Here is a 279,718-nt window from a genome sequence, read left to right as displayed (position 1 = left end):
AAGAACATTCCTATTGAACATGCAATTTGAAGACCGAAGAGATAGCACAAAGGGAATGCAGCTGCACAAAGGATTGTCAGCTTCACTTGACTCAAATAACAGCATTTATATGCCAGGTGTCAGAAACATCTTAGAGCACTTTAACAGGGGACATGGACAATAAATACCAGCAGACCAGGAATTGAGTACAGGAGAAATGACCAAAATACATTTGTTATGAAGAAACAATATTTAATGAATTTAGCTGAGATAGCAAGCAATTAGTGCTCGTCCCTAACTCAGTCATTTTCAGATGGCTGTTTAATGCAGCATCTGCATCTACCAGACTTAAAAATGAATCTCATAAATTATCTTCAATCATAATATCCGTTTCGCAGCTCTATTTCCATAAGGAGATGAACAAAATGCTGTGAAACCGTTGTTCCTGATTCCCTCAGTCATGAATTTTTCTATTAGATCCTCACACTAGGCTGTATCGGATCCCTGGCACAAACTAAATTTCAGAGGAGGAAGAGCATAGGCAGTTTCTCCTCATAAGCTTATTCATGCTCCATAAAACAACACACATTCAGGGCAAAAGCAGTAAGCCGCCCATTAGAGATAAACAGCATTGTGAGAATTAGGTGAATTTTTAAACGGGGCTGAATATTTTACTGCCTGCTTGCAATCATGCTTTACAAGGCTGTGCGACCTAAGCTGCAGTCGTTAGAATCCCAAGTAGAATGGGATAAATCAGATCAACAGTTCAATAGAGAACAACCTAATTATGTTCACCAACTAGCTAGACATTACTTGCAATCAAGTTTCAGTGAGCTGAATAATAACTTGTCATTGAGGAAATAACCTAAGTCTAACACTAGTGTGGACAAAGAACTTAACTGTAACTTTGCTGAAGCAAAACCTTCCTCGACCCATCCCCTGTTTTATATTTAAGTTCAGTCAGGGATTGTGAGCATCGCTGGCAAGGCCGGCATTTATTGCCCATCCTTAGTTGCTGACAATTAAGCATCAAACATTGCTGTTGGTTGGGAGTCACGTATAGGCCAGGTCAGCACTTTACTTCACCAAAGTTCCCAAGCAGCATTTCACTTGCACTTCCTCTCATCTTGTGTATTGTATTCGCTGCACCCACTGTGGCCTACTGTTCGTTGGAGAAACCAAACATAGACTGGATGAGTGCTTTGCCAAACACCTTTGGTCCGTGCACAAACATAACCCAGACCTTCCCCGTAGCCAGGCATTTTAAGGTGTTGCTTAACTGGAAACCATGTCATTCAGCAAGCACAGGGGAGATGGGCGAATGGAATGTGTTGTGAGTTATTATACAAACATCTGAGCTCCCATGAGCTCTTGTTTATGGAGTTGGTTTTCGAAAATTTTACCAGAATGTCTCATTCTTTAGATATTGCTCGAGTAATATTAACCATCTTATGCAGTATGTCCAACTGGAGAACTATAAAGATGCTCAGCTTTTGGTAATTTGTAGAGCCAATTTGTAAAGGATCAATGAAAGCTACACAGGAGGGAAAGGATATTTACCAAGCAACAAAGACTTGATGGAAGCTAAGGAGATGGTTGAGTGGCAAACTATGTTTCCTTGTCTTACTCAAATGTTCTTACAATAAGAATTCATGGCTTGCTAATAGGAACTTGTGCAAAATGCCTTGAATTGTAATCAATTGCAGAGCAAAATATACTATATTGATGAAAAATGTAATTACTGTCAGCAAATCCAAAATATTTTGACATTTTAATTGACTTGTTCAATTGCTCATTTGGATTGGTAAAATCAGCTGTAGTCGCTCTCCATCAAAGAAAATAAAAATAGCAAAAAAAAATTGTTTTCTAGTGTTTTATGCCGAAGCTTTTTACAACTATGAATTAATATGCAATTTACATGAAGTACGGGATATTTAATGTTGATTATATTTTTGGCAGCATTTTCTGAAGATCGACAAAATGTTGTTTCAATTTTTTATCTGATTGCTGTCTATTTATATCAAATTCCCTATCTGTTATCATTAGTTCTATATGTTGTACGCAGTTATATAACATTGGTTAAAATGGCCTCTGATTTGTTTTTCAATCCAGACTTTAAATCTTGATGAGTTTGGAATTTTTTTTTGAGAAAGGTGTTTTCCAACTAGCTAATAGTTAGTCAATCAAGTTAGTTTGGCCATTGATCTATTAGATTCTGATTTGAGAGGGATCCTGAATTGGAGCCATATTTACTACTGTTCTGATCTGATAACAATCCAAGTATTTTTCACGAGGTGTTTTCACAATAAGTGTAGGGAACGAGGTGGTTGGCTAACGTGAGTGACACCATTAAACTGGGGAAGTAAAATGAAGATGTTATTGTGGAGCTGGAGGAACACAGCAGGTCAGGCATCATCAGAGGAGCAGGAAAGTCGACGTTTCGGGTTTATACCCTTCATCAGGACCATCATCAGTGTAAACCTGAAACATTGACTTTCCTGCTCCTCTGATGCTGCCTGACCTGCTGTGTTCCTCCAGCTCCACATTGTGTGTTATCTCTGACTTCAGCATTTGCAATTCTTGCTATCTCCTGAAGATGTTATTAATGTTTTCTAGTAATTATCATGTGTGGTTTCGATTTCGCAGATACTGTTGTGTTGTTTGATAAGAGCTTGCTATGGGCTGCTGCATAATTCTCATTACGACACAAATATTTCACCTTGTGGTGGTGTTGGCCTCAACCAGAACCTTAAATGAATGTGAATCATTTAATCAGGACATAACAAGGCAACAAAAGCCAACTGTACAATTAATCTTCAAAGTCCAGGACAGACAAATTAGAGGTCAGAAACAAGACGCAGAAATGAATGTTCCATGAATACTTTTGATGTAATAGCTTACAGAATTGTTCAACAACCTTTCAGTTAATTAACAATTGAGAAGCAGGCTCATACCAAAGGATATGTTTGTTAGTTAAAAAGAAGCGAGAGTTCTGGTGAAAATGTGGGTAGGTGAATGTGATCGGCTCCCAGGAGGCCCAATGGACTCTTCCACTTTCTAGGAGTTCTTTTGGGATCTATTCCAAAGCACTCCTGGCTGTAAGTTTCAGTGAGAACTTCAAAAATCTCCTAATTCACTGAGTTGAAGAGAACATATTGGCAGTCAGTTTAAATAAAGAGTCTGCACTGGCTTGACTTTCAAGTTCATGAGGCATGACGTCTTCAGGATGTCTCAGCTTGCATCGTTGTAACATTTCAGTTTCACTGTTGCATGCCTTATAAATACACAACACTACTTATGCTGCATTCTGGAGCAAGGACTGTTGGGGCCAAAATAAAAGACAAGCTAAAGAACACATTCCATGCGCTAATTATACGCCAGCTCAATCATATACTTTGTTCTTGTATTTGATTGAACTGCATTGCTATTGCGCTAGAGAGGCAGGCACTCTCAGGGCAAGCTATGTTGCAGGCTGCTAGTTAATATTATGATGTAGGTGTGGCAGAAATTCTAAACCCTTGTTTTTAAGCTTTGAACAGTTAAAACAAAATCACCTTTGAATTTCCATTCCAACAAAAATCAATGATTTAAAGGAAACATAATTTGAATCAAGAATCCGTCAGCATGTACCTGTAATTATTGTGAAAATCTTAGATTAAAACGGCTGCCGTGAAAACAAAGCTGTCAAACATATTAAGGCTTGACTGCCAATTATACAAAATCGAGATAGTATAGGTTTCCCATATTCATTCATTGCTGCAGCCTTCAGCAATTAACATTAGGTGTCCAATCCATAGTACATTGCATTTGAAATCCTCATCGTAACTTACAAATCTGGTCATCGGTTAATGGGTAACACTCAATCTAAAATACCAAGTTATAGGTTCAAATGTCATTCCTAAGACTTTGCCACAGAAATCTCAAAGGCTCCATCTTTAGACGAAATATTAAACTGACCCTCCTACATTCTCAGGTGGATATTAAAGATTTCGTGGCACTATTTTGCAGAATTCAACCTGGTACTGGCCATCATTCAACCCTTATTCAACATCAACAAAGTAATGGCCTAGTGGTATTATCGCTGGGCCTTGAAATAACTCCATAGAGGCCGGTATCCCATAGCCAGGTCACCCTTTATTTACATGTGCACAGTACATGGGTTCTGACGAGTCAGCTCAAAGCTAGTCCCTGAAGTCAGAAGAATCTATGAGGCTCCTGTTTATAACTGTCAGCCAGGATTCCCTGATTGTTTCAGGTTATCAGTCCCAAATAGGAAACCCATACTCAATGTGATCTGCCCAGCCAACTCATTCCAATCACTACAGATTATTAATTCAGAAACTCCACTAATGTTCTGGGGACCTGGGTTCATGGCAGATGGTGGAATTTGAATTCAATGAAGAATCTGGAATTAAGTGTCTTATGATGACCATGAATCCATTGTCGAATTTCCAAAAATAAACATCTGGCTCACTAATGTTCTTTAGGGAAGGAAACTGCCATCCTTACCTGGCGTCACCTACTTGTGACTCCAGACCTACAACAATGTGGCTAACTCTTAATTGGCAGATGGGCAATAAGTACTGGGGTAGCGAGCACATTCTGCGAGTAAACTTTTAAAAAAAATGATTTGATTGCCGTTGTGTTTTTTGCAAGAGCTTGCTATAAGTGAATTGGCTGCAGCATAATTTTCATTATAACAATGACTACACTTCAAAAGTGCATCATTTGCTGTCAGGGAATTGGGGTGCACTATACAAGCGCAGCTTCTTTCATGACCTCACTCACCCAACTTCTGTAGTCTTACCTCTAAGCTATCCCAGCTCATGTACTTTATTCTTATGAGTTAGTGTGTTGGCTCATCTTCCTGTATCACCAGTGACAGAAGTTTCAAGTATTATGGCCTACTTTGGCCATTATTTCTAAGCCACATCATCTTATAATGTATCAAGCTCATCATGTAAAGCTTCCTTTCCAGACCTATCTTCAAATGCTTTTACCCTCCTTGTACCTTTCAATAAAAGTAATGAAGTTGATTTGATTTGATTTGATTTATTGTCATGTGTAGCTAAGTACAGTGAAAAGCTTTGTTTGCGAGCAGTACAAGCAGATCATCGTAAGCAAGAACATGCAGATCATTAGGTGCTTAGACAGAGTGAACCATACAAGTTACATTGCACAGGAGGTGCGCAAAACAACATCAATGTTAGCAAGATCAACATTATTTGAAGTTAGAGAGTTCATTCAACAGTATAATAATAGCGGGGAAGAAGCCGTTCTTGAACCTGTTGGCGCAATATGTTCAAACTTCAGTATGTCCTGCCTGATGGAAAAGATTCTATGAAAGCATTGACAGGGTGGGAGGAGTATTTGATGATGTTAGCAGTCTTTCTGTGGCAAGAAGATGTGTAACTTGGGCCTATGGATGGAGTGTTAGCTTCTGTGATGTTGGGGTGACATTAGTGGCACAGAGGATGATTCTGCAAGTACCACCTTTAACCTGCACTCTCACCTTGTGACATTCCCTCTCTAAGAATGTAGCAGCAGGAGTTGACCTTATGGCCTCTCAAGATTGTTAATAACTTTAGCGTAACTGTGGTTACAACTCCATTAGCTCTGCCATTGTCCATATTCTTTGATTCCTAGAACAGTCAAAAGGCTACCAATTTCAGGCTTGACTTTTCTCATTGTTGGGGCCTCCACTGTTCACTAACTATAGAATTCTAATATCAGGCATGCAGTCTTACAGCAATGCAGAGTAACTAAAATGAGTTTCCTCCTCTTAATTCTTGTTTAGAACCAATTTCTTTAAGAAATGTTGACTGGTTAAGACTTGAAGTTATTTGTGAACATATTAAATTAACTCTTTCCCCAATCTCATAAGGAATCCCTTCAATTTTCTCGACTGCTTTATCAAAGTGGATTAATTTGAACTGAGGTACAGTTTTACTGTTTTTTATAGTACAGAGCCTAAGTAACCATTTCACATGTGGGAGATTAGACAGTGCATCATCCCAAAAGGAAATCCCAGTTTGGATCTGAAGCCATATTCCCTCTCATTTCTTTTTCTTTTGCTCAATCCCTGAGGCCCATGCATGGCAGTGACTTTTAGGTTTGGAAGTTTGAGCTGCCCTTTGATGAGGTGGTATTGAGTTGCCATTTTCAACCACTAAAATTTGTGTGGTACGAGCTGGACCTGCTACTTCATTAGGGAGGGGGATCCAGGATTTTTACCCATCCCTTCATTTTAATTGCAGCCAAATGAACATAATTTTCTTTCGTATTTGTTCATAGATTGTAAGCCTCACTAGCTAGCAGTATAGGAAGTAAAGCACAATATAACATTTCTCAGCTGTTTTCAGGAAAGAGCATGACTGTTTGGCTGGAGTGACGTTTTGTGCACATTACTGAGCATATGTTGCCTTCATGTCAGAATATAAAATTGAGTGTTGGCAAGTCAGCAGCTTGTTATAAATTTCTCCTGATTATTACTTCCATCAACTTACACAGAGGTGAAATTTGGGGCAGGTGTAAATTGCATTGTCAACTTGCTTTCATATACTTGAGGCTATTACACAGTTTTAAAATGAACCCCTAAATGCTTCACTCAAGCAATATATTGCACAGTGTATATATGTTAAACTCTATACCTGAGTCTTTGGAATTCTCCAACTAGTGGGTGGTAGAATCTCCAGTGTTGTGTATATTCAAGGTTGCAATTGACGGACTTTGATTTCTTACAGAATTAACAAATATTGGGAGAAGATGCAAAGTGGATTTGAGGCACCAGTTGAGACAATGAGCAACCATACTGCCTAATATACTATGTTCTCCCAGAGAACATGGCTTACAGTGACAGTGCAGGTGAAAAGAGTTACATGTACAATTATCCAACTTGCCTCGCCTGAGCAGGCATGTCACCATCATCTCTACTTACTACTTTAGTTGTAAAGAGGTGTGCATCATGAAAATTACAACCAAGATAATTTATTGCAAGAAACAATATCAGATAAAGAGCCTTTCATAAATGGTGCTAAGATAATCTTCGAACAACATCATTCCATCAAATTGAAAAATGTTCACTTAACATATATCAGAAATGAATTGAGTCAAAAAGCATGATTTACAAAAGAAATGGTTTTCCTGAGAGGGAATAGAATGGAAATATTTAGAATGAATGTTATTTTCATTTTGCATTTTAGAAGTTCAAAGAATTTCTCTTTCTCCCTTTTGACATGTCAATTTAGGCGGGGGGGGGGGGGGGGAGACACAATTAGCAAGTTGGAACCTTGAGTTTGACTTATATCAAGAGTTGAAATCGATCCTTCGGTGAATGTTGGGGTTTTTGTGACGTGGGTTTGACGTGCCTGGGAATCTACTGTCCCAATTTGCTTCTGCTCTTCTTTATGTTTCTCACATCTCTGTGTTAAATTATGTTTCATTGATTGTGTTCATGTTGGCTGTATTTTCAGGAGATAATACTTGTGATCCATCTGGTGTCTACTGTCTGCCCACCCAGTCCATGACAAAAAAAATCATCAACATTTTGGAAGACTTAAGACTGCAGTTAAGACATAGATGCTGTGGCTTTGAAGGTCTGTAAACTAAATGGACCCATTCTTGCTGTTTTAGAATATGCATGAAGAATACATATCCTAAAGGAAATCTTACCTGGTCTGGCGTATATGTGACTCCAGACCCACAGCAAAGTGGTTTAATCTGTCCTGCCCTCTTGGCAATTAGGGATGGGCAATAAATGCTGCCTGGTCAGCTATGTCCTTATGCCATGAATGAATTTAGAAAAAGGCTCACATTTGTAAAGTATCTTTTAAATGCCTCTTAAGAAACGCCTCAAAGGACTTTCCATGAGTCACACCAGTGCAGTCACTGCCGGTATGTAGGCAATGATAGATTGCACTGCAAAATTCCACAAACGTTTGGACATTTCCTCCTGATCAGCAGAGGCATATAACATGCTGTTGATCTATTATTGTCTGCTTTATATTATTGGGACAGGTAAAAATTGCCCACAATACATTTTGTAGTGTTCAACATTATTCGCTCCTCACCTGAATTTACAATATTTGCTGTTCTTCTCATGGCTATAACACTGGCTATAAGAGCCGATACCATAGCTCTGTCCTGAGTAACATTTTGGTTGCATTGTACAAAACACTTCAGCAATATCATAACTGGTAAAAACCAATTGAAGACAGTTTTGACTTTGGCCACTTATTCAAGATGTAAAAACTGAAAGAACTACAGGAAAGAAAGAAAATCAGGAAGAAAAACAAAAAGTTGCTTTCCCAGCAACTTTGTTTTCATTCAAGATGTAAGTTCCGCTGGAATAATGATAATAATACATGGAGCAGAAAATGGCAGACACAAAAGTGGACCAAATTATGAATGTTGATCATGACAACGGGCTTGAAATTTGTCGCAATCGTCCTGGTAGACTGTACTTTTGGATAGATTGCTTCAGTCAAGCTGATCTAAAAAAAATCATTCAGAGAGGATAACAAAATGTGAGGCTGGATGAACACAGAAGGCCAAGCAGCATCACAGGAGCACAAAAGCTGATGTTTTGGGCCTAGACCCTTCATCAGAGAGGGGGATGGGGAGAGGGAACTGGAATAAATAGGAGAGAGGGGGAGGCGGACCGAAGATGGAGAGAAAAGAAGATAGGTGGAGAGAGTATAGGTGGGGAGGTAGGGAGGGGATAGGTCAGTCCAGGGAAGATGGACAGGTCAAGGAGGTGGGATGAGGTTAGTAGGTAGATGGGGGTGCGGCTTGAGGTGGGAGGAAGGGATGGGTGAGAGGAAGAACAGGTTAGGGAGGCAGAGACAGGTTGGACTGGTTTTGGGATGCAGTGTGGGGAGGGGACGAGCTGGGCTGGTTTTGTGATGCAGTCGGGGGAGGAGGGGAAGAACTGGGCTGGTTTTGGGAGGCAGTGGGGGAAGGGGAGATTTTGAAGCTTGTGAAGTCCACCTTGATGCCATTGGGCTGCAGGGTTCCCAAGCGAAATATGAGTCGCTGTTCCTGCAACCTTCGGGTAGCATCATTGTGGCACTGCAGGAGGCCCATGATGGACATGTCATTTAAAGAATGGGAGGGGGAGTTGAAATGGTTCGCGACTGGGAGGTGCAGTTGTTTGTTGCGAACCGAACGGAGGTGTCCTGCAAAGCGGTCCCCAAGCCTCCGCTTGGTTTTCCCAACGTAGAGGAGGCCACACCGGGTGCAATGGATACAATATACCACATTGGCAGATGTGCAGGTGAACATCTGCTTGATATGGAAGGTCATCTTGGGGCCTGAGATGGGGGTGAGGGAGGAGGTGTAGGGGCAAGTATAGCACTTCCTGCGGTTGCAGGGGATGGTGTCACGTGTGGTGGGGTTGGAGGGGAGTGTGGAGCGGACAAGGGAGTCCTGGAGAGAGTGGGCTCTCTGGAAGACAGACAAGGGTGGGGATGGAAAAATGTCTTGGGTGGTGGGGTCGGATTGTAGATGGCAGAAGTGCCAGAGGATGATACGTTGTATCCGGAGGTTGGTGGGGTGTTATGTGAGAACGAGGGGGATCCTCAGGGAGTGGTTGTGGCGGGGGCGGGGTGTGAGGGATGTGTGGCGAGAAATGCAGGAGGCGCGGTCAAGGGCGTTCTCGACCACTGCAGGGGGAAAGTTGCGGTCCTTGAAGAAAGTGGACATCTGGGATGTGCGTGAGTGGAATGCCTCATCCTGGGAGCAGGTGTGGCGGAGGCGGAGAAATTTGGAATAGGGGGTGGAATTTTTGCAGGAGGGTGGGTGGGTGGAGGTGTATTCTAGGTAACTGTGGGAGTCAGTGGGCTTGAAATGAACATTGGTTTCTAGCTGTTTATCTGAGATGGAGACTGAGAGGTCCAGGAAGGTGAGGGATGTGTTGGAGATGGCCCAGGTGAACTTGAGGTTGGGGTGGAAGGTGTTGGTGAAGTGGATAAACTGTTCGAGCTCCTCTGGGGAACAAGAGGCAGCGCCGATGCAGTCAGCAATGTAACGGAGGAAGAGGTGGGGTTTGGGGCCTGTGTAGGTGCGGAAGAGGGGCTGTTCCACGTATCCTACAAAGAGGCAGGCATAGATTGGGCCCATGCGGATACCCATGGCCACCCGCTTTGTCTGTAGGAAGTGGAAGGAATCGAAAGAGAAGTTGTTGACGGTGAGCATGAGTTCGGCTTGGCGGATGAGGATGTCATTGGAGGGGGATTGGTCGGGCCTGCGGGACAGGAAGAAGCGGAGGGCCTTGAGGCCATCTGCATGAGGAATACAGGTGTACAGTACAAATGGCCTCAAGTCGCTCCGCTTCTTCCTGTCCCGCAGGCCTGACCAATCCCCCTCCACTGACACGCTCATCCGCCTAGCCGAACTCGTCCTCACCCTCAACAACTTCTCTTTCGATTCCTCCCACTTCCTACAGACTAAGGGGGTGGACAAGGGTATCCGCATGGGCCCAAGCTGTGCCTGCCTCTTTGTAGGTTACAGTCCCTCTTCTGCACCTACACAGGCCCCAAACCCTACCTCTTCCTCCGTTACATTGATGACTGCATCGGCACCGCCTCTTGCTCCCCAGAGGAGCTCGACCAGTTCATCCACTTTACCAGCACCTTCCACCCCAACCTCAAGTTCACCTGGGCCATCTCCAACACATCCCTCATCTTCCTGGACCTCTCAGTCTCCATCTCAGGTAACCAGCTAGAAACTGATGTCCATTTCAAGCCCACTGACTCCCACAGCTACCTAGAATACACCTCCTCCCACCCACCCTCTTGCAAAAATTCCATCCCCTATTCTCAATTCCTCCGCCTCCGCCGCATCTGCTCCCAGGATGAGGCATTCCACTCCCACACATCCCAGATGTCCACGTTCTTCAAGGACCGCAACTTTCCCCCTGCAGTGGTCAAGAACACCCTTGACCGCGCCTCCCGCATTTCCCACCACACATCCCTCACACTCCGCCCCCGCCACATCTGCCCCCAGAGGATCCCCCTCGTTCTCACATACGACCCCACCAACCTCCAGAAACAACGTATCATCCTCCGACACGTCCGCCATCTACAATCTGACCCCACCACCCAAGACATTTTTCCATCCCCACCCTTGTCTGCCTTCTGGAGAACCCACTCTCTCCACGACTCCCTTGTCGGCTCCACACTCCCCTCCAACCCCACCACACCCGGCACCTTCCCCTGCAACCGCAGGATGTGCTACACTTGCCCCTACACCTCCTCCCTCACCCCCATCCCAGGCCCCAAGATGACCTTCCATATCAAGCAGAGGTTCACCTGCACATCTGCCAATGTGGTATATTGTATCCATTGTACCCGGTGTGGCTTCCTCTGCATTGGGGAAACCAAGCGGAGGCTTGGGGACCGCTTTGCAGAACACCTCCGTTCGGTTCGCAACAGACAACTGCACCTCCCAGTCGCGAACCATTTCAACACCCCCCCCCCCCGCTTCTTTCCTCAGATGACTTGTCCATCATGGGCCTCCTTTAGTGCATAAATGATGCCACCCGAAGGTTGCAGGAACTGCAACTCATATTCCACTTGGGAACCCTGCAGCCCAATGGTATCAATGTGGACTTCACAAGCTTCAAAATCTCCCCTTCCCCCACTGCATCCCAAAACCAGCCCAGCCTGTTTCTGCTTCCCTAACCTGTTCTTCCTCTCACCCATCCCTTCCTCCCACCTCAAGCCGCATCTCCATTTCCTACCTACCACCTCATCCCGCCTCCTTGACCTGTCCATGTTCCCTGGACTGACCTATTCCCTCCCTACCTCCTCACCTATAATCTCCTCTGTACCTATCTTCTTTTCTCTCCATCTTCAGTCCGCCTACCCCTCTCTCCTATTTATTCCAGTTCCCTCTCCCCATCCCCCTCTCTGATGAAGGGTCTAGGCCCAAAACGTCAGCTTTTGTGCTCCTGAGATGCTGCTTGGCCTGCTGTGTTTATCCAGCTCCACACTTTGTTATCTCGGATTCTCCAGCATCTGCAGTTCCCATTATCTATCATTCAGAGGGGACTTAGGACCAGTTTCGTTGTCTCCAACAATTTAAAACCCTGTGTGACCCCTTCAAAGCAGGTTATGACTGGCATTCCTGCTGTCAATTCTTCTGATGTTCCTCTGGTATAGTTACTTTCTAGCCTCAAATTCCACCACTGCAATGTAAAGCATATGGGGATTTACAAATTTAAATTTATAAAACTTGAAGCATGAGAATGCTGTTATGTTTTTTTTAAATGCAACAGACATAAGCTTACTGCATCCCATCGCAGTCATGCCATTAATTAGAGTGACACACTCTTTGTATAACTGAGGCAACGTGAGACACAGTTGAAAGAATGAGAAATATTATTTGTGCCTTATTGGAGGTACCTTCGTGTTTAAGTTTCCTAGCGTATGAATAATTGAGTGCAAGGACCTCTTTATTGACAGGAAGAAAGCTTTCATCCTCACTGGGCTGGTGGTATTGTACTCAGCACTGTGTGCAGATACTGTGCCTGCTGTTGTAACAGAGTTTGGGAAAGACATTCTTACCCTGTCATTTGGTTTTCATAATTTTTTTAAATAAGCTGTTTCAGAACGGTTGTTTTTCTGGTAACCTACCGTTCTAATTCACAGTAACCCAGCACTCTCAGATGCAATTGCAATATGATCAATATCTACCAATGCAATCGTAAGCATGAAAATTAAAAAAATATGATCACATGAATGCTTAACAAAAATAGTTAACATATTCCTGTCAGATTTGTTTGACCAGTACTTTAACTGAGTTTGTAACTTATTCAAAGTTCAAGGCTGCTTACATCTTCACTCAAATAAAGCTATGTTTTCCAATTTTATAAACTGTTTATTTTCAATAACTTGATGGGATATAGAAGCAGAAGGAGGACTTTTAACCAATTAGGTCTGCTCCTTCATTCAATTAGGCAACAGCTGGGTTGATAATCCTTACCTCCAATTTATCACTGTCTCCTCAAACACCTTGATTCTTCTACTGATTTTTAAAAAATGTCTGTCTCAACCTTGCCCAGACTCTACAGTCCTCTGTGGTAAAGAATTTTCTACATTCAGTATTCTCTGAGCGAAGAAATTCCTCCTCGGCACTCGCCTTCCCACCTACTTTGGGTCAGCTGCAAACTTAGACTCAGTATGCTCTCTTCCCTCGTCCAAGTCATTAATATATATATTGTATATTACTATATATTATGGCCACTGTACTGACTCCTGTGGCATTCCAAAAGTTACAAATTGCCATCCTGAAAGTGTTTCTTTATCCCTAATGTCTTCTAATATTCTATTCCCAACATCATGGGCTCTTGTCTTATTAAAGAGGTTTTAATGCAGTATCTTAACAAACGCCTTTTGGAAATCCAAATATATTACATCTACAGGTTCACCTTTATCTGTCCTGCTTGTTCCTTCCTCAAAGAATGCTAATAAATTTGTCAGGCATGATTTACCATTCATGAAGTCAAGCAGACTCTGCTTATTTTGATTATATATTTCTAAATGCTCTGTTATTACGACGTTCATAGTAGATTTCAACACTTTCCAAATGAGACAGGTAAGCTAACTGGTTCGTAGTCACCTGCTTCTGGAGTCACCCTCCCTTTTAAGATAATACCATTTCTGAAGTTAATGTTATTTGTATTATGAATGCAAAAGTGTGATATTATTATGAAAGAATTGTGAAGAGATTCCACGATTGTTTGCTAGGTACTCCATACAATCAAACAGATACATGTAACTCAATTGATACTGTTTACCATCAGAATGTTTTGTCAGGATCCCTCAGATGATAGAGAATTGCTTCGAGCATCATTAGTTCAAAATAGCATTTAAAAATTGCGCAAGTATTAATTTGTTTTTTAGTCTGTTTATGATATCTTGGTTTCGAGTTTAATCTCCTGTGTATGTCCTGCTGTGAGCAGATCCCAACTGAGGTTCCAGATGAATTGACCCGAATTTTCCATCATCCAGATAAGGAAGGGTGAACTGGCCCCCCTTGTCTATTCAACAACCCCATCAGTTTGTCACAACAAGCTTAGTTTAAGAAGAACCCTTTCTGTTGCAACTGCCTTTCCCTCAGAATAATATAATTCATGCTTTTAAAAGGAGTCAATTTAACCAGGCTTTCCTGAGCTGATGAAAGAATGAGTTTATTAGCTACTAAATGCAAGAAGGAATAATATCACCTCACAAATACACACAGATTAGCAACGAAAGAATTTAAAAAAGACAAAGGTTAGGATATGTAGATGAATTCCATGAAGAGTAGATGATGGGATATTAGGTTGTTACTCTGAGTGATAGCGATAGCATGGATGTTGGGACATGAGTGGTTGATGTTGAGATGCTTGGCTTTGCGAGTCAGCTGAATTTGTTTTACCCTGTTCCACTTTGGTTGTAGTTTCACTTGCTCTCTGGCTTTGCAACAAAGCAAAAGATTTCCCTTATTCTTAACCTACAGTGCAAGGGTGACTAGGGGTTTTCTCAGCTATTGTCATCACAACATCTAGCCTTGCCAATAGCACACTGAGGCTGGGGTTCACATCGACTTTTAACACTTGCTTTTGTGCATTCTAAAGAAAGGGAAAACACACACACATATCTTTTGACCTAACTGTTCCCTTTTCTCCCTTACGCTCACTGTACGAGATAAATCAGAAAGATTTACTGCTCAGTTTGCAGTGCATTTCTCCATTTGAAGCTTCCCTCAAGCCTATCAGGTATAATATTTCATGGTCTCCCCCAATGCTGGAGATAACCCTCTCAGGCTTTCCAGACATTCATTGTGCTGAGTTGTTCCAAATTACATTCTGCTATTTTGGCACATGTGATAATTAAAAGTTCACTGTATCCATACATAATCAGTGGTCGTTACTATCGCATGATTTATTTTGCTTTCTGTACAATAATTAAACGGTGAATTGTCATCCACTTCTTTTACTTCTAGGTTTGCTGTCTGTGAGAATTATACCTTCAATTTGGCCAGGGCTGGGTGCATTGTCTAGGTAAATTATCTGATAATTCATCTCCTTCGTACTGCAAACTGCATGCAAACAAATCAGATGGTTAGCTCTCTGCTTCACATCTTATGTGCTTGACAGTAAGTATTAGGCCAATATCATTAACATTTTGTGGGAGGCGGGTGTGGAGAGGATGACAATGTTGTTTGAACAAAGGAGTCAGTCCTGTTGCTCAGCACCACTGAGCCCCTCTAGATGGTTGGAAATTGAAGATCACATTGAATATGGAAAATCAGTGTTCTGTAGCCTTGTTAAACCTTTGTGGGGATATTATCAAAAGTTCAGCAGCATATTCCTTCCCTTCACTTTTTAAAGCAAAATTCAGTCCTTACTTGCCAACAATGTTAGCTTTCAGACCGTGCAAGAGAGGAAACAGCAGTTTGTAGATTTTTACAATGCCAAAATATATTCAGATCATGTTATGGTCCCACATTGTCTAAATCCCGAAGAATAGCAACCATGCTTGACCAAAGAACAATTGTGATGCACAAGGCCCAGTCTACAACGCTAGGATTTTCAGTTTAGTCTGGTGAGGAAATGAAGTTTGCTTAGCCTTGCTTGCATGAGCACGTTTCATCATGTAATATAACCCAAAGGCCAGCAGGAGAATCTGATAACATTATAAAAATCAGACTGTCAAGTTTCACACAATCCTTTATCGTACTGCGTTATGTGCCATTTGCAGTACTTTTTTACAACTTCACTTTGAAACCTCTGTGCACTGGATACCAACAAGGCTGACATTAACTACATGTCTCTGTTCCCTTTCCCAGATGGCTGATGACAAACTGTCACAGGAGTGTGCAATTGAAGTAAATCAAGTGTTGCATATGTCATCTCTGCCATTACAAGTTGGAAATGTGTGATAAGTCAGTTAAAGAAGATTTAATGTAGCTATTGCTGAAAATCAGGCTCTTGAGAGAATTGTTTAACAAGGCTATAATCCTGAGAGCAGTTTGTTAATCCGAGATATCTTTATCTGAGAAAAAGCATATTCGAGACATTTAATGTTATTATCTTACGTCAGCTCAGCATGTTTGGCATTTGCTGCAAAACTAACAGATCATCTGGTAACATTCTGAAAGGCAATATTCAACAGAATTGCACCTTCTCTCTGTCATCCCTTGCAATTGCATGGACCACATCACTTATTATCTTTCTGACAACTGGTGCATGTACTAGTGAGAAATATTATAGATCACATTAGCAAGGTTAGACATCTTTCTGTCAAGACACCCACTGTAACACCTTTGAATCTTTTTGAGGAATGTCCCATCAGTTTTGATGTTTTCAACACCAAGGGTGTAAGTTGAAATGTCAAAAAAAACCGTGCTTTTAAAATGTGTTTCACAAAAATTAATCTTCCTTATTGTTTCTGAAAAATGAAGCGCCTTTTTTGCATTTTACTCACAGAGTTCATTTGATTGTAACAGTCCTGCTTCGTTTCTACTGTCAAGTGTCTATTGAATAACTTGTTAGTTTGGTTCATTTGATAGCTTCTCAACCCTCAGGAGGCAGCTGGTTCGAGCCTTTCCAACATCTAAAACCCACCAACTGACTTGATACATGTTTCATTGGCTGAGAAGCTATCTTTAAAAAGAAACATCAGACCAGGCTCTTGTTTGTGTATGATGTGCAGGTGCTGGTGTTTGGACTGGGGTGGACAATGCCAGAATTCATGCAACAGCAGATTATAGTCCAAAATATTAATCAATTAGTCAATATATATTTTAATCAAATACAGTCTTCCAACTGATTGAAGAATTACAGCATCTCGGGTTTGTTTAATATATCCTGATCAGTGATGTGACCATTTGATCTTTAACTAATAACTCTGTGTCTGATACCATCTCTCTCAGTAACACCTGAAGGAGGACCGAGGCTCCAAAAACTTGCATTTTCAAATAAACCTGTTAGACTATAACCTGGTGCCTTGCGATTTCTAACCTTATCTACGTTTAAAACATCCATGGCTCTTTGGCAAGAACAGTAACAGCTTTGACCATGGCCAATGTTCTTTCTTCAATTAAATTTAACAAAAGCAGATTAATTTGTGTTCATCTGGGGAATGAGTTCCTGGCACAGATTTCCTGATCATCTCTCGTAATTCAGAAAGAAATGCACACTGCTATGAAATAACTCCACAGAGGCCAGTACCCTGTCACCCTTTATTTAAACTTGGAGAGCCCTTGACACTGACCCAGGTCCCTCAGAGCCAGCTCTTGGAGTGAGCAGGATGACTGAAACTCTTGTTTTTATCTGTCAGACAGGGCACCCTGATTGAACCATATTAACAGCCTCAATCAGAAAACTCATATTCTGTAAGGTACACCTGGCAGGCCTCATTACAATCAAGACATTGGCATTTTGTAAAACTCATTTGTGTTCAAGTTGTCCATTGTACTTGATGACGACACAAAGTCTATGGTAAGACATCTTCACCACATAAAAGGTACTGTATGATATGTTTGCTTCCCTTTTTTTTCTTTCTGGATCAGCAAATTTGACCAAGATGGAGCCTTGCACTAGATAGAGCTCAGTGTGGGAGGCTTCAGCAAAACCAAATTTGAGAATTTTAGTTAAGATGCATCATTTCAGAATATGAAGTTAAAGGACTTGCATTTATTAATGGCTGCAGATCTGCCAAAGCATGTTAAAGCTGATGAGACAATTCTGACTTGTTGCCAATGTTGAATTGTGGGAAATACAGCTGCCAATTTGTACACAGTGAGCTCCCACAAACAGAAATGAGGTTATTACCATGTAGCTGTTTTGGATAAGAGATAAATATTGCACAATGCATTGGGGAGAATAACCCTATTCATTTTTAAATGGCTACACGAAATATCTTGCAGTCTGACAAATTTTAACTTCTAACATGACTATGTGGTACAGTCAAATATACATCAACATTTTACAATCCTGGTGATATCAATTTCTTTCCAGCCCTGGGCAGAGTGGGAGAGGGCAGAGTTAACTGTTTATTTTTTAATGTCTATTGTGTGATTTGCATGTATAATTTTACTGTTGTTTATTGTGAGTTTGGGTTTCTGGTTTTTGAGTTCGCAACTTGTAGGTATGTCTATTGCCATGGTGATTTTTTTTAAAAAAACAAACAGGTTTTAAATCCTGAGATAATATCGTGCAGAGCTGGATGAACACAGCAGGCCAAGCAGCATCAGAGGAGCAGGAAAGCTGACATTTCAGATCTAGACCCTTCTTCAGAAAAATTTTGAGGATGGGAATGAGATGGCTGTGTATAAACGTGCTCCTCAGAAATGGAGAATATCTAGGAAACTAGACTACCTTACAATGAACCACTGCTGCTAGTTCTAATAGTAGGATAAAGCCCTGAAGAGATTATTTAAAGCTAATTATATTCAAACGAGTGGATGCTAAGAACAGAATAGAATCCCTACAGTGTGGAAACAGGCCCTTCAGCCCAACAAGTCCACACTGACCCTCAGAGCATCCCACCCAGACGGCATCTCCCTATAACCCACCTAATCTAAACATCCTTGAGCACTGCAGGCAATTTAGCATGGCCAATCCATCTAATCTGCACATCTTTGAAATGTGGAAACCCACACAGACACAGGGAGAATGTACAAATTCTACACAGACAGCCACCTGAGGGTGGAATCGAACCCGGGTTCCTGCCACTGTGAGACAGCAGTGCTAACCACTGAGCCACCATGCCACCCAGGAAGAAGCTATCACAGTTCCAGTCAGGGTTAAAGTAAAAATGACATAAATTACCAAGGTGTTGGATACAAGAACTTTGGTGTGAACATTATGTGAATGGTGCCTTAGGTAGAGGATGGTACAGTGCCTCAGAGGTTTGTACTGCTGTCTCACAGTGCCAGAGACCTGGGCTCGATTTCACTCTCAGGCGACTGTGTGGAGTTTGCACATTTTCGTCGTACCTGTAGGGTTTCTTCCAGGTTCTTCAGTTTCCTCCCACAGTCCAAAGGTGTGCAGGGTAGGTGGACTGACGGTGTCAAATTGCCCATAGTGCCCAGGGGTGTTTAGGTTAGGTGGGTTAGAGATGGGGAAGTGGAGGGATAGTGGAATGTGTCTGGGTGGGATGCTCTTCAGAGGGGTGGTGTGGAATTGTTGGGCTGAATGTCCCTCTTCCACGCTGTAGGGATTCTATGATACTGTATAATCACTGTACAAGTGCTGTTTTGTTTCTCTTCAATCTATAAAGGAGTGTTTTGGAATTAATGAAATTAAGTTTCTACTGTTACGAGTTTTTCAAAATAATTGAATTTGTGTTATAAACAGATAGTTTAGCTCATTTTACTTTATTTTCATTTCTTTTGTAATAACATTGCATTTTATTGTTAAAACAAAATACAAAGCATTTTGTGCCAAAGTTTTAGCAAGAGACCACTTCATTAAAACCAAAACAAATAAAGTTTTGATCGATCAAGCTGTGTTCCTGTCTACGATTTGACTTGTACAGTAATAACATCAGCTCGGTTCATATCCATGTGCATCAAATTAAAAATAGGGCTTAGCACAAAGTGCTATAATTTAGACTAATGTCCCATATCTTATAGATACCGCTGAAGAAATAACAAAATGTAATGTGGTCCCTTGAAGGAGTAAATTATTCAAACTCCTGTCTAGAAAGAATTGTGGAAATGCATGTTAAGGAGAATTTTTAAACTAGTGTTGGGTCCCCATGGTCTAGAATTAACTGGAGCTGCTATTTTATGCTTGGAAATTAAATTCTGAAATACTTACGCTTGCTTTCCTGAAAGGTGCAATTTGGCTGAATAAAATATACACAGAAGTGCCTAACTTCCCCTCCCACCACTCCGATCACCCGAAGTCTAGAATTAGATACATTCTTGATCCAAAGGCTATTCACCTCAGTCTATTATTTTTACCTGTTGGCATGGTGATACCTAGAGCTAAGTGCTTCAAGTAATGGAATCTGCTGCTTCACATCGTGGAATGGCTTTCCTGCAGTTCCACTTACAGAAAAGAAAGAGCACAGGAAATTTAATCACTGACTCAGTACCCACGAACTGAGGTACAAACTGTATCAGACTGAAGGTGAAAAGGAAATCTCATTCCAAATTATGATATGTTTGCAGGCACCAGTGCTCCGATGATAATTGAATGCTCACCACTGACTATTTCCATGTTATTAAGCCGACATTTAAAAATTAAAATAAATGTTTCACTTTGCTTACCACTTTACTTCTCTTGCTCAATACACCCTTTGATTCAAATTCTGATTATTAGACTTTGTCTCCCATTGTTAAAATACATTTATGAGTGATATCATTGCTCGTGCTCATGCTCCTAAGTGTCATCACGAACAGTCTCCTATTTAATTATACAAATCACACAAATTTTGGAAATGGAATTTCACTCCATTGTCAACAATTTCCAGTTACTCACAAATATTTATTCACTCAAACAGGTACAAATATATCACCTGTACTGGATGTCAATTACCTTTGCAATATCACTTACTGTGGAGATGGTATCCTAAAAACAAATTGGTGAGATCCCCCTGAACATTAAATCATTGAATTCTAAGCAAACAATTTTCTCCTATTGTGACAGTATTATTGCAAATTTCAGATTGAAACTATACCTTTTAGGACCATTAACCTGTTAGTTTCCCATATGTGTTCTAGCCAAGCAATGTTTATCTATATTGCTCAAAAAAAGTACATATTTTGTCAAAGCTTTTAAACTTGCATTCATCAGAGCAATTCATAAATAAAAAAAATGCTGTATGGGAAGTAAGTGCTGAGTGGGTGGCTAGTAGGCTCTGGCAGAAGCATTGTCATAGTGAGTGCACCATTGAATGATGATTGGTAGTTAAATGCAATTTTTAACAAGACAGGTTGACCCTGATTGGTCAGGGAACTGCCCTGATGAATGAATTAGCGAATGGCTGTCATCTATCATGTATAAAATATTCAAACAGTACTTGAGTTCTGTGTTAGCAAATAACGTTTTATTTTTCTCCTGAAAACCTATTGAAAAAACTCAATTTTTGACCTTAACCTGAGCTGTAAACATATTTAAGATTATGCAACAAAGAGTAATCAGTGTACCATTTTCCCACGATGAGTTTTATCTTCAATGAAGCAATGATGAAGTCCATTCACTGCCTGAATATTCAAGAAAACAGGACAACAATTTTATGTACAGCCAGTTCACCCAAACATTAAAGAGATAAATTAGCAGATCTGTTTATGTGATGTTGATTGAAGAGTAACAGCTAGCTTGGCTGCGGGGGAAAACTCCTCTGCTCTTCTTTAAACTGTCATTTGGTATCTGGACATCCACACGAGGGAGCAGTCAGACCTGAGGTTTGAGTATTCATCTCAAAGATGGCACCTCTGGCAGTGCAGCACTCTGTTAATGCTACACAGGAATCTCAACCTGCACTGTACATGCTCTGGTCTCTGAAATGAGCCTTGATCCCATAAATGTCTGATTCAGGGAAGAGAACAATTATTGAGCTATTGGTGAATCATGCAAATCAATAGACAGAAGACTTCACTGCAAATTTTGTGACAAATATATTTCCCTGTCAATGTAAATGGAACATAAGTGATTCAAGCCATAAGTGTTTAAAGGAATAGCATGAAACCACTATGAATCCAACTCAAAAATGCTCCAATTAAATAGAACAAAGAACAAGCATATGGACGTACATGGAGTAGTGTAGGTTAGATGGGCTTGAGATCGGAATGACAGGTCGGCACAACATCGAGGGCCGAAGGGCCTGTACTGTGCTGTAATGTTCTATGTTCTATGTTAACAAAGAATAACACAGCATAGGAACAGACCCTTTAGCCCTCAAAGCCTATGCTGACATATTTTGCCCTTCCATATTAAAGCTGGCTTCACTTACTGGATCTGTATCCCTCTATTCCTTTCCTATTTGCCCAGGTGCCTCTTGAATGTTGCTATTGTGTCTCCTTCACTACTTCCCCTGGCAATTTGCTCCAGAAACTCTCCACCCTTTGTGTGAAAAACATGCCTCACATATCTCTTTTAAACTTGCCCCCGTCGCACCTTGAAACTATGACCCCTAGTAATTGGCTCCTCCACGTTGGGAAAATGTCTCATACTTTCTACCCTATCCATGTCATTCACAATCTTATAAACGTCTATCAGGCCATCCCTCATCCTTCCATGCTCCAGTGAAAATAAACCCAGTCTATCCAACCTTTCTTCATAGCTAAAGTCCCCCATACCCTGGTAAACCTTTTTTGTACCCTCTCCAAAGCATCCACCTCCTTCAGGTAGTGTAGTGACCAGAACTGTATGCAATATTCCAACTGTGGCCCAACTAAAGTTCTATGAAGCTGCAGCATAACCTGGCTGTACTTTTACTCAATACCCCTTCCAATGAAGGCAAGCATGACTTTAACCTTTTTACTACCTTATCTACCTGCACTGCCACCTTCAGTGATCTGTGGATCTGTACAACCAGATCCCTCTGCATAACAATGTTCCTAAGAGCTCTGCCATTCACTGTACAATCAGTTGTGACACATATTGCTTCAACGCAAATTGGTTTTAATGCGCTTGCAAAATTACACAACGGTATTTGCGGAACCTGAACTTTCCCTACCTGTATTGGCTAAAAAGTAATTCTGTCTTCATCACTTTAAATGCCACGGTTATTGTGCAATTTTATTATAATGCACCAGAATGGAACTATTGCAATATATCAGAACCGACTGTATAAATTCCACCTGTATTTGACCTTCCAAAATGCATCACCTCACATTTTGTCCAGATTAAACTCCATCTGCCCTTTTTCTGCCCATGCTTCCAACTGATCTATATCCTGCTGTGTACTCTGACAATCCTCCTCACTATTCTCAACTCAACCAAACTTACTAATTAGGCCAGCTACGTTTTCCACCAAATCATTTATGTAGACCTCGAACAGCAGGTGTCCTTGTACTAATTCCTGTGGAACACTGCTAGTCACACCCCTCCATTCCAAAAAGCATCCTATCTCCGCTACCCTCCGTCTTCTGTGACTAAGCCAGTTCTGTATCCGTCTTACCAGATCACCCTGATACTGTGTGGCTTCACCTTTTGTACCAGTCTGTCATGAAGGACCTTGTCAAAGGCTTTACTGAAGTCCATTTAGACTACATCAACCATTTTTCCTTCATCAATCATCCTTGTCAACTCCTCAAAAAACTTGATCAAGTTAGTGAGGCATGACCTCCCCCACACAAAAAAAAATCCTGTTTATCGCTAATCAGTACTTTTGCTTCTAAATGCTTATGGATCTTGTCCCTGAGAATCTTTTCCAATAATTTCCCTACCACTGATGTGAGGTTCACAGGCTTGTAATTTCCTGGATTATCCCGGCTACCCATTCTTAAACAATGGGGCAACATTGACTATTCTCCAAGGCCTGACTTGTGGCCTAAGAGGATACAAAGATGCCTGTCAATATTCCAGCAACTTGTTCTCTTACCTCCCTTGATATTCTGGGATTGATCCCATCAGGACCCAGGGATCTTTCTATCTTAATACTTTTTAAGATGCACAACACCTCTTCCTTTTTAATATGAACTTGGCTTAGAAATTTGACACTCCCTTCCTTTCCTTTACCAATTCTTTCTCTTTGGTGTATACCAATACAAATCATTTAAGACCTCACCTACCTCTTCTGGCTCCACACATACATTCCCTCTTTTGTCCTTGGGTGAGCCAACCCTTTCCCCGGCACAATGTTGCTTTATACATATGTATACAAAGCCTTGAGAGTCTTCTTAATCCTGTTTGCCAGTGACTTTTCATGACCCCTTTTAGCCCTTCTAATTCATTGCTTAATTTCTTTCCTACTTCCTTTATACAGTTCAAAGGCTTTGTCCGTTCCCATCCTCCTAGTCTTTGCATATACTTCTTTTTCTCTTTTTGACCAAGCTCATAACATCCCTGGTCATCCAAGGTTCAAATATGCTAAAGAGGCTCTTTTATTAAAGTCAGGAGGAAAGAAGCCCCTGAAAGGGATTTCCTAACTACCATTCAATTACTGAAGTCCACTCTTCTCATACATTGTCACATAGGCCTCCCCGATAAGAGAATAACATTTTTCTCCACAGTAGGAACTCCAGATTTCCCATGACCTCCATCTGGCCCTCTGATTCCCTCATCCCAACTTCAGCTCCCAAAAACCTTAAGTTGACTCATTTTTGATGAATGCTCTGCACTGTACTGCAGGTTGTAGCTCGTGGAAGTGGTGAGTGTGCAAATTATTCTGAGTGTTTTTTGGGCTGGATAAAAAAGCTAATGAGCCAGCATGGAATGATATCCAGTCTGAATGGCCACTCCTGCTTTGCAATGCGTGCCCATCTTTTGTACAGTGCCTGCTCTTCAGGGATTTAACAACATCTAGAAAGTCAAACACTAACTCCAAGCTATTACCATTGCATGGGATACTTTCCTCATTGTTTTTTGTTGAACCACTAGCCTTCTCCAGGGAATGCATTATCATTCCACATGTTTTCCTAGAAGGCGTTATCATCACTCACCATCCACATTTTGGCTATCCATCGTGCTATGAGCTCAAATTGGTTATCCGTTCATATTTCTTTGAGCTTGACCTGGATGCCTCTATTGAACAGACAACATAGAATATAGAACAGTACAGCACAGTACAGGCCCTTTGGCCCTCAATGTTGTGCTGGTCTATTATCCTACTAAGATTAATAGTGGTGAGTGTGATAATTATTCTGAATGATTGTTGGGGAACTAGCTGCCATGTTGGTGCTACCTTCTTGATCATTCCACACACTGTTATCCCCAGACTTTAAGTAACTCTCCAGAATTGATGGCATGTCATTTGCTGATGACATTATGATGCTTGAGTGTCAAATTAATTTGAATGTTCAAGAGTGTATCATTCTTACACAGCAACTTGTGCTATGGGCAATCATGATCAGCATGACACTTTGATGAACACTCTCCTTCAGTTATGCATTGGGTTTGGTCTACTAAATGATCCCCTTGCTGCTGTATGACTGATCCTGTCCCTGGGATTTTTCACCCTGTTAGATAACAAGCTGCATCAGGAAAACTGTTGCCGACGATCTGCGGATACCGAAGAACACCAACAAGAACCCAATAGCAGAGAAGGCAGTTTGGGAAAAGAAGTATGAGCTTTTTACATAAACCGCACTGATGACCCATCAGAGATTTGGCACTGTCCATTGTCAATACATGACTAAAATTATACATCAGTTCCCAGATCTTTTTGAAAGAAAATTATGAGCGCAGAGAAATGTATTCACCAATGAGCAGATCCCCTGGCTGATAACTCACAGGGTTACTGAGACTTAACTTAAGCCCTTCCAGTTCAATCAATCCATTAGAGACCCAGAAATTCAAGTCCCCTTCTAGGAGTGCAGCTAATGCTCACCCCAGTTACCGTTGGTGATTTGGTCTACATTCACAGCAACCATAGCTGCCATGCGCTCACTAATGAGACTGGCTCATATTTGTTAATAACAGCTGGTGCAATGTTGCTAAATTCATTGATTCTCAGATTTGTAGCATGGCTTATTAAGTTAAAAGACCTGACTTCTATAAGATCCCTTCCTTTGTATGGACTCTGTGATCTGATCTACTTCCAGCAACGATCCGACCACCCATAGTGATTACTCCTTTCTCACCTGGCCTGCTTCTGAGTAACCAACACTGCCCACAACCCCAGTGGTATCAGGAGTTATGGCTACTGTGTTAACCATGCACATACCGATGTGATAGCTCACAGTTCCAGGTCAATCAGTCTCTTTAAAATGAATCCCTGATTACTTTCGCTCATATGCAATACTTTTAGCATTTACTGGCTGTTAAAATCATATTATGGACCTCTTAGGTTTCTTATCATATTTAACATTACCTTTCAATTCAGCGAATATACCTACTGCCAACATTTTAAGTAGATTGAAATTCCAGAAAACGAACAAAAAGATTTGCATCGGAATATTCAACATGCTCAGCTTAATGTTCTCCCTGCTACATTTATCAAAGTTATGCAAAGTGCTTTTTAGACAATATTGAATGCTCAGATTGTATAATCTCGTTACTAGAATGAAGTATTTTCTATTTATGGTTTTCTGTGAGTTTGGTCAATATAAAACTATATTCCATTGCCAGCGTCTGCTCTGCCTTTGTTCATTTCTGGCTAAGATCCTTGATGATATCTTTCTTACTTGTCATCTTGACTATTGTTTTGCAGCCCTTGTTGGTCTCTTATGTTCGATCCATCATAACTTGAGCTTTTCCAAAATTCAGAAACTTGTGCCCCAAATTCCACCAAGTCCTGTTTGCTTGTCACTGTGTACACACTGACCTTCATAGGCTTCCAGTTAAGCAATGGCTTGATTCTAAATTTTCATGCTTGTGTCTGTGGCCTTCACCCTCTCTATCTCCACCACCTTTACTTTCCTGCAGATCTCCAAGGCATCTCTTATTCCTTGAATTCTGGTCTCTTGAATATCCCTGATTTTTTAATCACTTCACTATTAATGGGCATGTCCTTAGCTGGCAGGGCTGTAACTATGGAATTTTCCCCTTAAATCTCTTGGACTTTACTTCTCCTTTGTCATAGAATGTTATGATGCAGAAAAAGGCCATTTGGCCCATTTCAGCCCAGCAGCTCTTCAAATGAGCATCATCACCTGGTGTCAATCTCTTGCATTTCCCCCATGCACTTGCATACTATTTTTATCCAAATAATTATTCAACGTCACCTTGCATGTCTATTGAAATTGTCCTCCATCATGCTACTTAAATCTATGTCCTTTTATCAAGCTTTTGCTCATCTGCCTTCATATCTCATGAAGTGCCTCAGTATTACCATTTGTTTTACATTGCTTCCCTGAAGCAACTTGGGATGCAGTACTGCATTAAAGTTGTTCTATTAATAGAAGTAACTGGTGTTGACAAAGACAATTCATATGTGATTGAATGCAAAGGTAGTTATAGGTCCTTCCATTTGCCTGCTGCTACAGAGGAACAGGATGGGAACCCCATAATTACCAGGAACTCATTCGCATAATGCAAGTTACTGTGACCTGTGTTTTCAATTGTGGTCAAGGATGCATTATCAGATGACCACAAACTGTTCTGTTCTGCTTGGAGCAGCTTCCTGAGGTGACTGTCAGAAATTGCAGACCATCAGGATGACTAATCAATAATTGGTCACTTAGTTGACGTATTTACCTACATTTATAGAACCTTTATCTATAGTGTGATTCAGTGGATTCAAAAGATAGCAGGAAACTGTGGCAGAGTGGGGAAATGGAACAAAATGAGATGAAGACTATGATTCAATCATTAAGTAGAAGATTTCACCCAGTGAGAATTTGCAAATAGAGCACAATCCCAGATTTGGTTTCATTCACGTTGCATTCTATAATGGCTTCAGCATTACTAAGGTAACGATCCAGATTTTGTTACAAATAACAAGACACTGAGCAAAAGTGAAAAATAAACATCTAATCTTAAGAGTACTCAATAATAGTGATCAGCTCCTTGTTACAGGGATTGTTTCAGACTTCACTTGCTCTTAGCAATTGATGGAGCGGTCCATTTGAAGACATACTCAGTCTACAATGTCTGGAATGTCAAGGACAGCAAATGTGTGGAAGCACCCAACTCCTGCATGTTCCATTACAGCTTGTCTTGGCACCATATCAGCATTCCTTCATTGTCACTATAGTCCAAATCCTTAGGAACTCCCTTCCTAACAGGACAGGGTGTCCATATACCATTCAGAAGTTGGCTCACCATCACCATCTCCAGGGCAACTAGTGATGGGCGATAGCCAGCATTGTCCATGTCCTGTGAATGAATATTAGAAAAAATATTTGTTATATTCTGCTGCTGGCAACAGCCAAGCATAGGAGGAAACAGACTGCAATTCAAGCCAACAATCCCAATCAATCCCCATCACCGACATGAGCAAACTATGAGTCAGAAATGAAAATGGGAAATAAAAATATCCTGGCATGTAATCGCACTGTGCATTTGGCCACATGGGAGGCATTGGTAATAAATCAGGTTAAATTTCCAATGATGGCAATCAAGAGAAGAAATCAAAACAGTTTGAAAATGGGAAATGAAATGTCACAGAAGGTTCCAGAACACCAAGTACAGCTTTGATTTCCTCGACTAATAATTGACATGTTTTTCTCTTACCAACAGGCTCAGAGAGGGAGGAGGGAGAGGTCATTGTGTTGGAACAGATTTGGAAGGAGAAATTTGATTTTCAATATGAACCCAAAATTGGACAATAATTTCACCAATTAAACACAAAATTGCAAATAAGAATGGCAACTACGGCAGGCTTGGCAATTTATTTCTGGTCATATTAGAAATGTGGTCAGCTACACATTTACTTTTCTCTAAATATTTTATTAGTGCTGCAATCATTACTCTATCCCCTTACATACCCACACCCTATGATTCTATCTTTTAAGATGGCATTCCATTCTTTTTCCCAAAATCTAAATTCCGATATCGGCATCAGTGAATTGTTATACTCTGAAACACATAAAAACAGAAATTGCGGGTCAAACTCAGCAGGTCTGGCAGTACCCGTGGAGAGAAAATAGCGATAACATTTTGAGTTCGGTGACTGTCCTTCAGAACTTCTGATGAAAAGTCACAGTACTCAACATGATAACTCCATTTTCACTCCACAGCTGCTGCCAGACCTGCTGATTTTCTCCAGCATTTTCTGCTTTTGTATGTTTCAGATTCCCAGCATGCACTTTGCTACTTTTTATGTTGTCTCATCTCTGTAGACATGTTTCAATCTTTCACATAGACTCCACCATTATATGAAATGTCTAAATGTTCAGATAGTCCGCTATATTTTTCTGTGCAGATTGCCTCAGCAAAGTTGTTTAGTGACTTAAGGATGCCCAGAACCAAAAGAAGTGACCATTGAAAGCCAAGGGATTCCGAGGAAACAAATTTAAACAGACAACATCAGAGACTTGGTGGAGCTAAACTGATTCATCATTCTTGAAAGTACCCAATCATTTTTCGAGTGAAATCTTAATTCTGGTTCTTATTTTCCTTTGGACAACTCTTGATCACAGAATAGTTATCAAATACAAAGGGAACAACAAGCCCCTTGGTTTCTTAAGTGAAGTGGCATACAATGAAAGAAAGATTAGTGATAGAATTGAAGGGTAGGGGATCCACCACCTGCAGTGGTGCTATTTCATTTCTGCAGTGTACACCTTGCAAAGCATTAGGCTAACAGTTAGGTCAATAGTCTAACAATGTAATTGTGTCATTGTTAAATAATCCAAAGAGAATTGGCATTGTTCTTCTCAAAAGACTTTTATAAATGTTGGCACAAACAAGCGCTAGTAATTAAGGCACAATTTAGACAGAAACACTTTGCAATGTATTTCAAATGACTTGACTAAACTCTGGACAGCCTGTAGTTACAGTATGTTGAAGTATTGAATTACTGCTTGTGATCAGTCAGCTGTGAAGTGGTGATCTCAGCATGACCTGCAGGCTAACTTTCACACTGTGTTTGACTCTGCTTACGAGAGGTACAGTACAAGAAAGTGAATCAAAATCAGATTACTGTCATGAATGTGGGGTTTCAGGATTAGCTATTATTGATCCTCAGTTCTGGCTGCAAATTCCCAAGATTAAAATGTGGCTGAAATGACCTGTCTTGTAAATAGTTAGGCCTCACTAACCAGTGAACTAACTGCCAATAGGACTCAGACAGAGCAATGCACTGAATCTTGGACAATGTTAAAAGGAAGAAGTGGTTTGGTTGATGCCATTGTTTTATTTGTAGATTAATTTTAGATCCAAATAAAATTTAATTTGAAGCCATTCTTTTTATTTGGTTTGGGGAAAAACACCCCTAATGCTGCCCTGGGTCAGAATTAGCTTTCAAATGAGAATTAATTTTATTGTCACATGTAGTCATATGGGTACCTCGTGTAAATTTTACATGTCAACATCTATGGCACAATCTTAGGTACCAAGGTACCTCAGTGCAGATTCTTAGTTACAAATTCTTGGGAAAAAAAAACGAAAGATAAAGAAATAAAAATACCAGCAAAAAATTAGAAGAAGAGAGAAATAGAGTCCTTCCAGCCCAGGCTGCACTGGGCTTCACCTTGAGGCCAGAAGTTTGGGTCCACATGAGGCTGGGAGTTCAAATCTACACTGAGGCCAGGAGTGAAATCCACACTGGTGCTGGGAATACGAGTCCACACCGAGGCCTGGAGTCTGAGTCCACACTGAGGCTGGGAGTCTGAGTCCACACTGAGGCTGGGAGTCTGAGTCCACACTGAGGCCTGGAGTCTGAGTCCATGCTGAGGCCGGGAGTCTGAGTACACTCTGAGGCCGGGAGTCTGAGTCCACGCTGAGGCCCGGAGTCTGAGTCCACGCTGAGGCCGGGAGTCTGAGTCGACACTGAGGCCGGGAGTCTGAGTCCACACTGAGGCCGGGAGTCTGAGTCCATGCTGAGGCCGGGAGTCTGAGTACACTCCGAGGCCGGGATTCTGAGTCCACGCTGAGGCCAGGAAACTGAGTCCACACTGAGGCCGGGAGTCTGAGTCCACACCGAGGCCGGGAGTCTGAGTCCACGCTGAGGCCAGGAGTCTGAGTCCACGCTGAGGCCGGGAGTCTGAGACACCGCTGGTGTTGGGTCCAAACCCACACTGAGGCTAGGAGTCCACGTTGGCTTTCACCTCGACATCACCGATGCTGCTCAAGGACCAGAGGTAAAAAGAAACAGAAAGCCAAAACAAGAGAGGGAGAAGAAAGAAAAAGAACGGATGGAGCAGATGGCCTCTGAGTAAGGAGTCCTACTCTGTCGCCATCTTGGAGATTGGGTTGTCTCACAGATTGTTATGGTGTATGTTTTTGTGGTACAGAAAGGACAGTGGAGGCCATTCAATGTGATGCCATGGGTATCCAGACCTCTTATTACTGGATGGTGAATTTGTCCTCTCAATTGCTGAGTTCATCCTGTTGTGAATGCAATCCCTAGGCTTGTTCTCAGTTCAAAGATAGAGCCAAAATTTATTTTTGCTGTCAATGTGGCGACATCAATGTTAAACTGAAAGTGAAAAGATTCTGAAACTGATACAGGTCAACCTCTAAATATGTGAATGGACTTTGATGATATCAGACAGCAATCTTCATCAGAAGCCTGAGATAGAGTTGAGGTGGTGGTTTTCCCCAAGCTATTAACCTTGGAACAGCTAAATACAAAATAAACTCATTATAATCTGGCTGACATACCTGACCAATGCCTCAGACACTGAGTGCATATTTCCAGTAGATACTAAAATCAAAGCCCACATGCAAGCTTTACAGTTTTAACTCTGGGTGGCATGTTTGCACAAGGGAATCAAATGTAACATTTTTAAGTTTGCTGATGACATGAGACTAGGTAGGATCATGAGTGATGAAAAGAATGTGAAGATGTGCCTTCAAGGTGATTTAGACATGTTGAATGTGTGAGAAAATTCATGGTGGGCACTGTATAACATGGGTAAGTATGAAGTTGTCCATTTTGGTAAGAAAAACAGTATGGGAGAGTATCTTTTAAATTGGTGATAGATCGGGAAATGTCAATGCACAAAGGGACCTGGGTGCCTTGTACACCATCACTGATAGTAAGTTTGTAGGTGCAGCAAGCAGTTACAAAAGCAAATTGTATACACCCTTCCTCCACAGACATTGCCATATGGAATATGGCGATCTCTCATGACCATACTGGCACTTTTCCAATGTACTAGCATTGTTCTCTGGAATGGGCATGCATTGCAGGGCACACTGACAATAAGATTTGAAAGGCTGCAGCAGGGACACTTTGCACCTGGACACAAGCACCCAGGCCATTGATTGGACCAGACTGCATCTCAGAGCTGCTCACTTGCTTTCAGTTTTGGCTCACTTATCACCTGGCCGCATGCTCAGGCCATCCCTGCCTTGTTGTGGAATATAAAGAGACAGGATGTAATCAAGACATCAAAGAAGGAACGCTGGAAGCATTTTATTTAGCATTAAGCTCATGTCAATCTAGAGCAATCTCACTCTTAAGAATGTGGTTGCTGAACAAATTGGAGTCTCAAGGCTGACTGTGATTCGTGTATGTTTGATGTGGAATACTGTCGTGCGCGATGGGGACAAGGTGTCGAAGTGAAGTTGAAAACAGATCAACCGTCATCAAATTAGATGGTCAAACAGTGAAAAGAGGCTGGCTGGCTTAACCCTCATCCTATGAACACTTGATATTCCAGTCATAGAGGTATTCAGCGCCGAAGCAGCTCCTTCGGTTAAACTTGTCTGCACGAACCAGATATCCTAAACTGATGTAGTCCCATTTGTCAGTATTTGGCCCGTATCCCTTAAATCCTTCTTAATCATTTAACTCCTTTGCAGCTTGTTCCATACATGCACTGTCCTCTGCGTGAAAATGTTAGCCTTCAGGTCCCTTTTAAATTTTTCCCCTCTCACTTTAAACCAATGCCCTCTATTAATGAACCAGATACATTTTTCTGGCGAGCGTACATTTTTATAGCTGCTATTGTTGATATGTCAGAAAAGTTACCAGTTTTTTTCTCAATCATCCCAAATCTTGAGAGATATTTATCATTACACAGCATGGAAATTTCTGGTGCTGGCAGATAATCTTTAAGGAAAGAAAACCTAAGACAAGTTCTTGGTCAACGTAATACAATGAAATACTCTTCTTTTGGGGCAATGGGTGAGCGCCATCATTTGTATTTATTTAAATCCTGTGTGCAATCTTTTATCCCTAATATCAATTTATAATTTAAGTAGCATTCCCAGGGTAATTTTAAACAGACTGTTGTTAGCTTTCGGTGAGTAGAAACTTCACCCTCTCTTAAACAGCAGATAGTAAATTTTATACCACTTATGGAATCAGACAATTGCGTACTTCATTTCACTGGATGATTTATGTGTGCTGTGAACAGATGTAGAGGACATCACCTCATCTTAGGTCTGTCTCTGGGAATGGATTTCACTACAGGAACAGTGAGTACATGAGTCACACTATTTGGAACAAGTTAGTGCCAAATACAACCTTTAGGGAACAGATGCATACCCAGATGGTTCAGTTCACAGGCTGATGCAGAAGGGTTATTCTACAATCTTTAATGTTTTGTTTTCCTACCCCCTCCTGCAGTTTCTTGGCTAAAGCTGTGCATGTCTACAGTATGTCCTTAGTAACTGCTGCTCATTTCTCCAGCGAGGTAGAGTATTGCATCTGAGGCAGGCAGAGGTAAACACTGCACTGATGTGGGACTATGATCAATCAGTTGGCAGGACCACTGTGCTGTACTGCAGGAAAACACTTTTCTCCTTAATTATTGGGCTTCTATTTTTAGGGCTCTTGAGGGCCGAGTGCACTGCCTCATCTCTGCAAGATTCAGATGGTGTGTGGAGGGCATTCTCACAGGACCCTGGCACTGTTGAATTGTGAACAGAAGCTCTGAGCAGAGATGGGCCCGCAAAGCACTCCACCTCCACCCTTCGCCTCACCAGTTTCATTTGGCATGCCCCAGAGATGGAGACAGATTGGACACTCATTAAAGATTTCAATTTGGCCTTTGTCCATACTTGTTGTTTGAAATGTTCTCCATCACAGTGCAATCACAAGTCTCTTGGTTTAATGATCACATTTTCCAAGAGTTGGCATCTATTAGGATGCATTTTAACAAGGCCTGTCCTTCTAGCATCGAAGTGCTCATTGAGCAATATTGAGGTCTGGTCCACCAATGCATAAATTTGCAGTGAAAATGCGACGTTAAATTACAGGGGGTACATTACCTGTGCTGAGCAGACTTTCAAGATAGGAAAGGAAACCCCTATGTATCCAATTTGCCTACAATGTGCTCCATGCAGATGAAACCTTTTCCCAACCATCTTCAGGGCTTCAACAATGAGTTTCCTCCATAATAAAGTCAGAAGTGGGGGTGTTCACTGATTACGTGCAACATTCAGCACTATTCATGACTCCTCAGTTACTGAAGCAGTCCATGTTCAAATGCAACAAGATCTGGACCATATCCAAGCTTAGGCTGGCAAGTGGTAAGTAGCATTTATGCCACAGAAATACCAGGCTATGACCATCATCAATAAGAGTCAATCTAACCATCGCTCTTCGATATTTAATGATGTTACCATCACTGTATGCCCCACTAGCAACATCCTGGGGGTTACCATTGACCAGAAACTCGACTGGACTCACCTCATAAACACAGTGGCTACAAGAGTAGGTCAGAGGTAGGTCAGATTGACAACAGAGTTAATTAGAATAGATCAGGAAAGCAATTTAGCAGAAAAAACTGAACATGAACAATGGCAGACATTTTAATAAAAGTTTATAATTCATGGCAAAGATATATCCCAATGAGGAAGAAAGATTCCGGGGAATAAAACAACCATTGTAACCCGAGGAAGTTAATGATGGCATTGAATTGAAAGGAATAGACAATACATTAAAGATTAGTGGTAAGCTGTTTTAACAAAAGATGATCAAAAAAGGAGAAAATAAACTATGAGGTAAAATATCAAGTAGTTTAAAAATAGATGGTAAAAGCTTCTTCAGATTTATATAAAAAAAGAGGCCAATGTAAACCTGTGTTGTTTAGAGAATGAGGAGTGGGGAAGTAAAAATGGGGAGCCAGGAATTAGCACAGGAATTGAATGAATACTTTGCATCAGTCAACATGGCAGAGAACAGTAGTAGTTTTCCAAAAATACAAGACGGATTTTATTTTCGTACGAATAGAATATTCAATGAAGGATAGAAAATGTGGGATAAAATAAATGCAACAGCTACCACTAGAAAAAAAATGTACTCGGAAACTAATGAGGTAGAGACTGTAAGTTCTCTGAACCTGATTGGTTGCATCCTTAGATACTAGAAGAAGTCGTTTCAGAAATGATGGATGTGTTGATAGCGTGAGTATTTTCTAATAAAGAGGAAAATAATTATAATTTTTAAAAGTTTTCTCTTACATGTTTATTGACAATATAAATTTGACAGCGTGTACCGTGGTCAGCAGATATCGAAGTGCCATAGCTTGGCACAAGGACCATGTAGCTAGTGCTGTCAACCAATGTTTTCATGAGGGCTCAAGTGTTTCAGCAAAGTACTGGACTTCTGGGTTCACTACTAAGCCTTGTTATGTAATTTTGGCTGAGAGCCAAGTGAGTAGTTTCTGTGAATAGCACCATTCATAGAGTTATACAGCACAGAAACAGACCCTCTGGTCCAACCAGTCTATGCCAAACACAATCCCAAACTAAACTAGTCCCACCTGCCTGGTCCTGGCCCATATCCATTCAAACCTTTCCTATTCATGTACTTTTCCAAATATCTTTTAAACATTGTAATTGTGCTTCATCCAGCACTTCCTCAGGAAGTTCATTCCACACACAAACCACCCTCTGTAAAAAACATTTGCCTTCATGTCTTTTTAAAATCTCTCTCCTCTCACCTTAAAAATCCATCTCCTAGTCTTGAAATCTCCCATCTTAGGGAAAGGCAACAATCATTAACTCTATCTATACCTCTCATGATTATGTAAAGTTCTATAACATCATCTCTCAACGTTCTATGTTCCAGTGAAAAAACTCCCAGCCTATCCGGTGTTTCTTTATAACTCAAACCTTCCATTTCCAGCAACATCCTGGTAAATCTCATCTGAACCGTCTCCAGCTTAATATTATCCTTCTTATATCTGTGTGACCAGGATTGGACACAGTGTTCCAGAAGAGGCCTCACCAATGTTCTGTACAACTTCAACATGACCTTCACAACTCCTTTACCCCTATTTAATGAGAACCTCAAAAATGAAGATAAAATGAGTATACAGATTGGGTTAGATGAGATAAGAAATGAGGAGGCTCTTGGATCATGCAAATATTGGTTTGAAACATTCCATAAAATGGTTTGGCTCTGTGCTGTGAGATAACTTGTTGCTTCCTTAGCATACCACACATTTACAGAGTCTAGTGTCAATGAAGTGTTAACTAACACCTTACCATTAGAAACTATTCTAGTGTCATAAAGTCATAGAGATGTACAGCACGGAAACAGACCCTTTGGCCCAACTTGCCCATGCCGACCTGATATCCTAGATAAATCTAGTCCCATTTGCCAGCATTTGGCCCACATCCCTCTCAATCCTTCCTATTCATACACCCATCCAGGTGCCTTTTAAATGTTGTAATTGTACCAGCCTCCACAACTTCCTGTGGCAGCTGATTCGATACACAGACCAGCCTCTACGTGAAAAAGTTGCCCCTTAGGTCCCTTTTAAACCTTTCCCCTGAGGCCAACATCTTTCTGATAAAAGTTATTCTTTCTGTTGTTTAACTTGACTCACTGTTGTTTATATTTTCTAGACATATCCTCTAGACCAAAAAGATCAGAATAATTTGTTTCTTTTTTCACATTCCCTATCTAAGGCAAATATTTTCTCTTGAAGTGTTATTCTATCAACTTACATTCCCCTTTCATATAATTCCAATCTTACTGGCTTCAAAATTTCTGATCTAGAAAATGTCATTAAACTGAAATTTAAAGCAAAACAATTAAAACTGCTCATGGGTGAACTTACCTAACCCTGTGATATAAAGCAAACTTTCTCCAGAGAGCCTTCCTTATAGAACATAATTAACAATTTCAAAAATTGAATGAAAACAGAAACTTTAATTATGAGATATTTCAGCTTTGTGTATTTGAGCTAAATTGTTATTTTCACCTCCGGCCTCTTTCCTCGATTCCCCTCCTGAACAGTTTCATAAGCTGTATTGTTTACTGACCCAGGTTATACCGTAATTCATTTCGACAAAACTCAAACTGGGTGTGGAGTTTCACAAATCAACTTTCAACAATGAGACTTATTGTGGATAAAAAATACTGGCACAAAATCGATTTTCATATTTTTGAGACCTGTTTAAGTGATTGGGATTGCCAATATTATCAATATTGCCAATTACTTCAGTGGCAATCAGCCCAAACAGTTTGTGGTCTCATTATATTTGCGACAAATCTTTGGGGTTGCCAAATGCATTTCACTTTGGATTGAACAAAGTTTTGGAGTATAGAAGAAGCTCTGTTGGCCTTTTATGTTCGTATTGGTGGAAAATGGGGAGTGCAGCCCAGTTCAACCTTTCAGCTCCTGCCCTGTAGCCTTGTCAGTTATGGCACTTCAAGTGTCTATTTGTAAATGTGATATAGTTTTCTGCCTCAACCACCTTCTCAGGCACTGTGTTCTAGCTCTGCACCACCCTCTTGTAGAAAAATTTTTTTTTATTAAAATATGTGCTCATGAGACAAGGACATCGCTGCCTGGGCTGACCATTTATTACCCAGACGTACTGGTGGGTCTACCACATTGCTGTGGGTCTGGAGTCACATGTAGACCAGACCATCTAAGACTGGCAGTTTCCTTGCCTAAATGACATTAGTGAACCAGATAAGTGTTTTTTTTAATGATGCTCAACCATGACTTTATAGTCATCAAGAAATTCCTAATGCCAGGTTCTCCTGCAGATGTCAAAAATCACCATCTGCCATGGCAGGATTTGAGCCATGATCTCCAGACCATTACCTGGGTCTCCAGCTTAACAGTCCCAAAAATAGTACCACTAGGTCGTTACTTACCTTTGTCGATCATTCATAATCTGACTGACTTTAAATCTATGATCCTTGGTTAATGGCTTCTCTAATGGACAAGCCACTCCTCCTCCCTCCAGACCCCTCATAATGTTATAAACCTTGAGTAAAGCTTCCTTTGTTTGCACAAAAACAACTTTTCTTTCTCCTAGCTAAAATTTGTCATTCTTGGTAATATCCTCGTAAACCTTGTAAATAATGGGGAAACAACATTGACACAGAATGAGAGGAGAGCACTGACTGGTTGACAAGTGTTCTCTGGCTGGTAGAGACATTGCCATGGAGAATGCAACAGTTAATGATGATTGACAGTTAATTTCCAGGCTTTGTTTAGATTGGATTAAACCTGTCTGGTCCGATCAGACTCCACTTTCCAACTAGCAGCACTCTTCTCTCATATAGTAAATGCAAGTTTTCAACTTTATTAGTACTGTTATGAATAATCTTTATAAGTTTAAGGCAAAAAACTGAAACAAAACACTTGTTTAAGCATTATGCATTTTGCCACGTTAAAGCTACTTTATATAAATATTAGTTATTTCTGGTAAGATGTGCTCATGAGGATCAGTAGGCCCTCACCGCTGAGAGCTAGGGAGAAAAGTTCAGCTTAGAATGGCAACATGTAAAGCCCTATTTTGTTGTGTGCTGTATAGAGCTTTTTGCTGAGCCCATCAGGAAAGGATGCGAGCCTGAGAGGGGTGACGATTCCACAAACCAAAGGCTGACAGGTCAAAGCTTCCCTGTACATAGATGATTTCAATATTTTCTGCTCTGATTTGCTGTCAGTGTGTAGGCTCATGAACAGCTGTGACAGGTTCAAAGTGACCTCAGGAGCCAAGATGTATCAAGACAAGAGTGAGGTTATGTTTTTTTTGGGACCTGGGCCATGCAATCCTTTATCCTCTTCACTGTCAGAACAGCTTACTCGAAGGTGCTGGGAATGTAGTCTGGTGGGGTTGGGGCATGTGCAAGATCTTGGAAGGAGCGTGTCACCAAGGTAAAGGAAAAAACTGAGCTTTTGGAAGCACCACTCCCTCTATTTGCAGGTAAACTCCTGGTCATCACTCTCTCTGTTGTGTGTATGGTGCAGGCATGGCCCATTCCCCAAACCTGCGGTCACTCAAGACATCTTTCCCTCCATCTGGAGGTCTATGATGGACCATATCTGCAGCAACACTATGTACAAAACTCTACACATCAAATGCCACCCAAGCCCTGATGGCCACCTTTGTGTGTGGCTGCATCAAGCTGTGCATAGACCCTCAGTACACAAACACTTAGTGTCACTATATAGTGGGGTTTAACAAAAGATGGATAGGGCCTTGGCACCATGGAATGCTCCAAGTGGTTGGACGGTTCCCTATCACCTATCCTTCATGGAGAAATTTTCGAGGAAAAATGCCTTTGCCCACAATTCCATGAGGGAGAGGTGAGCATGTAGCATCCTTGAGACCCAGTGGGAAATGGAGATGGTAGATCCAGCCCAGTTAATTCTTAGCAGACTGTCAATGTCATTCGGCTCTGTTCTGAGGGATACACACTGAGACAAATATTGACTGCTCCTGGAAGAGCATCGACTAAGTGAAAGATATTCTTTGAAACTTGTTGGTCTTTATTCTTTGGTAACACTGTGTGAAGCTGGATGGAGGAGGCCAAGCAGCATCAGAGGAGCAGGAAAGCTGACATTACGGGTCGAGACCCTTCTACAGAAAGGGGGGAGGGGAAGGGGATTCTGAAATAAATAGGGAGAGATGGAGAGGCAGATAGAAGATGGATAAAGGAGAAGATAGGGTGAGAGGAGACAGACAGGTCAAAGAGGCTGGGTTAGAGCCAGTGAAGGTGAGTGTAGGTGGGGAGTTAGTGAGGGGATAGGTCGGTCCAGGGAGGATGGACAGGTCAAGGAGGCGGGATGAGGTTAGTGGGTAGGAGATGGGGGTGGGGCTTAAGGTTTGAATGGTTAGGGAAGCGGAGACGAGCTGGTCTGGGTTTGGGATGCGGACAGGGGAGGGGAGATTTTGAAGCTTGTGAAATCCACATTGATACCATTGGGCTGCAGGGCTCCCAAGCGAAATATGAGATGCTGTTCCTGCATCTTTCAGGTGGCATCAATTGTGGCACTGCAAGAGGCCCAGGATGGGCATGTCGTCCGAGGAGTGGAGCGGGTGGTGTGGGGAGTTGAAATGGTTCGTGACTGGGAGGTGTAGCTGCTGTTACAAACTGACATTTATTTGGTCTTTATTCTTTATTCATTCACAGGAGGAGGGCGTTGCTGGCTCAGCAGCATTTATTGCCCATCCCTAGTTCCAGAGCATAGAGTTGACCTCGGCCGCATGTTGTAGACAGCCAATGTGATGAGAGGAGGAGAATATACATTATGATTTTAGATTTGGTCTTCAAAACACGGAAGGATGGATGTGGGCTAGATCTGTGAAGGTTAATTTTAAAAAAAATCAGGAAGTTAATTTGGAACAGTGGCCTAAATACATCAGTTCCATGAAAACATGTGACAGGAATAGAGTTCTTAGAATTGTTGAATCCCTGCAGTGTGGAAAAAGGCACTTCAGCCCAACAAGTCCACACCAAACCTCAGAGCATCCCACCCAGACACATTCCACTATAACCCACCAAATCTACACTTCCCTGAAAACTACAGGCAATTTAGCATGGCCAATCCACCTGAACTGCACATCTTTGGACTGTGAGAAGAAACCAGAGCACCCGGAGGAAACCCATACAGACACAGGGAGAATGTGCAAACTCCACACAGACAGCCACCTGAGGGTGGAATTGAACACATGTCCCTGGCACTGTGAGACAGCTGTGCTAACCACTGTGCCACCATTTGTAGGGGGGACCACCTGTATTTTTCACAGGTGAATTGTTCATATTTTGAGTTTACCACAAGCAGAGTAAACACACTAAAGCAAATAATTTAGTTTTGACTTCGGAACAGAATGTCCAGAGTTTTAGTTTGAAAGTACATGGAGTTCTGGTCAGAATGTAGAACTGTATTCCCTCACAAGGTATCAAATCAGTTCAGGGTGACAAGTCACCGGACCAGAAATCGTTTCTTGTCTGTCCAGTTTCCAGGTTGAAAGAGTTTGGAAAAATATCTTCAAATTGTTAAAATGCCAAGTTTCAGCCATCAGAATGATAAGAGTTTCATGCCATTGCACTTTGAAAGAAACCATAAGAAAACGTGTCAATAATCCAAGCAAGAAAAATTCTGTAGTGTTAAGTTAATTAAGTTAAAATTTAAAAAGCTGAGATTTGTTTCTTTTTCTTCTTTCGTGTAATTAACTGTTGGTAATGCCAGCATGGATCCCTGTGACAAACCATGTGCCATGTCTTGCCAACCTGGGAATGGCCAATTTATGCCCACCTTCTGCTTCCTATTAGCCAACCAATCTTGTACCCCTGTCAACATGTAACTCCTTCCACTGTAAGCCTTTGTTTTGTATTGTAACCTTTAATGTTCCTTGTCAAATATATTCTGGAAATCTCAGTGCAGCAGATAAATCAGTTTCTCTTTTACCTATATTCCTTGTTACTTCCTCAAGGAATCTAATAAATTAATCAAACATGATTTCTCTTTCATCAAACCATACTGGCACTCCAAAAGGATCTTTCAGGTACCTATAAGAGTACAATGGACCATTGTGTAAAGGAGTTTGGAGGTCATGTTGCAGCTGTACAGGGCATTGGTTAGGCCACCCTTGGAATGTTGCATTCAATTCTAGTCTCGCTGCTTCAGAAAAGATGTTGTTAAACTTGAAAGAGTGCAGAGAAAATTTACAAGGATGTTGGCAGGTTCGAAAGGTTTCAGCTACACGCTGGGTCTATTTTCCCTGATTGGTGGCTGAGGGATGATCTCACAGAAGTTTATAAAATCATGGAGGCCATCGAAAGAGGGCTTTTCTCCAGGGTAGGGGAGTTCAAAAGTAGAGGGCAAAGGTTTAAAGTGAGAAGGGAAAGCTTTAAAAGGGACCTGAGGGGTAACATTTTCACACAGAAGGTGGCCCATGTGTGGAATAAGCTGCCTGTGGAAGTGGTGGAGGCTGGTACAACTACAACACTTAAGAGACATTTGGATGGGTATATGGATAGGAAGGGTTCAGAGGGATATGGGCCAAATGCTGTCAAATGGGACTAGATTAATTTAGGATATTTGGTTGGCATGAACAAGTTGGACTGAAGGGTCTGTACAATTCCCTGACTGTATGACTACAGCTTGACCTCACTTTATCATTTCAACTGAAATACAACACTTCCAACAGTGTAGATCTCCCACTGTGCTGCATTTGAAATTCAGCTTAGATCCTTGCTCTGAAATGGGACCTAAATCTCAAGCTCCTAATTGACATTGCTGTATAAGTGAACAAAGAGATGCCTTATGGAATGGAGGTTGAGCGACCATGGAATATTTCATCATTAAGATTGATTGAGGTAGAACCTCTAACATCTCATAAAAGAGAATTTTATAAATAAGTTAAAAGAGGCAAGGTTGGGAGAACAGGGAGAAAAGTGCTATGAGTTTTGAATTGCTCTGGCAATGAGTTAGCAAGGACATAATTCAATTAATAGCCTTCTTCCATGTTCTATGATTCTAAGTGCTATTTCTTAACTATTATTTGAACATTACTTCTGAAAGCATTTATATTTAAAGGCATGCTCATTTGAAATTTATTAAGAAGAAAATCTTCGCTTGTGTCATTGGTCATGGTAGTCTGATGTGTGTTTAATATTTAGTTGCTAAATTTGATTTGTGTTTAGTATGGGTTTTTCTGTTACTGCCTTTCAGAAGCTTATACAAATAGACTCATGTTGTGGCCAGATTATTACTAGCAGAAATGAATGAGCTCCTTTCTCAGTCAATTGTTAGGGAAAACTACTGCACCCAGAGGATGCCGGGAGTTGGGAACTCACTGACTGAAGGGGTGGTAGAGGCAGAAACCCTCGCTGTATTAAACAACTCCTTCTAAGTGTTCTCATCAGATGTGGGCATCACTGGCTGAGCCAGTATTTATTGTCTTTCAGGAGTTGGTGGTCTTCTTCAATTGTTGTGGTTGTAAGAGAGAGAGTTCTAGGATTTTGACCCAATGACACTGAAGAAATGTTAATACATTTTCAAGTCAGGATGATTGGTGGTTTAGAGGGGAAAATGCAGGTGGCAGTGTTCCCATGTATCTGCTGCCTTTGCCCTTCTAGATAGATGCATATGTGGGGTTTGGAAGGTGATGTCTAAGGAGCTTTGGTGACTTTCTGCAGTTGATCTTGTAGGTAGTACACATTGCTGCTGCTGAGAGTCGGTGGTGGAGGGAGTTGATGCTAATGGATGTGGTGCCATCAAGCGGGCTACTTTGTCCTGGATGGTGTCAAACTTCTTGTTGAGATGCACTCATCCAGGAAAGTGGGAGAATTCCATCACATTCGTCACCTGTGGCTTGTAGATGGGGTGCAACCTTTGGAGAACCAGGGGGTGAGTTAATTGCTGCATATTTCTAGCCTTTGAACTGCTCTTGTAGCCATTGCATTTATATGGCTGGTGACGTTCAGTTTCTGGTTAATTGTAACCCCCAGAACGTTGATAGTGAGGAAATCAGTAATGATAATGCCATTGGATGTCAAGCAGTGATGCTTAGATTGTCTCTTATTGCAGATAGTCATTGCCTGGTATTTGCATGACGTGAATATTATTTGGCATTTTTCAGCCCGAACCTGGATATTGTCCAAGTCTTGCTGCATTTGGACATGGACTGTCTCAATGCCTGAGGAATCATGCATGGCGCATGAATTGTGCAATCATCAGTGTAAATCCCACTTTTGACCACAGGATGGAGAGAAGGCCTTTGATGAAGATAGTTGGGAGTAGGACACTACCCTGAAGAACTCCTACAGACACACCCGGGGGCTGAGATGACTGATGTCCAACAACTGCAACCATCTTCCTATGTCCCAGGTATTTACTTGAAGTTCCATAATCACAAGACTACAGGCTGAGAGCTGGAAAGTGACATTAAGCAGGTGGTTGCCTGTTTGCACAGCAGGCTGATTGACCATCTTCCTTTCTTAAATATTCTAAAATACTGTGAGAAGTGGAGCATTAATTGGGAATCTCGAAATCATTTGTCTGCATCTCTTATAGCCAATTTGCAGTGACATTGATACAAAACGGAGTTATCTGTTTGTTCGCCTCTTCAGATGGTGCAAGGAAATTTGGTAGTTGGTTGATGAGCAATTCTTTTCCTTCAATAATGCTCCTAAATAAAAGCTGTTCTCTAATGCTGTCATTGTTTTGATTGTAGATTGGTTGTATACACATGAAAGAGTATAACTTGGAGGAAATGAACATAAAAATGTAAAATATGGGAAATATTCAACAATCACAGGGCACACTGCCATTTGGAGGCATTTTACCACAGCTTTCTGCGAGAGGTGCCTGCAATTTATTCACATGACTATTAACATTAAAGAAAGACTTGCACATCTATAGCACCTCTCACAACATCCAAGCATCTGTCCAAAGAAATTTGCAAAAGAAATTTAAACCTTAGGAAACATAGGAGCCAATTTAGGCGTAGAAAGCACCATCAAATAGCCATGTAGCAATAGTTCGCTAATCAGCATTTTAAAAATATGCTGGTCAGAGAACCAAGTTAGCCATAGCACCAGGATAAAAACGCCTTTGCCCTTCTTCAAAATAGAACCAGGATCTTTTAAGCCGAGGCCCCCTTGGGTGAATGCAGGCAGCATCTTCTACACTGCAGACCTCCTTCAGTGCTGGACTCGAACATCAACCTAGGTGTCTCTGAAGTGAAACTTGAGTCCACCATTTCCAGAGACAAAGTTGAGAATTCAAACCAATGAATCACAGCTGAAATTTATCAGGAGAAACTGGCTGTGGGTGATATCAAACCTAAAATTAAATATCAGTTGTGAGATTTTGAATGACAAGAAAGGTAAATAATTATTGCAGGTGTAAATTGATCTGGTAGAGCCATGAAACGCATGCTATAAAAATAGATTTGCTGGACAAGGCTTTAGCTGTGCAATCTGGAGTGTGGTGGATAGTGTTATGAGGAGAGTTTGGGGAAACTGGGCCTTTGTCTTCAACGGATTCAATGAATAATTGAAACTTGCAATATTCTTGCAGGGCATGACAGGGTGATTCTCCTGCTGGTGAGTCTGAAACCTGGGGACATAGACTATTTAAAACAGACATGAAGTTCATCAATTAGACCATGGTGCATCTTTGGAATACCCTACTTCAGAGGGCTGTAGAAATGCAATCATTGATCACTCTCAGGACAGACGTTGATGTATTTATTGATATTAATGACATCAAGGAATATTGACTTAGTGCAGGAATATGTTATTGAGCTTGAATGAGTAGAGCAAGGTCAATGAGCTGAATAGCCCATGCCTGCTCCTAAAAGAAGCATAAACGTCGACCAGCATAACAAATGACAAGAAATGCATCTGCGTTCTGAGGAAGGGTCACTGGACCCGATGTTTTAACTCTGATTTCTCTCCACAGATGCTGCCAGATCTGCTGAGACTCTCCAGCAATTTCATATTTTTGTCTGGGACATAATTGTACCAATTGAGTTTGGGTTTGAAGGAGTTATTTTCAATTTATTAAATCAGACATCACTGTCTGTCCAGCCCAAGGATAAGGTCCAACATATGTCCTCTCAGGCACGGGTGGCTTATGGCAACAACAACAGAAAATATTGGAAAACTCTGTGGGAAAGGAACGATGCTGTGGGGATACAAACGGCATTAATTTTTCAAGTCTCTGACTTTTCATCAGAACTGGAAGATGTTGGAGATGAAAAGCTTTTAAGCAAATACAGAGCCAAGGAAAAGGCATATTGAGCAGACTTCAAGAGTAACTGCGACTGAAACACCTCATGGCACTAAAAACAGGCTCCATGCAGCTTTCTTGCTCTTATCATTCCATCGGAAACTCAGCAGCAAGCACAAGAATTAGTTAGAAACTGCTAAAAATGCTGGGTTACATGCTCCTCAGCTGGGATAGCTGCACACAGTACGAAAGCGTTCTTTATGCATCCTGCTACCTGACTTGGATCCCTGCTGCAGCTGTAGCAAACGGACAGCATTTTTGAAGAACTTGCTCTTAATGTCTTTGAATTCTTATTCTTTGTAATTTTCTCTACCTTAAATAGTCACGCAGCAAGTCAAGATAAAGTCGAACAAAAAAAAACGCGCTGTTTGTGACAATATTACAATCCAAAAATATCCGACCATCTGACATAAAATGCCAGAGTGCCACAGACTTCATTATTCTGTTGAGCACTAAATTTGCATGAAGCAAGGCAGTTCTCACCTGTGGTGTGAAAGGAAGCTATTGACTGGAGATGGATTCGTAAAGAGAATGGTGGGAGGAAGTACAAAACTCTCCTAGTTGAAGGGTATGTGTGGTTGAACTGTTAAAATTAAGTTGAACAGGTTTGATAAGGCGGGTGAGGGAAGGATGTTTCTCTCTGTGACTGAGTCCAGAATTAGAGGGCACTGTTGTAAAATTTGGAGTCTTTTTTAATGACAGAAAACAGGAGTTTCTTTCCCTGAAGGACTTGTGCAACTTTGGAATTCTGTGCCTCATAAAGCAGATGAGATGGGACAATTGAGTATTTTTAATGTAAAAACTAAGATTGATAAAAACGAAAAGGACCATAGATGCTGAAAATCAGAGACAAAAACAGAACTTGCTGGAAAAGCTCAGCAGGTCCGGAAATATCTCTGGAGAGAAATCAGAGTTAATGTTTCGGGTCAAGTGACCCTTCCTCTAACAGTTCCCCAAAGATGCTGCTGGACCTGCTGGGCTTTTCCTGCGATTTCTGTTTTTGTGTCTAGGGTAGATTGTTCGGCAAAGGAATCAAAGATTGTCAGGAGTGGATGGAAATGTGAAATTTGGAATACAAACAGATCTGCCAGGGTGATCTCACTGAATGGAACAGCACAATTGAAGGGCCAAATGGCCTATTGCTACTGCGTATATTCGTATATTTTCACAATAGTCTGGATAGGAAGTGAGAGCAAGGCTTCAAAACGAAGATAACAGCATCCTGAGAAGCAATATAGAAATATATATATATCACTGGTGCATTTCACCAACTTGTTAAAGACATCATAAAATATAAAGGGCCATTAATATCAGAAAGTCACTAATGAAAACAATAGGGAACTTGGGAGCAATTTCTTCACTCAGTAGATCTCTGGATTAGGCACGTACTATTTCATGGAATAGTGGAGGCAAATAGCATTGAGATTTTTAAAGGGGAAGCTTGATTACTGTATGATGGGGAAAAGAATGGGAGAGTGCATTGAGGATGCTAAGTGAAAAGTGAGCAGAAGTTTGTACAGGGCCGAAACACGGAGGGAGACCTATTGGACTGGATGGTCCATTTCTGCTCTATAAGATCATTGTTTTGTTGTTGCTATAAGCTCCAAATTCACAAGCGATTTTATATGACTGATGTGGTGTCAGCATGGTACAATTATAAAAGGCACAATGATAGGAGCTTTCTACTAACTTACCACCTGGATTCCAGTTCATGCCTTCTCAAATACGCTCAGGAATGCATTTTAATGAGGCTGGAAAGTAAAGCAATTAGATTTTCGGACAGTGCTGCGTTATCCTAGTTTTATGGAGGATTTTATGTTTGTGACAATGCAAATGAACTTTCAGAGAACACCCTGCGGTGTGGGAACAAGCCATTTGGTCCAACAAGCCCACATCAACTCTCCAGACAGCATCTCACCTAGACTCACCCTCCTACCCTCTCCTCTCTAATCCTGCATTTCCTATAGCTGATCCACTCAGCCTACACATCCCTGGACACCATAGGCAATTTCACATGGCTAATCCACCTCACCTGTACCTCTTTGGATTGTAGGAGGAAACCAGAGCACCCAGAGAAAACTCACACAGACACTGGGGGAATGTGCAAACTCCACACAGACAGTCATCCAAGGGGTGGAATCAAACCCAGCTCCCTGATGCTGTGAGGCTGCAGTGCTAACCCCTGAACCACCGTGCCATCCCATTGCTTGGAAACTTGAAGTGCAATCTTTCGCCAACAAAATTTCAAACACATTTTGGACACAATTTCCTGATTACACTGAAAACAGACATTCCACCTGATTGTTTTAGTACATTTTATTTCCTCAATTTCAATCTCGAACCATTTCCAATTCATTTAAATTTTGGAAATCTCTAGCATTGCCGTCCCATACTTTTACATGGATGAACATCACAATCAAATTACAGACATTGTGACCAGTTGCAGGGTGCATTGCATTCTCTCTGCAGATGAGGATACTATAAGGCTAAGCATTTTATGACTTTTGTCAGCAGTTGAACTTTGTACGTCTAATTGAAATAAGCAGAATTCTTGCAGCACGCTACAACCTAAACATGATTCTATTATTTTTTAAAAGCAGATCAATTTTTATTTGTAACTTTGACGTTCACTTTTCCCGCTGTGATGTTCAATCTTTAAACCGCAACCAGCAATCCATAATAACTGAAAGATATATATTCAAATCAAACCAGGTTTAGGAAATTCACTTGTAAATGTGAGGTCCAGAATGAAAACTTTGCCCTTGAATTATACTTCAATAAAGATATACAACATTTTCCATTAACATAAATATATACATATATGTACATAAACATGGAATTCTCTAAAGATCCATGAATAATGTAATTTAACTGGCCATTTCAAATATATGTAATATATTTGAAGTTTATTTCTTAAAATGTGTATGAAAAAGAGGAACTCTAGCTTTACTTCAAAAGATAATGATTACCTGACATCTTCATTAAACCTGTGTTCAATTTCGAATCGTCAAAAAACAGACAACATGAAATGAGCATAATAGGCTTTTGCTTGCAAAGGCATTTTAAGAACTATTTTGAAGCAAGACAAACCCCACAATTTTGTGGAGGCTTCGATTACGATTCCACTTAAGGGGATGATGTACACATTTGCATCTGACTGAAGTGACAAGAAAATTTCCTAAGTGCGCAGTAATATTACATATAGAAAAAAAAACCTGAGGGAATGAATGACAAGGAGAAAAAAAACTTTGCGCTTTGAAAATGGGATAATAGACTTTTACTGAATAGTGTTGAAACTTGAAAGGACAAAGAAGTGACAGAGAGGGATTGGGAAGGTGTGCAACATTAGGTCCAGATTTCTGTGGTCGGTAGCAAAAGAATAACACCTACTATTCGTTCTAAAGCCTGTGGCAGCTGATGGAAAAACATAGTGGGAAAGACCACCATTTCGGCCAAAGTACAATGGGGGTCCATTTGTTTGATTCTCCAGATGCTAAGACAGTGCAGAACCAAATTGCTGTAATGACTGTGTGTGTATGTAAAGAATTTTATAAATAAAGTTTATTTTTGAAATGAAAGACAAGTTTGTTATGATTATGACTATGCATAGGCCTTTCAAGGGCATTTGTGTGAGAATGTGATGCACTTTCGCTTTTAATCTGGCATCCTCTACAGATGATCTGAGGTCTGTGTGACCTCAACTAGGAAGAGGGCTTTTTCTCAGCCAGTCCAATAAAGCATTCCCCCTGACGGAACTGTCGTAAACACACTCGCTGAGACAGTCACTTAGTAATGTCAGAGAATATCAGACTTTGTCAGTTCTCCTTAGAAATCAAGCTAACAAAGAACTGTGACAGCTACAAAATGAATAAAAAAACAAAGCCCTGTTTATTTTTCCGCTCCCAAAAGTGGTGTGATGCAATTATGTTGTTGTTAATATGACAACTGGCTCACTTTAGAGAACACGCTGTCTTTATTGGTCTCGCCTGTACACAACTCCACTTATGCAGCAATGTGGTTGGTCCTGAGATGAATATTTATCTGACCGCTATGTTTTTATTAAAACCATTTCAACTCTCTTGTACATATAGTGGGCACTTTTCCCATATGACTGGAATGCTCAAGAAAACGACGTGTTTTTACTTCCTCAGAGTACTTTGGAATGGATAACAAATGATGGTCATGGCAGCAAAGCCCACATTCAAAAAGTGAATGAAGAAAGGCCATGTTTTTATAAACCATATTCTGAATAATTTGACGATCGGTCTGACTCATCCAGTGATTTTGAAAGTCAATTTAAACCTTCAGGATGCAAAACCCCTTCAAAAGGCATATGCACATCACTTCACATCACATCCCATTCACATCACATTCTGAGGAAGGATCACCGGACCCGAAATGTCAACTCCGTTTTCTCCTTCACAGATATTGCTGAACTTTTCCAGCAACTTTGTTTTTGTTCCTGATTTACAGCATCTGCAGTTCTTTCAGTTTTTATGCACATCACTTATTCTGTCATTACAAGATAAATAGAGTCATACAATCACTCAGAACAGAAACAGACCCTTCAGTCCAACTTGCCCATGTTGATCTGATATCCCAAATTAATTTAGTCCTAGTTGTCAGCATTTGGCACATATCCCTCTAAACCCTTCCTATTCATGTACCCATCCAGAGGTCTTTTAAATGTTGTAATTGTACCAGCCTCCACCACATCCTCTGCATCATTCGAGACACGCACCACCCTCTGCATGAAAATGTTGCCCCTTAGGTCCCGTTTAAATATTTTCCCCTCTCACCTTAAACCTATGCCCTCTAGTTATGGACTCCCCCGCCTTGGGAAAAGGGCCTTGTCTATTCACCCTATCCATGCCCTTTATGATTTTACAAATCTCTATAAGGTCACCCCTCAGCCTCCGGTGCCCCAAGTTAAAATAACCCCAGCCTCTCCCTTATCGCTCAAACCCTCCAAACCTTGCAAATCTTTTCTGAACCCTTTCAAGCTGAACAACATCTTTCATACAGCAGGAAGACCAGACCTGAACACAGTATTCCAAAAGTGGCCTCACCTATGTCTTGTACAGCTGCAACATCCTAAACTAAATACAGTGACCGAGAACAGCAAGTATTCCTCAGCAGGGGGAAAAAGACAGTTTTAAAAAAAAGAGATAACACGGTGTGAAGCTGGATGAACCCAGCAGGCCTAGCAGCATCAGAGGAGCAGGAAAGTTTGATGTTTCGGGTCGAGGCCCTGCTTCAGACCCTTTTTCTCAGATTCTCCAGTATCTGCAGTTTCTACTATCGGTTTAAAACAATGTTTGGAAATGAATGTACTAGAGCCTGTTCTGTGGCAGAAAGAAACATGTTGGATCAATATGTATTATTCACTCGTTGTACTCGGTTTTCTGAGCAGCAACACTTCCATCATTTTTATTGTGGAAAAGAAAAAGAAACAAATCAAGCAGGACAAATGTCAAATGAGGAAGGGGAAGGACTGAAATTGCATTACCCCTTTCACATTAGGACATATCAAAACATCTTCAAATGATTTTTTTTTGAAGTGCAAAATCTCCTGTAAACAGTGGAAATTTATCAAGCATTGCTTCGGCTCCAGATTTCAAGGCATATTTTCTTGCTCCCACTGGTGACTTAAATCAGGTAAGTATCAGAATACATACCGAACCTCAGAGCCTTCATTATTCATCCCTGGCTTGTTGCTTTAATTGGCACGACATTTCATGTACCCTTATCCAATGTGCATAACCTTACATCTATCTGCATTAAAATCCATCTGCCACTTTAATCTCTTTTCCTTTGCACAGTAAATTACGCCAACAAATCAAACATTATACTCTACAGAGTATGATTTGAAAACACAGCTTGGGATAAAGCAATTCATTGAAACTGCTATTTAACAGCAATTAAAAAAGGATAACAGCCCTGAAGGTTAATTAGTTAAACCTCAGCAGAGGCTTGGAAACTGCCCCCTCAGAAATGTCAGACTAAATCAGTCTCCAAGAGACCACTAACAATGATTCTCAACTGATTCCTCTTCATCATGTACTGTCTGACTCGGTGGCTGTGCAATTCCGCAGAGATAGCTGTTAGAGTTTCTTTTTCAGGCTGTAAGTGGCAGGACAGGAAAAGGGGGACCTGCAGATGGTGTATATTTGGATTTTCAAAAAAAGGCATTTGGTACGCTGCCATATGCAGATTGTTACACAACGTTAGGGCTCCTGGAGTCGAGCTTGTGATTTAGCAATGATATAAAATAGATTAACAGGCAGAATAATGGATCACTTGGAGGTTGATGGGCTGTTACTAGAGGAGTACTGCAAGGGGCGTTTTGAAGCCACAGCTATTTATAATTCACATCAATGGCTTAGAAAAAGGAGAGCTGGCTGAAGCATAGAACTGGGCAGGAAAATAAGCGGTGAGAAGAATACAGAGATGCTGCAAATGGACATAGACACACTGAGTGGGTGAAGACGAATTTGGCACAGGGAATATAATTGGAGAAATATACAGTCATCTACATTGTCTTGAAAACCAAACTGAAAGGAAGTAAGGATATAGTTTAGGGATGAGAGACTGAAGTGTTGGTACTCAGAGGACCCAGTGTGCTGTCATTGACCTTCAGCAAATGGATGTGCAGGTGCAGCAAGTAATTAGGAAAGTAAATGGTATGTACATATTTATTACTGCCATTATATAGGGACTTGGTGAGACCACATCAGGTACTGTGTTTGATCCCTTTACCAAAAGAAAGGTAGTTTTGCTTCCTGGTGAATGTAACAAGGGCCCACAAGACTGACTCCGGCATTCACAGTGCTATCCTGTGGGAAGACATTAGTAGATAAGACCATAGGAATGTAAGGCATTGGAGCAGAAATAGACCATTCAGCCCATCGAGTCTGCTCCACCATTCAATCATGGCTGATAAGCTCCTCAAACTCATTCTCCTGCTTTCCTTCTGTAACCCTGGATTCCCTTGATAATCAAAAATCTATCAATCTCAGTCTTAAATGCACTCAGTGACCTGGCCTCCACAGCCTTCTGTGGCAGTGAATTCCATAGATTCACCGCTCTCTGGCTGAAGAAGTTTCTCCTTATCACTCTTCTGATACATCTTTCCTTTACTCTAAGACTGTGCTCTCGGGTCCTAGACTCTCCTACCAATGGAAGCATTTTCCCAGTATCCATTTTGCCCATGTCATTCAGTATCCTGAACGTTTCAATTAGATACCCCCCCATCCTCTAAACTCCAATGAGTATAGTTCCAGAGTCCTCAACCATTCCTCATATGTTAAGCTTTCCATTCCTGGAACTATACCCCTGAAAGTCCTCTGAAAGCCCGCTCCAGGGCCAGTACATTGTTCCTGAGATATGGAACCCAAAACTGCACACAATACTCCAAATGTGGCCTGACCAGAGCCTTGTAAAACCTCGGTAGTACACCCCTGTTTTTATACTCAAGTCCTCTTAAAGTAAATGCCAATATCGCATTTGCCTTCCTGGCTACTGACTCAACCTGCAAGTTTACCTTGAGAGAATCCTAGAATTCCCAAGATCAGCCCTTTGTACCCTCAATCATGGAAGAATGAGAGGTGATTCCACTAAAATGTACAAATTTCATTTTGGACTTGGAACGTAATTGGAGAAATGTGAAGTTGTCTACATTGTCATGAAAACAAAGTGAAACAAAGCAAAACCTTCCATCTTGAAGAAAAAGGACAGCAGATACATGGGAACATCATTACCTGCAAGTTCCTCTCCAAACCACTCGTCATCCTGACTTGGAAATATGCTGGTGTTCCTTCACTGCTGCTGGGTCAATATCCTGGACCACCCTTCCTAAGAGCATTGTGGGTTGACCCACAGAAGGCAAACTTCGACGGTTAAAGAAGGCAGTTCACCACCACTTTCTCAGGGGCATCTAGGTACGAGCAATAAATTTTGATCCAGCCAGCGATGCCCACATCCGGCAAGCGAATAAATAAAAAGCAGTCACTGATTCTGAGCATAGAGACAGGAGGAAAGTATCCATAACTACGATACTGAACTAGGTTACCAGGAGATACAACCTGCAGTGTCAAAAAAGCAAAGTGACCCTCAATCAATCCCAGAGCTGACTCTGGTCAGGCCACGTTTGGGTATAACCTCTAAGTATTCAGTTCCAGAAATCAGCATAGTTTTTGGGGTGGGCTTCAAGTTTTCAGCCCTTTTGCTCCAGCAAAACAAACCTCAGCAAACCAGGCCTGCAACAATAGCAGAGATTGATCTCACTGATGTAACTTTGATCCTCACTTACTTCTGATCTTTATAGTTCAGCTATTAACTTTATCTTAATTTATTGAAACAAATTTCAGCAATAACCGTGTAATAAACCAAACTTTTATCTGGTATAAAGAATAAAACTGCTGCTGGTTATTTTCTAATATTGAAACAAGCAAAAATCAAAAGGGATTTATATAGGAATTTATACTAATTTGCATTTCATAAACTACGCTGATGGCAACGTCAACAAAAAAAACAGTAGAGGTCATTAGTTATGCATAGGTTAGATATAGAAAATATATTTTCATTAGTGGAGGAATCAAAGACTAGAGATCATTAATTTAAGAACATCAAGATGAAATCAATATAGAATTTTAAAAAAATGGATTTATCCAGAGTTTTTAGAATGTGAAGCTCTTTCATACAAGGAGTGGTCAAGGTAAATAATATAAATGCCTTTAAAGGGGAAGCTTGATAAATACATGATGGAGAAAGGGTTGAAAGGTATGTTGACAGAGTTAGGTGAAATAGGTGGAAGTACGCTGGAGCTTAAACAGTAGGATTGAGCAAAGGCCTTTGTCTTTTCTCCACATTTTACTTAGCTTTAAAATGCAACAAGTCAATAGGATATAACTTGACTTTGTGTGAAATCATTGGTAGAAAGTTGGAGTTCCATTTTTGCTTCCCATTGATAATTCTCCAGCGTGTAAGGTTGTAACTATTATTGTATCATAGAATCCTTACAGGTGTGGAAATAGGCCATTTTGTCCAGCGAATCTATACCAACCCTCCAAACAGCATCCCACCCAGGCCCTACCTACCTAGCCTTCATATCTTTGTACTGTGGGAGGAAACTGGAGCACCTAGAGGAAACCTGTGCAGACACAGGGAGAGTGTGCAGACAGTCACTGAGGATGGAATTGAATGCTATCACGTGACACTGCTAACCACTGAGCCACCGTGCCACCCAAATGTAACACAATGTAATCCAGGATTTATTCTTATAATACAATACAGTCTCAGTCACATGGTGCAAAGTTATAGTCCAATGGGTTTATTTGAAATCGCAAGCTTTTGCAGTACTGCTCATTCAACAGGTGACAAAGGTGCAGCACTCCGAAAGCTTGTGGTTTCAAATAATTGGACTATAACCTAATGTCGTGTGACTTCTGACTTTGTTCACCTCAGTCCAACACCGGCACCTCCACATCATATACCACATTTTAACACAAAGATTATAATCACACTTCATATGTTAAGACCCAAATGGGGGAATTCTATGCATTGAGAGTGGTTAACTCGGGAGACTTTCCTAGCAAGAATATTTTACTCAAATATATCTGTCTAACGCTATAACCCTATCCATCGCTTATAACTTTTCCTTCTATAAGTAACTTCTAACATTAATTTTAAAAATGAATCAGAAAAGACTGGGATTCTGTATAAGGTTCATGACTCAGTTCAGGTGAATGGACATTGGGGACAATAGGAATCAACAACTGATTTGGATTGCCAATTGTTTGATCATGGCCATGTTGCAGAAAACCAGCCATTGAGCGAGGATGTTTTATTTTTCGACCAATTGTATAGTTAGCAATGCTGATTAAGGATTCATATTGATTTAAAACCATTGCTAATTGAGGACTGAGACTGACAATAAATTCAACTGAATAAACTGACCTTGCCAGCAAGATAAAGAAAGGAGGAACATGACAATTGAAGTAAGGGTGCACAATTGCAAGAGAACCTCCATAGAAAATTTTCTCGTTAGTATGGCTCGCTTCCTCTTTCAGGGAGAAAAAAAATCTACTTGCATTTATAAGGGGAGGAAATAGTGGAGTGGCAATTTCAAAGATCAAGTCATTCAGAGTACCAGACTAATACTGCAGGGACATAGCAAGCAGTGAAGTTTCATTTCAACAAAAATTCGGAGTTAAAAGCTAGACTAATGATGACTATGTATCAACTGTCAATTGTTGAAAAGCTCATTGGATTCACTGATGTCCTTTCGGTAAGTGAAATTTGCCGTCCTCACTTGATCTGTCCTACATGTGACTCCAACACCCACACTGCAGTGTTTGACACTTGACTATCCCCTGAAGTGGCCTAGTCAAGCCATTTTGTTCGAGGACATTAAGACGTGGGCAATGAAGGTTAGCCCAGCATTTCATAGAGAATAAAACAAAGGGTCTTGCCCCACAGGAAATCAGATTTCATACCAAGTCACAAACAGAGACAATTTACCAAAAATAACTGATCAATGTGGCAGCTTATAAGGAGTGTTTACGGGAGAAAGGTGGGGAGGATTAAAATGGAAATTCTACAGCTTCCTGTTGAGGCAGTTGAGCACATAGCCATTAATCAACTGAATTGATTGAATCGAATTAGATTTTTTTTGTCACATCTACTCAAGTACAGGGATACAGGAGTACAATGAAAAGTGTATAACAGAACATATAACACAAAACTGTACAGCCCATCACGTTGTGGTGAAGATGTCACCAAATTAAACTAATTCCTTCTGCCTGCCCTTAGTCCATATCCCTCCATTCTTTGCATATTCATGTGCTTATGTAAAAGCCCCATAAACACCCCTATCATATCTGTCTCCACCACCACCCCTGGCAGCGTGTTCAAGACTTCTACCACGCTCTGTCTAAAAAACTTTCCCCTAACATCACCTTTGAACTTTCCACCTCTTACCTTAAATGTATGCCCCTCTAGTTTTAGCTGCAAATGTACCAAGGTACAAAATCTTAGATAAACATTTCAAAAATAAGGAAATACAGTTAAAAGTTCAACATTTAAGTCCTTCTTAGTATAATGTAAAAGAAAAGAAATAAAGTTAAAAGGTCCTTCTCTAGTGCTTAGCCATGCTGGGCTTTCATTCCTCACAGGAGTTCCATCTCCTATTTGTAGGGAACATTCTCTACTACATTGGGCTTGATCTCCCTTTGGCTGGACACCACAGCCAATGCCGATAGCCCTCGGGTCGCCTGCTCATGTGACAAAAATTAGAGAAGGCAAGAGGGCAAAATAAGAGGCTTTCAGAATTCCTGGGAGCTAAGAAGCAGCCCTGGCTTCTGGACTTCAGTGGGGCAAGTTAACAAACCATCGCCATCTCTTAGTCAATTGTGGTGGAAACAGAAAATGACATGGATGAGGAACGTGAGTTCAGAAAACGTTGGTGATCCCAAATGGAGCTTGTGAAAATTACTTTCCGGTGCTCTGTTATTACTTAATGTAGAAAAACATCATCACTCCTCAGCAGCAATCATGCCTTGAGAAGATGACGAGTGCCTTGCTCCTCAACTCTAGAATATGTCAACATTCTCTGAATCACTCGATCAATGCGCAGTCTGTGAAGTTCTGTTTCTTTAAAGTGACAAGATTCTAGAAATCATCACATTGCTCTCTCGAGTTTGATGGTACTTGGCATCAAAAATCCATCACACTTGTAAAAACTCCCCCGGGGTGAAATATTATGCGACTATTGATACATAGCTTGCTTGCAGATTAGAAAAAGCTTCTGAATTCTCCCATTAACATACTTGTTTGATGAGCTCTGTTTAAGACAGTGGGAAAATAAAACAAGGACTTGTCTGTCTTGCTCTCTTCTTCATTTAATTTCTTCAATATAACAGATGCTGAGGCCAGAGAAAAGGTGTCAGTTTAGTCATTAATTGGTGTAGGTTGGTAGGGGTTGCTTGCTAAATATAAACCCAGTAGCAAATCACTTCAATCTAGTGCATAGCGTTGTATATCTCTTTATATCTTTTGCATTTTGAGTGCGAGCAGTAGCGGAGGTAAGACGAGCCCGGAAGACTGCAGCTAAGGTAAGGCAGTTTTTAAAAATTACTTACCGGTCGCGGGCAGCCGTGTTTTCCTCTTTCACAGAAGGAGCGGGAGCAGCGGAGGAAGTGACGAGGACCAGAGGGGCAGCCGGGAAGGAAAGCAGTGACCATATATATCAGCAAGGCGGCTAAACCCGAGACTCTACAACTGTAGTGCCTCCCACCCGCCCTCCTCCTCTAACCTAGTTAATAAGGGAAGGTTCATTCTAAACTTTCTCTATTGAATATAAGTTTGTTATTAACTTTATTAACTTTATAGCAACTTGAACTAAGCTTTCTACTTTAGGACTGAGTGGGTGTTCAGATAAGTGGGGTATGGATGCTAGGGCAGTTGCTTGCTTCTCCTGCAGAATGTGGCAGGTGGGAGACATGGCACACGTCTCCGCTGGCTACATCTGCGGGAAGTGCACCCAACTCCAGCTCCTTGAAAACCGTGTTAGGGAAATGGAGCTGGAGCTGGATGAACTACGGATCATTCGGGAGGCAGAGGGGGTAATTGAGAGGAGTTACCGGGAGTTGGTCACTCCTAAGGCTCAGGACAAGGATAGATGGGTTACAGTTAGGGGGAGGAAAGGGGCAGACAGACAGTGCAGAGATCCCCTGTGGGCAGTCCCCTCAGCAATAAGTATACCGTTTTGGATACTGCTGTGGGGGGGGATGACCTACCAGAGGAAAGCCATAGTAGTCAGCTCTCTGGCACTGAGCCTGACACTGTGGCAAAGAAGGGAAGGGGGCAGAATAGAAAGGTACTCGTGGTAGGGGACTCGATAGGGGAATCGACAGGAGATTTTGTGGTCAGGATCGGGATTCCTGGAAGGTATGTTGCCTCCCTGAGGCCAGGGTCCGGGACGTCTCCGATCGGGTGTATAAGGTTCTAAAAGGGGAGGGCGAACAGCCAGAAATCGTGTTCATATTGGCTCTAATGATATAGCCAGAAAAAGGATTGAGGATATAAAAAGTGATTTCAGGGAGTTAGGATGGAAGCTGCAAAGCAGGACGAACAGAGAAGTGTTCTCTAGTTTACTACCGGTGCCACGAGATAGCGAGGCGAGGAACAGGGAGCGGGCGCAGCTGAACACGTGGCTACGCAGCTGGTGTAGGAGGGAGGGCTTCAGATATGTAGATAATTGGGATGCCTTCTGGGGAAGGTGGGACCTGTACAAGAAGGACGGGTTGCATCTGAACTGGAAGGGGACCAATGTCCTGGGTGGAAGGTTTGCTCGAGTAGTTCGAGAGGGTTTAAACTAGTATGGCAGGAGGGTGGGAACCTGAGCTGTATACCAGAGGTGAGAGTTGATGCAGGTGAGGCAGTAGCAAGAGGTAGACCAGCTAGTGGGAAGGATTTTCCTGGGAAGGAACCAAGGGATCAGTTAAAGTGTGTTTGCTTTAATGCAAGGAGTATCAGGAATAAAAGTGATGAACTTAGAGCATGGATCAGTACCTGGTGCTATGATGTTGCGGCCATAACGGAGACATGGGTTTCTCATGGGCAGGAATGGTTGCTGGATGTTCCAGGGTTTAGAGCATTTAAAAAGAATAGGGAGGGGGGGAAAAGAGGAGGGTGTGTAGCACTACTAATCAGAGAGGATATCACAGCTACAGAAGCTTCCATTGTCGAGGAAGATCTGCCTACCGAGTCAATGTGGGTGGAAATTAGGAACAGCAAGGGAGTAGTCACCTCGTTAGGGGTTTACTACAGGCCTCCCAATAGCAGCAGGGAGATTGAAGAAAGCAGAGGTCGACAGATTTTGGAAAAGTGTGGACGTAGTAGGGTTGTTGTAATGGGTGACTTTCACTTTCCTAATATTGATTGGAACCTCCTTCGAGCAGAAGATTTGAATGGAGCTGTTTTTGTAAGGTGTGTTCAGGAGGGTTTCCTAACGCAGTACGTTGACAGGCCGACGAGGGGAGAGGCCATTCTAGACTTGGTGCTCAGAAACGAGCCGGGGCAGGTATCAGATCTTGTGGTGGGAGAGCATTTTGGTGATAGTGACCATAACTGCCTCACATTCTACATAGCTATGGAGAAGGAGAGGATTAGGCAAAATGGGAGGATATTTAATTGGGGAAGAGGAAACTATGATGCGATTAGACATGAGTTAGGAAGCATGGGCTGGGAGCAATTGTTCCATGGTAAAGGCACTATAGACATGTGGAGACTGTTTAAGGAACAGTTGTTGCGAGTGATGAGTAAATATGTCCCTCTGAGACAGGCAAGAAGGGGTAAGATAAAGGAACCTTGGATGACGAGAGCGGTGGAGCTTCTCATCAAAAGAAAGAAGGTAGCTTACATAAGGTGGAGGAAGCTAGGGTCGAGCTCAGCTCTAGAGGATTACACGCAGGCAAGGAAGGAGCTCAAAAATGGTCTGAGGAGAGCCAGGAGGGGGCACAAGAAAGGCTTGGCAGAACGGATTAGGGAGAACACAAAGGCATTTTACACTTATGTGAGGAATAAGAGAATGATCAAAGAAAGAGTAGGGCCGATCAGGGATAGCATAGGGAACTTGTGTGTGGAGTCTGAGGAGGTAGGGGAAGCCCTAAATGAGTTTTTTGCTTCTGTCTTTAAGAAAGAAATGAACTTTGTAGTGAATGAAACCTTTGAAGAGCAGGTGTGCATGCTGGAATGGATAGATATAGAGGAAGCTGATGTGCTGAAAATTTTGTCAAACATTAAGATTGACAAGTCGCCAGGCCCGGACCAGATTTGTCCTCGGCTGCTTTGGGAAACGAGAAATGCAATTGCTTTGCCACTTGCGAAGATCTTTGCACCCTCGCTCTCCACTGGAGTTGTACTTGAGGACTGGAGAGAGGCAAATGTAATTCCTCTCTTCAAGAAAGGAAATAGGGAAATCCCTGGCAATTACAGACCAGTAAGTCTCACGTCTGTCGTTTGCAAGGTGTTAGAAAGGATTCTAAGGGATAGGATTTATGACCATCTGGAAGAGCATGGCTTGATTAAATGCAGTCAACACGGCTTTGTGAGGGGCAGGTCATGCCTCACAAACCTTATCAAGTTCTTTGAGGATGTGACTAAAAACGTTGATGAGGGTTGAGCTGTGGATGTGGTGTATATGGACTTCAGCAAGGCATTTGATAAGGTTCCCCATCTTAGGCTCATTCAGAAGGTCAGGAGGAATGGGATACAGGGGAACTTAGCTGCTTGGATACAGAATTGGCTGGCCTACAGAAGACAGCAAGTGGTAGTAGAAGGAAAATATTCTGCCTGGAAGTCAGTGGTGAGTGGGGTTCCACAGGGCTCTGTCCTTGGGCCTCTACTGTTTGTAATTTTTATTAATGACTTGGATGAGGGGATTGAAGGATGGGTCAGCAAGTTTGCAGATGACATGAAGGTTGGAGGTGTCATTGACAGTATAGAGGGCTGTTATAGGCTGCAGCGGGACATTGACAGGAGGCAGAGATGGGCTGAGAGGTGGCAGATGGAGTTCAACCTGGATAAATGCGAGGTGATGCATTTTGGAAGGTCGAATTTGAAAGCTGAGTACAGGATTAAGGATAGGATTCTTGGCAGTGTGGAGGAACAGAGGGATCTTGGTGTGCAGATACATAGATCCCTTAAAATGGCCACCCAAGTGGACAGGGTTGTTAAGAAAGCATATGGTGTTTTGGCTTTCATTAGCAGGGGGATTGAGTTGAAGAGTCGTGAGTTCTTGTTGCAGCTTATAAAACTTTGGTTAGACCGCACTTGGAATACTGCGTCCAGTTCTGGTCGCCCTATTATAGGAAAGATGTGGATGCTTTGGAGAGGGTTCAGAGGAGGTTTACCAGGATGCTGCCTGGACTGGAGGGCCTATCTTATGAAGAGAGGTTGACTGAGCTCAGTCTGTTTTCATTGGAGAAAAGGAGGAGGAGAGGGGACCTAATTGAGGTATACAAGATAATGAGAGGCATAGATAGAGTTGATAGCCAGAGACTATTTCCCAGGGCAGAAATGGCTAGCACGAGGGGTCATAGTTTTAAGCTGGTTGGAGGAAAGTACAGAGGGGATGTCAGAGGCAGGTTCTTTACACAGAGAGTTGTGAGAGCATGGAATGCGTTGCCAGCAGCAGTTGTGGAAGCAAGGTCATTGGGGTCATTTAAGAGACTGCTGGACATGCATATGGTCACAGAAATTTGAGGGTGCATACATGAGGATCAATGGTCAGCACAACATTGTGGGCTGAAGGGCCTGTTCTGTGCTGTACTGTTCTATGCTCTATGTTCTATGTTCTATATATTATGGAGCAACACCGTATTACATTTTGACTTCAATCCAGCTAACAATTCTTAAATAGCTTGAAAAGCAGGTGCTATTGATGTAAGTTATATTCTCCCCATTGCTATTCTACATGCTACACCAACTAAGGTTCTTGTGAAAATTTGTAGCTCGGTTTGTGGGTGAGGTTGTTGGCTTGCTTGCTGAGCTGGCTGGCTATCATACAGATGTTTTGTCACCATGCAAGGTAAATCATCACTGCGGCCTCCGATGAAGCGATATTGTTCTACTCCGCTTGGTATTTCTATGATCCGGTTGGTTCTGTCGGGTAGTGTCATTTCCGGTCCTGTTCTGCATGGGCTTGTATATGGGGTCTATTTCCAGATGTCCGTTGATTGCATTGTGGGTTGAAAACCAGGCCTCTGGGAATTCCCCTGGATGTCTGTGATTGGCTTGAGCTGGGATGGTCACGTCGTCCCAGTTATATTGATGGCCTCCAGTGTCTGAGTGCTCTGAGATGAGGGAAAGTTCATCATGTCCTTTTGCTGCTAGCAGGTGTTCATGTATCCTGATGGCTAGTTTCCTTTTGGTCTGGCTGAAAGAATTTGTTGGAGGCATTGCAAGGTAAACTATGTTGGTTCTGCATGTCATAGGTATGGGGTCTTTGATCCTTGTGACTGTTTGTCATAATGTGGTCTGGTTTTCAACACTGAAATCAACAAACATGTGGAATTAGACCCCATATACAGACCCATGTAGAACAGAACTGGAAATGACACAACCTAACTTAACAGACCAGACCATATAGATTCCAAGCAGAACAACATCGCTTCATTGGAGGCTGCACTGATGACATTGCCTAGCAGGATGATAAAATGTCTGCACGATAACCAGCCAGCCTGATGAGCAAGCCAACTGGCTATACCTTTTAGTCTGTTAATCTAATCCATAAAATGCTCATATCTCAATGCTTAACATCACAAGAGAAGAAACTGTAAGTATGGAATATCTAAACTAAACACAAAATCTATTGGCTATCCAGTCACTCATGAGTTGCAGTTCTGCAATGAATGTGGGAAAAAGATCCAAAATCTGAGTTTTGGGGCTTTTTTGAGTCTATTGCATTTACCTCTAGGTTGGTTTGGAGGGGAACTCACTGCTCACTTTCCTGGTTAAAATGGCATTCCTGTCCCATGAACTCACTTGGATATGCAATATATGCAGGAATATAAGAACAGGAATGTTGTATTTTCTATATCTTAGAACAATGCAGAACTGATGCATCAGTCTGATAGGCACTCTGTGCTCTATGTCTCTAAAAGGCTTTATTCAGCGCAATAAATATCTGCTCCATTCTACAGATTAGTTCCCAACTCTTCCCATCTCCTTTTGTGAGTCCACCCTCAGGGGTTTAACCAACAAGACAGTGAGCATCCATAGTAGACTGACTCACATAATCAAACACAGAGCAATTGAACATCACAAGGAATGGGCCTTTTAGACTTTCAGATCTGTCCTGTTATTTCTTTCGATCATGCTTGGCCCTATTTATCTCAATTCTGTTCACACATTGATATCGTTACCCAACAAACATAAATTTCAACTGGCCCATCATTTATACTGTTCATTACTTCAGCTAGATATGTAACACGGAAGTTAACATGATGTATAAGCTATTAAAGTGTATGTCAAAGCATAAGTCTATTGGGTGTGGATAAGAATCATGCGTGTCTTCACAGTTCCATTATTCAGAGGATAAGAATCACCGTTTGGTCTATTCAATGCATTCAGTGAATCATGCAGAATCAATGCTTCACTCAATGATTTCAGAAAATTGTCCCAAATCTCTTTTTGCCCAACAGTTATCAAAGAACACTATTAAAAAACCTGCTCACTCGTGCCCTTCCTCTTGTCCCAGACAGGAAATTAAGAGGAAAAAGTCAGTGACTTAATTTTGAGTTCTGTTGATTGTCCTGGACAACATTCCTCCTCCCATCTGAAGAACAGGCTGTTCTTTCCAATTAATATTCCAGAATTATGGATATTCACCTAAACAACTGAAGGAGACAGATTTGCTTTAAAGTCTCATCCCAGGGAATGCATTTTGCATCATTCTCTCAATACTGCATCTAAGCTGTATTTGCCACATGAACATTAATCTTGTCACTGACCACATTCCCATCTAACCTTTGAAATAATTGGTTTGCAATGACAGAAATGAAACATCTTTTGACTCAAGTTTGCTCCATTCTACAGAAGCTAATGTTACGCTTCCCTCAAAGTTTGTATCCTAGTTTATCATTCTCTGTGTGCAGTCTGACCTAAATCAATCTGCTTTCACTACTAACCATGGCTGTGTAAATGTAGAAGGCTTGCATCACACTCTTTTTTCAAACTCTATTTCTGATAATCCATTGTAGCAATTCTATTCCAGATCTACTGATTATGAAAATTGGCTGTGTAGGGTTGCTGGTGCGATACTAATGCAAGTCCTGAAGGGTTAAAATGGTGCCAACTGTACATCAAGACTCTTTGGAATCACAGGATCCATATAGTGCAGAAAGAGGCCATTCAGCCCATTGAGTCTGCACCAAACCTACAAAGAGCATCACACCCAGACCTCATTCCCTACCCTATCCCTGTAACTCTGCATTTACCATGGCTAACCCACCTCCCTGGACACTGCAGGGCAATTTAGCATGGCCAATCTAACTCACCTGCACATGTTTTAAATCCAGTGAAACAAGACGGTGGCAGCGGGGTAGAAAGTGTATGGACTCCTGAGCCCATCTACTTCTGATTTCCAGCCCTGCCACAAGCTTCTTTGCAAATTTTTTTCCATTTATTATTTTTAACATCAAAATGTTACTTTCTTTTGGTGGAGGAAGGACGTTTTGGGTGGCGAGGGCCATTGCAGCCATGTCCGTTGGGTTGGTCTGCTCCAGTGGCACAGCCCGGGATTCCATCGGTAACGACTTCAGCAATGTGGTGGTTTCGGCTCATCATTCCTCCGGGCGCCTTCTGGCACACCTGCTGGCCCGGCTCTGGCGACAAGGTGGCGGTTTCGGGATTCTGCGACTCCCGAGATTCCGGCAGCCACTGCCAATGGCCAGCTTCAGCAGTGTCTTGCAGGCCCGGGGATTTGGCCCCGGAGTGGGTGGCGTGCTTCGCTGATGGCTTCCGGCCCGGTATTCCAACGGCCCACAGTGACGGCCTTCTGTGGTGGCTTTCCACAGCGGTACTGCCCTTTCCCAAACCCAGGAGCTGCAAATTAAACCACGGCAGAGTTTGTCTTAATATTTTTCTGATCTAAACCTTCTGTTATGAATATCAGCACAGTGGTATGGCAACTTAAACATTCCCACTGTATTCTTTCTTGAAAATTCAATTCTATTCTTTGGACTGTTGCGAGGGTGGGGGGTGGTCAGGGAAGGGAGCACCCAGCGGAAACCCATGCAGACTTGGGAGAATGTGCAAACTCCATACAGACAGTCACCCAAGCCTGGGTTCAAACTGGGGTCCCTGGCACTGTGAGGGAGCAGTGCTAACCACTGAGACCACCGTGCCACTATGCCAACCACGGCGTCTTCAGATATGTCATCGTACCCTGTGAAGGGCACTAATGACACTCAATCAAATTGTTCCGGCTGATTTGCCAGTCAGTTCCCGAACTCATTCTGCGCGCATTCACTGGATCCTTGTGCTGACCACTCACAGCTCGACAAACATAAAGCACTCACCCCAGTATGACCACGCTGAATGGGTTTACATCAAGCACCAGCCAGTAACTTGCAGTCAGATGCTTTGGAGTGGAACAAAATAAAGAACTGCAGCTGCTGTATATTTGAAACAGAAACCAAAATTGCTGGAGAAACATCAGGGGTGGCACGGTGGCTCAGTGGTTAGCACTGCAGCCTCACAGCGCCAGGGACCTGGGTTCGATTCCAGCCTTAGGAAACTGTCTGTGTGGAGTTTGCACATTCTCCCCGTGTCTGCGTGGGTTTTCTCCGGGTGGTCCGGTTTCCTCCCACAGTCTAAAGATGTGCAGGTTAGGTGGATTGGCCATGCTAAATTATCTGTGGTGCATGGGTTATAGGGGGGTGGGTCTGGGTGGGATGCTCCAAGGGGCGGTGTGGGCTTGTTGGGCCGAAGGGCCTGTTTCCACACTGTAGGGAATCTAAACTAAACTCAGCAGGTCTGGCAGCATCTGTGGATAGAAAACGGAGTTAATGTTATGAGTTGAAAACTAGAAGCAGCTAGGAGATGGTGGTACTCATACTGTTGATGGGTGTGAGGGGAGAAGGGAGTAAGCAGATAGGAGGAGATGGAGCCCAGAGAGAGGAAAATGGGTCGAAAAGCAAAGGGATTTTGATATTGATTCAGGAAAGAAGAGAGAATAAACAGGTAGTAATGGGAATAAATGGCAAAGTCACCATAGTACAAGCAGAACATAGGGTTGCTCCCTCATGAGAGGCAGGGACAGCATGGTTTAACCCAAAGGTCACCATAAATCAGGACAGAAGTTGAGATGGATAGACATTCATAGTAACCTCAGCCAGTAGAGGAATTGAATCTGTTGCTGTTGGTAATACTCTGTATTGCAAACCAGCCATACAGCTAACTGAGCTGTAACACAACCATACCAGTGTTCCTGAAACGTCAGCCTTCTTGCTCCTATGATGCTGCTTGGTCTGCTGTGTTCATCCAGCTCTACACCTTGTTATCTCCTTCATATTACTCTGTTTACTTTGGTTTACTAACAGTCATGTCATACCATGACACTCCAGCCATATATGCACTTATGTGAGCAATTCATGAGCGGCACGGTGGCTCAGCGATTAGCACTGCTGCCTCACAGTGCCAGGGGCCTGGGTTCAATTCTACCCTCTGTGGCTGTCTGTGTGGAGTTTGCACATTCTCCCTGTGTCTGCGTGGGCTTCCTCCAGGTACCCCAGTTTCCTCCTTCAGTCCAAAGATGTGCAGGCTAGGTGGGTTGGCCATGCTAAATTGCCCATAGTGTTCAGGGATGTATAGATTAGGTGGGTTATAGGAGTATGGATCTGGGTAGGATGCTCTGAGGGTCAGTGTGGGCTTGTTGGGCAGAAGGGCCTGTTTCCACACCATAGAGATTCTATGAATGCATTCTAAGTACATACTGGTGCTCAGTTTAATCCATGATAGTCTCCTTAGGAATTCTGTAACCAATATCTATCTTTGCCTGTAGTGATTGTAGCGAGGTCAGTCAGATGGCGCTCATAGGATATGAGTTCCCTGATTGGGGCTGTGAGCCTGATCCAATCAGGGAACCCTAGCTGACAGATATAAACAGGAGTGTCAACAGTTCTGTTCACTCTGAGAGCTGGCTCTGAGGGAGCTGGATCAGTATCAGGGACTCTCCACGTGTAACTAAAGGGTGCCTTGGTGATGGGATACCAGGTTCTGAGGTGTTATTTTAGTACCCCAGGGAGCATCCCCTCATATTAAGCCTAATCAATTGTCATCCTCCAGAAACTTTGTTTGCAACTTCATTACCCTAAATAGCCTCTCACCACTTTATCCTCTCCAAGTTTATGAAATAGTACTATTTAAAAATTTTTGGTCAGTTTGTAGCATCTCCATAATAAATGAAACATAAACCTGCAGAAAGCTGCATCACAAAGAGACTTGGGGAAGTTGTGCACAAAACAGAGAAAGCTAACACACAGGTGTAGCAGATAATCAGGAAGGCTAATGGAATGATAATGGAATGGAATTATATCAAGGGAGTTGGAGTATAAGAGTTGGGAAATCTTACTTCAGCTGTACGAGGTGCTGGTGAGACCACACCTGGAGTACTGTGAGCAGTTATCTGAAGAAATATGTTGTTTCAATGGAGGCATTTCAGAGAAATTTCACAAAATGATCTCTTGTATCGAGGGATTGTCTTATGAGCCAATGTTAAAAAGGTTGGGCTCCATTCATTGGAATTTAGGAAAATGAGAGGTAATCTCATTGAAACATTTAAGATATTTAAGGGGCTTGAAAGAGTAAATGCTGTGAGGATATTTCCTGTTATGGGAGAGTCTGGGACCACAGGGCATTGTCTCAGAATTAAGGGGAACAATTTCAGACTGAGATGAGGAGGAAATTATTCTCTCAGGGGAGTGTGGGTCTTTGGAACTCCTTGCTGCAGAGAGAGCTGTGGGGATCAGAGATTTGTTTTAGTTCACTCATGGGAAGAGGGCATCACTGCCTAGGCAGCATTTATTGCCCATCCGTAATTGCCTAGAGGGCAATAGTGGGTCTGGAGTCACATATAGTCCAGACCAGGTAAGGATGGCAGCTACCTTCCCTAAACGGCATTAATGAGCCAGATGGCTGTGTTTCAACAATCGACAATGGATTCATGGCCATCATTAGACTCTTAATTCCAGACATTTATTGATCATTCTTGTGTACATTTGCAGCTGAGATAGACAGATAGGAATCAAGAGTAATGGAGGAAAAACAGGAAGGTGTATGTGAGAAATGTCAGATCAGCCATTACGTTATTAAATGGAGCAGCAGGCTCAAGGGGCTGAATGGCCTACTCTTGAACCTATTTCTTATGGTCTTATAGTCAGATCTTCACTACCACATTGATCCCTCAATCAGCTTGTTCTTACTGTACTGACAGAATCTGCACTCACCATTCTTCTTCATCATCCTTCTTACCATTTATCAGTTTTATAAAATCCTCCTCAAAACTCCCTTTCTGATTGGAGCTTCAGTCTCTCTCCTTCTCACGCAGCTTTATCCTATCAAGTGCCTGTTTATGCAAAAGCTCCTTTTAGAACTGAGCGGGCCTGAAATGCAATGTTGCAATTGCAGTCTGACATCCCAATAATCTGCATGACAGAATGGTAGGGAACATGACTGCATTCCCAATTTTATTCGGCTTTAACATTAGGAGGCAGCCACAGCAGGATTAAGGCACATCACCATCAGGAAGATGGGGACAATCAAATTGAATGAGCCAGAATTCCTACCATGTGTTTCTTAGTGTCAAGCAAAGCGATAGCCTCTAAGACATGGCCTCACATTGCATTACCCACATAGTGGATCATTCTTGGCTAATAGGTAGGAAAAATATCCAATAGACAGCTTACCTTAAAACTGTGCATAATGATCCCCCATTGGGAGATGTTGACAGCATGTCTATCAAAAATTGCTAACATAGCTCTTATAGAGACATTTCCAAATACAGCATGACAGTGAATATGCCTGTCATAGGTTTACTGTCCAACCACATCTTAACTGAAACAAACGCAAATTAAGGATCAACTCATGATAGGCATCGTTGGTGGCCGAAATATGTTTTCAAAAAATTAACAGAACGGGAGAGGATCTCCGCGTGAGCTTTGATGGTTCCCTGCAAGCACTATAACTAATCTTGAAATTGTACTTCACAACATTCACTAAAATGCTTATATCTTTACTAGCGAAGCTATGTGATCAACAATGGCTGCCTCCTTTTGAGCTGTCACTCTTCAAGAGCCTGCTGTTTGGCAATTAATCGGCAAATTCGGCTAATATCGAGGTTACTGTTTGTTTCCCAGAACATTGCAACCAGTACCACGCCCCTCCACCCCACACCTCTGTTTGACCCGAAGGTCAGGATCTTGGCACTAACCCCTTACACAGGTTGTGAACACTGTAAAACAGTAGTTAACTAATCCCACACCATCGCGGGGGTAAAGGAAGCGATGACACGCATATCTTTAATTGAAATCAAAGAGACTTGTTGGAAGTCTGTCAAATTATGAGATTCATCGATAAAGTTGATGGCCAGAATCTTTTTTCCCAGAGTTGAAATGTCTAACAGTAAGGGGCATACATTTAAGGCAAGAAGGGGAAAGTTCAAAAGGAGATCTGAGGGGTACATTTTTCACACAGAGGGTGATAGGAGCCTGGAACATGGTCCCAAGCGTGATGATGGAGGCAGATAGGGTGTGGAGCTGGATGAACACAGCAGGCCAGGCAGTATCAGAGGAGCAGGAAAGCCACCATTTCCGGACTAGGCCCTTCTTCAGAAATGGGGGAGGGGAAGGGGGCTCTGAAATAAATAGAGAGAGGGGAAGGCGATGATAGAAGTTGGAAGGTCCACGCTCTCTCTATTTATTTCAGAGCCCTCTTCACCTCCCCCATTTCTGAAAAAAGGTCCAGACCTGAAACATCAGCTTTCCTGCTCCTCTGATGCTGCCTGGCCTGCTGTGTTCATCCAGCTCTACACCTCGTCATCTCAGACTCCAGCATTGGCAGTTCCTACTATCTCTCAGATGCGATAGGGGTATTTAAGGGACTTTTATATAAGCACATGAATATGCAAGGAATAGAGGGATATGGACCAAGGGCAGGCAGAAGGGATTAGTTTCACTTGGCATTATGTTCAGAACAACGTCATGGACCAGAAGACCCATTCCAGAGCTGCACAATTCTATGATCTATGTTCGATGCTCTGAACCACAGAGGGTTCAATAGGTTTTGCAGTTGGTAAATTCTGTTAAGTCATTGCAATTAAAATCATGAAAATATAAAAGCTAATCTCACTAATGAGATGTACATTTGAGACAAATAGGGATTTCATAAAATGCTTGACTGTGGGAAATAATCTCAAACTTAAATAATGCAAATCGCATTTGCATACTGTCTGATAGCATCCAAAGTTCCATGAATAACTTCCAGCAAATGCTACAATCACCCAGTTCACCATGTGTTCACAGGTTTTCATTTGAAGTCTGGGCTGATAATTGTAGACCTGCTGATCATCATTACACACCATAGACATTTTTGCTGATCTCGCCCTTGAGGAAATGAGGCAGAATTTATCACTGTTTCAAGACAAAGCCTCTCTGAACAAAACTGCTGTTTGGCCAAGGCATGCCAACAACCATCCAGCCCCATCAAGCTCCGATGGGAGGCCTTGTAGCTTGAAAGAACCTGGAAGGCAAAATTCAGCTGCCATGGCCAAGATTTTGATTCTGTCCATTTGAAAGGCATTCTGAAGCTGCGGGGGCTGGCGACACATATACTAACCAGCATGGACTGGTCCAGATGAACAAGTAGACAGATGTTGTGCTATTTACTACAACAAAATAACAGTATACCTTTAATGTGGCAAACAGCCCCAGAGCACTTCACACAAGCATCATCAATCAAATGGTGACTCTGAGCCATTTAAGGACATAGTAAGATAGGTGACCAAAACATTTCCAGAAAAAAGACAGTCAAACTTAGCAAATGACTCATATTGCAAAAACAACAGCAGTGAAAACAGAATTTGCTAGAAATACTCAGCAGGCCTGGCAGCATCAGGGGAGAAAAATCAGAACTAACATTTGGGTCCTTTCATTAAAACTGATTGTTGTGAAAAAAAAGGTTGATAAACGATAGGTGGTAGAAGGAGCCCAGAGAGAAAGAGAAACAGTTGGGCAGACAAAGGAACAGGTGAAGGTAAGCTTGGGAGAATGAATAATTGCTAATGGGGACTATTAGTGGCTGACAATGTGTTGGCTGTGGTAACAGCCCATGTGATGACCAGGACATGTGAGCAGGAATTCAATACTTTTAGGGTCTGAGTACCTTCTTCCATACCCTCATCCCAAACCCCACACACCAGGCCTTGTCTTCACATGGGCTGTTACCATACACAACCCATTGTCAGCCACCAACAGTCCCCATCGGCAGCTGCATACTCTCCCAGGCTGATCCCTTACCCATTCCTTTGTCAGCACAGCTGTTTTCCTCTTACTTTCTGGGCTCCATCTCTGCTAATCATTGACTCCTTTCCCCCACCCCTCTTCAGCATTTATACCAACCTTTTCCCAACTTCAATCAGTTCGCAGAAGGGTCACTCGACCCGAAATGTTAACTCTGCTTTATCTCCACAGATGTTGCCAGACCTGTTGAGTTTCTCGAGTGATTTGTGTTTTTGTTTCTGATTTCCAGCATCCACAGTTCTTTGTTTATTTTTATTTAGTGAATGGCACATAGTGGTCTGACTTTGTTTTGTGTCCTGAAAGTTAGCACTTCAGTATATTATTTGCCAAGCCTTACTGATACTCTGCTGGTCTTTACCTCTGCATTGACTAACGGGGCAGAACTTACAGAATGGCTTAAAGAAGGAGTTGACAGAGAGGGAGAGAAGGAAGTTCAGGAGTGGAATACTGCTGCTTGGTGTTACGATAGCCGAGGTACAAAGTGGCAGAACTTCACAAAGTGCAGGAGGACGAGGCTTGAGAAGTGCTGAAGTCTTGGAGGCTTGTGTGCTGCAGGGGGTTTGATCACCGAGGGATTTGAAAACCAAGATGAAACTTTTAACATCAAAGTGACTAGCCAGACATATCCAATGACAAAGAACTCCTTTTTTTCAAAAACTGTGTGCGTCTATTTTTCTAACCTGAGGCCGGCCATCAGTGAGGTTTTATTTATTTCCAGAGCTCAGATCATGCATTAAATGAAAGCTGTTTTCTGACTTTAGTTTGAACACAGAATTGTTAAATGTGCATCCTAGAATTAGATTGTCTGGTTACGGTTATGTTGCTGCCATTTCCATAACATTACCACTTGTGAGATTTGACCATCAATATCGCAAATTAATTTTATTCCACCCACTTCCTGTTCCGTCATCTCACCCTAACTATCCTCAAAAAACTCAGTCACTTTTGTCCAGAATACAGCAATGAGTGATTCACATAGCCTTAGCCAAGCCTTCGAATTTTGCAAACTTTGTCAGGGCATTTTGGAGAGAAGCTGTAAGCCAGCATATCCAGCGCCAGGGCTAATTGAAGTGACACATTAAATACTCCAGCAGACGTAAGATCGAAGTCTCAAAAAGATGCTCAGTTGTTTAATTGGAGAGTAAATGTTCTCCCTGAATGATCTTAGACTATTGTAGAAACCTCTAGGGCAGTACCATGCCAGAAAATATACAGAAGATGATTCAATTGCCCTGCACAAAGCAAAGTCCACAAGGATCAGGAGTCCACTACTGTAGGTCAGACTGGGTAAGGGCAGCAGATATCCTTTCCTTAAAAAATGAGCAAAACTGATTTTTTTTATGACAACCGTATGTCTTCATATTAAATTAGAATTTATTGTCACATGTACTCGATTATAGGAATACATGAGTCCAGTGAGAAGTGCACCAAGTTGCCATTCTCTGGTACCATCTTGGTTGCAAAACGAGAATATGTTATCAAAAAGCAGAAATAAAATAAAGTCAGAGGTAAGAAAGGTGTTGGATATTAGAGTGTGTTACAGAGATTAGCTTTCCTCATAGCCAGATTTACTAAATGGAATGAAAGCCCAGAAGCTGCCTCAGTACGAACCCCAGGGCATTAACCAGGGCCCTCAGATCCTCCGGTTTTACCACTATACCACCAGCACTGCCCTAAAGAGCTTGTGAAGGGGTAGTCCTCCCAGTCAGAGGCGTAACAAGATTGTGGCTTAATTCTTTACAGAAGCCCATCGCCCAATGTCTATAAACCATCCCTGCAGCCATTCCTCCAACCCCTCTCAAATCCCTAACCTCCCTAAAACACCCACAGCCCAAATATGCACTTGCACAGCATCTCAAACGAAATAAAGTGATTGAAATGGTTAAGCCTGCACTGGCAACAAGACAAGAGTAGTTGTTTAAAACGCTATCATACTGCAGTGAACACAATTAGAATATATTCAAAAAGGATTTCATGCTTGAACTAAAAGCTTCTCTAATAAACACATTTCACCCTTGATTGCAATAAATCATTTCCAGAAATAAAGAAACTAGAAGATAATCGGTACACACCCCTCACATTGTCCACATTCTTTTTCTGCTGTCTTCCCATGCACAGTGTGTTAGGAGGCATAAACATTTCAGAATTATAGCACAGTTCTTCCCCTTGTTTCCACTGTCTTTGCGACAATATTTAGACTTCTGAAGTAGGTTAGCTGATTCCTTGATGTTAGACCTTCACATATGGGACTGAATAATAACATTTGTGTGATGTTTCTTGACAAATAATATAAATAACAAATGCTCACGTCACCTTGACAGAACTCAGAGTCAGTACAATGCACTCAACACAGTACAGTGAACCACAGTGCAAAGACCTGAAATGGGCTCAGGTGTACGGAACTAATTTGCCACATGGCTTGACTGAGCTCTGTTGTAATATTATCAGACGTTTAACATGAAAGGCAGTGATCATAGTGAACGCTAAATGTGGCATCATTGCGTTAGCACAGCACATTACTGTGCCTATTGCCTACCTCAGCTTTTCAAAGATTTATGAATGGGTTGCGCTGGAGTTTTATTTCAAGGTGAAGTGTTAAACTGGAACCCCACCTGCCCTCACAGGCACAAGTCATGATGCAACTTCAATAAAAAACAAGGAATTACCCCTGCGCACTGGCCGGCATTTAACCTTCAAACAAAATCTAGAACTACATTTATAGGAGAACCAGCCAAGTAGCAATTGTACCTGTTTCAATCAGTACTCTAGGATATTCACACTCAATGTTGATAACAAAGTGTGGAGCTGGATGAACACAGCAGGCCGAGCAGCATCTCAGGAGCACAAAAGCTGATGTTTTGGGCCGAGACCCTTCATCAGAAAAGGGGGATGGGGAGAGTTTTCTGGAATAAATAGGGAGGGAGGGGGAGGCGGACTGAAGATGGAGAGAAAAGAAGGTAGGTGGACAGGTCAAGGAGGCAGGATGAGGTAGGAGGTAGGAAATTGAGGTGCGGCTTGAGGTGGGATAGAGGGACGGGTGAGAGGAAGAGCAGGTTAGGGAGGCAGAGACAGGCTGGGCTGATTTTGGGATGCAGTGGGGGGAGGGGATGAGCTGGGCTGGTTTTGTGATGAAGTGGCGGGAGGGGGAAAACTGGGCTGTTTTGGGATGCATTGCGGGGAGGGGAGATTTTGAAGCTGGTGAAGTCCACATTGACACCATTGGGCTGCAGGGTTCCCAAGTGGAACATGAGTTGCTGTTCCTGCAACCTTCGGGTGGCATCATTGTGGCACTGCAGGAGGCCCATGATGGACATGTCATTTAAAGAATGGGAGGGGGAGTTAAAGTGGTTCACGACTGGGAGGTGCAGTTGTTTATTGTGAACCGAGCTCCTCTGGGGAGCAAGAGGCGGCGCCGATACAGTCATCAATGTACCGGAGGAAGAGGTGGGGTTTGGGGCCTGTGTAGGTGTGGAAGAGGGACTGTTCCACATAACCAACAAAGAGACAGGCATAGCTGGGGCCCATGCGGGTGCCCATGGCGAACCCCCTTTGTCTGTAGGAAGAGGAGCTGGAACAGTTCATGCACTTCACCAACACCTTCCACCCCAACCTTCAGTTCACCTGGGCCATCTCCAGCACATCCCTCACCTTCCTGGACCTCTCAGTCTCCATCTCAGGCAACCAGCTTGTAACTGATGTCCATTTCAAGCCCACCGACTCCCACAGCTACCTAGAATACACCTCCTCCCACCCACCCTCCTGCAAAAATTCCATCCCCTATTCCCAATTCCTCCGCCTCCACCGCATCTGCTCCCACGATGAGGCAATCCACTCCCGCACATCCCAGATGTCCAAGTTCTTCAAGGACCGCAACTTCCCCCCCCCCCGCAGTGGTCGAGAATGCCCTTGACCGCGTCTCCCGCATTTCCCGCAACACATCCCTCACACCCCGCCACCGCCTCAACCGCCCAAAGAGGATCCCCCTCGTTCTCTCACACCACCCCACCAACCTCCGGATACAATGCATCATCCTCTGACACTTCCGCCATCTACAATCCGACCCCACCACCCAAGACATTTTTCCATCCCCACCCTTGTCTGCTTTCCGGAGAGACCACTCTCTCCGTGACTTCCTTGTTCGCTCCACACTGCCCTCCAACCCCACCACACCCGGCACCTTCCCCTGCAGCCACAGGAAATGCTACACTTGCCCCCACACCTCCTCCCTCACCCCTATCCCAGGCCCCAAGATGACTTTCCATATTAAGCAGAGGTTCACCTGCACATCAGCCAATGTGGTATACTGTATCCATTGTACCCAGTGTGGCTTCCTCTACATTGGGAAAACCAAGCAGAGGCTTGGGGACCGCTTTGCAGAACATCTCCGCTCGGTTCACAATAAACAACTGCACCTCCCAGTCGCAAACCATTTCCACTCCCTCTCCCATTCTTTAGATGACATGTCCATCATGGGCCTCCTGCAGTGGCACAATGATGCCACCCGAAGGTTGCAGGAACAGCAACTCATATTCTGCTTGGGAACCCTGCCGCCCAATGGTATCAATGTGGACTTCACCAGCTTCAAAATCTCCCCTTCCCCCACCGCATCCCAAAACCAGCCCAGTTCGTCCCCTCCCCCCACTGCGCCACACAACCAGCCCAGCTCTTCCCTTCCACCCACGGCCTCCCAAAACCAGTCCAACCTGTCTCTGCCTCCCTAACCTGTTCTTCCTCTCACCCATCCCTTCCTCCCACCCCAAGCCGCACCTCCATCTCCTACCTACTAACCTCATCCCACCTCCTTGACCTGTCCGTCTTCCCTGGACTGACCTATCCCCTCCCTACCTCCCCACCTATAGTCTCTTCTTTTCTCTCCATCTTCGGTCCACCTCCCCCTCTCTCCCTATTTATTCCAGAACCCTCACCCCATCCCCCTCTCTGATGAAGGGTCTAGGCCCGAAACGTCAGCTTTTGTTCTCCTGAGATGCTGCTGGGCCTGCTGTGTTCATCCAGCCTCACATTTTATTGTCTTGGGTCAACAAGGGCAGGCAGGTTTGTGGTTTTTGGGAATGAGATAGAAATGGGCCGTGCAGGGTTGGGGAACAATGAAGTTGGAGGCTGTGGGTGAGAGGTCCCCTGAGGTGATGAGGTCATGGGTGGTGTTGGAGATGATAGTTTGGTGCTCAGGGGTGGGGTCATGATCAAGGGGTGGTAGGAGGAGGTGTCGGAGAGTTGGCGTGTGGCCTCGGCGATGTAGAGGTCAGTGCGCCATACTACCACTGCGCCTCCCTTGTCTGCGGGTTTGATGGTGAGGTTGGGATTGGAGCGGAGGGAGCGGAGAGCAGCTCGTTCTGTGGGGGAGAGATTGGAGTGGGTGAGAGGGGTGGAGAGTTTGAGGCGGTTGATGTCTCGACGGCAGTTGGAGATGAAGAGCTCGAGGGAGGGTAGGAGGCCTGGGGGTGGTGCCCAGGAGAAGGACTTGTGTTGGTGGTGGGTGAAGAGGTCAGTGGAGGGAGGGTTAGGCTCCTGGTTAAAGAAGTAAGCGTGGAGGTGAAGGCGGCGGAAAAACTGCTCGATGTCCAAACGTGACTGGTATTCATTGATGTGTGGGTGGAGGGGGACAAAGGTGAGCCCCTTGCTTTGGACTGACCATTCGTCCTCAGTCAGTGGGAGGTCTGGGGGGATGCCCTATCGCAGACCCAATGTTGGCTCAGTAACAGGAACGAAGGATCATGTTTGATGGCTACCCTTCTGAATGGAATGTTGTTTCAAGTCGTGGTGTTTGGTCTTGGGACCCCTGCTGTTTGTTTTATACATTAACGATTTGGACTTGAATGTGGAGATACAATCGAGAAATTTGCAAATAATGCAAAAATTGGCCGTGTATTGAATAACGTAGAGGATAGCTGTAAGCTTGAAAATGATCTGGATGGGTTAGTGGACTGAGCAGAAAAGTGGCAGATGGAGTGCAACTCTGATCAATGAGAGCTAATGCAATCACAGAGCTCAAACAGTAAAAGGGAATGCACAATAAACAGGAATACGCTAAGAGGGGTAGATAAACTGTGAGATGTTGGCATGCGAGTACACAGGTCCCTAAATGTAGCAGTACAAGTAGATTAAATTGTAAAGAAGGCATATGGCATGCTTTCCTTCATTGGCAGATGGTATAAATATAATGATGAAACAGCATAAGATACTGGTGAGGCCACAATTGAAATTTTATGTGGACTTCTGCTCATCACATTACAGGGAGGACATAATCAGTCTGGAGTGAGCACAGAGAAGATTTGCTACAATGTTGCCAGGGTTGGAGAATTGTAGCTAGACAAGGGATTAGAGAGGTTGGAGAAGGCTGGGACGGTCGGGGGTAGTGGAATGATTGAGGTATATAAAATTGTTAAGGGTAAAGATAGAGTAAACAGAAAGAAACTGTTTTCCTTGGTGGACAGTTCAAAACCAAGGAGCATAGATTCAAACCAAGTGGCAGAAAATTCGGAGGGACCATGAGAAAAAAAACGTTCAGACACAGTGGGTGCTGTTGCCTGGAATTGACTTTAGTTGGTGGTGGGCACAGCGACCCAAATTCTTTTTACCTGGACCTACACCTTAAGTGTTAAACTGTGTGGCAATGGGCTGTGTGCAGGAAGATGGGATTAGACAGGGCATCTGCGTGCCTTTGGGTCAACATGGGCAAGATGGGCCAAATAGTTACCTTCTTTGATTCATGATTCAAAGGTTGAGTTTATTGTGCTTTTCCAGGCTAGGTCGAAACTTCACAGAATTGTCAGGATGCAGAAGGACACTACTTGGCCCATCATATTTATCCTGCCTCCCTGAATTAACATCACAGGCAGAATCTTCTCAGACCCCGAACAACATGGGCTATGGAGAGAAACTTGTGAAAAACATGCTCAACGAGGCCCTTCTCAACATTGAGACCAAAGAGTTGCATTTTCCAACCATGTCTTGTAGGTAAGAGTGAATGGTGAAAGGTGGATGAATTATTGCTCATGATCACCCTCATTATTACCAATACGCAGTCTCCCATTCGTCATTCTGCTAGATTGAAAGTTGATGGTGAGAATTTCTGAGATGTAAGTCAAAGTCGGGCAGCTGATAACTGCGTCTTACTAGTCTCTCCTCTATCCTGGACTGTAGTTGACAACAGCTCAGGATACATTTGATGGTTAGCAATCTCATGCACCTCACATCCACAGACATTGACACGTGTGTGTCACTCTGCATCATCCTGGCACATCTCTGACCTACTTTAAATATGTGTCTTAGAAGCATAGAAACATAGAAAACAGGTGCAGAAGTAGGCCATTTGGCCTTCGAGCCTGCACTATCATTCAATATGATTGATCATGGCTAATCATGCAAGTTCAGTATCCCACTCCCCATACTCCTAGATCCCTTTAGCTGCAACGGCCACATCCAGCTGCCTGTCGAATATATCTAATGAACTGGACCCAACAGCTTCCTGTGGTAGAGAATTCCATAGGCTCACAACTCTGCACTGTGGGGAATACCTGGGACCTCTGATTAGAATTCTGCTGTGGGGACTGCGTGCCTTGGGACAGGGATCCAGCTCACAAATTATTCCAGGCTGCATCTCAGAGCTGCTCGCTTGTTCCTTCAGGGGTCATTCAATTTGTTCATATCAGCCTTGTCTTGTGTTGCCTGTTTGTGCTTTAGACCCTCAGCCAGACCTCAAAAGCCCTCTGTACGTCTGTCTTGTCTTGTTTCGAGCAGACACAAAGCCAGGCAGCTTGTCAGCAGAGATCAGTCAAGGGAGCAGATCATGTTTCTATACAGCAGTGTCATACAGCAGCGTTTCAAGGGAGGTGACATAGCCTGGTGACATTATTGTTGGTCTGTTAATCCAGAGACCCAGGTAATGTTGTGGGGACCTGGGTTCAAATCCCACCCTAGCTGATGTTAGAATTTGAATTCAATTAAAAATCTGGAATTAATAGTCTGATAATGGCCATGAGTTTATTGTTAGGAAATGGCCACCCTTACCCATTCTGGCCCCTGTGTGGCTGCAGAGCTGCAACAATGTGGTTGACCCTGAACTGCCTTCTGGACAATTAGGGATGAGTAATTAATGCTGACATAGCCAGATATGTCCTCATCCTTTTAATGAAAGAGAAAAAAGCTGCACTATATGCCAACCACCTACACATTAAAGATACTATAAAGCAAATCTGTCTCTAAATCTAAGGGAAGCAGTCCTTTACAAAATCCAGGCAGAAAGCCTTCAGCCATGGGATCCCTACACAGTGCGTTAAGAGCAGTCTCCAAGATCGGTTCAAGGCTGGGCTTGGCCTGCTCAGTGGTCCGCTCAGGGCAGTGAGTTCATACCTGTGGGGGACTGAGCCATGGGCAGCCGCATGGGTCAAGTGCAATCAGATCAGGGACATAGTCAGCGTTGATCACTCGTTATTCAGAGCAATGTTTGCAAGTATGAAGGTCTTTTCATGCAATGAGTGGTTGAGCACTGTGCGTCTACACTCAAGGGAATTTACAGGATGCAAATGGGTCTGACTGAAACCTCCAGAATACTGAGAGACTGGAATAGAGGGGCACAGTGTAGATGTTTCTGCTAGTCAGAGAGATTAAGATCTGAGGACACAACTTTAGAGTGAAGGGATGACCCTTTAGAACTGAAATGTAGAAGAATTTCTTTAGCTAGAGAGTGGTTAATCTGTGGAACTCATTGCCTCAAAAGGCTGTGGAGGTCAGGTTATTGAGCGTATTAAGACAGATATAGATAGGTTCCTGATTAGTAGGGAGGTCAAGGGTTACAAGAAGAAAGCAGGACAATGGTGTTGAGAAAAATAAAGTCATGATTGAATGGTGGAGCAAGCTTGATGGGCTGAATGACCTAATTTTATTCCTGTATCCTATGGTCTTATAAAAACCAAAAGAACTGAGGATGCTGTAAATCAGGAACAAAAACAAAGTTTCTGGAAAACTCAGCAGGTCTGGCAGCATTTGTGGAGGAGAAAGCAGAGTTAACGTTTCTGGTCTGATGACCCTTCCTCAGAACTCACGGTGGCTGGGAAAATGTCAGTTTATATGCAGAAAATAGGGAGGTGGGTGGGGTAGGGAGTAAATGATAGGATACAGCCCAAAGAGAGAGAAAGGCAGTTGGACAGACAAAGGAGTTGCTAACAATCAGGCTGGGAGGATGAATAGCTGTTATTGGGTACTGTTAGTGACTAACAACAGAGGGTGTAGTGGCAGGCTGTGTGGTAACAAGGTCTGGTGTGTGGGGTGGGGGACTGGGACATGCAGGAGTTTAAGTCCTAAAATGATTGAACTCAATATTGAGTTCAGAGGGCTATAGGGTCCCCAAGCGGAAAATGAGGTCTTGTTCCTCCCGCTTGCGCTGGGCTTCACTGGAACACTGTAGCAAGCCAGAGACAGAGATGTGGTGTGCAGGGCGGTGCATTGAAGTGGCAGGCAACAGGTAGTTCAGGGTCTTTTTTGCGAGCAGAACGTAGATGTTCTGCAAAGTGGTCGCTAAGTCTATGGTCTTATGGTTGTCTGGTTCAGTCACTGAAGGGGCCAGGTCAGGGTTCATCTTGGGGATCTATTCATTAAAAGTAAAAGCAGGCTTTATCAAAGGTCATGGCAGTAGCAGGGAGGCTGGGCTATTCAATTGTGGGAATTGGATCCAGAATGCTGGAATATAGAGGGGATTTCCATAGTGAATGGAGCAAGTCAATGTGTAAGGGGGTAGATGATGAAGCATTGACTGGAAAGGGGTCATTGTTGGAGGGATGTCATCCACAGCAGACCCTGGCTTCGATGTTGGTGGCGGACTGCTAGGTCTGACATGTTTATTTGGTAATCCCAGGGTTGGAGGAATTAAGGTGGGCTGGTAAACATTTAGATAAATAGGTTAAATGGGGACTTGAGGAAGCTCAAAGTTGACAGACATGACGGGGAGGACCATGAAGACGGACATGTGTCTATTTTCGGGGTTCTCCAATAACAAGAGCCTGACGGTGACGCTCACTGCTGGAGGAGTGAATGTTATTGCCTTCCATCGTACTATCAATGACAAGTGCAGAATGGGAAGGAAAATGGCAAATGGGAGTGAGCAAAGTTGTTATCTCTTTCTGGGAATGGACTTCAATTTCAAGCAATGAAAGGCCATTCAAAGGGCAAGAACATTATGCATTCACCCATACAGCAAGCATGACATGCTGTGTGTGTACTTTGGGCATTAATGTCCTTTGTGTAATACTAATCCTTGGCCCCAAGTACCTCCTGATCACATCTTGCAACATGACGAATCATTGCCTCTGATGACTGGGATACAGAAGCAATGCTTAGCTACCGGGACTGGAAAGAATGACACTCGTTGCCAAAGTATCAATCACCAAGATCCCATTGTCTGATTCAAGAGGACCACTGAATGTTGTTTAGCGCTAAGGAGGACTCGGCTCTGTGCCTGCAATCTAGTGGTTGCAGGTATCCAGAAATTTGGATGCACAGCTGAAGAGGAAAGTAAACATATATTTACAAAAGCGGGAACCTATTTCCATGGACGTGTCGCCTGTGTCACCCATGTCCCATTAGTGGTCTTCACTGTTCTTTCTCTTGTGAAGTCCTGGAGTCTGCAGTTGGGTTGGAGACAGCTGGTTAGCCTCAGAGCTTTCATTGTCTGGAAGGCTCAGAGGTGGGTACACTTGCCTGATTTGTACTCCCACTGGGCTAAGGTGTGCGCAGGCAGTGAGGAGTTGGAAGGGCCAATATCCTCTGGAGTGTGCTGAGAGGAGACCTTTGGTGGGCAGGGGCCTTTATGTGGTTCCACCTCCAGCTGGAGGCCTACAGGTGCCACTCCTGTACCTTTGTGAGGGAAGAGGCACTTAGAATGAGTCACAGTCCCTCACCGGCCTTTTCTGTGGAGCACCAGGGGCTAGAGTGCGGAATGAGGAGTGTGTGTTTATCTAGCAGGTTCTGAGGTTGGTGGACCATGGCTGTCTGTAGTAGATGCCAACGGATCCATGGAGGTGTTCTGAGGAACCTCTGCTTTCTCTCCACAGATGCTGCCAGGTTCTGCTGAGTTTCTCCAGCAATTTCTGTTTCTGTTTCAGACTTCCAGTTCCTCATTTTTGCACATGGAGGCAGGGGTTTGCTGTAGTCCTACAGCTTTCGTGTCAGCTTGTGCAGTGCTCCCCCAACAAGCCTGCCTCCTGGGCCCTGCCTCAGTTTGAAAATGTTGATGTAGACCCTGATTGCTGATATTGTAGGCTCCTCTCCGGCCTGGGGCTAAGCAAATACCTGATCTCTGGCTGGTCTATGAGTGCCCAGAACCAGGGGCCGGGGGCAGAAATGTACCAGCGATGTGCTCACTAGAATGAGCTCCTACCTTAAAGTCTTGTTGATGTTCCCATTGAGGTGGTGGGAGGTACAGGAAGCTGGCTTGCTGATGCTCCTTTTGAGGGATAGACTTCGTTGGAGTTGAGGGAGGTTGTGTCACAAAATGGGGTGCCTTTTTCATCTCGTCTGCCGTATCCTGGGCAAGCATCCCAAAATGTTCAGGGCAGCTCCAGGCTACCTCCACATTTGTCTTCTTCCTTCAGGAAAATATTGTCCTACCCTGTTCAGATCTTTCCCTGCTGAGTATAACTTCCTGGCCAGAATCGTGCAGGGTGACTTGATCCCAAGTGGGCGAGTTACATCACCTCTCTTGGGAAGGCCCATTGCATTTAGTTCCATTTGACAGGCCAACTGTAGGCATTCCCACAGGGTCAAGGACCTTGCGGGGTTGACCACCTCCCCTGGCCAACGGGAGCTCCTCTTTCATTAGAAGCTGGCAGCTTTACTGAATGGCAGTGACATCAGCAATGTGGCCATGCCTCTGGTTTAAAACCGTCCTGAGATCAATTATTGGAGCTGGATCCACAGAGAGCAATTTAGGATCAACTATATTGTTATGGATATGTAGTCATATGTAGGCCAAACCCAGATAAGAACAGCAGAAGCCCCTTCCCTAAAAGGCAGTAGTGATCCAAATGGGTTTGTAAGACAACCAACAGTGTTTATGTGGTCACCACTGTATTAGCTTTTTATCCATATGTATTTTTATAGAATGTTGAGGGAGATTTAGCAGTTTGGATTAGAAACTGGCTTTTTGTAAGAAGGCAACAAGTGGTGGTTGATGGAAAATATTCAGCCTGGAGTCCAGTCACTAGTGGTGTGCCACAAGGATCTGTTTTAGGACCACTGCCGTTTGTCATTTTTATAAATGACTTGGACGCAGGCATAGGTGGATGGGTTAGTAAGTTTGCAGATGACACTAAAGTCGGTGGAGTGGTGGACAGTGTGGAAGAATGTTGCAGGTTGCAGGGAGACTTGGGTAAACTGCAGAATTGGGCTGAAAGGTGGCAAATGGAGTTCAATGCGGATAAATGTGAGGTGATTCACTTTGGGAGGAATAATAGGAAGGCAGAATACCGGGTCAATGGAAAGATTCTTGGTAGTGTGGATGTGCAGAGGGATCTTGGTGTCCATGTACATAGATCCCTGAAAGATTTTCACCCAGGTTGTTAGTGCTATTAAGAAGGCTTACGTTGTGTTAGGTTTTATTGGTAGAGGGATTGAGTTCCGGAGCTGTGGCGTCATGCTGCAACTGTGCAAAACGCTAGTGTGGCCTCATTTGGAATATTGCGTGCAGCTCTGGTCGCCCCATTACAGGAAGGATGTGGAAGCATTGGAAAAGGTGCAGAGGAGGTTTACCAGGATGTTGCCTCGTCTGGAGCACAGGCCTTATAAAGAAAGGCTGAGGGGCTCGGGTCTGTTCTCATTGGAGAGAAGGAGGCTAAGAGGGGATTTAATAGAGACATACAAGATGATCAGAGGATGAGAAAGGGTGGACAGTGAGAGTCTTTTTCTGAGGATGATGACTTCAGCTTGTACAAGGGGGCATAGCTACAAATTGAGGGATGTTAGATTTCAGACAGATGTCCGAGGTAGGTTCTCTACTCAGAGAGTGGTAAGGGCTTGGAATGTCCTGCCTACCAATGTAGTTAACTCAGCCACATTAGGGGCATTTAAACAGTCCTTGGATAAGCATATGGATGATGATGGGATAGTGTGGGGGAGGGGCTTAGATTAGTTCACGGGTCGGCGCAACATCGAGGGCCAAAGGGCCTGTTCTGCGCTGTATTGTTCTATGTTCTATGTTCTATGATGTTCAAAATTCACCACCTGCTATAGTGGGATTTGAATACCCCAAGCTATAGGAAATTCATAGAACTTCTACACTGTGGAAAGGAGTCTTTTGGATTATCAGGTGTACACTGGTCTTCTGAAGAGTATCTCACCCAGACCCATACATTCACCCTATCCCCACATTTCCCATGGCCAATCCACTTAGGCTGCTCATCTTTTGACTGTGAGGGGAAACCAGAGCTCCCAGAGAGTGTTCAAACTCTACACAGACAGTCGCCCAAGGCCCGAGTTGAACCCAGGTCGGTAGTGGTGTAAGGCAACCGTGTTAACAACTGAGTTACCGTGCTGTCCACAAGCTTAATGAGAGGTTCTGCTTTACTAGCTTGGTGAGATTACCATGTTTAGGTGAGCGCTTGAAATATCATAACTTTCAAGGACATGAGACAAGTGCAGGAAATTGGGATTAGTGCACCTGTAGTTGCAATTATTGTTGGTGTAAGTTCAATGGGCTGAAGTTCTTTTCTGCATTGTATGACTCTATGACTAGCCAACACCTTCCCTTAACCAGCAAGTTATCACATCAAAGTGTCCCAGTGTGCGTTGTGAACTGCTTTGAAAGTGTCCAATGGCTGATATTGTGTCAGCAAATGTGACATCTGTTTTTAGAGCCGTGCTATTTTGGAGGTGTTAGTTTATGCCAAATCATGATTTTAATCTATCAGCTCAAAACATGATTTGAATGTTCAAAAACACACGTTTGACAAAGGCAAAGAGAAATTGCTGGAAAAACTCAGCAGGTATGGTAGCATCTGTGAAGAGAAAGCAGAGATAATATTTCAGTCCAGTGACCCTTCTTCAGAACTAATTGTAGCAAAGAAATGCTGAAGTTGAATGGAGAGGCAGAGGAATGAGCGAATGATAGGTGGACGTGGGGCACAGAGAGAAAGGATAACAGCTAGAAACAAAAAAGAGAATTTGCTGGAAAAGCTCAGCTGATCACCGGACCTGAAATGTTAACTCTGATTTTCCTGTCACAAATACTGCCAGACCTATTGAACTTTTCCAGCAAATTCTGTTTTGTTTCTGATTTACAGCGTTTGTAGTTCCTTCTTTTTTTTATTGAGAAAGAAAGACAATTGGGCAGACAAAGGTATGGGCAAAAGTCAGCCTGGGAGAATGAATAGCTGCCAACTGGGACCATAGAGGCTGACGATGTTTGATAGAGGTAGCAGCTCATGTGATGACCAAGTTTGCTGTGTGGGGCTTAGGGTGAGGATGTGGAAGAACATGCTTAAGACCTAAAGTTATTAAACTCAATATTGAGTCCAGAAGACTGCAGAGTTCCCAAGCAGAAAATGAGGTGCTGTTCTTCCAACTTGCACTAAGTTTTTCTGGAACACTGCAGCAAATCTGAGACAGAGATGTTGGCCAGGGAACACAGTGCTGTGTTGAAGTGGCAGGCAACAGAAAGTTCAGGGCCATTTTTGCAGACAGAACGTAGGTGTTCCTCAAAGTGGTCACCCAGTCTGCATTTCATCTCCCTAGTGTAGTGGAGACCACACTGTAGGTAGCAAATTCAATAGACTAGAATTACTGAAGTGAAGGCAAATCACTACTTCGACTGAGAGGTATGTCTGGGGCCTTGGATAGTGAGGAGGGAGGATATAAACAGGAAGGTTGCATGGAAAGCTGCTGTGGGAATATTGGAAGGTGTTGGAAGTAAGGGAGGAGTGGACCCAGAGGCAGTGATGCTTGAAATAGGTTGACAAGAGAGTACAGAGAAATACGTATCTGGTTACAGCATCCTACTGGAGATGATGGAAACGACAGCTAATGATTCTTTGGATGCGGATGTAGGTGCAGTGGTAAGTGAAGACTTGGGGGGGGCGGTGTTGGTGGGTGTTTGCTGTTGTTGGAGGGAAGAGAAGGAGTAAGGAGAGGTGGCGATGGATTGGACACGGCAGAGGGCTGTGGCAAGCTGGGGAATCCTCAGTTGAAGAAAATTGTGGACAGTCTTTTTTAATAACAAAGGCTAACAAGTCAAGATCCTGCCTGAGATAATGGGAACTGCAGATGCTGGAGAATACGAGATAACAAAACGTGGAGCACAAGCAGCATCTTAGGAGCACAAAAGCTGACATTTCGGGCCTAGACCCTTCATCAGAAAAGGGGGATGGGGAGACGATTCTGAAATAAATAGGGAGAGAAGGGGAGGCGGACCAAAGATGGATAGAGGAGAAGATAGGTGGAGAGGAGAGTAGAGGTGGGGAGGTGGGGAGGGGATAGGTCAGTCCGGGGAGGATGGACAGGTCAAGGAGGCGGGATGAGGTTAGTAGGTGGGAAATGCGAGTGCAAATGGAGGAAACATATTCCGCTTGGGAACCCTGCAGCCCAATGGTATCAATGTGGATTTCACCAGCTTCAAAATCTCCCCTCCCACCACTGCATCCCAAAACCAGCCCAGCTCGTCCCCTCCCCCCACTGCATCCCAAAACCAGCCCAGCTCGTCCCCTCCCCCCACTGCATCCCAAAACCATTCCAGCTCATCCCCGCCTTCCTAACCTGTTCTTCCGCTCACCCATCCACTCCTCCCACCTCAAGCCGCACCTCCATTTCCCAAGTACTAACCTCATCCCGCCCCCTTGACCTGTCCGTCCTCCCCGGACTGGCTATCTCCTCCATACCTCCCCACCCATACTCTCCTCTCTACCTATCTTCTCCTCTATCCATGTCAGTCCGCCTCCCCTTCTCTCCCTATTTATTTCAGAATCCTCTCCCTAACCCCCCCTTTCTGATGAAGGGTCTAGGCACGAAACATCAGCTTTTGTCCTCCTAGGATGCTGCTGGGCCTGCTGTGTTCGTCCAGCTCCACACTTTGTTATCTACGATCCTGCCTGGAAGGCTGTTATGTAAGGTTAAATCATATGGGATTCAAGGAGAGATTGTCAATTGGATACAATATTGTCTTGACAGTAGGGGGAGAGGGTGGTGATGAAGGATTGTTTTTTGGACTGGACGCCTTTGAACAGAGGTGTTCCACGGGGACTGGTACCGGTAGTTCTCTAACAATGCGATAGTTACATTCTTGTGTAACCTCCTGCTATAGAAGATTATATTTTGGGGAAATGGCTATAGAAAATCACTATACAAACTCACTGTAGAAAATTGTATTGTAGGGAAATTGCTATAGAAAATCATTGTACCTTACAGTAAAAAAGTTTATATAATCCAAATAGGGTCCACAATTCATCAATCATGTTACAGACAATTCATGTAGATAAGATGATCAGCAAATGTCTTTTCCCTAGGTTGGGGAAGTTCAAAACCGGGGAGGACATGTTTTTAAGGCGAGAGGAGACAGATTTAGAAGGGGCACCTTCTTCACATGGCGTCAGTGGAATAAACTCCCGGAGGAAGTGGTAGATATAGGTACAACATTTAAAAGACGTTCAGACAGGTACATGAACAGGGAAGGTTTGTAGGGATATGGGCCAAAAGCAGGCAAGTAGGAGTAGTTTAGCTTGGGAAACTTGGTCAGCATGGATGAGCTGGACCTAAGGCTCTATTTCTGTGCTATATGACTCTATAACTCTATAATGTAATTTGAAGGCACAGCTAAGGTGGCAACCTAATTTGAGTTACTGTATATTCCACATTCAACTCCTTTGAGGCAGAGACAGCATGTCTGCAAAAACTCATCAAAGGTAATGACCTCAGTGTGAATGAACTATAATTCTATTCCACTGGAACATAATTCAGACACACAACCAGAGGGAAGCAAACCATCAAACCTAATCACTAGAACAATGGGGCCCTGGGTAAGGGATGGAGGGTGAGACATTTCAGAGATTAGAATTCACAGTTATGCTTGAGTTACTGGTCAGATTAGAGGGGGCTGTCACATGAAATAAATACATTGCACGCTACAAAAGCTCAGCAGATCTGGCAGCATCTTTGGAAGGAGAAAAGAAAACAAAGTTAATGTTTGTAGCCCATGATGCTTTTCTTCACAGTTGAATAGGATCATATCAAATCAAATTTTCATTCTGTTTTTCTTTCCACAGAAGCTATCAAACCTGCTGAATTTCTCCAACGCTTTCTGTCTCTTATTTCAGATTTCCATCAAGCTCAGTATTTTGTTTTTATTCGAGGGCTGTTATATAACAAATGAAGTGCTTGTTAAACATATTTTCTTAGCAGAAGTGAACAAATAGCTGAGGAACATATCAAGGTCCTTCCTGCCTCTCCCTCTCGCCACCTAAATTACAATCTTTTGGGGTCCTGTCAGCTATTGTGAAACTCATTCTCCATATGCAGCAGAGAGAAATTTTGAAGACTAAAACTCAACTCCACATCTGTGTCTCCAGAAGAACATAGATCCCCTCCATCATTTTTTTGTTAAATCACCTTGATGTTGAAAGCAGATGATCACTAAGTGAAAACAACCTGTTGGGTTCAACCTGAAACCAGCAATGACTGAACGACAGATTGTTAATTCCTTTCAATATTTATGAATTTCTAAATTGTCCAACCTGTCCTTCCTCTTTGTGTCCACAAATGTGGATGAAGCTGGAAAAGCACAGCCATTCAGGCAGCTTCTGAAAAGCAGGAAAGTCAACGATTCGGGCCAAACCCCAATGTCAAGATTGCTCCTCAGATGTTGTCTGACCAGCTCTGCTTTCCCAGCTCCACATTTATTGATTCTTGCTTCCAACATCTGCAGTCCTTACTGTTTACTTCCTCATTAGGTGTTTCTGCATTTGTGTACATTAGTGAATGTCAAGTGTGTCAGTGTTTTTGAGTTAATTGGTGTCTATATGTGTGCTTTTATGTCTTCAAGTCAGTGTGTGCCATGTGTGTGTTTGTGTGCTTATGTGTATTTGTATTAGCATTTGTGTTAGCGTGCGTGTTTGAGTGAGCTAGAGTGTGTTTGCATTCCTGTGTCCGTTAATTTGTGTGTTTGTCAGTGTGTATGTTAGGGTTAGTGTGTGCTCACATTATTATGCATGGCTGTGTGTGTGTGTGTGTGTGTGTGTGTGTGTGTGTGTGTTTGTGTTAGCATGTATGTTAGTGTTAGTGTGTGTGTTAATATGTGTCTTTGCATGTGCCATGAACGTCTGTTTACTATTTTACTTAGAATAGTTTAAGCATAATAAATAGAACCTCTTTCTTTGTTAAACTGAAGGAAACTTATCTAATTGGTCCTTTCATGATTACAAATTGGTCAGCATATCCTTTGCAAAGAATAAAAATCCCTTGTGATCAAGCGAGGAGAGAGAAGGGAATGGAACTTTTGACCCCTTGTCACCTAATCCTACCAGTACAAACAGCTCTGAGCTGAATTACCTACTAATCTTCTTCTTTTGGTGTTGCTGCTTGAGGAAGGCATGTTATCCCAAGGGAGCTCACTGATTTTCTCATAAGTATACACAAGATCATTAACCTCTTCCTGAACCAGGAGCCAGGGTCCTGGTTTGATGTCCTGCATGAAGAATGACACCGCTGGTAATGTAGCATTCCCCAAATGCCACAAGGAAGTGTCAGCCTTGATTAATAAACTCAATTCCTGGTTTTGGGTTGAAATCAGCAATTGTGAAAAACAACTGGCCACCACACACACTTGAGATAGGTGTGTAATATTAGCTATCACTTGACGAGAACGCCCGGGACCTTCTTATGAACTCAGTAAGTGAAGGTTTTTTCTGTCATCAGGGTTATTTAGAATGTCCTTACTGGTGCCTCTTAACATATCTGTCTAAATGGGGTTGAAGAACAGAGGAACCAAGGGCTGCAGATATACAAATTGTGAAAGGAAATGACAGTTTTGAAAAGCCATTTGAAAGGCAAAAAAAGTACTGGGGTTTTTCGAGCGAGAGAGAATTCAAAAGCAGGGAAGTTGTGTTCTCTTGTATAGAACATTTGATGAACTGCAGTTGGAGGACTGTAATCATTCTGGTTAAATTAAAACAAAACTCTGGAGGAGGTGCGTTCAGATTCACTGCAATGATACCAGACTTAAAGGATGGAATATTGTGCCATCTCCTCACTGCCAGGGTGGAGGGGCGGTGGGTTTGATGGATGGTGCATTTAACCAGGCAGATGGGGGCAACTCTGCTTTCCCACCTTCACCCACTTTAAGCCCATGGAGAACCTTCCTAGAACATTGGTAATTAAGGTCTTCAAATGGACAATTAAACATCCTCAGAAGATCTACTCCTGCTGGTTTTCATCAATGCTGCTTTGGGAAGAAATCGTTAAAATCATTTTACACAGAAAGATCCTACAAACTGCAAACTAATTTTCAACCAAATCATTTTCAGTTGACAGAGAAATGTTAATGTATTTGACATTGACCTGAAGAGGGCTTTGCTTTAACATTTCTTCAATGTCTCACTCCCACCTCAGAAAGGGTAAACTCACCATTGTCTCACTGGGCTGCTCCACCACAATAGGGAGACTTCTGTAGTGGTGAGTCTAACCACAGGGTCACCACACCTCAGATGAGGGGCATGGATGAGAAGGCAGGACCTTTGTGGTGTCCTTAGGCAGTACAGGAATTGAATCTACGTTGTTGTGTGTCAAACCAGCTACCCAACCAGCTGAGCTACCTGACCCTCACTACATCCTATACAAACTTACCAACTGCTGTCCATATCCAAACTGGTACAAGATGCAGGTCACTCCATATTCACTGACTTACTTTGATTTCAGATCTATGACAGTTATGAAATGCTCATCTTTGTTTCTAAGTTCCATCATGTTCTCATCACTTGCTTTTCCCGGAATCTTCTCCAGTCCATGACCCTCCAAGGTCATTGCTCTCTTCCAATTCTTGCTCCTTGTATAACTCTGATATCCATCATTCCATCATTTTAGACCATGTCTTCAGTTTCCTCAGCCCTAAGCTCTGGACATTCCTTCATTAACTTCTCTGACTCTAAACTGTGTTTTCTCTCTCTGTAATATTCCTTAAACCCAACCTCTGACTCAGCTTTTCATCACCACAATGCCTTACAGCTCCTTACGTGTCTTGGTGTTCAACCTTACTAATAATGTAAGAAACAAAACCAGAAATTGCTGGAACAGCTCAGCAGGCCTGGCAGCATCTGTGGAGGGAAAGCAGAAAGCTTCGGGGCCAGTGACCCTTCTTTCCTGAATGCCATTAGCAGCTATTCATTCTCACAGGTTGACCTTTACCCACTGCTTTGCCTGACCAGCAGCATTTCTTTCACAAAAGAAGAGCTCTGAAGAAGGGTCACTGGACCCAAAATGTTAACTCTACTTTCTCTCCACAGATGCTTCCAGACCTACTGAGTTTCTCAAGTAATTTCTGTTTTTGTTTCCAACATTCCAGCATCTGCAGTTCTTTCAGTTCCTTATTAATAACATTCCTGTGAAAGTCCTAATGGTGTTTCACTTCACTTAAGGCGCTATATAAATATCATTTGTTAAATTCTATGCTCTACTCTTGTTACCTTTCGAGTCACTGTTAATTAGGCCAAGCCAGCTTTGGAAAAACTGAAGCGTAGCTTAATACAGGTTTGCCTTGGGATGCCTTCATAGCAACGGCACAAGCCTTGCAAGAGGAAAAGAATGGCAGGATAAGGATCTCTGAACTGCTCTCATTTATGGGCTTGTGTTCCACTGCTACAGATGATCTGAATGCTAAACTGAAGCAAGAATAAGAACTCACACTTTAACCAGTAACAGTTAAACTATCCAAATTTGAGAAGAAGAGGACAGTCTTGAATGTTCCCACATCTTCCCTTACTCAGTGAATTTGCTCATTCCAAATTGGACATGCCAAAGCAGGCTGGCCAGAAGTTCTAAAGTTTAAAGTACTTTCATTTGTCTGAAAGGGCATCTTGGTTGTATACTTGGAATCTGCATCTTTGGTTGTGGAAGCTTTTATTTATGAATGCTATTCTTAATGAACTAGCTTTAGGAAAATTTCAGGCCATCCACCTAGCCTGCACATCCCTGCAATCTATGGGCAATTTGGAATGGCCAAACCACCTAATCTGCACATCTTCTTGTCTGTGGGAGGAAACCAGGGTGCCTGGAAGAAACCCATGCAGACATGGGGAGAATGTGTAAACTCCACACAGACAGTTGCCTGAGGTTGGAATTAAATCAGGGTCCCTGGTGCTGTGAGGCAGCAGTGCTAAACACTGAGGCCAGTGTGCCACCCGCACAATAATTTTTCACCATGTTAGCAAATGAGGAACATCAAAAGATATTTGTTTTCCCTGTGTTAGTGCCTCATCTTGCCCACAGTGTGTCCAGAAACACGGGCCAGTAAGGAGTTTTCTGAAGAAAGGGCCCATACCTGAAATGTCAACTTTCCTGTTCCGCTGGTGCTGCCCGGCCTGCTGTGCTCCTCCAGCTCCATGCTGTGTTATCTCTGACTCCAGCATCTGCAGTTCTTGCTATGCCCCAGTAAGGAGTGTGGCTCTCTTTCATTTGAGAGAGGATGATCTGCAGATGCAGGGCAACATTCAGGAGATTTGGGGAGGACCTGGTCCCAAGAAAACATGGGTTATCATTTAGATCATGTGGGAAAGCAGAAGTTATTCTGGGAATTATTGGAGGGACGGGGTGGTTGGCGGGGGGGCAACTTCTTTTATCAACATTGCGTACCATCGTTGGAATTTGTGTGTGACAGCTTTTGAATTGCCTGCAAGTCTTCTGGAGGTGACTGGGAGAGGGTGGACGCTGCAAGACTCCATAAAACAAAAGAAAATGAGACCAGTGTCCCTTGGACTGGATACCAAACAAATGCAAACTCAGTGTCCCGCAAATGCAGACAGCACCATTTGTTAGGAGTGACCTGACCTCTAGTGGACATCGTTGAGGCTGCAGCAGAGAAATGTTGCAAATCTCTGGTAAGGATTGACAGGAAAGGATAATAGCACAGGATGATAGCACCATCTGCCTGCCAACTGAGCATATCCATAAACCAGTTTGCCAGTGTTTAATGCAAAATGATATGTTGCAAATGTAATTTATTGGCAACATTTGTTGCTGTTTGTTAGAGTTGACAGGAGTGACCAATTTTGTTCAGCAGATGAGTCCAGGCCCGAAACGCCAGCTTTCCTGTTCCTAAGATGGTGCTTGGCCTGCTGTGTTCGTCCAGCTCCACACCTTGTTATCTCGGACTGAGCTGATATTTTATCTGTGGGAACGAAGCGATGTTTACTGGATAATTCAGGAATGGGCTTGCAGAGAATGGAATAAAATGTTTGACAATTATGAAAACAAAACCTTAACAGTGCTCAGAAACAGTGCCTGGATAACAAAGTGTGGAGCTGGATGAACACAGCAGGCCAAGCAGCAGCTCAGGAGCACAAAAGCTGACGTTTCAGGGCCTTGGCCCGAAACGTCAGCTTTTGTGCTCCTGTGATGCTGCTTGGCCTGCTGTGTTCATCCAGCTTCACACTTTGTTATGTTGGATTCTCCAGCATCTGCAGATCCCGTTATCTCTGATCAGAAACAGTGCCTGTTTTCTTGTACAGATGAGAAATAGAAAGGTTGCCAGCATCTATTCTTGTCTTCCTGCGCTGCCCCCCCAAAAAACCAACTCCTCAAACTCATGTGCCCCACGACGACACCCAAACTCCACAGTATCTGACCAAGTGGTCTGTACTCAGAGGCAAGTCTCGGGAGTGCGCTGTTCAACGAAGTACGCCATCACAGTCTGGTTCAGTCAGCTTCTGCTTCTTCCCAGGGCAGAAATGGCTAGCACGAGGGGTCATAGTTTTAAGCTGGTTGGTGGAAAGTATAGAGGGGATGTCAGAGGCAGGTTCTTTACGCAGAGAGTTGTGAGAGCATGGAATGCGTTGCCAGCAGCAGTTGTGGAAACAAGGTCATTGGGGTCATTTAAGAGATTGCTGGACATGTATATGGTCACAGAAATTTGAGGGTGCATACATGAGGATCAATGGTCGGCACAACGTTGTGGGCTGAAGGGCCGGTTCTGTGCTGTACTGTTCTATGTTCTATGTTCTATTCTGTGAGCAACAATTTGAATTTTTGTTGTATCTGCAATTCCTTAAAACATCCCAAATTGATTCACCAGGTTATAACACTAAGAGAACTTGACACTTAGCCAGGAGGTACAAGGCGGGGTGGGGGTGTCGTGTTGGCTAAGGGCTGCATCAAAGAGTTGCGTTTTATTGAGCTTTGCAAAGGAGGAAGGAGGAGTAGAGCAGTAATCTCCTCCCCTAACCCTGGGGTTCTGAGGCTGCTTATTATGCCTCCTAATATCCCCCCTCTCCCCCCCCCCACCCCGAAGAGATTAACTGATTTTTCATGGCTGGGAATAGACCTGGACCTCAAGCTTTGATTATCAATGCACGAACATCCCGAACTAACACAGCAGCTGTCAGTATAAAGTGAATTCTGCCAATCTGGGCTTCATAAGTATTCCAGAGTGTTGCTGTAATAACTTTGGATATGATGGAGATATGTGAGCATTCTGGTGATTAGGCAAATTGTTAAAGCCCGCAGCAAAGTGAATTGAACATAACCTCTCTGTAAATCTGAGGCCAATATGATGAATTGCTTATCCACATAAATTGTTTTCATGCCAATAATTACCCCACGTTCGATCATCTACGATTTGGAGGTGCCGGTTTTGGACTGGGGTTGACAAAGTCAGAAGTCACAGGACACCAGGTTATAGTCTGACAGGTTTATTTAAAATCACAAGCTTTCGAAGCGCTGCTCCTTCATCCTTCACCTCCTGACGGAGCAGCGCTTTGAAAGCTTGTGATTCCGCGTCAAGCTGTTGGACTATATCCTGGTGTTGTGTGACTTCTGACTCAATCATCCACATTAGTGATGTCAAAGGCAGCTGATAATGCAAGTCTTTATGTTTCTGTTCCCTAGAGTGAGGCTGTTCCTTCTCTTTTTGGACAGGTACAGACTTGGCATCAGAGCTTCAGAGTGGAGCTACTTTACTGAGACAGACATTGATGTAAAGGAATTGGCCAAACTAATAAAAACGCCATCAATTAAAAAGAACTATTTCAAATAAAATGCACTACATCCAACACATCAATACATGTCAAGGACATTATACCAAAAAGCATGGGACTTTTACCAACCTTGGAGGATAACCAAATCCCTGGGACATAGCCAGGCTAGAGGCCTATTTGAACACTAAGAATTAATGAAAGAAAATGTGTATTGTTTTGTGGCTCTACACTGAACAAAGTCGACCTGTCTCCTTCTGCCACAGAGATGAACTAAAATATATTTAAAAACACTGACAGATTAGCAGTCATCTCAGAGCCCAGGAAAGGGTTGAGTTCTAATAGAATTCTCCTTAAAAGTTGAGCAGACACAATTTGAAGAAATTATACCAGATTGTGAGTGTAGTTTCCTTGAAGAATATTTATCTGATTGAGTATTATTATGTCATAATTGTCACTGATATTCTATGATACGGTATTAGTCATACAGCATGGAAACAGGCCTTTCGGTCCATGCTGACCATAATCCCAAACTAAACTAGTCCCACTTGCCTGTACTTCACCCATATCACTCCAAACATTTGTTATTCATGTACTGAGCTAAATGTATTTCAAATGTAACTATACTGCATCCACCACGTCCTCTGGTAGCTCATACCACATACAAACTACTCTGCCCCTCGCATCTTTATTCAAATCTTTCCACTCACACTTTAAAAATATGACCCCTCATTTTGAAAGCACTCATTCCCTGCTGTCTATAGCTACTATATGCCTCCTTCTTTTACTTAACCAAGACCTCAACGTCTCTAGTCATCCGGCATTCCCTACAGCTACCAACCTTGCTGTTCTTCTCACAGGAACATGCTTTCTTTGAACTCCCATTATCTCGCTCTTAAAGGCCTCCCACTTCCCAGTTGCCCATTTACCGGCTAATAGCATCTCCCAGGCAACTTTTAAAAGGTCCTGTCCAGCACCATGAAAATTGTCTTTATTCCAATTTAGAGCTTTAACTTATTGATCAGTTCTGTCCTTTTCCAGAGCTATTTTAAAACTAATGGAATTATAACCACTTGCCCCAAAGTGCTTCCATACTGACGCTTCAGTCGCTTGTTATTCATTATTACAATGCAATTTAGAATTGATTTTTACAATAAATATTCTTAAACAAGTAAAAGATAAAGTTGCCATAGCCCAGAGGACCACAGGGCTGCTCTCTCTTAGAGAGAGATGACTGATGGTGAGTTTAACCTGAGAGTCACTACACCTCGAGCGAGTGGAGAGCTTGAGAAGGCAGGGCATCATGATGACCTCAGTCAGACTGTAAGTATGCAAATATAAAAGTGTTATCGTCTTATAATTAAATCCTCATATCCCACATTAATTGGCTGGTGGTGAGAAGGGCTCTGCCTGTGAGATCTTCATGTATGCTGTGACTCTCTGTGCCACTGCACACTGCCCTCAAAGCAACTGTGGAGGGGACAAGGCTGTCACACACCTTCTTCTGGGATGTACCTGTGCTAAGGAAAGAAATGCAATGGTTTTTTGTCAAGGTTTGTCCCAAGTGGCTCTGTGATGTGGGACTCTGTGCTCTACGGTCTGGTACCCAGGACGCCATGTCGAGTCAATCTTCATCTGCACCTGAAGGACCATCAGCTTGGTGAAGGACAGTCTTTGGTCTGCCAGGAACTTTCTGGTCTTCCAGTCGAAAGAGTTGACTGCTACTGTGTGTTGCATACTGGCACATTCCAATATCTACTTGCTGAGGGACGCACTAAGGCTGCCATAGTGGGGAAAGACCACTGCCTAATGTCCTTCTGCCAAAGCATTACAGCTGCCTACGGGCAGTAATCGGACCCCCTGCCACACCGCCCTCGATGCATTAGCTAAATGCCATAAGTTTAATTATAAATATAGAGAAAGCCGAACTTCAGTGCCTTGTCTTCTTTGTAAGTAAAGATAGTATAGCTCTGAGTAGTTTCATTAATTGTTTGTGCACATAAAGATACTTCTATGAATGAAGTACATTTTTGTGATTAAAAAAACTTAAATTTTCATATCTCAATAGCAGCATCTTAGAGCTCTTACACTGGGATAAGTACTGATACAGTCAAACTTAAAAAATAAGTGGTATTTTTTAAAATAGACCTGTAGACATATCCTAGATTGAGATCATTTACTGAATTCGAAACTCCAATAGGAAAGGATATTTCAATTCAGGACCAAAACAACAGGTACTAAAGCTGGCTAATTTCTTAAAATGATCTGAAATTTATTTTAAGTGAAGTTTTAAAGTGGCAATAAGTTTAATTAAGTAGGTTTACCTTTCCTGAGGCAAATAATAGTGGAATCATTAACAGCGAGGAGCACAAGAGCAGGAGAAAGCCATACAGTCCTTAAGCCTGCTCCACCCTACCAGATTACAGCTGTCATTTAAATCAACATCACACTGTCGTGCCATTATCCCAGTTGAGGCTTTTACTGACAAGTCAGATTCCAGACTGAAACTTGGCAGATCAGGTTTTCCACTTTTTATTTTAATGAGGTAGTCTCAAAGAAAGATAAGCACTCAACGTTGATGTTTGGCTATATAAATAAAACTGAAATCTATTAATCTATTAAACTAAACATTTCTGGTCTGAAACATTTACAAAACTCTTCTAAACATTGGAGTAGCCTATTATAAACAGTTCTAAACTACCTGTCCCTTTCTCATAGACAACTGCTTTTCCAGATTTGGCTAAGAAATCAACAGAGTTCCCAAAACTGAGTAATATCTATCGCAACTTCTGAGGCTTTTTTAGTTTTTAAGTTCTCTCTCTCTCTCGCTTGCTCTCTCTCTCTCTTCCTCACTTTCTTATCTTGTGTTCAGTTTTTTTTCCTGATCTATGGACCTGTTTGAAAGGGTCTCATTTATCCTCACTCTTATTTAATTAAATCTTCCTTTGGTATTCCCAAACTTCCTCAGCCCTGTGTTCAACATGGCTTATCCACACTCTTCTTGATCAACCAGGAATACTTCATGCGGATGTTGCTAACATTACTTATTTACATAATGTTCTGCCCATTGTGATGAAAAGGATACAATGTATAAGTGTCTATTTTTGGAATTTTTAATTCAAAATGTATCCTATTGGGTCTGGGTTACTTGTGTGAAATGTTACCTTTAATTTAAAATGTAGCAAAAATCATAGCTCTCTTTGAAACAGTGATTGAATCCAGCATTTTGTCTGACACAGATCACTACAAACTCTTGCTGTGTTTATGGAAGATGTTTATACTGCTGCATTTATAACAGGTTGTGCAAACATATAAGGCTGTTGATTTTGTTATCAGTTCAGTAGAATGTGGGATGGGCTAGTTTTTTTTTGATTAGCTCAATGGACACAAAGTTTGCAATTTGAAACAGGTTTAGATTCACTCCTGAAATAAGTTCTGGAGAATTTCAGAAAACAAGTCACCATAGCAGATGGGTTTAACTTGTGAAGTTTCCAAGCGAAGAAACTTTGGTGAGAAGTCTGCAGGACTGAGAAGGCTTATACTCTCAGATTTGTGAAAGACTCACATCAGCAGATTCGGAAAAGAATCAGCAAAGTGTATTCACAACAAACAGCACAGTAACTGTGTGGCATCTGGTCGTTGAATCTTAAAACAGCGACAGACCTTCAGTGATTTCTCTAGGCTTGACTCTCTGTGACGATGGTGTTGTAAAGCAGGTTGGAACTTTGTTTTGAGTTGACTCATATGTAGTTTCGGGTCCCTTCCTCAGAACTCAGGCATATTTGTGTGACTGAATACACCATGGAAATTGTTCACCAAATCCATTGAGCTAACAAAATCCTGCAGAGTAATTCTTCAGTTTTGGCAATTCTGTGGACTTTTACACAATATTATCCCAACTTGCAAAGTGCTATATTTATATTTATACACTTCATCAACTTTGTTTGTAGGTATACCCTTGTGGTTATTGGAATTGATACAAGTTATTTTCTAACAACATTAAGCTCCTATCTGATGAATATAGCATAAAAATGTTAAAACAATAAGAAGAACTATGAAATGACACCTGAAAGTGCTGGAGAAACTCAACAGATCTGACAACATCTGATCAGAAAGATTTGAATCTCATGTAACTCTTCAAAAGAGATTCCAATGTGAGGTTCTGAAAAATAACTCAGCTGTTGGCGTCTTGGATCTTAAACATCATACATAAAAACATCATACATAACACGTGTTATGTGGTTTACATGGCTTTGAAAGGCGTTAATGCTGAGGATTCCATAAGCATTACCCACTACAGAGCAGCATATAAACTTGTGGGCAGAAGAGCTTAGGATCTTGAAGAGGGAGGAACAAATATCTGGTCTCCCCTAAAAGCACTGCATCAAAGTCCATCAAAGAAAAAAAACATGAAATAGTTGCTATCATGCAGTAAACTATACTTTGTTCATGACGAAAGAGCCTTATAATTAGGCCATGAAAAAGTTTTCTTCTGCGACACTAAACTAACGTTTAGCTTTCCTACATTTTCCAAAGATGGGCAGTAACGTTTATCCATAGAGCAGCACCTGGTACATTTGTGGTAAAAATATGGACTATTGAATGCTCTTTGTCACCATCTGATTGTTATACTTGAGAAGTAAAACATTTTTCATAATGAAAAAGAAGTCATGGACCTGAAGTGAATGCAGTGGTCACACTGGAGATAAATTTTGTGAGACTCTTGTGATATAAATGAAACTGCATTGAAATTACCATTTCATTTATAGACATTAAAATCAGGCAAGTGAGTTAGAGTCAAAAAAATCACAACTCCTGTTTTAGTTCACGAGTGTCTGATAATTTCACACATTAGAAGATGAAAGTCTTGCCTGCCAGCTACACACCTTAGAAAGATAATGGAGCAAGACTCTAGAATACACACTGAATTATATTTCAGTAGCTACTTCTGAGCAGCAAAGCAGAGAAAAGAATTCATGGATTTATAAACAAGAACAGGAAAACTCTTTTTATCTGTTATTTTCTCATATCTTCTCAGAATCCTGACATCATCCTTGAAAACCCAGTGCAAATGTAAATTAGGAAAATTCAGTTTACTGAGAATGCAAAAATATCTCAAGATTCAGTTTTTAAAATTCTAACATTTCAAGGGGTGTAAGGACTTTTAACCTGTGTAGCCTTTCTAGTTCTGTCATGCCTCACCCACCCTTTTTGCTGATCTTATCACTATTGTATGCGTGCGTTCACATGTGTGTTAGTGTTCTGTTTTTCTTCTCAGAGTTGGTAAATTCCTCTTTCTTTCACTCAAAAAAGGAGCCTTGCTACTTGTCTCCTTTGTGTTGATCTAGTTCACTGCATTTTTAATTGAAATGTAAGAGCTGTGCGGTAAAATGAAGTCAAAATGCTTGCTGCCAGCAACTGAGACAGGTATAAAATGATAGGAGCTGCTTACCTCTCATCTGGTCAGAACACCGTTGACGGTGCATAGTGAATTGACATTCCCATACAACAGTAAACAGTGTAGCAAATGAAGAAGGTACAGATGGTTTGGTAAATGTCCTTTGAGGAAACTATTGATGTATGATAATTATATAGAATGACCTCTCAACAGTACGCAGAAGCAACAGGGGAGACAGGAAAATCAATTAAGTTTTTCTCTTAAAAACGCTTCATGTTTGTATTCTTTTCTGAAACATTGAGGGCTCAATCTTGAAAATAAAACGGATTCTAACATCATACAGGCATTCAAAAATGCAAGAAAACTCACCTTGCAACTTTTGTGTTCTTATATCATTTCAGCATTTTTTTTCGTGGGAGCCTGTGTCTGTTTCTGTTTTACTTATTTAACATTGACAGGATGCAATGATATATTTATGAGATGCTTTAATCTGAAATCAAACTGAAAAAATACCTGTGGATGCTGAAGATCTGAAAATAAAAACAGAAATTGCTGGAGAGCTTCAACAGGTGTGGATAATCTATGGAAATAAATCAGAGTTAATCTTTCAGCCCAGTGGCTCTTCGTTCAACCTGAAACATTAACTCTGTTTTCTCTCTCTGCAGATGCTGCCAGACCTGCTGAGCTTTCCCAACAATTTCTGTTTTTGTTTCACTTCTTTCAGTTTTTATTTAACATTTTGAGTCCTTCTTCGGAACTGATAGTAGGTGAGAAAGGTGGTGCGTATGCTACAGACAATGGATCAGAGGGGTTGGAATCTACCTGCTCGTATCTCCCCAAACCAACCCCACTCACTGTATTCACCAGAGACCACCTTTCTCAGGTACTATTTGTTCTCAAGTTTCTGCTATAAATGATTACCATTGCAGTTGTCCATCAGTAATACATATGATAGCCTGGGCAGAGAACTCCATCACAAGCACTGCATTTGCCGTTCATTTAAAATTGCCTGGTGGACTTTAGGGCAGGTGTAACAGTTTTTCAAGATTGTTTTTGACATCCAAAACTTTCTCCAAATGGCCTCCAAGTTTATGGTCTCTCCTCTCAATCCAGAGCTTGGCAATGGGACAGTAGGACTTTTAATTCTTATATTCTGTGACTGCAGGTTGCTGCTGATTATTCATAATTAGTCTGAACTTGTGTATCCCTAAATCCCATTCATCATCTACAATGTACAACTTAAATTTGAATACTGTCCACTAGCCCAGATGGAATCAACTCCAACAAGACTCAAGAAGTTTGATAACATGCAGGTCAAAACAACTGCTTGATTAGCATTTCCATCCACCACCTTCAACATTCAGTCCCTCTCCCTGGTAAATAGAGTGGTAGTAGAATGAGCTATCTTCAAGGTGCACTGTAATAACTTACCAGGCCTCTTTTAGTTTACATTCTTCACATCCTAGAAGGACAAGGGCAGCAGATATATGCAAGGCAACGCCAACACATGCAAGTTCCCCTCCAAGTCACATACCATTCCAACTTGGAACTTGTTCTTTGGCTGATGCAGGCTAAAATCCTATAGCTTTCTTCCTCACTGCCCTGTGAAACAGCCATGACCTGCCGCTGGGAAAAAGTTTCAAAATCCAAAGCAAACCCAGCAGAAGTTCCCCAAATTGTTGGCTTTCTGTGCGAGGAGAGGTGAAGTAGCTTCCCAGCTTTTATTTCAGTTGCCTCCTAAGTTAGTCACAACACGTTAACTAAAATGTAACCCTTCCTTGTGGATAGTTGTCTCCTGGGCAAAATTGATTGAAGTCTTAAAAGAAACCAATATGACTAGACTTTCTTGAAATAGCAAAAGAGTAAGTTTATTAGTTGCTAAATGCAAGAAAAAATAACACAACACACAGATTAGGAATGTGCACAAAACAAATCACAAAAACATACATTTGATCAGGATCTGAGCCATGCATAAAGGATATATAGAGGAATGCTGACACTTGAACAGTCCATTTTGAGATTCTTGGGTTTGCTGATGAGCTGAAATTCTTCTGTCCTGTTTCTTTCTGAACTAACTTGCTAACCGTTTCTGGCATTTCAAGCAAGAGTCCTGTATCTGTAATGCAGGGGTGAAGGTAAATGCTTCCTCAAATGTCACTTTCGCAGCACATTTGCACTTTCATTCAGGTGAATACACATGGATACCTCAGCCCGGCAGCATGAATCAACTCCTCACTTCACTGGCGTACAGAGACTAGGGTTGCAATTGGTTTTTAACTCCTATCAGTGATTGCTTTTGAACACAAACATGTCTCTTGCTCACACTGCTGTCCTTTCTCCAGTCATGTTCCTAGTGTGGGCTACTCATGAAAGATTGCAGATAACATGATGTGAAGCTGGATGAACACAGCAGGCGAAGCAGCATCAGAGGAGCAGGAAAGTGTGACGTTTCAGGACACCCGCTGCGAAACCACTATCTCTGCAACAATTTTAACCCCACTGCGAAACTGTCAAGCTTTCCTGTTTCTTTAATGCTGTTTGGCCTGCTGTATTCATCCAGCTTCACACCATGTTATCTCAGATTCTCCAATATCGGCAGTTCCTACTATCCATCAAAGATTGCATGTCTCCCTTTGAAGAACCCTTGACACCTTCATGCATGAAATTACCAACTTCCTCTCAAGACAGTCATGGAACCTGCAGTCATCTCTCACCTGTGCCTCTTCTTTACAAAAAAATGACATGTTGCAATTAATAGTTTTGTATTTTGAGGGGGAAATCGAGGGTTATGACCCATGGTTATGAAATGTATACCTACACCATGTGAACTGAAGTGGTTCAAGGAGGCAGCACACTGTTTCTTTCTCAAGGGCAACAAGGGATGAGCAATAAATGCTGGACAAGTCAGAAAGTCTCAAATCTGTGAACAAATTAAAAGCAAAGTGAGTGGCCAGGTTACTGTGTTGACGATATAGAGGTCAGGAGCTGGGAAGTAAACACAGTGGATTAATGAAAATGTTTAAGTGGAGCTGTAAGAGTTTTTAAAGCACAACTGATACTGCATCAGGTAGTGTTAGTTAAACAGACTTTTTACAAAGACCACAGGTACACTAAATAGATTTTTAAAAAACAGCGAAAGGACTGGGACGTGCAGTGGGTTAGAACATTACTTCTGGGACTTGGGGTTTAAATACAGCTCAGTCAGATCGATGCTTGTCTGCTCTGTTCAGCTTAAATGAAAACAGGCCGGGTGCATTGTCTCAAATCAGTTGGCCATTGGTGTGAATCTATCTGCAATGGGAAACACTAATTGTCCCTTGTCACTCTCTCCGCGGGGCTGCACTTTGCGAAGAGCCTTCTCTAAAGTATCCTGAGGGAAAGATGGATGAAGAATAAAGGAAATTGAATGGTCTTTTTGGATAAGGAGTAGACCTTTCAATCTTTCAAGGCTGTTGCATTGATCAGTTAGATTCTCGCTGATCTGTATCTCAACTCAGTTTTACTCACATTTTTGCAACATCTGTTCACACACTTTCCTCACAAATATCTATCAATCTCAGCTGTGAAAATTTTAGTTGCAATTTTTTTGGGACAGGGTTGGAATTTTCCATTTTTCCACTGACACGTTTCAAAAAATATTCCCTGATTCCTCATCCTCAGTTTAATGTCATGATTCCTCTGGATGTGAGTTTGCTCGCTGAGCTGGAAGGTTAGTTTTCAGACGTTTCGTCACCATTCTAGGTAACATCATCAGTGAGCCTCCAACGAAGCGCTGGTGTTATGTCCCGCTTTCTATTTATCTGGTTAGGTTTCCTTGGGTTGGTGATGTAATTTCCTGTTCTTTTTCTCAGGGGATGGTAGATTGGCTCCAAGTCAATGTGTTTGTTGATGGAGTTCCGGTTGGAATGCCATGCTTCTAGGAATTCTCGTGCGTGTCTCTGTTTGGCTTGTCCTAGGATGGATGTGTTGTCCCAATCAAAGTGGTGTCCTTCCTCATCTGTATGTAAGGATACGAGTGATAGTGGGTCATGTCATTTTGTGGCTAGTTGATGTTCATGTATCCTGGTGGCTAGCTTCCTAACCAGATAAATAGAAAGCGGGACATAACACCAGCGCTTCGTCGGAGGCTCACTGATGATGTTACCTAGAATGGTGACGAAACGTCTGAAAACTAACCTTCCAGCTCAGCGAGCAAACTCACATCCAGAACCTCAACCTGAGCTACAAATCTTCTCAAAACTCGTCATGACCCCTCGGCTGGATCCTCTGACTATAGAAAGTAGTTCCTGTCAATCTAAGTCAATCATTTTTAAACATCTCAGTTAGGTCACCCTAAGCATTCTAAACTTAAAAGAACGAAGCCGGGTTGAGGCAACCTGCAGTCATATATTTAACACGTCAAGCCTTTCAAGGGTTTTACCAGGATGCTGTCTGGATAAGAGGGTATGAGCTATAAGGAACGGTTAGAAAAACCCAGAGTGTTTTCTCTGGAGCAAGAGAGGCTGAGGGGAGACTTGACAGAAGTCTATAAGATTATGAGATGCAGAGATAGGGTTGATGGTCTGAATCTTTTTCCCAGAGTTGAAATGCCCTATACTAGGGGGCACACATTTAAGGTGAGAGGGGAAAAGTTCAAAGGAGATGTGAGAGGTGTGCACAGAAAGTGGTAGGAGTCTGGAACGTGTTGCCAGGGGTGGTGGGGGAGGAAGATATGATAGGGCTTTTAAGGGGCTTTTAGGTAAACACATGAATATGCAAGGAATGGAGAGATATCAAACAAGCACTGGTAAAAGTGGTTAGCTTAATTCGGCATCATGTTGAGGACAACATCGTGGGCCAAATGGCCCATCCCTGTGCGGTACAGTTCTATGCTCTATGTTAATTTTGCAACAGTCGCTTCCATTTGCTTAAATTAGCTTCCCATTTTATTTTTCATTATAGGTAGTGTGTATAACCATTCAATCTGCAGTAGGTTATCTCTGTCTTTGAAATCCAGCCATTTCTTTTACACTGCCAATAGCAACACTGGGTCATGTGGCAAATGGGTACCCTTGGCAGTAGTGCAATGAACACAATGAAATGAATCACGTCAGCAAATGCACTTCGGTCATTTGCAAGATGCCACAATATCGATATTTATTCAGTGGAGTTTGCAGCTTCAGGACATTCTAAAGTGCTTCACTTCTCTCCAAGATATTTCAGTAGCTGCCAATCAATTACATCTCAAGTGTTTTATAACAAGAATGTCTGTGTTAATGGCATGATGATTATAAGATGATAAGTCGCTGACATCAGCAGTCACATGCTATTGAGGCTCTGCGAGGATTGGATAGAATAATAATATCAGAGAGCTGTGTTACAGATATCAGCATCACTGAAAATAGTTTGGGAATAAAACAATGTGTTGGAACTTCAGGCAATTAGACAACAACCCCTCTTAGGGAAGGTGGAGAATCTGAGATGCAGAACACTGAGCATGAAGAGAATACCTTTGAGAGAAACAGTCTGTCATTAGCACAGAATGGAATGCTGAGTCTCAAACTCCTGGCAGTCTAACCCAGGAGGACTGATTATCTCAACATTGTATCAGTAGAGACAGTTACAACCGCAGACCACACTTACTCTTGTTGTCTCCAGATCAGTCCTGATCTGGGCCAACAGCAGAACAGACTTACTGGAGGAGTGTTGAAAGCACCCATCACTGTCCGTATCACAAGGACATTTTCAGCTAATCTGTATTTAGCCCAGGTTCCACACACAGTAAGGGAAAGAGATGAAAGATCCTATTAACATGTTTGGTTGGTGTTGATTTAGAGAGAAGAGTTGACCACGACCAAACAACTGTCAGCAATAGGAACAGATGAAGGCCATTCATCCCCTTGAGAAATCTCCACCATTGAATAGGATCATGGCTGATGCCATTTTATATTATATCATGGACATTGCAACGAATGCTGGTAAACACATGAACAAAAGCACAAGGTCCTTTTCAAGGGAAGGCACGCCCCCTCTACTGCAGTGTTAGCAGTGGGCTCAGATCCTACAATGAACCCTGTCAGTCAGAGTTCAGAGCACTCCCCGAGCCGATCTTGTCTCACTTTCTCAAAGCAGTGAGGGACACTCTGAAAAATGCTAATGAAATTCCCACTTGACCCAATCACAATTTGGTCTTTTCTTTTGGTGGGGAGTCTATTCTATCACTGGCACTCCCTGCTCAAGCAACAGCTTTAATAGAATCCTAAATTATTAAGAGTAATCATGAGAGTGGCATAAATAACATCCTAAGATGGACGGTTGGATCTAAAATGACAAATCTTGTGCTGGAAAAATAGATGGAAGAACGTAGAACATAGAGGAGTAGAGCACAGTACAGGCCCTTCAGCCCACTGTATTGTAATAAAATGTGAGGCTGGATGAACACAGCAGGCCAAGCAGCATCTCAGGAGCACAAAAGCTGACGTTTCGGGCCTAGACCCTTCATCAGAGATCAGATTGTCTGATGAAGGGTCTAGGCCCGAAACGTCAGCTTTTGTGCTCCTGAGATGCTGCTTGGCCTGCTGTGTTCATCCAGCCTCACATTTTATTATCTTGGAATCTCCAGCATCTGCAGTTCCCATTATCTCAGCCCACTGTATTGTGCTGACCTATTATCCTACTAAGATCAATCCCGCAAACCCTACATTTTACTATCCTCCATGTGCTGATCCCAGAGTCGCTTAAAAGTCTCTAAAGTATCTGACTCCGCTACCACTGTCGGCAGCACATTCCACACACCCACCACTCTCTGTGTGAAGAACCTACCTCTGACATCATCACTATACCTTCACCCAATCACCTTAAAATTATGTCCCCTCAATAGTCATTTCCACCCTGGGAAAAAGCCTCTAGCTATTCACTGTATCTATGCCTCTCATCATCTTGTAAACCACTATCAAGTCACCTCTCAACCTTCTTCACTCCAATGAGGAAAGCCCTCAAACTCCCTCAACCTTTCCTCATAAGACCTGCCCTCTAGTCCTGACAGCATCCTGCCTGTTTCACGCTGTCCTCACAAACATCATAGTCCCTCTCACTGGTGAATACTCACACAAACTATTCATTAAGGCCTCCTCTACCTCCTCTGACTCTGTACACAAGTTCTCTCCACTATCCCTGATTGACCCTACCCTCACTCTGGCCGTTCTCTTGTTCCTCACATGAGTATAGAACACCTTGGGAATTTCCTTGATCCTATCCGCGAAGGCTTTTTCATACCCCACTTCTAGCTCTCCTAAGTCCATTCTTCAGTTCCAGCCTGGCTACCTTGTAGTGCTCTAGAGCCCTGTCTGATCCTTGCTTCCTTAACCATAAGTAAGTTTCCTTCTTCCTCTTGACTAGATGTTCTGCATGTCTTGTCACGGAAGGTTCCTTCACCTTACCATCCCTTCCTTGCCTCAGTAGGACAAACCTATTCAGTACTGCCCCCTAAACAACTTCCACCTTTCTGTTGTTTCTCTGAGAACATCTGTTCCCAATTGATGCTCTGCAATTCATGCCTAATAGCATTGCAATTTCCCCCTCCTCCAATTAAATGCTTTCCCATACCATCTGCTCCTATCCGTCTCCATGGCAATAGTAAAGGTCGGGGAGTTGTGATCACTATCACCGAAATGCGCTCCCACCAAGAGATCTGACACCTGGCCTAGTTTGTTGCCAAGCACCAAATCCAATATGGCCTCCCCTCTAGTCTGCCTATCTACATTTTGAATCAGAAATCCTTCCTGGACACACCTGACAAAATTTGCTCCATCCAGACTATTTGCACTTTAGAGGTTCCAGTCGATATTAGGGATGTTGAAGTCACCCATGACAACAATCCCATTACTTCTGCACCTTTCCACAATCTGCCTCGCAATCTCTTCTTTAGTGTCTCTGTTGCTATTGGGGGGGGGGGGGTCTATAGAAAACTCCCAATAAAGTGGCTGCTCCTTTCCTGTTTTTGACTCACACACATACTGACTCAGTGGACATCCCTCGTCCACAACCTCCTTTTCTGCAGCTATGACACCATCCCTGATTAGCAATGCCACTCCCCCACCTCTTTTGCCTCCCTCCCTTTGTCTTTTGAAACATCCATTCCCCTGTGACATCCAACAACCATTGCAGCCGCTGTGATATCCAAGTCTCTGTAATGGCCGCAACATCGTAGCTCCAAGCACTGAAGATTAGGTCATTCTCACTGCAGTAATGCAAGTTCACGATTTTTTGTGGAGCATTGAAAGAGGGGATACCACAGTGTGCTGCAGATGAATGGAATTGGATAGGAGAACTGGGTGCTTCTTCATAGAAAGGGAGATAACTTTAATGAACTGCTACCTAATGCATTCTTGAAATATGTAAATGTTACCTCTCAGCTTTTCAGATATTGTGTATTTTAAGCCCTTGTTTTTACTTCTACCCTGCAGCTGGCTGCTAGGACATGAAGATTAGTCTTGGAGTTTAAACTATTCTTTGGTTAACCCATTCTCTAAGTGCTCTGCTGAGGACCGGAAGAAACTACAGAAAGTTCTGTGTGCAGGCCAGACCTTCCATCCCGTGGACTCCACCTACACTTCTCCTTGCTGCAGTCGGGCTGTCAACATCATCAAAGACCCCTCTCAGCCTGATAACACTCTCTTCAATCCTCTCCCAACAGGCAGAAGATACAGAAGCTTGAACACACGCACCGACAGGTTCAAGAACAGCTTCTCCCTGGCTGTAATTAAACTGTTGACTGGGGCTCTCTAAGTTAAAATCTAACGTTGATTTTGCTTTTTGTGCACCTCCTGTGCAGCCATAGCCTTGCTCGCCTTGGTCTGCCTGAACACCCTATGATCTGTACGTCCTTGGATGTAATGATCTGCCTGTAGTGCTCACAAAACAAAACTTTTTACTGTAACTAGGTGCATGTGACAACAATAAATCAAACCAAATCAAGATGCGCTGAGGAATGAGAGCTATCCTTGTTTGTAAGTGTGACATTGGTCACAATACAGGGACAAAAACATTGTAAGTTTAAATCAACAGCTGGCCAGTCCTTGTGCTGTAAAATTCAACAACCATTAGGGGGCAGAATTCACCAACAAATGCCTCATGCTCAGGCTCCTTGAGCCTCATTCAGCAAATAATTTTATTAATGATAAGTATTTGTGTGTGTGTGTTTGTGTTATGTGTATTTGCATGTGTGTATGTAAAACCGTTTTGGCGAGGGAATTATTCAGGTGAACGAGAAGAGGTATCTAGGGACAACATCAGGAGGTGGGAGGATTTGCGGGTTACAGAATGAGAGGGCCTCCAAGATCCCTTGGCCACTCCCTTTTCCCCCTCCCCAGCACCAAACCCGTATTCAAAATTGTCTGCTTCTTCTCTGAGCTTTTTTTTGTACCAAGTCAGATGTAAATTTTACCCAATGATGAATCGGATCTGGAATCGTGTGCATGCACACTTGTCTGCACTTCCTGGTATCATCAACCAATATTTTAAAAAGAATTCCCCTGTTCTCTAAATAAAAATTGAAAGAACTGCAGATGCTCTAAAACAGAGACAAAAACAGAAATCGCTGGAGAAGCTCAAAAGGTCTGGCAGTATCTGTGGAGAGAAATCAGAGTTAACACTTCAGATCAAGTGACCTCCCACAGAACTGCTCCTCTGATGCTGCTTGGCTGCTGTGTTCATCCAGCTCTACACCTTGTTCTCTCAGATTCTCCATCATTGACAGTTCCTACAATCACAGAACTGATGGTACCTAGCTCTGATTTCTCTCCATGGAAGCTGCCAGACATTTTGAGCTTCCAGCGACTTCTATTTTTGTCTCCCCTTTTCACTGCTTGGCACAACTCGTATGAAGAAAGAATGTTCGCAGTTGGGTAATTTCTAATAGCCAGCCCTGATGCACGATGGCTCAGTGCTTAGCTCTGCTGCCTCACAGCACTAGTGACCAAAATTTAATTCCAGCCTCCAGTGACTGATTACATTGTATTTGTATATTTTCTTTGTGTCTACAGTGCAAGAAATTCAGGTTAGGTGGATTAGCCATGGGAAACTCAGGGGGTATGTCTGAGTGGTTTGCATTTTGGAAGGTTGGTGTGGACCTGATGGGCTGAATGGCCTGCTTCCACACTGTGGATTTTATGATTCCCATAGTAATGCTGTCCTCGTTTATGACTGTGCAGTGGTTCCCCATTCCTGTGAGTGAATTAAGCTTGTTCAGTTCCATGTATATTCCACGCTGTGCGCTGTAAGAATTTTGACACTTTGCATTTTACAGGTCAGATCACACTTAAGTGCTGTCGGGGAAAGAGTTGGCAGCAACCTCCAGAGATCATTTTTCTTACTGTCTGCAATTCTTTCTCTCTCTCTTCTGGCTTTCTTCTACTTTTCTATCCCCCCCTCCTTAGATAACGCAAACCTTTTTGTCTGACCAGGCTTTTTGCCAATCCCTCTTAAAAACACATTATCTGCTGGTAACGAAATGTGAGGCTGGATGAACACAGCAGGCCCAGCAGCATTTCAGGAGCACAAAAGCTGACGTTTCGGGCCTAGACCCGAAACGTTGTGCTTCTGAGATGCTGCTGGGCCTGCTGTGTTCATCCAGCCTCACATTTCGTTATCTTGGATTCTCCAGCATCTGCAGTTCCATTATCACTGATACATTATCTGCTGGTGTTGTATTTATTCTGATAGCTACTCCAAGACAATACCTTTCAACATTCTACAGTGTTAAAGCGTGGGAAAAGTTGGGGATTTTGTTGTTGTAAAATGTTTCAATTCTCTTTCTATTCAATTTGCAACCTGTTTCATTTGTGTAAGGATGTTGAGTAGTTTCTAAGCATGTAGCAGCTGTTTTTTTATTCATTTACAGGTTAAGAACATTGCTGGCCAGGCCAATATTCATTGCCCAGAGTCAGGCACATTGGCGTGTCTGGAGTCACATGTAGGCCAGACCAGATAAGGGCATTTGTGAAACAAATGGTTTTTTCCTGAAAATCAGCAATGGCTTCACAGTCATCATTGGGTTCTTAATCCCAGCATTTTTTATAATTAAATACATATTCCACACCTTGCAATAGCAGGATTTGAACCCAGATTTGGGAACCATTAGCTAGGATTCTAGGTTAGTAGCATAGCAAATAATAACATTAGACCATCACCTCTTGGCTGCTCGTGATCTCCAGTAGTTTCAAACGTCTGCTCCATGTTTCAGCTCTGGCTTCCTATTCTTTTAACAGATTCTTTATCTTTCCTGAACCCACTTCCAGGTTTTGTGAATCAGCTTCAGTGAGTATCAGTATAAGCACACTGCCACGATGAAAGACAGAGTGAAAGAACACTACAGGGCCTATCAACATCATTTCCCCATCACCTCCTCCAATCGCACTACCCGTCCAAATTACATAAATGCTGCTCCCACCACACATCACTTTGTCGCTGATGAAGGGACATCTAGACTCAAAATATTAGCTTGCTTTCTCTCCATGGGTGCTTCTTGGCCTGCTCTGAGCTCCAGCATTTTTTTGCTTTCACTACAAGATCATTATTTCATTATTTCAACATTCCACCCATTTCAGAGGTTTTAACTCTTTCAGTGCCCACTTCTCTACTGTACTCTGCTACCCAACATCCCCAAAATACTTCATTAGTTGTCAAACACTTTGTGATGCCCTGAAGTGAAAGGTGCTATATAATTGCAAATTGTTTTTTTTAATTTTTGTTTTGTTCTGGTTAATGGGTGAATGCTGATTTCCTGTCTCTTATACATTTGTAAATTCACTCAACATAATTAGGTTAGTAATTACAGAAAACCCGCACAAGGGAATTAAGCCCCTTGATGTCGATAGGTTAATAAACACATTACAACATATTTAAATATACTTATATATTTAATATATTTGTACATTAAAGGATGGGAAACACACGTAGGACACCTCAGAATGTATCTACCAGAGAATGTTTGACACGAAATTGAAATATACATTATAATTACAATGTGTATTTGGAAGTATGGTGAGGAAGCTTGGATTGTTGCAGAAAAAATAAACATTATGTAGTGTCAAAGTTGAACAGCCACCTACCTTGGTAAATTTATGAAGCATATTTGTGGCAAAAGAGCTGGGAAATTTTAATAAACTCAGTAATCATCCATGAGATTTATCAATAAAACTTCATCATCAGACATTAAAATCAATGGATCATTCGACTCCAAAAAACAAGAGCCACAGTGAGCACTAGGGGACAGTGTTGGACTGTTTAGACATTTGATTTTTATTTACACGCGAAAGGCACTGCTGCTGATTCCTTCATCAAGGAATGTTACAAACATGAATATATTAGATGGCAAAACAAATTACGGGGGAATTAAAGAACAGAGCCACATGGAGTGCCAAAATACATTACCTCTCTATTCTTGACCTTAGGCGCCTTCCAGTGTGAGCCTTGACAACATTCCTCGTCCATCAGTTTGTTTTCTCTTCTTTAAATTCTTTCCAGCATTAGTCCATTCCCCCTTCACCTCACTACCTGCATGACTGGGACAGCTTGATCAAAATCATGAGTTGTGTGGCCCGTTGCTGTCCTAGTGACCTGTGACGATGTTTTCTTATTGCCTGACTGCCCACATGACAATTGATCTTTCTCTGGGGTGTCATTTAGATTAGATTAGATTCCCTACAGCGTGGAAACAGGCCCTTCAGCCCAACAAGTCCACACCGCCCCTTGGAGCACTCCACCCAAACCCATCCCCTTATAACCCACACACCCCTGAACATTACGGGCAATTTAGCATGGCCAATCCCCCCAACCTGCACATCTTTGGACTGTGGGAGGAAACCCATGCAACCATGGGGAGATTGTGCAAACTCCACCCAGACAGTTGCCCGAGGCTGGATTCGAACCCGGGTCCCTGGCGCTGTGAGGCTGCAGTGCTAACCACTGAGCCACTATGCCATCCATGTCATTTGTCTCATTTTCGTGGTACTTTACTCACCTGGGAACCGCAAAATCACAAAACAAAACTTCCCAACACCCCTCCCCGCAAATGCCTTCTGACCATGATGTTAATATCGTGCAATTAAATACTGAGTAAAACAGTTCTCTCCGAAGTTCAGACGGATTTAGAATCTTTCATTAAAGAAAGGCCAGCACTAACCGAGCCTTCTGCTACAAATTGGCAAAGCACAAGCTGCACAGGGTGATTCAAGATAGGCAGAGACAGTTCGAGTACGTTTGCATAAAATTACAGAGCACACGAACAGGCCCTTCAGTCCAACCAGCCCATGTCTGTAACAGTCCAAGCTTCCTCACCATTCTTCCCAAAATTACACTATCTCACCGGCCTGCACTCGGCCCATATCCTTCTAAACATTTCTTGTTCATGCACTTATCTAAATATCTTTTAAATGTTGTAACTGTACCCACACCCAATCATACCTTGGGAAGTTCACTCCACACACATACCACTAACTGTGTAACAAAGTTTCCCCTCCTGTCTTTTTTCAATCCTTCTCCTCTCACCTGAAAAATATGTCCCCTAGGCTTTACTAGACTCCCACCCTATGGAGAAGACACCTGCCATTCACCTTATCTACGCCCCTCATTATTTCATAAACTATCTGTAAGGTTCACCCCTCAACTTCCTATGCTCCAGTGAAAGAAGTCCCAGCCTACATTCATAACACAGATTTAAATTAATTGAATATAATTTGTGTACATCTGTAGGCTATCATTTGAAAAACATGTGCCACAGATTTGATCAACAAAGACAACTAGGTTTAATCTGAAATAAAAATAGAGTAATAAGTAAACCAATACGATGTCAGGTTTAACTAAACCACTGGTGTCCATTTTGCAATAGCGTGAATTGGGAACGAAAGGCTTCAATGAGCTCAGGCATCACACAGACCTGTAAAGTGAGATAGGCAGTTAGTTCACTTGGCTGGACAGCTCGTTTCCAATGTTTAGTAATGCTGAGAGTGCAGGATCAATTCCTGGGCCAGCTGAGATCACCATGAAGGCTCCACCATCTTGGCTTTGCTCCTCATATGAGGTTTGGTGACCCACATTTCAAGCTACCACTCATCTCACACTAATGAGAAGCCAGTGCCCTGTCCGTTTTGAGCCAGAAAGCCCAAGATAAAATCTCACTTGACACAGAGGTGCATTATTACATGTACAAACAAATTTATTATAACAAAATAACTAAAGGCCTGTTGACATCAGCAAAATGGCTGACTATTTTAAAAGTAGGCCCAGCATCAGCTATTCAGAGGGCACTCCCCTACCTCACCTTCGTTCTTAATGATAGAACCCTCATTAAAATGGGAATCATGGTCCTATGATATCAGGTCAACAATTGATATATATTTTGATCAGAGCTGTTGAAAAGAGGCTGGATTGATTTTCCCTGGAGCATTGGAGGCTGAGGGGTGACCTTATGGAGGCTTATAAAATTATAGATAAGGTGAATAGCCAAGGTCTTTTTCAAAGGGTAATGGAATCCAAAATTACAGGGCATAGGTTTAAGGTGAGAGGGGAAAGATTTAAAAGGGGTCTGGGGGCGGCTTTTTCACACAGACGACTGTGAGTATATGGAATGAACTGCTAGAGGAAGTGATAGCGGCAGATATAATTACAACATTTAAAAGACATTTGGACTGGCAGATGAACAAGAAATGTTTAGAGGTTGTGGACCAAATACAGGCAAATGGGACTAGTTTAGTTTGGGAAACCTTTTCAGCATGGATGAGTTGGGCCAAAGGGGGTCTGTTTCTGAGCTAACAAAGTGTGGGTCTGGATGAACACAGCAGGCCAAGCAGCATCTTAGGAGCACAAAAGCTGACGTTTTGGGCTGAGACCCTTCATCAGAAAAGGGGGATGGGGAGAGGGTTCTGAAATAAATAGGGAGCGGGGGGAGGCGGATCAAAGATGGATAGAGGAGAAGATAGGTGGAGAGGAGAGTATAGGTGGGGAAGTGGGGAGGGGATAGGTCAGTCCAGGGAGGACGGACAAGTCAAGGAGGTGGGATAAGGTTAGTAGGTAGGAAATGGAGGTGCAGGTTGAGGTGGGAGGAGGGGATAGGTGAGAGGAAGAACAGGTTAGGGAGGTGGGGATGAGCTGGGCTGGTTTTGGGATGCAGTGGGGGGAGGGGACGAGCTGTGCTGGTTTTGGGATGCAGTGGGGGCAGGGGACGAGCTATATGGCTCCATGACTCTGTGACTCTCTGCTACAATGTGTAGGCTCTAAGCACATTTCACAGGCTTTGGAATCAAAGCCAAGGCTATTTATTGCATTATATGCGTTGAAGTAACCTGTCATGTCCTGAGATCTCAATCCTGAGCTGCTGTTGACTTTGCTGGAGACCAATACAGCCCAAACCTGAGGCCACATGTTCAACAAACCCAGGGCCTCAAAATAATGAGGACGTATTTCCTGCTGGAAGCGTGAGCAGCCAGCTTACTCCATCAGTTCCGAATCCTTCATGCTGTTGGCTCTGATGCTTTTGTTTCATCTTCTTTCAACGATTACACACACAAAGTTGTTAGCACCTCACTGCTCGCCTTTCCTGGTCAGGTCAATCGACATTGAGCACCTTGCAAATGGGCAGTGCACAAAAGATTGTGAAGTAAATGGTGCAATGCGATTGATCTCTGATCTCTAATCCAGTCTGCATTAGATTTTTAAATGGATGTGATCGACTTTTTCAATTCTGTCTCAGGGCTCTGTTTTCCAGATTTACAGGGGAAAGAATTAAAATTAGACTTAGTGCTTTAGTTCTGGTTGAGGTGTGCAAACACAGACCTCATCTACTGGCTAAGTGACAGGCTTAGTTCAACTGACATAAAACATAGACCCGTACAGACGCAAACATGACACTTTCCTTCCAGAGACACAAAATTGTGGGTTCAACTTCTGCTTCTGAAATTTGAGCAAAAAATTTAGGTTAAAATTTGAAGCCATGCTGCATTGGTTTATTTGAATGAGCTGTTACTTGATGGAGCTTAGGAGGGAGTAGGGGGGAGGGGGGGGGCGTCATATTGAAACTTGCAGAATATTGAAAAACCTGGAATCAGCGGGTGTGGAGAAGATGTTTCCACTAGCAGAACAGACTAGAACCCAAAAGCCAAGCCTCAGAGTGAATGAATAATCCCTTGGAACTGAGATGAGGTGGAATTTTGTCAGCCAAAGGTTGGTGAATCTGTGGAGCTCATTGCTGCAGAGGGCTGTGGATGCTAAGTCATTGACCGTATTTAAGACAGAAAGAGATAGGTTCTTGATCGATAAGGGGATCAAGGGTTATGGGGAGATGGCAGGAGAAAGTGGTTGAGAAACGTATCAGCCATGATTAAATGGAGCAGGCTCGATAGGCTGAATTTTGCTCTTACATTTTATGTTTTGGTAGTCTTATTATCCAACTGAACATTCACTAAACATCATCAACTCCTTCAGGTTAATGCAAAAGACCCCATTGCAGTTATTGTTTGAGAAAAGAGCAAAGCATCTATCTCCACTATCTTGATCAATATTTACCCTTTAAATAAGAATATTGAATTTGGTTAACTGGTCATTAACATGCTGGTGTTTACGGGATATTTCTGTGCACAATTTGGCTGCTCTGTTTTCTAGCTCAAGAAGTATTTGGTTCCAAATCTCATCAGTCAGAAGGACATTGTGGAAATATTAATCTATCTTGTCTGGTCAGATGGTGTGTTAACGATCCCATGTCAGCCATCAATGACAAGCACATTGATCCCCCACCCAATACTGATTAACCGGTAGCTTACCTCATTCAGTTTTCAATGAGAACTTGTTGTGTTGCAAATTAGTTGCATACACGTTCTTCTGTCTGAAGTACTTTGCAGTATAATGCCTTATAAATGTAACTTTGTTTTTCCTTTAATCTTATTCCTGATTGTCTGTTATCTTTTGTTGTAAGATGTGGCTGTATGAACATGGTTTTAGAATCAAACATGTTCTCCTCCAATGATTTTCGGTGTTGAATTACTTATTCATACTGAGTCTCTGGCTGGACAATTAATGAGAGCTGTAACAGAGTTATACCAGCAGAAACATGGTCAGCAATACCTTCTGGAAGAGGGAGGAATGAAAACTGAGGCATAAGAAGCAATGAAGTCACAAAGTAGTAAAGTAACCGGAACAGGGATGTGTTCCCTGAGCTGGACATTCATTCAATTAAATTGTGTGTTAATGGGTTTATCTCAACACCTGGGTTTAAATAGTAAAAACTGGAATTCAATAAACTACATCATTTGCATGCGGAGAAAACAATTACCATGTATCTGAAAATGCTCACTCATGCTCATTCAGGTTGCTCCTTGAGTGTTTTCTAATGGGAAAGTGGGGATGAGGGGTTTGTTGTTGTGGCACTGTGATAGTGTTCCTACATCTGGCCTGGGCACCTGGGTTCATAATCCCATCTTCCCTTGAGATGTGTTATAGCTATTTTCTAATGAAGTTCTGAGATGTTGTGACACACCTCTGTAGTAGTTAAGGCTTGAACCCAGGCCTTCAGACCCAGAGTGGGGACACTATCACTGAACACTAAAGCCCATCAGCATAGTATTCAATGTTTTCAAAATAAATTGTTTGGTGATCTCATTACATAGCTTTGACATATTTGGAACTTGAACCTTGTCCCCTATTTCAGAGTTAGGGACATGACAACTGCAGCATAAGAGCCTATCAATGCCATGTTTTATATGTCTTTGTGTGTGTATTTAAAATCAGCCCAAAAGTGATGCTATTGCATACCTCTGGCGCAAGTGGGACTTGAACCCAGGACTGCATATGCTTGAAGGTAGGAAACACAACTAGCATGCCACAAGGACCCACATTAATGTGCTATAATGCATATGAACTGGTTGATTTAAAATTCTCCGCTTTGAGTCTTTCAAATGTGCCCTCTGAGAATTTTAAGCCAATTAAGAGAGTTTGATGTTATGCCCATTGAGATTCAAATTGACATTTTTAGATCTTCAGTAGATGTAGCTTGGAAGTCATCAGCTGTGTCCTTTAACACATGAACAAAGCACTCCATCTCTGCTGTTTGGAATTCCTGCTACATTACGATCTTGGAGATCACATCAAAAGTCTGCCTCCCTGTTTGCTAGCTCTTGAATTAACAAGAAAAGAATGACTCCGAAGCAGATAACATTTATTTATTTCGACAATTTTATGAACTTATTTCTTTCTGGTGCCAAGGAAAGCTTTCATTCAGATTGGCATCACTTCAGTTGAATCTGAAAAATACTGGGATATAAGTGGTTACCAGGATATTGTAGCCCTCAGAGATTTCAAGAAACTTGATTCACAATGACGTGGCATTGTAAACAGATTGGAGAATCATGATCCCAAGTCATGTATTTAAGGAAATTCTAGCCAGAAATAATTGTAGACGTGAATCATGTCTTCATATTTCAGTTTGATTTAGTATACTTGAAGAAAACAACCAAAATAGACCAGAAGTAGGAGTTCTTAGTTCAGACAAGGCATGTTCTATGAAGCTGATATGTGATTGAACAGAAATGAACAGGAAACAGCTACCTGAAGATAAACCAAAAACCAACCACTAAAAGGACATAGTGGAGAGTTCAGAACAAATTTCCATCTACAGGAAAAGCCTTTGAGTCCCAACGTAGACCCACTAAGATATCGAGTGCACCGTGGAGGTTAGGGTAACTTATAGAACAAACCAAGAACTGAGTACAGCCGAGGAAGATAAAAATGATTGAATATTTGAAAATGTAGAGGTCTAAGGAAAAATGAAATGAGGAAGGCAAGGGGACGTGTGAAGAAATATTGGCAAGTAATATCAAGGAGGCCTCCAGAAAGCATGTTTTATAATTAGGTAGAGGAAAAAGCAAAGCTGCCATAGGCTTATCAGATCACTAGAGAGAGAGATGGCTGGTGGTCGCTCAACCTGAGGACCACCATATCTTAGGTGAGGGGTGAGGTCGATCACCTCTGCCAGTGCAGGACTTGAACCCATAATAATGGCTTCACACAGCTTCAGAAACCAACAATATGCAAAGAGCGAGAGGATAACTAAAGAAAGTGTGCAACCTCTAGAAGCTCAAGAGATCAAAAAAGTATCTTCTTGCAGAGGTGGAAGCACAGGCGTATTTCGCAGTAATATGCACTCTTTGCTTGTTGTTTGTTCAAGGATATGGGTGTTGCTAGTTCGATCAGCTCTTAGTGCCCAGAGGGTAATTAACAGTCAACCATGTTGCTGTGGCTCTTGAGTTGCATGTGGACCAGACCACACAAGGCTAGCAGATTTTCTTCCGTAAAATGTATTAGCGAAGGCTAGGTTTTTAATAATAGTTATTACATAGTTCTCATTTGTCTATCTTTTTAATTTTGGGTTGTATCAAATTTCACCATCTGCTATAGCGGGATTCAAAATCATGCTCTCAGAACATTAGTTTGGAATTCTGGACTACTAGTCCAGATATTACCGCTACACTACCACTCGTCTTGTCTATTTTAATGATTTTTGATGATGTAGGACATCAGTAGTCACATGCTATCGTGATTCTGAGAGGTAAGAATGCAACAATCCGAGGTAGAGATTGTTGGAACTCTCCAAAGTCAGGAAACAGCCGCTGGTAAGGCAAGGAAAAAGAATGATACAGTGCGCTTAGCATAGAGCCTCTTCAGTCTAAGGGAACAGTCTATCAGAAATGCAGAACCCTGAGTCCCAAACTTCATGGCCAAACCAGTGAGGGCTGATCAACTAAGGGTTGTATCAGGAAAGACCCACCAAACTGGAGACAAAATTCTTAATGTAACTGGTATCTGATTTCAAAAAGAGGATGAGTTAAAAACCTTGTTGGAGAAAGAGTGTGAAATATTGGATTGGATAAACATTGTGAGTGAAGAAATATTAAGCAGTTTGGCATTAGTAAATGTAGATAAATACTCAGTCTGAGTGATACGTTGCTTAAACTGTTAATGGAAACAAGGTTGGAACATCAAAAGCTGTTTTGAAAGTGATAAGCTAAGTAATGGAGAAATTATTGGGAAAGATATTCTGAGGGATGACATTAAATTTCATTTAGAAAGGCAAAGATTAATTAGGCAGGGTCAACATGGTTTAGTTAAAATGACTGGATTTTCAATCTCGAGGCAGGGAGCAGGATTTGGGAAAATTCCCAGATCAGCAGCAAGTGTCAGGAACGATGAAATATTCATTCTGAGGAGACCCATAGCAGCTACATTTGGGCCAATTGACCCAGGGCAATGCCCGCAGACTGTTACAGGGACTGCCAGGAGCCGGCTGGATTGTTTGAAAAGACCATCTTAGAGGTGTGGGACTCTGTCCCAGTTGGAATAAAATTTCTCAGGCCCTCCAGCCTTCATACCTCACATCTCCTCAATCCCCACACATTGCTCATGCCGCATCCATGTCACCACATACCCCCAGATAACCTGAATGGCATCTCAAGCTCTCTCTACTCCCTCATGCCAAACTATTGCATTTCCTGGCCCATCCCACTGACCTTACATTCCTTAGAAGCTACTTGTCTCATAGTGACAGTATGAAAATTAAAACAAAATATAAAATTATTTCAGCATTCATTGAAAACTTACCGTTTTGTATTAATAAACAACTCCTTTCATCCACAGGGTAGTAAAATTGCCCATTATCCAGGTCATTTAAATTGTCAATAGTTGAAACTGTAAACATTTGAAACTTTTCATGAGACTTGTATTGAAAAAATGTAAAGGATTTTATATTTTAAGAAAAGTTTGGCAAGCTTTAAGGGAAACAGCTCCTCAGTGCTATCTCTCATACAGGCTATTTACAATCAGTCTAGTACCCCCAGATCAGATGAGTCCCGTAAATTACAGAGAGTCCCTGACAGTATCTTATCTAAATACTATATAATACCAAAAACAAAACCACTATCGTGACATGCTACCCCTGATCAGACCAGAACCAGTAAATGATTTTCTGGCATCACACAAGTGAACAAATATATTGCCATAACTGTTGCAAACAAACTTGACAAAGTATTAGGAACAAAAACAAAAGTTGTTGGTAAAGCTCAGCAGGTCTGGCAGTATCTGTAAAGAAAAAAGAAATCAGAGTTAATGTTTCAGGTCTGGTGACCCTTCCTCATTTACCCTTATTTACAGCATCCACAGCTATTTCAGTTTTGACAAAGTATTATTTCGGCGACTCACTAAGTAAGTTAATTCCTTCAGTTATGAACGTAGGTTGAGGGGTGACCTTATAGAAGTTTGTGAAATGATGAGGGGCTTAGTTAACATGAACAGCAAAGGTCTTTTTCCCCAGAGTAGGGGAGTTCAAAACCAGAGGGTTAATGTTTAAGGTGAGTGAAGAAATATTTAAAAGGGACCTGAAGAGCAACTATTTCAGACAGAATGGTTTGTACATGGAATGAAATGCTGAAGGAAGTAATAGATGCAGGTACAGCTGCAACATTTTAAAGACATTTGGACAGGCATATGAGTAGGAAACGTTTAAAGGGATATGGGTCAAACACAGGCAAGTGGGACTTGTTTAGTTCGGGGAACTTGGTTGGTATGGACGAGTTGAACCAAAGGACCTGCTTTCATGCTGCATGAATCTATGACTCTACAATCATAGTTCAATATAGCTTCAATATTTTGCTGAGGATTTCAAACTCTTTGTTTCATCACTTTGCTTTCAATGGGGAGGATACAAGATAAACCTTCTCTATTTTGACCACAATCATAATACAGAGGGTTGACTGTTACCTGAAATCGGCTAAGTATCATTTTTGGTACACTTCATGAAGGGATTTGCTCCATGAGGCTCGTGCATGTCACCTTTCCAGACTCACCTCATCACCTACACAGCATAGAACATAGAACATAGAACATAGAACATTACAGTGCAGTACAGGCCCTTTGGCCCTTGATGTTGTGCCGACCTGTGAAACCAGTCTGAAGCCCATCTAAACTACACTGTTCCGCTATCATCCATATGTTTATCCAATGACCATTTAAATGTCCTTAAATTATTACTGTTGCAGGTAGGGCATTCCACGCCCTTACTACTCTCTGAGTAAAGAACCTACCTCTCACATCTGTCCAATATCTATCACCCCTCAATTTAAAACTATGTCCCCTCATGCTAGCCATCTCCATACAAGGAAAAAGGCTCTCACTGTCCACCCTATCTAATCTTCTGATCGTATCGTATGTCTCTATTAAGACACCTCTTAACCTTCTTCTCTCTAACAAAAACAGCCTCAAGTCCCTCAACCTTTTCTCTTAAGACCTTCCGTCCATACCAGGCAACATCCTGGCAAATCTCCTCTGCACCCTTTCCAATGCTTCCACATCCTTCCTATAATGTGGCGACCAGAACTGTACGCAATACTCCAAGTGTGGCCGCACCAGAGTTTTGTACAGCTGTGACATGACCTCATGGCTCCGAAACTCAATCCCTCTACCAATATAACCTAACACACCATAGGCCTTCCTAACAACCCTATCAACCTGGGTGGCAACTTTCAGGGATCTATGTACATGGACACCAAGGTCTCCCTGCTTATCCACATTGCCAAGAATCTTATCATTAGCCCAGTACTCTGTATTCCTGTTACTCCTTCCAAAGTGAATCACCTCACACTTTTCCGCATTAATCTCCATTTGCCACTTCTCAGCCCATCTCTGCAGCTTATCTATGTCCCTCTGTGACCTGCAACATCCTTTCGCACTATCCACAACTCCACCGACTTTAGTGTCATCCACAAATTTACTAACCCAGCCTTCTACACCCTCATCCAGGTCATTTATAAAAATGACAAACAGCAGTGGCCCCAAAACAGATCCTTGCGATGTACCACTAGCAACTGAACCCCAGGAAGAACATTTCCCATCAACCACTACCCTCTGTCTTCTTACAGCTAGCTAGTTTCTGATCTAACTGCTAAATTGCCCTCAATCCCATGCCTCCGAATGTTCTGCAATAGCCTATGGTGGGGAAACTTATAAAATGTTTTACTGAAATCTATATACACCACATCAACAGCTGTCCCCTCCTTGAAATGAAGCAGGAATGTGTGAGATCTCAAGGATATAGATATCATGACAGTTCTCAAAGTACCCTAGCACAGACTTCTAAGAAGTGGCACCGATGGTCAAAGATGTTTTGCGCATTGTTGGAATGGAACACTTTTCCATGAATAAACTCAGCTGCACTATGATGTGGTGCTCTCAATGCAATGTGCGTATAGTCAATAGCTCCCTGCACCTGGGCCAGCCAGCTAAGTTGGCAAGGGATACTGCCAGGACTACAGCACTGACCTTATCCCATGGAATTGAGATAAAGTGGTTTGATCTGGCACAAACTGCATTGGTAGCAGCTTTAGTTCATTTGTGGGTTGAGGATTTAGACGTTGCCAGGAGCCAGATGTGTAAAGGATTACTACAGCACTGACCTTGATGGTTATGAGAATAGGGTGGGCAAGCCATTCTGTTCGGTCACATGTAAGAGCATGGTGGCAAACACTTACAGTTCAAAGTGGGAAGTAACTAGTTTCATGCCTCAGTGCAGCCTTTGAGATCTTGGATTGTCCTTGCGAATTGTGACCTTAAGGTCTGATGTGATTACCTCTGCTTTGACGATGATATCAATCACCATTAGCAGGCTCAAAAGTGATAGAATCAGTATGGGGAGGAGATGGCAGAGTGGTATGATCACAGGGCTGTTAAACCAGAGAACCAGATAATGTCTTTGGGAGTAGCAATTGAATCCCCCCCACAGCAAAGGGTGGGTTTTGAATTCAAATTTTAAAAAAATGTTTTGGAATGAAGAATATAATGGTGACCATGAAACGATTGTTGGGGAACAAACCCGTCTGGTTCATTATTGTCCTTCAGGGAAGCAAACTGCTGCCCTTACCAGGTCTGATCTACAAGTCACTCCAGACCCACAGCAACGTGGTCAACTGTTAGTGCCTTCTGGGATGGGCAATAAATGCTGCCAAACCAGTGATACCCTCTTCCAGTGAATGAATAAAGGAAACTAAAACCTCCAACGCAATTATACATAGCATATATTTGATGTATGCTATGATTACCGAAGACTTCAGCCTGGACTGTGAAAATTCCAACCTCATTGTTCCTCTCTTCCTGGTACTGACTGGCCACCCCGTCAGTACTGATCCTTCACATGTTCCCACACACCATCCAGTAATTGCATTTGCAGATTTCATCACTAATCCTAGGTCTACACCTTTATCTTATGTAACATTATGATGTATAGTCCCCCTTTGAGGACATTCAATACATAGCATATGATCATCTTTTGTAATGAGGATCTAATTGCTAACAAGGGCCTAATTGATTGGAAGAACATGCAAAACTTGCTCATGTTCTGATGTTCACAAAAGATCTTTGCTTTAGCAGCAGCCAGTGCTCAGTAAAGGCGATCGCCATGTTTTTGTACATCGAGTTACAAAGAGGAATCTCAATCAGACTCTTACATATACATGCTTTCTTGTCAGAGGTGAACATCAAATGAAGATCTGGAATGCACAACCTGGAAGTGTGGTCGAGGTAAATTCAATTGTGGCTCTCAAAATGGGCATAGGTAATTAACCTGAAGAGAAGCAAAAAAAACTGCCATGAGGAAAAGGCCAAGGAGTGGAATGGGAGTCACAAACTTCAGCCTAAGATAAGGAGGAAATTCATCTCTCATAGAGTAGCAAACTATGGAATTCTTTGCCACAGAAGGCTGATGAGACTGGGCCATGAGGAATATTCAAGGCCGTGGTAGACAGTTTTGTAATAATTAAGGAATTCAATGGTCATGAGGAAAAGGCAGGAGAATGGAGTTGATGATTATCAGATCAGTCATGATCCCTTTGAATGGCAGAGCAGACTCAATGGGCTGAATGGCCTACTTCTGCTCATATGTCTAATGGTCTTATGGAGTTGTTTTTGCAGGCAGACCGAATGGCCTCCTTCTATGCTGTACCATGCAACCTGATTGAGTTTGACTGTGATGGCCTGTTTTGTTGAGTAGCTCATGAGCGTTCATTGGTTCACACGGGTGGGAGTTGGGCAAGGCTGATGAGGATCAAAACTGTACAGAGCTTTTCAGAAACATCTATTTTAGGAATTAAGAGTAGAAAATAAGTTTATAAAAATATAGGCAATGACAAGTTCACAGGCATTCAAAGAGATATAAAGCATAGTTAGCTTGGATAAATATTTCTATCATGCATTAGAAGCAAGGTTCGTATTCACTCCAGGGATTAAAGCACATTAATTTTCCAAACAAGGAGTAGTCAGCAGAATTAACTTGTATAATCATTCATATCCTGCATTGAGAATGCAAAACAGTTCCTCTAAGGAAGGTGGCCAAAGCAATATTTTATTTGGAAGAGTGGGAGGAAGAATGGTACTCCAGAGAATTAGGAAATCATGTTAATTCCCACTGTGTTAAAAGAGGAAAGGAAGTCCTTTCTTTGGAAATCACCTGTCGAGGGTCTTCATTAAAGCTGCTTCTTTAAATTAACAGCCCGCTCCGAGCTAAGTAATGACACTGATGGTGTGAGGCAGGGATTGCAATCTCAGATAAAAATCAGTGACTTTAAATATGGCCAATGATGCAAAATCAAGGCAGTGAAGTGATGTGTACGGGTGACGTTAAGAGCTCTGATACTGATGGAAGATTGGCTTTTTTCCTCACTTGGGTCCCAGTAAAACACGAGCGTCTCGTCGTTAAGTTTGCTTGTTTTAGCTGAAAAAAAGCTTTATCTTTCCCAGTTATGCCAGTGCAGGCTGATCCTTTATAGGCACAGTTTGATAGGTTCACAAATTGCTTCTGTTTCACTCATTCCAAACAAATCTTTGTCCCAGATAAGTAATCGGCTGATGATCGTGCAATTTATTTGCCCAGATTTGGTAGCTACATTTATAACCCAAGTAGGGAGCTGCTCCCTTTTCCACTACAGCCAAACATATCAGTTCTGAGGCAAATGCACTCAGTCAGTTTTAGTAGCACATTTGTCTACCGCAGCCACTGCATCAGATACTTTGTGTAAAATAATTGCACAGAAGTTGTCCAGATGGATAAAATATTGTTAAAGCACGTGTTAACAAAAGATATAGGGATGAAGTAAGTTGACCTTTGAAAAATAAAGGATGTGTATATCTTTCTTGTCAAGGGCCTTAGTAATTTAAGATACCCACTCCACAACCCAGGTTTCACAGATTTCAATTTGCAATACCACAATCAATTCATAATGTTTCACCATGGCCCTCCCTACTGTTAAAAAAAAGACATAATTTATTCTCTTCAATGAATAACAAATAAAGGAGCGTGTAATAATAAGACACGAACACAGTGGTTTGAAAGTTTTTAAGATATGTAAGGTAAATTGGTCAATGTCTTCACTGTAATAACATGTTAATATTCTAGCATACAATGTTCTGAGATCTTATGCTGAATGAGCAGTGGCTCTGAATCTTTGGATTTAAGTCCCACTCACGATTTGAGGACCAAGGAGGATGCGTGTGTAATGCAATTAAACAGGATGCATATATCCTTCCTACACAAAACAATGTCAGGTGGTAAGACCAGTGGGGGTACCTGGCTTCTCATGTGATGGAGTTGTGCTGCAGACATCACCGTCGGTGTAAAAGTCCATTTGGTCACTGCAGTTCAGACTCCCTGAGTGATTTATACCGCTCCACCACTGTACAATTATCATCTAACGTAGGCATTTCCAATCCCCAACCCGCCCAATAACCTTTTTCTCAATTGATACAAGCACCAGCAGGAACTGCTGCCTAAGGATTGGTGGGTCCCACAATCAAATGGTGGGTCTGCACTGACTCAGTTGATAGCAGACATATTACAGTCAACTTCAATATTCCCAGGTTCGAGGGAAATAAAGTGAACCAGACTTCTCCTTGTCTATCACACAAGAGTTAGTGGCTAAATGATGACCTGCCCAAGCAGTTGACTCTGTTACTGTCTGTGCAGATACACCTTGACCAGCTGGATATTTCTGGCAGTTCCTGTTTTTATTAAGTCATTGCAGCTGAGGGTGGGAGCATTTCTTGAAAGAAACTTACTGGTAATAAAGTTGCTTGGAGTTGTTTGTGTTTGGTGGCCATACAGCGGGAAGCTCTGTTAACATCCATAAACATGGTTTCTGTCAAATTCTGGCAAAGTAACAACAGCAGAGTGAAAAGGGCTAGGTGAAATTTCTCAGCTATTGTTGCAAAACAGAGAAAGTCTCCTGAAGAATGCATCATTGCCTTTGAGAGTCTGTGTCAAGTTAAGACTCACTGTTTGTGCGCACACGTAGATCCAAGATGGCAGCAGAGCAGGAGGCTTGAGCTGGATCTCGTCCATACTGTTTGTCCCTCTCCTTTATTTTTCCTCCTTTGTCTTTTCTTTCTCCACTTGTCAGCCTCTCGGCCTCTGACCTCCCAGTTCTGGGGTTCCTGGCCTTGGAACTCCCAGCCTCAGAAATCCTGGCCTGGACCTTGGAGCCTTGGAACTCCCAGCTTCTGCAAAGACCCGATGAGGCCCAGCATAGCGGCCTGGCATGGGGTTGTTTCGGCATGGACTAGCAATATCCCAGCAACTCATCCTGGCAGTCTCTCAGTCTGGCATGGCTTCGGTGTGGACTTCTGGTCTCGAGGTTATTCCAGAGCGATCTCCCGGCCTTGTGAGCCCCTAGGTCAAGCCTGGCGCAGTCTCGGCTCAAGGCCTGTCATGGATGGGAGGATAGGTAGCAGCATGGATTGGGCTGGAAGACCGTTGTATCGAACATTTTTTTGAAATTCCATTTTATAAGTTATTCATAAAATCTGCGATGCTGGTCCTTTTACTCCTCTATGTTTTTAAGAACTGTTTCTGAAGAAGCTGTACCTAGGAGCCTTGTAACTCAGGTGGCTCCATAAGTGACGATTTATACACTTTTCACCGCACTCGTAATTATAAACATTTATAAACACAAATTATGTGTGACAATAAAGATCATTCTTTTCAAGAGATCTCATGATATGAGCTTCATATCGTAGGATACGAGTTGAGGCTATTAGGGTCTTGGATTCTGTCTTAATTGGGGCCACTTGACGCTCGGCAGGTTATTAGTTTAGGTGTTGAACTGCCAGTGACTATAATGTTTGTATATAGCAAAGACTGCAATAGACATCTGTTGAATCCTTCAATACTACATTACCTATGTCTGCTTCTTATGGGAGCTATTACAAACATTATTACAAAGCCCCGCACCATAGTGGTAAACCCGTCTGCAAAGAAAACAAGTCAGTCAGCAACTTGCATTTATATAGCACCTTAATATAATTACAATGACCTACAAGATTGCTAACAAATGAATTATCGTTTCAAACCATGAAAGGGATTATTTGGACATGTGAATAAAATGTTGCTTATAAAAGGGAAGGTTTATTGAGCAACTTAAAACAGAAGGAGCAAGAGAAACAAAAAAGTTTAGGAGGCAAATTCCAAAGCTTTTGGTCGAGGCACCTGAAGGCATGGCAGTTAGTGTGGGAACAATTCACATCAGTGTCTTGCAAGAGGCAGGCAATGAAGGATTCTAGAAATAATGGAGATTTGTGGGTCTGAACGAGTTTAGGCAGATGGATCAAATATGAGGGAATATTCATTTTGGTTTATTTATTTGGGGAATTTGAATTTCATTGGCTGAGCCAGCACTTGTACTCAACCCTAAATACCATTGAGCAAGCTGCTTTCTCGAACTGCTGCGTCTCATTTGGTATTGTTCAACCTGCAATGCTGTAAGGGAGAGAATCCCGGGATTTTGTCCCAGTGAGAGTGAAGAAACAGAGATACATTTCCTAGTCAGGATGGTGAGTAGCTTGCAGGGGATCTTGCAGATGGTGATGTTCCCATGTATCTGCTGCCCCTGCCTATCTAGGTGGAAGTGGTTGCAGGTTTGTAAGGTACTGTTTAAAGAGCTTTGGCGAATTTCCGCGGTGCTAGATGCTACTATATGTCGGTGATGGAACAAATGAATATTTATGGTTTCCAACAATAAAGTGGCAGCTCTGTCCTGGATGGTGCCAGGCTCCTTGAGTATTGTTGGAGCTGCACCCATCCAGGCAAGTGGGGAGTATTCCATCACACTCCTGTCTTGTACCTTGTAGATAATGGTCAGGGTCTGGACAGTCAAAAGATGAGTCACCATCTGCTGGATCCCCAGGCTCTGATCTGATCCTATAGCCACAGCATGATTGTTTCAGCTCAGTTTCTGCTCAATGGTAACTCCCAAGATATTGATAGTGTTAAATTCAGTAATCTCAAGTAATGGTTAGATTTTCTCTTGAGAGAGATCAAATCTTAGAACCTTTACTGTGTGGAAGCAGGCCATTTGGCCCATCAAGTCCACATCAAACCTCCAAAGAGCATCCTACCCAGATCCACCCCATCCCTGTAACCCTACATTTCCCATGGCTAATCCACCTAATCCTGAACACTATAGGCAGTTTAGCATGGCCAATCCATCTAACCTGGACATTTTTGGATGGAAGGAGGAAAGCAGAGAACCCAGAGGAAACCCACACAGCCATGGGGAAAATATGTAAACTCCACATCGGTGCTGTGAGGCAGCAGTGCTAACCATTAAGCTACCATGCCACCCCATTACCAGGCGTTTGTGTGGCATGAAGATTACTTGTCACTTTATCAGCCCAAACCTGAATGTTATTGAGGTCTTGCTGCATAAATACACAGGTTTCTTCAGTGTTTGAGGATTCACAAACAGTGCTGAATGTTAGGCAATCGCCAAATATTCCTACTTCTGAACCTTATGATTGATGGAAGGCAACTGATGAAGCAATTGAAAATGGGTGGGTATTTGAAAAAATAACAAAGATGAAAGTATAAAGGAAGTGAATGTAATAATCTTGCCTTCAGGTTTAACAGACTTCAACATAAGTGAGTATGGAAGTGCATTTCAACAGATTTAGGGATCTGGTGAGAAACTGGGTAAGTAGAGGCTTATGAAATGAAGTAAAAAAACTGTTGTGTGTCCCATCATTGTCCCAGTTCTATAAATTATTTTGTTCTCCCTATCGAACCCGGCAAATAAATAAATGATTACTTTCACAAACTTGGCCTACGAATGGATATTTTCTGATTGTTAACATATTTCCATTGCTGCTCCACTTTTACGGAAACTATTATCTATTATTTTGTCAGTTTTAGACCTACTCTTTCCAAAGTTCCCATACTGGTCCCAACTCCAGCTTGTCACATTCATTCATCACCCCTTTCCTCACTGACATGCTCCAGGTCCCCCATCTCATCAAAGATGACATTTTCAGCCTTTCTTCATGTGCCATCATGGACTAGTCCTTGTACAATTTTCCTGGTCAGCTGTTATAACAGATGTCTTATGCCACTTCTTTCATGCCTGCGTTAAGATAGTGGCATTTCAAACAGTTGTTTAAACCTTAGTTTCAATGCCCATGTGTTTGGTGTGTCTCAGTCCATGAGAATATGCCTTCAATGTGTTGGTCAACATGAACAAATAGCACATTTTGAAGCAGATCAGGTCCCAATATGATTAATTGGGGAGGAAAACACTGAATTTTTCAGCAGTGCTAGTGCCCTGAAGTGACAGAAATTGAAGCAACTGGGAATTCCCCTGTGATTTTTCCCTATTGTCTGTTGTAAGATTTGGCAATAACTTTGTTTGTTTGTCCACCCGGGCTTTACGATAGCCTTCAGCCAGGCATTCACCTGATCAGGAGCACCCCACTACCCCCATTGTCCCATTTACAATGGAGATTCAAGTGAGAAGCAGACTTTGATTATGTCATTTGTCATGCAATGACATAAAAAGGAATTACATTAATCCAGTGCAGATTTGATTGTTATAACCTTGCTGTGCAAATAGACTCTAGTTTATACCTTGGGCAAAAGTATCACATAATGGTATCACATACTGAAAATTACGTTAATATCTCACCCTTGCTCCCCATATTTTGTCAATAAAAATAAAAAAATCATCAGCAGAACAAAAAGCTAGACCTCATCTTTTGTTAGATTAATGGATAACTAAGAAGAATTGATTACAATTATTGCACCTTAGCCTTTGCTTAGTGGCTTGCGATAAAGGTTGGTTAGCTCAGTAGGCTAGACAGCTGGTGAGTGATGCTAATAGCGTGAGTTTAATTCCTGAACTAGCTGAAGTTACCATGAAGCAACAAAAACAGAAATTGCTGGAAAAGTTCAGCAGGTTTGGCAGCATCTGTGAAGAAAAAAGTCAGAGTTAACGTTTCAGATCTGGTGACCCTTCCTCAGGACTGATGGTAGATAGAAATTGTTGGTTTATATGCAGAAAATAGAGAGGGGGTTGGGGTAGGGAGAAAATGATAGGATTGAGCCCAAAGAGAGAGAAGAACAGTTGGCTAGACAAAGAAGTTGATAACGATCTGGCTAGGAGGATGAGTAGCTGTTAATGGCGACTGTTACTGACTAACAATGGGTAGTGTGTCATGGCAGGCTATGTGGTAACAAATCCTGGTGTGTGGGGTAAGGGGCTAGGACATGGGGGAGTTTAGGCCCTAAAATTGTTGAGTTGATGTTGAGTCCAGAGGGCTGTGTGGTCCCCAAGCAGATAATGGGGAATTGTTCTTCCAGCTTGCACTGAGCTTCGCTGGAATACTGCAGCAAGCCAGAGACAAAGGTATTGGCCAGGGAACAGGGTGGTGTGTTAAAGTAACAAGCAACTGGAAGCTCAGGGTCTTTTTTGTGAGCAGAACGTAAATGTTCTGCAAAGCGTTCACCCAGTCAACGCTTTGTTTTCCCAGTGTAGAGGAGATCACATTGTGGGCAGCAAATGCAGGTGACTAGATTCTAGGAAGTGCACATAAAGTGTTGCTTCACTCGGAAGGTATGTTTGGGACCTTGGATACTGGGGAGAGAGGAGGTAAATGGGCAGGTGTTCCACATTTGCTGGTTGCAGGTGAATGTGTCGTAAGGTTGTTGGTAGGGGGATGATGTTAGGAGTGAAGGAAGAGTGAACCAGGGTGTCCCGGTGGCAACTGTCCCTGTGGAAGGGTTAGATGTAAGCACGTGGAGTATGGTCAGGGGGAGGGAGATAGGTTGGATTTGGTGAGGGTGGGGGTGCAGAGAAATTGGGGCTACCAATATCACGTCAACAGTTCTCAATGAACAGATCGAGTACAGCTAAAGGGTCAGAGAGACGGTGCTTCTCAATCTCTCACCGTGTCTGCAGTGTAGTAACCTTCGGGTTAAACTGTTGTCAGTCATCTCTATCTAATGAGTGAGCAGCCCCATAACCTGGCCGGACGGTGCCAACTTTACCGTTTGGTGTTTTATGATGCCATATTTTCTAATAATTCATCTTCCCCATGGTCCTATTTTGATCTTCAGGCTTAAGATTGAAAGAAAACCTAAAGTGTGAAAAGGCCATTCTACCCATCAAGATGACACTGTCTTGATTTTATCATGGACGTTGCCTTCACCAGCACTTTATGCTCTCACATGGAAAAGGATGCTGCCAACTTTTGTATTAAACTAAATTTTGCTTTTACACATTAAGGTTGCATTCGGTCCTCTCAGTTAAATTACAGCCCTGTATTCATTGCCAGACGTCCATTATCCTTGATCTGTCATCCTATAATGTAATACATAGAAGCTTGCTAATTGAAATACCAACTCCCTTTATCTAATTATTAAACAACCACTTATATAGGAATGACTGTGCGTCCAGGCAAACAATCCGTTGAAATGAATATTCTTATTAACAGGGTGGCAATTAACTTTCCCATGTATCAAAGAATATCACCTAATACAATAGACTTTTTCAAAAGACCCTGCACTTTTCTTTTGTTTGGGCTGCAGTCATTCTTTTCACTGTTATCGAGAATTAGATCTGCACAATTTCCCCCCTCCCACCATCTTTAATGTAAAATCCTGCTCTTGAACAATATATTGTAGAAAGCATGTTGCCATGGTTCACTCTGTAGATGAAATTCAGTGCTCAGGCAGCTAATGCAGAATGATATATCATCATACTGAATAATTGTGACAAGCACAGGCGATATCAGTGTTTGTTTGTTTGCACAATAGCCTGCGCATTAAGAAAGCTACGCTGACTGTCTTCAGCTCAGCAGTCAGCTATTTCATCATCTGCCACTGCAGCAGATGTTATGGTTTGATAACAGACTTCACTATATTTGTTTCACATCTAAGATTACTTCTGAAAATGAAATACATTACGGAGCTCCCAACCATTTATATAAAAAAAAGATGGCAGTTTAACCTCAAGAGCACTAACTAACCCCCTGCAGCTTGTGGTCTATAACATTTCTTTCGAAAATCAATATTCCGCTTAATTTTATACCTCATTTGCCAAACAATATTGTGCAAATAGTAGAGAAATTAGTTAAAAAATGAACATGCATTTGGTGCTTTGTTCTCTCCAATAAGATAGATTGTGTTGTTCTTACTGCTTGGCAAGACTTAGTTCGTATTTTTTTAATATGTTCTGGGAATGTGGTACCGGCATATTAATCGTCTGTCTCTAATTCTCCAAAGGAGATACTGTCGGTGAGGCCTCCTTCTTGAACTGCAGCAGTTCTTTTGCAACGAATGGTCTCGTGATGATGTTAGGTGGGAAACACATTGTCATCCTCTAGCACAATGAATGAAGGGTGATGGTATGTGGTCACATTGGCAGTGTTAGTGGCTGCTGCGTCTTGGAGGGGAATTTGGAAGTGATGGGCATTACTGGTCTTGTCCTTGAGGTAGAAATCACAGAGCTGAGAAGGATGGCTTAAACACAGAAAGTGGCTTCCTGTCCATACATATTGCAACTATGGTTGCCCTGGCATAAGAATCGTATTATTACAGAGTTGTAATTGCGCAGAAGGAGGCCATTCAGTCTATACTTTCTGCATTGGTACTTTAAGACAGGGAGAAGATATTTCATTTATGGGTGAGTCCTTAATCAAGCTCTGGATTAATGCAAATTGGCAAGAGTGAAACTGAACCATCGTACTTCCACAATAAATCACCATCCGTGGTGTTACTTTAATTGGCCAATTACACTTTCGCGAACATGTTCAATGGGGAAGCTTCAAAAGAAGTATGCTTCATAGAACATAGAACATAGAACAGTGCAGCACAGTACAGATCCTTTGGCCCACAATGTTGTGGCCACCTATTATCCCACTAAGATCAATCTACCCTGCATACTCTACATTTTACTATCATCCATCAACTGCTGCCTCACAGTGCCAGAGACCCCGGTTCAATTCCACCCTCGGATGACTGTCTGTGTGGAGGGTTCACATTCTCCCCGTGTCTGTGTGGGTTTCCTCCGGGTGCTCTGGTTTCCTCCCAGAGTCCAAAGATTTGCAGGCTAGGTGGATTGGTCATGCTAAATTGCCCGTAGTTTTCAGGGATGTGCAGCTTAGGTGGGTGAGAGGGGGATGGGCCTGGGTGGGATGCTGTACGGACGGTGTGGACTTGTTGGGCCGAAGGGCCTATTCCACACTGTAGGGATTCTATGAAAAACAAACTCTTTTCTTCCTAATATTTCCCAGGCAGGTCAATCTATTGCTGTATTTTATATTGATTGATACTTCACTCAGTTTCCACTCCGAAAGATCAATGACACACTTTAACCGTTAGTTAATTACAGAGTGCAATCATCAGTGATTGCCCAGAAACACCCAAAGTTACACAGCAACCTCATTCTCCTGAATAAGGACACTATGGTGTGAGTGAGCATGAAATAGACAATAGAAGAGGAAAACAAGACTCATGGAAGCTAGGCAGCAATAATACCTCTGCAGAGCCTGTCTTTCATGTTTTCTTTAATGTGGAGGTGGCAGTGTTGGACTGGAGTGGACAAAGTCAGAAATCACACGACATCAGGTTATAGTCCAACAAGCTTATTTAAAATCTCAAGCTTTTGCTCCTCCATCATGTGAAGGTAACAAAGGAACAGCACTCCGAAACTTTATGATTTCAAATAAACATGTCAGACTATAACCTGGTGACGTGTGACTTCTTTAAGAAGTGTAATCATCCATTTTATTTTCCACATTCTGTATTACATCATTCCCATAAGCTTCTTTCAATCTATATAAGATTTCCTGGCAGTGCGACACCATTATATTACGGTCCATGTAGCCACACATAGAGATTAGTTTTCCAGTTACTCAAAGCCACTGATGAGTGACTTAGTGAGAACTGTAGGTTGCAATTGGCAAAATACCAGCTATAAACCCCAGGAAATCCTGTGATCCCATATAATGAGAATACAACATTTTTAACTTGATCACTAATATCGCAACCTCTAATATTGACTCACTTCAATAGAAGAGCGCAGACAGTTCTTCCCTTTCAATCTCTTAAAGAAATGCTGCCAGCATTTTATTGGCAACACAACAATACCATTGAAGGAGAGGTCAGGGACGTAACTGGAAAGAATAGTGGGAATACTGAAAACCAAAGAGCTGGTAAACATTTAAACCCTGCTACAATGGCCCAATCCCTTCATATAGAGTTATTCATCAGATAAAATGTGACTGAACTCACTTTGAAGCCAAGCACTTTAAGATATAATGGCAGGGCATCTTTTCTTCATATGTTTATGACGGATATAGTGTAGATACCAAAATTCTTGAAAAACAACCTTTGAATTGATGCAACCCCAGTTTTGTTTTGACTCCTCAGTCGTGATGGTGTGTGTGTTTCAAACAGATTAGTTTATGCAGTACAAGGCAGATATCAGAGCAGCATCTTTTATTGTTCAGCCTGAATCACATATATAGTTTCAGTGGACGAATGTGCATCCAAAACAAACAGGAGTGTTTCACATTACAAGGCACCAATGCATTTAGTGAAGGAAGGACACCATGACATAACAAGCAGTTGAGCCTGCTGCTGATAGAATGATTACCATTAAAAAAAATTTCTGTAAATGAGGGTGATCAAACGTTACGATTCAGTTTCAAGAAACAGAACTACAATGGGTGCTCATGATATTGCATCATTATGAAATTAACAGCCATATTATTTTGTCTGCCTTCGTCACATGTCAATGTAAGTAAACAGGCAACAGGTCAATCTGCCTGGCGAGGGAAAGAAAATAAATGAGTATATACATTGCACTCAGAGATAGTAAGAACTGCCAATGCTGGAGTCTGAGAGAAGACATTTTGGAGCTGGAGGAACACAGCAGGCCAGGCAAGATCAGAGGAGCAGGAAGGTTGACGTTTCGAGTTGGGACCTTTCTTCAGACATAGGGGTCCTGACTGGAAACGTCAGCTTTCCTATTCCTCTGAGGCTGCCTGGCCTGCTGTGTTCTTCCAGCTCCACACTGTATTATCTGAATATATACAAAACATTTCTTCTTTGTCCAGCCCACTTTATCGTTAGTTACATCGAACTTGCCTATAGCTGATTCACCTCTGCATACTTTAACTATACATTTATTCTGCTCAAGTAGTAATATATGTAGTTTTACTTACATAAGTCTGGATCACTTGTATTTTGAAATAATTTTTATTCTAGCATGGGAAGTGAGTGTGACTGACAAAGACAATATTTGTTTCCTATTTCTACTTTTTAAAATATGGTATTTATTCACAGAATGTGAGCATCGCTAACTGGGCCAGCAGTTATTGCCTGTACCTCGTTGCCCTTGAGAAGGTGCTGCTGAGCTGCCTTCTTGAGATGCAGTTTACCTTCCCACAATGCTGTTAGGGAGGGAGTTCCAGGATTTTGATCAGCAATGTTCACTTGCCTTTGAATTAAGTATCTTGCCAGCCCATTGCAGGGGGCAGTCAGGAGTCACCTGTGGACCAGACCAGATAAGAACTGCAGGCTTTCTTTCTGAAGGACATTAGTCAATTAGATGGGTTTTTGTTTTGCCACAATTGATGTAGGATTCGTGGTCACCATCAATAAGGCTAACTTTCAATTCCAGATTTCATGAACTGAATTCAAATTCTATTACCAGCCACTGCAGTGGGACTTGGTCTACGTCCTTAGTGTGGTTACCTGAGCTTTTGGTTCAGTAGCCCAGTGAAATGATATAAATCTAATCAATTATGAATTAAACCCATCTGATGCTCCTATATCTCCACCAAATAATTTTAGTAAAAATGAGTTTTACTAATATATTAATAGATGCTTACTGGGGAAAACTTATAAAGAATCCTCTTTTTCATACGTGCCATGAATTCCCAAGGAGAGAAAAATGAACATATCAATGTACAAAGTAGAAATGGGATGAAACCATTCAGCCCTTCAGTCCATTGAATAAGATCATGGCTATCATTTCTGGCCTTTTCCACCATCTCTGGCACCTTCACATCATGATCTGTTTGAGTTTTGGATTCCACACTCCATTGTACATCCACTCCTGTTACCTTTAAAAGTGTTTTACACGGTGTGTTTTAATGGTTTGTCCAACTAAAGTGAAAACAACTGACACCAGGAATCTCGTGACGATGGCATGTCAGAATGTATAAGAAACATATAGCTCCTCCAACCATCTTTATTTTCGTTAAAAAAAGGTCAAGAAATTTCATATGTTATCATGTACAAATTACAAGTTACCCAATATACATGATCAGCAAAAAAAATTGTTCTTGCACAAAAATCACCAGTTAATTCTGGTCAGTGCCACTTCCATCACTCACTGTACATGCATTTAATCCATGCTCTCTCTAGTTTTCAGGTCCCTTAATGGCATACATTGGAGTTTCTGTCAGTTTAGAGTCATAGTGGTAGAGATATGTGGCATAGAAGCAGACTCTTCAGTCCAACTCATGCCCCTCAGACATCCTAAATTAATCTAGTCCCATTTACCAGCATTTAGCCCATTTCCTTCTAACCCTTCCTATTCATATACCTATCCAGATGTCTTTTAAATGATGCAATCATACCAGCCTCCGCCTCTTCCTCTGGCATTCCATTCCAAACATGAACCACCTGCTGTGTGAATAAATTGCCCGGAGGTCCCTTTTCTATCTTTCTCTTCTTACCCTAATCCAATGCCGTCTAGTTTTGGACTCACGGCCCTAGGGAAAAGACCTTGTCTATTCACCCTGTCCATGTCCCTAATGATTTTATAAAGCTCTATAACGTCACACCTCAACCTGCAATGATCCAAGGAAAGAGCCCCAGGCTATTCAGCCTCTCCCTATAGCTCAGATGCTCCAAACCTGACACAGGAAGGGTCCAGACCCAAAATGTCAGCTTTCCTGCTTTTCTGGCACTGCTTGGCCTGCTGTGTTCACCTTGTTATCTAACATTCGTGTAAATCATTTCTGAATCCTTTCAAGTTTAACAATACCTTTCTAATAGCAGGAAGACCAGAATTGTATGCAGTATTCCAAAAGTGCCCTAATCAATGTCCTGTATAGCTGCAACAAGATATCCCAACTCCTATACTCAATGCACTGACAAATAAAGGCAAGTGTATCAAATGCCTTCTTCACCACCCTATAGATATGTGATTCCATGCTCAAGGAACTATGAATCTGTACCCCACGGTCTCTTTGTTTGGTGACACTCCCCAGGATCTTACCATTAAATGTATAAGCCCTACCCGAAAAACATCTTTGCAATTTTCTGAGCAGTCCAATGGCTTCAATAAATTTCTTTTGACATGTGTACAGCTGCCAGTCTGAACTTAGACTTGCTTCAACTGGGGTAATTGTATTACTGTCGAAAACTGCAAATTCTTCATGTTGCATTGAGCTCTCAGCTTCTGTTATCCTCTTTAGATGAGTGTCATTCCATCATTTGGCCTCCACTTTACCTCTGAGGGCTTTATTTTCAGGCCACCATCATGAGTCACTTCATAGAGATCCTCGAAATTCATGATGTTGTATCAAACGCTGGTGTCTATCTAACATTTCAGATTTACTGAATGGTCTTCTTCTGGACTCATTATTCTAACATCAGAAACCATTTCTTACCTTTACTCCTGATGATGCCAAGCTCTTAAATGATATAGAGTGATTAATCAAAATTATCATCTGACACCTCTCCTACAGCCATCTTGATTTGACTTTTCCTGACAAAAACAATTGTGTGCAAAACATGTAGCTTTTTGCAGAAAATGCTTGCTTACTTCATACTGGACATACTTCTTTTTTCCTTCTGTGAGATTTCCCCTGTGAAATTTACATCCTGCACCCTGGCCTTAATCTTTCTGTTGGTCCTTTTATTTATATTTCTCGCTAGAAGATTCAAAATGTGTCTTCAAAGCCTTCAAAAATTCTTCAGTTTGGCTTCTCTGCTGCTCCATGAGATCTAGGATGCAATATAGTTTGTATCGCACTGATAACAAAATTACCACTCTTTTTTGTTCAGTCCTCTGATTTAATTCTGTAACTGCTTCATAACTTCAACAGTGAGACTGGAAAATTTCAAATTCTGGTTTGTACCAGCTTCCATTTCCACAACACCAGGGACTGAATATTTACAATCGTATTGACTCACCGAGCAATTGACAGGTACAGATTGATCCTTGCAGTATTTGACCTTCATACTGCTCTGAATATTCATAGAATTTCACCTTCACTCTCCTGACATCGCGCTTCACACGCTGTGTTTAATGACTTTGCTAACTAAAATGAGCGCTATGCAGAGGTATGACTATGACTAGTCAAATTATATGACATACAAATGCATTTCTCCAAACAAGTCTCTAATGGCCATTTTGTAACTGATCAGAAAGGATATCAGAGGCAGGTCGGAACAGATACCAAAATTACTTGTCTTGAAGTTATGAATTCTCAAGATATTTCATTGCAGAAAGCAACCAAAGGAAGGCTTATCTCAAAATGACTCATCATCCTATTTAATCAGAGAGAACAACAAAAACAATTCCGAGCAGGGAGGTCCAATGTTCTCTCTGTTTACTCATTCCCTATCTCTAAGTTTAAGTTTTGCGCATTGTAGATGCATCTAAAATACATGGTGCATACCACTGACTATAAACTGAACTAGACCAGATATCTAAATACAGTAATTTCACCTTTACATTGAGGGCTTGGGAAATTTTACAGCAAGTAACTCACACCTTGACTATCCAGAAACAATACAGTGTAGAGTTAGAGGAACACGGCAGCATCAGAGGAGAAGGAAAGTTGACATATTGGGGAAGGGTCCCAGCCCACAACATCAACTTTCCTGCTCTTCTGATGTTGCCTGAACTGTTGTGTCCCTCCAGCTCCACATTGTATTGTCTCTGACTCCAACATCTGTAGTTCTTGCTGTCTCTGACTATTCAGAATCTGTCCACCATCTATGAGGCACATGTTAAGAGTGTAATGGATTGTCAGGATGAGAGCAGGAACATCCAAGAGACTCAAATTCATGTAGAACTGAAAGCCTATTTGATTAATACCACAATTACCGAATCAAATATTCACTCTTTCTACCACTAACACATTGTAGCAGCAGTGTGTACGAGTTATAAAGTTCATTGCATCAACTCACTGAACTGTCTTCAACTGTGCTGTCCAAACCTGCCACCTCTACGAGGAGAAAGGAAAAGGCCAGCAGTTGCATGAGAAAATCAACATGAGCATGTTCTCCTCCAAGTCACATACACACCCTAACTTGAAGCTGTATCACCGCCACTGTCACTTTGTTGTCTCTGTCACAAATTCCTGAAACATCCTCCCTCATAGCAGTGTGCATGGCCCAATACCACACTGACCACAGTTCAAGAAGGCAGCTCCCACCATCTGAATAAAGGTAATTATGCTGGCTTTGCCTGTGACGCTAGTATCCCATCAATGAATTATAAACATTATTATGCAACCCACAACATAGGGCAGTCATAAACTCTTCACCTACTCTACAATGTAGCCCCATTGTGAAAAATTGTATGATTTAAAATCCATACTAGCAACAGTGTGCTATATAAATAATAGAGGAGTGAGCAAAAGACTTCGGGAAGTTGGTGGCATGGTGGCGATGTCACTAGACTAGCAATCTGGAACTCTAGGCTAATATTTTGAGGACAAGGGTTCAAATCCTACCAAATAGCAGATAGTGGCATGTGAATTCAATAAAAATCTAGTGTAAACACATGGCAACGTCATTACCTTTGTTTGTCAATTATTATAACAAAAAATTTACTCCACAAACTCGCCTTAGGGAACGAAATCTGCTCAACATGTGACTCGGGGCCAACAGCAATGTGCTTAACAGTGATGCCCACATCAGATGAACAAACCAAAGCTATCAATGCCAAAAAGAAATACAATCCTTTAAAGTGACAATAATTGTTCAATAATTATGCCAGCTTCAGCTTAATGGGGAGCATTCTGGCCTCTGAATCAGGAGATATGTGGTTTCCTTTCTTACAGGAAAAGCTGAGAAAGTGCTGCACTGTCAAAGTATCATTTTATTTGCATGAGACATTTGTCATATGAGCCTGCGCAGCTGACAACTGGCAACATATGATTGGATAAATCACCCCCAAACCATCTCCTTTTCTGATTGTATCTCCAGAACCTACTCGGTCCAAAGCCTCATACTTGCTTCTATGTTTCTCTTACCAGGTCTGAATGTCTTTTTTCCCTTGACTGTAAATTCTCCTTTGTTGAATCCTTTGTTTACTGTAGTCTTGCTGGATTGATTATCTCCTTGAACTGCTGACTGTCTGTGCAAGTCACTCTTAAACCTATAGCTGGGAATTTCTTCGGTGTTCACTGGAACTTGCTCTGCACAGCTAAATTACATTCGAATCTGCCCGACTCCATACCATGTGGCATTAAGATGCCAACCACTGCCAACATGTATAGTTGTGGGTAGAAACTGCCACCATCCCACTTATCTGTTTAGGTCTACAGGCTTTCTTGGTCCAAATTCATAGAGGAAAACCATTACATAATTGAATAAGAAGCAGTTCTTGTTTTAATGAGGATGTTGTTTATTGTATGACAGTAATCACATACAATTATTTGAATAAGATAGGTATTGTGTGTCAGATTTTTGGGAGACCTAGGATAACAGGTCTATCTCTGTCTTGATTTCAAGGTGTTCTCTCTTTCCTTATGCCAGTCTTTATGAAATCATCAGATTTAATGGACCTTAATGCAGTTTTCAGAATTAGCTCTTACAGTACTATCACCTAACATAACAATATTAAACGGAGTCCCTCTCTGCCTTCTCAGGTGAATGTAACTGATTACCTGGCACTACTTTAAAAAAAGAGGAGATTTGCATGTGTTGGCTAATGTTTATCTCATGGTCTACACCACGAGAAGGAAACTGGTCAATCCCACATTGCTATTTATGAGAGTTTGTCATGAATAACTGACTGTATTTTTCCCACATTACAACAGGAATCAACAAGAACTTTTGTGATCAGTGGGTAGTGTTCCTACCCTTGGATCAGAAGGTTCAAGTTACACTTCCTTCAGAGGTGTAGGACAATTCTGTTGATTAGAGAATATCAACAGCATAAATCTCATTTCTGAAGCATTTTGGTGCTGTAGAAATACATATTTTTCTCTTAACAAATTATTAGTGTAGAGACAAAAAAACTGCAGTTCCTGGAATCCAAGGTAGACAAACAGGAGCCTGGAGGAACACAGCAGGTCAGGCAGCATCTGGAGAAAAGGAGAGGTCAACGTTTTGGGCATTATCCTTCAGAGCTGGATGTGGAGGTAGGGGGAGCTACAGACAATGAGGGAGGGGGTAGTGGGGGGAGAGGAGTAGTGGAATGGTGGTTTTAAGTGGGCACTGGTACTAGGTATGTGAGATGGTAGGAACTGCAGATGCTGGAGATTCTGAGATAACAAGATGTAGAGCTGGATGAACACATCCAGAGTCGGTATGATCCTGGTTCATCGATCAGAGATCTAGTTGGTACCTGGGAGGGAGGGTCAGAATGTGGAATGGAAGGGAGGAAGCGAGGCTGGAAAAGGAGCCGGGGAATGGGTGGAAAGGTTATTTGAAATTGGAAAACTCAATATTGAGTCCTCTCGGCTATAGTCTGCCCAGGCAGAAGATAATTTGGTGTTCCTCAAATTTGCGTTCTGATTCACTGTGACACTGGAGGAGACAGAGGACAGACATGTCAAAGGGGGTGTGGTACGGGGTGAGGGGGGAGACGCATGGATAGGGGAGTTGAAATGGGCAATGACCTGGAGGTTAGGCTGGCCATTACAGGCCAGGTGGAGATACTTGGTGAAACAGTGAAGCCTACATTTGGTCTCACCAACATAGAGCAGACCACATCAGGAGCACCGGGTGCAGTAGACTAGGTTGATGAAGATGCGGGTGAAACTCTATCTCATCTGGAAGGACTGTTTGGGGTCTTGGAGGGAGGTGGTGTTTGAGCAGGTGTTGTATCTTTTAGGTTTACAGGGGAAGGTACTGAGGTTGGGTGGAGGGTGGTTTTTGAAGAGTTTGGTGGGATGCGTGGTGCGAATTAATGAGTGGTGAAGGGAATGGTCCTTGTGGAAGGCATAGACGGGTGGGGAGTGGAAGCTGTTCAGGGTGGCAGGGTCTAAATGGAGTAGGTGGAAGTTTTTGAGGATGATACTTTGGGTGCGGAGGCTGGTGGGTTGGTAAGCAAGGACAAGGGAGATCCTATTATGATTAGAGTTGGGGGAGGTAGAGCAAGGAATGGAGGAGGTGTGGTGGAGGGCTGTCTGGATGACTGAGGGGGGAAAGAGCATTGCTTGAAAAAGGTGGATGTCCAGGATGCTTGGGAGTGAAATGTCTCCTCGTCGGACCAGATGTGTTGGAGACGGAGGAATTGGGAAAATGGGATAGAGCTTTTTCAGGATACAGGGTGGGAAGAGGTGTAGTCTAGGTGGCTATGGAGGCCTGTGGGTTTATCGTAAATGTCGAACCATAAACTGCAGCCGGAAATGGAAACGGAGAGGTCAAGAGAAAGGAGGGAGGTGTCTGGGGTAGACTGAGCGAATTTGAGGGTGGGATGGAAGTTGTTAGCAAAGTTGATGAACTGCTCCAGTTCAGCCTGGGGGCAGGATGTAGCACTGATGCAGTCATTGATGTAATGGCTGTAGATTGGGGAATAGTACTAGTGTATGTGCTGAAGAGGGACTGTTTGATGAAGGGGCAGGCATTGCTGGGGCCCATGTGAGCGCCCATGGCAACCCCCTGGATTTAGAGAAAGTGGGAAGAATTGAAGGAAAAGCTATTGAGGGAAAGCTATTAGCTATTAGTGTACAATTAGTGCTATTAGCAAGAGCTATTAGTGTACATAGTTTTATTGATTCATTTGAAATTTCTTCCTCAGCACCATCTTTAAAATTCATTCATGGGTTGGGGTAATCACCGCAAGGCCAATATTTATTGCCTCTTGAACTGAATAGTTCATAGGATCACTTAAGCGTCAACAACAATGCTGTGAGTCTGGAGTCATGTGTAGGCTAGATCAGGTAAGGATAACAGATTTTATTTCCCAGGCACCATTAATGAAATTGGGTTTTGTTTTTAAAACAGCAAAAGCTGCAGAGTTATCATACAAGTTGCCAAATTTTAATAAGAGCTTTATTTAATCGAATTTAAATTCCATCATTTGTTCTGTGATGTGGGATATAAACCCACATTAGCCTGGGGCCCTAACCCTGCAGCACTGCCCTGACTGCCTGACAGCAACGTTTTTACAAAGACAGGAAGTATACCAGCAGGTGCAAGCTTCTGTGGAATACTGTAATTTCGAGCTGCATATTTCCAGCAAATAATGAGATCTTTTGGAAAATGTGTCCATCAGTTTTTTCTACATATTTCCTTTTTCTTCATTTGTGAATAATACAAGCAATGATGGATATGAGATAACAGGAAGTGCAGATCATGGAGAATCTGAGATAACAAGGTGTGGAGCTGGATGAACACAGCAGGCCAAGCAGCATCTTAGGAGGACAAAAGCTGACTTTTCGGGCCCAGATCCTTCATCAGAAAAGGCTGGATGGGGAGAGGATTCTGAAATAAATAGGGAGAGAGGGGGAGGCGGATGACATGTCCATCCTGGGCTTCCTGCAGTGCCATAATGATGCTAACCGTAGGTTGTAGGAACAGCAACTCATATTCCGCCCTGGGAACCCTGCAGCCCAATGGTATCAATGTGGGTTTCACCAGCTTCAAAATCTCCCCTTCCCCCAGTGCATCCCAAAACCAGCCCACCTCATCCCTGCCTGCCTAACCTGTTCTCCCTCTCACTTATCTCCTCCCACCTCAAGCCGCTCCTCCAATTCCTACCTACTAACCTCATCCTGCCCCCTTGACCTGTCCGTCCTCCCTGGACTGACCTATCCTCTTCCTACCTCCCACCTATACTCTCCTCTCCACCTATCTTCTCCTCCAGCCATCTTCGGCCCACCTCCCCCTCTCTCCCTATTTATTTCAGAATCCTCTCCCCATCCGCCTTTTCTGATCTAGGCCCGAAACGTCAGCTTTTGTGCTCCTAAGATGCTGCTTGGCCTGCTGTGTTCATCCAGCCCTACACTATGTTATCAAGCAATGATGGATATATTTGTTTAATTTCCTTTCTTCTTACAAACTTCAGATTTATGCTTGCACTGATTGAAATGCTTTGATGGGCAATTACTATATGGCCCTTTGGGTTGTTTCTGATAAGGCTTTAAGTCAACAAAAACTCTATTTTTATATTTTAAGAAAGTTTCATGTATTTAATCACAATTTCTTGTCTTCTCTCCTTCCCATTAAACCTTGCTAATGCCCTGCACCAAGGTTTTGTTCTTTATTTTGTTTTAGCGTTAGTACGAGAAATATGTGCTTAGAAGCTTAGAGTTGAATAATTACCAGAACCGTGGCAGAGACTAATCATAATCACTTTATATTAACATAACTCTGAAAGGTCTGAAAAATAACATAGGACTTTGGGAAATAAATATTTATAACAACATTACTTCCACGTGAAATGGGTTCCTGATTAGGCAGTGGCAATTGGCCAGACTGACTCTCAACATTGTCAACATAAGGATGTTATGATTACATATTCAAAATGGGGAAGAATGGTCGGGCATCATTTCAATTATCAGCACCAATCATGATCAGCATGACATACTCATATGTAAAATTCCTTCTGCATTTCATGGGCAATCCCCTTCAGACCCAACTTCAAAAGATTTACTCATGCAAGTTTTTGGACATTTTTCCATTTATAAGATCAACCTTCCTTTGTATCCTCCTCTGAAAATTATGGAATCATTGGTTGGCTATAATACTGAAGGAGGCCATTCTGTCCATCATATCCACGTTTGCTCTCCATGAAAGCAGTTTGCCCAGAGCTACTCACCAACACTTTTGCTATAACAATGCAATTGTTTTCTCTTTAGGTGCTTTCCAATTTGTTTTTTTTTCGAATGGCAAATTGAATCAGTTTCCCCTGCATTCTCTACCTGTGCGTTCTAGATCCTAAATTTCTCTGCATGAGAAGGTTTATCCTCATGCGATGGTTTGGTCTTTTGCTTTATATTAGTTTTCTTTGGTTCTTGAACATTCTGCCAATGGGAACAAACTCTTTTTTATCAAATCTGCCCAGATTCTTCATGGTTTTGAACATTTCGATGAAATTTCCATTCAACCTTCTTCATCTTAAGGACAACAATTGCAGTTTCCTCAATGTACTAATGTAACTGAGGTCTATTACTCCTGCTTGCAAAATTTTTCTTTGCCCACTCTGAATCCTCCCCATCCTTCCCAGATTTGGGGCTGAGAAATGTTGTCAGTTTGAAGTTCAGCACATCATTGAGGAAGCCTAAATTTAATCCTGAATAAGTTTAGGCAAAGGTGCTTATCCTACTGTCCATCATGTCTTTGATCATTTTGGTGAGGTGCTGCTGCATAGCCAGTTTTCTCAGACCTCAGTTTCCTAAAAGGCTCAGGAAAGCTGCGGGGGAGTCTGGAGATTGTTAAAATAAAGAATAATACCTACAATATTCTCTCGCACTTTGAAGTCGGATTTAATCTGCAGCTCTGAAGGTGACAGAGAACATGCAACGAAAAAACGTCTTATTTGGAGAATCCGTCAAGTTATAAATGAGATGGTTTATACTAAATAAAAAGGTTATAAATTTTCTTCAGGACATCATAAGACACATTAAGAAATAAGAGGAAACTTGAATGGTTGAGAAATGTCATCTGAATTCTGAGATTAAGCCTGCACTAAATTATTATTTACTCTAACCTTTAGTAATCTTTAAAAATATATCTTACAGTCCAAATAAAATATAAACCAATCCTAATGACAGATAAATGTATTGCAGGAAAGCTATTGATTAAAGAGACTATTGTGCTATTGTAAATAGAGAACACTATTCCCACATTATTAATGGAAAGGTATACTGCAAAGCATGAGATACTTCAGCATGATAACAAGGCAGAACATTTCACACGGAGGTTCATACTGGGGGCTTCCAATAACAAGGTGGGGAAAGTCATCATACAGGGTGCTCCTGAGCTTAGTTGGCTACAATGTTTAACCTATGCACAGTTAGAAAATCCCAATCAGGACAGCAAGTTGAGATAAGGCCAGTGCTCTCACTGCCTTTGTACAGCAGGACCTCTGAGAGAAGGTGGAAGAGCACAGTGCAGGAGTGCAATCAACTCCTGTGGGATCCTTGCTGCAGGAAACAAGGTCATTGGAAAGCAGAATAATGCAAATAACAAGTAGCAAAAGTGCAGGAGTTGGGAGTAGGATGCCCCTAGTGTTGTCTACAGAATGAGGAAAGCAAATGAGAGCAGACATGAGAGAGAAGAGTTCCAGACTGGAGAGGCTCAGCACTGAGGATTCAAGTCCATTAATAGTGCAGGAAAAAAAAATTACTGACGATCACAGTGGGTCAGGCAAAATCCATAGCGAGAAAGCAAGTTAACATTTCGAGTCTAGATGATTCTTCATCCAAGTTCACATTAGCTTGTTTTCTTTCCATGGATGCTGCCTGACCTGCTGTAATCTCCAGCATTTTTGTTTTCGGTAGATTCCAGCATCTGAAGTAATTTACTCCTACCGCGAGTGGTACAGACAAAGCCAGCAATGGGGAAATAGGACATGGTGGTAGGTGTCATAGTCAGGAGACTTCGGTGGATCATCTGAGCAAAGTGGTTAAGGAAATTAGGGCAACCATCAAACTTAAGGAAAGTGTAACTGTGCAAGGATGAGTGGCAGGTCAGAGTGTTGCTTAAATAGAATGATTACAGATTTCTGAGGTGCAGAGAGACCCAGTACATGAGGCATAAAAGTTTGACATGCATGTACAGCAAATACTTGGGAAGATTAAGGGAGTACAACACTTTATTAAGATAGGAATTGAACATAAAGGGATTTTATACTTCAGTTATAAAAGGCATTGACAATTTTGTGTGCAGCTTTGGCCTCCTTATTTTAGGAAGGATGGAAATATGTTGGATGCATATTTAGGAGATTTCCGAGATTCAGAACTAGTATAAGCAAGCTGTCTTCTGGTGATATGTTCCTCCATCTGGGCTTGGTTCAACTTCAATTTAGCAGAGTGGAGGGTGAAGTGATAGAAGTAAATGAGATCCTGAAAGGAACAAATTAAAACAGAAAATGCGGGAGCAATTCAGCAGGTCTGGCAGCATCTGTAGAGAGAGAAACAGAGTTAACATCATGAACCCTCTGAAGGAAAGTTTCTGTTTTAGTTTGTTTCAGATTTCTAGTATCTACAATTCTCTGTTTTGTTTGAAGATCCTGAGCAGCTTTGACAAGGTGAAAATGGAAAAGATATCTTCTCCTATGTCTACATTCAGAGCTAAGGTATTGTTTAAAATTTTGAAGTAGTCTATTTAGGACAGAAATGAGAAGAAATTGTTCCTTTGAAGAGTTGTGTGATAATGAAGCTCTCTGGTTTAACAGGCAATGGAGGCATGAACATTGAATATTTTTGAGATTGTGGTTGGTGGAATTCCTACCAGGAATCAAAGGTTATTGGGGATAGATGGGGTGGCATTTGAAACTCAAGCAGTCCAGACATGATCTTTTGAATGGGGGATCAGTATGAAAGCCAAAACTCCTTCATCCGTATATCCGTATGCGTCTAGAAGGCAAAGTACACTTTGTCATATTGTCTGGAGAAGTTATCATTAGGAATCCACAACCGAATTGTGTGTAACCTGTCCAGTTTGAGATCAGCTGTTATGCAATGCAACGGCATCCTCAAGAATCTGCAAAATTGGGCAAATATCCATTATAAGTGTGGCATTCCTCTAAGTCATGCCTTCCCCTCACCTGTAAAGATTTATTGTCAGTGAGATAAAGAATCCCTTTTTCATAATCTACATGCAGTGTTTGTATTTAAATCAAAAGGAAAACCAATTAGCTGTTCTTGCTACTTGCTTCCTAATGACCAGTTTTAGGAGCGTGCATGGATGGTTCAGAGAGCAGATAGAACCCTATGATGATGCCACCAGATATAGACAGTCTATTTGTTCTCGCTGAAGTTTATTTGGGGTTACCAGTCGGTCATCCCTCTCAAATGGAACATTATAATGGCAGTTAACTGTTGCTTGTCTAAAGTTCTATTTTTGAGGATGTAAATTTGTGGGAAGCATTATAATGCAAGGCTTTGATGTTGGCTGTGTTTATAAGGCTGTGAGAAATAGGAGAAGGATAGACCATTTGACCATTCAGACCTGCTCTGCCATTCAATAGGATCATGGCCTATCTGATGTGCTCCACATCCACTTTCCTAGCCCTTTACCATAACCTTTGATTCCCCGACTCATCAAGAATTTTGAGATCAGCCTTATGGACAAGAGTTCTGACCCACAGCCCTCTATGATTAGAAGTTTAAAAAATTCTCAATACTCAGGCCGAAAAAAATTCCTCCTCATCTCAGTCTTAAATTGGTGCTCTTTAATTCTCAGAATGACCCTTTTTGTGGGATCATAGTTCAAGGATGGTGACAATGTATATTTTTTTGGAGCGTATGACTGAGGATAGTAAGATTACTTACTTCACCTCCAGCTCATACCTAGTCAAGTCAAGGAATCAAACTGAGTTATCAGACAGTATACATGTAAATTTGAAAGATAAAGTGCCAAAAAAACAGTAGTGTAGTTGAACATTCATTGAACATTTTGGAGGGTGTCAACAACATACACAGGGTTAATTCAGTGCCCTTTCATTTAGGGTTGGGTCTTAAGGCTGGGTTTTCAAGGTTTAACTTTGAAGTATGTTACATTCACACTTGACTGACCATTATCAATGGTATATGGTTCTATTAGGGTGTTCAGTTGAAGCCCCAAGAGCCTGCAGTGAGATATAAAAGTTGTCATGACTGTATTAAAATAAGGACAAGGCATTATCCACATGTACTTTCAATTTTTATGCCTCAATAACAGCTCCTAAACAGACTAAGTTATTATAGATCTCATTTATGTTCATCAGGCCTTGCTGTTTGTGAAATGGGTTTCCCTTTCCCCACAAGACATAACTGCACTTCAAAATAATACTGTGAATCTCTTAAGGACATGAACTCAAAATAGCTGAATTACCTTAATCTTGGGATTACTGTGCTCCATCCATGACATCCAGCCTACTTATCACCACATGGCAAACACAGTGTCCTTTTCAAATTATGATCCAAAAATTAGATGACTTCCATAAGATGATTTTAGTTTTCCTGCCTTAAATGAGTTTTATATTTGAAGTTAACACCGTTCTATATGTTGCAATACAGGTACTGGAAGGTTGGCATTCTGGAATGGCATAATCAACCAGGTTAAGTGCATTCTCAATTCGAACCAGTTTTGTAGTCTGCGATCTTGTGAGTGGAGTTTGTCGAAAGTTATCTTGTTCCTAATTGAAGTGCTAGAATGCTGAGATTGTTTGTGCCCTATGTGACATCATGCTACAATGGCAGTTAGAATGAGGGTTTATTTTGTGTGTTTGTGTTTGCATGGAGTTTTACAATATTGTGGTAACCCTGTGATTGAGTAGAACTTTACATTCACGGTTACCTTGTGATTGAGTGAACTTGGCATTAATCCGTGATTGAGTGGGACATGACACTCCAGGTTATGTTGTGCTTGAGTGAGTATTTACATTCTAGGTCATCTGATGATTTAATGGACCTTCACATTTGACGTCACCATTTGATTGAGCGGATTTTTAAGTTTCAGATTTCCTTTTGTTTGACTGGGGCTTTATATTTGAACATTTTGGGTTCAACTTCACAAGGGAGGTAAGCTGGTGTATGAACGGAACTTTCATATTCAAGGTTGCTTTACATTCCCATAATGCTTCAGATTCCCTCCTGCGTGGTCCTCCAGCAGCAAAGTACAGACCATATCCAAACATAAAACATTCGTATAAAACAGGGCGTTCCGTCCATCTACTTTGTCTTGCTTTCAAAATCACTACCTAAAACTGCTGACAGGTTGATATTTAATTGTTGACATTTCTCAAGGCAGTTCATTTATATTTTCCTGGCTTTCAGTCAATAGAAAAAAAACTAGTAATATGTGGAAGGTTGGCTCACTGTTGGTTTCTTCACAATATAAGGTCAAGGTTAATATGAACTGATGATTTACAGTTTCAAGACCTGTTTTTGAACCCATTGTTTACAAATGGGTACATACAATGGATACATTTCGATAAGATTTATTAATAGGCAAGTATAGATAATGTGTAATGGATGATGCCAAATATGATATCAATCAAGTAAAGGCTACATGATTCACAGGAGCTACAGACATTTCTTGTACATTAATAAAATAAATACAGAATATTCACTGCAGTAATCCTAACTTTTTTTTTACAGCATTGTCCCTACCAATGGGAATGAAATAAAGGCAGACATGCATTTATATAGTAGCAAACATACCCTTAGATTATTCCAAAGTACTGCCCAGTCAATGGAACGCTTCTGAAGTGCAGTCTTTGTTCCGATGAAGAGAATGCAGCAACCATTCCCTCACAGCTAGCTTTCCCAAAGAGATTACTCGTTAGTTTTTAATCTGTTTTACAAAGGTGTTCAGGAATATGGGCCAAAGGCAGTTAAATGGAGTTCGGCCACAAATCAGCTAAGATCTCATTGTATGCCAGAGCAGACTTGAGGGGCTGAATAGCCTATTCCCATTGTCGGGGCAACATCGAAGGCTGAAGGGCCTGTACTGCGCTGTAATGTTCTATGCTCTATGTTCTGTGTTCTATGTGTTGACAGGATAATCTGTCTTTTTGTTGGTGTTGCTTGAAGGATAAATATTAACCAGTACACCAGGGATCATTTCAATGCTCTTCTAGAAAATGTGTAATTTTTTTTTCATGTAAAATTAAGAGCAAGCATAGGCTGTTCAATCTCACGAACCTGCCTGACCATCAGCCATGGCTGATTTGATTATGTCCTCATTAATTGCCTGGCCCCCATAATCTTGATTTCTTGACTATTCAAAAATCTGTTTTCCTGTATCATCAACAAATGTGGTCCAATACATCCTGCTGCCACTTCCATGTAGATATAAATGGTCGATCTCTGTTCTATAACACTAGCTACGGTTTGCTAACATGAAAATAATTCACTTATCACTGTTCTGTTTTCTATTAATTGGCTAACCCTCTGTCCATTTTAATACATTTCTCCAAAGTCATGAGTTCTACTTTTGTGTAATAACATTTTACGTAGCCCCTTATTTGGAAACCATTAATAAATTACCCGGCTTCTTACATTAAATTTGTCTCAAGTGATTTCCCTTCCATAAAATCATGCTAACAATTCTAGATTGCATTTTAATTTTCTAAAAGTCAAACTGAGCATTTTCCCAAAGTCAGATGTTGCACTTTAACCAAGCTTTGGAAAGGTTGCTGGTGGCAGACTAGTGAAGAAACTAACAACCTATAAGGTCCAAGCAAAGTGGCACTTTGGATCCAAAATTGGCTGAGAAACATCAGAGGGTGATGATAGATGCATAGTTCTGTGACTGAAACTCTGCTCCCAGTGGAATTCAATAGGGACCAGTGCTGGGGCCCTTGCAGTTTGTGTTGTGCAGGAATTATTTGGATTTAAATGAAGGCAATATGATCAAAAAGTTTATAGATGATGCAAAAATTAATAGGGTGGAAAATAGTGAGGGGAATAGCTGTAAACATGTAGGAGGATATATCAACAAATGTCAGCTGAGCAGAGACTGGCAAATGGAATTCAATCTGGAAAAGGATGAGGTGATGCATTTGGGGAGGGCTTACAAGGCAAGAGTTACACTATGAATGTTAGGACCCGAGAAAGCACTGGAGATCAATGGGACTTTGGTGTGCATTTCCATGGGACCCTTGAAGGTAGTAGAACAAGGGATAAAAGTGACTAAGACATGACGATGTTGGATACTTGCTTTTATTAGCCAAGGCATTGAATAGAACAAGGAGTTTATGATGGAGATAGCAAGAACTGCAGTAATTACAGATGCTGGAGTCAGCGTCAATACAGTGTGGAGCTGGAGGAACACAGCAGGTCGGGTAGTACCACAGGAACAGGAAAGTCACTGCTTCGGGTTTACACCCTTCATCAGGACTGGAGTTTATGACAGATTTGTTTAAGATTCTAGTAAGACCATAAACAAAGGATTATTTGCAGTTTTCATTATCGCATATGAAAAGAATATGACTGTATTTAGGAGCATGCAGAGGAGATTTAGCAGGATGTTACCTGGGCTGGAGGGCTGAACTATAAGGCAAGTTTGGAAAGGCCAGGATTGTTTTCTTCGGAACAGCAAAGGTTGAGGTAGGATCTGATAGGAATGCATAAGATTATGAAAGACGTAGATAGGGTGGATGGGAAGGCACTCTGTGTATTGCAGAATTCAGGTAAGAGGTAACAAAATGCTAAGAGGAGAGTTAAGGGGATTTTTTTTCACTCAGAAGCTGGTGGAAGTCAGGAACTCACTATCTAAAAGAATGGTTGAGTCAGAATCTCTCACAAAAATTTAAGCTGTAAATAGATATTCACTCACAATGCCATAGATTCAAGAGCTATTAAGTAAGAGTTGGAAAATAGGATTTATGTAGGCAGATCTCTAATGCTCAGCATGGACATGATGAGCTGATTAGCCTTCTATGTGTGTAGATATCTGTAAATGTCTCACATCTCCTATATTTTCCTGCAGTCTCCTCCTTGGTAAATATGGACATTTTATTTAAAAAACGTTTAAAAATGCATTCTCTCATGGGATGTTCACATTGCTGGCAAATCCAGCACTTGTTTCCTATCCACGATTCCCTTGGACAGAGTGGCCTGCCATACTATCTCAGAGGGTGTTTTAGAGTCAACCACATTGCTGTGGATCTTCAGTTTCACGTAGGTCAGACATGAGTAAGTATGGCAGGTTTCCTTCCATAAAGAATATTAGTGAACCAGATAGATTTTTTGACAATGAATGGTCATTCATGATCATCACCAATGAAACCAGCTTTCATTCGCTAAATTTATTAATTAATTTAAATTCCATTAGCTTCCTCACGCACAACGCTCAGAGCATTAGCCTGGGCCTCTGGATTGCAGAGAATTTTGTCTGGAACCCTGTAACATGACTAAAACATCACCATCTCCCTCTGCTACTTACCTGCCTCATAACAGATCGGAGAATTTGCAAACATTTACAGTTTTCCCAACTGCTGGGAATTTTGCAGGATCAAGGGAATTTTTGGATCCACCTTCTGCAGCCACTTCTTTTAAAACCTGTGGTGCAGATTAACAGGTCTAGGGGTTGTGTCGGCCTTTGGCTTTCCCAATACATTCTCTGTAATAGTTTCAAGTTACCCCTTCCTCTTTGCCCCTGGATTTGTAGCTTTAGTCAGAATGCTTAGAGTTCCTTACATTATGAAGACATATACAAAATATTTGTTCAAATTCTCTGTCACTTTCCCGTTTCTCATTCATTAAGTTATAATTTATTAATAGTAATCATTAATGTCATCACTATCTCATAGCATGTCATCTGAGGGTATAAGAGTCTCAGATTCCAACTTGAGTGGAGGCACTTGCAGGAAGACACATGGGTGAAATTGTGTTACACCTTTTAATAGAAGAATTTCATGTTAATCCATGTATTAAAGTATTGTGAATTTATCAGGGGCTGTAATAAATGTCTGTTGAATCTTTTAATGTTATGTTCCCAAAATCTAATTCTTAAGTTACAGGAGGTAAAATAAGCATTGCCACTTCATGTATAAAAACCCTGCCGGAAGCAAACCACACACCATTATGATAGTTCAGTCAGGGTTTATGTGCATTTATTAAAAGGGAATAAAAATAACAGGGACATCCCAATTAGTCATGAGTTTAATGATCACTTATTAAACTGCAGAATCCTTTAACCCTAATGATGTAATTTCATTAGCAGTGATAATAAAGTAACAGCTAACCACAATACACCTGAAAGAACAGTTTAAAAATTGACAAAGGCCAAATATCCAGGGATGGATTGAGAAATAGTGAATAAAATTAGCTTGGATGCAGCAGTGCAAAGGCAGTTTCAGTAACCAGGTTCTGTAAGTGCTGTCAACCACATCATGGGCACGCCACAGGCTCTTCTGAACGGGAATATCATTCACCCATAGACCTCACGGAAAGCAACAAGCACGACAGCACATTATGGATAGTATCAACGCTGCTGTTGGGACTGGGAGGACTGAAAAGAAAACTGAAAGAAGGTGAATGACTTATAGAGCCACACTAAGATAAGATGAGAATATTAATACGAAGAAGGAGTGGATGGAGAAAGTTGCAATTTTTAAAGAGAAAATAATAAAATACATTGAATTAGAAGAGAGACAGGAAAACTAAAAATGGAACAAATAAGATATCAGATGTGAGATACTAACAAGGTTCTGCAAATAGTATTATCCACACTATAATGGAGTATTGAGCGTATTGCTGGCATGAATTACTATGGTCCAAATTGCCTCATTATTAATTCTAACTAGTCTTGTTTTCAAACGAAGTTTGCTCATAATGAATGGGCACAGTCATATGACTGATTTCTGATGCCATCTGAGTAGTAAAATGCTTCTTTATTGAGAGGGAGACTTATGAGTGCGCTGGATTTATGCAGATAACAGGAGAGAACAGAACTCGTGGCAGGAATTATAATATTCATCAGTTTTTCTTATTATTTGCCTGTCACATTTTTCTGCAATTGAAGATTTTGACGCAATACCCTCAGTTAAGTGTACATGTGCCTATCTCATTTCTTGAACTGCTGGAGACATGATCATCACCTACATCACAAGGTCTTGTGTCATGCTGAAAGCATAGAAGTGAGATGTACAATTAGTGACGAAGGATGCTGTAGGTTGCAGAGAGACATAGATAAGCTGCAGAGCTGGGCTGAGAGGTGGCAAATGGAGTTTAATGCAGACAAGTGTGAGGTGAAGCACTTTGGTAGGAGTAACCAGAAGGCAATGGTAAGATTCTTAGTAGTGTAGATGAGCAGAGAGATCTCAGTGTCCATGTACACAGATCCTAGAAAGTTGCCACCCAGGTTGACAGGGCTGTTAAAAAGGCATACAGTGTTTCAGCTTTTATTAATAGAGGGATCGAGTTCCGGAACCAAGAGGTTATGGTGAAGCTGTACAAAACTCTGGTGCGGCCGCACTTGGAGTATTGCGTACAGTTCTGGTCACCGCATTAAAAGAAGGATGTGGAAGCTTTGGAAAGGGTGCAGAGGAGATTTACTAGGATGTCGCCTGGTATGGAGGGAAGGTCTTACGAGGAAAGGCTGAGGGGCTTGAGGCTGTTTTCATTAGAGAGAAGAAGGTTGAGAGGTGGCTTAATTGAAGCATATAAAATAATCAGAGGGTTAGATAAGATGGATAGGGAGAGCCTTTTTCCTAGGATGGTGACGGCGAGCACGAGGGGGCATAGCTTTAAATTGAGGGGTGAAAGATATAGGACAGATGTCAGAGGTAGTTTCTTTACTCAGAGAGTAGTAAGGGAATGGAATGCTTTGCCTGCAATGGTAGTAGATTCGCCAACTTTGGGTACATTTAAGTCGTCATTGGATAAGCATATGGACGTACATGGAATAGTGTAGGTTAGATGGGCTTGAGATCGGTATGACAGGTCGGCACAACATCGAGGGCCGAAGGGCCTGTACTGTGCTGTAATGTTCTATGTTCTATGTTCTAATTGGTATTGAGCATGGTAGTTGAATTGATAGTTACCTGACAGAATGAGTGCATATGTCATCTCTGTAAGGGTGTGGATCAAAGCAGACATTAACATATTTTGGCACATACAATGAAGTCTTACATGGTTCAGTCAATGGTGTTCCAATCCAAACCATCATTGGTCCTTAATAAATGGGTGTCGGTTATGACGACCCTGCGGAACCCCTTTAAAGTAGACCCTGAAGGAATTACCTAGTCATTCCCCTTCACTTGGGACCCTTCAACAGCACCCATTCTAAATGGAATTCAGAGAGTTCTGATGAAATTATGTAAATAGTAATTTGGGAAAAGTTTAACTCCTGAGTAACTATTGAGCTGACCTCATGCTTGCAAACACATAGCCCAACTATACTTCTGCCAGACTCCTCCCAAACTCTGATCTCACATTCTCCAAGCCATTCCCCCCCAGCACCCAATGCCACCGTTCTCCTGGTCTGGACCTTTGATCCTGGCTTCTTCAGCTCCACAGCCATTAAACCCGTTCCACTGTTCTGAACCCAATCCTTGTCACCTTGGTTCAGTCCCTACATTCATTTTCATGCCTGGGACTAAGTCCCTCTTTCCCTGCTCCTGGGCAAAATCTGCATTACTCCTCTGGACTTAAACTGCTCTTCCTTCTATTGCACCACAGTTCCCATGCTGCCCTCATCTCTGGAGTAAACCATCAAAACAAACTATTGCCCTCCCACTGCACCCTCTTCCCCCACATCTCTCTTTCCTTGCTCCAACCCTGATCTGCTTCCCCCATACCTCCTGGGATCAAATTCTCACCTCAAGACCCAACGCCCATACTCTGCTATCCCCGGCTGGAACCAGTTTCTCGTAACCACCCTAATTTACCCTAAACAATGCACCCTTGCCAACTTGCACCCCGGCATACTATACTCAATACCTAACAGTTACCCACTTAGCATCCTACTCAACTGGCACGCTACCACTTTATTTACCCATTGGCAAACTACCCTACCCACTTGGCATTCTATCTACCTGGCGCTACCCCTTCCCTACTGAGAATCCCAATCACCTTGCACCCTAGTTGCCCAGTACTCTACTTTCCCACCACCCTAACTTCACACAGGGATGGGCAATAATTGCTGCTGTGCTAACCACACCCTCATCCCATGAATGAATAATAATAAAAAAAGCCCACTAATGTTTTTCTCCTTAACATTTGACAGTAGTTGGGTCTTGAAATTTCGGGATTCAGCAGTTGACAGTACGAAAAGGAGCCTTGCTTGCCTGTCAGTTCTGCATCGTGAGAAAGCTGTCACAATGAATGTACAACTCCATGTTTCTGAAGGAGCCCTGATGGGAATTTTCTGCCAGGAATGCCAAGCGGTCTCCTTCAATGAGATCCCTGCTCCTCATAATATCCTGCCTAAATGTGAAAAGACTGTAAATGAGAGGAAAGAAACACAATTAATCTGTTTTGCTGCGTCAAGAAAAATAAATGATTTTGAAAGACAACGAGGTTTAGTATAATGTTAATAAAGCTATTTCCTTATTCATACCAATTTTCTATTTTCTTGAAGGCATTGATCTGTGTGGTATAGTGGAAAATAAAAATAAATAAACATGAATTTTGTAGATTGTGGTTCTCAGATTGCCTCATCCTTCCCATCTCTGTTCTATTTGTTCTAAAATTCTGCAAGATGCATGCTCTCCTCTAATTCTGCCTTCTTAATCATTCAGAAATGTAATTGCTCACTTTGGGCATGCATACCAGCACCCAAAACCTTAAACACTGGAATTTCTTTGCTACATCTTTTGCACCCCTTCTTTCTCTCATTCCTTCTTCAAGACATTCCTCAAAAGTAACGCTTTTAACGAAACAATTTATAATCTGTCTTTAAACCTTCTCCCTGTGACTGAATCTCATATTTAAATAGATTAACATCCTGTGAAGTGTGCTGGGACATTTTACTATATTAGCAGTTCTGCATAAATATAAGAACATAGGAGCAGAAGTAGGCCATTCAGCCCTTTGAGCCTGTTCCACCATTCAATGAGATCATGGCTGATCTGTGGCCTAACTCAATATACCTGCTTATGGCCCATATCTCTTTTGCTTCACAAAAAATGTATCTATCTCAGATTTAGAAATGGCAACTGATCTAGAATCAATTGCCAGATTAAAACAAAAAAAAACTACAGATGCTGGAAATCTGAAAAAGAAATTAGAAATCTCTGAGAAACTCAGAATCTGTGAAGAGAGAAAAATATTTACTGTTTTGGAAGAAGAATCACTGGACCTGAAATGTTGGCTCTGCTTTTGCTCCACAGATGCTGCCAGATCTGCTGAGTTTCTCCAGCAATTTCTGTTTTCACATCAACTGCTGTCTGGAGAAGAGAACTCTAATTATCAACCAACCTGTGTGTGCAAAAGTGCTTTCTAACAACATTAATGGCCTGGCTTGAATTTTCAGACTGTGTCCCCTAGTTCTCGAATCCCCAGCCAGTGCAAATAGTTTATCTCTAGTATTCTGTATTTTCCTGTTAAATCAGATCAACCTTTAACCTTTCAAATTATGGGGAAAGCAGATCAAATTTGTATAGTCTCTCTTCATAACTTAACTTCTGAAGTCCAGGTACCATTGTTGTAAACCTACATTATACTCCCTCCAAGGCCAATATACACTTCCTAAAGTGTGGTGTCCAGATCTACTCTCAGTGCACTAAATAACTGCAATATAATTTCTGCATCCTTGTGCTCCAGTCGCCTGGATATAAAGACCTGCACTCCATTTCCTTTCAATATATTTTCTGCCCTGTTTGTGCAATTTTAAAGATCTATGCATCTGAACCCCCAAATCTCTTTGGACAGCCACTGGATTTAACTTTACATCATGTAGATCAATACCTTACAATCCAAAATGGGTACTGTCATATTGCGTTAAATTGAATTCCACTGTGCATTTTTGCCAATTCACCTCATCCATCAATATTCCTTTGTAATTTTATGCTCTCACCTACACTGTCTACAGTGCTGTTTAACATCGTGTCATCAGTAAATATAAGTAGCTGTTGTAGATTCAACAGCCACCAGTTCCCTTTGTCCATTAGCTCAATTGCCAGGTAAAAACAGCAAAACACTGGAAATAATTTGCACATCAAGCGACATCCGTGAAGAAATACGGTTAACTTTTCAGGTCTGCAACCTTACATAAGAATTCTGATTTCTTTTTAGTGAAAGGTTCAACCTTCAACTCTCTCCCCAAGTACTACGCAACATCCTGAATATTTCCTGAATATGTCTTTTTTATTTACTTTAGATTTCCAACACTGGTCTCGCAATTCCATTGCAAGCCTTGTTAGTGGCTGTGGGATGCTATTTAAGGAGGAGACACAATGCAGTCAAACCCAATCCTGTCTCAACCAACGTACACGGGACGTCCTGCAGCATTAGCAAGATAATAATCAACACAGGCTTTATTCCTCCCTATCACAGGGTCTGTGATGTAGGTTTTAACAAACGCCAAGCAATGCCACGGGTAAAATCAGATAACTCAGTACCGATCTGAGATCAAACCTGATCTGTGTGGCTCAGTTACTTCCTAGACAAACTGCCTGACCCATTGAAGATTGCTGCACTTTTTTTAAGAAGAAAAATTGCTTTCACATGGTTTTAATTTGGTTGCTTTGAGGTGGTAAGCTTCAGGCATTATTACCTATTTGGAAAGGTAATAAAACTGACTGTAACATTTGACCTGAAGCCTTGTGACATTTCATGTCTGGCACTATATAACTGTGAGACTAGTTTTGGCAAAGAATTATTCACAAATAAGCCACTCAGTAAACCTTCTAAGCAATTTATGGCTTGTTGTTTTTCTCAATATCATGTGAAAATTTATTTTTCTGGTCATGGCACCATTACTTAATTTTAAAGGTGATTAACAGCGGAATTCTTGAATAGCTGAATAATAATTTATCTGTCATCCTGAGAAAAGTGAGTTCATGGAACATTCTAGTGAGTAACAGCAGGTCAATTTGTTTATTTAAATTGGATTTCTGGTCTGGAAGAATATCAATGTGAAATTGGACTGAAACTGGGTATAGCTTTTAACAAGGGGAGACAAAGGGTATAAGGGGAATGGACAGGACTATAAAGACCACAATTAGATCAGTATGAGATTATGAAACAATGGAATAGGCACAAGGGACCATAAGACATGCTGTTGAATTCATATATTCTATTGTTGGAAACGCTATGACTGGTTTCTCTGGATTGGAAGGTGTTTAAAACAATATTTCCTATATAGATCTCTGCAGCCACAGGAAAAAGCTTAAAAACATTGAAGATGCTTGCATGGTGAGGAGTTAGCTGAAAGAGGACTGCTCCTAGCTCCCTATTAATCCTTACTGTGGAATGGGGCAAAGAGCGTTGCTGTCAGTTTGGGATGAGGTGCCTGTTATAAAAACTAGAGCTAGAATTTGCAGGAATGAAATTGGGAAATATTTTCTGCATGCAAAGTGGGCCGGAGTTTTCGATGTGTAGCAGGGACAAGGGATGCTTGCAAAATGTTAAATGCAAATTGTGTCCAGTCTATCACTTTTACCTGAGGTAACCAGTATAATATAGTGGGTGGGTAAGTGAAAAGGCTGCACAGAGGATGGTCTCCTGTCACCAAGTCAGCCTTTTTTTCAAACATGGGCTCTGACTTGCTAGCTCAGAGCCAGTCCCTAGAATGAGAAGGACTGTTGAATCTCCTGTTCGTATCTGTCAGCCAGGGCTGCCTGATTGGCCCAGGTTAACAACCTCAATCAGTGAGGTCAATCAACCTCAGTCAATAAGATCCACCTGCCCCTCCTTCCAATCACTACAGTAAACCAACAGCCAGACTACCCACTCATAGACCTAATGAAGCCCCTAAATGGCCAATTAGTGGCCAGTTAAAATCTTGTCTCTATCTCCTCTGCAATAATACATGTGGCTGGGAAGGTGGTAAGCAGAAGGGAGGCCCACTTTTCACCAGCTCAAACTATCAGGAGGGCTGGAAGGCGGGGTGATCACTGTCTGCCCAGTGCAAGCACCTCACCTTCCAATGATAGTGCCACCCTTTCTGTGTCCCTACCTGGTCTCCACACAAGTGCCAAGCAACAACCATGTCAAGTGAGTGAATTTAATTATTGCCCCTTAATTGACAAAAAAAAAGGAATTCTGGAGAAACTCAGCGAGCATAACAGCATCTTAAAACAGAGTCATGCGGAACTTATTTTCCACTGTCTCCACAGATGTTGCCAGGTTTGCTGGGTTTCTCCAGCATTCTCTGTTTCTGTTTTGCATTTCCAGCATTTTGCATTAATCCCCATAATTGACATTCACAGCATCATTGTATCCCTGAGTCAGCAACGAAGGGGTTATTATTGACCAGAATCTTAACTGGATCGGTGACGTAAACACTGTAGTAACAGGTCAGGGTTGCAGGCTGGGAATTCTGTGGTAAGCAACTTGCCTCCTGGTTTGGCAATGTGTAAAAGGCACAAGTCAGGAATGCAGTGAAATATTTTTCACTCACCTAGATGATTGCAGCTGTAACCCCTTTGATGAAACTTGGCACCACCAAGTCAAAACAGCTGCAGAATTAGCCCTCTAACGTCCAGCTTAAACATTCATTCCCTATCACCACAGGTGTACAATGTTTATGGTGTGCACCATTGATGAAGATGTATTACAGCAAATCACTAAGGCTCCTTAGCAGCTCCTACCTTCCCTATCACCACAATGGACATGGGAGCAGGTGCATGGGAATTCCTCCACCTGCAAATTCCCCTCCAAGTCATGCACTATCCTGACTTTGAATTATACCTTGTCACTGGATCAAAATCCTGGTATTCTATCCATAATAATACTGTGGGATGCCTAACCAAATGGTTTGCAGAAGTTCATGAAAGTAGATTCTGTCTCAAGAGCAATTCAGGATGGAACAGTGGAATTAATCCCAGGGTCGTGGTCAATATTTATCCCTTGTTTGAAACCATTGAAGCAGATTGTTTGGTCATCATTGCATGATCACTTGTGTATGCAATTTGGTTTCTATGTTTCGTATGTTACATCACTGCCCCCACTAAATAACGACATTGGCTACAAAGACATTTGAGTTGTCTTTCGAATAGGAAGTCCAGTTTACACAAACAAACCCCCTTTTCCAGGCTGTCTGAATAGATATGTTACTGAGGGAAAAGAGAGATGTAAGTCAGAGATGTTGCTCTGGTTGTCCTCTGAGGAGAATGGGTTAAATTTATCCCTAGGTGTACAATGGTTGTAGTGTGTGCCATTGATGAAGTCATACTATCACAACTCACCAAATCTCTTTGGCAGCTCTTACCGTCTCCACCACTGACATGAACATAGGAAAGAATTAATGCAAAACCTCTCCACTAATAAGTGGGATTGAGATAAAAGGTGAAAGTGTTCAGGGCAAGGGTGTAATTGCGGGCAACTGAGCATTCTGATTTGCTTAACAATAAGAATCAAATGTGCAGTAGCATTTAGCTAAACAGGTTAAGAAACTTTTTAAAGTGGATAACAGACTTTCTTACAATGCATTCAGGATAATGCATAGTGCAATGTTTAACAACTAATTTGATTCTAAGGCCAAGTTCAGGCATTTGTGGTTCACAGAGGCCGTTGGCCATTTAAATGATCAGTTTCTTCATGCAGATCAGATTTTGAAAATCCTGGCATCTACAACCCAGAATGCATAGATTAGTTCAGGTAAAAGCAAACCCTTTCTTGCTGCATTTCTTTTTGACAGGTATTGTGTCCTTTTCCAGAGGCAGGGAACTGCTGTGGAAGTGATTCTAGGACATCTTGGGGTTGGGCATAACACACACATTGGGGTGGGAGTGTCGAGCATCCTTTAGTGGTAGACATCAGAGTTCCTCTGTGGGGTCAGTTGCTTTTTGTACTTGATCACCACAGAAGGGACTTTGTGTGTAAAAGGTGCTTAAATCCCTTGAAATTATCTAACTGATCAAGAAGTGTTAAGAAGTTTTGACCTGTCACAAAATTTCAAGGTTTGTAAAAACGTGTCAGTGTCATCATCCATTGAGAACTGTTAACACTCTCAGAAGGACCTTTATTGAGATAAATGAGAGTTCTTTCCACAATAGAGTGTAATCTGCGCTGTGAAACTTTATGTTTTAGAATTTAGGAATGTTTAATACATTATGCTTTTCATTTTAATTGTTGAACACCATGCTGGTGCCTCAAGGCAGGTTCCTGAGTGCTGAGGAAGGGTCACCAGACGCGAAATGTTAACTCTGATTTCTCTTCACAGATGCTGCCAGGCCTGCTGAGCTTCTCCAACAACTTCAGTTTTTGCTCCTGTCAGCCCACCTCAGCAACTGGCAACATCCTTCACTATTCCTAGGTCATTGGCCCTGCTCCCAAACTAGTTTATCCCCAAACCCACCCCATCCTTTAATGACCATAAATGCTCAATACAGGCAGCCATTTTTAAAGGTTAGGTTCCTTGAGCTGGAAATCTGGGGCCGAGGGTAGGCATTACTAACGAACCATTTCATGCCTTGTGATGTCATCGTTGAGATAACTGTGCATTTCACATATTGCTAATGAATATTATGGTCTGTATTTCTCATGGGACTATAGTTAAAAAGGTCATTCAGAATCAAAAGTATTTTACTTTGTAATACAACAGGGCATAATCTGTAGTGGTAGCTGTCATGTTTCTAAATACTTTGCATGCATAATCACATCAACTACTTGAAAACAGTGGCTGTATTTTTTCAAAAAAATGTTATACTGGCTTTAAAAGGCTTTGAGAGATCTATTGGTCAAATAAACCACGACATAAATGCAACTTTTTGACTTTTCTGACTTTTTTTACAGAGGCAAATTCAGCTGTATTAGTTTTTCAAAGCAAGATCCCACAAATAACAATGGAGAGAATGATCAATAAACATGCTCTTGGTGATGGTTGCAATCGTCGAGCAGCTTCAAGGCCGAAGTCCATTTCAAGCCCACCGACTCCCACAGCTACCTAGAATACACCTCCTCCCACCCACCCTCCTGCAAAAATTCCATCCCCTATTCCCAATTCCTCCGCCTCCGCCGCATCTGCTCCCACGATGAGGCATTCCACTCCCACACATCCCAGATGTCCAAGTTCTTCAAGGACCGCAACTTTCCCCCCCACAGTGATCGAGAACGCCCTTGGCCGCATTTCCCGCAACACATCCCTCACACCCCGCCCCCGCCACAACTGCCCAAAGAGGATCCCCCTCGTTCTCACACACCACCCCACCAACCTCCGGATACAACGCATCATCCTCAGACACTTCCGCCATCTACAATCCGACCCCACCACCCAAGACATTTTTCCATCCCCACCCCTGCCTGCTTTCCGGAGAGACCACTCTCTCCGTGACTCCCTTGTTCGCTCCACACTGCCCTCCAACCCCACCACACCCGGCACCTTCCCCTGCAACTGCAGGAAATGCTACACTTGCCCCCACACCTCCTCCCTCACCCCTATCCCAGGTCCCAAGATGACTTTCCAGATTAAGCAGAGGTTCACCTGCACATCTGCCAATGTGGTATACTGCATCCAATGTACCCAGTGTGGCTTCCTCTACATTGGGGAAACCAAGCGGAGGCTTGGGGACCGCTTTGCAGAACACCTCCGCTCGGTTCGCAATAAACAACTGCACCTCCCAGTCGCAAACCATTTCCACTCCCCCTCCCATTCTTTAGATGACATGTCCATCATGGGCCTCCTGCAGTGCCACAATGATGCCACCCGAAGGTTGCAGGAACAGCAACTCATATTCCGCTTGGGAACCCTGCAGCCCAATGGTATCAATGTGGACTTCACCAGCTTCAAAATCTCCCCTTCCCCCACCGCATCCCAAAACCAGCCCAATTCGTCCCCTCCCCCCACTGCATCACACAACCAGCCCAGCTCTTCCCCTCCACCCACTGCATCCCAAAACCAGTCCAATCTGTCTCTGCCTCCCTAACCTGTTCTTCCTCTCACCCATCCCTTCCTCCCACTCCAAGCCGCACCTCCATTTCCTACCTACTAACCTCATCCCACCTCCTTGACCTGTCCGTCTTCCCTGGACTGACCTATCCCCTCCCTACCTTCCCACCTATACTCTCTCCACCTATCTTCTTTTCTCTCCATCTTCGGTCCGCCTCCCCCTCTCTCCCTATTTATTCCAGAACCCTCACCCCATCCCCCTCTCTGATGAAGGGTCTAGGCCCGAAACGTCAGCTTTTGTGCTCCTGAGATGCTGCTGGGCCTGCTGTGTTCATCCAGCCTCACATTTTATTCTCTTGGTGATGTTGGCTGAGGGATAAACTTTATGCTGGGTGACTTCCACACTGTCATTTGAATAGGACCAGGAGACTGTGAATGTTTGCGGGGCAGGGTTTGAGTTTGAATCACACTATGATCCTAGACAGTGCAGCACTCCCAGAATGAAGGATTGATTGGTTAACCTAAATGATAATGCACTTAGGTTCTCACAGTGGAGCTTAGCCCCAGAAACCTCCAACTTAGAAGCAAGATAACAAAGTGTGGAGCTGCCCCCACACCACCTCTATCACCCCCATCCCAGGCCCCAAGATGACTTTCCACATCAAACAAATGTTCACCTGCACATCCGCCAATGTGGTATACTGCATTCACTGTACACGGTGTGGCTTCCACTACATTGGGGAAACCAAGCGGAGGCTTGGGGACTGCTTTGCAGAACACTTACGCTCAGTTCGCAGTAAACAGCTGCACCTCCTAGTCGCAAACCATTTCAACTTCGCCTTCCACTCCTTAGATGACATGTCCATCCTGGGCCTCCTGCAGTGCCATAATGATGCTACCCGTAGGTTGCAGGAACAGCAACTCATATTCTGCCTGGGAACCCTGCAGCCTAATGGTATCAATGTGGATTTCACAAGCGTCAAAATCCCCCCTCCCCCAACTGCATCCCAAAACCAGCCCAGCTCATCCCCGCCTGCCTAACCTGTTCTTCCTCTCACCTACCCCCTCCTCCCACCTCAAGCCGCACCTCCATTTCCTACCTACTAACCTCATCCCACCCCCTTGACCTGTCCGTCCTCCCCGGACTTACCTATCCCCTCCCTACCTCCCCACCCATACTCTCCTCTCCACCTATCTTCTCCTCTATCCATCTTCAGTCCACCTCCCCTTCTCTCCCTATTTATTTCAGAACTCTCTCCCCATCCCCCCTTTTCTGATGAAGGGTCTAGGCCTGAAATGTCAGCTTTTGTGCGCCTGAGATGCTGCTTGGCCTGCTGTATTCATCCAGCTCGTCACTTTGTTATCTTGCATTCTCCAGCATCTGCAGTTCCCGTTATCACCGACCACAACGTAGAAGCAAGACTGTTTCTACTGAGCCATAATGACACAGGGTAAGTTTAGTGCCAAAACTATATTCTCCATGTCAATCAGTGTGCAGTTGAATTTGCCTCGAATCCAGGAATATCAGAACTAAAAGTACTTTGACTTGGCATGAGACTTTTTTTCCCTTTTCGATATAAATTTCCTAGTTTTTTTGGCACTTCTTATCTTAATTCAACTCAGATATAATTAATGGGATTAATGGAGATGTACAAGATAATTTCACTGAGGCTGGTGTCCCTAATCACAGTCACACCATGGTATTCTGTTTAAAATACCAGCACATTTTTTCATTTACGAGTTCTTAATTGTTTTGTTTAACTCTTTTATACATGGGGTATCGTGTTTTATTACAGATTCCAAACAACCGTAACAAATGTAAATAAAAATTGGGGGAAAAAAACTCATTTCCTATGTTTTCAGAATGAGCAGACCCATAGATTTGCAAGTATCTGCCAATTTCTAGGGAAATGATTGACTTAGAGCATAGAACATAGAACAGTGCAGCACAGTACAGGCTCTTCAGCCCATGATGTTGTGCCGACCTATTATCCTACTAAGATCAATTTACCCTGCATACCCTACATTTTACTATCCTCCATGTGTCTATCCAAGAGTTGCTTAAAAGTCTCGAAAGTATCTGACTGCATTATCACTGCTGGCAGTGCATTCCACACATCCACCACTCTCTGTGTGAAGAACCTACCTCTGACATCTCCCCTATACCTTCCACCAATCACTTTAAAATTATGCCCCCTTGTAATAATCATTTCCACGCTGGAAAAATGCCTCTGACTATTCACTCTATCTATGCCTCTCATCATTTTGTAAACCTCTATCAAGCCACCTCTCATCCTTCTTCACTCCAATGAAAAAAGCCCTAACTCCCTCAACCTTTCTCATAAGACCTGCCCTCCAGTCCAGGAAGCATCCTGGTAAATCTCCTCTGCACCCTCTCGAAAGCTTCCACATCTTTCCTGTAATGAGGCAACCAGAACTGAACACAATATTCCGAGTGTGGTCTAACCAGAGTTTTATAGAGCTGCAGTATAACCTCACAGCTCTTAAATTCAATTCCCCTGCCGATGAAGGCCAACACACCATAAGCCTTCTTTACAACCCTGTCAACTTGGGTGGCAACGTTGAGGGATCAATGGACATAGACCCCAAGATCTCTCTGTTCCTCCATACTGCTGAGGATCCTGCCATTCACCCTATATTTTGCATTCAAATTCAACCTTCCAAAATGAATCACTTCACACTTTCCTGGGTTGAATTCCATCTGCCAATTCTTTGTCCAGCTCTGTATCTTATCAATGTCCTGTTGCAACCTACAACAGCCCTCCACACTATCCACAACTCCACCACTGTTTGTGTCATCAGCAAACTTACTAACCCACCCTTACACTTCCTCATCGAAGTCATTTATAAGATCACAAAGAGCAGAGACCCCAGAACATATCCCTGAGGAACACCACTAGTCACCGAGCTCCAAGCTGAATACTACCCATCCATTACCACCCTCTGTCTTCTACTGGACAGTCAGTTTTGAGCCCAGTCAGCAAATATCCCTGAATCCTATGCCTCCTTCAGCCAAATTTCCCTGAATCCTATGCCTCCTTTATTCTCATTGTGGCCATGATGTTCCAAAAATTGGAGGAACTTTTATCTCCTTATCTTGCATCCATTTCTAGTAATTAGACCTAATGCTTTTCAAGGGCCTGACTAATGTGTATGCTGTTGTACTTTAACTGAATAATTCACTGTTTCCTATTACAGAATGCTTCTGAACTTATGAAACACCATTTCCAAGAGGAGTTGCAATGATAGTAACATAGCTTTTTGAGGCAGTCAGCAGAAAATGTGATAGGGACACAAAGGATTGAATATATTCAGATTTTCAGAAAATGTTTGATACTGTACCACACAGTAGGCTACTTAATAAACTAAGAGCCCTTGATTGGGGGTAGCAGCTTAGCATTGGATAGAAGATTGGCTAACTAATAGAAGACAGAGAGTTAGGATAAGGGGACCATTTTCAGGGTGGTAACGAGTAACTATTGGAATGTCACAGGGATTAACACTGAGGTGCCAATTACTTACAATATATATTAATTATTTGGATGTTGCAATGAATGCAATACAGCCAGATTATACCAAAATAGTTGGGTAGGCAAGTGGTGAGGATGACACAAAGGGTTTACAGAGAGATGTAAATGTTTAAAAGAGTGGGGAGAAAAAATCTTGGCAGATGGCCTATAATATAGGAAAGTGTGAGGTTATGCAATTTTACAGAGAGAATAGAAAGCTGAATCTCATTTCAATAGAGAAAGTCTACAGAAACCTACACAAGAGAGGGATTTGGGAGTCTTTGCTTATGAACCACAAAAAGCTCGCAGCCAAGTTCAAGGGGCAATAGCTTAGTTGAATGGAATATTGGCCTTCATTTCAAAGGGAGTAGAGTATAAAAGGGTTTGCTAAAACTATACAAGATATTAGTCAGACCATGGCTGGAACATTGTGAACAATTTTAGCCTGTATTCTAAGGAAAAATATATTGGCATTCGAGGCAGTCCAGAGAAGGTTCTCTAAGTTGATACTGGATATGGAAGGGCTGTCTAATGAGGGAGCGGTTGAGTAAATAGGCCTGTACATTTTGGAATTTAGATGACTGAGGGTGACCTTATTATTGCATATCGGATTCTTAAGTGGGGTTTGACAGGGTTGATGTGGAAAGATTGTTTCTGCTTGTGGGAGACAATAAGACCAGAGGGCATAATCTTAAAATAGGAGTTCAAGTATTTAAGAAAGGGATGAAGAGGAATTCCTTTTCTTAGAGGTTAATGCATCTTTGGAATTCTTTACTAAGAGGGCTATTGAGGCTTGATCATTAAGTAAATTTAAGGCTTAGATAGATAGATTTAGAATCAGTAAGGCAATCAAAGGCTGTGGGGAAAAGATAGGAAAGTCGAGTTGAGGATTTACAAATCAGCGATGATCTAATTGAATGGTGGGATAAACTCAATGCGTTTAATGGCCTACTTCTGCTTTTATGTGTTATGGTCTTATTCCAAAACAACTGCAGAAATGCAACTGTTTTGGCTATTGGACTGTATTGTAATCCAGTCGAACTGAAGGCTGACAGAAAGTGACAAATTTTCATGAAGAACCTTGAATCTTCTCTTCATTTGAACAATAATATTAATTAGGAGGGTGATTTGATGATCGATTATACTAGCCTGTGAATTCCACAAATTAAGACACCTTACATCTGACCCATCCACCTCCCCCAGTCACCCCCTCTGCACCCCATCACACACAAGTTCCTGCACCACACAGCTCTTCATTTAACTGCCAACAGGTGCCAGCTCCCCCGTTTTCTCAAGGTACTGCTGTTCTAAGTATGAGGGACTGTTTCCAGGTTGTCAGAACCCCTGATTTCTTCAGCAAGAAGAACCAGCATAGGTTTGATGGAACAAACGGCTTCCTTCTGTTTACTATTCATTCGCTAAATGACCTGCTGTTACGTCAATCACATTCTAAAGTGTTGGGGGAGCAAAAGTTGTTGTACAAAAGCACAGAGATGGAACAAATTATTATTAGAAGCCTGGAATAGAACATTTCAGACAGAGCTTCAGGCACATGCTTCAAGTTCTGGAGTATTAAAATAAAACATTGGGAAGAGCGTGTAAAATATCATAATGTCGACCCTTTCCTTTCAACGTTTTCCTGAATCATGCAGTTGTGGTGTAGCTATACCTGAGAGTATTTGAAGTGGAAAATGTTCAATGCTCAATCCTGACTAATTGAGTAGAGGACGCACACTTCTTTTTATGAATCATCTTCTTTACATTCAATTTGCCTCTGCTGACCTCCATAATCACCCAACTTCACCTAGCTGGTAAAACTAACACAGCTGTGGATTTTCTTATCGTCATATTCAAGGCTGCTATGCGAATGATCACATGAAGTATTGTCACTGAAAATCAGCAAGTGGTATTCTAACAGTATCGCAAAGCAGTGGACTAGTTAGGAGCCCAGCTGATAGAACACACCCAACTATAGCATATGAGTTAGATATATGTGCTGACCTGGATTATAACTTTCTTGGTAAAAGTCAACAATTTGTGCTGAAGACAGGCCAGCAGCTAAAAGCATCCTTAATTACTGATAAGTCAATGGATAAAAATATGGGCATATGAAGTCATCAATGCTAAACGATCATTGATTAAAAGATGAAGGAAGATTATAAAGCAAATACAAGTCTCTTGAAAATGAAAAGGTACAGCTCCATCATTCTATCAGGAATCTGCCGGCGCAGATTGCAGACATGATTATGCTGTTTGCATAACCTTTCCATTCACATGTCACACATGTAGAGATCAGAAAATAGGTAACACGTTCCAAAAAGAACATTAAGCATTCTTTTGGTTGGTGGGGGAGTGCGAGGCGGAGAGGGGTGGAGATTGGTGAGGTGGGAGAACGAATGTTGACTGGGGGAGTTTGAGTGGTTCAGAGACAAACTGGAGCCCTGCATGGAGAAAGCAGTCTTTGGAAAAAGACACTTTGAAGAAGTGCCAGATCTGATGACAGATGCATCTCTTTGCAGGGTATTTACCATGAGAATTAGGTTTCACTCTTTACATGCTTGCCTGGGTTCTGTTTTTCTAACTGGATGCAGCCACCACAGCATTCTGTGCTGATGATTATCCTGAACTAAAAGCTACTTCTTTCATTGGAGGGAGAGCAGTAATGCGTCTGTGATAGAGTGGGTCATATCAGAAACAAGCAGTACAACCTTCAGTACCTTTGGTAAAATACAAGGCCAAAATGGGATTGACGTAAAACAGCATTAACGCATTCATTAGGGAACCATTTTTGAGAATCACCAAACACTGGATCAGGTGACCCTTAAGTTCTACCAGAGATAAAACTTAGAAGAGGTATCAAATGGGGGCTGAGCTGATTAGCACCATTTTTTTCACTAATGCAATGTTAATCCTTAAATCCTGCGCAGGGCTATTTGGGATAATGGGAACTGCAGATGCTGGAGATTCCAAGATAATAAAATGTGAGGCTGGATGAACACAGCAGGCCAAGCAGCATCTCAGGAGCACAAAAGCTGACGTTTCGGGCCTAGACCCTTCATCAGAGAGCTATTTGGGCTATTTGGTCTCAGTCTCATCCCAGGCCACCATTTCAGAAGGACAACATTTTCATCATCCTCAGAATTTATAAGAACATGAGCATTAAGAGCAGGAGGAGATAATTCAGATCCTTAAGCCTGATCAGAAATAACTCCATAGAGGCCAGTATCCCATCATCAAGGTTCCCTTTATTTGCACATAAAATGTCCGTGATACTAGCCAGCTCTCTGAGTGTAAAATGCCTGATATTCCTCTTTTTATTTATCAACCAGAGCACCCTGATTGGACCAGGTTAACAGCGTCAATCAGGGAACACATACTCCATGAGATCCACCTGGCTAACCTTGTCACAATCGATACATCCCACCCCTCTGAGTCCAAGGGCATAGGCTGGTCCTTTCCCTTGTAGCATCTCCTGGGCAGTTTTGGCACCAGGTTGGGTTTCTCTGACTCTGCGTTGGATACAGGCAATGTGTAATGCACAGGAGACAACACTTACGCCCAGAACATCTTGGAAGAAATTAATTCTCTTCTTTCTATGGCAAAGGTGTTAATGTGGCGAGATTTGGCATCTCCATTTCAGATTCAGAGCTCTCTTCAATGCTTGACTGAGAGGGAGAGCCCATGGATTCTGATTGCCATTCTGACCATTCCAAGAGGCAGGGGATGATTTACTCCTGAATCATTTGCGAGGTTGAAGCTTTCATATGGTCCACATGCTTGTTCAGGGCTGTTGCTCCTACCCAACTTTATACACCACTGGTCCTCGCCTTGCATCAATGATGCCTTTTACACATGCAGAGCCATTTCTATGACTCCTACACAGAACCTTTCCCTTGTAGTAAACTATCTCTCTCCCTTGGCACAGTCTAGCATTCAGCACTGGCATTCCTGACATGGAGTCTTCTCCTCATTAGCAACTCTACTGGCACTGTCCCTCTAGTTACATGAGGGGTGATCTTCTCATCAAATACAGAAAAGTTTGAAGGCAGGATTGAAGAAACAGCCTACAGCTTTGCTAATGGGCATCTAGTGAAGCTGAGAGCTGTTTCTTCAATCCTGCCTTCACAATTTGGACTGCTCTTTTTGCCAGACCATTGGATATTGGATGGTTTCGAGCTGTCCTTATATATCAAATCCTATTGGCAACCTTTTGGTTTCCTCTATCATCAACTGCTCGTCAGTGTCCCCAGGACTGGGTCTTTCTATATCCACAGTCTGACATTGTCCGCTGTGACTGGAAGTGTCAAGAAAATTTAAAACCACATGGACTCTTCCAGTGGCAGTACCACTGCAGTTGTATGTGCCAATGGGAGCCAGCTAAACACATCCACATTTGTTACTTCACCTCCCAAATGGTGCTCCAACTCGTAATCATAAGCACTTAGCATGAGGGCCCAGCACTGAATTCAGCCTGAAGGTATGGGCAACACTGCCTTGTCCTCTTTAAGTAGACCTAATAGGGGTTTGTGATCCATTTTTATTACAAATTTACATCCATAAAGGTATTGGTGGAACTTCCTGACTTCAAAGGTGACCACCAAACCTTCCTTAAAAAAGCTCAGCAGGTCTGGCAGCATTTGTGAAGGAAAAAATCAGAGTTAATGTTTTGGGTCCTGTGATACTTCAGAATTTTAACTTCGATTTTTTTTCTTCACAGATGATGCCACACCTGCTGAGCTTTTCCAGAAACTTCTGTTTTTGTTCCTGATTTACAGCGTCCACAGTTCTTTTGGTTTTCAGAGCAAAGAACAAAGAAAATTACAGCATAGAAACAGGCCCTTTGGCCCTCCAAGCCTGCACCCCTTCCTTCCCTGCCTGAGTGTACTTACACTCTGGATGTGTTATACCGTGGGGCGTTCCTACCCATTAGGCCACCAGGGGAGGCAATGGCCTCGTGGCATTATCCCTGGACTGTTAACCCAGAGACCTGGATAATGTTCTGGGGCCCTGGCTTCAAACCCCACCATGGCAGCTCGTGGAATTTGAATTCAATAAAATGTCTGGGATTAAAAGTCTAATGATGACCATGAATCCATTGCTGATTGACAGGAGAAACCCATCTGGTCCACAAATGCCCTTTAGCAAAGGAAACTGCCATCCTTACCTGGTCTGACCTGCTTGTGACTCCAGACCCACAGTAATGTGGTTGACTCTTAACTGCCCTCTGGGTAATTAAGGATGGGCAATAAATGCTGCCTAGCCAGTGAAACCCTCATCATTTGAATGATTAAAGACCAATAAAAAACCCCATGAGCTAATACTACCCTGATGCTGAATGGGCAGGCATTGCATGTCAATTCCAGATCTCACCTGGGATCACAGTGTGCTAAGACCTTAGAGGATGATAGCTCTTTCTTCACTTTCCAGAAAGCTGTGACCACCTCCATGTTGATGGAAGGTGTCAGGACGGAGGTCAGGTTATGTATGAACCTTCTGCCCGAGGAAAGACCTAATCTCTTGTATAGACATGGGAGCTAGGGCACCTTTGATTGCCCTCATTTGGTCTTCCAATATGTGTACCCTGATGCTTACCATAAAGTAGGTCAATGGGGGAGCCTGGAACACATGTTTTTTCCTTTATTAGGAGTACACCCGCCTGCGAGAAAAATCTAAGGACCATATATAAGTTCTCTAAGTGCTCCTTTCTGGTAACTAAGTCATCTAAATAAATAGTGACTGGGGTAGATCTTGCAAAACATTATCCATCATCTGCTGAAAACTTGACAGACTGACGATGCCCCAAAAGACAGTACAAACATTTATAGCTACTAACTGTAACACTATTCTGGGAATCCTCATCTGACCGCAATTGCAAGTGTGCCTGGCTGATGTCAAGCTTCATGAAGGACAGATCTGTATATAAATCAACTATCTGAAGGATTGGGTATTCATTCAGTTGTGAAAAATGTTTGTTTAAAATCACCACAAAGGTGAACCAACTGTCAGGCTTCAATATCGGTACAACGAATACTGGTCAGTCCTGGAGTATCCATGAAACACCTTGATCAAGGCCACTTTTCAACAGTCCTAACAAAGGACACCACAGCATTGGAAAACTGGACAACTTCAGATAGAACAGCATAAATTTTAGATCTTCACTGTCTAATCACATACAATGTTCTATTTCACAGCAATAATATTGGTGGCAGAAACTTGAAGGGCTGATGTGCCTGTTCTGTACTGAATAATTATATGATTGTAGGAATTTAACTTTACACAACATCTTTGGGAGATATGTCCCAAGATACTTCACTGGCACATTATCGAACAAAATTTGACACCAACCTACTGAAGGATAGTTTGATTTCGGAAATAGGTTTATATGAACGTAAGAAATAGGAGCAGGAGTAGGCCAGCTGGCCCCTCAAGCCTGCTGTACCATGTAATCAAATCATGGCTGGTCTTCTCATGGATTCAGCTCCACTTACCTGTCTGCTCACTATAACCCTCAATTCCTTTATTGTTCAAAAATCTATCCAACTTCGCCTTAAAAACATTCAATAAGGTAGCCTCAACTGCTTCACGGGGAGCATCATAAAAATGAGGAGAGAAAAGGAACATGGAGGGTGAGGGAACTCCAGGGTTTAGGGCCTGGGTAGCTGCAAGTATAGCTACCAAGATGAAATATTATAAATTGGAGAGACATTAGAGTTGGAAAAGGCAGAGATTTTGGAAGTCTGTTGATTTGGAGGGAACTACAGAGAGCTGGGGATGAACAAAGCCATAGAGGCATTTGAATACAGTGATAAGAATTTTATCGTAGAAGCTGGACTGGGAACAATTATAGATCAGCATCAGCATTGGCTGCTACATCTAGTATTGGCAATGTTTTTATATGTAGGACAGCTTAAACAACTCTGATTCCATTTTATTAAAGCATGTGTAATTTTGTATTTGTGCATCTAATAATCTGACATTGAGAGTGTGTTTATCATGCAATTTGTCCTATAATTCCAAGAAGTGCCTTTGTGTCTGTGTGTGTTTCCAGCAGTCTGGGTACAATCCCCTTTGGGCTATAACCTGACATCCTTCTCATCCAAGCTTCCTGACACAGCAGCCCCCACGTCATTTCCCATTAGCCTTGTTTACACAACCCTCCAGATTCCCATAGTGACACACAGCGAACAGCTCAGAAACAGGGCAGCCTGTCACAAACAGCTACTATGGGTGGTCAAATGGAAGTGCATTTTCAAAGCGAATTAATACAGGGTCACTGGGGCCTATTCTTTTTAGATCAGCAGTGGGAGTCAAACCATAGTTCTGACTTCTTGAGTGCAAGGAGTGGATGATATGTTTTGTTCCTACTGCATAACATTGGAAGTATTTTAAGATATGCTGTCACACAGAAGAAATGCATTTTGCCCACAGTCTACGCTCCCAGCATCTCTGTATAATTTCACTGGGGAGTTATGCATAAAAAGACTGTCTAAACACACTCTCAGGTTTATATTTAAATTGTTTAGCCAACAACAAATATAAACGTATGATCCCATTAACATCAGCAAGAGTTCTGAGAGCATTGTGAATAACACACTGCTATTTCAGTTTTTAAACATTCTTTCACAGATGGCTGGGCTTTCTCTTATTGACTAGTCATCATTTCCCTTGGGAAGGTGAGTCAGCTATTTGAACCCTGGCAGTTCATGTGGTGTAGGTGCACTCATAGCGCTCTGACAAAGCGAGTTCCAAGATTTTCACCTAACAACAGGTATTGGATTGTATGTGAGATGGAGAGAAACTTGCAGTTGATTGATTACCCATGTACATACTGCCCCTGTACTTCTAGGTGGCAGAGGGCATGACTGTCAAATGCCAGTTGCGAAAGAACATGCTGCAAGTGGTGCGAAATTAATGGACAAATAAAGCTCAGTGGCCTGTGGGTGATAGTGTTACAGAGCCAGATAGAACTACTTTGTCACAGTGAACTGATTGGATGTATACCTGGAACTTCAATCACATGGCCATCAAACGTCCCTCACCTGTACCAATGTTATCAGTTACCTTGCCTACCCACGCCCCACCCCCGTCATTCTAGACAACCTATTGTTGGAGAGATTAACAGATCCTTCAGTAAAAAATAAAGGATTATACTTAATCATCAATAAAAAGCCTTATCCCCTTGTCCTACCCCAATTTCCAATAGCTGTAAAATGTATACACTAAAATATGCAAAGAAAATGTGGATACAGGCAGACCTTCCCCTTTAATTACCAGTGATTTTTCTTCAAGCTAATGAGTAAAATACGGAAAAAGCTATGGGAAAAACGTAGAAAAACGGAATGTGACAGGTCAACCATAGTCCTGTGAATGGAAGACTAGGCTCGGGGGGCTGAATGTCCCATTCCTGTACCTGTTTCTTAAAATACTGTACTGGAAGTGTGTGAATGGGCATTGTTTGATGATAGAGTTGGGCTCTGTTCTGACATCCTGTGCAAATCAGTAACTTCCTAATGTCTCCAAGATTCAGTGGCAATTAGTCATTTAGGCAAACTGCTCGAAAACAGAACCATTAAACCAAAACCCATGAGGATGTTACAGAGATCGTAGGAACTGTCAATGCTGGAGAACCTGAGACATCAGAGGAGCAGGAAGGCTGACGTTTCGGGACTAGATCCTTCTTCATTTTCTGAAGAATGGTCTAGACCCGAAATGTCAGCTTTCCTGCTCCTCTGATGCTGTTTGGCCTGCTGTGTTCACCCAGCTCTACACCTTGTTGTCCCATGAGGATGTAATTGCTTCCAGGGAGGAGAGGGAAGGAACAGGAAAACACTGAAGATAAAAACAAAAGAAAACATTTAAAGTTTTTGAAAGAGGGAAGATCTACTCTCAAATGATTTTGAAACCGACTATCTACCAGACAGGCCATTTCCTGCACTTGTGGGGAAGTAAGATTTTCTTTGGGGCGGCACGATGGCTCAGTGGTTAGCACTGTAGCTTCACGGCACCAGGGACCCAAGTTGGATTCCAGCCTCGGGTAACTGTCTGTGTGGAGTTTGCACATTCTCCCCATGTCTGCGTGGGTTTCCTCCGGGTGCTCTGGTTTCCTCCCACAGTCCAAAGATGTGCAGGTTAAGTGGATCGGCCATGCTAAATTACCCATAGTGTTCAGGGGTGTATGGGTTATAGGGGGATGGGTCTGGGTGGGATGCTTCAAAGGGCGGTGTGGACTTGTTGGGCTGAAGGGCCTGTTTCCACACTGTAGGGAATCGAATCTAAGAAAAGATTGACAGGTTCTTCAGTAATTTCATGAGAAAACATATCCTCATACTTTGGTGGTTTAAGATGAAGTAGGCTTGCCTCGTAGATCTCTTCTATATGGTAAGTAATGTGGTCCTTGCACAATGACTGGTCTTCCAGTGCTCTGGAAGGCCTTACTGACTTGAGCTGGCATTGATCAATAATGACTCAATGCAGGGCTTTATGCTACGTATGAGAAGAGGCTTCCTTGGAGCACTTTTCTGAATATACAAACACTTCAGCATCTGATGCTCAAATCTGAATACAATTCAAGGATGTACTAAGCCTAGTGCATGCTAAGAGTGTGACCCTCAATGTCAGTGGCATTGGCAAACTTAGTCCAACTGAAGAATCAGAACCTTTCTGGCCTCTTTATCACATTAAATAGGAACTCAGAGTCCCACAGGCAGCAGTGCTACAATAAGTGTTACAATGTCAGTCATGTGGATTTAGTCTACATGTAAACTTACCATGCTTGTCGATCCAAGGTGTAAACTTGCAACTCTTGTGTCCTTTTAAGTTGAGCTCTAATGGTTTATCGTTTGATTGATTATTCTATAGATTTGATCAAATCCATAAGGACAAAATCTCTAGGCAATAAACTTGTGCGGTGAAAACAAATGGGATTCCCACCCTTAATCCACAAGCAGTGATAAAGCAGATTGTGAAACAGACTATATCAACAGCTTTGGAAATCCCTTGTAAGTAAAGATAAGTTCTAACTTGATGTGAGGTTAAGGTGGATCTGTCTGAACTGGGAACTCAAATTGTATCTGAATAGAAATGTTACGGATAGGTGAAAACGAGGTAGAAGTGAAATTTGATCAATAATTGCACGAAATGCAAGTGTTATAAATATTCTAAAACACACCTATTCTAAATTTATATTCTAAACAAAACACACCCTTATGTCTGCTTTTATAGTCGGAGGCTATGGCTTGAGGTGCACTACTATTATCAATATGATTTACCAGGAGACTCCCACCTACCACAGAAGTTTCAGGATTTATCGACAGACCATTGACTTGGTTAGTCATGTTACAAACACACTTTCCCAGCCAACAAGGTCAATGGGGCTTGAACCTGGAGCTTATGGCCCAGATGTGGCCATAAGGCCTCATATTGGCTGCTATTATGCAGATTTAAACAAAGTTACGGGGGCAGGAGAAAAGTGCAAGTGTCCCACATTCAGGAAAAAATAACTTGAAAGCTGTTTGGATGATCTCACAAGAGAAAGGGAAAACTGACTTTCTTCAATTAATTTCCATCCTCCCACTTCACTCAAGATAAGATAAATGTTGGAAAGCTCCCCAAATCTTGACAACTCTAGAGTCCCGCTTATAACAAACCAGAAACCACATAGGAAACATAATTACTCCATGACACTTTCATCTTTATGAAGCACAGAGTCTTCTGTTTCTCAGGCTTGGAGAGGTAAGGTGCAGTAGAGAATTGATGGTGAAAAATAAGATACACTGTGGTAGGTAGAAATTACATTAGAGAGAGATAATACATAATATTATTCAGAATCCTTTACCACTCCTCCATACAGCACATATCCTGTTTTATTCCCAAAATCTGACTTTGTGCGGCTAAAGTACTGTAAAATGTTATTCCCTTTAAATCCCTGCACTGAAAAATGCACCAGTAGAAAGCCTTAAACTCTCAATTAAGCTGACCTAGGATTAGTATTAGGCCAAGATTTGAAATGTTGGCCTAGTTAACTGTGTTCCAATATTGAAAAGAATTCATACGTCTTTACTATCAAAATTCAGGTTTTACATAATGGCACATATTTTAGCAATTAAATTTTGGCATCAATTCACTGGAGTTGGGGGATCGCAATTAAGAAATAGTTCTGTGTGAAGTTTTCAATCACTTTCCACAGGCAACAATTATTCTGGAACAGTTGGTAAGTTGAAAAATGAAATTAATTTGCATTTTGTTGACCTGGGCTATTCATGGATGTGAAGTAAATCAGTTCGGTCATTGGTCAGTTGAGTTCCCATTGAATGGCACAACAAAATCCATGAGTTAGTCTACATCAATTCTTACTGAGGATACTGCATTGCAGTTTTCCATTTAGTAACTGTTCTCAAGGGTTGTCCTTTCCTCCATCCAATAATTTGGTGCAAACACGGAGAATGCTGGAGAAACTCAGCATGTCTGGCTGGAGTTCAGCTTTACACTTGTTCAAAACACTTCTTTTTTAATTTGGTCTTCAAGATGCACATTAGATGACTAGGTTTCTATTCACCCAACATCGCCTATGTGATGATATAAGAATGCTGGCTTTCTCCAATGTCTTTGAATGTATCCGAATACAGATGTTTGTGTTTGAAACTAGAATTGTTTTCACTTTTGGTAGTTTCTGTCAATAACCGAAGGATCTTAGCAGTTATGTTGTGAGCTGAATCAAGATTATCATGAAGCCTTCAAGGTTAAGTTATCAGTAAGGTAGATTCTGACTTTGTGCAACTATGCAAAATGAAATGTTAATGGGATGGCAGCCCGTTTCACATTTCTCCTACTATTTATTTCCATTTGAAGTCTTTTTAGTCTAAAAATTTTTGTTCAAATCTGTCCCGTACAACAGAAGTTTTCTTTAATAGATCTAAGCATACAGGGGAAGCAAATTATTGAACAGCCAATGGAAAGTAAGTTTTTATTGCTCAAAGGTCAAAATTTAAAGTCGGGAAATCTTGTTGCAACTATGTAGGGTCCAGGTGAGGCTGTACCTGTCATACTGTGGACAATTTTGGTCCCCACATTTAAAAATGATCCTCTTGCATTACAGGCTGTTCAAAAAAGATTAACTGGCCTGATTCTTGGGATGAAGGTGTTGACTTATCAAGACTTGCTAAACAATGTACGGTTTTATTCACTCAAGTTTAGAAGAAGGAGGAAGTTCTTTTTGAAATTCTGTGGGGGTTTGGCAGGGTAGTTGTTGAAAAGATGTTTCCACTCATGCGGAAATATTGAATGGGGATCCATTGTTACAGAATATGAATACACTCATTTAAAACTGCATTGTGAGAGAATTTCTTCTTCCACAAGGCAGTGAATTTGTGGAATTCTCTAGTCCAGAGAGTTTTGGATGCAAGATCACTGAAAGTATTCAGAGAGGAGGTAGATAGATTTTTTGAACCATCGGGAATTGACAACTATGCTGAGCCGGCAAGAAAGAGAAGTTGAAGTCTGGGCTAGATCAGCCATTTGTTGAATGGCAGTGCCATCTTGAGAGATCAGTCCTGGATCACTCCTGTTCCTATTTTTTATGGTCATATGTAAATCTTTTTTCTGACTGACAGGAAAAGTTTAGGAAACCTCATAATCTCCATTCTGAAAAAGAGCTGAATGAGTTCCAAATTTGTGAAGACATATGTGAGAAAGGAAGCAGCATTGTGAATGCTATTAGTGAAACGAGAACAAGAACTGGATTCAGGTGAGAGGTGACCTTGTAGAAAATTATAAAATCATGAGGGTACAGATAGGGTTAATGGCAGGTGTTTTTTTTCCCTGGGGTGGGGGATTTCAGAACTAGTGCATGCATTTTTAAGGTGAGAGGAGAGAGATTTAAAAAGGGCATGAGGGGCAATTTTTTACACAGTGGGTGATTCATCTGCGGGATGATCTTCCTGAAGTAGTAGATGTGGGTACAACTGCAATGTTTAAAAGACATTTGGATAAGTACATGAATAGGAGATGTTTGGGGGGACATGAGCCAGGTGCAGGCTGGTGGGACTAATTTAGTTTGGGATTACATTCGGTATGGACTGTTGGGACCGTGCTGCATGACTCTATGACCTCCTACGCAAAGAGGATGAATCATGGAATGGTCTCTTGACTGCAGTCAAAGAGGCAGAAAGTTTAGAGTAATTTAGAATGCAGTTGTAAAGGATGAAAGGTCCCCCTGCTAGTGAAAATGCCTTAGAAGTAGAATGTCTTGTTCAAAATGTACAATCTTTCTTAGATACTAGCAGGCAAGGATGCCAGCACAAATGATTGTTGGGGTTCTACAGTACAAAGTTTGGGCAGTCAATTTATATAAACACACAGGTTTATTTAGCAAGCTGTTCTTTCATTGCACCTTCTTCCCACCTTACTGTCTTCCCTAATCTATCATTTGATTAGATTCGTTCATGTATTTCTTTAAGATTAACAATCCACCTTTAAGTTTCTTAAGTTTTATGCCACACAGTTTCCATCCTTTCAGATGTCACTTGCATAATATTCCATCCCAATTGTTTTGTCCAAAAAAAAATTATCATTGCCTCCAGTTGAAAGATGTTTGCATCTTAGTTGAGGCTATGTTATGTAAAATACTTGTTATTTGGTGCACCATATCAAAGAACATTTCCCTTTGGACTTTTTGTGGCAGGTAGCATGTGAGTAATGCTCGACCAGCATATGCTTGCAAACATCAGGATACTACGTCCAAAGTCAATGCAATTCTACCATTAGATGACATTTACTAAATAATCCTGACTGTGCTTAATTAAAATGATCACTTATGCCTGCAATGTGATGCTTATTGGAACTGCAGAGGGTCAGACAATAGTCATTCTTAAGTAAGGCAGAGACTGAAATGCAGCAAAATCAGAGCGTAGATGGTAGAGTCTAAAAGAATAGTCTCTCTTTGGTGTAGGACTAAACCCCAAAGCCCAAAGCTCATGGCAGCAGAATCAATGTGGGCTATTAGATAAAGTTAAAATGATTCACTTGTTTTAGAATAAAAACAAAAATTACTGGAGAATCTCAACATGTCCGGCAGCATCTGTGGAGAGAAAACATAGTTAACATTTGCGTCCGGTTTGGAGTGACCCTTCTTCAAAACTGTTGTGGAGTTGGAACTTAAACTTTCTTATTTGGACAGAAGCTAATATGCCAATAGTCCAGAGTGTGAGCCTCCAACAGACAGTCACAATATTCTACCTTATTTACAGCACATACTACCTAACAGGTCAGCGTGTGTTTTGATAATCCACATGAGTTTCCTCCAACTTTTGTCTCACCCAGACAATAAATCTGTCTCTTCCTTTTTTCTACCTGTGCTTACCTTGCTCTCCTGTAAATTGATGGATTCAGGAGATTACCATACAGGTGTTTTTGGAATGGGAGCTATTGTGTGCAGAATGGAATTACTTTCAGTTGGGATGTAACATCTGATAATGTTAAATACACACTTGACTAACTGAAATGGATTCCTCAGTAGTAGGATACCTCACCTAGATGAGCAAAAAAATTCATAGTAATGTTTTTATTAAAGACATCAGTCAGACTCTATTTGCATTATAATGTGCAATTCTGGTCTATTAATCATAGGAAGGATATTGTTGCCCTTGAGAGAGTACGGACGTGAGCAATTAAGATTATTTCAGGTATTGGGAATTTGCGTTATAAGCAAAGATTAAGGAAGTTGAACTGATTTTCTTTGGAACAGAAAAAAAACTTTGAAGTGACATAATGGTTTTCAAGATTAGAAAGTTAATTCAAACAAATTGGGCATTCTGGTGAAAAGTTCAGATGCCATGGGATATAGGTTAAAATTTAGGAAGTTAAGAGTCAGAAGGGAAATCAGGCAGAACATTTTTCACCCAGAGGGTAATAAACATGGAATAAATTACCAGGGAAGGCAAGAGATTAAATATGTTTAAGAAACGGTTAATGAGTATGATTTCCTTCAACCTGCTTTATAAGTGCACATTAATACATTTGCCTAAATCCCTGTCTGTGGTGTTTTCGCTCAGAAACAAATGCATTTAAAATAAAAATTGAGCATAAAGAGAGGATTAAGCCCCGTGATGTTTTATTGGAGAGAAAAGAAGTTTGTTGGATTCAGCAAGAAGGGAGATGGGAAGTAAGGGATGATGCAGTATAAAGGAAAACAACAAAACAGGTTTTGGGTTCAACAAAAACGGAAAGAACTGCAGATACTGTAAATCAGGAACAAAGACAGAAGTTGCTGAAAAAACACTGCAGGTCTGGCAGCATCTGTGAAGAAAAATAATCAGTGTTAATGTTTCGAGTCTGGCGGCCCTTCCTCAGTGACGCTGGGCCACCAGACCCGAAATGATAACTCTGACCTCTTTTCTTCACAGATGCTGCCAGACCTTCTGAGCTTTTCCAGCAATTTCGGTTTTTGTTTGGGATTAAAAAAAGCTGTTCTAAAACATTCTAAATTTTACATATTGAGCAGACCGAAAAGCAGTTCACAAATTTAATTTGAGGCCAAAGGTAGCTTGTGACTTCACAGGATATAGAAATAAAGCGATCTACTAATAATTCCACATCAATACAACCTCAGGAAGCATGCAAGCCACATATTCCAAGAGCCAACTGATTCTGATTATTGCCCTCTCCTCCACCCATTCTTGATTCTCTGAGTGCAGTAATTTTTATCCTTATAACCCTCTTCCTGCCCCAAACCCGTACTCTGCAAGTTATGTGACCAAAGTAATGCTTGAAGAAAAATTCAATGTTTTCATTTATATGATTAATTTATGAATAAAATTCATTTTCAAGGACAATCTAGTGGAGCAGTAGTAATGCCATTGGACCAATAATCCAGAGACCCAGGTAAATGCCCTGGGATGTCAGCTCAAGTTCACCATGGCAACTGGTGCAGATTGAATTCAATAAATGAATCTGTAACATAAAGCTAATCTCAGTAAGGCAACCATGAAGCTATTACTGATTTTTTTTTAAACAACCTGTACAGAGATATGACGTAACTCTGGAGCAGGTGAGATTTGAGCCCAGGTCTTCTAGTTCAGAGGTTAGGACACTACCCCCGCACTACAAAAGCCCCATTCTCAGTTGCTGATCAGGCTCAATAATATCCCTCAGGGAAGGAAATTTGCCATTCTCATCTGGCCAGGCCTATGAATGACTTCGGACCCATAGCAATGCGATTGGCTTTTAGCTGCCCACTGAGATGACCTTGCAAACCATTCAGTTCAATGAGCAGATAGGGATGTGCAATAAAATGGAGGCCCATTTAGTAGTGGCCACATTCCATGAATGAATGAAACATCTCAGGCAGGTTTAATTGCCCAACTAGAGGAATGTTTGTAAAGTAACTTAACAGTCTTCAACAACTCCCCAGATCTTAGACAAGCCACAAGGCTTTTAAAAATGACTCAAGCAGCCCTGCACTGGCTATAGCTTTCAGCCATTACTGTACGTAACCATGGAAACTCTCAGCATTGACAGTCCATGAGCCTCCTGGATTAACAATGGTGTAATAGAAGCTTCACAATGCTGCATCATTGATTTAGAGCAAAAAATTATTACTACTGAAAACGAAGAAAGAAAATCCTGCTGATGATGAAATCTTAACTTTTGTAAGGCTCAAGTTTAATTGATAACTGTATGGCAAACCATGTGTGGTTACTTTAGCATTCTGTCTGGTAACACATGAGTCAAACAAAGTTCATACTTACACCTGCTTCCATTGCTAATTCTCCCCAGAACAGTTTGATTATCTGTCATCTGTATTTTGAGAGGCCCTTCTCTGTATTAGATACGTCTGACCAGGAGACTTCACTGTTCTTATCACCAAAGGCATGACGGCAAGGTTCAGACTGACAATCAATCTGTTTTACCATGTTACAGACATCATGTCCTTGGCCATCAAGCCCTGCAGTGGAGTTCAGACCTGAAGTTTCTGGCTTAGAGGCTTGAATGCTAGCAGTGTGCTACAACCTGCTTTATTTTGATTGCTGGGTGTAAGTTTGTTTTTGGTAAAATTATTCTATTCAAGATAACAACAAACTCCATTCCCTTGAGAATTCCCTGACGAGTCCTTTAACAAGATTATCTTTTAAGTGTTTTTCTTGTGGCCTTGTGCATCGCTTACACTAATGAAATCAATGCAGTTTTTATAATGGGTGTGGTTTTCCAGTACAGCCAGTGAATGATGAACCTTAAAGCAACGGCAATACAGCGGTAACATTCCTGGACTAGCTAACCAGAGGCCTCGGCTGATTTTCTCTGGGGAGGGAGGGCACAGATTCAAACCCCACCACAACAACTGAGAAATTTAAATTTGATCCATAAAATTTAGCAATGCAAGCTAATACAAGAAATAGTGACCATCAAACTATTGATAATTGTTGTAAAACTCGTCTTTTGCTAGGGCTGTCACTCAAACTTCAGTAGTAGGTGAGTTATTAAAATAAGTTCCGAAGGACAGACAACACATGGAGAGACATAGATTAATCAGGGGTGGTCAGTTTGCAATTGTTAAGGGAAGATACTGTTTGGCAAAGCTGATTGAAACTTTTGAGGAGGAAACCAGGCATGTAAAGGATATGGGGAGGCAATAGCCAAGTGGTATTATCTCTGGACTGTTAGTCTAAACACCCACGTAATGTTCTAGGGGTCTGGTTTGGAATCCTGTCATGGCAGGTGGTGGCATTCGAATTCAATAAATATCTGGAATGAGGAGTTTAATGATGACCATTAATCCATTATCGATTGTCAAGGAAAAAACTCATCTGGTTTACTGGTGTCCTTTAGGGAAGGGAACTGCCATCCTCACCTGGTCTGGTCTCCATGTTGTTTGAATTGTAATTGCTGTCTGGCAATTAGGGATGAGCAATAAATGCCAGCGGTGGTCTTTTCCCATGAAAGATTTTCCTTAAAATGTTGATGAGGATAATAAAGCGTATGGTCCACATAGACATTAGCAAAGCTAAGAGGGAGATGGCTATGAAGAGAGTTGAGGATCATTTATTTTAACCCAAAGGATGATGGGAATCTGGAGGTCACTGCCTGAAAGCAGCATTTAGACATTCACTTGGTTATTTGAACCAATACTCTTCTGCTTTCTTTTTTAAAAATAATCTTCAAATTAAAGAATGTTCAATTTTCTACCAGCAACCGTTGAAGGCACTGACCTGTGTTAGCATACCATAAGCATTCAAAGACAAGAACTAGGATCAGGAGTAGGCCATTCAGTCCCTCAAGCCTGCTTTGTAATTTAATATGATCATGGCTGATCTTACTTTGGCTTCAATTCCGCTCTTGCCTGCACTCCCTGCCCCTTCAACCCATTGATAATAAAATAAATCGGTCTCCTCTAAATTTACTCACTGTCACAATGTCAACCACACTTTCTCATGTAGTGTATTCCAATGATTCACATCCCTGTTTGAGAAGTAATTTCTCTTCATTTCTGTTTTACATCTGGTATCCCTTATCCTAAAACTACGACCTCTCATTCTAGACCACCCTAGAAAAGGAAAGATTCTTTCTATGTCTACTTTATCAATCCTCTTTGTCATCATATGTATCTCAATTAGGTCTCGTTTCGTTCTTCTAAACTCCAGAGAGAATAGGCCTAAACTGTACAATCTCTCTTCATTAGACAAATTTCTCGTCTCTGGAACTAATCTAATGAACATATTCTGAACTGTCTCCAACACAATTACATTACATTCCTCCTCATGTAAGGGGACCAAAGTGTGCTCAATAGCCCAGGTGCGAACTTACTGTTGCCTAGAATCTGTGGTTCAAAGACATTTGGAATACTGCATGCAGTTCTGGTCACCACATCACCAAAAGGATGTGGATGATTTGGAGATGGTGCAGAGGAGGTTCACCGGGATGTTGCCTGGTATGGAGGCTGCTAGCTATGAAGAAAGGTTGAGTAGATTAGGATTATTTACATTAGAAAGGCGGGGCTTGAGAGGGTACCTGACTGAGATCTACAAAATCATGAGGGGTATAGACAGGGTGGATAGCAAGAAGCTTTTTCCCAGAGTGGGGGACTCAATTACTAGGGGTCATGAGTTCAAAGTGAGAGGAGGAAAGTTTAAGGGAGATATGCATGGACAGTTCTTTATGCAGAGGATGGTGGATGCCTGGAAAGCATTGCCAGCGGAGGTGGTAGAGGCGGGCATGATGGTGTCATTTAAGATGTATCAGACAGATACGAGAATGGGCAGGGAGCAGAGGGATACAGATCCTTGGAAAATAGGCGACAGGTTTAGATAGAGGATATGGATTGGCACAGGCTTGGAGGGTCAAAGGGCCTGTTCTTTTGTTGTAATTTTTTTTGTTCTTTGTTCTTAGAACAGTTGCAGCAACACTTCCCTGCTTTAATACTCTATTCCTTTAGCAATAAATGCTAAAATTCCATTTGCCTTCCTTTTTTATCTGCTGTACCTGCATACTTTATTTGCTGCAATTAATTAGGCAAGATTGTCCAAACTTACTGAAACGTAAAAAGTGAAAAACCACTTACTTTTTCAGTACTGAATGGGCAATGCTGGCTACCTTTAACCAAAGATTGGTGGGTTGTCCTAAAAGTCTTCTCCTGTTATGTCAATCTTTACGCAACAGAACTTGGTCAAGTTGAAAACTTGCCTAGATTTTAAATTTTCAATTTACGTTATGATGAAATGTTCTATGGCTACAGTTCAACAATGATTTTAGGATCAGCCTTTAATTCCTAAAATGTGTAGGAGGGCATTGAATCTGTGAGAAACAATGTGGAGATGTATTTGTCTAAGAGATTGTTTTCACAAGAACAGCAATCAGTCATGGCTATCAAGATTGGCATGGGTGAAGAAGAACCTTACTAATTCTCTTGTAATATCAAACATACCATCTTCCCATTACAATATCTCATCATTTCCTAACTAAAACAGACTGACTGCCAAGAAGAAAAATGGCCCTGACTCCCTTCCCTGACCAGGCATTTCAGTTGTTAACCAGTGTCAGTGTCAAGAAACAGTTTTGATTTTAAGGCCCGAGGTAGCTTAGTTGATAGTCCATCAGAATTTTCATCAGAAGGTAGGGAGTTCAAGCCCCATACCAACTGGATGCTGTTCCTTTTCAAGAAGGAGGTAGATTTATAACTTCTGTTAAAGGGGTCAAGGGATATGAGGGGAGAATAGGAATAGGGTACTCAGCTCAATGATCAGCCATGACCACGCGAAATGGTGCAGCAGGATTGAGGTGTCAAATGATCTACTCCTGCTTCTTGCTTGTATGGTCTTAAATTTTTCGTTCAGCATTTTAAGACCGTACCCTTTTGTCCTATGGTCCTGGTATTATGTCTAGGAACTGGGCACATTTCTCCAGCTTTCTCTGGTTCCACTTGGGACACCTCAAAGTTCCTGGGTGAGGATAGATAGCTGGCCCCTTCCTTGGTTACTCACCTACCTCTTTATTAGCCGTAACAAGGTACTTACAAGGAACCAATTTAACCCGACTTTCTTGAACTACAGAATGACTTCATTAATTACTAACCACAAGAGACAATAGTATTGAAATAAATGCATAGAATTAAGAGGTAAGTCCCAAAAGAGAAAAGTTAAAGAAAAAGTAGAAAGTCAGGCTCTGAATTGTTTGTGAAAAATAGGTGGTAGAACATTGTAGCTTTTGCGGTGGATATTATTAGTAGCATTGACATTGGTAATTGAATAGCTAATTTTGAGATTCTTGATTTTGTAGGTCATTTAAATATGGATGTAAGTTTCCTTGCTGAGCTGGAAGGTTCATTTTCTGACGTTTCATCACCATTCTAGGAAACATCATCAGTGAGCCTCCGGTGAAGCGCTGGTGTTATGTCCCACTTTCTATTTATGCGTTTATACGTTAAAACTGGCCCGAAGATGGGAAACTAATGCCATCGGACAGAGTGCCACCCGCGAACAGCTGTTAAACATATAAATAGAAAGCGGGACGTAACACCAGCACTTCACTGGAGGCTTACTGATGATGTTACCTAGAATGGTGACGAAACGTCTGAAAACGAACCTTCCAGCTCAGTGAGCAAACTCATATCCAGAACCTCAACCTGAGCTACAAATCTTCTCAAAACTCATTTAAATATCTTTTTATCTGATTAATTTTGATAGTGGAAGATTTGCAGCATTCAGAGCAAGTGATTATTTTCCAGCTGTACCTGCTGTGCAGAGGTGATCTCAGGCTGTGACCCTGACAATGCACGAGTCCACACACTTGTATTTCAGCATATCAACATACCCAGACCTGTGTTGCAATCGGCTTTAATCTCTATTCTTTTATGTATATTACTGAAAGGCCAAAATGTAAAACTTCTGCAAGAAGCATCGTTCTGCTGAGGGAGCAGAGATAGCCAGCCCGCTCGTTGCATCTTCCTATTACATTTCCTGCTCTGTTTAATGTTCCCCGACACTGTATATGTGTGACATTCCATCGGTCCTATACAAGACTTTGTGAGACAGCAATTCAATTTACATCTGCAGTAATTTTTTTGGCCAGGACATTTATTAAAAAAAAAAAATACATTTTAGAGCTTAAAGCAAGCAATATCCTCAGTACTTGGGGTTTTGATCAATTGTCACGACACTGATGTACCTTGTGTTTCTGATTATGGCTTCCATTTGTTTTCTGAATATTGAGCTCACACAAACAGGATATAAATGCTGGGAATTAATCTGTTAACATTTGTGTTGAGCATTGGAACTAAGTTTGAACCTTATCGGTTTGCCGTAAAATCATCATTACCGCCTTTATTGTGACAACCAGCACTTCACAAATGATTCCTTCGTTTCTCAATGCCCATCAAATTTGGAAGCTGTATGAACTTTCCACCCCTTCAGCAAATATAAAATCTCTGCTTTGGGTAAACCAAACCTAACTTATGCCCAGTTTGACTTTGGACACACAACTTTGTTTGCAGAAAGTCATGTTTACATTTTGGGAGGTTGTTACATACGAACCCAAAGGCTAATGTATTGCTAACGTCTTGTTCATTTTCTGAAGTCAATGTTTTTGTTATGCACATCTGCATGTTTCCATTTTTATTTAGTACTCATGCAATATTACTATATCTTTTATACTACTATAATGTACCAGCTGCTATCAAATTATTTTAACTTGTCATTAGCTAGTTCATTGGCTATCTGCTACTTGTTGTGTCATATTCAACAGCATTTAAAATTGCTTCTGACTATTACACATCATTCTAATATTTTCATGGCATAAAGTTTTGAAACTGCAGTGTAATTGGGACAGATTGAGAATTATGAATACTACTTGACTGAAGACGTAACATTTAAGCAAATGGTAGGTCTGTGTAGCTATTGGTAATACATAACCCTTCCACGCCAAAAGCAGAGTTTAAGCTTTTTTCCATTGTTAGGTGACAATTGCGCTCAGCAGCTTGAGAACTGGTCAGGTGTGACTGTGCCATCCCTTTCCGTTCAAATAATTAAGATGATAGTTGCCACATTCCTTCCCAACCGTTGGTTGCTTTTTCATTGGGGAAAGACAACTGTGATGGTTTAACGTAAGGGTAAGTTAAAGTGGCCATAGTCCCAAAGGACCGCGCTCTCCTTGGAAAGAGTTAACTGGTGATGAATTTAACCTGAGAGTCATCACACCTCAGGAAAGGAGTGAGGTTGAGAAGACAAGGCCATCTTGCAGACCTAAGTGGGTGTGGGAATTGAACCCATGGCTGTTGGCATTGCAATAAAAAAGAAAGCCAGCCAACCAGCACCCAGATAGGGAGCTAACCCTCACTACCTCAACTTGGATGCAATGAATAGCCATTTGGGTAAGTCAAAGAGGTTAGTTGAGATGTGATGAGCAGGGAGCAGAGCCTTCAAAAGAGGAGACGATCTATAAAAACCATATTCTAATTGATGTTTTGCTTTGCACATGATTTAGCAATGCTCAAGCGATACTGTCATCTGGATTTCGTTACTTTTCATTACACAGAGGAAGAACAAAGATTATTCAAATGCAAAGCTGCCTCTTGCAACATTCTGAATCCTTTCCTGTTACCACTTCTCTCCACACCCCTCCTCACCTTCTTTTAAATTTTTATTTATTCTACAGAGTGCCATGCTGAAATAGCTGAGACAGACAGATAAAGATGAACGCTAGAAATATGAAATAAAAAGGGAAACATGCCAGATGTGCATAATGGAAGCAATGACTTCAGGACATGAATAAGATGTGAGCGATATATTAACGTTTGAGTTTGTATGTAACAACCTCCCAATGTGTAAACATCACTTTCATATCAGCAACTTTCTTTCTAAACTTAGAAAATCCCATGTCACTGCATCTGTATCACAATGGTGTAGATGAGGTCTTTCTTCTAACACTGCATTATGACCATATCTCAAGCACACTGAGGGATTGAAGTCATGGGGTGTAATGTTAGTAACTTATGCATTAATGTATTACATGAAATCTTTACATTTTGTTATTCTACATGCAATGACACCACTGTTAAAAAATCTAATGAACGACTTACAGACCTCAACACATGGTTTAAATTCACATTAGGAAAATCAGAAAATGCTGTGAGTACATGCTCAATCCATCTGCATCTCAGAAGAGCAGAAACTGCTCGTGTCATAGTTAGGGCCTTCAATTGTATTCAATTTCAGCTCTCCAGCATTCTTCGACATTTTTCTCCCTTTCTCTTATCTCTCCTCTGTGTCAGGAGTGTCTCTATTTCAGCAGATTTGACACAATGATTTGCAAACTGTTTTGCCATTTTAATTTGAGGGAGGACCTCCTATTACAAGCTGACAACATTTTTGAGATGTACAATGTTTTCTTGACTTTATGCACGCGTCTTGGTCATGTGCACGCGGGGGTTGGTGTGGGGGTGGGGGGGGGGGTGCATGGCGAGGGAGGTTTTGCAACAGAGACAAAGAAATGTAGACAAAGTTGTGCAAAGAGTGACAGGCTTAATTTTGAAGCACAGGCAGTGAAGGGAAAAGGAAATTAAGTACTCAGAGGGTAAAAGGCCAGGCATCAGACAGCTGGTCTGTGGCAGTGGGACAGAATTTCACATTTTCTGTACTCTGAGCTGGAACAAAAGACTGGGTTGGATGGAATATAAAAAAAAATATATAAAAGAAACAGGTGATGATCAGAGCCGACTGATAAAGGAAGGCTGTGTGCTCCTGGGTGCTGTGTGCATTCAATTCCAGACTGACTCCTCTTATGCTAATACAGCCAATTTCCTCTTTTATTTCATTTATGGAGCCTAAATCTGCGATCTCTGATAAGGTTTCCTTGGATACCGCCTTCACTCAAAACTCGGCTGATGGAGATGTGTAACTTGCAGTGAACAGCGTATGAATAATTTAAAAGCTATGCCCGGAGATTTGAGGGAAGAATGGCATGATAACAGACACCCCACAGGGTCCCGCTGTTTATTCAAAGCTTCGTCTTCCACTGACAAGTGACCTGCAAGGTCAAGGGTATGCTGGGATATCTAGCTGACACTAGGAAAGGTACCAGGCTCCCACAGGATTAAAAACAGAACAGAAGGTTTCATTCTCAGGTGAAAGGAAGGAAAAAGGTATCCTGAATTCTCAAAAAAAAGCTTTCCTTCATCTGTATCGTTTAAAATAAACCACAGAATGGCATATGAAACAAACGTAGTGTTTAGACACATAGACTCCACAATCATTTAGCAGTTAGAGGAATTTGCGAGCAACGTGCCAATGCAAGATTAATGTATTTGTTTCTGAACTAAGGTAGCATCACTGTGATGTATGATGACCACATGCATTCCCTACAGTAAATTGAGATACTTGAAGGCAGTAAGTGAGATGATTCTATACATACACTAATTTGAAGTCTAAGGATTTATTTCAATGTAAGTCAAATGAGGACTGTCCTCATCTGTAGATTGTACAGTATTCAGTTTGTGGACACTTTTCTTAGCTTATTTGGATGGAACGATTAAGAAATATTGGACGTTGATTTAAGTTGATTAGTACTATCTAAGCACCACAAAAAGAAATGCCTGTCAACAGTCAGCTGGAAGGCTCTGCCTGAAGGTATGATCGAGGCAGATTTATTTGTGATTGCCAGAAGGGAACTGAATAAAAAATAACAGGCCAATGGAGAAACAAGTGGAATGAAAAAATTGCACAGAGGACTGTATCCTGTCACCATGTCACCCTTTATTTATATGTGCACAGTACACTAACTGTAGCCAGCCAGCTCAGAGTCACTTCCTTGAACTGAGGAGATTCTAAATCTCCTGGTTGTATTGGTCAGCCAGGGCTGGCCTGACTGCTCCAGGTTAACAACCCCAATCAAGAACCCTGTAGTCAACAAGATCCACCTGGTTCCAATCACTACGTGGGGCCAGCTGATTTTATATATATAGAAAGCTGGTATAAATTTGAAGTGCTAAATGTCTTCCTGTAGAGTTGTAACCAAATGGTTCCTTATGAGGACTACAAGCTCATTTGAAACCATTCTAGGGAAGTAAGGGATAAGGGTGATGGGAACAGCTACAATAGCAGAGTATTACTGAACTTCATGTGCTGTGGATCTAAAATATTGGCCTTACTTGAAAATCCTAAACTCTAACATTAAAGCACAGTGCTTGAAAACACTTATGCACTTTAAATGTTTCCTTGAAATTGATAGTTTTTTTTTTGCTTATTCACTGTGGGAGGTGGGTATTGCTAACATTTATTGTCCATCATGAATTGTCTTCCAGAAAGTGGTGATGGATTACAATTTTATCAAGTATGTGTCTGCTTGGTTGTTTAAGTTAATGGCACAATGCCATGGATGTGGAGTCCCATGTAGACCAGGCCAGGAGAAGGCAGCAGATTTCTTTCCCTAAAGAATATTCGTGTACAACATGAGCCGCCCTTTATTTGGCCAACCAGCCAGGAGTCAACCCCCTGAATTAAGGAGATTCTGGATCCCTTGATTTACTTTTTCTGTTCCAGTCAATGTCTCTGACCACAACATGAGTTCTTATAAAAATTGCTGGTGGTTGCCCTTGACTAGTTTTACTTATTCCAGATGTTTTTAAATTCAAATTTCATCATCTGTCGTGATGGGATTTGAACTTATGTCCCCAGGGCATTTCTGGGTGACTAGGCTAGTAACATCACCACAAAGATGCTACCTCCAGCAGCAGATGAGGAGAATTGGTGCAATGCAATGAAAATTTATCTCAGCAATACTGTCATCACCGCTGACTAACCAATTTAGGAATAATGTCAACAATTTCTAATCCTGTTCCATTCTGTTCTGAGGAAGGGTCACTGAACCCAAAATGTTAACTGTTTTCTACTTCACAGATGCTACCAGACCTGCTGAACGTTTCCAGCAACTTTGCTTTTGTTCCTGATTTACAACATCTGCAGTTCTTTTGGCTTTTATTTCCAATCCAGATTTTGAACCAGAGGTTTCTCACATGATGACTGCGACATCGAAGAGCCACATCACAGCTCAGATCTTTTTGAAGGACACAGCAGGCAGAAGAGGCTGAGTGGCCAGTCCTGCTCCTATTTCTTGTCCTTCAAATTAAAAAAAATTATTTAACCTGAACAGTTTTAGGGATATACACTCTACCACTGCATCACAAGAAGGCTCCAAATTCTTGCCATTTTAAGTTGGAGGTTATGGCTTCATTGTGGACTTTATGAAATGAATGAGTTAAATAGATTAAATAGACCATAGTTAGCTTTTCAGCTTGTATGTCGAAACCTGTTGACATTGTTTCTAAATTGGTTAGTCAGCAGCTACGACAGTGTTGCCAAGATACATAACCTTGTTCAAAATATTGCTAATTTGATGGATAGACTGACTGGTAGGCTGTGTCCAATCTTCCTGGTATGCATTTGCTAGCTTTGTAATTAGTTTAAGGAGATTGAAGTGCATTTAATTAAAAACTGGAGAAAAAGAAACTAGATGCTGTAAAAATCAGAAACAAAAGCAAAAATTGCTGCAAAAGCTCAGCAGGTCTGGCAGCATCTGAAGAGAATTCAGAGTTAACTTTTCTCATTCTGAGGAAGGGCCACCAGGCCCAAAACTCTGATTTGCCTTCACAGATGCTGCCAGACTTGTTGATCTCTTCCAGCAATTTCAGTTTTTGTTTCGGAGTGAACCTAATGTTCACTTACTGTAACCCAGAGACAAGTGGAGGTCCGAACATTGAATACATTCAAGGGCGCGTGATAACGATTTTTGACCTTTGAGGCCCAGGGCCACCTTGTAGAATAATAGTAGTGTCCCTGTCACTGGAGCAGAGATACAAGGCTTCAAGTCCCACCTGCTCCAGCAGTGTGTAATATCCCTGAACAGGTTGATTTACGGAAAATAAGTTAATAAAAACCAAATTGATTTTTGAGGGTACATAAGGGTAGAGATACAGACAGGAAATTAGAGTTAAGGCCATAATCAGGTCAGTCATGATCCTATCAAATGACAGCAAAAGCTTAAGTGGCTAAAAAACAAACATAGCCCTTGTACTTTTTGTTACCTATTTATGTTATATGTGGGAGTACAACTACATTTAATTCTTGAAGTTGGCATTCAAGATTTTAACAAGAATATGCATTTGTACAGCTCATTTGTGCATGTGTCAGCCATGCCTACGGCAGGAGCCTCGATATTTACCATTCCAAAGACGTGTTCAAAAATCCCAGATGAGGAAACGCTGTGATGTCATTCTGGTGATGGATAGCCAGCCTGCCAGCTGGAGAGAGTTCATCTCACCCAATGGGGAAATTCTCAGGAACTACTGACTGGCATTCAGGAGCCTGGGATGTGGCGGGGTGCTGCTGGTCAACACCCCAGTAGCCAAGAGCTGCCAGACAAACATGGCCACAGTTCTCCTTTCCTGATTGTGTCAGTGAGGGCATAGTGTGGCCAGCAAGGAGAGAAGCTTCGACCAGAATGTGAGAGTGAGGACGAAAGGATGATGAGGAAATGACTGTGAAAGAGAGCATGGCTGGCTAGCAGGGGCTGGACGGTTAATTGAGAAATGAGGAGGGTTTGTCTCTCAGCTGGCCCCGCTGTTCCTGAACAAGTAATGGTTTAGAGGGTTATGAGAAGCAGGCAGGAAAGTAGAGTTGAGGCTGAGATGAGATCAGCCACGATTGTATTAGATAACAGAGCAGTCTAAAACAGGCTGAATTGCCAACTTCTGCTCCTTGCTCTTAGGTTATTATGATGTCAGCTCTTCCAGGCAGTTATTAGACAGGGAACTTGTCAGTAGGATTCCAAGCCATGTCCCAAGTGCAACAGCTTGAATTTCTGGAAAACCGGCTCAGATTATTACCATTACACCACCATTTTCCCTAGTATTAGTTTTGCAAGAGAGCAGAAAATGAAGTGGCTTTGAACAGAACCCATGGTAGTCTGTTTTGGAGCCAAGAAATTGCTCCTGCTTGAAATTAGTTTGAACCAAACTTGGTTCAAGGGGAATTGGCCTAAAAGCTGGGAGGGTGCAAATGAGAATATTGAGGACATGGGCTTGAAACCCACCTCGGCAGGTGGTGCAATTTGTTTTTGAACAAAAAGCTAGCCTAATGGTGACTGGTACCAGCGATTGTAAAAACCCATTTGGAGCACTAATGTCCCTTAGTGGCAAAGATCTACAGAACTAACCTGGTCTGGCCGACATGTGACTCCAGGCCCACCACAATGTGGGTGAGCAATAAACGCTGGTGTAGCCCATGACACTGTCATCCTGGTATTGGAATGTTGTGAGCACAAGATAGTTGCTGCTGTTTAAAAAGTTGCATATCAATTGAGAGTTAGGTTTAGGTATGTAAAAGGCAAGAAGGCACATCAAAAGCTGAAATTGTTCACATGGGAATGGAGATGCCAAAGGCAGTGAGGTGGTTGAAGCTCTGATCCTAAAGTCTGTAGACAAAGTATGCATCAATATATTTAACAGTTACTGGTTGTATAACATGAAGGCCTGGCCTTAAACTTAGAGGTAGGTGAATGAAAAGACAGTTTAGACAGAAATACTTTCAATCGAAGGCAGTGATGTAAGAAATGGGCTTCCAACGGCAGCTGATAGTATCATCAAATTCAAGACAGAACTAGACAAATTCTTGGTGAAAAAACTTGATAAAAGAATATGAGGCATTGTGGAATGTGATATGAGTCACTGGGTCTGGCCAAACGAACTCATTTCCAATTGCGTATATCCATCACCAACAACTTAGGTGTATTTTGCGCATTTGATGAAATGATCCAAATTCTCCAGTTAAGCTGAGAAACAGAATTGCAACATAGAAAGGCAGGGTCCATGTAATTGGGTAATAGGGACCAGTGCCTTATGTGTATTTCCTACCCCTGTCCAATCTGGCTGATTTTCCTAGGTTGACCTGCGGAGAAATTTATACCCTGCAGTGACTGTTTAACAGCAACTTGGCCACATTCTGCCACAGTTGCTCAGATTTAACCAACAGTGAGGAAGTAACACCAAGTGTTCAGTCTAATGTGAGAAATTATGCATAACCTCCCTACTCCTCCCTAACGTATGAACTCTCCTCTCCAGCTTCCTCCCCTTGGTCCATCAGTGACAAGTCCCTCAATACCATCTTCCCTTCATTACTAGGCCTTGCCAACCCAGCCCCTTGGAGACTCTGGCGTTGCTCAGAGTCTGGCCTCCAAGACTGAATACGTTACTCAGGGCCTGTTGCAGTGCCAACAGTAGTGTTGTTGGGACAAGAGTGGTACGGCCCTTTAATGAGCTTGATGCTCTTCACAGTGATCTGTCGTCCCTACATGGCTGCCTCAGGCAAATTAATGGCCTAGCTGTTATTGAGGTGGCAGCTGGTGGGACTCTCAAGAAGAGACAGACTCACTCCCATGATAACCCTATCCCAGCATAAAATTCAACATTCTCTCTAGCCCCTTCACTAAAGCATTCAAAAACTAATATAGCACTAATCCACACAGTCAGAAATTTGACCAGGTGACCAAAAGCATGGTCAAAGAGGTAGGAGTTATGGAATATTTTAGAGGAGGAAAGACAAAGAGGAGAAGAGATAGAGGGAGAAAAGTCCAGAGTTCAGAACTGGGCAACCGAAGACAAGGCCATTAATGATACATCGATGAGAAATGAGGTGTTCAAAAGGCCAGGATTAGGTGAGTGCGCATGTCTCAGAAGGATGAAGGGTGAGAAAGGTTTATAGAAATAGAGGGGAGAAGGCCTGGAGAGATTTTGAAAATGAGAGTAAACATTTTCAACTCAGGAAGTTTCTTGATCAAAAACCTGAGTCCGAATGTAGTTAAATCTGGGTAACAATGAAGGAAAGTAAAAACATTACAGATGAGTTGAACAGTTGTTTTGTGTTAGTCTTCACAACAGGTAATGTCATATTAATAACCAAATCAGGAAATGGAGGACAGAGAAAAACAAAAAAAAATACAACCACAAAAACACAAATTACAATTACTAGGAAATTTGTACTGAGGAAATTGTTGTACTTATAGGCTAATAATCTTATTGGGGTGCTTCCTAAAATCTGAAAAGTGGCTAGTGATATAGTTCATGTGTTGGTTTTAATTTACCAAAATTTCCTCTATTTTGTGAAGGTTCTATTTCAAAGTGAAATAGCACATGTAACTCTGTTATTCAAAATGGTGGGAAACAGAAGGAAACTACAGACTAATTATCTTAGCACCTATGCTAGGTAAAATGTTAGAACCAAATAAAGGGCACACGTAGGAAAATCCAAAGCAATCAGGCAAAATCAATATGATTTTATGAAAGGGAAATCATGTCCAACAAATTTGTTGGAGTCATTTGAATAAGTAAGATCTAAATATTTAAGCATTTTAAATATTTTTAAGGCAGAAGTAGGTATATTCCTGATTACTGTGAGGACAAACAATTATAGGGGATATGCAAGAATGTAGGGCCATAGAGGACTTCAGCATGGAAACAAGACCTATGGCTCAACGTCTATGCTGCCCAGTTTTCACAATTAATCTATCCCAATTTCTGTGTTTGGACCTTCCTCCTTACTTATCCCGTTCACATACCTGTCCAAATGATTCTTAAAAGACAAAATTGTACTCACCTCCACCACTACCTCTGGTAGACTATTCCAGGCACTCACCACCTTCTGTGTGGAAAAAATTTGACACTCTGGACCCTTTTGTATTTCTCATCTCTCACCTTAAACCTATGCCCTCTAGTGTTAGACTCCCCCCACCATGGGAAAAAGCTTTTGTCTATCTACCTTATCTACTCCTCTCTGATGTTAAAGAATTCTTATGGTCACCCACTCAGTTTCCTACGCTCCAGAGAGAAAAGTCCCAGCCTATTCAACCTCTCGTTATAACTAAAACCTTCCAGTCCAGGTAGCATCCTGGTAAATCTTTTCAGCACTTTTTCTGGTCAAATAGTGCCCTTTCTACACTAGGGAACATTCGAAGCAGTTCAGAGAAGGCTTCTTACATTAATACCAGGAATGGGTGAATCGTCTAATGAGGAAGAGTTTGAAAAAGCTAAGCTTGCACTTCAAAAAACATATGGCAATAAAACACATGCAAGGCAATGGGTCAAGGGCTGAAAAGTGGGATTAACATGTTTAGCCCAGCACAGATTCGATGGGTTGATGGGCTGAAAGGCCTTTCTCTTTATTATAGGCTTCTATTGTACTTGAGTTTAGAAAAGCAAGCGGCAATGTGGTTGAAACATAAGATTCTGAGTTGAATGTGGAAATGTTGCTTCCTCTTGCTGGAGAATCTAGAATTTGGGGTCATAGTTTCAGAAAAAATGGGTCATCTTTTAATGCTGAGACGGGAACAACTTTTGTCTCCAAATGTCAGGAGTCTCTGCAATTCTCCACCATGAAGAGTGGTGGGAGTCCAAATACTTTTAAGGGTCAGCTAGATAGATTCTCCATAAGCAAGGGGGTCAAAGGTTATCAGGGATAATTGAGAATGTGGTGTTGAGATTACATTCAGCTCAATCATAACTTATTGAAAGATTAAGCAGGCTCAAGGGGCTGAGAAGAAAATGTCAATCAGTAACTTTGCCAGAAAACAAAGGGGTCACATAGAGAAATGGGACTTAAGAGTCATAGAGTCAAAGATTTGTGCAGCATGGAAACAGACCCTTCAGTCCAATTCGCCCATGTTGTTTAGATATTTTGCTTAATCTAGGTCCTTTTGCAAGTATTTGACCCATAGTCCTCTCAACCCTTCTGATTCTTGAACCCATCCAGATGCCTTTTAGATATTTTAATTGTACCAGCCTTCACCACTTCCCCTGGTAACTCATTCCATACATGCACCAGCCTCTGCATGAAAAAATGTTCCTCGTAAATCTTTCCCCTCTCACCTTAGACCTATACCCTCTAGTTTTGGGACTCCCCTACCCCAGGGAACAGACTTTTACTGTTCACCTATCCATGCCCCTCCGGATTGTACAATCTAAGGTAACCCCTCGGCCTCCGACCCTCCAGGAAAAATAGTCCCACCCTATTCAGCCCCTCCCTCTAGGTCAAACACTCCAACCCCAGTAAGACCCTTGTAAATCTTTTCTGAACCTTATCAAGTTTAACAACATCTTTCCGATAGCAGCGAGACCAGAATTGAATGAAGTCTTGTTGCAAGTTAGGAAATGGACCGCTGAACTTTATATGCCCTCAGTTTGACAGAGGGTATACTGTCAGAGCCGAAACAGAAGACTGTTGGTAGATAAGATGGGGGACAGGTGTTGTAAATCCATTGCTGTATCATTTTGTAAGAACCTAGTTCCAATTAGCATTGTAAGGCCTTATTTGGCAATTATTGACATGCATCAATTATTTATATTGATTTATAGCAGCTTAAAAGCATCTAATAAGATTTCTATGGACTCTCTGAACTATAGTTCAGCTAATGCCAGTTCAGTATGTGATAGCTAAAGCAATTTGGATAAGGGCCCTTTTGTGGTTCAGGGGTAGTGTCCCCACCCCTGGACCAGGAGGTCCAAGTTCAAGACCCATCTGCTCCAGACACGTGTAATAACATCACCAATCAGGTTGATTTAAAACATTTCCTAAACTTAATTGGAGTCAATTAGCCTCTCATCCTTGGGATGGATTTGTACTCAAATCCTCTCCTTCCTGTCCCTTCAATGCACCCCCCACCTTAAACTCAACGTCCTGGGCCCAACCACACAGGACTTGCCTGAAGATTTCCTTCTGTGACTCAGTGTACATGTTTTGCTCAAATCTCCTTTCAGGCGTGCTTTTGCATCTTTTTACTGCATTATGTAAATATAAATTGCCATGATTAAGTTGCGGTGAGAGATTGGAAGACAGCAGAAATTGCTATTAGCAAACATCCCCAGCAAACAGTTGTGTCTAAAGGAGTCAGAACTTAATGGCTAATTCTTCCCTATTTGCAAATATTTATGATAAATCTGTTAATATACTGTTAAGCAAAAATCCTAGAAGAGACTGTTGGCAATTTTGAGAGAAATATGCAACATTTTTTGCATGAGGTTTCTGTCATCTCATTGCCCAATCATAGAGATGGACAACATGGAAACAGAACCTTTGGTCTGACTCGTCTATGCTGACCAGATATCCTAAATAAATTGCTATTACGAGGCAGCACAGTTTTAAAGTGAGTGGAGGTAGATACAGAGGAGACATCCGACATAGCGTTCTTTACTCAGAGTGATAGTGGTGTGAAATGCATTGTTGGAGAGGGCAGTGGAGCAGGCCTCATTCGGGGCATTTAAGCAGCTATGAGATAGGCATATGGATGATAGTATTAGATGGGGGGGGGGGGGAGGATGTTAGATAGACCTTAGGATTAGGGTAAAAGTTCAGCACAACATCATAGGCCAAATGGCCCCTACTGTGCCGTACTGTTATGTTCTACGTTCTAGTCCCATTGCCAGCATTTGGCCCCTATCCCTCTAAACGCTTCCTATTTATATACCCATCCAGATGCTTTTTAAATGTTGTAGATCTTAACCTTTTCAAGAAAGATGAGATAACATCTTGAGTGAAAATTTTCAGCAGAAGAATGTAAGACAATATGTTACATAGTAAATTGCTGATATAAGTTTGGTGCTGGGACTGCAGCTGTTTACGATATATATTAATGATATAGACGAAGGCATTAGAAGTAATATTAGCACATTTGCTGATGACACAAAGTTGGGTGGCAGTGTGAAATGTGAGGAGGATGTTATTAGTATACAGGGTGACTTGGACAGGCTAGGTGAGTGGATGGATGCATGGCAGATGCAGTTTAATGTGGATAAATCTGTGGTTATACCCTTTGGTGGCAAGAACAGGAAGGCAGATTACTATCTCAATGGAGTCAAGTTAGGTAAAGGGGAAGCACAACGAGATCTAGGTGTTCTTGTACATCAGTCAATGAAAGCAAGCATGCAGGTACAGCAGGTAGTGAAGAAAGCTAATAACATGCTTGCCTTCATCGCAAGAGGAATTGAGTATAGGAGCAAAGATGTCCTTCTGCAGCTGTACAGGGCCCTGGTGAGACCGCACCTGGAGTATTGTGTGCAGTTTAGGTCTCCCAATTTGAGGAAGGACATTCTTGCTATTGAGGTTGTGCAGCGTAGGTTCACAAAGTCAAATCCCGGAATGGTGGGACTATCATATGTTGACAGATTGGAGCGACTGGGCTTATATACACTTGAGTTTAGAAGGATGAGAGGGGATCTGATTGAGGCATATAAGATTAATGGATTGGACACTGTGGAGGCAGGAAGCATGTTTCCGCTGATGGGTGAGTCCAGAACTAGAGGACACAGTTTTAAAAATAAACGGTAGGCCATTCAGAACAGAGTTGAGGAAAATCGTCTTCACCAGAGAGTGGTGGATATATGGAATGCTCTGCCCCAGAAGGCAGTGGAGGCCAACTCTCTGGATGCTTTCAAGAAAGAGATAGAGAGAGCTCTTAAAGATAGTGGAATCAAGGATTATGGGGATAAGGCAGGAACAGGATGCTGATTGTGGATGATCAGCCATGATCATAATGAATGGTGGTGCTGGCTTGAAGGGCTGCATAGCCTACTCCAGCACCTATTGTCTATTTTTCCTGAGAAAAGGGAAGATCTGTCTATTATCGATGTAGTTAGTGTACAATTGGTTTGAGCTCCCCACTGGATACACCTGAAAGGAAAGTATGTAGATTAGCTACTTTGCCTCAAGATTGCATGCCATGAGTCAAAAATATTTTCAAAGCCAAAGCTTTAACACATTAAAACATACAGTACTTTCTGAGTTGAGTCTGGTGATTATTGGCTTGCTAACCTTCTGTTATTTTGATTTTTCTCTCCTGTTTTTTATTCAGAAGGTAAATGGCTTGCAGGTTGACAATGAGAAAATTCTTCTTTTCCTTTAGCTGAGGTGCTGAGGCAAAGTTTCCAGGTCCACAGCACAGGGCTCCCTGATGGTGGGATCTTGCTGTGCTGAAGTTGGCTGCTGCATTTGAGTCTGTGACACTGGTGACTACACTTCACAAAGTAACTCCCAGTTGTGTAGTGCTTTGCAATAGTTAAAGACTGCAATAAATTCATAAACCAAACGCAAATTTTCTCCCTCTTCACACAACAGCAAGAAGGGAGAAACATTGTGTAGAGAAATAAGGGGGGGAGGCGATGGCCTAGGGCATTATTGTTGGTTAATCCAGAGAACCAGATAATGACCTGGGAACTTGGGTTCAAATCTCGCCACGGCAGATGGGAAAATTTGATTTCAATAAACATGTGAAATTAAGACTCTTAAGGATGACCATGAATCTATTGTTGATTATTGGGGAAAACCCATCTGGTTCACTGATGTCCTTTAGGGAAGGAAACTGCCATTCTTACCTAGTCTGGTCTACATGTGACTCCAGACCCACACCAATGTGGTTGACTCTTAACTGCCCTCTGGGCGATTAGGGATGGGCAATAAATGCTGCCCAGCCAGCAATGCCCTCATCCTGTGAATGAATAATAAAAAAAATTGATAAGATAGAATGTGAGAGGGGGAAAAAGCCAAGGAAACACATCAATGGACAATGAAATTAAAGGCTAGACGTGAAGAATTCAGTTGGCCAGGTATTCATATTTCCCATCCAGGAGTGTGAGGGAGGTCCTGGCACAGATTTAATATTTAATTCATTGGCTTCTGCAATGTACTTGTATAGCAGGTACGAGCTCCTGTTGGAGACAGAATGATTTTCAGAGCAATGACATGCTTATCATTGCATAATGCACATTGGGAAAGATGTTTTCTCTGGCACATGTGTAAATAAAGGAGGAGATTCTGTCTCTTTAGACCAAAAGACTGTCTGCTCTGTGCTGACAGATTGATAATAACTCGTATCAAAACACCTTGGAATGTTGGCTCACCTTGCTGGTGGAGTCGCTAGCTCCCAGCCCCTCCCCTCCCCTGATTCAACCCTCCTCTGTTATCATTCCAGAGGAAACTCAGCTCTTTATCGTCTCTGAGGCACTAATCAAAACACAGACAGCTTGTCGCCCTGTGTGCGTGACTGCCACACAGCCGCTCCCAGCGGGTCTTCCGATGCAGGTACCTGTGATTCCTGGGGAGGCATGGGTAGGGGTTGGTGAGTGTACTTTTTTTTTCCAAAACTTCTCATTGAGAAGCACCACACAAATGGGTCATGCAAGGAATTCCAAACTGAGCATGACTGGCCCCAACTCTGGCGCCACATTGCCAATCCTCACCCTTTACTGTTTTGTTTTCCTGCATATACTTCATTGCAATCGTGCTTCGCAGTTACTTTAACCTTCATCTGGCCAGCAGATCTTCCACAGCCAGAGGTCGAAAGGCAATGCCTGCTTTATACTTCACTTTATGGTGTCTATAACCATTTCTTTTGATTGTTGATGTCATTATGAGGCAGGCAAAGACTTCAGTTGCTATGAAACACTTTCAAGCTTCCCTAAACATCTCTGCGACCCATAGATGAAACTAGGGTTTATCCACGTTCACCTACATAGAACTTCTCCCTTAAATTGTTTGTAAAAGAAACAAAAATGAGAGGACATAAAGCAAGACATAATGAGGGGGGGAGAAAACCCCTTTTTTCACTCAGCAAGTTGTTAGGACATGAATACTTTGTCTGGGAATGTAGTTAGAGAAAAGATCAATTGAGGCATTGAAAAGGGACATTGGATGATTATTTGGATAGAAGTGGTATGCTGGGATATGGGGGAAAAGGCAGGAGATTGGCACAAGGGGATAAAACTGGCGCAGTCATGATGGTCCAAATGGGCTCCTTCTGCACCATACGAATAAGAATCCTACCATCATAGAATTCTACCATTCAGGAGGCTATCCGCTCTATTGTCTCTGTACCAGCTCCAGAAGGAGCTACCCAGCTAATTCCACCCTCCAGCCCTATCTCCATAGCCCTTTAACTTCATCACTTACAAAGCCTGTGATACTGCGATTATTATTCTTTAAACATGCTTGCTGTATTTTTTATATTCTTCCAAACAGCTTTTCCCAAATCCAGGTGTTATCTCATCTGAGCAGGCCATTTTTCACATGTGGCTGGCTATTTGACTATGGAGGGCATTGCACTTGAATGGAATCCTCCCTTGCCGTTTTGCAGATATTTTTGTGCAGGGAACACTGGACATTGATCTGGTGTTGAGCTCCTCCCTGCTCCTTCATGACTCCTGTGGTGTCAATCCTTGTTTTAATAGATTAGTTTTACACAGATCAGGAATAGGGCTAGGAGTTACGGACTTACTTGGGAGTTCAGGCTGAGCGACCTGTGCATTCACCCATCAAATGCCTATTAATGTTCATGTAAGAAGACTGAGTGATATTAATTTTTTAAATCAGTTAGGAAATGTAAGTCACTAGGCCAACACTGATTTTTCCCATTCTAAGTTTGTCTGGAAAAGCTGATGGTGAGCTGCTTGAAATGCCACTGTCCACTTGGTGTTGGCAGACCCACACTGTTGTTCGGGGAGGAAGGTCTAGATTTTAATAGTGACTGCGAAATAACGGTGATTTGTTTCCAAATCTGGATGATGTGCAGCTTGGCGAAGGTTGGCATCTGTGGTATTCTCGAGAATCTGCTAACCCTGCCCTTCTAAGTGATAGTTGCGGGTATGGAAGGTCTTGTCTAAGAAGCAGTGTATCAGTGGTGGAGAGATTGGATGTGGTGCCAGTCAAGTGGACTGCATTGTCCTGGATGGTGTCAAGTGTCTTGAGTGTTATTGGATCTGCACCCATCCAGGAAAGTGGGGAGTATTCTAGCACACTCTCAAATTGAGTTGATAGTGAGCAGGTTTTTTTCTGAAGTCAGGAGGTACATTGCTCACTGCAGATTTCCAAGCGTGCTCTTGCAATCGCTATATTGATAGTCCAATTCAGTATTTGGTCAATGGGAATGCCCATGGTGTTGAAAATTCAGTGATGGCAGTGCCATTCACTGTCAAGGGATGATGATAAGATTGTCTCTTGTTGGAGGTAGTCATTTTCTGGCATTTGTGGCACGAATGTTAATTAGTTGTTACCAGCACAGGCCGGGATGTTGTCCAGGTCTGGCTGCATTTGACGTGGTCGACTTCAGTGTCAGGTATACGGGCTGAATATTGTGCAACCATCAAAAAACATCATTTCCCCCCCACCCCCCCCCCTAACTTTTGTGATGTAGAGGAAGAGCATTAATGAAGAACAGAAGATGCCTCGGACAACAATGTCACCTTAAGGAACTTCTGCACTGATGTTCTGGAGCTGAGTTGACTGATATCCAGCCATCAGAACCATTTCTATTGTTCTAGGTATGACTCTCACTACTAGAAAGATGTCTCCCTGATTCTAGTTTAGTTCTGGCCCTTTGAAACCATATTCTGTCAAATGCCGCTTTGGTACTGAGGGCGGTCATACTTATTTGTCCTCCTCAGCTGGCTCTCTTGTCTGTGTTTTGGCCAAGTCTGTAATGAGATCAGGAACTGAGCAGTTATGGCATAGATCCAAATGGAATGTCATGCAAGATGCCAGTTACTTGGACAGGCAAACCTTCATTTATTTAACTGAGTGGAATTGGAGGTTTGTGTGGCTGTGTGCCTAAGTTTCAATGGGAGTGTATGCGCATGTTTCAGTCTGTCTGTGTACATGCGTGTATCCGTTCATGTGTGGGAAAACTGATGCGAAAACTGACCAAAAGTACAATATGTTTGATGAACTAATGATCTTCACTAGGCCTCATGATCTTATCTCATCCTGTGGTTCATATAATAGTTGTAAACAATGAGGCTTTGTGTAACTCCATTCATGACAAATTAGTAAGCACAATGTTCTGCAGGCGAACATTTTCATTCCCAGCTTCAATTACATTTGATTCCTTTATTTTTATTTATTAGATTACCCTGCAGTGTGCTTTCTGATTTCAGTTATAAGCCATAAATGACTATTGTAACATTTCACCCTTTAATTCACAACAATATCAGTCATGAATGCTGGGCATTCAAAGCGACATCTAAAACATTGTCCAAGAGACAAGTAAACCCTCTTCCCATTGAACTGTTTACTTCAACATCATTAATGACCTAAACATGCAGCGACATTATTCAGTCAGTAGATGTCAGCAAATGTACATAGTGTCAATCCCCATCTTGGCCATAACTCTTGAATTTGATTTTCAGTGAATCTTGCATCATTTTGATACCAGGGGACATTGTTTAGAAAGCTTCTGTAGGTCTGATGCTGAAGAGTCGCAACATCCAAATCATATGGCTGTAATACTGTTTCTTTTCTCCAACATACTAGCTGGGCTGAATGGCACTGAGGACGATTGAGAACGGTAGATTGTGAACTCAGGAACACTAATTACACCAAAAAACTCTACTGTTTTCCCCCCAAGTCAGTGGTTTGAAAATCAAGCGTGTACAATCATCCCCTGACAATTTTTGCCTAACCGTGTCCAGATCATTTACCAGCCTGAGCCCACAGGCTCTCAAGTGGATGCACCCTTGCAATGTCTCAGTTACCATTTCTACTGGCTGTCATGGAAAATAGCAGCATGCTACCTGACATTGGGAAAGCTAGGCCCAGTCATTGTCAGTGTTGGGAGAGAACAGGGCAATGTACAGGCTTCTTCATCTTCAGCGTCCAGGTATTCCCGCAGTCAGCAGGTGTCGTCGCCCAGGTCTCCTAGCATGGTGGTCTTCTTTGACAGAGGCTTTAGACCCAGTTTTCAAGTGACCTGGCGCGTTGCTCTCATCCAGCTGCACCTTCAGGATATTCCATTGTCCCTTAATTGGCTGTCCCCAACCCAGGGTCCGTGATCTAAACTGTGAACTCTGTCATAATTTTATTTTTTTTAAATTAAGTGTGGCTTCTGTCATCGATTTGTAGGTGTTGTGCTGGAGCGACTTCTAGAACTTTTCTGTTTTTCATGTAAAAGTACACATGGCAGTAAATTTCTTTCTATTCCATTCGGTTCTGTAGAGGAATCATCAGGGAATTTTTCGATATTGAAGGCAACAGGGTCATGGGGAGAAAGTGAGAATATGGCGTTGAGACCAAAGATCGGTGTCTGAAAAGGGTCTGGGCCTGAAACGTCAGCTTTTGTGCTCCTGAGATGCTGCTTGGCCTGCTGTGTTCATCCAGCTCCACACTTTATCTGAATGGTGGAGCAGGTTTGAAGGGCTAAATCAGAACTCTCTCAACACCAGCTTTATAGTCCAACAGGTTTATTCAAAATCACAAGCTTTTCAAGCCTTGCCCTTTTTGGTTAGGTGACTTCACATCCAACTTTTATACCCACCCTCCACCCCGACTCCCCTGACCCTGCTGCCAGAAGCACTAAAGACAAGAAAGCCAAGCAACTGATTGTTCTGGGTGGGATAAGGATGGGTCCAGGAATAAAATCTACCAGTAGCACTGCTGGGCGCTCAGCTGAGTTATTCATGGGTTTGTTTATAAGCTGACCAGCAGCAATGTCTCAGATAGTTGGTCTGCTCATTTATAAAACTGACTGAATGAGTAGGGCTGTTATGATAGTTTGGTGAAAATACACACTTTTCATGCTTTCTGCTTCAGTTGTGTCTTCTCGGCCAGATGTGCCCTTGTCAAACTAACGAATACTAAGGTTAAACGTGAATGTCACATTTCTCTAATGCTCAGGAGACGCAACATAGACAGAGGATGGAGCTAACATTTATAGAAGAATGAGGTCAATTATACAATCGCACAATTAAGAAGGAAACTAAATTTAGCACTCCATGTAAGGGTTTTAAGATGCTGTAGTATTATGCCTCCAAATGGGGCAGAAGGTCTAGGTTCAAGCCCCATCTCCCCTGGAAGCATGTCATAACATTTCCAAACAGGCTGATTAAAATAAATATCACATCACATTCAGTTTTACTTTACTGGTCTGGCAGCTTCAGGAGAGGAGTAGATATGTGGTTAACTGTAATTATGTCAGTCACAACAGTCAGCAATCAGCTTTGTGGAAGCATCATTTTAGCCTCCTGTTTTATTTTTTAGGAATTCTCTAGATCTTCACAATAAATTCAGCTCCAAAAATTAATCATGCAAACGCAAGCCTAGTAGCTTTTTAGTGTTGTACTAATTGTTGATAAAGCTTTACATTCCCATGCACTTTTCAGAATGATTAGATGTCTCAAAGGGGTGGAGCCACTTCAGTGCCTTTTTCAAATAGAATAAACTGTTGTAATGATTAAAAAAAGCAACCAATTTAGCAAACTCCCACAAACATCGGGATGATAATTATCAGACAATTTGTTTTGCTGATGTTGATTGACGGATAAATAATCACCAGGACATCAATCTGAAATGCCTTGGACTTCTTTGAAATTGTCTGGTGGAATCTTTCCATTCAAGTCAAACAGGGAGATAGGGCTGTAATTTAGTCACATCCTAAAGACAACTCTTTCTTGATAGTGCACTGGAATATCATCCCTAATTTTTGTGCCGAAACCAGACAACCAGTCAACATTTCTGGCATGATCACCCAATATACAATTGTGACCATTCGTTTAGGTTTTGAATTTTTTGAAGCATCATAGTGTCAATTTTTGAAGAAAAATCCTCTCTTTACTCTCCGTCATTCAGTGCAAACTCTCTCTTTCCCATTCAACTTCTTCTCCTTTTGTAGAATAGAATCCCCAGTGTGGAAGCAAGCCTTTGAGTTCATTGAGACTACATCAACCCTTTGAAGGGCCTACCACCCAGACCCACCCTCAAACCCTGTAATCCTAGATTTCCCATGGTCAATTCACCTAATCTGCACATTTTTGGACTGAGAAAATGCACCCAGACACAGGGATCAAGGGGAAACTCTATGCCAACAAGGGTGTGATTGAATCCAGGTTTCTGGCGCTGTGAGGCAGCCACTGAGCTGCACTGATTTCTCTGGCTCTGCCTGGTTCGCAATTGGAGCAGTATCTCTACTTTACCCATCCTTCCAATGCCAATCCCCAAATCTTGATTAGTAAAATAAAAACCCTTTTGGTTGCTTGATTACTCAAGACCCAGTTGTTACCACTGCACTATGAACTAACTGTACTTTCAGCAATATTGTCAACAAATCTTTTTTGAGCTGAAGGGTACTAGAGACCCCATTACAAAAAAAAACTGGCTTATTGACACACTTTTTGGCTAAGATTCTTCCACATTTGTGTCACCTATTAAGTTGGAGAAAAACTCTTGCAGATCTTGGGTACTTCCTGAGGCTATTAATGAAATCCTGACATTATTCCCAGCTCAGTCAATAACAATGAACAAAGAGGAAGATTGCAAACTTGGCTTTTGTTGGTACACACCTTGGTTATATACTGCAAATCTCCATAACGAGGAGTTAAGAAACTGAGTACGGCAAATCATTTTCCTTCACAACCTTTTTTAACGTTTTCAATTATTTTCTAAGTGGGCTAACTAATAATGGAATAAGTTTCAATATCTGGTTGTCCTTCCTGATGCCTGTGGTTAACTTCACTTTTTGTGGGCCTGGACTGTTGGCAGCTTGTTTTAAACTTCAGGCATCACTTATCAGAGATGAAACAGCACTTCATCATCCAGTCCCCAACACCTTGACACTTTTTCAGGCCATGAAGTGTGAGTAAGGTGCTTGGGAGGTGGGCATCAATAGATCGACTAGCTTGATAAATAGTGGATAACTTATCTCGAGGCCCTCTGAGCCCAGCAAGGAAGTACAATTGTACCTTTGCTATTGCAACATTTGCAAGTCCAGCGGTCGGGGATCCGAGCCAGAGGCAAGCACCATTGGGTAGCCTAGCTCCACTCTCGGCATACTGTTTTCAGTTGAGTCAGATTACAACAGTAACATAATGCGCATGAGGACTGCAATTCTTGGCAAATACACACTGAAAGATATTGTGAGCTCCCCTCAGCCCATAACATAAAGAAAAATTGGCAAATATTACACTTCGACTCGAAGGGGTAAATTAAAGGCCCCACCACTGGGTGGGAGAGCAGACAAAGCAACATTCAACAGTGCTTTCAATATGAAACAATACTTGCATCCTTTAGGAATGACTACAAATTGTGCCAGGATATCTAAGGTCATCAGAGTCTGCTTGGCTCAGGAAGACAAGCCACTGAAGCTGTTGGGTCTGAATGTCAAGCCACTCCTTGTACTGTGAGTGCTCCAAAATATTTTAAACCTCTGTACAACAATTCACTCACCATGTAGCTAAATGAATGACACTCCTATTATACTTGGAGCTGCAATGCAATTATGGTGAACACCTGAGTACTTATTTTTCACTGTTTGTGGATTGGCATTCAGAAGCACCTGAGATAGGAAAAGAAAGTAATGTCTTCGGTGACAGAATACCAGGCCTCATATGATAATGAAGGCAGTTCAACCACAGCTTAAATCCATGGAAAAAGACATCACCTTAGGTCACCATTCTTAAAATTGATTTCAGGGTTTTGCCATGTGAGGATTTTCACTGAATCACCCCTTGTGCAAACAGCATCCGGACTTCAGTTGTAAATGTGACTGTTACTCCTTCAAGCCTTACTCTACTCGCCCAGTTTGTGAAGCTGTGGCATTGTATTCCTTCTCTCAAAGCAACCGAGAATATCAGTGGAAACTGACAAAAGTTCCCACCTTCCCAAACTAAGAGTGACCCATAAAGTAGGAAATCAAATAACTCCATTGAGAGTGGAGTAGGGCAGAGAATCGTAACTTCAGCTGGTGGTGAACTCAATGATGTGGATTTTACAACCAAATTTTCAAAAAATATGATTCCTAGTACTTTGGCCATCTTTCCCTGTGCTCACGTCCAGCATGTCTGCAATTAAACCAGCCATGATCTTGACGAAGGGCAGACCCGGCTTGACTGGCCAGATGGCCTACTCCTGCTTGGATTTCTTATGTCCTTACATTCTTCCTTAGGAACAGAGGGGTGGGCGACAATGATTTCCATCAATCTTCTTAATCAGTCTGTTCCGATGGGTGTTGTAATAGTTTGCGACATCTATTTGGGATTATGGCTGGCATGGACTGGTTGGACCAAAGGATCTGTTTCTGTGGCTAGCCCATCTAGCCTACACATCGCTGGGCACTACAGGCAATTTAGCATAGCCATTGCACCTGAGCCTGCTTGCACCGGCTCCCTCCCATAGTCCAATCGGAGGATACAAGGGGAGAATAATAAGTGTTTGACTCTGACTCTATACTTTTGGATCAGGTGGAAATTTGGCCCTCTGTCTCAAAGGTAGAGACACTACATCTGTCACAAGAGGCCTCATTCTGATGGCTGCAACACATTGGGATATGATCACAATCAGTAGGCTATATTAACAATGAGATCATGATGCTGTTAGATTGGATGGAACCAAGGCCTAAGAGTGCAGTGTCTCAGCTGTGTCTTCTTCTACCCTCTTTTATGTATAATGTTGTTTTCAACACAGTTGATTTCTGTTAGTCTACATTCAGGTAAACATCTCCAGTCAACAATGTTGATTCAAGCTTACTACACACTGGGGAAGCGGGTTTTTGTGTTACCTGGCAGGACTCCTAACTTGGAAGGCAATGAAGAACTTGCAGCAATAACCGCACTGTGAAATATTCTCTGGGGAAAGGCCCACAGCAGGGAGAGTAGCTCTGGACTCCAGTCAGCCCGGAGTTCCCAAGAAAGGCCTATGGCACAGCAGACCTCTGGGGACCAGTCAGCCAGACAAGGGGTGCATGGGAAAAGCTCTAGGTGTATTAAACAGGGTACTCAACACAGCAATAAAAATCAAACTGCCTACAGCAGGGAATGTTGTGATGACACATGGTTCCGATCACAGAACATGCCAATATGAAAAAATCATTTGGCAACAGTGCGTAATAGATGACTGCAGATTAGAAGTCTTTACAGAAGTGAGAAATAAAAGGGCAAACAGAAGATTTGCCAAAAGAAAACACAAGGAAGTAAAAGTGAAATCACCACCATCAAAATCAGGGTTCTATGGTAGTTAGCCCTGCTGCCTCACAGCACTGGTGACTTGGGTTCTATTTTTGGGTTACTGGCTGTGTGGAGTTTACACATTCTTTCCTTGTTTCGTCCAAGTGCACTGGTTGCCTCCCACAGTCCAAAGATGTGCAAGGTAAGTGGTTTGGCCATACTAAACTGCTCATAGTACCCAGGAATGTGTAGGCTATATGGGCTAGCCATGAGAAATGCAGAGTTGGTGGGATAGAGTAGAGGGTGGGCCTAAGTTCGATCCTCTTTGAAAGGTTGGTATGGACTTGATTAACTGAATGGCCTGTTTCCACTCTGCAGGGGTTCCATGAAAATATCCCAAAGGCAAGAGCTTTTACCAGTCAGTAACAAAGGGAATGAGTGCCAGGAAAGAACAATACCATTTCAAAATGGTTTCAGCGACTCGGAATTAACCAGTTAACTATTTTAATCCTACTTTCCAGCTCTTGGCTTGTAACCTTGTGTGTCTTGGTATTGCATGTGTACATATAAATGCTTCTAAATGTTATGAGGGTTTCTGCCTCTACCACCATTTAGAGGCAGTGAGTTCCAGATAATAATTAAAAGTACAGAGTATAAGTTATTAATAATTAGAAGTATAGATTTTAGACTAGAGAGTGAAAGACTCGGGTATTGTAGTATGAGTCTCTGGTGATTGGTCAATTATTTCATCAGCGATAGCAGTAACTGCAGGTGCTGGAGTCAGGCTCAATATGGTGTGGAGCTGGAGGAACACAGCAGGCCAGGCAGCATCAGAGGAGCAGGAAAGTTAAGGTTTCAGGTCAAGACCGTTCATCACGTCGCCTTATCTACCTTTCTGATTCTGCCTGTGTTCCTCCAGCTCCACACTGTATTGGCTATCTCATCAGTGTTGTAACGGTGTTGTGAGATAAGATGGAACAACGACCTAAATGTACAGGGTCTCAGGTAAGCCTTCTCGCAGCCTCTCATGTTGTTATGCATGCTCAACGAAGGTTGCTGATAGTGCACACCAAGAAAGTGAACATCTCCTATCCCATGATCTGATCTCATTCCATTTTTAACCAAGATTACCTAGCTTCAAAGTTGCAGAAGTATCAATTTTGTGAAGAATGACAGACAACCATTTGCCCCTGCCCTCTGACACTGATGATTTTTATTTACAAACGAATACTTGTCTTTTGTTTTTAAAAAGGAGAATTTACTGAAGGCTATAGCGGCTTCATAAGCATAGTGTGGGAATGGAGTGACTTCAATTCAATGAAAGGCTACTGTACACTTTGGTCTTTGCAAAGGGATACACTGACTGCTATCTATAAACCTAAGAGATATACTTTCAGATAAACGATAAACAGACTAGGTATCAGATGAAGGGTAGTCTGAGGTGTGCATATCTACATCATGAACAGATTAAGTGGCCGATGTACAGATAATGTCAAATTGTTAGCTACAATCGTCTGTTGTCTATGATGATGATTAAAAGTCACCACCTTCCCTGGATTCCAGGCCTAACCCGCCTGTGGAATTAACAATTAACCAACAAAATAAAAGTGCCCATTTGAAATTACTCCTCTGCATTACAATAGATTATTGCTGGAGTTAAAACAGAAGGGAAAGAAATATTTGCATTTTTTTATTCATTCATGGGATGAGGGCATTCCTGGTTAAGCAGCATTTATTGCTCATCCCTAATTGCCTAGAGGGCAGTTAAGAGTCAACCATACTGCTGTGGGTCTGGAGTCACGTGTAGGCCAGCCCAGTTAAGAATGACGGTTTCCTTCCCTAAAGGACATTAGTGAACCAGGTGGGTTTTTCCGACAATTGACAATGGATTCATGGTCATCATTAGATAGGAATTTGAATTCAAATTCCTCCAGTTGCTACGGCAGGATTCAAACTCGCTCCCCTAGAACATTATCTGGGTCACCGAATTAACAGTCCAGCGATAATACCGGTAGGCCATTACCTTCTGTTTAGGCCCTTGGCATCTTTGTGTTTCACAGGCAGTGGGGTGAGTTCAACTAGAGATCACTTGTCCAAAGTCCCTGGGATGCTGGGAAATAGTGAGGTTTAGCCAGCATTGACAATGTCAGAAATCACACCACACCCCTGGCTATCATCCAACAGGCGTGTTTTTTAAAAAAAACAAGCTTTTGGAGCCTCACTCCTCCTTCAGGTGTTTTCAGATAAACCCGTTGGATATAACTTGACGTCGTATGATTTCTGACCTTGACCGCCCCCGCCCAACACTGGCACCTCTGTTATGGCTATCATTGACAATAGAAGACAATGGTAGATCCAAATGAATTGGATTCTAAATCACTTTAAAGTCAAATACTTGGGAAGGGCATCATTGTTGCAGTGTAAGACTTACAAGTTGTCCTAAAATATATCATTAAACTCTGAGACCATAATGTATCAACAGATGAATTTGTCATTGCTAGACTATTTAACAAATCTACGTGATCCAATACATTTTCCCAATAAGGTGCCCTACAACTGAATGTAAAGTGCTGTTTCCTCCTCTTTTTTTTTACCCCTTCCGTGAACTCCAGCCGAACAGTACATCCACAAATTCTCTCCAATCTTGAATTTCCGACTTTGCATTCGAAGCAAGTGCTTACAGAAAGAAATGCTAAATTGGAATTTTTTTTCTATCTGGAATTAATGCCGTTCTCATTTTTCCGAGCCACGGTTTGTTAATATTCCACATGGTCCCATACTCTAGGAATAATGTGCAGCTTAATCTATGAACAAGGTGCAATCATGCTCAGCAGAGTATAACAGTTATTAGGACGGAGATTAAATAAAAATAATTAGAAAAAGTTAGTTGAGTTTTGATGTATTAATTATTCTGGACTGCTTTATTCCAAAGACTAATTATCTGCTTCACTGCAACTGCCAAGCTTTCTCCATCTCAAAATTACATTGAAATAATTATGTTCCCAATTTGAAAGAAAACTAGAACATACTAAGTACGTAGAACAGTTTTACAGGCCCTTGTACCGACAGTAAAATCAGCTTTCTCTCTAACTTCAAATTGCATGCAATTTATTTCAATATTAATTGTGATGAAGTGAAGATTTGAATGTTGTGGACAGTTCTGATGGCTATTTTCCCTGCTGAACCATTAGGAAAGTTATTGAAGTCAACTCCAGGCTTCTGACTGTCTTCAGAGCGCTGTCGAAAGTGGAAAACTCCCGTGTGACAGTTCCAGCCGGGTCCGGTATCAATTAATGACACTGCTTTGTACCAAAAGAACATAAACATGATTAGAGATTACAAGCCTCCGTGTCTGTGATTCATTAGCAACTGGTCATATATTCTTAACTCTACAATCTTATCATAGAAAAGCAGAGGGAGAAAATCATTCCAACGTTTTCAGTGAAACTTACCCGTGATTCTATACAAAGACAGAGGCTAGGAAGTAGGTGTCCTGACTGTGAGCTGAAGAATTGACAAGCAGTAAGAACATAAGGCAAGAACGTAACAGCTCATCTCATCAGGGTGCTAACTGTCCATTATAACAACTGGCTTCATTAGGCCTTCCTCTTTTGTAGGTGCATCTATTATCTCACCCAACAGCTAATTTGAAACATTTATCCCTCTTTGAGGAATTGAATTCTTCTAGATTGCAATTTTGAACATACCTCTCACTGCTGTAATTTTGTCCTTTGGCCCCTCTTTTGTTAACTCAGAATGCATTTTGGATTTTAGCCATGAAAGAATTTGGCAATCTTCTTCTGCTACCTGTCTGATTAGAATCTGCTTTGCTACAGTTTTGGAAGCATTTTACACAGTGGGAGTGGAATAATGTTTATTTTCCCCAATGGCCAGTGTTGGCCCAGATCAGTGATCAATCACTTTGGCCTTCAATTATGTTGGCTACTTTAAGTTTCTGTTAAGTGTACTGCTGACCGATGACTTGGGTTATCTATCACACGTACTTTTATCATGTACTTGAGTCACTCACGAATGACAGCACAGAAACATCTTGTTTGGTATTTATGCTCACACGACTCTCCTCCCATCCTAACTCACTTCATACAATCTGCAATTCTTCCAGTTCTTTTCTCTTTCTTGTACTTATCTCGCTGCCTCTTAAAGGCTTCAATTCTACTCACGTCAGCCACTCGTGATAGCGAATTCTGCGTTCTCCACCTAAAGGATTCTCTCGTGAAACCTTTATTGGATCAATTCAAAGACTCTTTGCTGTGATTTCTTTCTTAGTTCCACCCCTTTTTTAGTAGTATGGTGATTGATGTTATTGATGTGAGTCTATGATGTTTGTTTAAAGGAAAAATAAACCTTGTGGCTCGTAGACTTCTTGAATATTCGAGGTGCACATGTAGAGTAAAAATATTTTGAAGCAACAAAATTAGATGGGAGCCATTTGCGCTCAGTCTACACCATAATTTTGATTCCTTTTTTGCTATTTCATCATTGCCAAGATTGAGATCGAACTGGTTTTTATATTCAAGTGAATATCAGTTTTCTCTTTTGCATCCTGTAGTGTGGGAGTGCTGCAGTGTCAGAGGTTCTGTCTTTCTTTTGTTAATAACTTATGCTAAGTCCCTCGTCTGTCCGCTAATGTCACCACAAGAAAACTCATTGCATTCTGCTATGTCTTGACCATTATTTGCCTCTCAATTGACATTACTACGATAGATTTTAATTATTTGGCCATTCATAGGATGTGAGTGCCCATGCCTAAATGAGTATTTATTGCCTAGAGGGCAGTTAAGAATCAAACACATTGCTGTGGGTCTTGAGTCATATACAGGCTGGCTGATTTCCTTCCTCAAAAGACATTAGTGAAATAGATGGGGGTCTTTCCCCCAGCAACGATTTTACAGTCATCACACAGCCCTTCTAGATTTTCATTGAATCAAATTTCTAAATTTTCTTCCGTAAGGTTTGAAACTGGGTTACTGGTTCAACAGCCCAGCAACATTATCACCTCTATTTAATAATGACCAATGATTATACATACATCTATAAGACAACACCAGTGCAAGCCTTTTTATTTCTGTTTCATTATATACGTTGCTGCATGTCATCCTTTATTGAGCAGAATAATATTGAACATGAAAGAAGAGGAGAGAAGGTTGGAAACCTCTGACATAGAAACAGAAAGTTAGTCATCATGTCTGAAAGGAAAATATAGATTGATTTATTGTGTAGAAACTGTTCACTGGAAATCTTCAGCAGAAACATTTAACCTTTCCTTCCAATTCAGACACTGTTTAAATTGCTCAGTGTTTCCAATATTCTCTTTTCTGATTGTCATGTCAAAGTGCATTCAAATTGGATACTTTGGTTGTCTCAAACATTGGATCATCTTCAGTAAGACACTAACCTAGCTGGCAACTGGAGAAAGAAAAGTGTTAGTGAGGTCTGAACTAATACAGGATTGAAGAACATGAGTTCCTTCATTGAGAGGTAGGAAAGAGTGAAATATCATGAAGGGCAACACCGTAAATGATTGAATTAGGTAAAAGTGAAAATCATAAGACTTTTGGTGACTCCCACCCAGGGTTGAATAAATTAGCATTGCTCACTGAGTCAATGCATGAAGAGTAGCTCCTAAGATTAGCAACACCTGTCAGTCCATGCCCCATCTCATTATATTTATCTACATTATGACATTACATACAGTGCCCCCTTATCATGGTGAAAATCTGTTCAGTATTTCAGGCAATTGTCACTGAGGCTGGCTTTTCATATATCCAAATACCCTTTCTCCCTAATTTCTTGAACAGCTTGTGGGACACGGAGTGTCAAGTATGTGTCTAAATGATTGGAATGGGTCCGTGAGTCCAGTATTGCCAGCTGAGCAATGATGATGTTGTGATCCCACAAGAAAAGTACCAAGTTTTGTTTGATGATGAGCATCAAAACTCTGTTCTTATTGTCTTAAGACATGCCTTCTCCATCCTCTTTCAATCTTCCCTCACTCTCATGCTTAACAAATGGTCCTGTGCCCTCTCTCACACCTTTACTCCATCTCATGGTCAGAACAGCTCTTCTTTTAACTCATTACAGCAGGTCCACCCTGCCTCATCTACCTCCCCCGAGTCACTTTCACCACACTTGTCATTGCCCCCTGCCCAATCCTGTTTTTTCCTTCATCAGATGAGATGAATCTGATGAAGGGTCTAGGCCCGAAATGTCAGCTTTTGTGCTCCTGAGATGCTGCTGGGCCTGCTGTGTTCATACAGCTCCACACTTTGTTATCTTGGCTTCTCCAGCATCTGCAGTTCCCATTAACACTGAGAACTAGGATAAGCTTTATTGTCACATGTACTCACATGAATACAGTGAAAAGTTTACAAGTCGCCACTTACAACGTCATCTTAGGTACAAAAGTACCTCAGAAGAGATCCTTAACTACAAATTCTTAGAGGCAGGGGAAAAAGTAGAAAAGTAAAGAAATAAAAAGTTCAGAATAACAGTCCTTCCATCTCAGCCTGGGTAGGCACCTAGCCTCCAGCCCACACTGGGTCTTGACTCCAGGTCTCCTGGGGCTTTACCTTGGAGGTCTCATGGCCAGGAGACGGCTCCGGAATTATCTCGAGGGTGGAAGTCCCTGCTGAGACTGCTCCAGACCAAGAGAGCATCACACTGAGCTGCTGAAAGACCTCCATACCGGGTCGCTGAGAGACTGCCACACCTGGGGTGGGAGACAGGCATACCAGACCAAGAGGCTCAAAGACCACCATGCTGGGCCGTTGCTGAGGCCAAGTGTCTGAGTTCACGTTGAGCCTGGGAGTTCAGGACTTCGCCAAGAAGATAAAAGGGAAGTAAAGAAAACAAAGGAGAAAGAAAATGTGATTCAAAAAGTAATGAAGCAGATGGGGCAGGTGAGATCTGACTAAGGACGCCTACTCTGTTGCCATCTTGGATCTGAATATCTCACGTGGTGCAAGACAAATGAACACTTTCACTTTCCCTCTTTATAAAATGAGAACGTCCCCCACAAACACCTCACAACGCAACAGGTGACATGGTCCTTGCCATTCAAACACAGGGAACGGAGCCTGTGCCACCCTCTGCACAGTCTCAAACGTGTTTCTGTGCCAACTTGCAATGAGTTAATGCTTTCGATAACTGGAAATATAGACAAGAATCACTACGTATAGATTGCTCTGATGAAACCAGGTGAAATTTGGGAGGAGGATTTTTCCTGCAGTATTATAAATCCCAACAACGCCTCCTTCCCACACTGCTCATGGACATAGACCATAGACCGTAGACCGAACTTTTACCCTCAACCTAAGGTCTACCTAACCTCCACCCCTACTTTATGCTATCATCCATCATATGGAGGCCAAATCCACTATCCTCTCCAGCAATGCCTTCCAAGAGCCTACCTCTGACGTCTCCCCTATATCTACCTCCACTCACTTTAAAACTATGCCCCCTTTGTAATAGCTACTTCCACCCTAGGAAAATGTCTCTGGCTGGCTACCCTATCTATACCTCTGATCATTTTGTCTTATTGGAAAAACCATATATCAGACTGTTTGCTGGACATATAACCACATGCAAATTGAAATAAAACCTAATTATCTTTACATAATTTTTCCTAACACAGTCTATTAAAATAAAGTAAAATTCAGGGAAAATTTTTGTTTCACCAGCATCCTAAAACATGAATCAGAGATTCCTCGAAATTTCCTGAAACGTGGAATGAGTAAATAAAATGACTGGGGTCAGAAAACAGCCTCAGTGAGCAATCTTCTAAAGCTTGATTTCATATAACCAACAGCTGAAGTAGTAAGTACACCTTAATTTGGGAGACTGGGGGCTTTTGGAAAAGTAACACTTTATCAGCTGCGAATGCAACTGTGAGGGAAAGGTTATATATCGTTTTCTGTCATTCACGAGTTTCCCAGAAACAGGTGTTGAGCTATCGGTTACCCCGTGGAACTCAACATCTGGTTGCTCCTGGGTCCACTTCAATCCCCTATGGCTCAAGGGTTAAGACTGGTACCTCATCTCAAAGCAGGCATTATCGTCTAAATGCATTTGAGTGGAGGTGAGACCCTTCTGGAGACAGCAGTCCCTTGGGCTTACCCTCCTTTTCTATTCCCCCTTGCTTACAGTTCAGCCAAGTTACCATTCAAAAAACCCAGCCAGGATTGCCTGAATAAATATTACTCATTTCACTGTGACTCTTGTTATTAAATGAAAGCCCCGCTGTTTTTTCACGGTTGGGGAGTTTAGAATGTCTCGAATATTAGCTTTCAACTCTATAGATGATTAAAATGAACCTGCGGAGCAGTGAGTGTGTACAGTGCCTGATAGTGTTGTGTCATAGGCTGTCATTTTAATTATGTATTAAATTATCTTTATAAATATTGCATTAAGTTTATTACCTGACTGCAGCACTTCTATGCTGTTCCAATTCCAGGCCAATGATTGTGTTTTTTAATATAAATTGTACTTGCCAAGAGTTTGTGGCCTTTAATCGTTGTTCTTTTATTTCAAGATTTTTAAGCTAATTCAACAAAGTTTATATAGTTAGCTAAGTTAGGGCATTTTAGAGGTTGCGCATAAAATGACAGCATAATATTTCATTACTGACAGCATGCAGAGTCAGGCACCTTTCATATACTGAGAGGAAATTGAATCAAAGCTTATGCTAATCCTAGAAATATTAATATTTCAACTTTGTGGGTGATTGGGGTCCCCGAAAACTGATTATTTTTTTCAAATATCCTCCGTAGCATGAGATCTCATTCAACAACTTTTATGGCTGTTGCTTGTTTTTGTTCAGCATAAGTAATTTTCTAAACAGTGGGAAAGTGACATTAAAGTTCACCAAGGGCACTATGTTCTTTCAGCTGATATCAAAGACATGTACAGCATCTTACGTAACCTATTTCAATGCAGTGTTGAGGACAATAAAGGTTCTGCTCCCATAAAGAATGAACACCAACCTTCAGATGAAACTAGGCAAGGGTTCCTTGCTGTGAGTAGTCATCCACTATCTATTAGACGCAAGGATACAAATAGCTGATTAACACAGCATGAATGACTACCTTCCAGAAATAGGGGACATCAGTAAATACTCAAGTTCAAAATTTAACTTCACTAGGCAGTCCTTGTAGCCTGCAGCCCTCATCAGGTCTTCTAAATCAGGATTGACCAGATGAGGCTGAAGGAACAACCAGAAAAAACACTAACACTTTGGTTGGAGAGCGGAATTTTAGAAGACACACGATGACAGGTTTTTTTATTGAAATCATGAGCTCTTGGAGCACAGCCATTTCATCTGGTGAAGTGAGAGAGAAGCGCACAGGCACAGATTTTGTGGGCAGAGGGAGATCAATGGGCCGAAAGATCAAAGACCGTGCAAAAGGTGTGAATGGATTGTCACATAAGAAGTCTCTTCGGCTGATCCGAAGTGTCAGACAGTGTGAGTAAAGTGTTAACAGCTGAGAAACAAACCAAGGGATGATTTATAATCTGATTAAATGAGGCAGAGAGATAACCACAAAAAATTAAAAATCAGGTGGTGCTGGAGACAAACCAAATGACAGGAATAACATGATAGGTATAAAAGTCACATGCCAAGGGTCTAACCAAAGTAATAAGTAATCCAAAACTACAGATTAATTAAGGTTGAGAGATCATAACAATTTATCAAGGTGACGCTGTCAGAATAGGACGGTAAGGAAGATTTTACAGGTACAGAGCAGAGTGATGGGGGCACATGTAGATTAACACAAAGATGAGATCACAGTTGAGGCCGTGGGTGTGGAACTTGGCTATCAGTCTTTGCTTGGCAAGTCTGCTTTGTTGTGTATCTTGAAAGCCACTTTGGCGGATGCGTACTGAAAAATTGGAGGCTGAATGCCCTTGGCGGCCGAAGTGTCCCCCGAGTGGGAGGGAACATTCCTGTCCAGCGATTGTTTTGCAGTGCCCATTCATCCAGTGTTGTGGCGTCTGCACGATCTCACCGATTATACCACGCCTCGGGGCCTCCTTGCCTGCAACATATGAGATAGTCATGTGAATCAGCTAACATTGTCTATCTGCTGAGTACGTGGTGGGTGGTGTTCTTGCGTCGGATGGCAGTATCCATGTCGATGATCTGACATGTCTTGAAGGATTTGTGTGCTGTTGTAGTCGACGTCCTCCTGAAAGCTGTAGTTTGCTGCTAAAGATGGTCTGTTTAAGTGTGTGCGTGTGTGTGTGTGTGTGTGTGTGTGAGACAGTGAGCGTATGAGAGACGATCTGTGTGAATGATCCACTCCCAAACACACACTGTCTCTCTCTCACGCACACACAGACACTCACACAGATCCTCTCTCATACACTCACTATCTCTCAAATACACAGACACTCTTTTTCTCTCCCTCTATCTATACACGCACACACACACGCACGCTCTCTCTCTCTCTCTGTCTCTGCATGTACACATACACAGACACAAACACGTATGAATCTGTGAGATGAATGTGTTTACACATACATTCTATTTTGCTCAAAAAGCACACAATTTATGGACAGCCAGTCAATATGGTGTCTTGTAATTTTTCACTTTAGAAATAAAACCAGTCTGACTCCAAACTGAAACACAAACAGATTCTAAACAAGGCCTCGCATGTAACATGCATTGTCTGATCTAAAATGTCACCTCTTCTTTACACTGATAAAACATTCAGTTCTCTCAGGGCAGTGATTTCCAAGGAATTAAGGGATTTACATATACATATCAATTAATTAAATCCTTCTAACTGTTTAAAGATTTAACAGCATCATAGGTTGTTTCGTGCATCCACATCGTGTGTGTGTGAGAGACAGTGTGCGGATGAGAGAGGATCTGAGTGAATGATCCTCTCCCATACACAAAATGTCTCTCTCGCTCTCTCACGCACACACATATGCACAGACAGACACTCACACAGATCCTCTCTCATACACTCACTATCTCTCAAACACACAGAACACTCTTTCTCTTCCTCTCTCTACACACACACCCCACACTTTTTTTTTCTCTCTCGACACGTGCGCACACACACACACACACACACACACACACACACACACACACACACACGTGAATCTTTGAAATGAATTTGTGTTTGCAGATACATTCTATTTTGTTCAAAAAGCACACAATTTATAGACAGTCAGTCAATATGGTGTTTTACAAATTTTTACTTTAGAAATAAAGCCAGTCTGACCCCAAACCTAAACACAAACAGATTCTAAACAAGGCCTCGCATGTAACATGCATTGTCTGACCTAAAATGTCACCTTTTCTTTACACTAATAAAACCTTTAGTTCTTTCAGGACAGTGATTTCAAAGGAATTAAGGGATTTACATATACATATCAATCAATTAAAACCTTCTAACTGTTTAAAGATTTAACAGGGCCATAGGTTGTTTCGTTCATCTCCATCAGCTGTGTGTAAGTGAGAGAGGGGCAGTGTGTGCGGGAGAGGATCTGTGTGAGTGTGTGTGTTATTTTGATCTCTTGCTTATAATTCTGTGTCTGATACTACCTCTCCCACTAACACCTGAAAAAGGAGTAAGAGTCCGAAAGCTTGTGTTTTCAACTAAACCTGTTGGACTATAACCTGGTGTCGTGTGATTTCTGCCCATAAATTCTGTGTGCTTCTCTCACCACCTGACAGAGGGGCTGCGCCCTAAAAGCTTGTGATTTCAAATAAACCTGTTGAACTGTAACCTGGTGTTGTGTGACTTCTGATTTTGTCCACCCCAGTCCAACACCAGCAGCTCCACATTATGACTTCACAATTTTAATGAGATTGGCACTGCCTGTTAACCTTTGTTATTAGTGAGCCATCTTCAGTTGTCAGAGGTTATGTATGTACTTTTTGAATTAACTAATCACATCATTACTGCTTCTGAACCAACTTAGTAAACCATCTGAAAGTTCCTCATGAATGGCCAGCTGCCTATAATGATAATTGTGGTCATGAATTGCCAAAGTCAAACAGGAATTACCATTGTCAACATACAATAACAATTATATCTTAAGCATGTGACCACAGTTTGGATCTGTTTGCTTGTTACCAATGTCACAATGAAGAGAAGATCAGCATTGAGAGAATGATGTTGGAGAAGCTCCAAAGTATCTCATTATTAGTCACAAAGTCGTTAACAAGACAAGTAACACCCATTTTGTTCCGTAGACTCTGCCACGTCAGATGATTTTGGCCTTAATAGACTTCAAGAGGAAGGAGACAAGTAAATTAAGCAGAGTTCAGTTTCAGGCAGTGGTGAGCTAAGATGCACAAGAACCAATGCCAATGTGAGGAGTGGGTAAGACCAGCCTTAACTTATGTAGACCTTCACAATCACAACTAATGCTATTCACCATGCTGCAGACACAAACAGATTGACTTTCCTTGTGCTGACAGAACTTTAATGAATCTGTGCCTTCAGCCTAACATCCTGTGTTGAGGAAATTGTTGGAGTGTATAATCGAAGATTGGCTAACTGGACATCTTGTAAATTGTCAGTCAATCAGTAAGAGACAGCATTGATTCACGACAGGGAAGTCATGCCTGACCAAGCTCATTGAATATTTTGAAGAGCTGACCGAGGTAGTTGACAGAAAATGTCTGTGGAGGTTGTTTATATGGACTTCCAAAAGGCACTTGATTAAGTCTCAATTAACAGACTGCTAAATGAAGTAGAAGTCCAAAGAATTGTGGGGAAATTACTGACATGGTAGGGAAATTGGTTGAGCGGCAGGATGAGAGCAGTGGTATTCCCTGCTGGTCTGTGCTAGGGCCCCAGTTATTCACATACACTCTTGGAGATGTACAGCATGGAAACTGACCCGTCAGTCTAGCTTGTCCATGCTGACAATAATCTGGTCCCATTTTTCAGCATTTGGCCCATATCCCTCTAAATGTCGCCTATTCATATACCCATCATGATGCCTTTTAAATATTATAGTAGAACTAAGTGAAGAAGTAAAGTTATGATTTGGACGCAGTAGAACGTAGGTTTATAAGAATGTTACCTGGAGTTTAAGTGTTAAGCTATGAGGAGATATTATATAAATTTGGTCAGTTTTCTCTAGAATTTAGAAGGGTAAGAGTTGATCTGATTGAAGTTTTCAAGATATTGACAAGAAAAGACAGGATAAATCTATTATCCTTACTTACTGTCACTTGCCACTTGCCTTTTACCCAGACATATCAGTAATTTGATTACAGTTCTCTGGGCTTCTACCTCAGTTAGCAATCTGTTATGTGGAACTTTATAAACAGCCTCCAGCATCCATAGACATTTCATATCCTGTGCCTTAATCACCTCATCAAAAAATACAACAAGGTTTGTCAGAAATGACCTAGTTGTCATGAATCCAAGCTGGCGCTCCCTGATTGAAAATTTTCAAGCTGTAGAGTTACCCTATGCATGGTTATAGACTTCAACAATTTCCCCACCCACAGATTTTAGGGGAGATAAAGACAAGCCATTTACACTAGCTGAAGATTCTAGAACTAGGGGGTATTGTCTGAGAATTAAAGCCAGGCTATTCAGGAGAGATGTTAGGAAGTATTTCTACGCACACAAAAGGTGGGAGATTTTTGGAATTCTCTTCCCACAGATGACAGTTGATGCTGCATGAGTGGTTAATTTTAAATCAGAGATTGAAAATTTTGTTTCACAAAAAAAAATTAAGGCATGTGGACCAAAGGCAGGCATGCATATTTAGGCTGGCCTGGCTTCAATGTCGGAAAAGCTTATGTGTATAATAAAATTGGAGTGTAGTGTGCAGACTGTGTCAATATCCTTCATACAGGGGCATTCCTGCAGATCAAACCAATAGAAATGATGTCCAGATGAAAAGGATAAGCTATAAGGAAAAGCTCAAATGCACTGAAACGTACAAAGTATTAAATAAATAAAACTTACCTTCAATACTAATTCACGGTCAATAGAACCATAGAACATAAAAAGGAAGAGGGAGAAACATGTTGATTATCAGTCAGGTGAAGTAAGATATTTGAAATGCAGTGGGATGTTGCAACAAGTCACAGTCAAATTACGGCTGTCTCAGGGGGTGAATTGGCTCTGCCAATCCTTAGGTGGTTATTGCCTCCATTCCCCCAACAGAGCCAACTCCAGAGGGGAGAAAAATAACCAAAACGTTACATTAAGAGCAGGAAATATAAACCTCAAGGAAAATGCAAGTGTGCAAAGAGGAAAAGACTGAAAGAAATTGTGGGATTAAGCAAGAAGTGACCAGACAAGAAATGTCAATAAGCATGGCACACTGAGATTTCGGAGCAGCTCAGCTCTGAGGGCTTTCATTAACTGAAACGCTTCAAAATCCCTTTTCTGAAATCAGGACGGTCAAGCCTCAGACTGTTGTCACATCCTATGCTGCAGACAGGCTTCAATTAGTGCTGGTATTAATGCTCTGAGTGGTTCAGAGGTTATGTAAACAACTATTTTAGCAAATAGATATACTACAAGCCTAACCGTTTATTTGAATGGGTTTAAAATAACCATTGGAATCCACCAACCCGTTCCCCTAGAGATCAGGACTTTTTTCCTCTGGAAGATATTAGCAGCTGGTTCTAAAATGTGAGCAGCCTCCTCAACTACAACAGTTAGGGCTGAACTAAGGGGCCAGTAGGTTCAGGCAACTCCAGGAAGCAGCAATACCATTGTAATCTGAGTAAGGCATAGAGGGTCTTTCGAGTGTTGGCTCGCACACAATTTCTGTTTGACACTCGATTGTTCTGGTGATTCATCTGGAGACACAATGCCTGTTTGAAAGAATCGAGAAACCCCACATTTTGCTCACTGTAGGTTTTACCAGCAAAATTTGTTTATTTTATCGATTCAATTCTGAATTTATTAACTGTCGCCCTCATGCGCAGGACCGGCTCCAGATTATCTATTGGGCTACTCCCATCTGGTTTGATCAAAACGGGGCTGACCGCCCTTTTCACAAGGGGGCCCCATGTTCCACTTAGAAACAAAGAAATATCAAGAATTGGAGAAGGGTTAGGCCATTCAGCCCTTTGAGTTGCTTTGTTCTTTAATTTAATCACAGCTGATCATCCAATTCAGTACGTTGTACCTATTTTCTCCCCGTACCATTTGATCTCCTTAGCCCTAAAAACAATACCTAACTCCTTCTTGACAATGCTTTGGGGTCCAATATTTTCTGTGGCAGAGAATTCCACAAGCTCACCGCTCTCTGGCTGAAGAAAATATTTTCTCATCTCAATCCTAAAACACCTATTCCTTCAGCTTTGACTGTGATCCCTGGTTCTGGATGCCCCAACATCGTCTCGCCATTTCCTCAGCCTCATCTTTTTAGAATTTCATAGGTTTCTATGAGATTCACACCTCATTTTTCTAAGTTCTAGAGCAAGTAATCCTAACCAACCAATTTCACTTCATATGTCAGTCCTGCCACCCCAGGAGTCAGTCTGGCCAACTTTTGTCGCATTCCCTCCATCTTTCCTCAGATAGGAGACCAAAACTGCACACAATACTCTGGATGTAATCTTACCAAGGCCCTGGACAATTGCAGCAAGACATTCCTGCTCCTGTACTCAACTCTTCTTTTCTATGAAGGCCAACACACTACTTGCCTTCTTCACCACCTGTTGCATCTGTATGTTTACTTCCAGTGACTGGTATATAAAGACTCCCAGGCCCTATTGCACCTCTCTGTTTCCCAATTTACCACTGAAATAATAATCTGCCTCTTCATTTTTACTACCAAAGCCTCACATTTATCCAACTTGTATTGAGCCTGCCATGCGTTTGCCCACTCACTCAGCCTGCCCAAATCACACGACACTGCCTTTTCCCTTTCAAGGCGGTCAGTGAGCAAAGTCCAGATAAAAATGAAGGTAAAGTTTGCTGCAACAGAAAGTATAAATTTTAGAGAAACAAAATTATGGTGAGTTGTTAATAGAAGAAACAATTGAAAAAGTGTCAGGCAGCAGCGATAAGTAATGAAAGTCTTTTTGTTTTTTTTAGGTAAAAAGTAGCGTGGGAGAAAGAGAAAACATCGAGGTCCCCCTCATGGTTCCAAGTCCTGCCAAGGAGGAAGGACCAAAGCCAAGCCAAACAGTTGAGTTTAGCTAACATTGGCATTGGTTTGCATCTGATGGAGCACATTCTGAGTCAGCCTTGGCAAATTTCACATGAAAGGGGGGAGTCGGGGCAACCTCTAGCCTCTCCCAATCTACTTTGTGAATAAGCTTTTTGGATGATCGGATAGGGCAAAAGAGGTTCATTCACCTTCACAGCCCACACCACCGCATCACTCACTCACCCATTCCCCCTCTTCATAGTTACTCATCCCCACCTACTCACTCATCTTCCAACATACCTCTTACTCCCCAGTTGGTCTGAGAAGCCCAGGAACACTGATTGTCAAAGTCACAGCGGAGATTCACAGGTCAGCTATAAAGGGAAAAACCCATGCTTTCTCCTATTTGATCAAATATTTGAATTATCTTGGACTGTTGCTCTACCTGACTTTCATGTCTCTCTACCACATCCACCTGGCCAATGGCTCTGTCCTGTTTTCATCACAATCTCTCATTCTCACAGCCATCATCTCTGTCCTCTTCAAATTAATTTTGTATTCATGGGAGCTGAGTATCACTGACTAGACCAGCATTTATGACCCATTCCCTAATTTCCCAGAGGGCAGTTAAGTGTCGACCACATTGCTGTGGGTCTGGACTAGGTCAGGAGCGCAGTTTTCCTTCCCTAAAGGATATCAGTGAACCACATGGGTTTTTTTTCCCGACAATTGACAATGGTTTCACGGGCTAATGTTTCCAGATGTTTGTTCAATTCAGATTCCACATTCTGCCTTTCAAACCCAGGTCCACCGAACCTTACCATGATCTCTGCATTCGCAGTTTTGTGATAATACCAGTAGACTGCCACTGCCATCAAGTCGGTGTCTGGCTGAAAGCCGACAAGTTTATGGTGGCTATAGGCTTCTTCCTGATTGGCACTTCTCACATTGTCCTCCTCACTCGTCCTCCAATCATTGCTCTCCTGCATTTGCCATTGCACTGATCAGCTCACTCTGGACCTATCCGAAGCAAAGGCAGGAGAAAACAGGAACATAAAGAACAGTAATAGGTCATTCAGCTTTCTGAGCATGTTTCACCATCTAACTCATCTCAGGTTGGAGGAGCAGCCCAAAATTCTTCAGTTGCACTTAACAGTACTTTTGGCAAAGTTCAGGGCACACAGTGTGGGCTGTGGACAGCCTGCTGGACAGGTCTGATAGAGAATATTTAGAATGAGCAACCCTTAATCTGGATGGAAAATCAATTGGACCGAGTCAAGGCATTGCCATTTCACTTTCTTCAGTTCTCTCCACACCATGGTTACTATGGTTAAAGGTTGCTCAATTTCCAATCTATCTCTGAAGAGATGTGATAGAATTAATCATTCTCCACCTCCATTTATGGGACACAGGTGTACCTGGTATAAATGGTGCTTGAGAGATACGTGGGGCTCACTGCGCTACAGTTAATTAAGGGAATGTTGAGGAGATCTGTGTGCTGAGCAAACTCTTCAGCCTTATTAATGAGGCACAGAGTACAAGATCAAGGAGTTGATGTTGAACTAGCATTTGTTAGTCTTAGCTAGAATATTGTGTACAGTTCTGAATACCACATTATAAAATGAATGTCAATGCATTGGCGGGAATGCAGAAAAGATTTGCAAGAATGGCTTTGAGGAATGAGAAGCTTTAGTTATGAGGACAGTTTGCAGAGATTCTCCTTTGAGACAAGAAACTTAAGATATTTTTCCATCCCCACCCTTGTCTACCTTCCGATGAGACCACTCTCTCCGTGACCCTCTTGTCCGCTCCACACTCCCCTCCAACCCCACCACACCTGGCACCTTCCCCTGCAACCGCAGGAATTGCTATATTTGGCCCCACACCTCCTCCCTCACCCCCATCCCAGGCCCCAAGATGACTTTCCATATTAAGCAGATGTTCACCTGCACATCTGCCAATATAGTATACTGTATACATTGTACCCGGTATGGTTTCCTCTACATTGGGGAATCCAAGCGGAGGCTTGGGGACCGCTTTACAGAACACCTCCGCTCGGTTCACAATAAACAACTGCACCTCCCAGTTGCGAACCATTTTAACTCCTCCTCCCATTCCTCAGATGACATGTCCATCATGGGCCTCCTGCAGTGCCACAATGATGCCACCCGAAGATTGCAGGAACAGCAACTCATATTCCGCTTGGGAACCCTACAGCCCAATGGTATCAATGTGGACTTCATTAGCTTCAAAATCTCCCCTTACCTCACTGCATCCCAAAACCAGCCCAGCCTGTCCCCACCTCTCTAACCTGTTCTTCCTCTCACCTATCCCTTTCTCCCACCTCAAGCCGCACCTCCATCTCCTACCTACTAACCTCATCCCACCTCCTTCACCTGTCTGTCTTCCCTGGACCGACATATCCCCTTCATACCTCCCCACCGATACTCTACTCTCCACCTATCTTCTTTTCTCTCCATCTTTGGTCCGCCTCCCCCCTCTCCCTATTTATTGCGGAACCCTCTCCCCATCCCCCTCTCTGAAGAAGGGTCTAGGCCCGAAACGTCAGCTTTTGTGCTCCTGAGATGCTGCTTGGCCTGCTGTGTTCATCCAGCCTCACATTTTATTATCTTGGATTCTCCAGCATCTGCAGTTCCCATTATCTCTTGGAGGAGACCTGGTACAGGTTTACAAAACCATGAGCGTTGGGATAGAGTGCATCAGGAAGAAACTGTTCCCACTCGCAAAATGGCTGAGAACCAAAGGACACAGAATTTAAATGACTGGCGAAAGAACAAAGTCAAGGTGAAAAGCAAAACAATTTTCATTCAGTGAGGAGTTAGGGTATGGACTGCAGTGCCGAGAAGTGTATTGGAGGCAAGTTCAACTGAGACACTCAACAAGGTGTTGAATGATTATTTAGTTAAAAATTATGTTCAAGGATCTGGGGAAAAAGCAGAAAGTTAGCAAGAGATATTGATGCTCATTTGAAGAGTCAGCGTTAGTATGAGTGACTTTTCTGAGGTTCTGTGCCAAGGTTAAAGCTGACATTGGTAGTTGAGGCTACCGTGGGAGGGTACATTTGGGAAAATTACACCTTGCAACTCCTTCACAGATAGATCCAATTTCAGACTCACTCTTAAATGAATCTACTGTCTGTTTAAAAGAGATAACAATGTGTAGAGCTGGATGAACACAGCAGGCCAAGCAGCATCAGAGGAACAGGAAAGCTGACCTTTCGAAAGCGAACAAAATTCTGAAGAAGGGTCCAGACTCGAAACGTCAGCCTTCCTGCTCCTCTGATGCTGCTTGGCCTGCTGTGTTCATCCAGCTCTACACCTTGTTATCTCAGATTCTCCAGCATCTGCAGTTCCTACTATCTCTGAAACTATTATCTCTGTAATTGGGATTTTGTTTATTGACTTGGTTTTACAGAATTATTCACTTTTACACTTCAACATTTATAAAAATTTCTGAACCCTTGAAAAATGCACTTTGATTATTAAAATATTCAGTATGCACAGGGCATGTACATTAATTAACATAAGAAGCAGGAGTAGAAAGAATGAGCTAGGCCCATCATGCCTGCTCTGTCATTCAATAAGGTGTCTGCACTTAGACCTCAACTGCAATTTTGTGTCCGAACCCCATATCCCTTGATTCCTTTAGGTCCAAAAATCCATTGATCACAGCCTAGAATATACTCAAGAATTGAGCAACCTCAGCCCTTTCAAATTTTTCATTTAATTAAGGTTGAATTACGAAGCTTTTGATTACAGAGTACAGGGCCATGTGCGCTGATTTAGCTGTGAGGTTTATTTTTTAATTTATTGTCATGAGCTCTGTTGAGAGTGCTCTTTGAACACTGCTGATTGTTTGCAGCTTCTTTATTAAGCCACCCAATTATACATCTTAGTGTGCACCTCGAAGTTTTCTTCAAACCCAGAATGAGAATCTATTCCCGACCCTTTCACCTTGACATCATGCTCTGAATATTAACTGCTGAAATTTCTTTGCTGCCTGATCCAGCAAAGGTGAGAATTCATTTATTTTAAATGGATTAGTTACCACCCTTTCCCCCACACCAGGTCTGAACAGTAGCCAAAAGAATTTCATGTAAACATGCTAATTGATCGGCTTCAGATATCCGAGGAGTCCAGTCTCAATGTGTTTGACTGGATGGTGAAGGAATGTCAAAGATCCTGAAAACGAAAATGACAACTGTTGCTCACTTATAGTGTCAAGGCATTAGCAATCTACAGAAGACACTTTATCACATTGATCTGCTGGGAACTCCCTGTTGCATGACATGTAGAGTAAATTAAAAAGAAACATAATAAAGGTTTTCCAAATTATGAAGGGACCTTGCCAAAGCAAATACAGTGAACCTGTTCCTGTTTGTGAGTGTGCCTGTAGCTTAGAAAAATGCAATTTGGATCAAGTGTAAAAGTATAAAATGTGCCATGGTGTGTTCATGGTCCATGGCCTGTTATATCAGCAGCAGTGTTAGTGGAATCAATGATAATTTCTAAAGGAGAAGTGAATGCTCACATGAAACTATATAATTTGTGCAGAAGAGCCAGGGTCTGCGACTACGCTTACAGCTCTTTAAGAGAATTGCCAGAGGTGCAATGAACTGAAGACTCTCCTCTGCATTGTAAGATTCTATAAGTTGTAATTGCTAATGAACGACTCCGCTGTCATGCAGTGATAATGGGAACTACAGATGCTGGAGAACCCAAGACAATAAAATGTGAGGCTGGATGAACACAGCAGGCCAAGCAGCATCTCAGGAGCACAAAAGCTGATGTTTCGGGCCTAGATCCTTCATCAGAGAGGGGGATGGGGTGAGGGTTCTGGAATAAATAGGGAGAGAGGGGGAGGCGGACCGAAGATGGAGAGAAAAGGAGATAGGTGGAGAGGAGAGTATAGGTGGGGAGGTAGAGAGGGGATAGGTCAGTCCAGGGAAGACGGATAGGTCAAGGAGGTGGGATGAGGTTAGTAGGTAGGAGATGGAGGTGCGGCTTGGGGTGGGAGGAAGGGATGGGTGAGAGGAAGAACAGGTTAGGGAGGCAGAGACAGGTTGGACTGGTTTTGGGATGCAGTGGGTGGAGGGGAAGAGCTGGGCTGGTTGTGTGATGCAGTGGGGGGAGGGGACGAACTGGGCTGGGTTTGGGATGCGGTGGGGGAAGGGGAGATTTTGAAGCTGGTGAAGTCCACATTGATACCATTGGGCTGCAGGGTTCTCAAGCGGAATATGAGTTGCTGTTCCTGCAATCTTCGGTGGCATCATTGTGGCACTGCATGAGGCCCATGATGGACATGCCATCTAAAGAATGGGAGGGAGAGTGGAAATGGTTTGCGACTGGGAGGTGCAGTTGTTTATTGTGAACCGAGCGGAGGTGTTCTGCAAAGCGGTCCCCAAGCCTCCGCTTGGTTTCCCCAATGTAGAGGAAGCCACACTGGGTACAATGGATACAGTATACCACATTGGCAGATGTGCAGGTGAACCTCTGCTTAATATGGAAAGTCACCTTGGGGCCTGGGATAGGGGTGAGGGAAGAGGTGTGGGGGCAAGTGTAGCATTTCCTGCGGTTGCAGGGGAAGGTACCGGGTGTGGTGGGGTTGGAGGGCAGTGTGTGGAGCGAACAAGGGAGTCACGGAGAGAGTGGTCTCTCCGGAAAGCAGACAAGGGTGGGGATGGAAAAATGTCTTGGGTGGTGGTGTCGGATTGTAGATGGCAGAAGTGTCGGAGGATGATGCGTTATATCCGGAGGTTGGTGGGGTGGTGAGTGAGAACGAGGGGGATCCTCTTTGGGCAGTTGTGGCGGGGGCGGGGTGTGAGGGATGTGTTCCGGGAAATGCGGGAGACGCGGTCAAGGGCGTTCTCGGCCACTGTGGGGCGGAAGTTGCGGTCCTTGAAGAACGTGGACATCTGGGATGTGCGAGAGTGGAATGCCTCATCGTGGGAGCAGATGCAGCGGAGGCGGAGGAATTGGGAATAGGGGATGGAATTTTTACAGGAGGGTGGGTGGGAGGAGGTGTATTCTAGGTAGCTGTGGGAGTCGGTGGGCTTGAAATGGACATCAGTTACAAGCTGGGTGGCGCAGTGGTAGTATGGCGCACTGGTCTCTACATCGCCGAAGCCAAACGCCAACTCTCCGACACCACCTCCTACCGCCCCCTCGATCATGACCCCACCCCCGAGCACCAAACCATCATCTCCAACACCATTCATGACCTCAGGGGAACCTCCCACCCACAGCCTCCAAGGTCATTGTTCCCCCACCCCACACGGCCCGTTTGTACCTCCTTCCCAAAATCCACAAACCTGCCTGCCCCAGTCGACCCATTGTCTCAGCCTGTTCCTGCCCCACCGAACTCATCTCCACCTATCTGGACTCCATTTTCTTCCCTTTGGTCCAAGAACTCCCTACCTACATCCATGACACCACCCACGCCTTCCACCTCCTCCAGGACTTCCAATTCCCTGGCCCCTAACACCCCATTTTCACCATGGACATCCAGTCTCCATACACCTGTATTCCGCATGCAGATGGCCTCAGTCCCCCTCCACTGACACCCTCATCCGCCTAGCTGAACTCGTCCTCATCCTCAACAACTTCTCTTTCGATTCCGCCCACTTCCTACAGACAAAGGGGGTGGCCATGGGCACCCGCATGGGCCCCAGCTATGCCTGCCTCTTTGTAGGTTACGTGGAACAGTCCCTCTTCCGCACCTACACAGGCCCCAAACCCCACCTCTTCCTCCGTTACATCGATGACTGTATCGGCGCCGCCTCTTGCTCCCTAGAGGAGCTCGAACAGTTCATCTACTTCATCAACACCTTCCACCCCAACCTTCAGTTCACCTGGGCCATCTCCAGCACAACCGTCAACTTCCTGGACCTCTCAGTCTCCATCTCAGGCAACCAGCTTGTAACTGATGTCCATTTCAATCCCACCGACTCCCACAGCTACCTAGAATACCCCTCCTGCAAAAATTCCATCCCCTATTCCCAATTCCTCCGCCTCTGCTGCATCTGCTCCCACGATGAGGCATTCCACTCCCGCACATCCGAGATGTCCAAGTTCTTCAAGGACCGCAACTTTCCCCCCACAGTGGTCAAGAACGCCCTTGACCACGTCTCCCGCATTTCCCGCAGCACATCCCTCACACCCCGTCCCCGCCACAACCGCCCAAAGAGGATCCCCCTTGTTCTCTCACACCACCCCACCAACCTCCGGATACAACGCAGCATCCTCCGACACTTCCGCCATCTACAATCCGACCCCACCACCCAAGACATTTTTCCATCCCCACCCTTGTCTGCTTTCCGGAGAGACGACTCTCTCCGTGACTCCCTTGTTCGCTCCACGCTGCCCTCCAACCCCACCACACCCGGCACCTTCCCCTGCAACCGCAGGAAATGCTACACTTGCCCCCACACCTCCTCCCTCACCCCTATCCCAGGCCCCAAGGTGACTTTCCATATTAAGCAGAGGTTCACCTGCACATCTGCCAATGTGGTATACTGTATCCATTGTACCCGGTGTGGCTTCCTCTACATTGGGGAAACCAAGCGGAGGCTTGGGGACCGCTTTGCAAAACACCTCCGCTCGGTTCGCAATAAACAACTGCACCTCCCAGTCCCTCCCATTCTTTAGATGACATGTCCATCATGGGCCTCCTGCAGTGCCACAATGATGCCACCCAAAGGTTGCAGGAACAGCAACTCATATTCCGCTTGGGAACCCTGCAGCCCAATGGTATCAATGTGGACTTCACCAGCTTCAAAATCTCCCCTTCCCCCACCGCATCCCAAAACCAGCCCAGTTCGTCCCCTCCCCCCACTGCACCACACAACCAGCCCAGCTCTTCCCCTCCACCCACTGCATCCCAAAACCAGTCCAACCTGTCTCTGCCTCCCTAACCTGTTCTTCCTCTCACCCATCCCTTCTTCCCACCCCAAGCCGCACCTCCATCTCCTACCTACTAACCTCATCCCACCTCCTTGACCTGTCCGTCTTCCCTGGACTGACCTATCCCCTCCCCACCTCCCCACCTTTACTCTCCTCTCCACCCATCTTCTTTTCTCTCCATCTTCGGTCCGCCTCCCCCTCTCACCCTATTTATTCCAGAACCCTCACCACATCCCCCTCTCTGATGAAGGGTCTAGGCCCGAAACGTCAGCTTTTGTGCTCTTGAGATGCTGCTGGGCCTGCTGTGTTCATCCACCCTCACACTTTGTTGTCTCCGCTGTCATGCAGAATTCTTTACTATGCTTGCAGTATGTTGATCTGCAGCAGTATCATGTCCTGCATATACATACATGGATTAAGAATAGAAAACTGTATTGCAGGCAATATACCAGTTGTAATGCATGACAGACAGCTCACTAGATGCATTGGGTAACTCACATTGATTTGACCTCACCTGACTGTGGTTATATTCTACAGTTTGGTGCTTAATGAATTCACAAATGCATAAATGTTTTGGTCTCTTTTCAGAGAGGGGGTTATTGTACGAGCCCTAGATGTTGCTTTTCCCCCACTCTCACACATCACCGAGCACTCTCTGCCTCACAGTCGTCTTGGTCTACAGTTTTCCATGTCATAATTTTACTTTGTTGAAAAACAACTCAATAATGGTCACCTTCACTATAATAGTTAGCTTCATGTCTTTTCTCTCACTCAACAATTACTTTTTTCCTCAACTAATATTCAATAAATATTGTCTGCATTGAAACACTATAAGTATAATATATAGAGTACAGCCTTTAAAAATGAGGAAGCACTGCTAATAATTCCAAAAATATTTTGAACTGAAGTAACTTCCAATGGACACTAAGAATGCAAGGAAAAGCAGAGTGTGCAAGTGTTATTTGGCTCATCAAACCCACTCAATCCAAAAGTCAGGTACAATTATTCGATTATTAATTGTTCTCTCTTGCCAGCTCCTAATCCCTTTTCTTTAGCAAATATCATGGACATCTCTTCAAATAATAGCACCGCTAAATATTTCATTGAGCTTTGTTTTTATTCATTCACAGGGCAGACTAGGCGAGTGCCCATCCCAGAGGGCAGTTAAGAGTCAACCACATTGCTGTGTGTCTGGAATCATGCATAGTCCACACCAGGTGAGGATGGCAGTTTCCTTTCGTAAGTGGTGTCAGTGAACCAAATGGGTTTTTCCCAACAATCAACAATGGTTAATAACAACAGACTGTGAATTCCAGATTTTTATTGAATTCAAATTCCACCATCTGCCATGGTGGTCTTCAAACCTGGGTGCTCAGAGCATTAGCTGGGTCTCTGGTTTAACAGTCCAGTGATAATCCCATGCAGTTATCATCTCCTCTATACCATCAGGTATTGTTTCAGCTTTCTTCATAAAGGTACCAATTGACCTTGTCATATTTTCATTACTTTGCTTGGCCACATGTAATGTTTTTATCCTTTGAGTCATTGCCTTTGCTCTAATCTGTCTGACAAAAATGTGATTAATAACCAGAGGAGTAAAATTTGGCAGCATTTCTCTCAACAAAGGGTGGTAGAAGTTTAGAACTTCCTTCTGGAAATGGCAATTGATGCTCGAGCAATTGTTAATTTTAATTCTGAGTTTGACAGACATTTCCCCCAAAGAATGGATAATGGAGCAAAGTTCATCACCAGTAAATTCTCTGAGCCCCCTTCAATCATGGAATAGTTAAGGGGGCCTAAACAGCCTCATCTGACTTCTCTGCAATCTGTGCAAAACTATGCTACAATGTCACAAAGCAGCATTCACAAATGTACAGTGGTTACACCAATACAATAGCTCAATGTTGAATATTTTGAAAGAAAACTTTACCCCATCAAACTAATGGAAAATATCAGAATCGTGAAAGAGCCATCAAGCCATTCATTCTTCATCTTAAGAACTGTCAAGGTATAACATTTAAAATCAGAACAGAGCAGAAAGGGCATAAAAGTTGGAATCTAAATTGTTCCATTAAACTAGACCTTTCAGTGAATGTTTTCTTTAAGACCATAAGTAACTGATAATCATTCTGGACGCTGGCCAGTTTCAACAACCCAAGCAAGATAAATTTCACCAAAATTGATCACTGGAGACATAAAATACAGAGGGTGATGTTTCATTGACTGAGGGGTGGTGAATATTCCATTATCTGAAATGTACCTGTTGTAAATGTTCAGGTGTCAATGTCGGAAAGGTCAAAGATCCTGCGGTTGCTGAAGAATATCACTCCTGGCCCGCCCTGAGGCAAAACTGTACATTTGCCTGTCAGGGTTAAGCCTATCATTTTCATACTCACAAGTTCTACTATAAAAGGAAAAATGTTATGGTCATTACATGCTGGTAGATAAGAGTTTTTCTGGTCTGTTACATGATATGGAGCTACCCTGTTCTCCCAGGACTTTTACTTTCTGGGAGTTTTTATTCTCAGAGCCCGCTGAGTTAGATGAGGTCTAAAAATACAAATTTCACAAGTTCAAAGATCACACATTTTAAAGCCAGTCATTCCTGTGATACCCAATTGCAGAAAAGTATGGATGCTTTCCTAACTTTCTTTCAAAGAGAAATTTCAGGCTCTTACAACATGGTATGTCTAAAATTATTTAAGAAACTTATATCAATAAATCATTTTTTAAGATATGGCAGATCTTCAGAACCTGGAGTCACTTTATGATGATATCACAGAGCTGCACATCACTGAATATGAATAGCACAGAATGGGAAGAAGTAGATTGGAAAACAAGTTTGACCACATAGGCATGAACATATGAAGGAGATAGTTTCATCCATAACAATTTAACTGTAAGAGCAGAGGGGTATGTTCATTCAGTTGATTGGAAGGCTGATTTGAAACATGGATTCATGCCAACAGCATGGGCTCAATTCCCACACTAGGTGAGGTTACCATAAAGGACTCTCTTCCTTAACCTCTCCCCTTGACCATCAGGTGAATATCATGGTGACCATCAGGTTAAACCATCACCAGTCTCTCACCATTGTCTCTCTGTGATGACAGAACAGCCCTATGGTCTAGTAGGATAATGACATCTTGACATTAGAAGATCAGAGTGCAGTATATCTATGATTACCATGGACAGCAGCATTTAGTATGGATGTGTAATAAATAATGTTACATTGAATTCTACTTCTCAAGACAGTTCTTGGCATTGCATTAACCCATCCAGTTTGGCTTGAATCCAAACACAATGTGTCAAAAAATTAGACAATAAAAGCTGATGACAGCTGTGGGACTCACAGCCTAGAAAATTGAGGAAGCAATAAAGCTCAAAAGTTAGCTATTTACCTTACTTTGTTATAAAGCAGAGGTTGATCAGCAACCCCCTTCCCATCAATAACTAAAACTAAAACCAAAACACCCACAGAGGAGTACCTCGCCTTATAATCTGTTAAAAAGGAGTGTGGAAAGTGATGTAACCTGCTTCTCAGCAACTTCTAGTGGTTAAACAGAGCAAGTCCCTGACACTCACTTTACAATCACCAGGAAACAATTTATATATCTAAATCTACCTGTGAACCTATTAGCTAACTGAATGAGCACCTCCTAACTACCAACTATTCCCAAATAAAACAAGATTCTAATGATATGTTTTTCCATTAAATACAAGTCCCACTTACGTAAAATAAATAAAACAGAGACTTCAGTCTCTCAAAATTACAGCCAGATTACATGTCTTCTGGAATACTGTGTGCCATATTTGTTGAATGTTCTGTCAGGAACGCCTTCTTTGTCGAATTCTTCTGTCAGTAGTATTAACTCGTTGTGCTCAAGATACCTTTGTTTTGGATTGTGCGGTCTCTAAAACTTAGACAAGCCTAAGACAGTTAGTGATTCTCTCTTTAGAGTTGAGAGCTGTTAACTCTGGCTGATGGCAGTTAATTCTTCTAATTTTCCAACTGCCTCTTTCCAATTATACCCTCGATGATAACTCAATTTCTTAAACAGGATCAGTCCTATGTTGTTAAAACTATCAGATTTAATTTTAATTGATTATTTGTCCCTAAGTGCCTGATTCAAATTAATTGGCTAAGATCAAAACTTATTGTCTTGATAACAAAACAAAACTGCTGCTTTCCCCGCTGACTATATGGCTTTTTGATATAAAAGTTTCAATTCAAGGGCTCTCTGTGGACCGGCAAAACTACAGTCTGTTGCCCACAGACAATTTGTTTAAAGCGCTAAACATAAAATAAGCACATCATCTTTTAAAGGGACCACACACTGGCTTCCCCCGAGCCAAACATTTTACCAACACCAATATTTTATAAACATTAAAATTTTATAAACATCCTGCCTCCAAGTCCACAAACACTCTATCCAAATTTGCAAAACCTTTAAAGAAGGAAGGAAACTGCAACTAATAATAAGTTTACTTTTATTTAAAATGGTGCTATGATGTAACTCCTCTGTAATTTACCTCATTTATGGATGTAATAGATTTTGCAACAATACTTGCTCTTAATTAGTGCCTTTGATGACCAGAGGATATTCCAATGTGTTTTACAGCCAGTGGTGCACTTTGAAGGATTATTTTCATTGTTACAATTTAGCAATCACAGCACGTTCCCAACGGTGTGTTGTTAATTGTGAGCAAAATATTTGCCAGAGCACCGTGGTTAATTCTCCTGATCTCCTTCAAAATAAAGCTAAGCCATCTTTTACATCCACCAGATATGTCACGGCGACCTTAGTTTAACCTCTCTCCTGAAAGACAGCACCTCTGACAGTGCAGCACGCCCTCAGTAATTTTTTAACCCATTCACAGGTGATGAGGGCTCTATCAGCATTTATTGTCCCCTCCAAAGGGCAGATAAGAGTCAACAACATTGCTGTGAGTCTGGAGTCACATGTAGGCCAGGCCAGGTAAGGGTTACAGTTTCTTTCCATAAGAGACATTTGTGAACCAGATCAGTTTTCCCAACAGTCTTTTTACGGTCATTGTTAGACTCTGAATTTCAGATATTTAGTAAATTCAAATTCCACCATCCACCTTGGTGGGATCAGAGCCTATGACCCCGAAACATTATCTAGCTCTCTGGATTAACAGTCCGGCAATAATACCTCCAGGCCATTGCCTCTGCTTAGATTATTTGTGGCGCTCACATCTTGGAGTGTGACTTGAACACATAACATTGTGTCTTTCTGAAAACCTGTTGAAATGTAAAGATTTGCTCCCACGTAATTGCAGAGATCATCAAAGCAGCTTTAGGGGAAAACACAGGAAAATGGACCTGAGGAATATTAGATTCATCATGATCCTATTGAATAGTAGACTGAACATGTGAGGCTGAAGAGGCTATATTTGTTTCTACGTCTTACGGTCTTTGGACTGATTAATTTATTGCAAAGTTAAATTCTGTCAATCGAGACAGCACTTTTCCAAATGTTGAAAGTAAGAAAATACTTCAATTTCCTGCACACCTTATCACATCATCAGAATACTTCAAAACATTTTACAGTCTACTGTTTGATTTTGTTATATGTGACAGGCTAATTGCAAACATAAAGATTCCAGAAATAATGAATGATTAATTAATCTGCTCTGGTGGTATTTGTTGAAAGATAAATGTTGAAGAAGCCAGCTTCTTTCTTGTTGGCAGCAAGCATGAGAGATTCGTTTTATAACCACCTAACCAGGAATTCAGCATGGCTTCGAGAAGACACTTTCTCAGGCCTGTCTCTCTGCATAATGAGCTCAAACCTTCCATTTCCTAATTCAGGTTTCAGCCTTAACTCAATACTGTACTCTTGCCCTTGATGACACAGTCAAAGTCTATTCCAGCAAACTGAGCACATAAAACTGTACTGACTGCATCAGACATTAGACAATGCTATGGTCTTGTAAACTAGTGTCTACAGATGTAAAATGAGAAAAGGAAGTGACAGACTTTTACAAATAATGGGGTCATTTTTGTCTTCAAAGCTTGGCAGTAATCTGTCCTAGATCTTGAAATGTAATTTATCGCATGATAAATTTTGATTTGAATAGATTTATTATTGTCACAATTATCCTAGATAGAGTGAACAGCTTTGTGTTGCATGCAGTACAAGCAGATTATACCAAAGAGAGGGCATAATGGTAAGAGAACAGAGCAAGGAATACAATGTTATGGATGCAGAGAAGGTATGCAAAGAGCAAGCTCAACATTAAATCTAAAATTTGCAAAGTCCATTCAGAAGTCAAATAACAGTGGGAAAGGAGCTGTTCTTGAATAAGTTGGTACCTGTGTTTAAAGCTTCTGTATCTTCTGCACAACAGAAGATGTTGGAAGAGATTATGACCAGTGTGGGAGGGGTCTTCGATTATGTCCCTTTTAAATCTAAAGGTGAGAGGGGAAAGGTTTAAAAGTGACCCGAAGGGCAACTTTTTCACGCAGAGAGTGGTGCGTGTATGGAACGAGCTGCTGGGGGAAGTGGTGGAGGCTGGTACAATTCAATATTTAAAAGGCACCTGAATCAGGGTGAGGGTAGAAAGGTTGAAAAAGAACTTAACAGGCAACCTTTTCACGCATGAAATGAGCTTCCAGAGGAAGTAATGGAAGCTTGTATAATTACAACATTTAAAAGACTCCGAGATGGGTATATGTATTGGAAGGGCTTGGAGGGATGTGAGCCGAATGCTGGCAAATGGGACTAGATTAAGTTAGGATATCTAGTAGGCATGGTTGAATTGGACCAAAGGGTCTGTTTCCATGCTGTACATCTCTGTGACTCTATGTTGGCTCCCTTCCCGAGGCAGAGAGAACTAAAGATAGAGTCAATGATGGAAGGTTGGCTTGCATGATGTACTGGAGAAAAATGTTTACTGGACACAGAATGGAGGATTAATCGCATCTGGAAGAAAAATACCAAATGGGCTCAGATATGGCCAAAGAAACAATCTCTTCTACTTATTTCCTGTCATTGTGTTATAATGTGGGAAGTCATAGAAACCCCACAGTGTGAAAACAGGCCATTCGGCCCAACAAGTCTTCACCAAAGCTCCAAAGAGCATCCCGCACAGACCCATTCCTCCGTATTTCCTGTGGTTAATACAAATAATCTACCCATCCCTTAACTATGGGCAACCCACCTAACTTGTACACCTTTGGGCTGTGGGAGGAAACCAGAGCGTGTGGCAGAGACCCACACAAACACAGGGGGAACATGCAAACTCCACACAGACAGTCACCTGAGATCAGAATTGAACCTTGGGCCCTGGTGCTGCGAGGCAGCAGTGCCAAACACTGAGACACCATGCAGCAGAATAGCAGGAGAAAAAAACAGAAACTGCTAGAGAAATTCAGCAGATCTAAAAGCATCTGTGGAGAGAAAGCAGAGCTAACATTTTGGATCTCGTGAACCAATTCTGAATGAAGGTGACTGGAACGGAAACATGGACACCACTGGCTCAAATACTGGCAGACCTGATGAGTTTTTCAAGCAGTTCCTGTTTTTGTGATAACAAAGAGTGGAGCTGGATGAACACAGCAGGCCAAGAAGCATCTCAGGAGCACAAAAGCTAACGTTTCGAGCCTAGACCCTTCATCAGAGAGGGGGATGGGGAGAGGGTTCTGAAATAAATAGGGAGAGAGGGGGAGGCGGACCAAAGATGGAGAGTAAAGAAGATAGGTGGAGAGAGTATAGGTAGGGAGGTAGGGAGGGGATAGGTCAGTCCAGGGAGGACGGACAGGTCAAGGAGGAGGGATGAGGTTAGTAGGTGGGAAATGGAGGTGCGGCTTGAGGTGGGAGGAGGGGATAGGTGAGAGGAAGAACAGGTTAGGGAGGTGGGGATGAGCTGAGCTGGTTTTGGGAAGCAGTGGGGGGAGGGGAAGAGCTGGGCTGGTTTCGGGATGGAGTGGGGGCAGGGAGATTTTGAAGCTTGTGAAGTCCACATTGAAACCGTTGGGCTGCAGGGTTCCCAAGCGGAATATGAGTTGCTGTTCCTGCAACCTTCGGGTGGCATCATTGTGGCACTGCAGGAGGCCCAGGATGGACATGTTGTCTAAGGGATGGGAGGGGGAGTTAAAATAGTTCGCGACTGGGAGGTGCAGTTGTTTATTGCGAACCAAGAGGAGGTGTTCTCCAAAACGGTCCCCAAGCCTCCACTTGGTTTCCCCAATGTAGAGGAAACCACACTGAGTACAGTGGATGCAGTATACCACATTGGCAGATGTGCAGGTGAACATCTGCTTAATATGGAAAGTCATCTTGGAAGATTTCCAACATCCACTGTTCTTTAACAAAAATGGGAAGGACTGTGGGGATGTCGTAAATCAAAATCAATTCTGCTGAGACACAGAACTATACATTTGAAGAACTGTACAACAGAATTTGAAGTCTTCTGTTCTGAGGAAGGGTCAGTCGACCCAAAATGTTAATTCTGATTTCTCTCCACAGATGCTGCCAGACCTGCTGAGTTGTTTTGTGTCCACACTTATTTGTGTTATTGTAAGGATAGGAGGTGACCTTCCCCCGAAGACATTAGAGAACCAGACAGGATTTTACAACAGTCAGTGATAGCTTCACAATCACGATTGCTGAGACTACCTTTGTATTCCACATTTAACAACTGAATTTAATTCCCATCAGCTGCCATGGTGGTATTTGAACTAATAGCCCAAGAGCATTTGCCTGGATTAATGGTTCAGTTTTACCACTTCACCACTGTCCTCTGCATAGTCTTCTCACCCTGAGGAGCCAAATCCCATGTCCTTATCACAAAGAGAGGCAGAAAGAGAAACACAAGGGATTTATGTTACACCTTGCACAATCCGAGGTTGACCCAAAATTTCGCAGCCAAATCAGTACTCTGTGATGTGTGGTGACTGCTGTAATAATGTAGGATTGATGACAACCAATTTGGTGGAGCAAGTAAAGGACTGGAGTAGATACCTTTGGTTTTCTTTAAAATTGTACCATTACGATAGCAAAATAACGTTTACATTTATACCAGGTTCAACGAGTCAACACGCTCAAAACGCAGCCCTCTACCTACGCAGTACTCACTCAGTACTGCACAAGATGGCTAGGATGGGCCTTGTGCTCACCTCTTTGGATTCAAACATAAACCCAAAATTTTCTGGTGTAAAGACAGGAATCCTACCCACTGAAACACATTGCTGTGGGTCTGGAGTCACGTGTAGGCCAGACCAGGTAAGGAAGGCAGTTTCCTTCCCTAAAGGATATGAGTGAACCAAATGAGTTTTTCCGACAATCAGCAATGGATTCATTGTCATCATCAGATTCTTAATTCCAATTTTTTTTTATTGAATTGAAATTCTGGATTAACAGTCCAGTGACAATATGACTAGATCATCATCTTCCTGATACACATGTTAGCAGAAATCAAAATCAAACCATGCAGTGATCCAGTCAGTCCACTCCTCAGCTATATCTTTCTCGAGATACTGAGAAACAGAAGAGGCACTCAAACACTATAGTCAGAAGAGTCTCAAAGATGATTTTTGATGTCAAAAATATCAAAGAGCTTGGGATGCTGGAAATGAGAAACAAAGTCAGAAGTTGCTGGTAAAACTCAACAGTTCAGGCAGCATCTGCAAAGAGAAAACAGAGTTAACATTTTGGGCCCAGTGACCAATTCCCATTAGCAGCTATTGATTCTCCCAGCCCAAACTTTACTCACTGCTTTGTCTGCTCAAGTGTTTTTCTGTCTCTGAGCTCCATCTCCACCTACCGTTTACTCCTTCCCCTACCTCCATCCTCTTCTCTAGCATATATACCAACCTCTTCCTAGCTAAATCAGTTCTGAAGAAGGATCACTGGACTTGAAACATTAACTGTGCTTTCTCTCCGTAGATGTTGCCAGGCCTGCCGAGTTTTTTTGCAATAATTTCTGACCTATGATGTCAGTGGTCTGGACTTCACAGAAAAACTGAAGGGTCTTTCGCTTTTTGGCCGGTAGAGATGTTTTATAAGATGGAATCTGATGCAGGACTATAACAACTTATATAGTAATAATTTTGAATATTACTTTCAAGTTAACTGTGGGAGCATAACGCCATTTCAAACAAGTCAAGGAAGTTACACAACTTGGTACTTATATTAGGAAAATCATCTTCATGCAGAGTGCGATAACTTTTTCCAGAAAAAAAACAATGACCATGCATCCTTCAATCATTTAATAAATGAATGGATGCAACAGCAGGACCTTCAGGGATTTTCTGGATGAATGAACTAAATTGGGTCTGAGTTGCTGGTAACCTGATGACTTGTGAGGTTTATTGGCCATGCTACTTTGCCCATTGTGTCCAGGGATGTGCAGGCTAGGTGAATTAGCCATGGAGAATGTAGGTTTACAGGGATAGGGTAGGAGGTTGGATCTGGATGGGATGCTCTTCGGAGGGTTGGTGTGGACTCAATGGGCCATAAGGCCTGCTCCACACTCATATGGATTGTATGATTCCATGATTTTCTTCTGGCCGGGGTGAGCATAGAAGCTTAAGAAGATAAATAATGCAAATTTATGGCAGAAAATAAGAGTTATAGTAGGTTACTTGCACGGTGCAGGGAGTATAAATCTCAAGGATGCAATAGGGCATGATGAGAAGGCTTTATCCCCTAGAGGATAGTAGATGTAATGCACAAATGAGGAATGTAAATTTTCTAATTATTTTCTCTGCAATACCTTAATTGAATTGTTTAGTGAAATACTTCAGGATAATTTATGAATAAAGTGTATTTTTTGTAAATTTAAAAAACATGAAAGCCAGAAAGCAGGTCTTGATTCTGGCTCAGTTGATAACATTAAAAAGAACTGGATCAGCAGAGTGGGTTGAGAGTTACAAAAGTAGGTCTAGTTTCGGTTATCGACATTAGAAATTCTTTGATTTACGTGGTCACCATTCTCTTTTTATTGACCCCTGAAATTTTACCCTTAAGTAGAGGGTCAATGATAGTTTTAAGGTAAGGAGCAGGAGATTTAGAGAGGGTGTGAGGAATCTTCTTCTTTTCTCACCCAGAGGGTGGTGGGCATCTGGCACTCACTGCCTAAAAGGGGGGTAGAGATAGAACACCCCAAGACATCTAGAAATTTTTTACCTGAGCACCTGAAATGCCATAGCATAAAAGGCTACAGGCCTAATATTGGAAAACAAAATTGGAATGGATAGATTCTTAATTCAGCCCAGACATGATGGGACAAATACCTCTTTCTGCCCTGTAAAAATTCTTATGTCTCTATATTGGGTCAAAATTCTGGAACTCCCTCCTAATGACATTACTAAGAAATCAACCATTTTTAGAAAACTGCCTTCAGTACTGCTCTCTCAGCTATAGGAAAGATGTTGTGGAATTGAAATAGTTCAGAAAAGATTTTTAAGGATATTGCCGGGGTTGGAGGGTTTGAGCTACAGGGAGAGGCTGGGGTCATTTTCCCTGGAGCGTCGGGGGCTAAGGGGTGGCCATACAGAGGTTTATAAAATTATGAGGAGCATGGATAGGGTAAATAGTCAAGGCCTTTTTTCCTGGGGTAGGGGAGTCCAAAACTAGAGTTTATAGGTTTAAGATGAGAGGAGAAAGCTTTAAAAGGGACCTAAAGGGCAACTTTTTCCTACAGAGGGTGGCGTGTGTATGGTACAAGCTGCCAGGGGAAGTATTGGAGGCTAGTACAATTACAACATTTCAATAGCATCTGGATTGCACATGAGTAGGAAGGATTTGAAGGAATATGGGCCAAATGCTGGCAAATAGGATTAGATTAATTTAGAATATCTGGTCAACATGGATGATTTGGTTCAAATGGTCTGCCTTCATGCTCTACATCTCTATGACTTAATGACTGCACTTCGCCACCACCTTCTCAAGGATAGCTAGAGATAGGCTATGAATACTGACCCGGTCAATAGTACTACAACCCGTAAATGAATAAAAAAAAGTGAATGAAGTCAATTGAAGTTCAATGAAAGCTGTCACGTTTCAGAGTCAAGCATGACATCCTGTGGGACCCAACAGTAACAGTGCTAACATATTATCATCATGCATTGTTATTGTGAAATCTCTGTCAGGATTAATTCAGCGCTCTGATGAAGGGTCTAGGCCCGAAACGTCAGCTTTTGTGCTCCTGAGATGCTGCTGGGCCTGCTGTGTTCATCCAGCCTCACATTTTATTATCTTAATTCAACGGTAACTTTTTTTTCTGCTTTAGCCGGGCAAATTGGAATTGAATACCACAATGAATGCGTAAATTGGCTCAGTTCAATGTGAATCCTTTTTCTTACAACACCAACGAAACCTCTTCCTGACAAAGGCAGACAAGCGGGCAACGTAGCTCATGTTTTGAAAAGTAATTGCTGTGTTTGCTTTTGCAGCGATGATGTAACCTGCTAGTCTCCAAAAGGCGGGCAGTCTGTTGCCGAGACAAGGAAATGACAGCAAGGGACTGTGTAGAGGCCAGCTGTTACGGGTAGTCAAATTCATAACTCCGAGGTGATTGGAGCTGACAAAATGTTATTGGAAGGATCATTCTCCTCAATGGTGTTTGTTTTAGAAAGTCAGTCAGAGATTTATTGGGGTTGAAAGAAAGACCAGCTGTCGGAAGCTGAGCAGCTGAGGGTAGCAGAAATGATGAGGCTGAGGCGGGGGCAGGGGGAAAGTCTGGGTCTGACAGGTCAGGTCCCTCAGTAGCACATTTGAGCTGCAGTCTATACTAATGCAAAATATGAGGTTTTGGCTTTTGTTTCATCACTTACTTTTTTGCATCAGCAAGGAGCAAAAGAAAGGGCAATGAGAAATCACAACATTTGACGAGGCACTGTCTTCTTGTTGAAGTAGCTTTTCATACATAGGCAGATGTAGCACTGCATTGCTTTAGTGCATTGAAGATCTCACAGACTTAGTAAGAGGAATGATCTGTAAGTGGAAATATATTGTTACACTCCGCACATGTTAAAGAAATAAACAGATTTAAACTAAAAGAGAATGCACGTTATACATGCACTGGCCTTCATTGTTTGAGTTGCTTCACGTCAATGTCAGATATGCCTCAGCTATGATGCCTCAGCTATAATTGGTTAATTAGCCTGCTGCACTTGTTGCCTGGACTGGCTGATGCAGAAGAATCAAAATTGTCTCGGGGTAGGTAGCTCCTGTAGGATATAATCCCATAAAAAGTTAAAATCTTCAGAGGCACTGAGAGAATACATTTTATTTAAGCTGAGGTTAACCCAGCAAGGATTTATTTTTGAAACATGATTATAGTATTCCAAAGTGAATGGTGTCCTCTATAGATTTGCAACACATGTAATTTGAAAACTGAAAGAAGTGCAGATGCAGTAAATCGGAAGCAGAAAACAGAAATTGTTGGAAAAGCTCAGCAGGTCTGACAGCATCTGTGGAGAGGAATCAGAGTTAATGTTTTGGGTCGAGTGACTCTTCCTCAGAACTGAACCGTTCAGAGCTGAGGAAGGGTCACACAACCCGAAACGTTAACTCTGATTTCTCCCCACAATTTGTCATTTATGGTTTGGTTATAAATAGATGTAACTGTGTTTTCCAACTTCTTTGTCACAACCTTTACCGGAAAACTAGCCATAGAGAGGCAGATAAAATCTCCTCTATCCATTTTCGATCCGTCTCCCCCTCTCTCCCTGTTTATTTCAGAACCCTCTCCCCCTCCCCCTTTTCTGATGAAGGGTCTAGGCCCTAAACGTCAGCTTTTGTGCTCCTAAGATGCTGCTTGGCCACCTGTGTTCATCCAGCTCTACACTTTGTTATCTTAGATTCTCCAACATTTGCAGTTTCCATTATCACTGAACTTAATTGTGGTGTTCAGTTTCCCTTGATGAGACCTTATAAAGTTGTGTTGACAGTTACCATGGGTCCAATCACAGTCTTTAGAACGGCATGGCTAATGATCTCACTGATTTCACTGAAAATCCTTGTGCAGTATTTCATGGAAGAAATGGACCTTCCTGGGTAGCCATGTGGCCATCTTCCAGCACTTGCACTGAGACTTTCAGCTGTCTGTGTGCTGTAAAAACTCTCCTCAATACCATTACATGTCATTGTCCTATTCCAATAACATACAAACTTAACCCTTGCATTCCCCATCCAAGTCATCAAACACAGTCTGTATGGGACAACTGAAAGCGCTTAATGGGACGACATATCATTTTCTTTTCTACAGAAGTAAAGAAATGAGGGCAGAAATCTGTGAAGGATAGTAACACCAATGGTGTACATTTGAGCTGACTGGACCTGGGATAATAAGTTTAGAGGGTGCGGAAGATTTGAGCTGTGGAAAACGCATGTTTGCAATAGTTGCAATCAAGAGTGAAAATTATTTTGTTAATATAGTGGGCTGTTGGTTCTCATACAGTAGCCCTGAAACTCTTATCACTATATTGCCACAAGTGTGGTGGAGTAGAACTGCCTACATACACCTGAAACCGTCGACACTGCTCTGTTCATGACTGGAGAAAGAGAGAACACAGCCACCTTGACCACAGCAGCCTCTGGTCTTATCACAAAGAGAGAATAGGCAAGTATGTCTTTTGTTCCAATGGGAGATGAGGTCCCTGGAGATCATGGTAAATAATTCCCTATAGGCTGATAATCATAACCTGGTAAAGCACTGAGACCCTTCTAAAGACCTTGAATTGGACTCATGGTAACTGTCATAAGGCAATAAGAAATGGGAGCAGGAGTAGGCTATCAGATCCATCAAGCCCGCACTGATATTCAATAAGATTATGGCTGATCACTTTGTGGACTCAGCTCCACTAAATTGCCCACTCACCATTACCCTTAATTCCTTTACAGTTCAAAAATCTGTCTATCTTTGCCTTAAAAACATTTGATGTATCCTCAACTGCTTCACTGGGAGGGGAATTCCACAGATTCACAACCTTTTGGGTGAAAAAGTTCCTCCTCAAATCAGTCCTAAATCTGCTGCCCCTTATTTTGAGGCTTTGACCTCTGGTTCTTATTTCACCCACCAGCCTTTCTGAAAGTACTATCGGTGCACTTTCTTGCCAAGCTCATAAGAGGTTTCCTGAGTAAAGTTAAAGTACATGGGACTGGAGGTAATATATTAACAAGTAGGGAAGAGAGAGTGGGGATAAGTGAATTTTTATCCCAGTGACAGCCATGGAATGCTGCAAGCTTTAGCATGTGGTCCCATCTATTCACTATATGCATAAGTGACCTGAAAAAGGGAACCGAATGCAAGGTTTCCAATATTCGTGAGAACACAAACCTGGATGGGATTGTGAATTGTATAGAGAATGCAAAGAGCAATTTAAGGAGGTTTGGACAAGTTGAGTGACTGTCCAATTGCATGGCAGATGCGGTGCAATGTGGCTAAATGTAAAATTTTACACTTTGGTGTGAAAAACAGAAAGGTAGAGTATTATTTGAATGGTATAGTATTGGCAAGTGTGGGTATACAAAAGCATCTGGATGTCCTTACCCACTAGTCAATAAAACTGGAGAGACAGTTGCAACAAACTTTTAAGAAGGCAAATAATATATTGACCCTTATTGCAAGAGGACTTGAGTTCAGAAGTACGGGGATTTTAATTCAATTACACACTGCCTTAGTGAGACCATAGCTGGAGTAATTGCCTTCAGTTTTGGCCTCCCAACTTAAGAAGGGACATACTTGCCATAGAGGGAGTGCAGTGGGGGTTAACTAGGTTGATACTGGCGATGGCAGGACTGTTCTATGAGAGGAGATTTTGTTTGACTAGGATTGTATTCACTGGAGTTTAGAAGGATGAGAGGGAATCTGATTGAAACGTGTAAAATTCTAACAGAGCTGGACTGAGCGGATACAGAGATGATGTTTTCCTTATTGGAAGTCTTGAACCATTGGACAGAATTTCAGGATATGGGGTAGACTATTTAGGACTGAGGTGATGGCATATTTCTTCATTCAAAGGGTGTGGAATTCGGTACCACAGAACATTGTAGATGCCAACATATTCAAGAAAGAGACAGATACATTTTTAGATTTTAGTGGATTCAAGAAGTGTAGAGAGAAAGTGGTAATATGGCATTAAGATAAACGATCTGCTGTGATCCTATTGAACAGTAGAGCAGGCTTAAGGAGCCAAATGGCATATTCTTGTTCCTGGGTGTTCTGTTTCTTTTTGTCCTGAGCTCACCAGAACTAGGACACAAGAAACACAGTTGATAAAAAGGGACACCATTTTATCCAGCAGGAATAGTTATCCATCAATTTTAATTCTTAGATCAGGCAGTTCTGATGGATCAGTGCATTGCCATGGAAATAAAGCAAAGCTTAAATGTCTCCTTGATTTCTTTTCTAATGAAAAATGTGAAAATGTGAAAAGATCCTCAAGTAACATCATCAACTGCAAACAATCAATCATAATTAATATCCAGTTAATGGGTTGCCTCATCCCTCAGCTGATGGTGGTCAATTAGCTCAACAGCTGGTGAGTGATGCCAATATTCAATTCCCACACCATCTGAGTTTATCACAAAGGGCCTTCTTTCTCAAGCTCTCCCCTCACCTGAGGTGTGGAAACTCTCAAGTTAAACCATCACCAGTTGTCACCCTCTCTAATGAGAGAGAAGCCTATGACATGATAAGACTATTGGCAACTTTGCCGTTGCCTCTCTTCAAAGGTTCATACGTACAAACAAAATTCAAAAATAAATCAAACCAGAAGTCCCACATTTTCTACAAAGTATTATATTGCAAGATACACGTCCTCTAGAATGCCTAATCATTGATTTGCAGATACATTTCTACAGTCGACCCAAGGATTGGGAGAGGTCTTGAAGCACTGCAACACAGGGGCACTGGGCTGAGTGCTGCGACCAGCCTGGCAGGTGATAGCAAAGGGTGCGATGGGAATTGGTATGAAGGTTAAGGGAGGCTCTTTTCACACAGATCCTACCACTGCTGCCACAACATGGTTAGGCATGGGTGTAAACAAGAGGGATCCCTGTCGTGGTGCATCCATGCTTGCTAGGTATCACCTCATGGTTCACATATAGACCATGGAACAATCCTCCACTGATGGAATGCCAGAAGTTGTGAGGTAAGAATCTTAAATTATCTTTAAGTAGTTCCTGCTTTTTCCCACCTCAACTCAATTGGGGGTGAAATAACTCCACAGAGACTGGTATCCATCACCAAGTCCACCTTTACTGACACATGAACAGTTCTTGACTTCAGTACGGCCTCATTCAGGGTCAACTACCAGAGCATCAGCTTTTCTGACACACCCCCTTTTATATGTCAGCCAATGCTCCCGGATTGGACCAGGTTAACAGACCCAATTGGGGAACTCATATTCTATGAGGTACACCTGGCTGATCTCATTCCATTCACTATGGGGGCAAGTCATCAAAGTTACGTATATTCTGTACTGAGCCGCACACTGTCCAGCGCCTCACCTACCAACTCATTTTCAGGGCTCTTCTTTAGATTTCTGATAAATATTGTCTTCCCGTCATCACTTACTACTTTACCAGAGGCTTTTCCATTCCCTTTAACTCTCTCCATCATAATGTATCGGTTTTACAGAAGTAAGTCTGCCTCAAATTATCTTTATATGAACTTAAAACAGGTTATACTTAGAAATACTGTCCTGAGCAGGAAACAGTGTCAGAGAGAAAATCATTTCAGATTGTTAACCTTTTATCCTGAGAGTTTAACTCTGATTAAGATTTAATGTTCCACAAATTAAGTGTGGGAGCATCATTTTCAAATGTAACTGGTTGCCCACCAATCACCACTCCCTACATCCCCACAACGCCAAACAATGACAATGCTCGCTGGGTCAAGCTCCAAATAACCACCTAAGAGCAGACTGGTGAGCTTCAGCAAATCATGAGCTTTGACAGTGAGATGCCACCCTGCCCAGAAGTCGACAGCCAATCATAGCTCAGCAGCATCCATGTCCCAGACATTGTTGCTTGCTCTGGAGGCCCAGACTTCAGGGAATCCATTGGCAAGAAGGGAGATTGTTTCCTTTTGGGTCTTAATGGCTGGGGCCATGTTGAGAGGAGATGCAGGTTAAGTTGGAAGCAAAGGCAGCGGGTGGCCTTCAGCAGTCCTCCTTGATCCACATCCCTGTCCTTAATTGGCTCTAGATTGGGCCAAATAGTGCCAACACGAACCCTCACTCTCTCTCTCTCTCTCTCACACACACACACACACACACACACACACACACACACACACACACACACACACACGCACCCAGTCAGGAAATAAACCACTCTTCTGAATTGGTGACTTCTAGGTAGCCTAGCACTGGAGTATTAATCCAGAAACCTTGGTAATATTTTGGGGACCTGAGTTCAAATCCTGCCATCGCAGGTAGTTGAATTTAAACTCAGCAAGTACCTGGAATTGGGAATTTAATGATGATCTTGCCAATTGTCAGAAAAAACCTTTGTGGTTCGTTAACATCCTTTAAGGAAGGAAACTGCCATCCTTACCCAGTCTGACCTACATGTAACTTCAGACCCACAGCAATGTGGTTGACTCTTAACTGCCTTCTGGGCAATTAGGGGATGGGCAATAAACATTGGCCTGACCAGTGATGCCCACATACGGTGAAAGAATAAAAAAAATTGATTGATTGATTTTATTGTCACATGTACTAAAATGCAGTGAAAAGCTATGTGTACAAGCAGTACAGGCAGATCACAACAAGCAAAGGATGCACAGATCAAAAAGACTTAGGGGCAGACAGGTTACATTGCAGGTTACATTATCTGAGGATAGAGTCCAAGCAACAAGCTGTTAATGGCTGGAAAGAAGCTGTTCCTGAACCTGCTCGTGCATGCGTTCGAGCTTCTGTGCCAAGTTCCTAATGGATAAAGCCACCCAGCACATATTAGCTGACTTAGCAAGAATGGGGCAAATATCTTTCCAGATCTAATTCACCCAATTATTTGTCTATCTCACCACCTTCAGGGCAGGATTAATAAAGCTGCCTATTCTTTCACCACAAATGTTGACCACCTTGCTGGGCATTTCCTGCACTTTCTGACTTATTTCAGATTTCCAGCATCTGCAATAATTTGCTTTAGTTTTGTATGGTGCCTATGTGTCCTGTGAGTCTTCTGAGGCTTCAGTTTTCATGAAAGCCTGTCTTGCTGTATGTACAACATTCAAAAGCGCAGAACAGTTGGAACCCTAGCCATAACTTCTAAAACAAAAGGAAAATTGCACACAAAACAGAAGGCAATTTGAGATTTCTCTGATAGATTAGCTGATAGTGCTTATACACTCCAATCACGTAAACTGAATTCTTTGCATGGCAAATCTGATTTACAATACTGTTGATCAGCTAAAATTTAATGCAACATTTCACTGATTACCGTGTGATTCATTTCACAGAATCCATTGCTGAAGGAATTCCTGCTTTTGTGACTAAGATGTTGAAATTTTTGCACTTGCCGCTGAGCTCATCACTGACAAATTCCCCTCCATTGTCAGATACAGGTGACCGTATCCATTTTTCCATGATTTTGTCATTAATAAGCATTTCGCGCCTCAGATAGTATTATTGTAGGAAGAATATATCTAGTCACAGATCTATAAAATGTAGAGAAAAACACCCTTTTTCCTGTATGTTTAGATCAATATTTATAACCTCATTGAAGTCACATGCCAATGGAAGCCTTAAGATAGGGTGTGGTGGCATTGTTTTTTTTTACGGATTTCATTGTGCTCCCTAATCTCTTCTACTATTTTACTTTATTCTTCTTCACTCATTACTGTATTATTTAGCAGGATTTTGACTTTTGCCACATGGTGTGCAAATTGTCTCTGTAAGGCAAATTTATTGCATTTTTTCTTTCTGAATCCTATGCCAATAATACTTGCCCAACTCTGATGAGAAACACGTTTTGTTGTGAGAATACTGTCCTGACTGAGTCAACTGCCTATCAACTTTCTTTCCAAAAATAATGGCCCCAACGTGCTCCATGTCAAGTTTAATTAGTTCGGTTTCAAACAAAATTCTCTCAACATTATAGGTATCTCACTAAGGATTACATCAGTACTTCGAAAATGTCTTGCTGCAGCTACTTGAAATGGAATTATCGCTTCTTGAGTCAATTCAATGTGCTTTAATTCTCAAAGCTAAAGAAAGTAAAATTTTTAAGTTCTTCAGGTTTTCACCAGTTCTCATGACTTATTGATTATACTACCTTGATTTTATATCCTTTAGAGGGACAGCATTATATAGTATGGCATAAATATGGGGAACTGGTAACTGACACTTATCAAAGAATTAAAGCTCATTGCATTGAAAGTAATTTGTTGGGGTTTGTTCAATCTCCTCCTCAGAATTCTCTTTGTCATGTGCTATTTTGAGGACCCTGCCTCCACACTTTATGAAGTCCACTGCACAATGGTGCTTCAAGTGTGACAATAACAGATACACTTCCCTGTCCACAATGACAGTTGCCATTTCAGAAAATTCTATGAGATTAGTAAGATATGATAAATTCACCATGGTTCTCTGACCAGCTTAAATTTTCCCAAGTGCAAAATCAATTTGTCAAAGGCATCAGTTTTAATGAGTGTTTTCAAAAAGACAAGCAATTAAGTATTCACCTTTGTACTGGTGACCCTTCCTCAGAAGGAAGGGTCCTGAGGAAGGATCACTGGACACGAAACATTAACTCTGACTCTCTTCACAGATGCTGCCAGACCTGCTCAGCTCTTCCAGCAACTTCTGTTTTGCATTTCTGATTTACAGCATCCGCAGTTCTTTCGGTTTTTATTAAGTATTCATCCTGTATGAGTCATGAGTAAACATGAGAGAGAAATGAGTTGTGTTTTCTCCTTCATTATAGATTCTGCAAATTAATAGACGTATATAAGTTGCTGAAGAGAATGCCTCAGTGAAGTCCTGTGTATTTAATGTAAACTCATAGACCACTGTGCACACAAGTGCCTGAAAATTTATCAGTCTCCATTTTGAAAACTGACCGGTCTTCGAACTCCAGCTATGGAGCACCTTTCATTGAAAATATGAGACAAGCACTAATCGTATTTGAAAAACATTAATCTAAAAACCTTAGGTAGCAAGGTGTAGAGCTGGATGAACACAGCAGGCCAAGCAGTCTAAAACATCAGCTTTCCTCCTCCTCTGATGCTGCTTGGCCTGCTGTGTCCATCCAGCTCTACACCTCGTTATCTCAGATTCTCCAGCATCGGCCGTTCCTACTAACCCTGTAACAATTAAAAAACCTTCACCTGATGAAGGAGCAGTGCTCAAAAAGCTTGTGATTACAAATAAATCTGTTAGACTATAACCCAGTGTTGTGTGAATTCAGACTTTGTCCACTCCAGTCCAACACCAGCACTTCCACGTCATCAAAAACCCAAAAATGAAACCAGAAGTTAATAAATCATAGAAGAAATACAAACTAAAATGTGTAGATTGTTTTTGTTCTTATTCTTTCTGTTTGTCTTTCTTTGTTTTTTTTTCTCCCATCTTTGTTTGTTTCCCATTAATTTCTTGCCCCTTCTATGCTTGGCAAATTGGGAGTTGCAAGTGTAATACTATTATATAAAAGAATTGAAATGTTAGAAATTAAACTCAAGAAACCCTTGTCAAGTGTCCTCAGAGTGAAATTTTCATGATTTTCATCAAAAAGTATGGGAATTCAGTGGGAAAAATGAGCCATTAGGCCTTTACACTGCTGTGTTAACATTATCTTTCCATACTGTGTGAGGTACTCCCAAACTAGCAGCTGTAATGATGCTCTGGGGACAAGTTTATATTTTTTATTCTGAACGTCAAAACACCCTCATTTCATAACATATTCCCCAAAGATAGCAACATTAATGACAGTATAATGTTGGATATTCCATTTCAAAACTTGTTGTGAGATTTTACAGGCTCTTGGAGTCAAGCCTATAGGAAAGGTCAAGTTATGCTAACTCTTTATTCTTGGCTTCGATTGGACCAAATATAACACTCCAGGATAATTAGCCCTGACTAGTTCTTTAATTAGTCAGTGATGGGAACTGCGTTGGTACTTGAGACAACTTGTCAGAGTAGTCACTTTGTAGCTCTCCCTTAATCAGAAGGTCATGGGTTCAAGTGGCACCCCAGAGGCTTCAATACAGGATCTACACTGATAAACAAGACAGCGTTAAGGGAGTGCTGCAGGCCTCTTGATTGAGATGCTAAACTGGACCTCCATTTACCTCCAGTGTAAAAGATCTCATCATATTATTTCAAGAAGTAAACAAAGAGTCTTGCCTTATTCTTATCACTCAACTACAATCAGTCAAACTGATTGTTCAGTCATTTTCTCATTGATGTTTGTGAGACCTTGCTTTGCATTTCTCAAATTAAGTCAGCGATTATAGGCATGATTTTCCCAGTTTGGGACTATGTCCTGGAATTTTGCATGATGGACAGCATCTCCGCTGTGGCAAAAATGCCGGAAGTAGTCAGGAATTATGATTTTCTCAGCATGTCTGATTTTCATGGGGTTTGGAATGGGTTGGAGGACTGTAGTTCATGCATGTGATGTTCCTGGAGGCAATTAATTGTTTAAATAATCTGCTGACTCCACTGGAGTGTGGAACCTGGGGTTTGGTGGTTATGCCCGGTAAGAGAAGGTCTGATGTTAATATACTTGTTTTGAACAACCAGAGAACCCTGCCAGAAACATAAGGTACCTCTTCAGATCTGATCATGGACATCTTTGAGGGAAGTAAGTTGCCCTTTTTAATGGAGGTATATTGCTTTTTGGAAGAGGTAAGACACCCTTTCAAAGAGTCAATGCCCCATTTTGTGAATTTAAGGCTCTCTTTGGGATTGTGAAAAGTAGGCAGGTTCACAACACTCTAATTGTGGTCGAGCTAGGGTTTTATATAACGTCTGCATAAGAAGTGCATGACTGATTTTTTTTGTTAATTTGGGGATCTGGTTGTCACAGATATAGGCCAACCATTACTGCCCATCCTTAATTGGCCAGGACCATGTGGTGGCCAGCTTCTTTCTTGACCTATTGCAGTCCTTGAGGAAATGATGTTGTGAGAAAGTGTTCCATGGTGTTGACAGGAAAGGAAAGTGATATATCTCCAAGTCAACAGAGTGCATGGCTTGGGAGCAGATTTTCAGGTGCTGGTGTTTTCACACTTCTGAACGTCGGATCGGGGTTGCCTATTCAGCCCATTGAATTTACTCCACCATTCATTAAAATCATGACTGATCTGTGGCCTAACTTCATATGCCTGCCATGGGCTCTTATCCTTTGTAAGCTTTGGTCAATATAAACTTTCTATTTCAGATTTAAATTTAATAATTGAATTAGTATTGGCTACAGTTTGAGGAATAGCGTTCCGAATCTCCACTACCCTTTGCCTAATGGAAACAGTGCCTTCTAACATCTTTCCTGAATAATCTGGCCTAATTTTTTTAGATTGTGCCCCCTAGTTCTCAAATCTTCAACCAGTGTACATAATTTATCTTTATCTATTCCACCTTTCCCTGTTAATATCGCGTAGACATCAATTAGATCACCCTTTAATCTTCTAAATTTGAGAGAATAAGGGTTTATTTTGTCCAATTTCTCCTCATAACTTATCTGCTGAAGTCCAGATATCATCCTTATAAGCCTGTGTCATACTCCCTTCAGGACCATCTTAGTGTGGTGCCCAGATCTGCTCACTGGTTCTATTGAGTGTGGTCTAACGAGCATTTTGTATAACTGCAGCATAATATCTGCATCTTTATATTCCAATCATATACATATGAAGGCCAGAATTCCATGAGCTTTCTTAACTATTTTCTGTACCTATCTTGTCATTTTAAAGAGCTATGCACCTGAACCTCTAAATCTTATTGGAAGTCCATTGCATTTAACATTGTGCCGTCTAAAAAATACCCTGGTCTATCAGAAATTGATAATATTACATGTGCCTGTATCAAACCCCATCTGCCACAGCTTGCCCATTCGCCTAATCTATAAAAATCCTGTTGTAATTTTATACTGCCATCAACACTGTCTACAATGCTGCCCACTTTTATGTCATCTGCAATTGTAGATATTTGACTTTTTATGCCATTATTCAAGTTGTTAATTAACATTGTGAATAAATGGGGCCCCAACACAGATCCCTGTAGGATATCACTTGTCACGTTCTGCTACTTACCCATTATTCTAACCCTCTGTTTCCTGTCACTCAACCAGTTTCCTACCCATGTCAGTAACTTGCCGTCAATTCTGTGAGCATCCACCTTAGCTAACATATCAAAGTGTGGGGCTGGGTGAACACAGCAGGCCAAGCAGCAGCTCAGGAGCACAAAAGCTGACGTTTCAGGCCTAGACCCTTCAATCAGAAGTGTTCATCCAGCCCCACACTTTGTTATATTGGATTCTCCAGCATCTGCAGTTCCCATTATCTCTGATCACTTTAGCTTTTGTGTGACACTTTATCAAATGCCTTTTGGAAGCCCAGATAAACAACATCCATTGACTTATCTCTGCCCACCACCTATGTCATTTCTTCAAAAAATGCTGAGTCTTGTCAGACATGACTTACCCTTCATGAATCCACACTGACTCTTCCTGATTAACTGAAAATTTTCAAAGTGGTCAGTTACCCTCTATTTGAATGTAGGATCCAATAATTTCCCCACCACAGGTGTCAGGCTAATTGATCCATATTCCCTGTTGCCCTCTGTCACCCTTCTGAATGATAGCCTGAGGTCACAGATTCAGAAGGTGTTTATACCTGAGTCTTGTTAGGTTACTCTTGTTGACAGTATGTACTGCTACAATTGTGCATTGGTGGAGAATTAAGAGAATGCTGAAAATTCATCCTCAGCCCCCTACTGTACTCCCTGTACACCTAAGACTGTGTTGCCAAATTCTAAGCAAAAGCCATCTACAAGTTCACTGATGACACCACGGCAGTGGGACGGATGTCTAACAATGACAATTCAAAGTACAGAAGGATAATAGAGGGCTTGGTGACATGGTGCATTGAAAACAATCTGTGTCTCAATGTCAGAAAAACTAAAGAACTGATCATCGACTTCAGAAAGAAAGGGAGAGAACAACCCCTCATCTACATCAATGGAACTGAGGTCGAGAAGGTGAAGAGCATCAAGTTCCTCTGAGTGACAATAACCAATGACCTGTCCTGGATTTCCTACATAAATGCAACTGTTAAGAAGGTACAACAATGATTCTTCTTCCTCAGGCAGCTCAGGAGGCTTGGCATGTCCATAAGGTCCCTCACCAGCTTCTACAGATGCACCATTGAAAGCATACTGCCTGGGTGCATAACAGCCTGGTACGGCAACTGCTCTGCCCAGGCCTGTAAGAAACTACGGAAGGTGGCGTGCACAGGCCAGACCATCATGGAAGCCGAACTTCCATCCGTGGACTCCATTTACACAGCTCACTGCCACAGAAAGGCGGCCAACGTCATCAAAGGCTAATCACACCCTGGTAATGACCTCCTGCAACCTCTTCCATCAGGCAGCTGAATGAACTCTAGCCTCAACTAATGTAGTCTGTAATGTAACCTGTATGCCTGTAAACCTTATGATCCATACATCCTTTGCTTGCTGTGATCTGCCTGTACTGTTCATAAATAAAGCTTTTCACTGTATTTTGGTACGTGTGACAATAAAATCAATCAGTCAGTCGGGTGGGTGGAGTGCCAGTTAAATGTGTTGCATTATCCTGGAAGGTAATGAGATTCTTGAGCCTTATTGCAGCTGGGACCAGTCAGCCTCAGGGGAGTGCACATTCCATTACATTCCTTACCTTCTTGTAACCATACTGTTATCTGACTGGTCCAGTTCATTTCCTGGTCAATGGTAATCACTTGTATTTTGATTGTGGGATACTCAGCGATGGCAACGTAACTGAATGTCCAAAGCAGTTGGTTAGATTCTCCCCTGCTGGGGTTTATTATGGCCTTGTACTAATGTAGCTAGGATGTTATTTGACAATTATCACATTGTCCAGGGTCTTGGTGCAAAAGTACATGGATTGTTTCAGTACCTGGTGAGTCACGGATGGTGTTGAAATTGGTATAAGTGACAGCAGACATTCTGGTTTCTGACCTTATGACACGGGGAAGGTCATTGATGAAGCAGCTGACGACGATTGTTTCTAGCAATGTGGTTGACTCATGAATACTCTCCAGTCAATATGAGATGGGCAATAAATCCTTGCCCAGTCAGCGACATCCATATGCCATGAACTAATATGCCCTAGAGCTGAGATGATTGACTTCCAGCAACCACAATCATTTTCCTTTTTGCTTGATATGACTCCATCAATGGAGCATTTTTGTCCCTAATTCATATGGACGCCACTTTTGCCAGGGCTTGATGTCACACTTGCTCAGATACTGTTTTGACATCAAGGCAGTCACACTTATCTCACATCTGCAGTTCAGCTCTTTTGTCCATGTGTGGACCACAGCTATAATGGTGTCAGGAGCAATGTAGCCTTGCTAGAAATCAAAGTGAAAATCAGTAAGGAGGTACATGTCAAATATATGTTGCACGATAATACTGCCAACAATCCTTTCCATCACTCTGCTGATAACTGTATCAATGATTGAGACTGCTGATAGTGCGTAGCCAGTTTTTTTATATTAAGTATGTGAAGCCTCTGTAATTCCAAATTAAAAATGAAAACCTGGCTCTAAATGTGGAGGCAGGCATGTTCGCTATTGAGTGATCACTTGTTAAGGACTGACTGATGAGCATTGGTTAATGTCTTGGTCTATTGCAAGCCTCAACCCTGGCTACCCAGAAACTCCTGCCAAATCCGAGGCTGAGCCCAGTGAGGCCGAGAGATTGCAGGCTGAGGCCTACTCTTCAGGGAATCCAGCAGCATAATGGTAAATGTTTTCCTTTGGCTTCTTATGGGCCAGGGTCATTGGGAGAGAGGAACAGGGTAGTTGAAGGCAAGAGTAGTGGAGTCGCACTTGGAGGACCTTGTCCCTCATCGATGCATATTATTGCCCCAAGATTGGGCTAATTAGAGGCTTTCATCTTAAACCAGTTGTAAGGCACTCTGCTTAACTCGTTTTCTGACCTGCCAAAAGGGCAGGTAATTTGGAAGTACTGGGTTGAGGCCTGTTTTGTCCTTATTTAAACAATTAAGTGCTTTATTTGATAACAGTTAGTTGAGGAAGACTCCAGTGGACCTACCCATCTAAAACTTAATTGGTGAGGAATAACTCTCTAATCATTTCTGTTTCTCATCACCTTCAAATCCACCTTACATATCAAATGCCCTTCACTTTTTGCAATGTGCTATATGATATCTTGAGGTCCAGACAAACTTTATGAAAACATAACTTATCTTCTTCCTCTTTCTGTAACAATTCAACATTTTAGACTGGGTGTGGCATTAAAGTTGCCCAAAAAATTAAGAATGAGTGCAGCTTTAGAATGTAACAGAAGCAGAGATGATGTTAACAGGATGCACTCAGAGTTGAGATGTAATGTGTACATCTTCCATGCTGGCACCCCCAGATAACTTCAGGTGCTGAGTCATAGAAACAGAGAAAATAGGAGCAGGAGTAGACCATTCGGCCCCTCGAGCCTGCTCCACCATTCAATATGATCATGGCTGATCACCAAACTCAGACCCTAAGCAATGACTCGAATACCCAGCCTCAGCGTGGACTCAAATTCCCAGCCTCAACGTGAAGCCCGGCACTGTCTGAGTTGAAAGGACTGTTGTGCTGAACTCTTTAGTTTTCTATTTTTCTAATTTATTGCTGAAATTTTTATTTCTTTCTTTTTCTAATTTCTTTCCACCCAGAATTTGTACTGAAGAATTTGTACCTAGGTACCTTGTTACCTAAAATGACGGCATAAGAGGCGACATGTAAACTTTCCAATGTACTCATGTGAGTACAAGTGACAATAAACACAATTCTAATTCTTCTTTTGTTCTAATCTTGACTTCCCTCATATCTCTTGTATTCTTTAGCTACAATAGCTATAGTTACTTCCTTGTTAAAAGCACACAGTGTTTTGGCCTCAACCACTTTTTGTGGTAGTGTATTCCTCTGGCTTGTCACCTTTTGGGAAAGAAATTTCTCTTCAATCTTAGTCCTTAAAGGTTTACCCCTTGTCCTGAAACTATGACACACAGTAATGGATCCCCTTGGCATCGGTAACCACTTTTCTCTATCAAAGTTCTGTTAAAATTTTATAGGTTTCTATGAGATTCTACACCCTCCCCCCATTCTTCATTTTCTTCAGTCATTCCATTGAGTTTTTTTTTCATTTTCAAAAAGCTTTGTTGCTCTTTGTTTAGATTCCATTTACAATGCACAGGGTTTCATGCCAGTTTGAAAATGGTAAAAAAAACTGTACTCAAAAGTCATTGGGGGTGATTATTCTTGGTGCTTCCCCTGTTCTGCTATTATAAATAATTCAGCGGGAACCTGTTAATGCATGTAAGTAGGATTTGCAGTGAAATTGTGGTGGTATTACATAAAATGTGAAGGAACTGAATTGCATCTCTCAATCTCTTAAGGCTAAAGAAGTAGTCATCAGGCAACAAAGCACAAAAACGTTCAGTTGACCATTGTAATATCTTTGTATTTTGTGAACGGTATAAAAGAGTAGTACGGGAATTGGAAATTCACTCCTTATTCAACTGCATCATCATCTAATTGAATTTTATCTGTTTTATTTGATCAACCACTTCAAGCAATTATCTCTACAGCAGCTCAGTGCATTTGTAATAAGCCCAAAGAATTCTCAAAACGTTGATAATAGTATATTGGATATTGTATTATTTTGTTCCACTATTGCAACAGTCTTCTGTGGGAGAACCCATTTCAAAGTTAATGCAATGCAATTTCTTGTCGCTGCCACAATGGCTTTGTGCACAGTCACACTTTGTATATTAACCTATTCAAAATAGCTACATAGAAACACAGAAACATAGAAGATAGGAGAAGGAGGAGACCATTCAGTCTTTCCAGCCTGCTTCGCCATTCTTCATAATCATCGCTGATTGTCCAACTCAACAGCGTAATCCTGCTTTCTCCCCACAGTCTTTGATCCCGCTCACTCCAAGTGCTATATCTAATCGCCTCTTGAATACATTCAATGTTTTGGCATCAACTACATCCTATGGCAACGAATTCCACAGGCTCACCACTCTTTGGGTGAAGAAATGCCTTCTCATCTCCGTCCTAACTGGTCTACCCCAAATCATCATACTATGACCCCTGGTTCTGGACACACCCACCATCAGGAACTTCCTTCCTCCATCTTCCCTGTCTGGTCCCGTTTGAATTTTATATGTCTCTATGAGATCCCCCCTCATTTGTCTGAACTCCAGCAAAAACAATCCCAAACTAATCAATCTCTCCTCACACGTCAGGCCCGCCATCCCCGGAATCTGCCTGGTAAACCTTCGCTGCATACCCTCGAGACCAAGGGCATCCTTCCTCAGAAAAGGGGACCAAAATTGCACAAAAGGTTCTAGGTGTGGCCTCACCAGGGCCCTGTATAACTGCTGCAATACATCCCTGCTCCTGTACTCAAAACCTCTCGCAATGAAGGCCAACATACCACTTGCCTATTCTTATTTGAACATTTAAGGGCTTTATCCCGAAACAGTGAAAAATTGTCCAGGACAAACGCAACCCAGCCCCATCAGTTGACACTCGGCCATTCGTAAAGTGCTGGAAGTTGTCAGCAACAGTGCTATCAGGCAGCACCTGCCTAGCGATACCCTGCTCACTGATGCCCAGTTTGTGTTCCATCAGGTGCACCTAGCTCCTGATCTCATTACAGCCTTGGTTCAAAAATGGACAGGGGTCTAGAATAACACGCAGTAGCAGCAGTGTGCACTAATTACAACATGCACTGCAGAAACTCAACAAAATTCCATAGCCAGCATCTTCCAAACTCACAACCACTTAAAAGGGCAACAGATACATGGGAACCCCACCTGTTGCAAGTTTCCCTTCAAGCTCTTCAGCATCCTGACTTGGAAATATTTCTGTCAATATCGTTAAGGTTAAAAATGCTGGAACTTCTCCCCAATGGCATTTAAGCACAGGCTACAGCAATTCAAGAAGTTGGCTCACCATCACCTTCTCAAGGGCAACTGGGTAATAAATGCCGGCGCAGCCAACAATGACCATATCCCATAAGTGAATAACGAAAAACAATTTTTTTTTCTTTTTTTATTCATGGAATGTGGGTGTTTCTGGATAGGCCAGCATTTATTGCCAATGCCTAATTACTCTTGAGAAGGTGCTGTGTTATTGAACTGCGGATATTGGGGTATAGGTACACTTGTTTTGGATGGAGTTTCAGGACTTTGACCTTTGATGATATTTCAAAATCTTCATAACTATTGCCAGCATTGTCCAGCTTGTTATGGGCACAGAATGCAACAAATTCTGAAAAGATACTTGAAAAAGTTGACAGTTTCTTTCAAATGCTTCAGTGTTATTCAGTTATTTCAATGTTAAGCATATCTAATCTTTGGTGAATGCAGGAATAACTGTTTTTAGTCAGGCCTATGTCAGGAATCTGTTGGAGATAGCTGGTTTAAGGTGGTTTAAGGTAAAATTAAGGGCAACACAGAAAACACTTTGCATCCGGTTATGATTTAGAATGTACTGTCTGAGTATGTGGTGGAGACAGACTATTTGACATCTTTCAAAGGGGAATTGAATAAACACTGCAGCCCTACTGGGAAAGTCAACTGGTCCTGCAAAGAGCCAGCACTGGATGGGAACAAGAAATCCAACTGTCTTGTAACCATTCTATCATTTTATCAGTGTTCTCACTGCACAGACTGGGGCTTTGATCACTGTGAAAGCTGCTGACGCCAGGATCGTCAGAAAAGATAGACTTGAAAGTTCAAATAAATGCTGCTGGACCATCTTTCATGTTTTATTTGTTGAATAGAACTACTTATTGCAAAAAAAAATGTTGTAAGAGGGTATCAAATTTGTGGGATTCTTTACAGTAGAGGGCTGTTGAAGCTCAGCTATTATGTACATTCCAGACTGAGAAAGACAGATTTTTAATAAGGAAGGGAATCACACTGGGGATGAGATAGGAGAGTGGAGTTAAAGGTTATCAGAATGGCCATGATCTCATTAAATGTTGGAGGACACTTAATGGACTAACTGGTCTATTTCTGCTCCTACATCTTATGGCCCAACATGTCGAACTAGACGATAGAATCACCTGAGTTGACAACTGAATTTTTATTTGGGTGTTTCATCAGAATTGAAACCCTTTTTTTCCAACCATTAGTGAATTTCTTCCAGGTTTGAAGCTATGCAGTAGTATCTAACTGCTGCCCCAATGTTGCCAGCTGCTGAAGGTTATTTAAGAATCACACTGGTAGAGAGAGGTAAAAAGAAAGTAAGGGACAGTGTAAAGCTCCTGCTACATGGTCCCATCGAATTCCTAAAGCAGTCTCAGCACAGGTTAGGTCCAGAATAAATTGGATTGGAAACCAGCTTCAAACTTCTATTTAAGGAGCCAGCTTTCCCCAACTGTTTCCACAACACAGGCAAGAAAAATGAGCTTTCACAGGCATTTCTATGTAAGGAACCAATATCAGGCACAATGGGCTGAATAGCCTCCTTCTGTAATTCTATAATTATGCAGTCATCAGCTGATCTATCCTTTTTATCTCTCTTCTTTTTCAAATATTTCTCCCATTTCTGACCAATACCTTGTTTGTTTTAGTTTCTTTTCTGTCCCAAGAGAACTCTCTTCTAATTGTAACAGGGGTGTTCACCAGCTGGGCAAACATTGCCTTCACACAGCATGCATCTTATTTCTCTACTCTCCAGCAACAAAGAGATAACCACAGAGCTGAGATTTTCTGGCACAGCTCAACCGAGAAAATCTCATCCTACATTGGGAATGCAGCTATTTTCAGTCTCTTTGGCGGTGGTTTGATAAATCTTTGGGTGGTCAGATGCCATCAATAGGCCACCCTGTGCTAAGCTAGTGGGTGAGTGGACAGACGTGGTATTGGGATACTTAAACTTTAAGCTTCAATCCTTGGCCATTTTCCAAATCTCAAGCAGTGCTAAAGATAGGTAAAAGAGGCCATTATTTCCATTGCCTGCTGTGTTCATCCGACTCCACACTCTGTTACCCTCATTATTTCCATCAGTGTTCTTATCATCTAACTCTCACATGGAGACTTCAGTGACTTTACAGATCAGCATGGGCTGTTATACTTACTAAGGCAACTATTCACGTCAATTAGATTCCCTATATTTTCCACACGGGGTCACGTGCTCAGCTGGCTGAGTCAGGTAATGGCCGTTGATACCTGTTAAAGCAAAAAGTTGTGTAATTCAGTATCTTTGGGTAAAACTGGGAAAAGTAGAAAGTTTCAAGAAGCAACGTAAATTCTAACACAGGGAACTATTCTCTGCAAGTAAAAGGAATGCGTTCAAGCCTTGCACTTCTCTCAAATTATTTGGGGTCTTAGGGATCCTATAGTTACCCATTTCATTCCTCATGATAGCCAGTCAAGGTTGACTGCCAACCAATTTGCACCCTTTTCATCTGTGGTATAAATTATTGAAATTGTTTGAAATTTGGCCTTCTTGCATTTTGTCCTGATGAGTACAAGATGAAAAGTTTCAGCAACACATTCCTCTTTGCAACAAAAATATTCACAGATTATTGTGAATTATGTTATTGCCTGAATTCTTAGAATGTTTGCATTGAAATCTTGTTGTACTATTGTACTGAAGATATTAGTCCATGTGAAATATAAACACGAATGATCATGTTGAATTTGACTTCAATGACAGCATTTCATGCAACAGCAAAACTTACAATTGTTGCTTGGCGATAATTTATACTTTTGTTTTGACCTGTTTCATGCAAGGTGATATTTTGAGTCATTCAGAAATTGCCTACAATTTAAGAGTGAACAGAAACTCCTTTCCATGTTGGATTGATCTGGCATTTCATTTTCAAGCAAAGTGGAAGTTAAATGCATTTTCTGTACTCTGATGTTGTATAATTTTTTTCCAGTGATAACTCTTAAGAATGAAAAAATATGCCAGCAGCATTTGGGATTAGAATAGTCAGATAGTTGCTTTTGACTTACATGGACATGATGGGCTGAAGCGATTTTTTTTCTCTCTGTGCTGCAAACTTCTATGAATCTATGCCTTATTATGTAACCAAAATTTTTCCTTCATGGTAAATAATTGCCCAGGATCACCACATACTTGAGTGTTGAAGTTGAAAGAAAGCCTTGTATGTGATTAGTCAAAGGAATACTTGCTTGTGTATTACAAAAGGATAATCAAGATTTAAACAGGAGCAGATTACTGCATGTTTAAATGCGAGTAGGGAGTAAAACTTATCTATTTTCCCAAAACCACTTTCTCAGCAACTTGGAAGAAAATCAGGAAGGACAATATCGTAGGAGTCTTACTTTTTCGTAATAACTTGCAATGATATCCTTTTCAGAGATGAAATGCCCTTAGGAGAAAGAAATGTAACTGACGTTGAAGAAACACATCTGTGGGCAGAGTTCACACACTTGCAGGCATGTCCAATGTAAGGGAAGTGTCATTCTCCATGGACTAAACCCCCATGTAAAAAAAGCGCCTATGTGTCTGGGACAAAATGAGAGTTCATAAAGCCCTTGAATACTGTTTGACCTTTTAACCTTAGGCCTATTTCCAACTCAACTGATGTAGGCTTAATAGTGTTGATTCTGGCAATGGTAACAAGTTATGATATATTTGTAAGAAAGTGACTGAGATGCTTGTTGCGTTGGGTTTTGGAAGCTAATGTCCCCTTTACATGAGATAGCAGAATGTGATTCTAACACTTTGTTTTCTGTTTCCACTGGGATTTGTACCACACAAGTGCTTCCTTACATGCACAAACACGGCCTTCAATATTATGTCAGTGATGAAGATTTTCACACGAGTAATAATTCAAGTCTTTAGACATGATGTTCACTTACCAAATAAGAGATTTCAAGCTTCTGTAGGCTTTATTTGGCAATGCCATCGGCTTAGCGCAGCTCTGTTGGTTGCATTGTTAGCACTGTACTAGGCATTCACGAGCTCAAACACCACACCAGAGTTTTCAGTTTATTTTCTACATGAACACAATTACGTTGCTGCCTTTGGGGTGACAGAACAATGCAATTTTGAAGGATCCTGCACTGAATTTTGTGATGGAATGATAATTAAACAATAGATTGGATTTATTTGTCATCTTTAAGAACAAAGAGAACAACGAACAGTGCAGCCATGGGTCCAGGCTCTGGGCCTACTACTGCCAGGAGTCTGCACTCCAGGCATCACTATGAATCCAGTCTCCGGACCTACTGCTACCAGGAATCCAATCACTGGCCTATCACTGCCAGGAGTCCATCTCAAGGCCTACCTCTTCCAAGAGTCTACACTTAGTGCACTGCCACCATAAGGGGAGAAAGTAGGAACAAGGTGTTGCATTGGATGATCAATTATGTTCATATTGAAAGGCGGAGCAGGCTCAAAGGGCTGAATAGTCTACTCCTGTTTCTATAGTCAATGTTTCTATGAAGACACAGCCACCAAAAATGGGACAAAGGAGTTTGAAGATGCGCAACTGAATAATATTGGAGGAAGGCGAAAATCTCAGAGGGTTGCAGAGCAATCGCATTTCATGTTCTCCAGAGAATGTCCAGGCTCCATTGAATGCCATCCAAATTAGATTTAGCTGTAGTGCATAAGAATGGAGGAACCTTTAAATAATAAAACTTGTTCTTGGAGGGATGTGGAAATTCACTATTGCTGCCTGTGTCGAATGATGACCTTAGTCTTGTCACTGAAGAGGATTGCTGAGGCTTAGCCTTTCCAAGCTCTGTTTCCTTTGTCATGAAAGCTTGTACATGACAATGATTGGGCTGCATGTTGATGTAAATGTTGGACAACTTCCCAGTCCTATTGTTTTCCATCCTTTTGATGGGAAAATGCCAAGGAGCAGCCTCCAAGCTTCACACAGTCAAATATTAGATTTATTTGAAGTGGGTGCCAAGGGATCCTGTGGGAAGCATTGCACAAAATTAAGCAGTAGGTCTTGAGAATTCATTTTATAAACACAATTTTGTTAAAATAGGGGAAAGGATCTAGATTTATAACATTAGAATTGGTCTTTGGAGACAACAGAAATGTTTACAATAAATACCCAGAGAAAACACACCGTAATAGATCACTACAACGTTGACATTTCAGCAGTTTACACAACTGTCTCAGGATGTATTTTAAGTTTAAAAACAATTGTAAATATATTTTTCTGCATGATGTATTTCGTAATCTGAGCAGACCTTAAAAGCACAGCAGACACTCATGTTGTACTGATCTGCACAGAACCGTTATTCCATCCTTTTGTAACCCTGTGACTTTACAGTAACCCCAGTAACAGGTTTGAGGTCCAAGTCTTGTCTTTAAATGAGGATTCAGGGTACAAATCACCTGAATGTCAAGGAAGCTTATTGATTCTGAAAGCCTGTGAAAGATAAGTGGCACTGATTTGCAGGGTCCATTCTTGTCCACAGTATGTAAAGGAGAACTCTCATCATTTCAAAGTCTCCATTTCATTTCTTCTTATCAGTGATTCACCCGCTTTAAGTTCCTCTGTCTTCACCTCATAAAATAGCAGCACTATTAACGTCTCTTTTTTAAATTCATTCCATGGGTTTGGGCATTGTTGTCTAGGAAACATTTCTTGCCCTTTGCTGGCTACCCCCTTGAACTGAATGGCTTTCTAGGTCCTTTAAGAGATCAATTGAAAGTCAACCACATTACCATGGCTTTGGAGTCACATGTAGGCCAGACCAGGTGAAGATGGCAGATTTCTTTCCCTATTATGCTGCAGCTGTACAAAACTCTGGTGCGGCCGCACTTGGAGTGTTGCGTACAGTTCTGGTCACCGCATTATAAAAAGGATGTGGACGCTTTGGAAAGGGTGCAGAGGAGATTTACTTGGATGTTGCCTGGTATGGAGGGAAGGTCTTATGAGGAAAGGCTGAGGGACTTGAGGCTGTTTTCGTTAGAGAGAAGAAGGTTGAGAGGTGACTTAATTGAAACATATAAAATAAGCAGAGGGTTAGATAGGGTGGATAGAGAGAGCCTTTTTCCTAGGATGGTGATGGCGAGCCCGAGGGGGCATAGCTTTAAATTGAGGGGTGAAAGATATAGGGCAGATGTCAGAAGTAGTTTCTTTACTCAGAGAGTAGTAAGGGAATGGAACGCTTTGCCTGCAACGGTAGTAGATTCGCCAACTCTAGGTACATTTAAGTCATCATTGGACAAGCATATGGACGTACATGGAATAGTGTAGGTTAGATGGGCTTCAGATCGGTATGACAGGTCAGCACAACATTGAGGGCCAAAGGGCCTGTAACTGTACTGTAATGTTCTATGTTCTATGTTCTATGTTCTATGTTCTATGTTCTATGTAAAGGACATTAGTGAGCCAGAAGGGTTTTCACTTTCATGGTCATCAAGAGATTTTTAATTCCATATTTTCGTTAAAAAATTGAACTTAAATTCCACCAACTGCCATGACAGGATTTGAACCCAGTTCCCCAGAACATTAGGGGCAAAAAAAAACTGCAGATGCTGGAATCCAAGGTAGACCAACAGGAGGCTGGAAGAATAAAGCAAGCCAGGCAGCATCTGGAGGAAAGGAACAGTCAATATTTTAGGTATTACCCTTCTTCAGGCCTTGTCTGATATGAAGCAGCAAAGCCATTTGTTGAGTGTGTGAATTCTGAAGAACAGTCCTGAAGGAGGGTAATACCCAAAACGTCGACTGTTCCTTTTCTCCAGATGCTGCCTGGCTTGCTCTGTTCTTCTAGCCTTCTATTTGTCTTTCCCAGAACATTAGTTGAGTTTTTTGGATTACTAGTCTAGTGATAGAGCCATACAGCCATAGTCGTCCTCACTAACATCTACTGCCCTTTTCAAAATATAGCAATCCAGCGCTCTTCTATTTCTATAGTGCCTGTGGAGTCTTTAAAAAATCCTAAAACTAATTAATTACTTTTGAATCACAATTACTGCTGATATGTTGGAAAACAAACCAAAAAAACATCATTCAACAAGGTCTTATAAACACCTATTGGAATGGTTATGTAAATTTTTATGTGGTAAAACAAAGAAATGTGGATGCTGAAAATCTGATACAAACAAACCCAGAAATTGCTAGAGAAACTCAACAGATCTGGCAGCATCTGTGGAATGAAAACAAAACTGAAGAAGCGTCACTGTGCTCAAAATGCTAATGCTGTTTTCCCTCCACAGAAGCTGCATATTGAATTTCTCCAAGATTTTTTTATTGTCTTGATGCTATTAAAGGGTAAACACTGACTGAGATACAGGAATTCTCTGCTCATCACTGAACAGCTCTTTGGGATGTTTAATAGCCACTTGATCACACAGATAATTTTACTGATTCATTGAAGCAATGCCCCTGTCAACGGTGCAGTAGTTTTTTTTTCCAAAAGTCTGTAAGTGAAATGGTGTGGTAAATACTGAGTGAACTATGGGCCAGAAATTGCTAAAGCTCAGCAGGTCTGGCAGCATCTGTTGAGAGAAACCAGAATTAACCACTTCTGAGGGATTGTAACCCACTGTATTTCCTGTGACTAATGCAACTCGCCTACACATCTTTGGACTGTGGAAGGAAACCCACACAGACACAGGGAGAAGAAGCAAACTCCACACTGACAGTCGCCCAAGGCTGGAATTGAATACAGGCACCCAGGTGCCATGAAGCAGCAGTGCTAACCACTAGGCTACCACACAGTGGTCATTTGACTTACTTTAGTGAATCTTTGAACACAAGCTGAATGTGTCGCCCAGAATCACACAAAGAAAGCTCTCCAGCGTTCCCAATGTAGCCCACCTCCCCAACCCCCAGCCCTGCAGAACCTGATATGTCTGTTCCTGAGGAGAAATCTACTGCTTCCTCATATATTATTTTGCACAGTAGCTTGCATAAGTGTCAAGGCCAATTAACACAGCTAAATGTTCTACAAGTGTCTTTGCCATGCTGGTACACAGCCCTGGACATATGCTAATGTCTACCTCCCTTAACACAACCACACATATACTTTGTGATACAATACCATGATGAATAGCGTAATGCCTGTGTTTCAGATAAACATGCTTTGCTTGTCGGCAGTTATCTATTGACTCAGACATCGGTCGTTTCACACAAGCAGCCTGCGGTGATTACTTTCACTGAAATACATAGCACTCATTGGCTTGAAGGGAGCCAGACGAAGCCACAAGTAAGAGAAATGAAGACATTGGAAAAGCAAAACTGTTCCCTCAGATGAGAGTCAGCTCGAAAGCTGCTATGTGCATTTCTTTTGGCTTGTCATGGTCTTTTTGTTCCTGGTTGGAAAACAAATCTCTTTGTTTGCTGTAAATAAAGCAGCAAGAAAAGTATTGAATCAGAGAAGAAAGAGCAGTGAAAAGCACAGTGAAGAACAAGTATTAGTTTACATTTCACTTGTTGAAATATATCTGTTTGTGTTTAAAAGCATCTTTGTGCCTCCCTTTCCACTTATGCAAACACACATAGGCTTGTATTGTGGTGTTAATTTTTCCTTCCACATCTCTTATCAAATTACTGTCCTCTCAGCCCCTTCAAGACACAGTTTGCAATAGCAGACGCAGTACAATGAAGTCTTCATACAGGGTCTGGTAAGCCCTAGATATGACTCAGGTAGCTGCCCAGGGTTGTGGGAAGAGTTCTGTCAGGTCACCATACCTCCAGGAGAGACATGTTGTAACTATTTGGCCTGATGTTTACTAATGCAAGTTAACCCTTTCAGTGCTGGATTCCAATCCTGAAAAGACAGGTCTTGGTAAAACAGGTGACAAAAATAACTACATTAGCATTCTAATTGCCTTTGGAATTTCACATTCTAAATGTCTGGCCCACTTCTAGATTTCTTTAATCAAACTGCTCAGACATTTTATGACATATCCCTGGTGCAGGGTGGGACATGAGCCTATGCCTACTAGGTCAAAGACAGGGGCATTACCACTTCACCACAAGACTTGCACCAACAAGCTGCTATCCCTCTGTAAACATTGAAAATCTAATCAGTCATATTTCTAACAATCAGTGGTGGATCACG

The 279,718-nt window shown here is 42.0% G+C and overlaps 1 long non-coding RNA gene across 1 annotated transcript; it reads left to right on the top strand.

The window, feature by feature from the left end:
* The first annotated feature begins 57,513 nt into the window (after positions 1-57,513).
* On the top strand, positions 57,514-261,304 carry LOC125463328 (uncharacterized). The gene is made up of 5 exons (XR_007249811.2): positions 57,514-57,752; positions 232,500-232,592; positions 241,607-241,693; positions 259,920-260,024; positions 261,230-261,304. It is a non-coding gene; the product is annotated as an uncharacterized LOC125463328 (long non-coding RNA).
* The last annotated feature ends 18,414 nt before the right edge of the window (positions 261,305-279,718 follow it).

This window comes from Stegostoma tigrinum, chromosome 25 (assembly GCF_030684315.1).
Source record: "Stegostoma tigrinum isolate sSteTig4 chromosome 25, sSteTig4.hap1, whole genome shotgun sequence".
NCBI lineage: Eukaryota > Metazoa > Chordata > Chondrichthyes > Orectolobiformes > Stegostomatidae > Stegostoma > Stegostoma tigrinum.
The sequence above is the reverse complement of the archived record's forward strand: the minus strand, read 5'-3'. Positions and strand labels throughout refer to the sequence as shown.